The sequence below is a fragment of the Ictalurus furcatus genome, chromosome 9, assembly GCF_023375685.1.
Source record: "Ictalurus furcatus strain D&B chromosome 9, Billie_1.0, whole genome shotgun sequence".
Classification (NCBI taxonomy): domain Eukaryota; kingdom Metazoa; phylum Chordata; class Actinopteri; order Siluriformes; family Ictaluridae; genus Ictalurus; species Ictalurus furcatus.
The window spans coordinates 17,527,743-17,774,470 of NC_071263.1; the positions used below are offsets into that span (position 1 = coordinate 17,527,743).

Genomic DNA, 246,728 nt, shown 5'->3' on the forward strand with positions numbered 1-246,728 from the left:
CACAGATGGTTCAAAAGTGGTTCAATTTCAAGTCAGTAAAACCCAATTGTCAAAAATGTATCAAGCAGAATAATGACAACCACAGCATGGTAAAAAAATAAAACCACACACTCTCTAAAAACCAACGTTTATAATACAAATAAGGTGTAAAATGCTCAGTGACAGTAAACGCTCTTTCCAAACACATACTCAGTGTGGTTTCTGGTTAAATCATCTGATGACATGTTTGTTAATGTCTTCATTTTAGCTTGGGAGCAACTGGGTTATTGTAAACAGTCTCCATAGAGCTAATGCTTGCATGCATATATGTAGATGGTACTCACATCTCATCGGCCACAGAAGTAGTTCCATTGTATTAAGCAGTGACAAATACAGATGTAACTGATCCGAATCCGATGGGAAAAAAGGTGAAAAAAGCTTTCATTTACTAGTATACAGTATACTATATTTATTGTAATCAGCTTTCTCTAACTGCCACCTATATATGACTTGCTGTGTGAATGAGTCCGAAGCTAATTTCTGACATATCCATAAACAGTCTTTGACATCTTCTGAGAAGTCTTCAGGTGGAAATGTCAGGACTTCTAGGCTGCCTGATTGAGGTAGTCTTGTTACACCTTAGACTGGTGTGTACAAGCATTTCCTATACTTAGTTGAGGACAGAGCCTCTTTCACTATTGCAGCTCTGACACAGACACAGCTGGAGAAGCTCTTCTATTTCACCTCTCCTTTCTGCCACGGTTGGTGAGAATCAGTTGAATAACTTCTAACAGATAGGACAGGAAGTGATGCATGATGCAGTAACTGTAATAAATAATGTTGTCATATAACCATCATCCATTTATTCTTCTCATCTTACACACATGTTGGACAACGTGTACACCACATGGAGCTATCTGTGTGTTTCTGCCCTAAGAATAAATCAGCAAACGAGGACTGTGACCTAGCATGACCTCATCGGCTGGATTCCCAAAATACTAGGGTTTTTGTTTTCGGGGACTGCTAGATAGCAATAAGTCCCCACTTATTCTGAGGTTGTTTTGACAGCTACCACAGTGCACTACAACACTATGGCTGGCATCTCTCTGGGGACTCAGAATTTGGTACAACAAATTTTGTAGAATGTACAAAATTCTGCAGAGCTAGAGGCTGGAGCAGAGGCTGGAGCAACATCTGTCCTCTTCTCTCTCTGGCTCTATTAAAATCATACTTAGAACAATGTCCTCCCAACCTGTGCATTATGGGACTCCTTTGGGCATTTTCTGTTTTAGTATTTCCTCTATTTCAAGTACAGTGTTAGCACACTCCTAACTGAATCTATCAAATTGGCAAGAATGATTCTGGAGCCTGAGACACATTTTCAGAGAGCCTTGCTGTGTCACCCATTACATTGACAGCCCTATACCAGCTGTTGTTCTAACACCTGTTGCCTCCACCTCTTAATTATGACAGACAAAAGAGCAAAAACCCTTCTACAGAGTCAGGCTGAGGCTGTGGGCTTTGCACAGATTTATGTATGGGTTGTGACCATTCAGGCTCAAGCTCAAGTTTTTTAGACTAGTTTTTAGAAGACAAAGGATAACACTGTGTTTTATTATTCCCATTTGGAAGCCTGTGCAGGCACAAAATCAAATGGCCTCAGGCTAATAATAAAATGACTATTGTTCCTATGGAAAAGTATGTTTACTAATGTACATGAACAAACTGTTTTGTATTTTGTTCATAGATTGTTGCAAAATTTTTTGCTAGCTAGCTAGCCATCTTATAGCAAATTTCTCTGCAAATAGTTTATTACTATAATATTCTGTAGCTTGGAAGATGTTGCTATGTGTGCTTAGGGAAAAGTTTTTACTACTCAGCATAGGCTGAGAGAGAGGTCAGTTCTGGTTATTTTAGTATAAAATAAAATACTTTTCTATGTGTCTAGCAACAGGGTGTTGGGGGCCAAGTGAACAATGTAAGCTAACTAACAAACTTCATAAGTAATTGTAATGTCCTCTAGTAATGCTTAAGTGTATAAAAGCAGCAGATACACCTCCTTCTTGAAGTGATCAGTTTCTCTATATTTCTGATCAGTTTGCATTGAGCATTCCTAATTGTTTGCATTAATTTCTATTGTTGCTGGTCAATACCATCATCAATCATGTGTTCTAATGCGAGTGTGTGAGTGCATGTGTCTGTTAATTATGAATTGAGTCATGCTGTCAGCCTTGTTTAACCATGTTTCAATCTCTGTTTCTGATCTGTCTTAGACTGGGTGAAAAAGTAAATCTTTTGGACAAACATCAGTGCTCCAGGAGGGGGAATTAATTGAAGGAAGGGGACACACTGACTTTATACTAGCATCCAAAATGATAAAACATCATCGTCAACACACACACACACACACACACAGTATATGTGTGGGCACACAATTGTGCTGGGACTGCCTGTCACAGTGAATCCTGCAAATCAGGCACAGAGCTGTCTCTAGGCAAAGATAAGAGATTAAACAGGAATTGCTTTCCTTCCCTTAAGCATTTACAGGTATGGAAAGTAATATCCAGACAAAAGGTCAGAATCAGCTAAGAATGCAATGTTTTAATTATTAATGTGTCACATATATTTACATTTATGTACATTGCTTTTTGTTAATAAATACATAATTATTAACTGTTCAAAGCTTACTCTAGACAAATATTTGCAATTGTGTGCATTCTTCTCCACTTCAAGATTCAAGATATTTATTTGTCACATTAACAATTATATACAGTATATAAGTTGCAGTGAAATGAGAACCAGGCCTACTCCTCTCTGCATTAAAATACTAAATTAAAATGAAAAAGAACAGAATGAATAGAAATAATAGTAAAAAAAAAAACAAACAAAAAAACACATAATAATAATAATAATAATAAACAAGAGAAGAGATAAGAAATAAGAAATATATGCACAGCAATGTGCAAAAAGGGGTGTACAAAATAAGCAGGAAATGTGCAAAAAATGGATGTACAAAATATGCAGTATGTTATGTGTAGTAATGATGCAAAGTGCTGTGTGAACCATTTAATGAAATGTTGGTCAAAAACTCATACATTATTACAAGATTAGTTCCAATATTTCAATTTGTAAAACCTTTTAAATCAGACAATGTGGTTGCTTGTTACAACGTGTTCTATAAGCCATATATCTGTCTTTAGTGTATGTAGTGGAGGTGACACATTTATTATCACAAACTATAAAGCCTTCTTTCTATATGCGATCCTCAGATTAGGAGTTAATGATGTATAAAACACTATTGCTTGTGTCCCTGACCCTGTGACATTGTTCTCATAGTTCTAGGTCCTCTTAATTACCAGACCTGCTTCCCAAACTGCTTCACCACAGGATCATTTTTGCCAATGTCCAGATGGTCTTTCTTGTAGCTAAAGAAACAAACCAAAAATATTTACTTTTTAACAATCTTGGCCTTTAAAAACAATGTAATAAAATGCTGAAGATGAACACATTACACTTCTTTTTTTCCCACTTATCAAAAGAAACCTTAGCTAGCAAGATCATTTTTAAGATTATTATTTGGATTTCATTCAAATGAAGTTGTAAGAAATGTTATAAGAAATGTTAAAAATATGCCTGTGTTGCCATTTCTAAATACCTAGCCTACAGCTATCCGTTAGCACCCACAATTCCTTGCAGACCGAGCATGCACATATATCTCCTTTCAGTGGATTTTCTGAATAAGGTGTTTACATGCAACAAATTTCAGATTAAAACAAGCATATTCGGAGTTTCAGAATCAGAATTTGGGGAATCAGAATATTGTCTTAATCTGAATCGGATTTTGGCATTTACATGACTCAGTACTAATTAGAATATTGTCCGGGTTGCGATGGATCTGGAGCCTATCCCAGGAACACTGGGTATGAGGTTGGGAATACAGTCTGGATGAAATGCCAGTCCAGGGCAAGGCACCATGCACACAGACATTCACACTCTCATTCACACCAAGGCAACATGCTCTAAACTCCACACAGACAGTAACTTGAGCTCAGCATCGAACTGGGGCCCATGCTTCAATGTTATCCACTACCCCACCCAGGGAAAGATTTGCTGAATCATATTGATTAATGCTGCAAATACAATCCAAAGGTGAAATCAAAACTAGAATGAATTAATTAAGCAATCAAACTATACTCAAAATACAACTGGCTATTATGGATACCCAAATGGAAGAAATATAGAAACAGACAAAGAGTTGGTAATGATAAAAGCCAATATGCTGGAGATAACGCTAAGAATTGCACACTTGAACAATGGGAAAGCTTTGAAAGAAAGGCATAATCTAACAGTATATACAGTATTTACACTGAGAAACAGGTAAAAACTAATAGACAGGGCCAGTGGTTAGTTAGATGGCGAGGCAGCATGTTGGAAAAACAATAGGGCCAGACTGGGATCCTATACCTAAAGAAGATCCATCCATCCATTTTCTATATTGCTTATCCTACAGGGTCGCTGGGACTGGAGCCTATACCACAAGCATGGGCACACCCTGGACTGGGTGCCAATCACATACATTATGGACACACCAATCAGCCTACCATGCTACAATCTTTGGACTGGGGAGGAAACCACAGTACCCAGAGGAAACAGGGAGAAACTTCACACACACAGGGATGGGGTGGGAATCGAACCCCCAACCCTGGAGATATGAGGCGAATGTGCTAACCACTAAGCCACCACGTGCCCTAAAGAAGCTTTGTATTCAAAAAGATGATAGCAAAACATAAGTAGTTAGAAGAATGAGAAATGTACTTCGGAGTATGGGCTTAGCAATTTGATAATGAATCAAAATATTATGCTTTAGGTATAAGCAAATGCAATGGGATTAACAAGAAACAGCATTGAAAGATGGCCATCTTTGTGGGTGGATGTGACAGCAGCCAAAATTTTATGTTTGTTAATCATGCAGGATATCATCTGGTTCCTGTTATCACAAATAGAACACCTTGGATCAAATTAAAAATGTATTAATAAACAAAAATCCTGAATAGTAATACTGAGCATTTGTTCTGTGTAAGTGTGTGTCTACAAGGCAGCAGAGCTTGGAAATGAAGAAAACCACAAATGCATGTAGTTGGATTGGATTTTCCTCAAGGCACTAATTATCAAAATAATAATAATCAATTTGCCCACGGCTATGTCAGTGGTGTGGCAGCTACTTGTGATGAGATTTTTCTTTCCTCATGGCTGACTGCCAAAGTGTAATATGGGTCATCTCTCCTGTAGCTTTGGCTAACAATTATTACATTGATGCATTCAGAAAATGTAAAATAAATGTAAAAAATCTCAGTGTAAATTCATATAGTAATTCTTACAGCCATTTTCACAAAATAGGTTCACAGAAATTGGAATCTAGACACACACTGTTGAAGCCAAAGACAGTGGGAAGAAAAATAACTCCTGAGACTGCAGAAGAAACTTTGAGATGAACCAGATTGAAATATTGTGTTTATAATATATATTTAAGGGTGACTAATTTCTTCTAAAACCAATAGGCCCAATTTTTTTTTTTTTTTTTGCAAAAATGTGGTAATGAACATACGAACACAGGATGATAGGTATGAGAACAATGTTGTCACGATCTCCCCTTCTATCAGCGTGCTCGGAGAGCCGGAGGGCAGGTGCATGCACGAGCTACGTGCACGAGTGCTCAGCGAGCGCATGCTCTTCGGATGTTGATAACCATGACATTGTTTACTGTGGACACATGCGTTTGTTTTGTTTCTGTTCTGTCTCCTCCCTGTTTTGTCATTGGTTGTTGTTCGAGGGTGTGACTTCATTGTTTTCATCTGCCAGCACTTAACGCTGATTATGTTCAGGATATATACCGCTCGCTTCCCATTACACCTCGCGGAGTTTTAGATATAGTGTAGTATAACAGTAGATAGTTCATGTTACGTACCTTGTTAGATTTAGTTAGTTTACCATGATAGATTAGTTCATTTAGACCACGCTGGTATTTCCACTCCCAGTTCTCTGTCATAGCTTTATGTTTCCTGTTTTGTGTTTTGACCCTGTTTTCTGTGACCGCGATTTCGATTCCTGCTTTGCCCCGTTTATGCCTGTTTGCCGATCGCCCGACCAACTGCCTGTTTTTGACTACGCATCTGTTTCACGATTTGGATTTATCTGCCTGTCTCCTTTAAATAAAAACGTCTTTACCTGCACCTGCTTCTGTATTCTACGCCCTTACGTCTCGGGACCTACAATTGTGTGTAAGGCAAGGTTACAAAATTAATTCAAAGCAGGCATAGGGTATCAGTATCAGACATTTCTGTTATATCAGGCAGTAATACCGTAACGCAGGAGGAAAAACAGCAGGATCAGTACCTCTATTCAGTTTAACAAAATGCCTGTTCAAACAAGTAGGTTTTCATCATAGAGGATCCCAAACACTGAAAGTTTTTTCTATAGCTTTGACCAATATTTCAAAGGTACACTTGAATAGCAACTGAAAGACGATTGAGATTTATCATATAATTAATTTGCTACTAGCAGCTGTTGTATTAAGTAAAAGCATTTTGTGATAAGTATGAAATAATGATCTAACATCTAGTCTTTAATCTTCTATGCACTCCCTAGTCTTGTTAAATTGGCCTAAATCATTTGCATTTGCATGTGGTCGGTTATGTAAGATCTGAACCAGGAGAGCACCATTAAAGTATATTGCTATAGTACTGAATGCCACTGTGACATCAATACAATCAAAGGTTGTCTTTTTTGAGCACAGTAATAGGTCAATTTGCAACTGGAGAAAACCACAAAAGCATGTAGTTGGATTGGATTTTCCTCGAGGCACTAATTATCACACTAATAATAATCCATTTGGCCACGGCTATGTCAGTGGTGTGGTAGCTACTTGTGATGAGATTTCTCTTTTCTCATGGCTGACAAACTGTAAAATGGTGTATCGCTTCTGTAGCTGACTGAGCCAGATTGAAATATTGTGCTCATAAGGAATTTAGGGCTGCCTCATTTCTTCCAAGACAAAGATGCCCAATTTTTGACAAAAACATGGTGATGAACATATACAGGATGTTAGGTGTGAGACCTTTGTGAGTAAGGATTTCAACAGGGGTTGATCGTAATGACAAAGTTATTATGTAAGTAGGTTAGAAAATGAACTCATAGATAGGATAGAGTATCAGGATCAGACACCTGTGTTATATTAGGCATGTGTATAAGGCAGGAGGTATGCCTCGGCATCACAAGTTGCTTGCAGCTTGACAGAGGGAAATAACAGATTCTTTGGTGTGCTTAAAAAAGATTCAATGATCACAGTGTATATAGGCACTCTAGAAGGTCTACCTACAACAACATAACTAAAGTGGGAGAGACAGAAGGTTGCACAGATTCAGTGGCCCCCTGAGACATCAGCTGCCCTACACAGCACTGTTACTGCATTACTGAGCCAGGTCAACAGCAACAACATGCCAATTTACCACAATAGTGCTCTCTCTCTATTCATTTGATCAAAATGCCTGATTAAACAAGTTGGTTTTCACCATAGACCTGAGGATCCCAAACACTGACAAAACGATCGGAACCAGCAGAGCACCATTCTCAATTTACATTAAACTATATTGCTACCTATAGTGTTGAGTGGCATAGTGACATCAATATAATCAAAGGTTGCTCTTTTTTTAGCAGAGTAATATGTCAATTTGCAACTTGCTATTCCATTACATGGTGACAGTCTTAATAAAAACCAGTCCAAAAAGCTTTCTTTTATGCCTTTTAATGTTTTGTATTTGCTGTATTAGAAATTGCTATGTACAAGAAAACGTATCATTATAAAGGTACATTGATCTGTACATCAGCCTTTTGTGGTACAAATTATGCACTTTAATGTCATAGTGGTGCAAAATGTTATAAAATAAATACTGCCTTTATTCACTTCCTCTGTTTTCTTCTATGTTTGTGGATAATGCTCTTTGAAAGCTTTTTATGTTCACATATAGCAAGCACTAGCTTGTCTATTTATTTCCAAACCCAAACAATTGAGGTCATTTGGATGCTCCGAGGAGGGAAGTATGAAGTTCTATTTAGGGAAATACAGAGTTCTGAGTTTTTATGAACACAGCAAATTATCTGACTAAAATACTTCATGCACCTCCATAGCAGATTTTTCGGAATGACAAATCATTTAAAGATTTACATGAATTGGTAAATCATATTTTGTGTTATTCAATCGCAATCTGAGAGTCCTGGGTCTCAAGGAAATGAAATAAGAAGCAGGCTGCTTGGTTTCACAGATAGGGATGTTCACAGATTCCTGTAGTGTCATTCTGTTTAATCTCTTCAATCCTTCTAGCAGATAGAAACATCAGTCATTTGTAGGATAGTACTGCATACTGAATTCAAATGCATTTCTAATCACTGTCCACTAATCAGTGTCCACATTTCCCTCACACATTTAGGCAAATATCTGTGTTAATTCGATTGACTAGAATTTGTATTGGTTTTTACATTACTCTGGAAAGTTAATTGAGTGAGACATGGCATTTAAGAACATGTTGTGCTTAATTAGTCCTGAAATGATCTTTGCTCCTGTTGACCATGTTGGCTAAAATTAGTGTTTGATTGCCTGAAGGCCCACAGTTTTAGCTATAATTCTAACAATTACTGTCAGGTCTTGTACAAACAAATTTTTAACCTTTATCTTAAGCACACGACATTAGCAGTAAGAATTTTAGGAACAATAGTTATTTCTCTCCAAGGCAGTTTTATCCATTATTAGTCACATAAGACATGATGGGTTTTGAAAACTATCAACATATTTCATTATTTAAGAGTGAGTGAAGAAATGTGTTATATACACTATATGACCAAAAGTTTGTGGACACCTGACCATCACACCCATATATACTTTTTGAGCATCCCATTCCAGATTTTCTCCATCCCTCACTGTTATAATCTCCACTGTTATGGGAAGGCTTTCCACTAGATTTTGGAGCATGGCTGTTGGGATTTGTCCATTCAGTCGCAAGAGCATTAGTGAGGTCAGACACTGATATTGAGTGAGGAGGACTGTTGTTTTAAATTATATAATAGATATAAATAAAAAGCATTTTTAAATTTTAAAGTAATCATAAAAATCGTCTGCATACATGCATACATTAAATTCAAATACTCTACACTCTACTATTCAGTCATACATAAGAACACACTGATCCTTTCCCTTTATGCAATACCTTGCATGTATGCACTTATATGGATAGTTCAACCCAAAATGAAAATTCTGTCTTTATTTACTCACCCTCAAGCTGTATTACTTTCTTTCCTTCTTTCTTTAGTTCTTTCTTTCTTTCTTTCTTTCTTTCTCAATGGAACAGATAGTGTAAACATCAAAAACATTACCTTGCAGGTATAATGGGATAACAAAATTGTGCAAATTATATCAGCACAAGTTTGCCTATCACATCATTACACCTGTTGTGTTTAATTAAGCAATATTGCATGAGCAAGAGTGTGGTTATACTGAATTTCGGCACCGCTGTGACACAAGTCCACAGGGCGAGTGCTGTAGGATCAATTACCCTGTCCCCCCACCACTACGACGTCTACTTCTTATAGAACAATATAAATGTAACTGTTTTCACATATTTACAGATGATGGTTACTCATAATTGCAGTATATTGTATTTATTCATGCTTCTGGATATACAGACTTATGGTAATGGTCATAGTGGAATTGAAAAACACAGTTATGTTCTTAGCTGTTTTCTCTATTCACTGTAGAGTCATGAGAATAGAGATGTTGGGGTTTATTTTGTTGAGGAAGATGGTGTTTGGGTCTATATGTGGTCCGAAGTGATATGTGGATATGTGTTGGGCTAAAGATGGTGTTGGTGACTCAGATAGAGATCTCAGCCAGAAACTGATTATGTTACAGAGGGATATGTTTAGGCCCAGTAGGCTTAATTTATCTACTAGTTTCTCTGGGGTGATTGTGTTGAATCCTGGACTGAAGACAATGAAAAACATACTCACATAATTGTCCTTCCTGTCCATGTGGGTCAAGCAAGGTGAAGGGCAGTGGATATGGCTTTATTTGTAGACAAGGGATGATAAGTGACCTGCAGGGGATTCAGATGCTCTAGCTGTCTCTGTGGTGATAGGCATTATGGGGGACCTTTCAGTTAAGTGTGTTAACATCACAAAAGAATGCTGTTGTTTGATATCCAAATCAGTGAACATGGAACATTGAACACGCACAAAGCAGTCCTGTATCTTCTGTCAACACAATGGCTATTCAAACACTGGAGCGTTAATTCCTGATTTAACATTGTGAAAAAGGAAACATTACCTTAGTGACCCTGTACTCATGCTGAAAGAGTTGCTGTATCCTATTTCTGTCATCTTATCTCCATGGTGTCTAGTTAAATGAATGTTGTTTTGGTGGAGCTGCCAACTGATAGCACTTCTTCCCTAGTAAATGCAAATTTCAAGAGCAGAGGACCTTGCGGGTAATGCTGCATTTGTGCATTACATATATGAAATTAAATGGCTTCATAAAAATATACCTTTTTTCCACTCTATCGTTAGTGGAAGAGAGGGAAGAGCAATTGAAGCAGAGAAAGAACGAGGCCAGATTGCCAGCCAGCAACGTGACAACTTTACAAGCTTTACAAAACATTGAGAGTTTTTATTCCATTGGTCTTTCTAATAAAATTCTTTATCCAGCTGGAAATTGATCGCAGACCCTCAGTCTAATATCACTAACTGAAACACATGACATGATATGACAGTAGTTATATCATACACTTTCTGTCAAACTGTCAATCAAAGTAGTGTGTGCTGACTTATGACCCTTTGTGCTTCCCTGGCAGACATTTCTGTAGGTAACCTAATTTATGACCAGGGGTGGGGGTAACCCTATCAACTGTATCAGTGGGTCAATCTGGCCCCTGTGTGTCTAGGCTGTGGCGGGGGGTGTAGCCCCCAACAAAGGTGTTTATGTTAATGAGACTAGTTTTTGGGGAGAAATACGTCTGAAAAAGCGTGTCAATAGTTAATATTGGGCATGCGTTTGTGTTATTATGTGGGGGATTTCGTTTGTGTAACCATATTGTTAGAAAAAGCATGATGTTTGAATGTGTACATATATGAGTAGAATATTTGTTTGTGAAATAAATGAAAACAAATGTTGATTATGTTTTTTGGGAGCCCGGTTTGACTTTGAATAAAAAATTTAGGAGGTAAAACGTTTTTTTAAAAAAAAAAAGAAAAAAAAGAATCTGTTTAAAAGAATCGCGCATATTACGTTTCTTTCAAATATAACCCTTTAGGAGGTAAACATGATTAAAAGAGCTGTTTAAAAGAATCGCATGTATTACATGACTTCTAAACATGATCCTTATGAGATAAAATGTTAAAGAGTTGGCTAAAAGAATCGCTTCCCCCCTCCACCCCCTACCACAGCCTAGACACACAGGGGCCAGGCTGACCCACTGATATAGTCGATAGGGTTACCCCCACCCCTGGTCATAAATTAGGTTACCTGCAGAAATGTGGCCAGGGAAGCACAAAGGGTCATAAGTCAGCACACACTACTTTGATTGACAGTTTGACAGAAAGTGTATGATATAACTACTTATGATATTACATGATATTACCTGAAGATATTACATGACCATTATTCTATTCTACTATAAATAAAACAGCACTGAAAGAACAGAGTATTGTCATCCAACAAAAGTATTTTACTGTGCCAAGCACACAGGCAATATTGTTCCAATTCTGCATTTTACCTCCAAATGAGTTTGTATTCATGACTACAGTAAGGGACTAGTGATCTCTAAAAGGCAGTTATAAAAGCATCAATGGGTCATAAATAGACAAACAGTGCGTGTGTGTGTGTGTGTGTGTGTGTGTGTGAGAGAGAGAGAGAGACAGAGAGAGAGAGAGAGAGAGTGAGAGAGAGAGAGAGAGAGATAAAGAGTGTTGTTTGGATGATTTGACTGTTTGGAAATGACCAGCCTCTGCACTATGCATTAATCAGAAGTTTTGCATTAAATCAGAAGTTTTCATGACCAATGTCATATAGAAATATAGCTGTCACATCAATTTCTCTGTAAGATTACGAAGGCTACAGTCCATTATCACTAACTGAAGATTATTTCTGCATGATGAAATTGAAATGAATAAAAATTCCATCTACCTACATACTGGACTTTAAAAATATTATTTCTTTGCTTCATAATTAGATTTAATATGTGCTCAGATTGCTTAGAATATTCAGAGAGAGAAAGAGAGAGCATGTGAGCGGTTAACCAGGCAACAGAAATTCCATACATGCCATATTTTAATTTTAATCAGTAATGAGCTGTTAACATTATAGAGTGTGTGAAATTAATCTGTATGTACTGCAGTGCTAATAATTCCAGTTTCCATTTGCTTGCAAACATAATATGAAAAATTGGAATAATTTAAAATAATAATTGGAAACTCAATGCTAATCAAAGGACCCCTTCTCTCTGCAGTGACTTCATTATCTTTAGTATGCAGAAAGGAAAACTTACCATGTGCTTGCCACAAGCACTGATACCAGTGCCTCATTCTTTCCCTCACGGTCACTTTCAATGCATATGCCATCTGCATTAACTGATCATATCCTCACAACAGAGTTACATTTCATTTATTTCATACTACTAAGTTACATTTCATCTACATAAGTGTCTACTCTGGTACACCTGTATGGTATAATAACAGTTCAAAAGTAACGGCTGAACTGAAAGCACATTATTCATTGTATGAATTATTATTCATTGTATTCATTGTATTTATGAATAGCTAGGTACAGCGTGTTAAGCAGTGCTAAGCAGCACATAACCATCAATCACAGCTGAAACCTACTCCATATATATTAGCAGGTTAATAGATTAATGAGTGCACAAATACCAAATGCAGTCTGTCCATAATAACTACTGTTAATGGAGAAAAACACAGCCATCAAATCTCAACACCTGTACGGCAACGCAATATGTTCTGTCTAGACAATTACAGGAGAGTGCAGCGTTTAGCATTCTACCTCATTAACACACAGTATTCAACTCATCAGCTAATTACCAAGATGTTCATGGGCTGAATATGGTGTGTTAGAAGACAGTGAGAAAACACAAATTTCTATAGGACTGAGTTGGATACTCTGCCTTCTTTCAATTTTAAAATTTGTATCAAGCACTACATGTCCCACGTGGTAAATGTGTGGAAAGAGGTTTAACCAAAGCAGTACTGAGACACAACAGTTCTTCTCTAATTGCATCCTTATGAAATGCAATTACAGAAGTGTGGTTGTATTATATGCAAGTATGCAAGTACTACAATGCGGTAGAAATCAGTGGGGTGTCTGGAATAATGGAAGTAGATATTTAGTGACTGAAGAGACACAAGATATAGTAAGGTTAATCCATGGCTAAAATTTCAATAGGAGAAGATTCTAGAAGCTTATCAAAGCACATAGTGCATCTGTTGCATTACCTAATGACAAAAACCTACTGCTTAAATCAGTGTGTCAAAAATGGCCCCATTTGTATTCAGCTCCCGGTACAATAAACATAGCATAGTAATTGTTGAAGTGCAGAGCATGCCTTGGGATTTTAACAGGAGGTAATAAATAGTGCCAGGAAAGACTGTCTTACCTCCTTAGCTCTGACTCTGAATGGGCCACTCTCCATTGCAATGCACCATCTCATATTTTAGCATTTTATTTCTTTCATTTAGTTCACTCTCTGTTTTGCTGAACAAAGACAAGAGATCCCAACCCATGCATTTATATTCATGTGTTGCCTTTGCTGATGCAATGTGCCAACCACAAACACTAAAAGCTGAAGTACTTAGTGGAATTAGATGTCTTTAGTTCCACAGCTGAGGAGATAAAGTTAATAATGTCTGACTTGTTGCAGGGACACTGAGACATTATTAAATATGGTTGTATTAAAGACTTAGTGGGACAATTTAGATAGATATTTTGTGGGCACTGGAGCACCACATCTCAAGCTCAACCTGTGAGCTTTCTGACAGATGACCTTCCAAGCTAATTTGGAATTATGGATTTAATTACTGTGCTATGGGCCATTTGATGACACTAGATTCTCCAGAGCCAGGAGGTCACCTTAACAATTGATGTTGGTCATCACTGTTTGTGTGAGAGTGTGTGTGTGTGTGTGTGCGTGTGTGTGTGTGTGTGTGTGTGTGTGTGTGTGTGAGAGAGAGAGAGAGAGAGCGAGAGAGAGAGAGAGAGAGAGAGAGAGAGAGAGAGAGAGAGTTCTGATTTGGCTCAAATAGTCAGTTGAGGCTAGCCTTTTTAATAATAAACATAGTACATTATATTAGTACATTTTGTGGTTCATTTGGAGACTCAAATCTACTCAAATCTCCCCTTTGAATCCATGGATGAGAAATCCTAGATGTAGTTTAATATAAGCACCAAGTTAAGCCAGTCAGATGTTTGTAATGAAATATCTAATGCACTGACTCTAATGCACATATGTCTACTTGGTACAATTTGTACTTTATAATATGCCATTTAAAAACTTAAGAGATGGTATTTAGTGTAATTGTTGTGTAGTGTAAATAGTATGAATTCTCAGACCCATCCTGTCAATTTATTTCAAAAGAGATGAAGAATCTTCCACAGAACCGATTTGCATTCTCAGTGAAAGATGTTTTCTTCATATGTCCCCAGCAAAACTTACAGAAAAAGATGGGGACTGAAGAAAAATGAGCTCTTATAATTGTGAGCAGAATATAAGACTACTATTAGTCATCTGTCAGTCTGATATTTAGTCAAGATATCAAAAGAGACTTATTCATTTTAATACTGCAGTAAATAATATGTTAGCAGTTTTCCTATTCATAGATGTAATGACCTGTATCCATTTTGTTTCAGACCTTTGGTCTGAGACACAGCACCAATGTGAACACGAGTTGCACTGCAGGGGCAAATTGAATTAAAGTGTATATGAGGGGAGGTAAAAGTGCATGGTGAGGTGGTGGAATTCAAAGAAGGTGTAGGTGTTGTGGGGTAGAGGTGAGCATTGGGACACTGGGAGAACATTTTGAACTTTCATGTGGGCAGGGGTGGATGCTCATTTATGAATCTCTAGGGAGAAAGAAACGGTTCAGTGTTGATTAACATTTAAGGACCTGGATGTGATGTGATGCTTGCAGTACATTTACCATTTTTATTCATTAATCTTTACTAATGCAATATTCTCTAATCTTGTAAATGTTTTATCCTGGGTAGAGTCAGTGTGGTTTAAAATTGCAACTTGTTTGTATTTTAGAAAATAGAACCAATGTAATAAGTGCAGGGTCCAGTAGGTTTGATCAACTTGTCTGTGTGAGCAGGAGCCATTGGTCAGAATTACTTTGGGAGCGAGCAGGAGTGAAATTTAAAAAACAATCTAGTACATACCTTTATTATGGGGTAGTACTGCTTTGGACGGGTGAAACACCAGCTGGCTAGAAGTCAGGTTTTATGAGGTGAGTTTGACATGACAACAGAGAGAAAGAGAGAGATTATTTTGGCAATGTACTTCCTTACTCATCCAATTTCTTTCCTCTTTGGCATGGTATGCAGTGATTTTATTTCTTCTATGCCATGCTGCTAGCTGTGGGTCTTTAAGTGTATTATCAGCTTCCAGCCATGAAACCTTCTGTATAGCCAGTACCCCTTTTTCAGGTCTTAGGTGAAAACCAATCATGGCCTCCCCAGATGCTCGTCCACACTGAGCATGGGTTTGGTGTCTAACTATGACACATTGTTTAGTTTCTGAAAGTTGCTAAAGAATTGAAGTGTGTAATCCAGCATTAGTATATGGGGTTAGATCATAAGCTAGTTGGATCATAATGTTCTAGAGGCTAGATCATAGACTCCTTTATGTTTTCAAGGTCTTACATTTTCCCCATCTCTTCCTTGATGGTACTCAAGAAGGCCACTGCAACACTACTACTCCTGGTGGTGTTTTCATTTCAATTCTGGATAAGAAATGCTTAGTCATGAGTAGTTGCAACCCCGTTGTTGTACTAGTCATGTATGTACTACTGCAGATTTTCTTATCCTCTACTGGACCTGGTGAATATGCTGACAATGACTAATAAAAACCTCTCCTAGAATTAGCCACTGTATTTTTCACCCCTTTTTGTCCTCCCAGGTGATAAGTGTAGCCAGTCTCATCATGGCATTGATTTTTGAGCGAGGAGCCACCATGGGGTCAGTAAGCTCACCTCAAAAGGTGGTGTTTTAATATAGAATGTAGCCCCTGGTTGTGCAATTTCATCCTCCAGCCATGCGTGCTTTTATCTAGCCCTTCCCTGTGCAAACACATTTTCTTTATTGTGGTCCTGAGACGTCATGATTCTGAACTATATCCCATGTCAGGCATCACACTTTGCTCATAGAATGACACATAAAAGTAATAATTAATAAAGAATATACTTCAAGGTACAATATTAATCTAAAGATACTGTTCAAAAGGCTTAGATATAAAACTGAAAACTTCTCATTACTTTATGTGGCATCATCAGATTTTTTTTCCTTTTCTCCTACTTATATTAACATACAGATTGGTTAATCATGTCAAATTGATTGCGAGGCGGGGGACACCTTGGATGAGGTGCCAACCCATTGCAGGGCACAATCACACACTGTGATAAAGGAGTGTTTGAGACACAAATCATTCAATTTAAAGAATTACACAACACTGTTTTGTACAAGATAAGTTTATTCATTGTTGTTTTCCTACAGATCAAGGTCACATGGACGGTGCACATTCCAGTGTGACTAATGTTTATTCTCTGTATCTGTGTTTCTGTAAACAATAAATCATGAATTGGAAGTAGATAAACAGTGTTTAGTTTAATAATGATTCTCTTTGTCTTACCTTCTCCTCTGGGCTTTCTAATAGGAGGGGCCGGAAAACAGGAAGCCAGATATATACTGTCCTGAGGGGGAGGAGTTGAATTGAGAATGTTTTTGCTTGTGGGTATTTGTTGTCAAAATAGAGCATGTTAGAGAATATGCTATTATCGATGGTGGTAGAATAAAGTGTAAATGGTCCTACTATACATGTTAAACATAGAATACCCAGTTCGTAATCGATAGAAGGTTGTCATTGGACTGTTTGAATGTGGGGGGTGAAGCCCCATTTAGACAGAGAGTTTTGTGAAGTTTGGTGAAAGAAAAAAAACATTTGGCAAAAGGAGAAAGGGTGTTTGTTGGGCCGGTAGCCAACAATTTGCTTTTTCTCTTGTTATGTATTAAATGTTATCTTTATTGCTTCTTTTCCTTTTTGTTTTGTTTTGTATATTTTTTTGTTTTTCTTTTTTTTTTGTTTTTTTGTGGGGTGTTTTTGGAGCATGCCTAAACAGAAATTAAAGCCAATTCGAGACTTCAGAGTTTTTGCTTTTCTTGCTGCCTGCCTAGCCACTGTTAAGACCTTGCGTCACACACACTCACATTCTATGGACAATTTGCAAATGCCAATCAGCCTACAGCACATGTCTTTGGACTGGGGGAGGAAACCCAGAGCACAGGGAGTACATGCAAACTCCACGCACACAGGGCAGAGGCAGGAATCGAACCCCCACCTCTGGAGTTGCAAAGCAAACGTGCTAACCACTAAGCCACCATGCCCCCAGATCTATAGTCATGACTGTATATTCAATAAAAGTGGAAAGGTTAATCAACCTTTCCACGTGTTACTGCATTAGAAATGAAAACTCATTCAGAACCTTGGATTTCTTTAGAGTCTCATAAGAGTAACACAAGCAAATATCAAAGCAAAGGAAACAAAAACAATTACCACATTTAATATATTCTTAATATGCCTGTTTGTGACATTTATTTCCTATTTGAGTGGCATATTTAGATGAAAATTGATATATTTTATGCTTCATGAAGGAAGGAATATTAGGAATATTAATCAATGTAAATATGAAAATTCTATGTGCTAATAATGGTTTATGGTACTACCTTTTCACCTTCCTCAGCCCACCATTCACACAGCAAACACTGAGTCAGAAGGAAACAAGGAGGCTTAAGATGTAATTAAACATTCAGTTCTAATCTTCACAGGATTGATAGGTGTTATGAATAGCTCTGGGTGGAAACTGTGGATCACATTTTGCTGTCTTGTTCTCTCCAAATGCTGATGAAGAAATTATTATGGTGACAGTATCATTACTGCACAATGGCAAATTTATACACGCTCTAGAAACCATATCTTCCTTTACACAGAATGGCAGAATTTGACCTCACTGAGAGACTGGGCTATCTCTTTCCCACAAATACACTGTCCCGAATAGTGTTTTATATTGCGCTACCTAGAAGTTAACTGGGGTCAATATAACTTGTGCAAAAGATTATTAAAAATAGCTTCATCAAATATAGCTAAATACAAATATAGCTTATATGCAATTTGATTGAGCCTGCTGGAAACTTTGGCAATGCAGTGGGATGTCAGCTAATTTAAATATACGGTTGGACAGAAAGGATCATAAACAAGGGCCTGCTTGTCTTGAGCAAGTGTTTTACTGATATTTCATATTAACACTTATTGCATATACCTACTAACACTTTACAACATGGGTCTCAGTTGCAAAACTAATCTTTACAAACTTCACATGAGCTACCAAACATTAAGAACATTAACTAACATTAACGCTGAGGTAGAATTAAAGAGAAGCTAAATAGTATTAAACATTGGTAAATGGTCTGCAATTATATAGTGCTTTTATCCAAAGCACTTTACACTGTGTCTCATTCACCCATTCACACACACACACTGACACACCAATGGTAGCAGGGCTGCCATGCAAGGCGTTAACTTGCCATCGGGAGCAACTTGGGGTTCAGCAGCTTGCCCAAGGACACTTCGGCATGTGGAGTCACATGGGCCGGGAATCGAACCGCCAACCCTACGATTAGTGGACAACCCACTCTACCACCTGAGCCACAAAATGATATCACCTCACCTACTTGTCGTAATTCCTGTATAAACTCCTTAAACAAAAAAATCCCAAAACAAACCACACATATGTACTTCAAGTGTGCTCATGTGAATAGTAATTGCTTGTTCTCTTGCTTTGAAGTGTCAATGAATTTTACATCAAAATGCTGCACAGTGTGTTGGAATTTATGCAAAAAATAATTTAATGATCAGATTTGCAGATTTTCCTCATTGAGTAGAACAGAATTTGTATAAACACATCAAGTTTAACTCGATAAAACATTCATTCCTTTAATCAGTTAGAATGCAGTTACAGTAGAACACTTGTAAAGTGTGCATGCTGCAGTAGGAGCCTGAAATGTAGCTTATCTGCAAGTTATAATACTGACATAGTTGCTAGCTAGAAACTATATGCCTGTGCCAGCTATTTTCCAGCACTGAAACATGGTATAAAAGAACATATGGCAACAAAGGAACTCTGAATAAAGGAAACTGGATAAATATCCTAGGCTAGTGAAATTTTGGTAATTATTGATTGGTTTTAACTGTTTTTTTTTTTACTCAAAAAATCTAATTTATCTGCATAGAACTGCATAGTAACAGTTGTAATAAAAAAAAAAAAAAAAAAAAAAAAAAAAAACCGTGCAACCCCGCATGGGGTCATGACAAGGTTGAGAACCTATGATTTTAACATTTTCATACAGGCTGCAGTAAACAGCTACATCTGAGGCTGTAATCCATGAAAGACCATGCAGGTCCAGTTAAAAAACAAACAAAACAAAAAAACCCAGATACACCTGCCATAAATCCCTCTATGTCAACAAGAATGACTGTTAATTCATGCGTTTTCTCCCCAGAGCATTGTAGTGCCTCTGCAGAACTCATTTCACAGCACGCTTTGATGTCAAATTGGAAAAAGGTAGTAGAGCATAATTTATGCCACATAAACATGCATTTGAAATGAAACTGCAGAAAACCCACCCACCCACTGTACAGTTACCTTGTAAAGGTATCATGTGGATATGATAGTGATGAGTGGCATGAGGAAGAGAGGAGCTTCCGTAAGATAAACACCAATGTTCCTGACATGTGTGAAAAATGCAAACTTTCGCCCTGTAACCTCAGTCATATGTTTGCACTCTGTCCCAAACTGCAGAATTTTTGGAACTCTTTCTTTGAAACTATGTCCGACGTTCTTAAAATCAAGTTGATGTCTGTCCTTTAATTGCCATCTTTGGTGTTCCATCTCAGCGTCAGCCTGTGAACCATAAACAAGCTAGTGCTATGGCCTTTGCATCGTTACCTGCTCGGCGCAGAATATTGCTGTCTTGGACCTCTCCACAACCTCCCTCTATATCAGTCTGGCTTAAAGATTTAATGTTCTTTTTAAAACTTGAAAAAATCAAGTATAACATCAGAGGCAGGGGTGAATCATTTTTGGGAAAATGGCAACAATTTATTACCTACTTCAATGATGTACGTACCCTGGAGGTGGACTGAGGAGAGGTAGATGGTAAATACTAATCATCTTACTTTTTTTTTTTTCTGGTTGTTTGTTTGTTATTGTTTTTTGTTTTTGGGTGGGGTGTTATAATATGTAAAATGCAAATTTCCAATAAATATTCTATGATCAAAAAAAAAAAAAGATAAACACATGGCACAGTGAATTAATGAGGAAACATTTGGAAAAGCCCCAATTTGCCATGCTACATGAGAAAGTCATTGGAATGAAATGTGTTCTCATTTAGATGAGCATACAAGCATACAAGTGTGCAGCCACAGAAATCTACTGGCCATGTAAGCTGGTCATTATCTTTAAATATTTTAGCAGGTATTTAAGTAAGTAAAAAAAATACTTATAAAACACATTTACAACAGCTTCTGTTGACAAAAGTGCTGTACAAATTACTGTTTATCAATGCTTTAGACAAAAACATATGCGGACATTCAAACACGTCATTCCTACATACACTATTTACATTCAATCATTTCTAAAAAGCGATTCGAATAAACATATGTTTTAAGCTTTGATTTAACAGTGGACGCAGAGGAAGCATGTCCGAAGTGTACTATAGGCTATTCAAGAGCTTTGTTGCAGTGACCGTAAAAGCACAATCACCTTTCTGTTACTAACAGAATTCAAACATAATCATGAATAATATACATTTTATAAAACTGTATTTTCATATTGTTGTCCATATTTGTTAGTTATTTCAAAGAATGAGTCTACATTGTTGATGAGATTTTTCCTTTTCCTTTCAAGTAGAATATTTTGATGGTATCCTTGTGTGTGTTCAGTTCATTAAATGTCACCATATTTTATTCATGTGTTGTAGGAATTTGAAGTGACAGAGCAGCATGTAACTCTAATTAGCTCTGTTACTGTTGTAATGGGCTTGGACAGCTCTGGCCTCAGAGATCCTTATCCTTCTAACCACACAGTTGCTGAAGCAAAAATATCATCAAAACAGTCATCTATACAACAGGGACATATGCAATAAGCTCTGGTGACTGGGCAAGCAATCAACACATTCAAACTAGCAGAGATGCAGCTGTGTCAATTGCAATGTACACTGATCAGCCATAATATTAAAACCACTGAAAGGTGAAGTGAATAACATTGATTATCTCGTTACATTGTCACCTGTCAAGGGGTGGGATATATTAGGCAGCAAGTGAACAGACACTTCTCGAAGTTGATGTTTTGGAAGCAGCAAAATTGGGTTAGGGTTAGTGTATGGATCTGAGCAACACTGACAAGGGCCACATTGTGATGGCTAAACGGCTGGGTCAGAGCATCTGCAAAACAGCAGGTCTTGTGGGGTGTTGCCTGTATGCAGTGGTTAGCACCTATCAAAAGTAGTCCAAGGAAGGACAACCAGTAAACCGGCGACAGGGTCATCTGCGCCCAAGTTTCACTGACGCATGTGGGGAGCGAAGGCTAGCCAGACTGTTCCTAAGAAAGCAAGCTGGCAGAGGCAGTGTGATGCTCTGGGCAATGTTCTGCTGGGAAACTTTGGGTCCTGGCATTTATGTGGATGTTACTTTGACACGTACCACCTACCTAAACATTGTTGCAGACCAAGTACACCCCTTCATGGCAACGGTATTCAATAATGGCAGTGGCCTCTTTCAGCAGGATAGTGCGTCCTGCCACACTGCAAAAACGATTCAGGAATGGTTTGAGGAACATGACAAAGAGTTCAAGGTGTTGACCCTTCAAAGTGCCCAGATCTCAATCCAAACAAGTATCTCTGGGATCTGCTGCTAACGTCTTGATACCAGATACCACTGCACACCTTCAGAGGTCTTGTGGAGTCCATGCACATTCACAGTGCACACAAAGTGTGGTTCTCTCATGTGTGGTTCTCTTATTTTGTAAGGCAATTGTCATGTCAGCACATAAAAATGGCTGCAAAATGGGAATTATGTTTGATTACATAATCCGCTCAGTGTCGTAATGGTTGGGGAAATTGGCAACAGCCAGTATTTGCACATAATGTGGTTTCTATTTTTCCACTGAGTTCAAGGGTAGGGTCAGATTTTTGTGATAATTTTTAATAGCTGTATTTGTAATTACGTTACTGGAAGGTCCTCATAAGGATAATAGATAAACGTGTGTGTGTGTGTGTGTGTGTGTGTGTGTGTGTGTGCTTGTACAGTATATCTGTACATCAGAAAATATGCAATGTTAGCTGATATGGTAGGATAAAAAGGTTTTAAATGAACATCAATTGCTGTTCCCCAAATCACACAGAGGTTTTCTGTTCATAAAGGTTGTGCCACTAAAGATAGGAAGCTGCTGGTAGTTATCAGACTACTTACATGCTCGCGCTTAGAGTGTTGCCTTGACTCGCTCTCAACTTGGCTGGTTTGTTTTGCATTCTCCTTTTCTGCATTTGTGATTCTCCATCCTGCTCTCATATTTCACCACCTCCTTCCTCTGTTCGGTCAAAAGCAAACAGTCATTTTCATTAACTCATTCATTCATTCTTCAGTAAAAACTTTGGCTCACTGTGCAACAAGAAAAGTTTAACAAAGGATAGATACTGTACAGCCCAGCAAGAAAAGATTTTATTGTGCCACATCATGCACCCATGGTGTAAGAAAAGATCCTGGAAAGATTTGTGCTAGGTTCAAATCAAAAATCACAAAATGAAAGGAGAGTTGAGGAGAGTTGAGGAGACTTTCCTACTGCTCTGCAAAAATAACATGGAATACAGTTTAACTGCACATTTTTATAGTAGATTATTCTGTACGCAGCAGCCTGTTCATCAAAAAAGCAGTGGTGGAATGAGTACAAAACATACTGACTTAATTAAAAGTACTGCTACTGCTGTAATTAAAAGAATAAAAGTAATCAGGAAGTTGACTTGAGTAATTACTTTACAAATCACATTTTTACATGTCTACAATTGACACAACTAATCTGAAAATGTTCTATGTCTGAGGAATGCCTGAACACCAGCATCACAAGGCATAAAGAAAGGTAACAGTTAACTGCCTAGTTAACTTAACTAAATACTTTTGGGGTTTCAGTAGTTCTAGCTACATAGTTAGCTATGCTCCTTGGACATTATCCTGCATGTTACCTATAGGTTGTTGCAGCACCTACAATCGCATGACAGTGACATCTTAAGTTTAATACAGAACTTTCATTCTGTAAAACATAAAAAGTTCTAGATAAGTAGTCTAGCAAACTCGGCTAGCTAATTTATTACCTGTACATGTTTCTGCAGATTGTATATTGAGCTGTGAATGCCAATATCTCCACAGGTTTGGCTTGCATAACTTGTAGTTCATTATCATGCTGTTTCCTTTGAAGCATTTAAAGCTGAAGATACCTGATAAATTGGACCGATGTCTCAGACATTGCTGCTGCTGACTAAGCAGTTGGTGCTAAAAGTGTAGACTTCCAGTTCAGCATGCAGCTGCTTTATTTTTGGTTGGGCCTCAAAACTGAATTATTTATAAATTTGCACATACCGCCTATTAATTGGCTTATAGTCGTCTAGGATTAAATGCAATATTATTTGTTTTACTTAGAAACAATGATCAATAATAAATGTATATATTTATTATTATATTACATTATTATATTATTATTATATATACAACCATGGCCATACGCTTATCCCAAACAACAGTGGACAAATAAACACAACAGGGATGCAGAAGTTAAAATAACATGTTCAAACACCATTCCTCACACATGAAATTTAATTATTCTGGATTAAAAGTTGCAAATATAATAGAATTATCTCAAAGCTATAAAATATTTATGCACACACGTTTATGCAAAACTGTCTGAATCTTGCCTGTTCAGTTGCCATATTAAGCAACACAATGTAACTAATTTAGTGAATAAATGTGAGTTTAATAACATTTTACTTTTCATTGACCATATTCCTCACAGTGTTGTCCTGGCATAAGCCTAATTATACAAAGTATTTTTTTCTTTTTGTATATACCTGTAGCACCTAGTAGGGAAAAAGTCAGAAAACGTTTGGGCTAATAAGGGAAAGACACCTGACTCACATCTTTGGGGTGTGGCAAAACTTCTAATCTAGTAGAGAACACACAGTTCTGTGCAATAGTCTTAGACACATGCAAAGAAATGCTGTAGAGCAAAGGTGCCTTTGAACATAATGAAATTAAATGTTTCTACATTTAAAAAATACTATAAAGAGCAGTAAACAGAAATAAATGAAACGAAGTCGATATTTGGTGTGACGACCCTTTGCTTTAAAAAAAAATCAGTAATCTGAGGTAGAATTTGTGCAGTTTTATAAGGAAATGAGCTGTAAGTTTTATTGAGCATCTTGCAGAACAGCCACAGTTCTTCTGGAGACTTTGTTGCACTTGCTTCTTATTTAGTAATCATTGTGGTTCTATTAGATAATATTCTGCTTTCTTTAATGATATACAAACATTTTTTGTAACAGTTAATTTTGTAAAATCATAATAAAGTATTATGATTTAATTATACTAAAAAAGTACCATTACAGTGAAGCATGTACTCAAATACTGTTATCGAGAGTTCATTATCACCCTTTAAAAACAGTTAGTAATCAAATGGAAAATCATCCCCATGGATGCCTTTATTTAAATAGCACTCCATTTTGTAACACATTAAGATCTTGTTGTTAGTGAACTTGCCTTTTTCTTCAGTCCAGAGCTTTTAAACAGCTCTGTGGCAGACCATTTCCATTATTTCACAGTGGCTTTTAGACTGCAATTTGTGTTTCATACAGAGGGCATTTAGCAGGCGTAATTTTAGGTGCAGTTTTGGTAATGTCAGATGCATTTTGTGGCCGCAATGTAATGTTCTGTGCTGCTATTCCTCACAGATACAATGCAATGTAGCCTATATGATGCCTAACGTCATGTTTTTTTAAAAACATATAGCTGCTGCTCAGCAGATATTATTTGGATGGTGGAGCATTCTCAGCACAGCAGTGAACTGACATGGTCATGACATGGTAGCATGTGATATTTTGCTACAAGTTTAACAGGTTGTGCTGAGAATGCTCCACCATCCAAATAAAAATATCTGGTTAATGATGGTCCTGTGGCAGTGCCATATTCAGTAATTATATACCTACAAAAAAAAAAGTGTCTAATCATATGTAGATATATTAATACACAAAAAGGAGCCATGAAAATAATCTGAGCTTAATGGAGTGGCCTCCTTAGGTTGATTGTATACACACAGCTCACAACAGACACTCTGTCCATGCATGTGCTATGACTAAGCCACCCAGGCACTAACACCTACACATCTGATCATGCTGACTATACTTACATCATTCATTATACAGTCACGGCGGAATCTCAGCTTCTGTGCACCTTCTGCTCATACAGTGGAATCAGATCCTTTACTAACCAGCAATAATAACTACTGCCATATCACATAAAAAATTATAACTGACACTTACTGTAGTTAAACACCAAACAAAACCATTTGTTAGTTGCCCTAACATCCTATAACAAAAGTCTATTTAATATTATTTAATAATACCTTTATTTACTTTTGCATATACACTATTTATTGTTACCCAGTGTGGAAAGGCTGTAGAACAGAATAGAATTAACCTGCAATATGATATTGGCTGTCCAAAAAGCAGCAGTAAGGCATTAGTAAAAAGTCTTGATGTGATTGATGTATGCATGATGAACTACAAGGGCCACTGAAATATCAGGATAAAATGATGATTCATTAATGAACCAAATAAAGTGCTGTGGGAGGACATTTACAAGGAATACATTACAGGGATATTTTACATATTACAGATATGTTACTGTAGTCCAATATCATCATGTAATACTGACCATAACTTTAACTTTTAAAAAGTAAAACATTGTAGTTCTTTTTATTAGAAATTTGTGTACTAAAGATTTCTTTTTCACGGGAACCAGCAAGCTGACAGACATGAGAATTTAAGCATTTTTTAATGATTGCATGGATTTTCCTTGCACACAGAGCGTGTAACCAAGAGTACATTCATACAAAGCCACCTTAATCATGTGTGATCCTCCCAGACTGAGAATCTTTCATCATAAAACATAAAAGATCATTTATGAGATATTACAAGAATAATTGTATCAGTTACTGTGACCAGCTAAACTCAAGTGTGTTCATAGTAGAGCAATAATGATCCTAAGCCTCAGTCAAGACAACCTATGACAATCCCCAAACAAGAAATTATTAGTTACCTTCCATTTTGTTATTGTGACTCTTTTTCCTGTCCCTTGTAATTTTATTTCCCTTCCACAATGGTGTCCACCCCCGACACTCCCAAATAAAATGCACAGCATCCAGCATTTCAATTGTGACTTCACTTCCTGACTTTCATTGCCATTTCCTCCAGGAAGCATCTGGCACTGGATCTGGATCACAAAGATCATCAGTGATATAGAATAGTACAGCTGCTGTTAGATATATAACACTGCTTTAGGTCTCAAGAGATGTTTTACAAACCTACTGAAGTCAATCAACACTCATTTGAAACTGTTGATGTTAAGTGTGTGAGGTAATCTGAACTTACTGCTACTGTGGACAGAATTCTCTAGTGTAAAGAAGGGATGAACTCAGTGCATCCTGTTACACATATGTTGATAGAGGACTGAACTTGCTGTGGCTTCATGTCTACCAGTATATGCATACATGGTCATCACTTCTTAAAGAAAATCAGCCTTAAAGTCAGGTGTTTTGGGTGTTGTGTTTGATTGTTGAACCTTCGGCAGTGCACACTGCTTTTTCCTCGTTGTTCTCTCTTTGTTTTGATTCCATCTATCATTCTCCAGTGGGAGTGTGTCTGTGGGAGCGAATTATGAAAACTTTGGTTATGCGAGCGGCTAATTTCTTTTAGCGTTCCTATTGTTTTGCTTTAGCAACACCACCGCCCAAGAGGAAGTGGAGAGCCGTATCAAGACTGAGCACATATCCTGTTCATGTTGTCTTGGGAGGACCTCATAGGGTGGCTAAGAAAATAGGTGGTGGGTTAATGAGTCAGTGTGAGCTGGGACACTGACAGAGTCACTGCTGATGAACACAAGGCAGAAGAGAGAAACATGGACTACCAGACTGGATTATGTTTTCTCACCTTTCTGATTGTTGTCTTCGGCATCCCTGATTCTACTCAATTCTACTCCGTAAACTTGGACGTTTATTCGTTTGAAGAAGCTCAGAAATTATGTGCATCTGATGGCTCTCTGGCTAACATGCCTGACCAGGAAGAAACTTCAAAGATTCTGAAAGTCATTGAGGACAAAAGAGACCAAACCTCTTCCTCATTTTGGATTGGACTGAAAAAAGAGAGGACACAGTGTGTTCAGGAAAATCTTCCACTTAGGGGTTTCTACTGGACTGTAGATAACAGCACTAAATTTGATCTTAATAAATGGAAAGAAGAACCAAGTGGTACTTGCACAAATGCGCTTTGTGGACTACTCTCGGTGGAGTATAAAGGCTCTACAATAACCAGCTGGGGATTAGCTGCTAAGCCCTGCACCAAGAAATTTCCCTTTATTTGCAAACATAAAGGATCAAGTAAGAACACAGCATGTCCTTCTAAACCAAATATATTCGGGGCTCATGATATCACAGAAAGAACGAGTGATCCATATACGCTTTGGGTTTCTTGCACTGGCACAGACTTTATCACACTGACTTGTTCAAGGAGTACTGGTGAATGGAAGCTGGTAGGTGGAACAGAAAAAGACATCCACGAGCTTTGTCTTGAATGTAAAAATGGCTTCAAAAAAGATAAAGATGGAAACTGTGTGGATGTAGATGAATGTAAGCAAACCAATAATTGTAAATTCAATTGCATTAACACACAAGGCTCTTATCACTGTATGTGTATTAATGATATGGGGAATTTTCACAATGAAGACTCAGAAATATGCAAGAAAGCAAATACGTCCCTGATCATTTCAGCCACTGATCCCACTAACAAAGTCCGGGATAAACCAACCTCCTCTTCCGTGGACAAGAAGTCTCCTCCTTCATCTCAACCAACCACTGACACAACTACTGAAAGTGGGGTTAATATTGAGGAAAGCACTGGAGACCTGTCAAATATTGTCATCCCTTTAATTATAGCTTTGCTGATCTTTGTGGTGCTGGTTGTGATTATTGTGGCCATTGTGAAATACTGCCTCATGAGACGTGCTAGAAAACGGGCAAAGGAAAGGGCAGCAGCCTTGAAAGAATCAGTTGCTCTGAATGGATCAGACTCTATGGAAAAAGTGAATGAATATTCGGCTTAGCAAATGGCTTAACTGAAATGTTTAATTTAAGTATACACATGTCTTTGTGTCCACGTGAGTTTTCTCTGGGTTTCTCTGTTTTGCATCCATATCCCTAAACATGCTACTAGATGGACGATGGACTGACTAGTTTAAATAGCCCCTTTAAGGTATGAATGAGTGTGTGAATATGTATATATGTATGTGAATGTGTGTGTGTGTGTGTGTGTGTTCCTGCCTCACACCCAATATTCCCAGGATAGGCTCTAGAACCCCTGACCAGGATAAAAGGACTAAAGAAGATGAAGAAATGAACAGTCATGAAATATTGTGAAAGAACTCAGTGGTCTCACTGGCAATACCTGAAATGCACTGAATATATATAAGCCTACCTGTTTAATTGCTTTTTTATTCTGGAAATCATGCTTTTTAGCTTTGTTTTAGGCTGATGTAAATTCTAGAAATTTTGTATAAGAGGTGTAATTTGACAGAGATTTGAGTTTGCTATCTCAAAATTAATGTATTTGTATGAAAGTTCACAGGTCTTTCAATGATCTATAAAGAGATTTCTTTTTTTATGTCTGAAGTTCGGTATCTACAGTATCATGATGTGTCTTCACTCACGCACGCGCACACACACACACACACACACACACACACACACACACACACACACACACACACACACACACACAATAATAGTTGCTTACATTAGGCTCATAGCACTAGTGCAAGACCAAAGAAGAAAACACTAAACATGTATTTGCTGATTCACTACACTGTGAGTAAGAGGAAAATTGTGAAATTTTCACTTTTAGCTAAAATATTCTTTTAATTCAAACAAAGTTAAGAAAACAGTATAGACACAATAGAGGTATGCCACAAATAAGTTGAGCGACAAAGTATGGCAAGTTAGGGGACACAATCTTTTTCCTGCACGCATTTCCTTTAATGCACAGTGGGCAAGAAATTAACACAGAACTAAACAGAACATGCAGATTCACAGGCTACAGGCACTCCCACAAATTGCATTAAAGATGCAGGAGGCAGAAACCACCCTGAATATCATATTAAGCATTAATGTTCCTTTTGAATGTTTTGGTGGCATTTACTGAAAGTAACCACGGAGCCTTTTAAATCTTTTAACAAGTTCTATTAGAAAAGACTGGGTTCGAGAAAATGCTTGTCTGGCTCTCCTAAAACTGCTCATTAGTTAAGATTATTCGGTGTCAATGTTTTATTATAAATACTCTGCATATTTGTTTCAGTTTTGAGAATTGCTTGTTTCAAACATCAGGCTGAAATCTACACTATCTAATACAATCACGAGGCTTCAGTGTTATCTTCGATGTATCTACAGCAGTGGTCACCAACTCTCTTCCTTGAGATCTAGCTTCTTGTAGGTTTCCTCTCCAACCAAAATCTAACACACCTGTTTTACTTGATCAAGAACTTCTTAAGGCAATGATTAGATGGTCAGGTGGGCATGATTATGGTTGGACATAAAGTCTTCAGGAAGGTAGACCTGAAGACTTCGGGAATATGCCTGATTTAACCTATTTGATAAAACAGACGGGGGGGGGAGGTTAACAACTGATTCCTGCACACACGCACATAAATAAATAAATAAATAAATAAATAAATAAATAAGCAAGCAAACAAACAAACAAACAAACAAATACATAAGATATTCCAATGACCATGGCAACGACATGTACGGTGTGTTATCTGTTCAAGTCATCAAACTGCAAACCCAGTGCAGCTCACTACAGTGTAGTAGTCCTGGAGGTGCACGTGCCGTTCCTGTACGCGCTGTCCGACTCCATGTTGTCCGGCTGAAACTCGTCCACACTGTACCCGCGACTTTTCAGCGCCGTGGCATAGTAGTCGATGGGCTCCTCAGCGGCGCTGTCCACCCACCGGAGGCATAAAATCCTTTGGAAGGAGCGTTTGAAATTGTCCGAGAGAAAGCCGTAGAGGATGGGATTAGCGCAACTGTTGGCATAGCCCAAAATCACGGCCAGCTGACTGAACGTGGCGTTGTGGCGCTCCTCGAACACGTTCACGAGCTGCATGACGTGAAATGGCATCCAGCAAATCACGAACACCGTGACCACCATCATGACCATGAGCGTGATCTTTCTCTCGGACTTTTTGCGCTGTTGCCAGCCCGCTTTCAGTGCCACAACTCTTAGCTTCGCTATGATCAGGACGTAACACATGCATATGGCGAGCACCGGGAAAAGGAAGCCCATGAGAAAGGCGTAAATCACGAACACTGCCATCCACCGACGCTGCGGCTCGGGCATCTGCATGTTACATGCGACCGAGCCGTCCGAGTTTGGTGTGGAAGTGGAAAATATGATGATGGGCAAAATGACCAGGATGGAGAACATCCACACGCCCAAGTTGACCATCTTGGCAATTGTAGGTCTCCTATACCGGGCCGCTTTGATGGGGTGCACTACGGCGATGTATCGGTCGATACTTAGGACAGTTAAGCAGTAGATACTGGTAAACATATTGATGGCGTCAACGCTTAAAACCAGACGGCACAAGAACGAGCCGAACGGCCAGTGGTGAAGCAGCGAAGATGTAACCAAGAAGGGCACACTGAGCATCAGCAGCTCGTCCGCAATCGCCAAGTTCAAAATGTAAATGTTTGTAGCAGTTTTCATCTTGGCATACCTGAATATGACATAAATGACCATGGAGTTGCCACAGAGTCCGACCAGGCACACGACAGAGTAGATAAAGGAGATGAGGATCGCGCTGCCGTGAGCTTCACCGAGCGTTTCATTGCCAGATGAATTAAAGAACAAGTCGTCTTCCAGGTGCGGGAATGTGCTGTTAGTCAGCATACTGACACTGTATACAGTCTCCTGATCCGGATGACAGAGCAGTGTATGTGTGTGTGTGTGTGTGTGCGTGAGAGAGAGAGAGAAAGAGAGAGAGAGACCTCAACGGATCTCCGGTCGTGTTGTTTTTAAGTGCAGAAGGCGCATCTTCTCGCTTCTCTTGTCTAATCTCGCCGCAGCGCGCGCACCTGCACCCAGCGCCTCCGTGCAGAGTTCCGCTCCCTCGCGCTGGGCTCAGGCTCCCGACGTCACACGCTGCACAATGACGTTCCTTTGAAAAACGACTCTGTCAAAACGATTCGTTACTTTAGACGTCACACGATGGCAACTTTCCCCATTGCGTTCTGTAGCCTAATTTATGTTGTTTTCAATCGCAGGGCATCACAAACTGTATAGGTGACTTCCTGCGCCGGGCATCTAGCTGTAATAACTAGTGGATGTAATAGTATAGTAATGTGTTCAAAATCCTTAAGCTATGTTATATTGTACTCAACTGTCATTTTCTCATTATGATATAAACTTTATTCATAGCTGTATTGTATACAACGTAATGTATTAAGATGAATATCATATTCCTTCTATGAATAATTTACCAGCCAATAGGATTTCAGCAGTTGTACTCTCTCTGCAAGCAAAAACATTCAGATACGTTTCCTATATTTTAGTTTAATAATGCATTGTAATGTATTTCGACTCCAATTTGGATGCGTTGTGTGTGATTCTTGCTATATGCCAGCTGTATTCGAAATTCAAGTTATATTTGAAACACATGCTTATTTCTGGCACCATCTAGTGTTGGCGCACATATCAGAGGAGGCCAAATGTGTTTTGTTAAACTCAGATGCTCAGGGAAAGAGATGTAAATGTAAAGTAGGCTTTGAGAGTACATAGTCAAAGTAGTTTTAGCACATTGTGGACTTTCAACCCTGGACTTTCAATATATGTTAAACTTATTAGCATTTGAAATATTTTTGGTGTTGTTGCAATAAATTATATTCCATTTTTAATGTTAAAACATAGTCATTTGTTTAGAAAGAAAATAACCCATTCTTAAATCGGTTTATTGGATATATAATAATAATAATACCAATAAAATTCACGTACATTATATGGCACTCACATATGTGGTTCTTCCTCAAACTGTTTCTAAAAAGTTGGATGTCTTTGTGTACTATAAAATTAAGAATTTCCCTTCACTGGAACTAAAAGTCTATAACATGTTCTAGAAAGACAGTGCTCCTGTGCACAAAGCGAGGTTCGTAAAGATATGGTGTGCCAAGGTTATAGTGAAAAACCTTGTATGTCTTGTACAGAGCCCTGACCTCATCCCCATTGAACAAATCCCCACTGCCATGCTCCAAAATCTAGTGGGAAGCCTTCCCAGAAGAATGGATGTTATTATAACAGCAAAGGGGGATTCAGTCTGGAATGGGATGTTCAGCAAGCAAATATGGGCGTGATGATCGGGTGTCCACAAACTTTTGACCATATAGTATACAAAAAAGAGTATATTGAGTTTTTAGTGAGCCGTGTTTGAGTCTGAACTTCAAATAAATTAAAATAAAACAGTGAGTGTACTGTGCTGCAGGGGAATATTCACCTGCACAAATGTGGCTGAGGATGCTACATTGTGTCCTGAAACATCCTAAATTCTTCAATGACCACACACAAAAGAATCATCAGGCTGAAGAGCTAAAAAGAGTATTATTTGTATGAAATACTACCCTTTTCATCATCAAAGTGGGTGTGTATATTCTAGATATGAGGTATTATTGTTATAACTGGAAAATACTACTTTATTTCCCTTTTTTATTATCTATTGAGATGTTAATGAATACATAAATGCTGTTAAATGTCCTCTTTCTCTAAATAGAGAGGGAGTGCTGTAGTGGAAAACGCCACACTTATCAATTCAAGGAGAAGGACAACAAGGATCATTTAAAGCCCATTTGCCTTCCACATTTCCATAAATTACCATCACTCTGTCAGTACATTTACAAATGTGGCTTGCTGTGAATCTTTAATTCGGAATTGCTTGGATATATAGGGAAGCAAAGCATCAGGGAAAATGTTTATGTTAATGTCCCAACAATAAAGTGTATTTTATGATCAAAGCAATATATTATAATTTTAAAGATGGTGGGTGTGGAATGAGTATATGGAGAATTGAATTGCTCACTAAAGCACCACCTGTTCATTGATATTCCCAGGTTTAATCTCCAATCATGCAAATTTCGTATCCTGATATTAGGTCCATTTTAGGTTGCTGAACAAATGCTGTAGAAATCTAGCATTGCGTTTACCCTGTAACCATAGCAACCATCTGCCTCTTGTTTTGCACAAAAGAATAAGGAGTGTCTTAGTTATATGAGCTGGAATGTGTTTTTATTTTCTTTATAGTATTGTGTCCTATAAACAAGGTACAATCTCAAAAGGTTTAGGCCAATCTTTTTTTTTTTTTTTTAATATTTGGTATCTAATGTCAGGTAGCTCAGATCAGACTTTAAATAACATTTTCTGTCACCGCCAAAGTTAGCTATAGCCAGCTAAATACAAAGGCAAGATTAATATTAGCAGTTAGAATAAAAGAATTAGAATGCATGCTTGCTTAAGAGAAATTACAAGCTTACTTCTAAGACAGAGAAGTTTGAGAAAGCAACTATCAAATACTTTCACAAGTCAGCACCCAGTTGTCTGCCATGTACACATTCTGGAAAGGACCTTTATCTAAGTCAAACTGGACCATAACCGTCTCTGTCTACATTAGCACTTATCATCCAACAACAATGTCATCCTGACATGGTTCCCTCACTGGTTTCACTCTGATTCACATCTCGGAACCCCAGTGTCATGTCAGTCTCACAATGCCAATGTCTCACACTGTGAGTAAATGGTGAGGACTTTCCTGAGGAAGCCCTTAATCAAAGGTGAAACATCTTCTGTTTTCTTGACTGAATTACATCTTGACTGAAAAATTAGTCCATTTACCAGAGAATCTATTGAAAAAGTAATTTTTTTGCTTAGTTGTTTATGCTTGGAACCTTCAAGAATTTGGCACAGAGAAGGGATATCAACAGTGCTCATTTGAAATTAAGTAGCCTAAATTTCAATGTATTGTAATAATTTGCTACTGCTGTATTTTCCCATTTACTCTTGGTAGATTTTAGTGCAAAATCGAAATCTGCAGTTTCTGCAGAAAGTTAATTTTATCAATAAAGAATTGTGCAGCCTCATTTGTTACTTTTTTTTAGGGCTGACCTTCCAGATGCAAGCACTTTATCATTGTCATATGGAAAAATATGAAGTCCACTGAGACATTTGAATATATTTTTATTTCTAGAAGTTCCCCACAGTGATAAAAAAAAGAGATCAAAAGATTTCACAATGCCATTAAGCATAACAGAACAAGTAATAAATATATTGATTAGATTGACTAATGATCACATTTTTTTTCAGGGATATAAATACATGAACTAAGCATGCCAAATGTCATCAACAGTCTTAAATGAATACTATATTTGAACATAATCATACATCAAACTACAGTATAGTGTATGGATAATATTCATTCATCTTCAGTAATTGCATTATCCTGGTCAGGGTCATGGTGGAGACAAAGCCAACTGCCAGTAGCACTGGGTGCAAGGCTGAAGAATTCGCCCTGGATGGGATGCCAGTCCATTGCAAGGAACCATTCACATACACACTCATATACTCATTCACACCTTGGGGCAAGCCAGATTAGCCAGTCCTCTTATGTGCATGTATTTGGACAGTTGGAAGAAACCGGAGAACCTGGAGGAAACCCATGCAAACACAGGGAGAACATGTGAAACCCCATACAGTAACACCAACTCAAAATTGGAACCTGGCTTTGTGAGACAGCAATGCTACCCAATGCCCCATCGTGCTGCTGTGGACGGATAATAGGGTAAGTGAACTCGACAAATATATGAAATACTTTAATATTCTTTAAACTATGCACCCCTATGCAACCTTGCTTTTGCTGAAGGTTTACTTAGTGCTTAATAAAGAGCTGCTATTTTTGTTCTCAGGCTTCACGTACACATAACCAGGCCCCTAGCTCAGACTGCATGTTAACCTTATCCGCATATCACTTCAGAAAAAGGCCTGTGTCATATTACAAAGGCCACTAGCAGTGTGAACTGTAACATGCTAAATTGCAATTAAAACTGAAAATAAATGAAAGCAATTGAAAATGATTTGATCAGTTTAATTAGAACTGTAAATGAATAGTTAGTGCAGTGCTCCAATCTGTGTAGGGCAATTAAGGACTCTCAGGCTGAAGTTGCTGTTATCTCCCTATAATGACACATCTTTCATTGGCAGAATTGCTGCTTAAGGCATATATTAAGGCCCAATAAATGAGATAAGGATGGTGATATGTAAGTTCTGCAATAACAGAGCAAAAATTTCATTTTAAATTTCCAAGATAACATGGCATAACATGGATAATGTGCCAAGGTCCTTACATTTTATTTGGACAATATAGTTTTCATTAAGAAAAACTGACTCCTCTTTCCACATACATAAAAAAAAAAAGTACTTTGATTAAAGTGAATTATCCTTGAAAACAAAATTGTAGACCCTGGAGCAGCAAATGTTGAAAGGTTCGCTAGCTAGAAAGTCAGCTGTGACCAGTATAGGTAGAAAATCTCTCTTGGCCTTTTATTGTCCTCATCATAGCCACAGTGCATGAAAGCATTACTTGTTCTACATAGGCTTCCAGGAGGAAAGGGGTAAGTGAATATACAATAAAATTATTTTCGCATACTCTGTGCCAAGTCATGGCCATATATGCTTAACATAGCCACAAAACACTTTGACAAAAAGATTTTTAAAAACCTATTTTGCACTCCATGTTGCTTTCACTCCTAGTTCCATTGATCTGAATATGCTGTGATGCTGTCAGAGTAATATGTTTGTATTCTTAACTTGGATCCATGCTGCTTGGAGAATGCTCTTTCATTACTAAGCAATGAATTCAAGCAGACCAAACAATTCCTACATGCCAGGCTATTGAGAAATACTTCCTAATATGCACCAGGCATGTGGTTCATATTGAAATGTGCTGTTAGTCATTCTGATAGTAGGCTGATTAAAGCTTCTCTATATCCATGGTGGAATGCTTGTGCCTTTCAAATGGTGATCAGTTTCTGACACTGAATGGATAGTGAATACTCTGACGGCCGCACATTGAGAATAGATTACATTCTGATTTGAATAACAAAATGCAGAGTTCAGACTGAACATCACTATTAATCAAGTGTCATTCAAACCGTTTGTATGCAGCATTCTAGCCCTTAGGCTCTGTAAGTCTTCGCACTGCTCTCATGAGAATATGTTTTAAGATTAGGAGAAGCAATGAAAATGGACATACATTTTTAAAGAGAAGACATAAAACACATTTAAGTTGTTTGCAACTATTTCTAACTGTCACAGTCACATCTGCCCCCTCAGCCCATCGCTTCTCATGGAAACAGCTGAATCTCTTCATTGTTCATTAAGGCCAATTCAAAGCATTTGTAAACATCCTTGTGTGTTTCATGATACAGTACTGTTGCCACTTCACAGGTCCAGGGTTCGATCCTGAGCTTGTGTCTGTGCAGAGTTTCACATGAGTTTCCTCTGGGTTTGCTGGTTTCTTCCCTCTTCCCCAAAACATGCTCATCATTGGATTGTCTACAATACACTCCCCATAGGTGTGAATGAGTGTGTGAATGTGTGTGTTCATGGTGCACTGCAGTGGAGTGCCACCTCATCCAGGGTGTATTCCTGCCTTGCAGACAGTATTTCTAAAACAGGCTTCAACGACAACCCTGACCATGATAAAGCAGTTAGTGATGGTTAATGAATGAATGAATGAATGACACAAATACCCTTCTATTTTAACCAATGTTTAAACCCAAACCAGTCAGTTCCATGTCAGTGGTTTTAATGTTATGATTGATGGTGTATGTCACCCACACCATCAACCATAACATTAAAACCACTGACAGGTGACATGAATAATATTGATTATCTCATTACAATGGCACCTGTCTTGTACACCAAGTACACCCCTTCATGGCAACGGTATTCCCTAATGTCAGTGGCTTCTTTCAGCAGGAGAACACACTCTGCCACACTGCAAAAATTACAAAGTGTTCAAGGTGTTGACTTGGTCTCCAAATTCCCCAGATCTCAATCTGATCGAGCATCTGTGGGATGTGCTGTACAAACAAGTCTGATCCATGGAGGCCCCACCTCACACCTTAGAGGATCTGCTGCTAACGTCTTGGTGCCAGATACCACAGCACACCTTCAGAGGTCTTGTAGAGTCCATACCTCGACGGGTCAGAGCTGTTTGGCAGCACAAGGGGGACCTAAACAATATTAGGCAATATTAGGTTTTAATGTTAGGGATGATTGGTGAACATTTGCTATATGTCAGTAATCAATTTCTTATACATGTGTGGGCCAGAGGTACAGCTAACTAAAAAGTGACATTCTGAGCTGTGATGTATATGTAGCTTTGAGACCACATATTTAAACTTCTTCCAAACACAGCAGAAGTTTTTAATTCACTCTCCTTACATTGTACAAAAATGGTTCTTAAAGACATTTAAATATAAATCATGAATTACTTAACCTCTCCAGACCATCATTCCTCACTCTAATAACTATACAGTAAGATTTTAATGTAGCTTCCAAATAATAAATAGTAGTTACTGAATAACCAGGAATAAAATTTTATGAAAAAGCACTACAACAGCTGATCCAGTTAATGCAGTTTGTATGGCACTTTAGCAAGCCAGAAAAGTGTTGTAAATTACAGCTAATCATTAGTCATTACATTTCACATGCACAAGAGCACATTGTCTCTTTCTAACAGGGAAGATGCACTCTATTCTTGGGGAACCATAAAAATTAAAAGGGAGATTGATTGTGAATGAGGAAGTCAAGCATATACTCAGAACTGAATAATACCTTTAAGTGCCTGAATGTATTCTGCACATGGAAAAGTGGTAACGAAAAAGAAAATCTGCAATAGAAAAGAATGTCTGTGACTATTTAATATTCTTATGATTCTCGGAAACACACAGCAGAGTAATGTGCAAAAGAATATGTGCTATTGATTTTGATTGTCATGGTCAAATCCACCTCCAACCTGAAGGCACCTGCATTTAGATGTAAGAACATCCTTAAAAATATTTATAGCAAATGATTAAAGTGCAACAAGTGTTTACGTATATATTTTTCATCTTTAAATGTGTGTGTGTGTGTGTGTGTGTGTGTGTGTGTGTGTGTTTGTCAAATTACATATTGGCAAACTGATAGTTGGTTCAAGGACCTTATCATATATGACAGATAATTGAATTCCTGACTAATGAAGCCCCCATATTGTGCACAGTGTGAGCTCCATAAAGACTGCAGCAAGTTTACAACAAGGTTGGTATGGAAGAACTCAAGACAGTGCACCAGAGCATCTCACCTGACATCAGTAACCAACTTCATTAATGCTCTTCTGGCTGAATGGGCAAACATTTCCACAGCCACAATCCAAAATCTAGTGGGAAGCATTCCCGGAAGAGTGGAGGTTATTATAACAGCAAATGGGGACCAACACTGGAATGGAATGTTCAACATGCACATATGGGTGTAATGTTTAGGTGTCCAAAAACATTTGACCTTATTGTGTATTCAAGTAACAGTTGTCAACTACTTCCTACATACACAACATAGACCATATGATTTATTTTTATTAAGATTTGTTTTTATATAGTTTGTTTTTATATTGGTATATCATTGCATGGATATCATATTCACAGTTGTAAGAGTCTACCTGTCTCTTGTTGACAGAGATGTCAGAGATGTAAAGGAATATAGAATAAACATAGAGAACACATTGTAAAAAGTCACAGTAACACATATTCCATAAATGTTTTGTACCATCGTCTGTGTTTTTCCTGACAGGATAAGGATGGGAAGGGTGGGCTGAGTGTTTGGAAGCTACCATCAGGAAGGCAATGGCTTTGGCAACATTCTGCAGAAAATACTGGATGGCTGCCTGCTGGAGCAGAGACAAGCCCAGAACTGCATTCTGGACTAAATAGTGTCCAGAATGGAGTAAAGATTGCCAAGGTTCTCTACCAGTATATAGTAGCAACTCTTTCAGCAACCATGTCATCAAAGTTTATGCAAAAAAAGAAGGAGCATATTCAAAGTTTCAGATATTCTTACATAACTTTACTAAAATCACAATTACTTCAATTTAATATTTCTCTTGTGTGGCTCAAGGGAAGAGGGCTTTGTTTCAAATACATATGGGTCATTTGATTTATAGTTATATTTGTAGTTAAGAGTAATCTCTTCATGGAGTATCAATTCTTGGTCAGTATTGTTTGTGTGTGAACTGCACAGCTAGATTTGCTTCCTTTTAGTACGATAATGATTTTGTAATTAGGCCTAGACAGTTTTCTACTACTACCTAAAACAGCTAATAAAGATGTTCATAGGCAGTTTCTAATTAAAATAAGGAGGAGGATACAGGTCTCGCGTCCCATCAGTGAATCAATTCCTTTGTTCCACTCTGTTGCATATTGAATTCTGCTGTTTGCCGGGTCAAACTGTTCCATATCACACAAATACTATCCTGTAACAACATTAAAAGGTGATGTCCTTTATTTCTACATTCATAAAGAAGGTTCAGCCGAATAGTATTTGCACATTAAACAATAATGAGAACGATTTAAGTGATATTGTAGACTATATATATAAAATAATTTGTCTGCCTAAGACTGGAGCATCTTTCATGGCTAAAAATCAGTTTTTAATACTGGGGCAATAACATGTAATAACAGCTTATTCCCTTTGTGATAAGCTTTGGTTCGGCAGTTATAAATCCTGTTATGTACAGACCCCTGTAGCATTACTAAATATTTTTATAGCATCATAATTCTGGTCCATCTGTAGCATGTAGAGCAGCCTCAAGATATTGAAGTCCAGAAATTTTTAAGTAACAAAACTGCAAAATGCTAGAAAAATGATTAACCCACTATTAAGACAAATCGTCACCTCACAAAACAGCACATTTTTTAACTACCACCTTTGGGGGGGGGGGGGGTGGTTGTCGGGGGTGCACCCTCAGTAAACTTCCAGCTTTCTATGTTTACACAAAAGAAAATGAGATACTGAAGGAAGAGGCTGATTTTTTTTTTTTTTTTTTTTTTATCAGTTCTGCAATTTCTAGCACTCTGTAGATTGGTGAAGGATACAGAAAACAACTCGGTGAAAAAGTTTCAGAATAGCTATTAGCTAATAGCTAAAGTTACCTCAGTGGTTTGAATCTGTATCTGTAAAACATTTCACAGCCTGGGCCTACCAAGCCATATCATCCTATGCAAATGATATAAAGGTACCATTCTGAATTTATGCACACTCACCAGCAAAAGAATGAACCTGTTTTTTTTAGAATGTATTTAGGAAAAACACTCCATAGAAAGGTTCAAATCAAACTGATGCAAAGAGATCATTATGCAAATGGGGTTCATACATCTCTTGTCTGATGGATTTTAAAGGCTGTTACAGCTGAGCACATACCATTATTGTCTCATATAATTTAGTAAGATCATATCCCTGTGATGATATGCACCTTCATTTGTGGAAGTCAGACTAGCTACTAAACAAAATGAAATTCTCAGTGATTGACAGCTTACTGTTACAGTCAAATTGTATTCACTGCCACAATCAATTCTCAAAGACTAAAAGACTCTGGAGCAGCTGGAAACATCATGGCAAAGGACATGGCAGTCCAACTCAAGCCTCCACATCTGTAGAAAGACTCCTCACTCATAATGAGACAATAATTCCTGTGTTAAAAGGATTTCAAAGAGATGTAGCAATATAGAAAGCAACATGTCTCCCTGCTCATAGACCAGAGGATTTCACTATAGAGTTTCTGGCTGTCACCAACCCTCCCCAAAACAATTCCACTTTATCCTCATTCAGCTGCTGAAATTAAATCTGTGGATTATCAGGCCATCTATAACCCAGCTTCTGCTGGATTCTTCTTCGTGAAAGTATGAGGGTTTGTTTCTTTCCATTGACTGAACAGACTTTAATGCATTTACTATAAATAACTATTTTACTGAAGAATTATAGGGGACTTTACTGTCATACTGTAAAAGCAAGGCATAAGATCAGCACATTATACAGACCTAGTTTTGGAATCATTGTGACCATCAGTGAAGAGGGGTGACGTGGCACAGAGTGGCGCAAATGTAAAAAGGGATGCAATTTAGTGTGCTATCCAATAAATATCCAATCAAATCATCTATTCTCCATACCTTTAAGATCCAGTTGTGTGCAGTGTAGCACAGCAACACTTTCATAATGACATACAAATAGATTTTACTTACATACTTAAGATTTTTAGTAACAACGAAACGGAAAAGAAAGGCTAAATGCATTTTAAATATTATTGTCTGAATACTGATGAGAAAACAGCACAATCTGTTGCTTACTTGCTTATCATGTATATCATGATTGGATTCCTATACTGCATATCTATATCACACCTGACCAACTTGTCAGCTATTTATTAAGCCTTTCATGGACTAGATTAGATGTGCTTTGAGTGTTTGAAGCCTTCACATTTTGAAGAGCTGTGGATCTACAGTACTCTGCCCTATATAAGAGAAGTCCTTGTCCTATTCCACCGGTTTACGTGCAATTATGTGAACTTGCATGTGTATCTGATGCCACCTAGTGACCTGATACAACCCACACCACAGAGACAGTAACTATTATAATAAACAGACATGACTTATTTTTCATATTGTTCATAAAGATTATGTAAGTTTCCCATAATGTTTCATTTTGGCTCAAACTATTGTTTTCCCCATACACTGGTTACTGATCACTGAGTCTTTATATACAGTATGTCCACCAGGGGTAGACAAAGTACTGAGAAATTATACTTATGTAAACATATATGAAACATATACTATACAGATAATGTGTAATAGTGTTACTCAAATACAGCTGGAAGTATCCAGCCAAAAAATTACTCAAGTGGAATGTAAAAAGCTGCTACTTGTAAATGTACTCAAGAATTAAAAAGTAAAAAAAAATAACTTTTTAACTGATAAAGTTAATGTTATGCAACTTTATTTGCTAAAATACTTAGATGATTTTTGTTTTAAAGAAACTATGCCATAAATTATGGAATCACTCAATGTTGAGAAAAAAAATATGGACAACAAAAAAAAATCATAATTAGTACTTTGTTGCTACTCCTCTGGCTTTTATGACTGCCTGAATTCTTTGAGGAATGGGTTCTTTAATGAAAAACAATTTTCTCCATCAATCTGGTTCCAATTTTCTTGAATAGAGGTTGGAAGCTTTGCAGGATGGAGCCTTGTCATGGATCAAATTTTTTAATTTCCAGCATTAATATAACATTTTTCCAGGGTCCGGGGTTCGATTCCCGCTGGGACCGTGTGTGCGCGGAGTTTGCATGTTCTCCCATGAGTTTGCATGAGTTTGCATGCTGCGGGGGTTTCCTCTGGGTGCTCTGGTTCCCTCCCCCAGTCCAAAGACATGCATGGTAGGCTGATTGGCGTGTCTATAGTGTATGAATGGGTGTGTGAGTGTGTATGTGATTGTGCCCTGTGATGGACTGGCACCCTGTCCAGGGTGTACCCTGCCTGATGCTTACTGGGATAGGCTCCAGGTTCCCCCGCGACCCTGAAAAGGAGTAAGCGGTTGAAGATGGATGGATGGATGTTATTGAGTTGATCTGCTTTTCCTAAAGAAAAGCTTTAACACTCTTTGCTCTGTGGCAAGATGCATTATCATCCTGAAAAATTACTTCATCATCAATAAACCTAGTTTCTGTTGATTGAATGAGAAAAGTGCCCAGAATTTCAGTGTACACCTGTGCATTGACTGCTGTGGTCTCCCCTGGTCCTTTATCTGACATGCAACCAAAAGTTACAGCATCATTTCCTTGGCCAGTGCAGATTCTTCCCAGAGCCTTTGAAACAGCTTTGTAACCCTTTCCAGACTGATGTTTTTCAATCAACTTCTTCCTCATCATTTCTGGAATTTCTTTCAATTTTGGCATAGTGTGTTACTGTGTAAGATCTTTTAACCAACTTCATGCTGCTGAAAAAGTTCTATTTAAGTGTTGATTTGATTGAACAGGATTTGCAGTAATCAGGTCTAGTTGTGTCTAGTCCAGCTGAATTTCATTATGAATGCAGTTTCAGTTTCATACATTTGGGGAATTAGTAACTACAGGGGCAAATACATTTTCACACAGGTCCAGTTGGTATTGGATAACATTTTTGTTCCAATAAATAACATTATCATTTAAAAACTGTATTTTGTGTTTACTCAGGTTGCATTTGTTTTATCTCATTTTGTTTTAATTTCTGAAAAAAATTAGAACGAGATATACACAAAAACAGAAGAAATACTTTTTCACAGCACTGTAGTACTACTGAGTCTTGTGGAGGCTCCTCAGATGAGCTTTACGACTAAAGGATTAAACCAAAAATTCAGTAGTCTTGGCATAATATTACTTTCAGTTACCTGGATGAATGAAAACAACTTCGTGTGCACCTGTGAGACTTGACAGCTAGACGTGTGAATGCTGGCCTCTGTTGGTGAAACTGAGGAGTTGCTATGAACATGTCATTCATTGAATGATCCACCAGTCTCATATAATGTAGAACACAAAAGGTACTTATCACAAATGACCTCAATTACATTCATGTTTATGTTTACCACATATACCACATGTATATGTGGTAAACTTTAAGCATAGTGTGCAAAACAGGATGTTTCAGATTAAAATCCTTCATCAACTGTGCAAACAGTGCTTCTGAAGCTGTAGGTGGTAAAGCCAGTTGATATTGGCAATTTATATTCTTTAATACTACGATACTTCAGAGAGTTTGTTCTGACAACTGCTGGTGTTTCTTTAAAAAGGGACTTGTTTCTGGACTATAGCTAAGCTGATGAGTTATCTGTCTATTTACACAGATTGACTGCTCCATAACATCTCACCATTGTTTGAACTGGAGACAGGGAAAGGTGAAATTGTGCCTGCCTCTGTGTGTGGGCTCACTGTGCTGGTCAGGCAGGAGAGGACCCGTTGCCTCGTCCTGCTCCACTGACAGCACTGACAACAAATTCCTCTATTTTCTTTGGCATGTCACAGATTTATCACTTCTATATGGCATGGATAAGCCTCAGTGACAGACCTGGAAGGTCATGCCAAAGTCATCGACGCTGCTTTCTCTGAAAGGAAACATTCCTAAGCTGTGGCATAATGGCAACTTCCAACCCGCTCTCTATCTATCTAGTCTATAGGCAGTTTGCCCTCATTTAAAACCTCTCAGCTGCATCCAACAGTGAATTTTTCAATGACACTTCACAGACTGAAGGAAGCTAGTCATTAAAAGGCACTCGTTTTAGAGATAATTTTCAAGAAAGGGGAGTGGAATGAGTCCATTTCTGCACTGACAGGTAGTAAATCCTGAAGTGATATGAATGAACAAGCTACTAAGAGGAGGAGTAAGCAAGGTTGCAGGCTCCAGGCTGACCCAGCACTCAGCTGAAGTGGGAGGTGAAGGGTAATAACTTGCTGTGTCAGTGCCTCTTAAATGGCCCTGAGGGAAATGATGACAACCTAGTCACTACCTCAGATGCCTAAAAAATGAGACTTCATATGAGCCAGAGGCCACCCTCAACGCACTGTCAGTAGAGAGACAAGCAACATGACATACTGTGCGATGAAGAGGTACGTACTTGCCACATGATAAAAGAGTGGGGAAAGCATGAAAGAAGAAAAGAATAGAAAAAAAGAAAGAAAAGAAAAAAAACAGTACACAAACATGTGACAAGACATGAATTCAAGCTAAGGGTCAAAACACCTGGAGTTTCTTATATTTAATTACAGTTTAATCACTGTTAGAGTTCCATATATGAGAATAGCTCAGGAATCTCCAAATCTCAGACGGTGTCTTCCAGACCTCCGCCAGCCCGATCAGCCTGTTCTACCATTACTTCTATTAACTTTTAGTTCTGTGCTGCTATGAGCTAGAAAGTGTGGTTTACCGCAGAGTTCAGGCCTGGAGAGTCCGAATGAATACACACGCTGACACATGTGAATGTTCACAGAGACTTCTGGTTTATTCATTCAAAACAGAAGTATTTATACACATTTATACAAAGCAGTGCATGGATGGTTTCTACTGGTCCAGGTGTCAGACAGATTTAAACAAAACACACAGCACAGTCATAATACAAAACAAGTCCTGTGTCATGTTGATATGGAAATACATGTGTATTTCAAGGATATAGCTATAATCAAGGATAGCAGTTGATCAGCTTATTCAAAGAGGTAATTAAATATATACATTCATCATAGGTATTTGATAGCACAGAGACACACAAACAGAAACTATAACCCAGTATTCCCCGTATCCAAGGTGTCTTAATACAGTTCATAATATAAGAGTACATGATATAAGAGAATTTCCTTTCAATCACTATTACGGCCAAAGACCAGGCATAATACAGAATAGCAATTAAATAAGGAAACCTAAAACTTTGTGGAACTTATTAACTGCTCCCTTTCAGATACTACCGGGGTTCTAAATAAGTGCTTTATTAAAGTCAGGCACACTTGGATGGTTAAATTTGTTAATCCTATAGAATAAACAGACAATATGTAAAAGATAATTATGTGGTGTGCTACAAGTGCTTTTTAATTAAATAAATTAAAGAAGTAAAGATATTATCCTTTTTAAATTAGATTAGATTGTTTAAACAAAATAATTTCAAACTTTTCTCAAGTCACATTACTTCACTAAACATTAAACACTAAACATTCACAAATAATAAATGAATTAATAATAAACTTTTCTTGATTCACTTACAATGCTGCTTGAAAGATTGTGACCTCTTTAGAATTTTCTGCATAAATATGACCTAAAACATTATGTGATTTTCCTATATGTTCTTTAAATAAACAGGTGCTCACTCACACCTGATTGTCATCCCATTGATTGAAAACACCTGACTCTAATTTCACCTTCAAATGAACTGCTAATCCTAGAGTTTCACATACTTTTGCCACTCACAGATATGTAATAATGGATCATTTTCCTCAATAAATAAATGATCAAGTATAATATTTTGTCTCATTTGTTTAATTGTGTTCACTTATCTACTCCCTGGTTAGATTTTCAAGTGTATTTAAAATGAGGTCTTTTTCAACATAAAAGCTAATAGGGTTTTCAAAAACATTTCACTGGCAGTGTATATCTATAATAGCTAGTTAAGATTTACAATGGCCCCAGAATTATTGGCACCCTTCATGAAAAACAAAAAACAAAAACAAATTAAACACAAACAAATTCATTTTTTGATGTCTGCCATTCAGAGTATAACAGCATAGAGTCTCTTCCTGTAATGTCAGGAAAAGTTGCAGACTTTTGTAGAGGGATCTCAGTCCACTCTGGTTCCATGCAGAACATTTTTAAATCTCCTCTATATTCTTAGGTTTGTCCAATCTTCAATTTAGACAACAGGATTTCAGGATACATTTTTATCAGTTTCTGTGTTTCTGTGTTTTGAAGCATGTTTGGCTTATCACCTTTTTAAAAGCTCTAACTATGGCCAAGTCTGGACCTCCTGGCAAAAAGCAAATAGATTTTTTGGCTGAAATATCCTGAAACAGCAGAATGTATGATGCATCAATCCTCACAAAAGTCTCTAAACCACAAACCACAAAATAGATTCATAGCATCAATGGTCTGGTTTCATATTTTACAGTGAGTATTAGGTCTAGTTCTATTCAGTCACTATATTAAGCTTTTGGTGTGCATGACCAAAACTTTTGAATTGGGTATCATCTGGCTACAACATATGATGCCAACTGTAGTTTTAGTTTAGATGCTGAATGTTTGTCAGATGCTCTCAAGAAGAGCTTCTTTCTTGCAAACAGCTTGAAAGTGATGTTCAGCAGTTGCTTTTTAAACTTGAGAATCTCAAGAATCAACTAAACTCTGCCAGTCTAAAAATCTTTGGACTCTTTTCCCTTCCTTCACCATCCTTCTCTGTGTGCTAGACAGTGTTTTCATGGGTCTAATTCCTGGTGATTTTTTGGCAAAATTACAATTCATGTGGAACTTTTGTTATGGACCATGAACTTTTGTTATGGACCTAATGGTATTTTTTATATTCATTATTTGTTTTGTGCAGGTCAACAACCAACTTTTTCTTTTGCACTGAAATTTCTTTGTATTTTTCCCCAAGGTCATGAATGACAAAGGAATTTTATATGTGCACAACCTTATATTTATAGACCAGTGAAACAGGACATGGCAACAACATAATTCCTGGGGACTTGAGCAAATGAAAAGTAAAAAAAGGTTTTACAAGAATGGCAATTTGTTTGCATTTACTTAAAATATAAGTAAATGCAAGTCAATAATTTGGCACATAAATTTTTGAGTGAAAATTTTTTATTTAATTATTTATTTTTTAAATTGTCAGAAAAATGGGAAAAAAAGTTTCTCATTGCTTTAGTGGATCATTTGTTAATTGGTTTTTAATGTTTATTATGTACAATCCTCTTTTGATCATTTCTATGAAGGGTGGCAATACTTTTGGAGGACACTGTTCTCTGTGCTAGATGTCCAGGTCGCAAAAGAACATGACTTCTTCTGGACACCCCTTCAAACCTTCAGTAAACTCACAGCAGACACCTTTAAATCGCCCATTAATCCACATCAGACATCAGACACCACAATAGCAAATTAAAACTATTAATATTTTAGATTTTATTGGAGGAAATTATAGCTTGAAGAGTGTTGCAAATTAAATATGAATTTGCTTCTCATGGCAAGATTGGTAAAGCTGTCTGCTTTCTCTAATTCACATATAGTAGCTTTACCAGAGAGGGGAGACTTTAAAGACTTTGAGGCTCAGAGCTGAGGTGTGGATCTGTTCATGGAAATTGCGCATCTATCTTATGGCTTTCTAACAGAGCCTCTAGCAGAGGCTCTCAACAATCTATCTCTTCTGTAATGTTGACTATCAAGTACTGACCATTTCCTCTCTGTCTTACGTAGACAGTAACTAGACAGTTCAGTCAAATCCAGCTGATAATTTGAGCCTGTCAGAGTTATAACTGTCAGTAACCATTAATAAATAATGATCAGAGTTAGTCACCACATGTCAGTAGTACAATTTCTATCATTGAGGTCATTATAAAGAAGATTCAAATGTTGGCTGTAACTACTGATCATGGAGATTTTGAAGGTATGTCTGGAGAAAAGTCCTTTTTGAATAAAGACCAATAGTGGTAACAGGATATTCATGCCATGTTAGCTCTGCCCTCCAAAGACTGGAATATAAGCATTCAATAATTAATTCTTCAATTTGAAGAATTATATAGAGGTAGGATTCAGTTTTATCATTTATCATGTTAACATATAGTATATAGTGTAAATGTAGTTAAACATTTAAGCTTCGGTGAAACACATTCTGGGCTTATTTATGAGATGTTGTTACATATGTATTCAATTTTTTACATATTTGTATTCAATGTTTATGTTTATAAACATACATTAGAATTAGAGGCTTGACAACATTTTTGACAAAAAAATGCTGCTAGATTTCTTTTTGGTTCCTTTTCTCTCTGACAGAACAGTGATTTTAAAAAGGGACATTCATTACGAATGTGATTAAATTGAACATTGAAATATTATTAATAGTTCTAATAATATTTAAGAAACTGAAAAGTATTTTGAGATATGTTTTTTTATGTTTAATTAATAGATGTACTTTATTTTACTCAGAGTGCGTTGTCAGAAGTTACTCTACTGTTACTTAGTAGATTTTACAATATTCCACCCATCCAAATAAGACGCATATTTATTAGGTCTGAATGACTCTTAATTCACATTTAGAATTAGTTAGATTAGCAGTTCAGTAGTATATATATATATATATATATATATATATATATATATATATATATATATATATATATATATATATGTATATACTGATGAACTGTACAGTTTAATAGTAACTCTTATAGGACTCACGAGTTTACCATAGTCTGAACAAATCTAAAGTAATAAACACATAATTGTCAAATACTTAAGAATTTACGATAAGTATAAAATCTTGGTTTTGACGTTTTATGGCTTGATGAGCCATTATTTATTGCAGATGAGACACATGTATGATGTGACATTCAGTACGCACCCTTCTTATCAGAAATATATCACTGCATGCTTCTCTTGGGATTTTTTTTTTTTTGCCCGTTTCTTTTTTTTAATGAATTAAAGAGCTTCTCATTTCCATTGAGGCTGTAAAAAAATCTGAATCACAGTGTGACCAGTTTTCCTCTTAAACATCTTTAGCATCTCTGTGGCTCCCTCTGCTGGTCAAATTAATGTCCGTTATTAAATAGTGGAATGGGATGCAGACTCCGAGGTAGTTTTTGGAACGTTATGCTGATGGGCCTTAATCAATTTTGTTCAACTTTGAATTATATTGATTGACAATTTTGGACATGATCTGTTTGCGCAAGAACTTCTGGATTTATGTTTATATTTTTATGTGTCTGTTATAGGCTTTATTAATGTCTTTGAATCCATCATTTTCAAACAGGTTTTTCAGACAATCTGTGGAAGTGAGGATGATGGGTGGTTAGCTTGGAGTTATCCAGAATTGACACAGCAGACACAGGTTGTGATCTGGTTTTATTCACTGGTAGTACTGAACGGTGCCCTCCACTAATATAGGCACCCTTGATGAGCAAAGAAGGCTGTGAAAAATCATCTTTATTGTTTAACCTTTTGATCTTTTGTTGTTTTTTTTTTAAATCACAAAAATACTCTGCTCTCATGGATATCAAACAATTGCAAACAAAACACAGGTTTATCCAAAAAAAACATCTTTGTTAAATATAGGTGTGCAACAATTATTAGCACCCTTTTAGTCAATAATTTGTACTACCTCCCTTTGCCAAGATAACAGCTCTGAGTCTTCTCCTATAATGCCTGATGAGGTTGGAAAACACATGGCAAGGAATCTGATACCATTCCTCTGTACAGAATATCTCCAGATCCTTCAAAGTTCAAGGTCCATGCTGGTGGACTCTCCTCTTCAGTTCACCCCACAAGTTCTCTTGGGTTTCAATAGCATTTTTGTGATTTTTTTTTAACAAAAGATCAAAAGTTTAAACAATAAAGACAATTTTTCACAGCCTTCTTTGCTCATATTTACCAAAGGTGCCAATATTAGTGGAGGGAACTGTATGTGGTGAATATCTAAGGATACAGGTCACACTTGATCACTTGCCTTGCTAGTTGTTGACACAATTAAGCCAACAAGAGAAAAGTGAACAGTTTTATATATTTCCCAAAAGTATTTATAATGTTGAAAAGAAAAAGGTTGACAAGATGAACAATTCCTTCATCTTCAGTAATCTTCAGGTCTGGAGCTTATCTTGGGAACGCTGAGCGTAAGGTAGGGGAATGCATCCCTGCACACACACACACATTCACACCTAGGTGTAATTTTAGTGTAACTAATTCAGCTACTTGCATGGTTTTTTTTTTACAGTGGAGGGAAACTGGAGAACTCGGAGAAAACCATGAACACTGAGGCAGTAATACTATCCACTGTCTACTACTACCATGAAGAATCACCTGATCTAAATTCAACATACATACATTTCACATTATGCGTTGGAGGTGAACAGCCCACAGAATAAACAGAAACAACTGTCAGAATGTCCTGGCAACAGATTTTGGATAAGATAAGTATCAGCCTTCAGGATGTCCTTTTAAATGCATACAACCAGGTATTAAACAGGATTTCCTAACTGAATGTTTGTGTACACAAGCAAAATACCAAAAAGAGTTGCAAATACTGTTTCACATTTGCACCACTTATACTGTAACCAGTACTGGCACCAGTCACATCAGATCTAGGTGATGTGAGATTTGTTTTTTAATATAAGTTTTAGGCACATGCAAAGACATGCTGTAGAAAGATGCCTTCAAAATAATTAAATTAAATGTTTCCCCATTAAAAAAATACAGCAAAGAGCAGTAAACAGTAGTAAATGAAACAAAGTCAATATTTGGTGGGACAAAATTTTTTTAAATAAAAATGAAAATAAAAACAGTAGTCTCCGGTACAATGAATGCAGTTTAATGCAGTTTAAGGGGATTAGCTGAAAGTTTTATTGAGAATCTTGCAGAACCAGCTACAGTTCTTCTGGAGACTTTGACTGTCACACTTGCTTCTTATTTTTGCCGCAAAACCCAGCAGCCTTCATTGTGTTTTTTTGTCAGAAAAGTGTCTTTTACGTAATTATGCTTCTTTCTTTAACGACATACAAATATTTATCTGTAAACTAATGTTTGGGAGTCTAAAATGTTATTTTGTACTGACTTGATTATATAGGTCATAAAATAAAATGTGTGTGTGTGTGTGTGCGTGTGTGTGTGTGTGTGCGTGCGCGCGCGCGCGCGTGTGTGTGTGCGTGTGTGTATGTGTGTATAAATCGCCGACCATTTGTTGAGATCTGTGACTCCAAAGACCCCACTTTCGGAAGCATGTGTGTAGAGACTGCATGCAATTTCTGTGTACATATATGTGTAACACTATTTTCACTCATGAAAATATTATTTTATTAACAGTATACTGTAGGCTTATAGTAACATCAGAAACGACCAGTTACATACATTCTTCTGTTAGAATCATTCATTACTAGCTAAGATGGCTAGGTAGCTTTTGTGTGGATCACATAAACTTCGCCATTAAAACTGTTTCTCTCAGTACCTCACCGTCGGCCCAAACTTACTGTAACTCACATAAATTAGGTAGGCTACATGCTCACATGCTAAACATACAACTAATCTTAGGTCATAGCCTTGTGTAAACCAACCTTTCAATTTTTGTACACTCTTTAGATATACAACAACAATCTAACTGCATTGTACAAATGATCATTGCCTCGCGTTTCAAAACCTACAGTTTCAGACTTTCAGTATTACTCTGCAATGGCATGTGTGTTCATTTAATAAGAATTTGTAATCATTATTAACTAATAATTGCTATATTCCTCGATGTGCATTTAATAATTGACCTTTTTCACTTGCGTTATTTGTGGCATATACTGCTGGCAAATAGGCCTATATGATACGTGCATGTGACGTAGGCCTATAACAAATGCGAAAATGTGTAAACACAAAAATCATGAAATCATGGAAGAAAAAATGGCCTATGTCTAAATGAAATGCAGTGTGTATTGACGTGAACAGTATACATGTGCAAATAAGACCAATTAAATAGCATTGCTTCAACACGCACCACTGGTCAGTCATTTTAGCAGGCGTTTACATTAATGACGGGAAATGTGATTATTAATGGCTCAGTCTTTATTTCGTATGTGACCTCTCTCTCTCTCTCTCTCTCTCTCTCTCTCTGTCAAAAAACTATTAACTGCTCTGCTTCAAGAGTCCTTTCATTTCGCCCCGTGAAAAATCGATTTATGCTGCAATTATGTTAGAGATCACTCGGAGATAATCCGGTGTAAGTGGCTGATCAGTGTTGTTATTCGCTCATTAACAGGTGTACAGTGGGAAGTGCAGCGCTGTATTTCTCTGCGAGCGCGTGGGGAGGGAGTGTGCTGCACGAGCTCTTTCAACTTTATACTGTATAGGTCACTCTAAATTACCCTCATGCACATCACTGAGCATAATACTGCGTTTTTCTTGTTCTTTTTTTTATTTTAAATATAAATATGTCTATTACTACATGAGCTTTACATAATGAAAGATTGCTGTTTATACAAATAAATAATAAATAGTCCGTATACTTGAGTTATGGTTAGTCTCGTTTTAAATGTGGTTTATGGCTTTTAGAGTGCTTATGTGTTGGTTTCTATTCTACTTTCTATTTCTTCACCTAGGGTAAATGTAGATGAATGATGTTTTGGTTATAAACTTAGACGACAACGATATCTATCCCAAATCGGCAAGGACTCTTCAGGTGTTAGTTGGTTAAGGCGGATAGGCAAATGAGGCCATGTCAGTGGGCTGTACCGCTCTCTACGTAACAGCGAGGGAAGATCCACAGCGCGCTCAAGTCACGGCGCTCGCGACTGTTCCTCACTTTATCCAACAACGTCGCGTAAAAACCCTCACCACTGACTGCACACCGTCTGCTGGAACAATCTGTGAAAAGCCCAGGTCTGGGTCCTGCATGTTGACGAACTGCACATTTCCACCGTAATGCTGGGCGCAGTGAAAATGGAAGGACACGAAACTCCTGACTGGAGTAGCTATTATACCGATGCACAGGAGGTTTGTACGATTATATTGAGTATTTCAGCGTGAGTGACGTGTGAAATAGTTTTAAAACTATTTACCTTTAACTTAAGCATACAAAAATTTGGACATAGGCCTACGCGACGGTGGAAAAATATAGGCGAGGTTTCTTTCTTGATCACTTTCTTAAGATCAATTGGTAGCCCTAAAAATGAAAATGTTGATATATTTGAATGTAAAGCTACCTGAGGCAGGCTGTCCCGCATGGTGGCGGTAGTGTTCCCGGTGTGAACCGCCGTGCCTTACTGCTCAATGATATCATACTGGAAATGTGCTAGTTTTAAATATATTTAAATAGGATTTTACGTGAATCTTATATATATATATATATATATATATATATATATATATATATATATATATATATATGCTATTCGTTAATAATATTCTGATATTCTGAATAACTTTTTTAAAAAGTTTTAAAACACGTTTAAACGTCAATTATTAAATAATACTGAACATTACGTTTCTATAGTAAATTTAAAAATATGTACAATTATATTATATCTTTTGAATCCTTATTTATTTGTTTGTTTATTTATTTACTTACATGCTCACTTACTTACATACTTACTTTCTTGTTGTATTTGATGAGGCTGAAAAGCATAAATTATATGACATTACATTATTATCACTAAAAATCCTGGTGTACTACTGATATTTCCTGTTTTGTTTGTTTTATTGGTCATCATGTTTGTTTATTGTAAAGCATTTTTTTCGTCTGTGTAGTGGAACAATCTACAGAATCTAAGTAAATATTGAGTAAAGATTAAAGTTCATGTAAAATATACACGCGTTTGCGCCTGTCTTTTCGAGTTTCATAGGATGATTTTTTTTTTCTCAAAGAACCGACAAATTTAAAATGTCAAAATTACCTATTAAATAATAAAGTGTATGTTTCGTTTCATTTCAGGTCTATTCGCCCATGACGAACAGCAGCATGAATGCTGGACTGACTTCCATGAACAGTATGAACAGTTATATGAGTATGTCCACCAGTGGGAATATGACCTCTAGTTCTTTTAACATGTCCTATGCGAACCCTGCTCTCGGCGCTGGACTAAGCCCAGGAACTATGGCGGGGATGCAGTCGAGCGCAAGCAGCGCAATGAACGGAATGGGTGGCGGGGTATCGTCCATGGGCACCGCGCTTAGTCCCACAAATATGAATGCAATTTCAGCTCAACACACTTCTATGAACGCACTGAACCCTTACTCAAGCATCAGCCCCACTATGAGCCCCATGACATACGCCCAACCTAACCTTAACAGGGCGCGGGACAACAAGACATTTAGGAGAAGTTATCCGCACGCCAAGCCTCCATACTCTTACATATCACTTATCACTATGGCTATCCAGCAGTCACCCAGCAAGATGCTCACGCTTAGTGAGATCTATCAGTGGATAATGGATCTTTTTCCATACTACCGTCAAAACCAACAAAGGTGGCAAAACTCCATCAGACATTCGCTGTCTTTCAATGACTGCTTTGTCAAAGTGTCCAGATCACCAGATAAGCCGGGAAAAGGCTCATACTGGACCCTGCACCCTGACTCTGGAAATATGTTTGAGAATGGCTGTTACCTCCGCAGACAGAAGCGTTTCAAATGTGAGAAAAAGCTTGTCGGAAGTAAAGGGCCAGATGGAAGGAAAGAGCAGAACGGGTCAGGCTCGCCCTCAAGTGACAGCACAAACACAAAGACCGGACCTGTGGACTCCAACTCAATAACCAGCGCAAACCAGTCATCAAGCCCTCAGAACTTGGACCACAGAAATGGTAGTAGCAACTCTGAACTAAAGAGCAATGGCCCACAGATACACCCCGTGGCCAACTCAGCCACATCTCTCTCCTCTCTCCCTCTGCCCCCTCACTCTATGGCCCACGAGTCTCAGCTGCACCTAAAGGGAGACCCCCATTACTCTTTCAACCACCCGTTTTCCATCAATAATTTAATGTCCTCCTCGGAGCAACAACACAAACTGGACTTGAAAGCATATGAACAAGCGTTGCAATATTCATCTTATGGCTCAGGTATGTCTTCCAGCCTGCCTCTCGGCAGCGCTTCTATGGCTGGGAGAGCGAGCATGGACCCCTCGGCTTTAGAGGCGTCTTACTACCAAGGTGTGTATTCAAGGCCAGTTCTTAACACTTCTTAGTTTGGTCTTATAATTTACTGCACTCAACAATTGCTGACAGATAAACTTTATTTTATTTTTTTTTTTGCATGCACCCTGTGCATTAAAGACTGTTGCTTTAAAGTATAATAATGTGTATGTGTATAATAAAATATTGTAAAGTGTTTCCCTGAATGATTGTATTACCCACCTTTAAATAATTGCTAGTGTATTTAAAACGATTTTGAGCTTGTAAAATAATGTACTCCCCTCAAACCAATATGTCCGATGTGTTACAATGTGTACAAATGAAGGTCAGTTGTGGTCTTGTGGAATGTGTGCTGCAGGTAAAAAGCAAAATAACTGTCTCTTGCAGATGTATTTGGATGTTGTCATTTTACTTGTTGTTTTTGGGTTTTTATTTACCTCGTTTGATGAAAACACTTTAATCCAAAACTTGTACTGAAATAAGTTAATCAAACATGAAAATGAATTGCGAATAAAACACGTTATTTCCTAATTACGCCAGTTAGTGTTTCGTTGGATGTTTATGTTTAGAAGCTCCTGCATAATTTGCCCAAAATATATTTGGAGGAGTCGGTGATGCTGTTTCATTTCTCAGGGTCTTATGCAAGGTTTTAGGAAATGTTATGGCGCAATTTGAACCTATATGTGCCATTTTATTTATTTTATTGGTGTTTAATTATTGTCTGTTTTGATTTGGATTTTTACCCCTTTTTTAATGGTCGGAGCACCAAGGTTCAGTTTGGTCATTAGGAATATGCGACAAATAATAGCAAGTGCAAGGCCCTTTTTTACACGCCTTAAAATAAATTAGCATAACTATAAAGTAATCCTAAACATAATTCACAAATCACAATAGTAATAAAACACAAATAAATGAACATTATAGCTGTTAAACCATTTCTCTGATTAGGTTTCTGCACACACAAGTGCACATTGGCCGAGTCTGTGTGATTTGACTTTGTGTTGGTAAAAGACCAAGAGAAAATCCAAGTCTAACACAAGCGCAGCCTCAAAGCTTCTCTCCATAAAAGCTCTGCTCGCTCTTTAAATGGGATTTTTAACAATATCATAGGGAGGCCAAATCATCTTTTTGTCAAGCGTAACCTACATCACGGGCGCGTGAACCTGAACAGATTTTACTTTGATCGTGGTATTTTGTAGACACGCATTTTGGCTGACTAACCATGAAATTCGTTTAATCATCGTGCAATAGACCCTGACGCGTAAATAAAGTGGAAAATTTTTATTTACGCGTCGGTAGCCAAAAGGGCACGTGAAGCGGTCGTGATGCCGAAAAAGCATCCCGGAAAGAGAAATAATTTACACACGTAATCATCAGTGATTTTTTTTTTTAATTTATAAAACCAGTGTTCATTTATGCATTTACTTATTATGCATTTTCACATGTCAAAACAATAAATTACCTCCAGAGCACTTAAATTCAAAATAGACCGGCCTAGTTGTTGATAAACCAATCTTAAATTAAAGGTTATAAAGATATTAAGTAATTGCTGATAAGCTCCTGAGAGCCATAGAGACCTGAACTATATAAAATAATTTTAAGAGGGAGAAGATAAGACCAGAACAATGGAGAAAATATTAATTTAAGTGATGCGCTGTAATGGAGCGATAAGGCGGGATAATAGCATTTCATGTTGCTTAAAAATGCTCAAATGCAATGGCATGTGTTAAATGATATAAGTGATTTTGCACACTTATAACAAATGAAACAATCATCGGATTTACAGATTTTTTTTTTTAAAGTGTGTAATTTAATTATATTATTTTAAGGACAACCAAAATGCATGTCACCCACTACGTCTTCTTAGTCTTAGAACAACTACAATTAGACTACTACAGCAATAACAGGACAAATGTGTTCTAGTACACTAGTAATTTTTGTACATTTCTTCGTTTCAGTTCATTTAGGTGATCGTTTTAGGTGTTGATTTTTGTCAACATTTAGCAAACATATTTATTCCATATATCAATTTTATAATTAACAGAGCACATACATTAAAGATACACACTGTAGCTTGCTTCATCAAAGTGAAATATTCCATGTATGAATATTTACATTCTATCTATAGCTTCTTGAATTGTAAATATTCACATGTCTCTTATGATAAAATGGTTGCCATAAATGTTTTTGCGTATATTGGAAAGCATGAATGTTGGGAGAAAATAAATAAATTTTACAGTTCAATCATTTTGCCCAAAAGGTTCGGATGAGTGCGTAAACAACACTTTCTGTAAGTGAAAAGTTACTTAATACTCAAGAAGTTTGGCACAAAAATTAGATTTAATTTTACTATAGCCTATATTTGTGTTGTGGTCATCTGAGCAAACTCCTGCCTACATAATTATTATTTGCGATTTTAAAACAAAAATGTGAGACACTGATGTACGATTTTTAAGGGAAAAAATGTCATGCAGTGTATAAACACTACTTTGTGTTATTCCGTAAATTTTATTTAAACATGGACATAGACTACAATAATAACATCAGTGATTATGTATGTAAGTTGTATCGTAAGGTCTATGATAAAATCAATAATAATAACAACAACAACAACAATAAATAATAATAATAATAATAATAATAATAATAATAATAATACAAGCATAGTATTATTATTGTTGTTGTTATTATTATTATTATTACTATTATTATTATTATTATTATTATTATTATTATTATTGGCAGTAATGGTAGTAGTAGTCGTTTTATCAGACTAAATGACCTTTGTTTTAAATTTCCATATTATAAATTTGTAATATTATACAATTATTCCTTCTCTTACTTCCTCCATACAGAAGTGCACTCAGTGAAGGCGATCAGGCTTTATTAATGCGTAACATATGTTATCAGCAGGCAGTGTTCAGGACGGAGAGTTCAGTAGCGCCTTGTTTTCCAACTCATGTGGCATTTCTCGTTCCCCCATCAAAAGATGTGGAGCTTTCTTCAGCCTTATGGACAAAAATTTGGGCGACAATGCGCAGGGCCCTTTACTTCAGAAGCGGCCATCAGCGGGTTTACCCGTAGACCTTTCTTCTCCGTCTTTTCATTCTTAGTTTAGAAAGCCACTACAGGGCCAAGGCGCTTCTAATACCTTTTGATGGGGATTGAATTAATTATCTCCAATAACACAATTGTGCTTGGCCAACGAAAAGAGCAAAGCATTACCCCTCCAGAATCACACACAAATGAAAGAAGCTTTCAAAGGGCGAGGGAGAAGAGGGAGAGATCCTATCCGAAATCAGCTTTAGAAGCAGCTGGTTTTCCATTACATTTTATACGGGAGAAGTTTATTAGGGCTTTGTGGCCCCCTAATATGCATCAGCCATGTCAGGTTGGTGGTCTTCTCTCTGGCGTTCATGAGATCTGTCTATTCTGTGCTCATTAGCCAACTGAAATTCGCAAACAACACCGAAATTCTTTTATTTTATATTTATAATGTAATATTTAAAATTTTTGTTTTTTATTTATTTTTTGTTGCCTTATATGTTTTAAAAATTAAATAAATAAATAATAAATAAATAAATAATCAAGAGCAAAATTATTTTAAACTGTGTATAAGATTGACGGCATGTTAGGCAATACAAAGAGCCAAATGGCCACTGAGGTTTATCAGACCTGTCCAGGTTTTAGCAGGAAAGCTGAAGGAACATCACTGAGTTAAATCACATAATCAGACACATCACATTTTGTTGCGCACCACCAACTAAAATGACTGAGAAAGTAAGAAATAATAATAAAAAAAAAAAATGAAATCTTTGCTCATTCGTCTGTCCCAGTGCAAATGAGCCAGTGTTTTAATTTCAGGTAATGGGTAGCAGACTATAAGTGACCTGCAATGTCTGACTGAAAAGAGGAGGTGGGATTAAAAAAGAGAAAGGCTTGAAATCTTTCGTGTCGTTATAGCAACGGGATCAGTCACTCTTTTCTCTGAGGGTCATTCAGCATAGGCTGTCGAAACACGGTTTTAATTAAAGCGTATAAAAACTTGTTTTGTAGTCCGGTCATCATACTACCGATTTTAGGGAGGATAATCGGGATTGCCTTTAGTTCCACCCCAATAAACACGGGCGCGAGCCTCCGCACAGAGACTCAACACCACCGCAGTGTAAAAGCCTGGGCTCAGGTCTAACCTAACATCCCTGCAATGTGCACGCAGATTCTGCTCAAACAAACATCACATTGTTCTAACTTTCTGTTCGTATTAAAGGGAAAACGAACAGTTGTACAGTTTAATGAGAGAGCTGTGGGAGAGGGATGAGTGAGATCCGAAGCGGGGATTCCCGGCTTGTGGCATCTCCACGGTAACCGGAGCGCGAGAATCTCCGCGCGCGTCCCAGCGCCAGGAGAACAGGAGCTCCACACTTCCTCCTGTCTTTATTCTGTCTCTCCGACCAACGGGCCATGCAACATGTTTCTGAGGACATAATCGATCATGCTCAAAAACACACACGGGCCCCTGCGACACCGGCCACCTCAGATGAAGGATGGAGAGGACTGGCGGGGGCTCATGAGGGGCATCCCGTCAATACCAGGAATGTAAACCATCTCGATAGAATTGTTTAGTAATTAGTTTTCGGCAGGAGTCGAGGGATGTTTGATCTGCTTATGTTTATACATTGTAAATGTGTCCATGAGAAAAAAAGATGTCAGAATTGTTTTTCTTTTCTTCAAATGAATGAAAAGTCAGCTGTTTTCTTATCATCAAATTTATCACAAAGGCCTTGCTTAATGAAGACGAGCCAGTGGCACGGCTTCAGATGCGCATCACCGGTGCCATGTCTGTCTATGAGAGACCTTAACATTAGCCCAAAATGAGCATTTTCAAAGTAATTTGATGGTTTTTAAGTAAACGTTTGTTGCGTGAGAAGAATACAAATTCGGTAGATAAAAATAATTTCCATATTACTTTTCACACCACTGCATGACTGGTAGGCCTATTGTTATTATTATTATTATTATTATTATTATTATTAGTCTGGGTTATAAATAAATGAGAGAAAGAATTTACAATAGATTAAGATGGTAATGATTGTTGTATAAACCATGTCAGTTACATCAGTTTAAAAAACTGAAAACGTTAGCATTTATTCTCACTTGAAATAGATAATGTCAGCTAATGAAAAAAAAACAATCAGATAATATGGTGCATGTCCACTATCAGGAGCAGACAGGGTTTAAGAAAACCTGTGGTGTGGTGAGCGGCCGTAAATCTGCCGATAACTTCCTCCTCTGTCTGACATTTATCATCACAAGGCTGCTTTTTATACTCACAACTCATACTTTGCAAATATTTTAATATTTCTTAAAAAAAAAAAGCTTTCAGAAAAAAAAAAATCCAATTATATTTACAAAATAAAAAGCCTTATATATTTTCTTAGTTGTCAAATCTAATCAAGCACAGACTTGAAATCAAGGTCCCTTTATTTATTGCTGAAAAATACCCAACACTTGCCTGGTTCATCTGATATTACTCTGTAAACCATTTAATACACAAAACAGGCCAGCTAAACATTTTATATTTCAGAAGTAAAAGACCTCATTAGGGTACCCAGATCCTTGGACACTGAACACATTGTTCAAATCAAGACATAAAAAAATAACACTTCAAAGACACGGTTGAGATAAAATGGCTGGTTACAGTAGCATCAATCAGAGACTATAACAGTGAGAAAGTGTGTATGAAGGTTATGAGAAGGGAGTGAAGGGCTGAGGGTGAGAGCAAGCAGCACTTCCAGTCCGTGTTTGCCCAGGAAGGGCTTCGGCTGTTTGCTCAGAGTTAAACACAGCAGCCTGGTCACCAGATGTGGCCGTCTGCTCCAATCACCCACCGGCCAGTCAGATCACAGTACGGACACTGCCTGTGCCCACCTTCTTCCTCAGGACGTCTACCAACCGCTCTAGCCTGCAGCGAGAGAGCGAGAGAAAGAGATAGAGAGAGTGTAAAAGATAAATGGAAAAAGTCTTAACTGAATTGGTGTTCTTACTGACACTACTGTAGTCTTGTATGTGGAGAATGAAATGGGGACACAGGCAGTTCTCAAAGAGGGTGTTATATGTAATATTTAAAAAATATTTAAAAATTCTCCTCAATTCTGACCTCAGTCTAAAAGGTATGTAGTAGGTTCAGTGGCTTAATGCTGTATATAGGGAACACTCAAAGTGAAAAAGTAAAGTTTGCTTTAGTATTTGGTGTAGTGAGGAATGATAGCACTGCTGCTCCACTTCCCTTAAATTTCCAAATAACTGTTTTTCTAGAAAATGGATTCTGAGGTAAAGACATGAAATAAACTTAATAATAATTAAAAAAATAAACAAACAATTAAAGCAATCTTGGCATCACATTTTGGGCATTGGATACTATAATTAACAAATAATATCCAAAGTACTACAGAAGAAATGTCATAGAAATGTATAGAAACAAATGCATCTTTTCAAAGATGAAGTTGTCTCAGCAAGATGAATAAATAAATTTTCTGGTGGAAAATAATCCAAAACTTTCTCTGAGGTCAGTGGTCAGTTTCAAATTTGTTTGTGTTCCTCTTAAACAAAGTATTCTGGCATATACTTATCAAGCAGCTGAATTTGGTTTCTATAACGATTTCTGGCAGGTAGATCAACTTCCAATAACAAGCAAAGTGTTAGAGTAGGAAACTAATAAAATCGGCTGTGTTTGGAATGGCTACTCAGCTTGCTTATCAGGAGCATATGGGAGTGGTCTGACCCAAGCCTTGTTTCTTCAGCAGCTACACCTGTTTTCTCCACCCAGGAGATTTGAGCATGGTTACAGGCACTGAAACAATCCGTGAGTATACACTCCATGTACGCGTTTGCATACATAGACAAATAAAACTTGCCTAAGAAATGGTACATCGACTAAGGATGGGAAAACAGCACTAAAACACTGACTAATATTCATAAAAGGTCACTCTTTCTAAAGACAAGACTTGCATATGTCAGCTGCATGAACTGAACACAAGTATACAGAGTAACATAGAAACTAGGTTTATTCCTCATTACTACTTTCAATCAAACACACATCCTTTTTCCTCACTTGGTGCATTTTTCTACCTACACACAATTTTATATATATATATATATATATATATATATATATATATATATATATATATATATATATATATATATATATATATATATATATATATATATACACACATACACACACACACACACACACACACACATATACATATATATATACATATATATATATATATATATATATATATATATATATATATATATATATATATATAGATAGATAGATAGATAGATAGATAGACAGATAGACAGATATTCATTAGCCTCTTGGTTATGTTTGTAGAATTTGCAGGTAGGCAGCAGAATGTCCAAGGTATGCTGGTGTGCTATCTGGGATTTGGAAACAATTTTTGCACTGAGTGGCCAATAAACCCAAACGTACATGCTGAGGACGAGCCAGAAAAAAAACCATAAATCCTGATTAAGAATTCAGACGCAAAAACCAACAATTACAGCTCCAATAAGACTGAGTAAACAGCAACCTTGCTTAAATATAAAACAGCACTGTATTTTCTATAGTGTGCGCAATATGTCCTGGAAAATAAGTGTCCTAACTGTTAACTAAGTTCTAATATCTCTAACTGGAAACTGAATACCAAAAACCTGAATTAAGCATTGGCAGTTGGGTTAAACTGTAGGGTAGCTCAAGAGAACTGAGCTCCCCAGCTTTTGGTGCATGTGAAAAGCAAGCGAAGCTGAGATCTGGTACTGTAATTTAATGGAAGTGTAAATCATAGAGTGGCATAACTGTGATAATAATGATGATGATGAAGTAATATAGAAGCCAACAACTGATAAGCAAATCAAAAACATAAGATCTGGCAATGGTGGTTTAGTACTTTTGGGCGAGGGATCAGAAGGTTGTGGGTTCCAATCCCAGTATTTTCTGGCTGCCACTTTTGGGCTCTTAAGCAAGGCCATTAACCTTACTTTACTCAGCTCAATTACAAATTGTTCTATTTAAAATGAGTAAATGTACATGTAATTATAGTTCAACTGAGCCTTTAAGACAAACAGATATAGCGAAAACTTTGAATCATTACCAAACTAACAGCGTTGAAAACAACATATAATAAGAAATTGAACAGTGCTGTTTCTACATCATCGGCAACGATGAAAGAGATGGAGTTCCTCCACCGTCTACATCCCACGGTTTTGCCGAGTCTGTGCCCATGATAGCCTCAGATTCCTGTTTGTGGCTGACAGGAGTGGAATCCAATTTGGTCTTCTGCTGTTGTAGACCATCCACCTCAAGATTCAATGTGTTGTGCATGCTGAGATGCTTCTCTGCTCACCACAGTTGTAAAGAGTGATTCTATGAGTTACTAGATCCTTTCTGGCAGCTCGAACCAATCTGGCCATTCTTCTCTGACCTCTCTGATCAACAAGGCGTTTCCACCCACAGAACTGTAGCTCGCTCAATGTTTTTTGTTTTTCACACCATTCTGTGTAAACTCTAGAGACTGCTGTGTGAAATTCCCAGGAGATCAGCAATTTCTGAAATACCTGAAAGCAGCCCACCTGGCACCAACAACAATGCCATGGTTAAAGTCACAGAGATCACCACCCCCCACCTTCTGATGTTTCATATGAACATTAACTGAAGTTCTTAATGTGAATTTATGCACTGTTCTGCTGCTACATGATTGGCTGATTGGATAACTGCATCAATGAGCAGGTGTACATGTGTTCCTAATAACATGGACAGGTAGTGTATGTTTATTTAGCGTCGAATTCAATAAATTAACAAAGCTGTGAGTAATGATGTTGGTTATTGTTATAAAATTATCCTCCACCCTGAGCTGCTGGATCATGACAATATCTTAGCATTCTTAGCATGTGGTTTGATTAACACAACACCAATATCATATCATAATGCTCATGTTCACACAGCAGCCTTCTAGCCCAAGGCCTGATGAGACATGCCAGCCACAGCCCATTTGTGGCCCAGCCAGTCGATGAAAAGAGCCTTTGTATGTTTCTCATGGTCAAGTTTGATTCGGCAGGTCATCAGACTTTCAGCTCATCCCCTCCATCAATTGAGACTGTAAGGCCGGCACTCAGGTGCCACATTCTGGGCCTGATCAGTGCTTCCTTCCCCCAGCATAATATGCTGCCTCAGCCTTGCATTCTTCTCACTGTTGTGTGACGAGGCCCACGTCAGAGCTGCTTCCTACAGCCGCCTGGACTCCAAAGTCTGAGGCATATCCATCAGCGTGTCAGCTAGCGTTCAGGTGTGAGCAGTTCATATCCCCCACCCTGAGCCACTGTCTGCCCTGCACACTCATGCTCCTGGTCCTGTCTGTCTCCGTCCCTCCTCACATCCATCCTATAAAATATGTAACTTTCCCCTTTCTCACAGCCATACCCCCTCCCAGCCGCAGGCCTCTGCTTTGGCCAACAAAACTATAGTTGGGGGAAAAAAAGAAGAGGGAGTCTGATCCAGAGTGTGACTACTACACAGCGTCTGGCAATGAGGAGGCTTAAGCCAGGACGCTGGCACTGATTCAGAATTCAGGGAAATAAATAACATGACGGTTCTCAGAATGTGAGGAACTCGCTTGTTTCTACTTCCAGTAATATGGCACAACACACTGGTGAGACAGATGTTCCCTTTACAGCAGTAACTGTGATTCACACATAGTTGAACCTTGCACTGTGGACATGGCTGGGTCATGCCTCTAAATCAGTGTGTAAATGCAAACAGACAAGTAGTGCAGGCACCCACACTGGACTCAGAACTGTCAAAGTAAAATACTAGGTAAAAAGCACAATATAGTCACTAAGAACAGATAAGCATGCTATATTTCATCATTTAACCACTAATAGTTTTGTTACGGCACACCTTAAAAATCATTATTATATGAGCCAGCAATATGTGCTAGAAAAACTCATCTGTATTTTTCAAGTATTGACAAAATTAATACAAGCTCTTGAGGAGTTTAAAAAAAAAAAAAAAAAAAAAAAAACAAACATTAGGGGTGGGCATGGCTGAGTACATCAGGGGTCTAAAGTCCCACATTAGTGAGCAGAGTGTGTGTGTGGTGTTGCCACAGAGAAAAAGGGACATTTCAGAGCCCCCCTGTTTAAATACAACGCTAAAGTTCCCTCTTTTTCAGGCTTCTCATGCTGATGCTGGGTGATGGGGGTTCTCTTAGGGTTTTGAGCACCCCTCAGCTTTGCATCCCCACCCCCAAGTTCGTTAATTCATCGTGTAAATAGATCAGCAGGCCAAGCCATGTTTGCTTTTCACGGGGAGCCCCGGTGTGAGAGAGGAGTGAGAGAGGAGATAGAGAGGAGAGAGAGAGAGACAATTTCACAGAAGCTAGCTATAGTCAATGTGGAATCGAGCAGAATTGCAACGCATTACAATGAACTGCAAACTGAGCTTTGCAATTTGAATTTATGAACATTTCCCAATCATTTGCATTCTATAACCTCAATTAACAAGAGAAAGACTACTAGAACTGTATTTAACAAATACAGCTGATTCAGTAAGAATGAATAGAAATGCTTTAGTAACAATAAACTGATTTGTTAAGATACCTTTTACCACACGTCTCTATTCTGACTGGTCAGAAAGTGTTGACTTTTTTATAACAGCACCTCTGACAGTAATTCAAATTCCAGCTTTATATTAATGCACTTCTTCTAATACATTATCAGTTTTTTGTGACTGCTGTAGCACAAAATGCTTGATTTTGCTGTGGTTTTTTACAAAATTTGCGATGCAACTTGGAGTTTTTGCAGAAAAATACTTAAGCTGGTGAAATTGCAGCAAATTATTTTGCATGGTGTTTTGCAGTGACGTTTGTTGGTAAATGAAACCTTTTAGCTGTACTCATGTTCGATGCGGCTTTGGCTGAATGCACGGTGTGATGTCAGATGACGCATCTTGGCCCAAATCTGCAGAAAATCTGCGATAAGTTTGAAAAATTGCAAGCTCGTGTGAATATTTCACAGTTTGAATGATTTTGCGTTAATTTCTGCAATCACAATATCCTGGAGGGTCTGTATAACGGTCACAGCACAATAATAGAAGGCTAACAATAAATGGATTGTATAAAATGTATTATTTAACAAAGAAAACTATAATTGCGGATATAGAGATGCTTTCTGTTAATGGATGTTTATTTAACATTTATGGAAAGACTCTCAGGTGTTGGCGCTTTGTATTGGTTAGTATGTTTTCTGCCTCAGGAAAGTCTTCAGGAGAGACATTGATGCAATTTCCGTTTTCTCGTCAACATGACAAGCTGTGTCTTTTGTCTTATTTACTTCAAGAGACAGATAGAGATAGGTTAGAAAGGGAAGGAATGTTTATAGCTCCTATAAGGCAAGTGATAACAGGAACTAACTTATTTTGTGAATGTTCCACAACATTAAATGTAACAATACATTTTTAAAAGTATGGCGTCTCATTCTTTAATACATTAACATTTGTAACAATTTCTGTGGTAACCAAGGAACAAAAGACTTCGGGACCGGCTGTTATTGTAAAATAATCATCTGCTTTTGTGTTCACATTATCATGAACCCATGGGACCTGTAATCTGTCTTTACTTATTTGAAATATTTCAGTTTAAACTACTTATCGCAAACACAATGTTATACTGCAAATGACAAAACTTATTCTGAGCCTAAACCTCTCACTGGTGAATTCTTTACAAGAGCCAAAATTAAATGGTTGGTTCTTCTGTTTGTACTTACTTGTGCACTTTTTCAGTGGCCTCTCTTTCAGACTCCTGTGTCACTTGGAGTTGAGTTCGAGTGTTCTGTAGCTCTGAGGTGAGCTGCTGCACACGATTCAGCAGATTCTGTCCTTGGGCTGTGCTGCTGTCCTTAACACATGTGGGAGAGGATGAGCATGGAGACTCCTCTGTTTGGCTCTGCTGTGCACTGAGACAAAAATCAAGCTTTAATGTACGAGTGATAAGGATTGCTTCAGAACTTTCTTTATTCATTTATTCAACTTAAACACTTGTGATGCTAATAATCAGAGAAAAAAAATACCTAGAAAGGGCTAAGCTCAACCACTGTGTTATTATTAAAACTCTGGAATCTGTTGTACCAGTGATAGACATACAGTAGTTAGAGACAGTCAGATGGACAGATAGGCAGACAAACAGCATGATGGAGCTAGACATATAGATAGACAGACAGAAATTGTTGAAGGCCACACATTTCATCCAAGTCTACCAGTATAGTATATATACACGATATTCTCAAAAAATATCAAAGTATAAAATGTTGTTATATTTGTTTAACTATGCACCTAAGGGTTTGCCTATTGCTTCCTTCACACCACCACATATGCCAATGGCCAATACCATACCAAAGTTCCTTACACAAACACACAACTTGACCCATACAGTGAGAGCATGCTCCCAGTTTATCTGTGGGTGAGAAATGGTAACTCTGTATCAACACCATGAGCCAACTGACATATCTAATATTGGAACAGAAGGTCGGTACATGAGACAATATCTGGGGGTAATAATGCAGCAGAACGGCAGTGGAATACATTATTGTTTAGCCTGCATCACTGTGCTGCAGCACTCACACAGGGGGTTTCACACAGGAGATATGTGTTTTTCAATGAGATATGAGGAACAGAAAAATTACAGGGTTAGAAGGGAGAAGAGAGTGAAAGAGAGTGAGAGAGAGAGCGAGAGAGCTTGAGAGCGAGAGAGAGAGAGAGAGAGAGAAAGAGAGAGAATCAGCCCAGCTGACATGGCAGTTTATTTCAAATGTGGCTTTCTCAGAGAAAATGTACCAACATACTTTGTGCTAGGACTGACACTAATAATAGTCTATAAACCAGGTAAAAACCTTTGGACTAGATACCTACTCCTTGGATTAAAAGGCACCCCTTAGATCATCCCTTAGATCCATGGTCAAAATAAATAACCAAAATGCAAAGGGTAATGTAAAGGAAGAGATCATGCATAAAATAACAGGAATAGCTTGCTGCTTTCAAGTCATGCATATAAATAGCATGTGGTACCCCTGTCGGTTACAGGTTTAAAGGTCTTTTATTATACAATATACGTCATTAATAACCTGGGCAGGTGGAAGACCCAGTACAAACAGAAAAACCGCATCACATAATACACCTAATAATGGGACACAGTTAGACAACAATGAGACCTAAACCTCTCTTTTCTGCTTCTCCTACAGAGGAGGGCTGCTGTGGTTTTCCTGACAGAATGAAGCTAGATTGATTGCCACTGGTCTGTGTCATTTAGCCTTGACATTGCGTGTGTTTTTGCCTTAATGTCATATTACCCATTCTGTCCTCTTGTCCTTTTAATTAGTTTCAGAGAGGTTTCCATGTCATGCTTCTCCTTTCCTTTTATTTTTTTTGAAAGCAAGAGGCAATCAATTCTGATGTGTTATTGATAGCCAAGGAAGTGATGTAAAGTTGTGTGCTTTGTTTAATTAAATGCAAACATATTGGGTACGAAGGTCCAATGACAGTGACAAACAAGGGCAGAGAAGCAATGCCTACGATGGATTATCTTATCTTATCCCCCCACCCCCCAACTCTCACCCACAAACATGTACACTCGTCTCAGTTTCCTCTCGACCCCAGTCCCCTTTCCGAGTGTTTTATGAGAGGCCATTAAATGTAATTAAATAAATAATCCTTAAATGGTCAAAGCCTTTTTGGTTTAGTAGGGGGGAAGCCTGCTAACAGTGCAAGTGAGCAGCACAAACAGAGTGTTCACTGAGGACCAGAGGAAATACACAGCAGCACCCTGACCACACACACTCTCATGGGCGGCTGTTAGCTTCGACCAGTTTTACATTCGTCTTCAAAATGCTGCTTGTTTATTAGACACTAAAGGAAATATTCAGGTAACCAATAAGTTACACAAAAGCTCTAAATATGATGTCCTGAAATGCACTAACTGTAAACATCCATGCAAGTTAAACTAAAAATAGCTTGAAATAGTACACAGCATTCCAGTTCTTCAGAAGTAATGTAGCCATCGGCAGGCCAGTTTATACAGCTCCTGCTTTGTTCTTATCTTTGATACGTCATTGTGTGCCTGTCTACACCTGCCTAAGGTTTAATGGCTTGTGTTGCTCTAGTTTCTATATGGCCCAGCAGACATCAGGTCTAGCACTATGTAAATCATTAACCAGAATCATAAGATAACTAATCAAAGGAGCCGGGTCCCAATGAACCTGCCTCTACCACTGTGGAAAGGGGTTAAATATTAACATCAGCACAACATGCTACCAAAGAGGATATGTAAAATAGCCTCTCAACGGAGATGTACCTGCGGCGAACTTTTAAACACAGAGAAGTAAGTGCAACCAAAGATCGAGCAAGAAGGAACCACCTCTTGAAAAGCATGTATCCACAGCAACCTTCACTGGACTGAAACCAACATGCACCACACCTCATCTTCAACCCCTCCTCATCAGCCATATATCACTCCAACAGCTCTTGGATAAAACCTATTATGGTTTCATATACACACAATTTCAACACACACCACCACTTGCAGTGTTCACCTTCCAATATAATATAGCAGCCTAGCGTGTTGGACAGGAAAATGCAGGGGCACTGCTGTGCGTTTTGAATTAGTGTCCTGATATTTTTCTCCTCAGTGGAGCTCACTTGCTGAGAGACATTCTAGGAAATCCACAAAATATATTTTGTAGCACAGAATGGCAAAGAAAAACAAATCCAGACATATACTGAGACCAAATCCTGTTTTTCTTCCATGTCTCAGGCATACACAAATTGAAAATTCTTCTCTTAGCATGACTAACCAGTTTAGCATAGCAAGTTGGTGTGCAATGATGTGTGAACACTACGCAATGGGTATGAGTATTATTAGATCCGTTCTTTAGATTTAGCATTCCATTCAAATACTGAGCTTTGAGGAAAGTTTAAATAACCGTCTAATCAACTTTTGGTGAAGACTTTAACACAGAATCTGTGATGTGGCCTAATAATTTCTGCTTTCGGTTTAATGCCACCGCATTATATACACAGTGTATATATACACACATGGCTGCTGAGCTGAGGTGTTGACAGGCAGGGCAGGGGTGTTGCTCTCAGCGATGATGACTGATCTCTGGGGAGATGGACCGTATGGGGACCAGGGTGTTAATCCATGTCCAGCCCACCTCTGACTCCCTCTGCTTCTGGCTTACACTCAAACAAAGCACCTTATACTTACATAAAGCCTGACCTCCTCGGCACAGCCGAGCCAATAACAACGCATTAAACCAAACTGGCGGCAGAAAATCACCTCAATGTTGTTCTTAACAGTATAGTTCTGGGTAAAGAAGATGGAGTTTCCAAAGCTGAAGGTTCACAGCTGACATTCCATCTTGCGTATACTCATCTATTCTCTGGCCTTTCATCTGACTTGGACTGTCTTATCCTAAAAGACACAATGGAGCTGGCCAGGCAATCCTGAGAGCAAACATATCTTCTGGCCTTTGTTGGGTCTGGAGAATTCTCCCTTTTAAAAGATCCAGCCCCAAAGCCACACTGATAGGGAGCAGGAGCAGAACTGAACCCCCTGTCTCACACAGTACAGATTGTGTGGGTGAAAACAATATCTGCCTTTTCCTCCTCTAGCACAGACGGTGTGGGGGAAACTGCTAGAAGTTTTGCTCTAAGCGCCATGAGCGGTCATATCTTTGCAAATGCATGTACACACTGAATAAAACAAAACAAAAAGGATCCTTGAAGTAGAAGGATGTGTGTCACATTAGAACAGGATACAGCTTTCCAAACCAGAAGGACCAGTTTAGGAGCCAAATGTATTTATCCTCTTTCAAACGTCAACTGACTGACAGATAAAACAAGTATATGACTCCCGTACTTATTGACGAAAAGGCTAGACGTGAGAGTCTCCACACCTGTTTTAGACCATGATTCTATCTCAGAGATTAACGTCTGTGCAAAAGTCTCAAATAAATACTTGGATTCATTGTATTAGGGGCCAAACCAATCTGAGTCAAGGCGCTAGTGAAATGTCTGTGGTCAATACCATACAAGGTACCAAACGTCAGAATAAAGCAATAATACTACTACTACTACTACTACTACTACTAATAATAATAATCCCTACCCTTCAAATCTACTGCCAGTCTCCAAGAGTGCATGGGAAAGCATTGCACTGGAAGAAAAACTGATCGGTATGACATCTTCAAATGCACTTCACCCAGTCGAATAGTGAATTTCCATGGCAATGATTCACCTCACCTATTTTGAGATTGTTTTTCCTCTCCACACAAAGGCACACAGTGCATATGAAAGCTAGTTTTAGTATTTATTATCTGTTTTTAGACTGTGCTGCTGAGCTGGCTCAATAAATGTTTCCTGCCTGCTTTAATAAGGGAGTTGGCATATAGAGCTCTTTATTAAGAAGTTAAAATGGAGAGCATTGTATTGGCTAAAACACTTTTAGAAGAGTGTGAACAACCAAGGGAGAGCAAAAGAATGAGATTATAGAGGAGAAAGAGAGAGAGCCTGCACAAGAGAGAGCAAAGAAAAACCCAGAATAAGAGAGAAAGAGCCAGAGCAAAGTGTAACAGACAAAGTCACTGATATATGTAACTTTACTTCCACTGGGAGGAGTGCTTGAGATCTGCGTGTGTGTGTGTGTGTGTGTGTGTGTGTATATATTATACACACACACACACACACACACACACACACACACACACACACACAGTTGGTATTACTTTATAATCTATAGTGTTTGAGTTCCCTTTAACAAAAAAAAAAAAAATTGCATTGCAAAGTTCTTTGATTGAGCTGGGCTCTAATCATATGATTTGCTTTGTGGAATTAGCTGAGGTCTGCTAAATCACTATTGCAAACTTGGGCATGAAGTGAAGTAAGCATGCTGTCTGTGTGTGTATGTGTGTGTGTGAGGATGGATGACCCACCTGTGGCACCTGCGCAGGGCCTGGAGCTCCTCCTCCATTTTGTGCCCAAGTTCCACAGCCATATCCTTCTCTCGCTGCACAGCCTCCAACTCTACCTGAATCTACACACAGAGCAGAGTGTGTTTTAAAACAATGCACAGGAATAATTTAAAAAAATTACTTAATGAGCTATTTATTCGTTTGCTGGTTAAAATAAAATTAAAAAGTGACAAGTTTTTATTATTATCAATATTATTATTAACACCACTTTGAAGCACAACTGAATATTTCAGATCATTACACGCTATGCAGGTCTCAAACAGTTTCATTTAGGAGCCATCACAGTGTTGATAATGCCACTTTATGGACTGTAATTTGATTACACACATGCACCTCTCTTATCTGAACTGCCAATTTTAACTGCTCATTGAGAATGGACAATGGAACTCAGCTGTGCAACCTCTGCTGCCAAACTCTTTCCCCATGTAACTCTCTCGCTCTCTCTCGCTCACTCACACACACACACACACACACACACATTCATTCATTCTCTTCCTCTCACTCACACACGGTGAGGAGCTCACTCCAAGGGGGATCTAATTCACTCTATTGTCTTCCCATTCAGCACCTACTCAGAGACAGCATGTTGGGTGACACAGGCTGCAGGGGGAGGCTGGGTAAACACTGTCCCCTGCTTAAACCTGACCAGTACTAAAGCTCCTGCTAATGACCAGCCGTTGAAACAGATCCATTGTTGGTCTCACCCTCCCAACAGCTGTGAGCACTGGGAGAGATAATGGAGGTTGTCTAAACAAACACAACAACCTGCCCTACTGTAAATGCCTGCGATTGACTAACTATCTCTATGATGAGAGGAAGATACAGAGCAGGAGACAGACTAAGGTGAAGGGGTCAGGAATAAAAAATAAATTTGAAAAGCCCAGGTTCACACTCAGTCAATGTTGCTGGATAGCAGGGTTATAAATGTGTTTTATTGTTATAGTGAGAGTTAAAGTGTAGAGTTGAGATATAAATTTCCCCTGTGTTATAGAATAGGTGAATGGGATTCTCTGTGCCTTATCTTCAGACTAAAGGAGTACTGTATTACTCCATACACTTAGAGTGATAACACATCGGGCTCAACCTACAATCCTGCTGTGTACAGACTTCTCCAGTAGGATTTCGGCATTCAAATTATTATAAGATCTGTCTCTATTTAAAAACTGTAGCTTGTACTGTATTTCACCTAAGCATTTTATTTAAGAAAAAACCCCACTGCCCAATATCAGTGTACACTCTCAGTGATGTGTCACAAATATGTACTGCATGTTATAAACCTATCACATCACATGTCATTTGAGTACATGTTCTTACCTACATTCTTTCTAAAAAGGTAAAAAGAAAAAGCAACTATCTTCACAATTAAGCTGTTGGTTTTATTTTCAAAAAAGGTTTTTGTACTGAAGGAAAAAACTAACCTGCTGTGGAGATGCAGAATGACTGCTAATGAGATGCAGAATGGTGAGTGCTATAAACACCTTTGCCCTAAGTGCTTGCAGCTTCTGTCACTGCAGCCCAATCGTTCTAATTACTGGAGTGCAGGTCTCGCAAGTCAAAGAGAACATCAAAAAGACGCTAACCTCTAAAGTCAATATGTACTTTTCTCCAACAGGGAGCGGAGCTCAGCTTCAAAGCCAGATTCTTTTAATCATATGTATTTTATCAGCATTCATTATAATATTATCCAAATGAGGTCCACAGAGTGGCGTTTTAACCTGGAGAGATTACTCTGTGTAAAGGAGAGTGGCTGCCTTGACCTTTAGGAGAGGCTGCTGGGTAGGGCAGTGCTGGGCAGAGCATGGCCTTTCGGCCCCAGTGGGGAGAGTCAGCAGTGACACACACCATCACTGTTGCTGCACTCTGAGAGCAAACCAGTTTCATTGCTTATTTACTAATCAATTATCTTCTCTAATGAAGAGAAATCAGATTTCTGCATTGCAATTTGATCAAATCCACATTACTCTCCATTCAGAATCACCTGATAAAGAGAATTTCCTCATTGAGACAAGTCACCATTCTCACTTGTTAAGAGCCAGAACACAGATAAACAGAAATGTATACAGAAGAGCAGGCATACAGTATGACTGGTCTAATGCCCAAGTATTATTTACTGAGCAAAGTGGTGGTCAAAGATAAGGAAGAAAATCAGGAGGCACACTCGTCTTTGAAGGGTATAATGGAAAAAGCCTGGCCTGTTTGGAGTGCCTTACAAGCAAAAGTGTCCATTTACAAAAAGAGCAAAAATTTCACATGATAAAAAAGGTCTTATTACAGGTCTTATTAAATAGAGGACAAACAATGTTCAATATTCATTTTGTCCAATATAATCAAATAAATCTATTTAAAAGAATCCCGTTTAGATGGGGTGGTTGATCTCTGAGGGGTTAGAGGAAGCAGCAATAACGGTTTAGTGTGTTAGCGGCTTGGGAACCGGGGCAGGCTTGTGTGATCACTGTGTGGCCGACAGTGCTCTGAGAGAAAAGCTGCAGAGCAAACACAGGTGGTTCAGGGCAAGGGCAAAGCCCTCAACAACAGCCCGCTTCTACTGACCTCCGCAGCCACTTCAAACCCATTCTCAACCCCCACACTGGCACTCCACCCTAGGCATTTAGAGCTCCCTAAAGCCTCATGCACACGCACGCACGCGCACATACACACGCGCGCACACACACACACCTCATATCCATTCGTCTGAAATGGCTGGTGAACAGGTTCCCGTACAGATGCAAAGGTAAAACAGAGATGTAATAAGAGATAAGAGTGAATAGCCTCAGGTTTTCTCCAACTGAAACTCAAAGTGACAATTTCTTGGCGAGTAACCTGCTTACTTTGCGAAATACAGTATGATACCATCCTGCCACCTGTCAAGTTTCTTACTCCTTGTTCCATAATTACAATTTTTTTTTTTTTTTTTTTTTTTTTTTTTTTACAGTTAACAGTGTTAACAATATGAGTGACAGTTTAAAACCTAGCTCTTAATATTCATCCTGAATAAATCTCTAAAAGCTTATGTGCTCCAAATTTGATATAAAGATTTTTGAATAGGGGTTTTGTACAACATTTTCTATGCTATGCTCTCTCTCTTTTTTTAAACAAAATGTCAGTCGATGAGTAGAAGTCCTGCTCATTTTTAAATTGTTTTGTGGATATGTTCCTAGCACTGTTGAGTAATTTTTCGACAGCTGTTCCCATTTCATTTTAAATTAAAAACCCCGCTCTGTAATCCCAAGAGTCAATCTGTAATTAAGGGGATTTAAAGAAAAACCAAGTGCTACATTAATAACAAAATTTAATATATTTCCTAATAAGCCATTCTGCTAACCACCTTAATTGTAAAATCAGAACATGTTGGAAGTCCTTGGAAAGCTTTGACCCAAGACTCAAACTGGACTTTCATGATCTAGATTTTCATACATGCTTAGTATTTGTAACCAAGACCATGTCACAACCATGTCCAACCATTTTAGCTACAATTCAAAATAAATGAATTGAGTGTCTTTAATTGACTAATACCATTACACTGTCAGGCCAATGGATTACACTGATTCAATTCAAAATGATTGTCACTTTACCAAACAACATAATCTACAAATCCAACTACAAATATTTATGTGCAAACACAGGATGATTTGCATACATGTAAAGACTACACAGGAAATCATGTGCATGATAGATTATGAAACCAATACCCCAACACTGTAAAAAACAAAACAAAACAAAAAAAAACGTATCTGACTCCATACGTATCTGAATCAATTAACAAATTATATTTAATATCTGTACATTAAGGAGGGATTTTGCTCAGAAATCAGCAATTTACTGTATATACCAAAATTAAAACTGTGTAAAAGGTGAAAACTACATATTTGCACCATGAAGCTTGCTGAAAGAAGATGAACATATCTTATTTAAATAACGGGTTAACACATTATACCTCAGAAGAACGTGGTGCATACACATCCTACCAATGTGTGTTGGGGAGTTAATGTGAAATCGGTGTGCATGGGGCAGTGTCCCAGGTCGTGGCCCTGACACTGCTCCCCTGGTGAAATGTCCTCTCTCACTCTCTCGGAGTGTGTTTACTCAGCTCTATCTAATGACGGCCCTTTTACAGCACTCTGCATTTAACTCAAGGGCTCTGGCTGCATCAGATAAATACAGCAAATCAAACAGGGCTGTGTTTGCCCTGCTCCTCCCAGACAGACATGTAGCGAGGTATCGCAGCTCGCTGAACGCTCCGTCACCTTAAAACCCTGTGTAACACTACCACTATGGTCCCACTAATCACTGCCAGCCCAGCTCTAAATCAATAAAAGTTAATAAATAATAGGCCTGATTAGTTAATGGGCTGATGATTGAGGGCTGTCAGCGTATGGGGGTTAATCTGGGTCGGGGGGACCATTTTTAAGAATATACTGCACAAGGTGTCGTTAGGTGTGTATGTTTTTTACTTGTTAATACACTGGGCTCCTAATTGGGCTACTGATCGGAAGGTCATGAGTTCAAACCCCAGCACTGACGAGCCACCACTGTTGGGCCTTTGAGCAATGCTCTTAACCCTCAACTGCTCAGATGTATAAATGAAATAAAATGTAAGTCGATCTGGGTAAGGGCGTCTGCCAAATGCTGTAAATGTACCTTGTGCACCCGTTCCTGATTGTGTGCCATGTTCAAGTGACAGGTGTTGTTGGTTTGGCTCAGCTCTCTGGTGTGAAGAAGCTCTTGCTCGAGGCGCTTGCACTGCAGAGAGGCAGATTTAGACACTTAGACAAGAAGCACTTGGAATACATCACAACATATATGAACCTGGGAATGAGAACAAGCAGCTCTTCTGGAATCCTCTTTCTCTGATGATTCATCTTCGTTCAAGTATCTCAATCATTTTTCTCATTCAAATGGAACCTTCTTTCTGGACTGATCGCCTATCCAAACAGTACATGCATTCATGGACAAAGAAAAGGTCAAACTCAATGCATTGTTCATGTTTATACCAGATCTGGCCTTTTTATTTACACACCGTTTGTATTTTGAGTAAAATAAATAAACTTTGCACCCTGTACACAATTTATACGCTATTATTATTTAACATACAGAACTGAACTAATATTTACAGTGTGCCTTGCAGACTCAGTAAGAGCATGTTGCACTGAAACAGTGTGTAACTAAAGCTGTTCAATGAGAGGTGAAATCTCAGCAGGATACTAGCCCTCAGACTTAGTTGTTATTACATTTACTGTAAAGCACACACTACTGATATTACTCTCTCTGTATGTAATCCTTAGAGAAACACATTCATTTGTGGTGTATTTCAAAATATTATATAAGAAAACTTTGGTTTGAGAAAAGACACACAATTTAAGGTATGGATGTGTTTGTTAAAATATTTAGCTATACCATCCATATATTAGTGAAAATCAGTTGCAGCTACATACTGTAATGATCAACTATATATAACACGCATGAAAATCTAACCCTAATACCTCTGCTCCAGTCGCTCTTTTCTTACACAGCAACAGGACTGAAAGCAGCACTAACAGACAGACTGAGCAACAGACAGTATAAACACTGTTATGCGACAGCCCCTTGCTGAGTATTATTGTAAGCCGAGTTGTTTTAGACCAGTCCATATGTGCTCTTCTCCGTGTGCACATACCAAGACCGAAGGACACTTACTAGGAATGTAAACCATCCTCGCTGCCTGACAAGTCCCAGTGTTTCGACATCCAGCTGCCACAAAGCCCAGTGTCCACGCAAACAAGCCTTTCAGCCATCGAGCCCACTCCCGGCCCTTTCCTCTGCAGACTATAATAATATCGCTGCCGTTCAGACAAAACACACAGCTCCTCTTTAGTGTCAGTCTGAGTTATGGCTCTCAGGCAACAGATGTTTTTTGGGGGAAACGTATTTAAATCAGAATGCACCTCTGTTCTGACGCAAAGGCCTATCCTGCTGCTAGCCCCCCAAAAATAGCCACAGTCTGAGAGAAATGAGGCATACAAGCAGACACATTAACCAAGTTAGGCTCTCGAATTTACCACCATGAATCAGTCAGTCGATTCTGAATCACTGAATTTCGATAGACAATTACAGTCGGTATGAGTACATTAAAGCCACATAATAGCAAACTGAGTGAGGGGGCAAATCCACAGAATATGATTTCAAGAACATTCAGAATGGCTTAAATCATCTAGAGAGGCGATTTCATTTCCGCTCTTACTTTAACATCAGCAGTCTATCAATATCAGGAGAAATTCAATAAGCGTATCAGGCGCAGGGACATAACGAAGCACATCTTATTCTGAGCATTCACTTCAAGGATAGGAGGAAAGTGAGAATAAGATTTATTTCTCCCAACACTTATCCAGCTTTTCATATTCCAGCAGGCCGGAGGGATGTGGCGGCCCTCTGCCTGCTGCCGGCAGCTAATCCCTGCGAGATGAAGAGAGGGATGGGAGAAGCGGCAGGGGAGAGAGAAATCCTTAAGGATAGAGAGGGGACCCATCTCTGCCTCAGAGGGATTAGGCCAGCGTTTGCAACATACTTCTGAAATTGCCCTGTAGATGGGTTTTTGGCCTTGCTGAAAAATCAGGGCACTATTTCATAGAAATCTCAGATAGGTTGGGGGTTTGGGTGGAGTTGCATTTGCACTGGAGAGGTTAACTCTGCTTACTCAGGCTACCATTTTCTACAGATTGTAGATCATTCCATATACTGGGACTTATAATATGAGGTTCACTTATCTCTAAAATGGAGGACACAATAAGAAGAGTTTATACACAAGTACACTATATAAAATATGTGTATGCATGAAACTGTGAGACAGATTATAAAAAAGGCATAAATCCAAAATCAGAATGTAGTGACTTCATGCTAACAGACTAAATATGGAGAAATAGCAGTGAAGTTCAGAACAGAGTTTGGTCTAGGTAAGAAGAAAAAAAACAAGTAATTGAAGAGTTTTCTCATGTGCCAGACTCAGTAATCATCCATATGTGAGTTTCTATAAACAGCAAGAGGATGTGTGCAGAAAGAGAGACAGCTTTCCTTCAGCGGAGGTACTGAAGCAGCATAGCACAGACTCAGTCTGCTGTGCTGCCTTTCTTCTCCACATGCTTGCCTTTTCTGTCTTGTATCCAGGCAGGTCTCCCACTGGGAATGCTGCAGCAAGGACCCCAATAATAAATATTCCTCGAAATATCTGGCCAGAGATATCCGAGCAGAGGAAAATGGAGTAGACCTCAGTCTGCGACCACCTACACAGATGAATTTCTAACCATGTTGAGGATTTTCCCCCCTTTAAGTATCATGTTGATTCATCAATTGTAATACATGTCTTGCTCTTTAATTCAATTAAATGTTTTTTCACTTTTAACAATAGCTGTTTACGCAGCTTTATCTGCCTAATCTGCATATAGATTTAGATCCTAAACGAACAAGCCAGAGGCTCCCTGGGATGACATAAGGCAGAAACCTTGAGTGGAACCCGACTCTAAAGGGAACTCATCCTCTTCTGGGTGACACCGGATAGTTTGATCATAAATCATTACAGTATGCAGTTGTAGACGCAAACAGTACATGTTTTGAAATGATGTTCAGTATGAGAATGCTATAAGATAACAATATAAGAATCCTGTAATGAGCACAGCACAGTCTTTATGATTACAGCATTTCATAACAGGTACAAATCCAGGTGAGATTATCCATTGAAGCAAGGATGAGTCTTGGGACTCTTAATTAGTTATTGGGAAGGATAAATAACAGTTGAGAAGTTGTCATCGCTGCATATTTTTGTATCTGTGCTTGTATGGAGAATACTTAATGAATAAATTCTCAATTACATTATATGGCTTATGTGAGTGACCTGTGATGACAGTGTCACTCTTGCCTTGCACTATTGCCTTTGATACAAGGGTAATTGCCTTTCTACATGCACCATCCTAGGAAAAGATACACAAACCACCAACCCCACAAACAGGGGAAGGTACAGTTTAGTACTTCTTCTGAGACTGTAAGATAATAGTGATAATCAGTGCCTTTTAATAACCGGCTCATAAGAATCAATATTTGCAGTGCCTTTAAAATAATCCAGTGTAAAAATATTAAGCATCATGGACTTTTATGGGACATTATGTAATATGGCCAGTAACCATCAACCAAGAATTGTGAACAAATACACTGGCCCACGCTTGAACTTTGCAATGAAGTAAAATATCTGGATGTCAATATTTGGCTACCTGATTGTTTGTTTTCATTTGATTGAAATATGCGTGTAGGAATGGTATATCAAATATTTGAGGTTATGCAGCAATATTTGTCACTACATGTGAATTAGGTAGTTGCTGTGTTGATTCTTAAATCAGGGTCGGATCAGTGAATAAACACTATATGCAGTATAATATGCACTATAATAGACTGGTTATCAAAGGCATCTTACAGAGGTGTTAAAATGCAGTAGGAATGGTGAACAGTCAATATTTAAATAAAGGTGTTTGATCTTCTTCTGAGCCGTAAAGGTTTCAGGCTTGGTACACGACAAGTGTGTGTGAAGTCTTGAGAATCGAAGTGTGTTAAGGCTGACCCTGACTGGAGCGTGATGTGTGTGTTGACTGTGATACCGATTCCTACCCTGGTTAAGGCATTGTCTCGCTCCTCTATGACAGCTTTCATCTCCTCAGAGGTAATCTTAGAGCGGCGCTCCCTAGCCCTCTGAATGCGCTCCATGATGGCCATACCACCCTTCTCAATGCTCAAGGCAGAATCCGCACTGCTCACTCTGTTGAGCAACTCCTCCAGGTCCTAACACACACACACACACACACACACACACACACACACTTCATTAATTCACAGAAAGGATACAAATTTCAGGATAGGGCAAAAATATACTACTTTTTTTTTTTTTTTTTTTTTTTTTTTAGGGTTTTATTAGTAGGACAAAAAAGGAAGGCAGAGATCATGTTCATGTTTCTTCCATGTTAACATTCATCATTTGATTCTTGTTAAAAGGTTTCTTGTGTCTGACTTTAAACAAAGAATAAAACTTAAATTTGATATAAGCAGTGTTCCCAATCTTTTGTTTATTAAGGTCATTTTCTAATATAACACAATCTCACTGTAATGGTATGGAGAAAAACCTGCAAGACCACATGAAATTCTCCAAAGGGCTTACCATGTCAGTTTCCTCTGGGTTAATATTCTCCAGCCTGGAGAAAAAGGGTGCAAGGCAGGGAGGGGGAGACAGAGTGAGAGAACGACAGAAATGAAATGTAGTGAGCTTCCATCAGTTTCCTTTCCAGCACTTGGCAAAATGAGATCACTTCCTAAAGCCAGTAATTGCATTCTGTTGGTTTTTCTGTGTGGTGCAGAAGACACTCCAGCATATTAAAAGTGCCACCAGTCCCTGCTATTATTCGACAATAATGCCCATTCTGCTCAGCACTGACAGTGAACTGTTAAGATATTAATGTTTACTACACTATATGACCACGGGGATCAAATGTTCATATGTGCAGAAAAGAAGCGATAAGTATTAGGACTGAACTGTTTAGATCCTTCTGGTAGAGAACATTTTATAAGGTAAAGACAACTTTAATTATGGAGCCCAGTGCCTACTGAATCACAGACACATTCAACTTAAAAATATTTCACTGTGTGTTTTATCTCCCATTTGTATGAGAAACCTGGTGTGCAACCTACAGCATTACACAAGAATACAAGCCCCAGTCATCTATTGCACTTATTTCAATTTAACAAACATTTCTCTAACATGCATCAACTAACTAATATATACACATATATAAAGTAAGCATCATGACTATGTGCCTACTTTTTGAACCTGATCAATTTCCTGAGAAAATGCAGTAATCCTTGTAGGGTCTCTCTCTACTGAGAGTAAATCGGATTGTTCCAGACTTTCTCTGGCAGAAAAACAACAACCGCTCATATAATTTACAAAGGCATTACATGGATAACCTGCCATTATAAAGGTACATACTCATTCACACACAGACCCAGCAGTGACCTGTGAAAATAAGATTTTAAAACGTGTCTTCCCAATCCAGTTCCCATAGATTCCCAACGATAATGGGATTCTACATACTTGGCTATCAATTACCATTTCCAGAGGGAGGCTGATATGGGCACTGCAATTCAGCTTTGAGAAAGATGTTTGCATAATTAGATTTTGAATCGTGATCTGGCGTTCAAAAGAATGGCAGAAAAAGCATTTCATGCCACTCAATTACTGCAGCCTAGTTGAGTGACATGAGGAATTGTCATTAAATTAAACATGAGTGTGGGTGACGTATTGAGTAGCAAACAATAATATTAATATGTAAAAGCAGGACACAAGTAAAAAAAAATAAAAAATAATAATAAATAAATAAAGTATTTAGGTGATATGGGGTGGAAAATGCCTGCTAATAATGCTAATCGTAGAATTCAAATGTACTGAATTGTATACCCTGAAGTAGGGCTGCACAATTAATCGAATATCGATCGCGATTACAATTTTGACTGCCCACGATTAAATGAACATGATCGACTGCGATATCGATGTTTAAAGTTCGTCCTCCGCTCATAGAAAACTCTGCTGTTTTCTCCACTCAAATCAAGCGCTTCCTACACTTACAGCCAATCACATAGAGCAGCGTGGAGATGACGTCATTTTGTAGTGCCAAAACCCGGAAATTGCGTATCATCTTAGCGCTCAAGCTACCAGTTTCGCTGCAAGCTCCAGTGCTTGCGCGAGGGGAAATTATGACACTAGCATGATGCTAAATGGCACTACAGAGGTTGTCGGGGACATTAAACCTCATCACGCCGAACAGGAAAAAACTTTGCAGATAAACTCAGGGCTCTACAGTGCGACCATTTCAGTCGCATTTGCAACTGAAAAGTACTTTGTGCAACTGTGAATAAATATTTATTCACACCGGTGCGAGTGACCTGTTCGGAGTTGTATAATACAATCGGAATAAAAACTACAGGAAGTCCAAAATGCATCTACACCACGCAACAGTTACTTTCACACTGCTTTTCAAGCCATTATGATGACGAGTAACACTGTACATCATCTGCTTCTCTCAACTTCCCGATTTCACAACCGCCATCTTTTATTAATCATGCACTATGTTCCTAAATTCTGTCATAATTGACAAGCTCAAGTTTTCTCATGCCTACTTGTGTGTTATATTGTGGCACATTAACGTTACCATCTCTAAAAAAAAAAAAAAAAAAAAAAAAAACTACACTTCAACTGTGCTCCTAAATTTTTGTAATCTCCTAAAAGAAATTGTCTTGCGTCTCTCCTCCTGTAAACACTGTTATTGCCTTTTCTACATATGCCTGAATTGTTTTCATTTAGTTGCATATTGTTATATTTGATACATATTTTAATTTGGTTGATGGCATTTTTACTTATCCTATATTTTGGGTACAATTTTATTAATATTTTGCTTCTATGAGATGATGCACTTTAAGGATCAGTCTAATTTGATGCAAAGATTTGTACATTAGCAGGAATGTAGCACAATACATTGTATACAGGAATGTATACAATACTTTCTCATTTGTAAGTCGCTTTGGATAAAAGCGTCTGCTAAGTGAATAAATGCAAATGTAATATGGAGGTGAAAGCAGCAGTCTGTTTATTTAAATGTGAAAGTACAATAAAAATATGTTGTTACTAAAATCAATGAATAATCGTGATAAATAATCGAGATCTCAATATTGATCAAAAATAATCGGGATTATCATTTTGGCCATAATCGTGCAGCCCTACCCTGAAGTAAAATTATAATTACTTCCAAGACATTATATCTATCGCGATCTCTTACAGGTGCAGGTGCACAAAGCTTTAAGCTTTAAACGATCCCACTACTTAAGAACAGCAGTCTCACCCTATAACTGCCGACACCTGCAAACTAGACAAACAGAAAAAGATCATCACATTAATTAGGGCAGTTGAGGCAGGGTGTTAACGGTAAATATCTGCTGAGCTGAAGGACTTGATTGATTTCCTATGCAGTGCAACTTTTGACTGACAAGCCAGCACTAGGGTGAAGGGACTCTTATGAAATGTCACACCCGTCTGATATATTTCCAAACCAGTCGATATTGGATTTTTCTCTCCTCACCCTTCTCACCCCCCGAGTCCATTCATCCAGCTTGTCCAGCAACAGCAGGAACAAAGCAGCCTCCCATAGGGCTGACAAGTAAACCCACACCCTGGGTGCATTTCACAAAGCCCTAAAGCACCAGTACAAAAGGCCTGAAAATTTTAGATTGGTTTGTAACACAGGGTTGAATTGAAAGATATAATGGAAAGCCTCTTGTACATTTTACAGCTGCTTCTGGGTCTTTACTATTACTTCATCCACTTCAATACAAGTCTAAATAAGATGCAAATCAGTGGTTTAATAGGACAATAAAAGAACTCAATAACAATGATTCAACTCAATAATATGTTCTTTGCACTCTATATAATTCTGAAAATGAAACTCGTTGCTAGAACAGTGGATTGAACAAGAACGAGACTGGATTGACCCCAGTCCTCTTTGGAGACTCAATGGGCTTGGACAAATGAAAAGACTATTTGAATGTGAGCAGATACATACCCAGACCTGCTATCTTCTAGAAAGACTTCTAGAAAGAGTGGCTAAATGGGTTGCATGAATCAATATAATATAAAATAATAGAACACCATACTCAAGTACTGCCTCATGAAGTTTCTTGGCTCGGAGAAGAGCCTCATCCCGCTCCTCATTAGCTAGCCGCAGTCTGGCCATGACAGCCTGGTCCCTCTCCCTCTGAGCTTTATAAATCTCCTCCACTAATGCTAAGAGAGTTGGAGACAGAAAGAAAGACAGACAGAGAGAGAGAAAGTGTAAGACAGAGATGGGTGGTTATTACTCTTGTATTGCCAAAACCAGTGTTCCAGCTGCACAATAACAAGGCTAAGCTCCTCGGGAAAAAGGTTATTGCTACTGAAACACTGTGGCAAAGGTATTAATAACTATAAGTGAGCCTCATTTTGAGATGGCTGCCTCTGCTCAGGTTTGACACATGTGTGCCCAGACTAATAAAAACAGCAGCTGTGATGTACCTTGCAGTCAGAGTCAAGTCCAGGAGTGGCATTCTATAAGGAAAATTTCAGCATCAAAACACCCTGGTTTACCACTTTACTTTACCCTGGTTTACCACTACTACTTTAAAGGGAGAACAAGCAATTACACATGGCTCATGTCAGAAACCATTTCACACTACTCATACACAGGACAGGCATACTGTTTGTGACCAGAAGGCTTCAGTACCAGGCTGGTACTTTGAGAATTGATGGAAAGCAATATGTTTGCCAAAACAACACAAAACTTGGATCCATCAGCCTTATATTTAATACATCTAAACATATATATTGAATTAACAAACTTTACCTAAGCTTAGTGCCTAAATTATTTTCTAAGCTTTGAATTGAAAGGAAAAAAACTTTTCTGATATTCATCTTTTGTAGAATTTGAGCAGACTAAAGTGTGCTTTTTTGCCCTGCTTACACTCCTCACGTGGTATACTCTGGCCAAATCCATCCTGTTCCTAAAATAATCACACACTGAGACTGTCTGATCAGATCCATAAGCTTTTAGAATCATCACACTATCCCTTACGTTACTTTGAAGCCCACTGAAAGTAGCACTGACATCCATTAACATCTAATTCCCCTCTCTGAGCTGGCTTAATGATAAACACGCAGCCTCCAGCTAAGTCATGCCAAAGTTCAGTAAGGAAAATCAATATAGCATTTTTGGTAGAATTTGTTCTTTAAACACTGCCTTCCTGAACCATGCAAATTATATTAAAATGAGGATGGCAAATACATGCATGTTCATTTGATTATTAAATGAACATTTGGATTCCTAATTGTGCTCTATATGTCTTGTGTCTTTTATTTATCAAAAGTATGATAGACAGTTTTCTGGATGGTTAAAAAAAGAAGAACCATGAACAGATTTAAATATTTGTTTAGCAAAGATGAGCAGCAAGCAAATTCAATTAAAACAATTTGCAACAATGTAGCCTGATTTGCTCTGATAGTTGTGTGTATGCCTAATGAATGGATAATTATTATAACAGTGAAAGACTTCAGGTCTCTCTGATTGGGTGCCAGTGATCAGAACCTGCTTAGGGAGTGCAGGTGCAACCCGTCTTATTTATACCCCTCTCATCTGGTGTCCGGTGTTCCCTTTGTTATTGAGGTGTGTGGTGTCATAATGCCAAGATTTAAAGAGTTCTAAAAGAGTTCTAAAAGGTCTTCAGAAAAAAAGTTGTTGATGCATATGAGTCTGGAAAGGGATCTGTCCAACCAACTGTTGGTGTCAAAGTGCATGCTTCTACAATCAGAAAGAGATTGCACAAATTTGACCTGCATGGGAGGTGTGCCAGGAAAAAAAAAAGCCTTTGCAAGACTACAGTTTGCCAATGAGCAAATAGGCGAAGACCAGGCCTTTTGGAATAATGTGTTCTGGACAGACGAATCAAAGATAGAGTTGTTTGGTCACAGTAATAGCAGACATGTTTGGTGGTGACCAAAGACACCTTTTCAGGAGAAGCACCAACTATGAAGCACGGTGGTGGAAATGTGATGGTTTGGGGTTACTTCACTGCCTCAGGGACTGGACAGCTTGCATTCATTGATTCAACGATGAATTCTGCATCAGATCAAAAGAGTGCTTGAAGATAATGCAAGGAGATCTGCTGAAAATTGAAGTTGAACCGAAAATGGACCTTTCAGGAGGATAACAATGCTAAGCACACTAGCAAATCCACCAAGGAATGGATCAAGGAGAAGAAATGGAGGGTTATGGAATGGCCTAGTCAAAACCCCGATTTGAATCTCACTGAAATGTTGTGGGGGATTTGAAACAGGCCGTACATGCAAGAAAACTCTCAAACATCTTGCAACTGAAAGAATATTGCATGGAAGAGTAGTCAAAAAGTCCAGCAAGCCTGGTGGACAATTATGCAAAATGCCTACAAAACATTATTTCTTCTAAAGAGGGCAATACTAGCTTCTGAGGCCAAGGGTGTACTTACTTTTTCCAGAGAAGAATATCACATCTATTGATATTCCTGTTGAATAAATTACTGGAAAAGCTAATTTTCCTTGTGTTTTTTGTTCAAGTATATCATCTTCATTAATAGGCACTGTTTCAAAGATGATGATAAAATTTTTGCTTGTCCAAATGTGTTTATAAAAAAAAGAAAAAAAAAACCAAACCAATTTACATTAATGTACATTAATAAATGTCAGACAAAATCCAATGCAAAATAGCACTGTGTGTTTCGAGGTCTATTAGTAAACACTACAATTCCTCAGTTTTGCTGCGTAAAATACTCATCGTTCATCATTGTCTTCTTCCGTACCTGCAGCTCTCTCACATGCATGGGCCCCAAGTTTCTCTTCCTGAAGCTGGCTGTCCAATCGCAAAGTCTCAAGCTCCTTCTCCTTCAGGGCCAGCTTGTCCTGGAGCTACACACACACACACACACACACACAGAGCAATGTGTCACCTCCCTTCAGGAATGGAATCAAACAGTGTTCTGGCAACCGCCAGCATTTCTGTCCCTTAACAAAGTGAATCCCATACAACCATTCAGACTGTTCCCGTTTGCTCTTTGGTAATTGCAGCACTAACCTCTCTGGCACATTATTTATCGGCCGCTAATAAAAAAGAGGAACTGCTGTGACGTGGCAATAAATCTGAATTGGAGAGTGATACTTTACAGGTTTCTAAATGATAGCTTTAACCTCCTGTCTTAAATATTTTTCACCCAGTTTGTTTTTGTCCCAACTCCACTTTTTAAATACGGGTGGGCGGGGCTAGAACCCTCAAAGAGCTCTCTCACATCTCTGCCAGTGAAAACACTCTCAGGACATGTTCCTGCCTTTCTGTCAGGAGTCACAGCTACTTGCAAACCCAGGACATCAATTACAGTTGTGTCAGTGGGCTTCTCCAATCCAGCCCATTATGGGAGAGTTTCCAGATGAGCAAAGATAGTCACAGTGACAGCCACAGGACACAACAAAGACCTGCACGACACATGGCAATACGCTGATCAATGTGTTTACGTGCACTTAAGTAATCTGAAAACTGGAAAATTCCTAGCCAATGTGTCAATAATGTATTTTCTGGTAGGGTCTCTATAAGTAGTGACGATATTAATGTACTTTGAAATAGCAAAATGTGTGTGTTGCAAAATTAATAAAAAAATTTTAATTTAATATTTTAACATGCACAAAATAGAAGAAGAAGAAGAAAAGAGGAAGTTGCTTTGCTGCAAGTTCTTATGGTTGCATATTGTACCTAATACTGTCTTTTCTCAAGCTGTCTATATGCTGATCTACAGGCAGATCGTTTAAGTTATCAGTGGACAGATATCAGATTAAGTGTGTATATGCACTGAATAACCTGATACTGGTCCTAAAATCCAACTGATTTGGTTTTCTGAAATCAAATAACAGTCATAATCCCATTTAAGATATCAAAGTGTGCTATGTATATGACCACTGAAGTAATAAAAGTAATTTAAACCTGAGAACTCCAATGTCCTACTGTAATCCTGCATTCTGACGGATCACTTTTATTCTAGGATGAAACATTTTTATCATCAGAGAAGTGGTGTTTTCCAGGACAACAATGCCCACATCACATGCGGTCATTGAATGAATGGTGTGATGAAATGAAAAGGATCACCAGACCCAGTTGAACACCTATTGGTGGTTTTGGACTAATGTGCTAGACAGTGCTCTCCACCATCATCATCATCATCAAAGCATTAATTATCTTTTGGAACAATGGTGTTCATCACTCCAGTACATTTCCAGAGACTTGTAGAATCTGTACCAGGACATACTGACGCTGTTCTGGTGACACAGCACTTTAAAACGACGCTTTATTATGGTTTTTCTGTTGTCACCCCTTTGTATATACGTGTGTTGCCAGAAATCAAATATAGGTAAAAGGCCTGTTGAAACAACCTAATCTCAAGCAGTGAATCTACTTTAAAATGCATAGTTTTACCTTGTTATTGAGGTCTCTGAGCGAGTCCAGCTCCTTCAATAGGAATGCAATGTTCTTCTCTTTATCCAGGAACGGGACTTGCCTTTTGGTTTCATGAGTAACTTTGGAATTCTCATTGCCCTCATCTGTGAGTCCTCTGAAAAAGACAACAGTTCATTAGAAACGGTCTTATTAAACTCCCTTACGGGCAACACAAACGAATCTGTCACATTTTGACATTCAATTATCAAATACACAAGGGACGCAATTTCAAACTTTCAAGAATATTACTGTCTTATTTACTTTCGAGATATTACGCAAATCATACAGTTGACCTTTAAGCTAATATTAAAGTATCACTGTGGTGTATTGGCAGGTAAATTACTTCTCTCTTTTAAACCACAAATTTGATTCAGTTCTTATTAAAGAGATGCTGAAAATGCAATGTTTCAGATATCAAAGAACGTTCACTTTTTGGTCTATTTTTAACCACCTCACAATGGACATGGACTACTGGAAACATACTTTAGGGACAAACTCTAATGCTGTGTTAGTTGTGAAATGTAAGATAGGTGAAGCTAAACAACTACGGCGCTAGGACAAGATGCATGTTCGTGAGAATTCAGAAACTAAAATATCTGCATTCATTATGTGCTGAACAACTTTCTGTAGACCACCATGTTGAGCAAGATATCGCAAAGTATCCGTTTTCTTAATGAATTCTGTGGATTTTCTCCCAGCACTGAATCATCTATCTGCCTGTCTATGAGTGTTTGCATGTAATAATAGGACAATATTCTTGTTTCATCCTGCCCAGTGTGCTGACCTGGATCCTGCTGACTCAGGTGTAACACAAGGTGATTTGCTGGCAGCCCTGTTGTCTGTCTCCTCTCCGTCCAGGCTGTGCTGTGTGTCGGCTCTCTGGTGGGACAGCATCACCTCCTCTAGATTTCTAACTGTGGCTGGTAGGGGTGGTGGCGGTGGTGGAGAAGGTATACGCACTGGGTCTTCTCTAGCCCTGGGAGAGTCAGGACCTGAGTAAGAAGGAGACGAGTGTATTATAACAAGACTGAAAGCTTTATTCAGACAAAATGATTCATTTCCTCTTGTTCTCTGTGTAAGGAGCAATTGAATTGATCACACTGATTTGTGAAAAGTGTCACCCATGAAATAGCAAAACTATGCAGAGAAAAACGTCACGCCACAATGTAACGTGCAAGACTCTCATTCTCCCGGTTTGAGAAGAAGGTCTGACAGCTGAAAAGCAGCTCTGTTGGTTTTTGGCTGCTTTGCGTCAGCTCTCCAAAAAGGAAACTGGGTCTGGTCATCTTTCACGAGGGAATGTGGCGGGCCAGGCTGAATGACTGGCAGCAAGGGGAAGCATGCTCCTCTGTCAATGTTTCTGTAGCGCTCAGGGCCAGAGTCGCAGGCTAGGAGACAAACACAGAGGCCTGTCTCGCTGGCAGCCTTTCTGAGGATTCGCTTTGTTCTCCTGCTGAGGGTTGGCCCTCTCGCTTACTCTCTCACCACCTCTGCACCAAAACCTCTCACTATTCACACTCCATCAAAATCACTAGAGCAGCCATTAACACAGCAAAGTCATTTACACTCTATATAATCATCCAATCATAGCAGAATATGATTAAAGCTGATGTAAAAAAAAAATGTAAAAATAAAAATAGGGGAAATGCATTACCTGCAATCTTAAAATCATAAATGATTTTGAAAAAAAAAAAAAAAAAATTCTGTAAGCCAATTTCAAAAGCGAATGCCCAGGGTCAAGTGCTACACAGGGAAAAATGCCTCTCCTGCGATTATAAAATATACATAAATCATTTCAACATCAATGCAATTCAAATTGAGTCATTCTCAAACATTGACTACTTAAAGCGCATCACTGCTTCAAAAGCGCAGTCCCTAGAAAAAGAGAGAGGGGAAAAGAAAGGGGGTGTCATCTGCATTAATAAATGCAATGTGATGCAGGAGTCACAGCCTTGCAACCACGATGTCCAAAAAGCTCCAGCTTAGCAGCCACAATTATTTAGCGAAAGGTCAGGTTTTGAAGTCGAGATCAGGGAGGTCTGCCTCGTAGCTTTGTTGCTAGGGCTCTGGTCTCAAGATTGCTGGAGACAGTTATTAGTATTCTCTGTAAGACTCACCAGTGCAAACACCAAATTCAACCATGAATAATAATGCCAAACACACTTATATAAGCCCTTTGTCACATGGCAAATATGCGACTTCTCGATACATTGTTCCTTAACCTGGGTTACTTCTTTAATTTTATTCCCCCTCTCTCAAAACGGAGCTGAGCTGCAACCAAGTACGAGTGTGTTTAAAGTAGCATTTCCTCACAAATGGGAGAACAGGCTTTTAATCTAACTGTGGAGAAGACCAAAGTTATTTCCTGTGGGAACTTGCCAGGAGGAAATTCAAAATAAACTTGGTGCAGAGAGAGAGAAAAAAAAAAATAAATAAAAAAAATCACATTTTGTGTCATAAGTAGTATTAACTGTCATTACATTGCAGCACCTGATAACAGACACAGAAAAAATACATATCAAAATAAATAAGTAATTAAAACCAATTAATAACAAAAACAATTTATATACTAATAATTATTACAAAGTTGCTATTTTTCCAGTCTCTGTCCTAGTGGTTATTAAAAATCTGTGTGGTGAGTAAGAGCTAGAAGTGGTTTAGCAAGAGTCCAAATGTATATTTGAGCAGAGTGTCAGAATAAATTTGCGCATCGGGAGTGTTTGGTGAAGGGTGGGTAAATACATGTGTTGTCATTCCAACCAGTTTATCTAAATAGTGGCTCTGCCATAGCATTATGGCCTACGCAAAGTTATTACACGACAGACTGACACAGTGGTTGAAGGTGATTTACACTTGTAAATAAATGTTTATGTATTTCATGGAACAGCACGCAGGCAAACAAGGAGGCTCTTTTCGAAATCTTGAGCCATTTGTTCAAAACAGACAAATGCTTTTGTGTGAGAGAAAAAAAAAAAGAAACAAAAGAATTATGGAGTAGCACATTTATCCAAAACACACAATAGAGCGACCACGTGAGAAATAGACAATGCTGTCAACGGACATAAACACTATTTTTCTACAATTTACTTATTTATCTTTGGATTCATAGAAACATTACATGTAGTTTATTTGACAAAATAGTAAAACAGAAATGCACAAGACCATGAATAAGAATCAATTACAAAATTATCTTTTGAAAACAAAATACCTTTCAGCTTTTTCTCCGGGGCCACTGTCTCCAACGTAGCTTGCGAGATATCTGGACTGGAGCCCTGACTGCAGAACCTGAAAACATCACACCAGCAAAGAGGACGAGTAAGACGTCAATAGCATGAAATATAGTACAAAGTATCTCCTTTCTAGAGATGTTGTACGCTACTGGTCAAAAGTTTGGAGACACTTGACTGAAATGTTTCTCATGATCTTAAAAATCTTTTGATCTGAAGGTGTATGATAAAATGTTTGAAATCAGTGTTGTAGACAAAAATATAACTGTGGCAACATATTCATTTCTTTCATTAGAAAACTAACATTTTATTTACAAAAAATATATTTTTTAAATGGATGACTTGGAGTGAAATATTCCGAAAAGCAGCCAATAAGAGTCCAGCGTAGGTGGGAACTCCTTTAATACAGTTTAAAATAAGCATCTCAGGGAAATTCCTCAAGAAATTGGTTGAGAAAATGCCAAGAATACATTCCTGAAAATTCGAGGCAAAAAGGGTGTCTACTTTGAAGATGCTAAAATATTAAATTATTTAGAATTTTTTATCACAACATAATTCCCATAGTTCCATTTGTGTTATTCCAGAGTTTTGATGACTTTATTATTATTATTATTCTAAAATGTGGGGGGAAAAAAGAATAAAAAATAAAGAATGAGTGTGTCTAAACTTTTGACCAGTAGCGTACAAGGACAAAAGGATGAAGAATATTGATAAAGTGGACATCGTTGTGAACACTTTGATGGACTTGCCCTTGCTATTCTAAGCCGTGAGCACAGGTTGTACATGAGGTAAATATCAGATCTTAGGAGTGAGGGAGCAAGCGGGAGAGTTCTGACTCAACAAGGCCAGAAAGCGTTCGGCCAACAGAATACATCATGCTACCCTATACTCAAAATTGACGATAAAAAAAAAATCCTCATGTCAGTAGAACCCATGTGATTTCTGAATATGTTATGATCTATAGTATATAGCGTACACTTTACATTTTAAGTACGCACAATGGATTTTTGATAATACTACTATGTTTCAAAAGTGATATCAGTACACTGTGGGGAAAAAATGCTATCAGTACAACTTGTGCTTGTAATTTGTTTACTATTATCTTGTTGACTAGAGGTGCTATGAAATGTATATTTAGCCACAGACAACAGGTATTGTTTGGAAAAAAAAATTGCTTAACAAGCATCATCAAGTCAACAAGTAATATGAGAGACACAGGACAAAAACAACTGAACTGTAAATAACCAAATATGGAAGAAAAGCAAATGCATATTGTACAATTATTGTAATAACTCAATATCACACTACATGACGCACCATTATTTCCCCTATGTGCAGCACACTTACATCCTCACAACAGAAATGATTTGTATGCAATTTCAAAATGAACAAACCAAACTAGCAGCTGTTTTTTTTTTTTTTTTTTAAAAGACTGTAACATCATTTTGGATTTAGAAAACATCTCTGCAAAGATGTTATTACGACAGATGATCACTGGCAGCAACGTACACTGATAAACATTCCCACATATTAAAAACTCATCCATAATTGTCGCATGTGGGAGAAAGCCGTTAACAAACAATGTAAAATGAGCAGTGAAGCATCTTTACCCAGGTTGTGGTGTGGTCTCTGAACAATGGCGCTTTATAGGGGACGGCAGCCTTTGTTTCAGTTCCTCATTGACTTTGGGATTAGCTGGAAATATATAGAAGGTATGATTAATTTTTGAGAGGAGGGGAAAAAAATGCTTTTCATCACAGGCACTCAGTCAGGCTCTTTCCATTAGACTTAGAAAGGTTAGTATTAATTATAGCCTGTCAATATGATCTCAGGGGTGCTAGGTGGAAAGCGATCTTTAATAACTCCTGGCACATAGACAGCACAACAAGACAGGCAGCTTTAATTTGCAGAGTAAAATTGTGCTCCAAGACTTTGCTTTATCCCCTCCACTGTGTACCAGAGCTCTACCTAACAGTTTATGAAGGACTAATGAACGAGGGCAATTAACAAATCGTAATCCCATCATGCAATCGTTTTAATGCTTTTAGCTATCTGGAAAGTAAACAGACGTTTAATACAGCTCAAGCCATATCAGATCCTTGTTAGGAAGCGCCAATTAAACTTCAGCTTCTAAGGTATAATTAAATGACGGGGGATAATTTAGTTCCATAAATGCAAGTTAATTCATAAGCAAGCAACAAATAGGCAGGAGGCAATTAAGAGCAAGGCTGACATTCAGAGATAGAGTCTGTTGCGATGTGCTGCCACATGCAGCAGTGGGACTGGGCTACCCTCTAGTGGTGAAGCCAAAGACAAAAAGCTAATTAGTCCCAATGCAAGAGTTCATTGCTCAGCTTTGTTCTGGACACACACTCCACCAATATTCAATACTGCCATATAGCAATCACACTGAAAGACAATATCTTTATGTGACCAGCTGACAATGAACTGCTGATTCAAAGACGTGACGATGTTGAGCTTCTCTCTCATCGGTTTCCCAGCAGCACTGCACATACCAACAGCAGCACGTCATTTGGACTGGATAGCGATCTCGTAACCATTTTGACGGTGTAAAACAAGTATAATTTGGTCTCTAGCTTAAACTGGAATAATACAGAGAAAAAATGCGACGTAGAAAGAGTTAGACTGCAAAGACAGGGAGACAGACAGACAGACAGACAGGGGAAAAAAGGGGGGGGGCATTAGGGAGGTTGGGTGCTAGACAGGGGGGTGACCCCCGGGGCAGATGCCAGTGGAACGTTATCCCTGCGTTGTAAGCCAGCACACACTGCTCACACACTATTCAGCTCAGACACAGTCAGGCGTGAACGGACAACTGGCTTTTTGTGCGAGACACCACGGGGCTCCATTAATCTCAGTGATAGACTCTGGGCAGGAGCTGGCCCTGTGCACAGGAGTTTCAGACACAGGGGAGGAGGAGAGTTTTCAGCTAGTAGGTATGGCTGAGCAGTCTCGTAATCCTTTATCACAAACATGAGAAAGTAGCTTTTGAAAAGAGAAAGGAAAAATAAAACCGAGCACACAAACACGACCTTTCGATAGTCTTGTAATTTTCAGCGAGGCACACTGCAAAGACCTCGGAAAAGGGCGCTTTACCAAATAAATTTGGATTGATTCGCTGATTGACGCCGTTTCCTCAGAGAATTACCTGGGAGGAACTTAATGAAACTGCTATTCTGCAATAAACCAATACTGAGGAATAAAAAAGCGCTCCCTCTCATTTAATGAAAGTTTAAACTGAGTCGACTGTAACTCAGTCCTGTTTCCTTTGAAGAGTTTCTGATGCCTTTCCAGATGGTGAATTAGCATCACATCTACATTTCTACATAATCTGTAGCCTCCTCATGACAGATTAATGAGCTATTAGCATTAGCACACACAGAGCACTACTGAAAGCCGCTTTTATAATAGTGCTTTTCCAATGTGCTATTACTACTCTAGGTTTGTTGTCCAGACTTTCAGTTCCACTGCATTCAAAACTGGCTGCATAATTAACTATTGATATGTTGGTCTATTACACCTAATAGCAATTAAGACTGTTGGCATGCCCCAAAATCTTGCTCTAATGGTTTAATAATTATCTATAGTAACACCATTCTATATACACAAAAAAAAAATCATGGGCTAAATGAGTTTATCAAAAAGCTACTTAAACTTTTCACATTTGTCCTCTACTGTCTCCCTGTGATCTTCGTTTTCCTGTCTTGTAGACTTTAAGCGAATTGCCTCTGTGGGCTACTTATTATTCATGTACAATTATTGCAGCGTAATGTCTTTAAATCCTTTTAAATGACCATTCATGAATTGCATTCATTGAAATTGCCTTTGATGTCTGTCAAAGACGAAATTCTTCAAAAAGAAGCGTCTAAACCCAATTACAATCAACCAATACAGGATTTTGCATTTTGTCTAATATAAACTAAATTTCATTAATTTTTTAAGCTCTTTTTAATACATTTCTACGGCGGAAAAAAAGTTTCCAGATTCCTCAGTCTGTCATTTGTATTCCAGCTGACTTTATGAATATTAATAACCATGTTATCCTGATTAAATGGGCTTCACACAAAATCCCCATGAATCCACAAGCTCAGGCTTCTCATCTTACCAATTCTTTATGAATTTTGATACGGACATTAATCTGGAGAGAAACTTAAAGCAGGTATAATTGTACACTGTGCCTGTGCTTTCCAACCATAGGAGAGACATGATTCGGGAAGAATAAACAGACGCTCCGCAGGGTGTGTATGAGGCACTGCATGAACCTGTCTTGTCTTGGATCAAAAGCTGTTAGTCACAATGTCTCTTATGCACATATATTGTTTATGTTCCGTCAATCAGCTACAGTACAAGCACTGTATGTCTAGCTTGTTAAAAAACACCGTACTACGTAACTATCCGTACATGTTTGGTTAATGCCTACTGGTTAGCATGCTGTCCATAAGAGTCAAATTTAACATAACCTGACATATGAATGAAGAGTGAGATGAAGGGACAGAATTAAGAAGACAAACATTTGTTAATTATCCTTCTTCCTAGCTTATGTACCTGGATCATTCAACACGCATTTATCTGAAGCAGAAAAACCTTCATTCAAGAGAACATAATTACACCTAATAGTTAATGAAATGGGTCATTATGTCCTAAATGTTAAATTCTGGTCTTGACAAAACGATCTCCGATAAGACATACGGACTTCAATTTGTTCAGACAATTTATAGGAAATGAAGTAAAATGGGCTTTTTTTTGGTCATTCAAAATGCTATGATTGATCTTTTGAACATTTATGAGTTAGTTACCTTTTAGACACATCATTTCATTTAACTGTAAAAAAAAAAAAAAAATGAAAAGAAAATGAGGAGCATTTGTCAAGTTGCAATCTAAATGATAAATACTGTTCTAGCCGAGTTGATGATTAACCAATTTTGAAATATAAAAGCCTGAAATGTGAGAGGAAGAAAGCAATAATAAAAGAACTGACAAACAACTGACAAATGCAAACGGACCAAAATGCAAATACATTTTAAACCAGTCAATAAGAGTCTAAATATTACTCTTATTCAGGTAAAATGTTCTGTAGCAGCAGATACGGCTATAATTAGCCTTAACATACTGTTCTACATTACTCTTGACATCAGATATTTATGTAGCCCCCCAAAAAAGTATCTGGAAATACATTTTTATGGGTCTGATTATAGGAGAAATAAGCAAGTCCTTCACAAGTACATAATGACAAGCTCTAACTATGTCCACTCTGTGATTGAGTGTATAGCCCTTTGTTTCTTGGATGATTGAAATATCTAATAGGCAGTTTGCATGCTATGACTTGCAGAAACGGTCTTATAGGCCTAAACTCATTCTGAGAGCAGGCGTGGTGGTAATTGAATTGAGATTGGGGAAAATGAGGAAGCAGTGCTGTCTCAGATCCTCTTGATGGATCCGGCCTCGGTCGCATCTAACAAGCCGAGATTTGCTGATCCCCAGGCATTAAGAGGGGAGGCGCAATGACCTGCCAAATCTAGCAGGATGAGTGCCTCATTTTCCTGCGTTCCAGCTAATTTGGGTGTGGGAAAGCCATGAGCTGTAAGGAGAGGGCAAGAACTTCCAACTCCTGCCTTCGCTCTACAGCATGACCGCTTCGGAGTGCTTTGTGAAGCTAAACTACCCTAGAATAGATTCTCAAAAAGCAATATGTTAGCATCCCATACTAAAATATCAGAGACCAGGAGTCCTATACTTTAGAACAAATTGCAGCACTGAATGAAAAAGAAAAAAACCCCAAACACTGCACTCAAAACAACAACTCCTAAAATAACACACAGCCAGCAGACTGCAAAGAATTAAAGTAAACTGTATATAACAAGCTGCAATATGCAAAGAAGAGAATTTCACTGTGCTGTAATATAGACATGACAAACAAAGGCTGCTGCTTCTTCTAACATCACTTTAAGAAATGACAGTTTAATTTAGAGCCAGTTCTTGCATGGCATCGCATGTGACGTCCAACACACATACTTACACAGCAGCTTGCTAATATCCGAGAGTGAATAAATAAAATAAAGTCTTCCATTTTATCTGGACAGTCCATGTACAGTGTACAGATCGACCAAAACCAGATTTTACTTATTAAGTAATAATGTAATGGTCTTCTTAAGATTTAAAATAAGTTACTCACTGTACATTTCTAAAACAATGTTTTAGGCAAAAAAAAAATGTTTTACATGAATAAAGACAGACTTTAATAAGTGGAAAATATGGATAACTGCATGTTGAAAACTGAAGTATCTGACGTATAAACAGATTTTAGAATGGAAATTATTATTCCTGTTTTAAGAAACATATTCTCTGGTGAGTTTATTAGTACTGAATAACGTACATGTGATTTAGCTAAATGTTTGTAGCTTGAAAGACGAAGTTGTTTCAGGCAGAGCACTTTTACAAATACTGTTTCTATATATTTCTTTTATGTCAATAGTGAATATTTTTAGAGACTCTGTACTTTGCTGAAGGTAACCTCAAAATTGGCTCGGTAAATACTGGCTAAGCTGAGATTTGCATTGGCTAACATTTGGGAGGGAGAGAGAGAAGTTATTTGAAGATGAGCTTAATGCAGTGAATAAAAGGAGAAAACAGGAGGGAGAAAGCTTTCGCTCATATTTCAAGGGAATATACTGTAACGTTATTGAAGCAGAAGCAAGGCAATGAAGACCTTTATACTGATCGCGTGTCTTATCCATAAATGCTCCTCTTACCACAGAGATTTGAATATGGAAGAAGTATTTTATTAGAACTCGGTTCTTAATAGTTTGAACACATTTATTTAAAATCTATATTACATGGTTTAATGAAGATAATGCAGTACATTCAGGAGGAGAATAAGATTTCCAAAAAATGTGAGTATCACATTTTAACATTAAGGCATTTTTAATAGCAGGATTTTCCTTCGTGTGATTAATTAGTAAACTGTATTTCTTGATAAGTAACCTGACTCACTAAAAGCTTTGTTCATTCATGTGACATTAGAATCCTTTTCTACAGAGTTTTGATTTATATGCTGATCATTTCACCACCCAACCCTGCCCCCCAAAAAAAGAAATTCCTTTCTATGGGAAAAAAACATAAATAAAAAAATTAAAAAATTCCAAGTTCAAAGCATGAGGTTACAAGCATTTTAACCTGAGTGTATAAAACTACAGAAAACAAAGATGTATTGTGGTAAGTACGGTTGTGAAACTGGCGCAAAGTGGCTACGCAAGCCATGAAGCTGCTATTAGTCATCTCAGAGACGCCGAGCAGGAGAGGTGGGGCTCAGGAATGGAGTCAACCGAAGGTCAGCTGTCTCATGAGAGACGCTTGGACCGGGAGTTTCACCCTCTCACCTTCTTGCCGTTTCTATTCACCTTATGCAACAGTTTCACTGAATCTGTTACACAGGCGTAAAAATGGCTTTCAAATAATACTCGTTCACGGACAACAACTGACCAAGATGGAAACGAGTTATATGAGCCCTTTGGTCAAAACAAACCCTATACATAAAGTGATTGTAAGTATGAAATGTAAGCTCTTTTTTTTTTTTTTTTTAAAAAAGAGAAAAAAAAAACCCACAGTCAAAAGGTTACAAATCCAGCTTTATTGCTGCGCATGCCACCTCGCCTTGAGCCCAACACTAAAACACACACATAGCTAGTGGTGTGAGAATCCTCGGCAAACACTTCTACCTTTGTTCTGAAAATCCTTTCTCCAACACGCACTGCAAAGTTGAACTTTCATGACGTGCCGAATCCAAACAGAGCTTTTCTCTCTCTTATCTTTTTTTTTCTCTGAAAAGGATGAATGATGCTTGTGCTTCGACCTGTCCTTTAGGCAACCTAAACCTAAAAGACTAGGGTGCTGAAGTGCCAAGACTCGAGAGTCAACACACTAGAAAATTCCAGTGTTCTCTCTCTCTCTATAGAAAGATACTAAATAATAATGAGCTGCACAAAAATATCAGTATTTTACCACCATCTTCACTTCAGCTGGTGGTATTGTGGGAGGTTAAGGCATGTAGGTGGTATGTGTGTTCACACCGAGATGTACATCTTTGCAAATATTTAGTGAGGAGCTGATATACAATTGAATGGCTGTATAAGTATATACTCTTTGCAGATACAGGCTGACACACATGGATTCTCACATGCTGGTATGTTTTTCTCTAAAGGACAAGCAAAACTGAAAACTGACTTCCACAGATCATTTCAAGATTTCAATGCGTATTCAAGTTTTTAACATCTTAAAAATAAGCGTAAGGAAAAGTAGGGATGTGGTGATCTGACGTGATCATTAATATTTTGCCTGAAATCATCGGATTGGTAGCAGGTTGGATTTTGGATATTTTCCAATCTGATCCCATGATGCAATTATTTATGCAGTGAATGCATGTGATGTTGACTGAGGAATTCAACCAGCTTAGTTAGAATCGTGACTTCCCACCATTAGCTAAAAAAAAATAATGAAATCAGGATACCCTCAAAACACTGCCTTCACAATTATTAAAATGAAAAGCAAAAATCTTGAATCATAATAGATTCCTATCTGAATCCATATCTGTCAATACGCAATAGCTCATATTTCAGTGTTTTAATACATTTCCCCTTTGCGTTTCAATAAGTCACAACTAAAAATAATGCTAACTCTCCATAATGTGAAAAAGACACCATGGCATGAGAGCGTGTTTCAGAGGGGGAATGTGTTGGCGGATTGAGGGGAGGCCAGGGCAACAGGACCAGGCACTCAGTCCTCATTACCACTTGATGTTTGAACACAGGCCACAGGAGAGACCGTTTGAATTGCTCCCTGTTCAAACAGTTCCCAAGCATCTGTGGTTCACACCAAAGCTGGGCCTGTTTGTTTTCCTCTCTGCTTCATGGACCATCACTAGGTCTCCCGGAATCCCGCAACTGGGTGGCAGCCTAGTTTGCATCGTGTGGGCGTCAGTTCAACTAGATGTAGAATGGAAATGCACGCTGGGACAGAAACGTATCTGTTAAGTGTTGCAGTGAAATAACTGCATTTCTCATGAAGGAAATAATGAATGGAAAACAAGTTCCTTCAAATATTAACCTTGACAAGACAGACCCAATTCGTCTACGTGGAAATGAATGTTCATTTCACAAACAGTTCTTAATGTAAACTATTTTTGCTAGCTGGTATAATTATTTTTTTAAAAAAATAAAAGAAATAATGCGATTTAGTCACAAACACACAGTTTGTGTGAAGGGTCTTTGGTGGAAGATCATAGTAAGCAGCCTCGTCTCAGTTAAGCAATGCCCACCCTGGGTCTAGTCCTTAAACTAACACACAGAGACAAAAGGGGACAGAGCCTATGGAATCCCTCGATCTGTGTGCGTACAATTCTGCCTTGCTGGACCACCCACTTAGGCAGAGGGCGAGCCTATTAGGCCACTCGGCACTCAATTCCAGGGATTTTGAACTTCAATGGGACCCACATGGAAGCCGCGAAACTGCCCGCAAACGCGCCTCCTGCCCTCCTAGGAGGCGAAGCACGATGCGCAATCAGGGTGGGCGGCTGGCGGGGAAAAAAAGACAGAATACCGGACCATGGCTGTGACGTACCACCACAAGCTGCAGTTGTCAGAACAGAAGTGATAGGACTAAACAGTACATTTCCTGCCTGGGAGGCTGGTGCATAGGGAAGGGGACCAAAGGTTATGTCAAAGGTCGATCCACCTGCTAAGAACAAAGCATGTTGAGACTGTAGCTTTTTTCCCGCCCTCCTTGTGAGGAGCAGCTCCATAGGAAGCATGCCTTGTTTGTTATTATGGACTTGTGTGTGTGTGCGTGTGTGTGCGCGCACTGAATTTGGACTGCAAAGAACAATTTAACCGTGTAAGAAAACAACCCGTAGCCAGACCACAGATCAGTTGTAATAACACAATCCTACCCATGGCCGTATGCTTATTCCAAACAACAGTGGACAAATAAACACAGCAGGGATGCAGAAGGTAAAATAACACGTTCAAACACCATTCCCCACACATGAAATTTAATTCTGGATTAAAAGTTGCAAATATAATAGAATTATCTCCAAGCTATAAAATATTTATGCACACACATTTATGCAAAACTGCCTGAATCTGCCTGCTCACTTGCCATATTAAGCAACACAATGTAACTAATTTAGTGAATAAATGTGAGTTTAATAACATTTTACTTTTCATTGACCATATTCCTCACAGTGTTGTCCTGTGCATAAGCCTCATTATACAAAGTATTTTTTCTTTTTGTATATACCTGTAGCACCTAGCAGGGAAAAAGTCAGAGAAAGACATCTGACTCACATTTTTGAGGTGTGGCAAAACTTCTAATCTAGCAGAGAACACACAGTTCTGTGCAATAGTCTAAGACACATATAAAGAGCAGTAAATGGTAGTGAATGAAACAAATTCAATATTTGGTGTGACAAAATAAATAAATAAAATAAAATAAAATAAAATAAAATAAAATAAAAATAGTAGTCTCCAGAACAATTAGTGCAGTTTTATAAGGAAATGGGCTGCAAGTATTATTGAGAATCTTGCAGAACCAGACATGGTTCTTCTGGAGACTTTGACTGTCGCACTCGCTTCTTATTTTTGCTGCAAAACCCAGAAGCCTTCATTGTGTTTTCTGTGTGAAAAGTGTCTTTTACGTACTATTCTGCTTTCTTTACTGACATACAAACATTTTTCTGTAACATTTAATTTTGTGCTGGAAAACGAATGTTTGGGAATCTAAAACATTTTTGTACTGACTCGATAATGTAGAAATCATAAAATAAAAAAATCTATAGCAAAGAGTGTACTAAAAAAAAAATAGGGTGCCTAAGACTTTTGCACAGTAGTGTACATAGACATATAATATTGATGTATAATATCATGTGTAATAATCCTGATTTGCTCATGTATAAACTGAGCCAAAGCACAGGCTAGTTTCTGCTGTGGAAGGACAACATGATATTGAAAATCCTTCACATGTTGAAATCGTCACAGTTTGTACTCTATATAGCTCTGAAACCTGAAATGAAGTGTCTTTCCCCTTTGCATACCTGTCACCCAGAAGTAAAGTTATCAACAGTTTTAAACTCTGTTTCCCCCGAAATGTGAAAAAGGGAGAAAACTGCATTGAGCATCACATTCCTACAGCCGGTATCTGATTACAAACTGAATCGATTAGGATTATATTCATTTCACTAATGCACATAACTATCCAACTTGATAAAAGCCTGACATTCAATGTGTGAAGAAATCACACTTTGCTAGCAAGGTTTTAGACATCTTTAATCAGACTGGCTCCTTACACAACATCTTTGCAGGAAGATAGCTTTCCAAATTTAAAGGAAATAAAAACATCACCATGTTGTTTATATTTACGGTTTCTTAAAGATGAGATATCAAATTGTGTTGTAGCAGAAAAACTTCTTTTGACCAACACTTGTTTTTTTTTTGTAATCTTTTTTGGCGGTTTGCCAGAATTCAGCTGCAGTGGCATCCAACAGGTTTTCTCAGCCCACTACATGAAACACCTGATGAAACACTTATGAGTATCGTGTCTACTGTCACTGTAACTGACAGGAGTTTAAAATCTGTTTTTAGCAACTGTTTCCATCTTCTTCCTTATTCTAGCTAGATTACATGTATGTAAATGTTGGGTTATAGAAAACAATTTCTGAATTGTGCTTTAAACGCTGAAAAACAATTCTCTCTTAGCAAATGAAAATATCTTGACTTACAGTCAAATTTATCTAGAATATCCTATTACAAGAGTACAAAACAAAAAACAAATATATGATTCCTAAAATAGTTTTCCTGGACATTTTCAGCTCATTTCAAACTTTACATTTTCTTGTTCTACTGGCAGATAATTTTGCTAATTTTAAGCAATTATTTCTAGATAGAAGCAAAATTGTCTGCCAATAGAACAAGAAAATATAAAGTTGGAAATCAGTTGAAAATGTCCACAAATAGGTTTAATAATCTTACATTTGATTGAAGTGTAATCTTATAAAAGGAAATACTAGATAAATGTGACTATATTCAAATTTTTAACTTAAGATGTCATTTTTTTTTGCAGTAAATAACACAGCCAAACAACTTTTTGTTTGCACTTTGTTATCAAAAGCTCAGCAAAACTAAATATGGTGATAGACATTGTCTATCTTGAAAATGGCTTGTCATTTTTTGGACATACCCACCCATAGATTTAAACTCTTTTCTATGCGGAAATATTCCATGGTCAAGGATTTTATACAACCCGCAAAATATTTCTTATTTTAGGATGAATTAGGGACAAACTGACAATGCCTAGCCACAATGGAAATCTACAGTAGAGGTTCATCAGATGCTGCCTACATTGAAAGTCCTAATTGACAAGGTTAATACCAGTATTTTAATTAGATTAATACCTGCTGTATATATGAAATACATTTTACAACAGATGAGATAAGGCTCAGCTGGAATTGTTTCATGTTTCCATAGCTAAGAGACACTGAACAATGAACCTGCCCTAAAGTGTAGCTCGTTATGAAATTTCTGTTTATGCATAAAAAAAGTGTGTGCAATGCTTACAGACACATTTATGCATGCAAGCTATAATTAAGACATTAACCGTTCAGATGTGGTGCACTTAAATACTCCCCCACCCCCAACAAGCACACTAAAAATGGGCAAGCAGCCCTGCCTGCAGGTGCTCGCACTTGCACGCACAACTGAATCCTGAAGCCTCAGGTGTCAGGATATGCGTTAAGTAAGATCCTGTTTCCAGGTACTGGCCTCCACCCATCTCTAGGATGCAATGCTTTAGGTGGCTTTGCACCAGGATGTCACAGCCTATCAGTGAAACGGCAAGCGAAGCATTACATCAAAAGCAAACATAAACAACACCAGAGGGCACAGCATGAAGGTCACACTGGAAACATCAGCCTTCACAATACACACTCAAGACTGCCAATGCATACATGACACTCATGTGAGCACTATCTCTTTATCTAGGTGTAGTTTTAATCTCAATTACAATGGCGCCAGAAACTGATTGCTACAAGCATGAACAACCTCACACCTCCCACATAGTATTCAGTAAGATACAACAGCTCTGTTGTAGTTTTTTTTTATAAGGAGTGACTTTTTTAGCCAGAATAATCTTGCTGATTTCAGTAATTTTGGATAGATTTTAGTAATCTATCCAACATCCTTCAATAATACACTTTCTTATTATTTACATGTTGTTAGTTATGTCATTCATTTATCTTTAGTAACAGCTTTACACTGGTCAGAGTCACAGAGGATCCAGAATCTACCCCGGGAACACTATTCCCCACACTTCCTCATCAATAAGCAAACACCGTCATAACTATTTGGTATTATTACTGTCTCAAAATGTAACTTATGCACAGGAGTATGCTGTGAATTAAGGGTGTACTAATTTAAAGTATCCCCTTTACAACTAGGTTCACTATTCACACAGTAAAACTGAATGCCATAACGAGTCAGTCAGAAATCAGGATTGTAATGACTATTTGAAATGGTAAGGCTGCCCTCTTGTGGCCATATCAATGTCTGCATGCTCATTTTGATTTAATACAGTTTTCAGTCTAATGCTGCATTTATGAGGCTCTCACAGCGTTTAAATACTATTTTTATATATAGAACTTTTCTAGACACTCAAAACGCTTTACATGGGGGGGGGGGCTGCTCCTCAACCACCACCAGAGTGTAGCATCCACCTGGATGATGCAAAGTGCGCCAGAACGCCCACCACAGACCAGAGAGGGTGATGTAGCCAATTCAGAGACAGGATAGGGTCACTATACTGGGGCACACAGACCCCACAGTGAGCGCCACCTGGTGGCCTCACTAATACCACTTCCAGCAGCACTAATACCACTTCCTTAGTTTTCCCCAGAAAGTCTCCCATCCAGGTACTTGCCAGGTCAACCCTGATTAGCTTCAGTGTGAAACCAGGCGAGAACTGCAAGGAGATATGGCGCTGGTCAGTCACTACCTGTCTATTCCACTCATGATCATGATCATGATCATGTACATGTACATGTACATGTACATACACGCAACCACAGTGTGCATTAACAACAACGTCCTACAATTTCACTCCGTTCACTCAAACTGTATGCCAGTACATAATTGGCATCATTAAAACTTAGGCATACTACTTAGTTGTGCATTATGTGGTTTCGGACTTAGTCTTGAATTTTCTCTGAATGTGCATTGACTTGGCATTCACAACCATGAGATTAATCTACGTGGTGGAGAAGGACAGAGCACAACCTACATTACAAAAAGTTCTTCATTCAGTAGCTTGCAACAGCATTCTTTAACTAGAAAGGCTGAACTATTATAAGCATTTTTGGACAGACAACAGACATCTCACATAATTCCAATATACCTTTGTACATATCAACAAGTGAATCCTTCAGCTCTTGTTTGAGCTTCCATGGCATCTGATGGTTTTTCTCCTCACCCTCTGAGCAATTCTCCCTGAATCGATGAAAAGAGGACATTAGAATCTTACACCGTTTTCAGAATGCATCAGAGTGCATCTATTATTGTATTGTGTCCTGTAACAAGCTGCATTACACATACTTCAGCAATGTTTCCATGCACTTCAGCTGAAGTATGACAAATATTCATTCCTTGTCCTCTCTTTCCAAGGAAATAGACAATTAACTGTTGCATGTTAATTTTTTTTTTCTTTTTCAATACAATACCAGTATCAAAGGTCTGGATATCAGCCGATCTTTACAATAATCAAGTAATTATTATTAGAAAAATGGTTCCTCAAGGATTCTTTGGATTAATACATTTCTAGCTAACTGTGTGAAAGGCTCAACTTTGTTGAATGGTTCTACGGAGAACCTTTAAGGGTTCCTCCTTAAGCACAAGCTGAAAGACCCTTTAGGGTGATAGACTTAGCCTTGTTTTCCAAGTGTGTACCTGTAAGCTTTTAATACATGTATATCAACATGCCTTAAAACAATGTTCACAGTGTTGTGGACCAGAAAATCATATGGTCACATCTGATCTGATACCAATCCAGCATTTCAGTTCTAGTATCTGTCTCAAAGGGTCTGAGAAATAAAGAATTTTGTGTATTATAAATGGAAGGAATCCACTTGAGCTTGACAGTTAAGCTACAAAGATGAACTTGAATGACTAGGTGATAATGGGCATGTGTTTTCTTTTTCACATAGAATTCCACCATTGGTTGCTGTTACAATTTGAAAACCTGCTGACATGAGTATGTATTTTGGGACATCAGGTAAATTGGGACAGTATAACTTATTATATAATAAGTGTTATATTGGACAATATAAATAGAATTTGTTTTCTTGTGTGAAATTAAAAACCAATGTTACAAAGCCCATGCAATGGAACTAAATGAAAAAAAGCAACTTGACCTAATTCACATGACATCATATAAGGGGGCAGGGCCAGAATCAAACAGGAAGTTGAGCACAAAAACTTTGAGGTATGAAAAGTGACATGCTTTGACTTTCTTTTTTTTAAAAAAAAAAAAAAAAAAAAACAACAAAACAAAACAAAAAAAAACAAACAAGGTTATAAAATTATCATTGCTATATATATATAATTTTTTGCTTTTTTGACATAATTGGGCACACAAACATTTGATCACGTGTATGTATGTGTATATATACACACGGGTGCATCTAAAAAAATTTGAATATCGTGGGAAAGTTTTTTTTCCATAATTTAACTCAAAAAGTGTAACGTTCATATATTCTAGATTCATTACACAAAGTGGAATATTTCAAGCCTTTTTTGTTTTAATCTTGATTACGACTTACAGCTCATGGAAATCAAAAATGCACTATCTCAAAATACTAGAATGAAGAAATTATAATACAGAAATGTCGATGTGAGAAGATCTCTAATCAGCTAATTAACTCAAAACACCTGCAAAGGTTTCCTGAGCCTTTAATCTCTCATATAGATGTTATATACACACATACACGCTCATGCATGCACACAAACAACCAAACGCACAAGTGAGCTCAAAGTGCAGCCTTTCAGTTTTAATTTCAGGACATTTACATCCAAATCACTTGAACGGTGTAAGATTTGCTGCACTTGTTATATTTCTCATGATGTTGTTCCATGACCAGAAAAGGTTTTTTTTTTTTTATGTTTTTGAGGCAAAGTAATGTTATACAGCTAGTGGAATTCATGTATAAATTACTTTATTTATTCTGGTGAAGCCTTCTCTTCATTGCTGACTTTGACACACCTCCTGGAGGTTGTTCTTGATCTGGCCAACAGTTGTGAAGAAATTTCTTCTGTCATACAACACACTTCTGGTGTTTTGGTGCTCACCAATGTTCACACCCGATGGGTTTGTTTTGATTTTGTAATGATGGCTTGCTTCCCTGGCAGTGACAGCTCTTTGGACATCATATTGAGAGTTAACCCCAACAGATTCCAAATCCAGAAAGTGCTACACCATTTACCTCAATTAGATGTAAATAACCTCAAATTAAAGACGAAGGTCTGCATTTTGAGGTCATATTCATTATTTAATTTCAACTTCTATACACTGTGGTAGACTTCTAAAACAACAATAACTTTGTCAATGTCTAAATATTTATGGACCTGACTGTTCCCCTTTTCGGTTGCTCCTGTTTGGGGTCGCCACAGCGGATCACCGTCCTGGGTGATTCTAGCACAGCACAAGTTTAACACCGGATGCCCGTCCTGACACTACCCTCCCCATTTTCCAGTCTTGGGACCGCCACTGACTCCTGCAACCCTGCAGTGCCTGGGGTAGGTTCACGCTCTTTCATAATTGTAAAATTGCTTTAAAACTTTTAAAAATCACATTAGTCAAAATCAACAAAATATGTCATCTGGCCAGGGGTGTCCAAACATTTGCATGCAACTGCAGCTGAATTCAACCCATATAGGCTGTACAACCTTACATTTTCCAACACTGAACCCTTCTACCTATATTACATTAAAGATTAAGAATAGGAGGTCAGTTTCTCCAATTCACAAATTTAATTTGCAAAGACATATTAATTAAACTAGATATAGTAAATAAGCCTAATACACAGAGGTATTGGTATGTGTGTATGACCGAAAGGAAGAGAGGAGGACACTACAGTACAGCCTGACATCAATGTGACCACACCAGTATTAAGCAACCGCTCAGCTCACACACTCTCTCACACACTCACCTTTTGGCACACAGCTCATTCTCCAAGCTCGAAATTTTATGTTTCGCTCTCTGGATTGCTGTTTTAACATCGTGTGCCATGCTGTGACAATTCATAGGTTATACATGAGAAGTCGTCGCTAATGTTATTTGACCATCAGACTTGTTCTATGCGGCGTCTCCGCTTACACTGGCAATGCAATGCAACTTGATACAAGACAACAAACTCCTCACTCCAGGAACACACACACACACACACACACACACACACACACACACACACACACACACCTTAAAAATGCAAAAGTTAGGCTTCCCTCTAACTGTAGCAAGAAAACCATTTTCTTGTATGCAAACTCCGTTTTAGCAAGTTAGCTTACTTATTAGCTAGCAATTGTGCTTTCTTTCGGTTTTATTTTTACTCCTTTTACTTTTTCTTCTATGTTAAGGAGTTCGTTAAGGAGTTCAAGCTCGCTGTTAAGGAGTATGTTAAGGAGTTCAAGGAGACGAGCTCGCTGTTACAAGTTACTTGAAAACAAGTTATTCCAGGTCATTAAATGAATGGCAAAGTGGACACAGCACTAGCTGTCACGTTTATTATAAATGAACATGGCAACGACTTACCACAGAAAACACCACCATGTTGAGTTTCTTAATCTAAGCTACTTTACAGAAAGTTACTGAAGTTGTATTTTCTACAGCTGCAGTCGACACAGACCCGCTCCATTTTACAGCCCATGAGAAACACTGAAAGAAGGACGAAATGAAAACTTTTACACATTTTGTCCACCAGAGGCCAGACGCAGACAGTTAACCACTTAAACTTGTTCTGAAGGCCATACTTATCCCTGCTCACTAAACATATATATTGGAACCCTCTCTTGGTATTCACAAAATGCTTTTAATCTGAACAATTTATAACTAAAAAAAAGTTGATTAAAAAAGGTAAATAGTTTTTTTGTATGCACGCTTTGTTACCCAATACTGTAACTCTTGTTACCTGTGATCACTACCTCAGAATCTTAACAACTAAACTAACACTAAACCCCAAACTTACATGCACCAACCTCCTGGCCACATTTATTTATTGAACCTGATATTGAGGCCCTTATATTTTATGAAGCAAGAGCACTTGAGAGTTTTGCATGTTTCCCGTGTCCGTGTCGGTTTCCTCAAGGTCTCCAGTTTCAGGTTCCCTGTGATGGATTGGCGTCTCCTGGCTCTGGATCCACAGTGACCCTAACCAGAATAAAGCAGTTACTGAAGATAAACTAACGAGTGAATCAATGAATAAAGGATAACAACAACAATAGAATACTGTAAACCCAATGTGGTAAAAATGTGTATTTTTTTTTTAAATACTTCTTTTTTTTTTAAATAAAGTTTAGTATGATTTTGATAATAGTCAAGAAAAATAGTGATTTTGGAGTTACACCAGAATCAGTGTATTTTATTTCTGATCAGGTTTATACCTGATAGATAAACCTTGATAGGTTTATGTATCAGATAGTACAGTCTATACCTATTTTAGTACAGTCACACCAATAAATATACACCACACACAGGCACATCCATCTCTGAGCAAATGTTATTATAGAATTTATACAGAATTAATGAACAATTTCAATATCATGTTCTTTTCATAGTAGTGTTGTAGGTGTTCTGACCAATTTCCTTGGCTATTAGGACATATAAAGTGTCTATAAAGCCAATACATTAATGTAAATATTAGGCACCAAGGAATAAGTCAGATATTTTGTAAATGAATCTTTTTCCTATACATAATATTTATATAGTTCCACCCTTTTAGTGCAGCCTTTTTTGTTGTTTTACCAATCCTTGCCTGAAAACCTGGACATGCCACTGACAGGATACTTTGTAAATAAATAAATAAATAGATAGATAGATAGATAAATATTAATAATAAAAATTAACAAAATCCATAGGGAATGCCATTGTAACATCTCAGAAATAAACTCATGAGACATACTGGGTTGTTAGGCAAACTGATCATACCTAAATGGACTTGAAAGTGCAACACGAAATAGAGTAAGATCATTGGCTTTGAATTTAAAGTTCTGTTGTAAATCAAGTCTCTATTGATTTTTGCCATAAAATCCATTCCAGCAATGTTTTTTCAGAGACATTACAAAGCTATTTGTAGCTTTATTAGTCTTTGCTTATTGTGGGTTACTTGTTATTATAGGGTATCAGCTTGGATTGCATATTTGGATAAAAAAAAAAAAAGAATGGCAGGAAGTATTATTTCAGTAAGTAATGCAAGGTTTCATCCAAAGTTTCCATTCCTCCCTGTGGTTTTTAAATTACTGACACTTTTATGTATTGGGGCAGTACAGGGGTATGATGCTTAGTGTTTCTGCTGCAGCTCCAGGGTTCAATTCTGAGATCGGGTTGCTGTCTGTGTGGAGTTTGTGTGCATATTCACTCCATGTCCGTATAGGTTTCCTCTCAAAAACATACCACTAGGTGTGAATGCGTGCGTTGATTGAACGAATAACTATGTATTCAGATGTCCTCTTGGTGTTTACAATATTTAGCAGTGCTGCACCCTCACACATAAGCTTTATTCAGCTTTAGCAGTGTGGCATCCTTATGTGAGATACCACATCTGCACAATCTGCATTCTTATTTAAAGCTATTATACAATGGAATAAGCTCTCAACTGATTTAAAAACCTGTACAGATAATAATTTTTTTCCATTTTATTTTTCATAATAAAAATGATTATAAAATGATCAATCATGTCTGCATTCAATTACTAGGTAAAGTAATCACAGGTATCCTCTCTTACCTGAACTATTGATTGTAAATACTGTACAAGTAAAAGGACAGTAAGTATTCATGTATTCATAAACTTACTGGACATAGTAATGATGTATATTCTCTCATAACCATTTGTTTCCTATGACTACTTACAATCCCAATTCCAAAAAAGTTGGGATGCTGTGTAAAATGTAAATAAAAACAGAATGCCATGATGTACTGTAGATGATGAGATATTCATAGTCTTCACAATTTTACATTGAGGAACATTATTCTGAAATTGTTCCCCAAATTGTAGATGCAGTTTTCCGCAGATTGGTGAACCTCTGCCCATCTTTACTTCTGAAAGACTCTGCCTCTATAAGATACTCTTTTTATACCCAATCATGTTACTGACCTGTTGCCAATTACCCTCCAGCTGTTTCTTTTTAGCAACACTTACTTTTCCAGCCTTTTGTTGCCCCTTATCCCAACTTTTTTGAGACGTGTTGCAGCCATCAAATTCAAAATTGTCTGCACTTATAAAAATTACCTTATTTTTTTCTTAAAATGGTACATTTCCTCAGTTTAAACATTTTATATGTTTTTTTATGTTCTATTGTGAATAACATATGGATTTATGAGATTTGCAAATCATAGCATTCTGTTTTTATTAACATTTTACACAGCATCCCAGCTTTTTTGGAATTGGGGTTGTATTACCGTCGCCACTCAGTGGCTTACTCAGTTGGGATAAATTTGCACCTTTAATATCTGTATACCATGTTGATATTTCTGTAAAGCTGCTTTGAGACAATGTCTATTGTAAAAAGCGCTATACAAATAAAATAAATAAATAAATAAATAAATATTCTGTAAATGACGTGTAGTGTGTGTATTGATATGGTAGGTGGCTTGCTGTGTATTCAATTCAATTCAATTTTATTTGTATAGCGCTTTTTACAATAGACATTGTCTCAAAGCAGCTTTACAGAAATATCAACATGGTATACAGATATTAAAGGTGCGAATTTATCCCAACTGAGCAAGCCACTGAGTGGCGACGGTGGCAAGGAAAAACTCCCTAAGATGTTTTAAGAGGAAGAAACCTTGAGAGGAACCCGACTCAGAAGGGAACCCATCCTCATCTGGGTAACAACAGTTAGTGTGAAAAAGTTCATTATGGATTTATATGAAGTCTGTATGGCCTTAGGAGCAGCCGTAGTCCCAGCAGTCTGGAATTAAAGAAGATTTGAGCTCCATCCAGAGGCAGAAAGGATCTGGATCTCTAGTATCTCCATAAATTTGTGTGGGGCTCGGCGAAAGGAGAGAGGGAGAAAAAAGATAATTATGACTGCAAAGTAGTAGAACAGAATCTAGTCAGGGTAGGCTTGAGTAAACAAATACGTTTTAAGCCTAGACTTAAACACTGAGACTGTGTCTGAGTCCCGAACACTAATAGGAAGACTGTTCCATAACTGTGGGGCTCTATAAGAGAAAGCTCTTCCCCCTGCTGTAGCCTTCACTATTCGAGGTACCGTCAAATAGCCTGCATCTTTTGATCTAAGTAGGCGTGGCGGATTATATAAAACCAAAAGGTCGCTTAGATATTGTGGTGCGAGACCATTTAGTGCTTTATAGGTTAATAAAAGTATTTTATAGTTAATGCGAGATTTTACTGGGAGCCAATGCAGTATTGATAATATCGGTGTGATATGGTCGTACCTTCTAGTTCTAGTTAGGACTCTAGCAGCTGCATTCTGGACTAACTGGAGCTTATTTATATTCCTACTGGAACATCCAGACAGTAAGGCATTACAGTAATCTAATCTAGAGGTGACGAATGCATGAACTAGTATTTCCGCATCATGTAGTGACAATATGTTTCTTATTTTAGAAATATTTCTGAGATGAAAGAAGGCTATCCTAGTAATATTATCTACATGAGCATCAAATGATAGGCTGGAGTCAATAATCACTCCAAGGTCTTTAACTGCTGCACATGATGAAACAGAAAGACCATCCAGAGTAACCATGTGATCAGAAAGATTACTTCTAGCTACACGTGGGCCTAATAAAAGTATTTCTGTTTTATCAGAATTAAGTAGAAGGAAGTTAGTTAACATCCAATGTCTAATGTCCTTTACACAATCCTCAACTTTACTAAGCTTCTGTCTGTCCTCTGGCTTCGCTGAAACATACAACTGTGTATCATCAGCATAACAGTGGAAGCTAATTCCATGTTTACGAATAATTTGACCTAGGGGTAGCATATATAAAATAAAGAGCAGTGGGCCTAAAACAGAACCCTGTGGAACTCCAAAAGTAACCTCAGTACGCATGGAGAATTCACCATTTACATCTATGAACTGATAACGATCGGTCAGATAAGACCTGAGCCAGGAGAGGACTGTTCCCTTAATACCAACAACATTTTCTAATCTATCAAGGAGAATAGTGTGATCTATAGTATCAAATGTATGAGAGTATTGATGGTGGTTTGGGATAGGTGGGGATGTGGGGGTTGTAATTCAGGTTAAAATCATAACTATGCATGTTTTATTATTGTTTGTCTCCATTAACCTATGCCTAGAGACTGCAGAAGGAAATAGCTACCCTGCTGAAAAAACCCCTAATAGAAACCCTCATAGAATTTGTAATAGTTTTAATGGTTATAATGGGAATTATACTGGCTTTAATTGAAACTGTAAGGGTCTCTGTGGGTCTCTACTGGTAATTTGTTGCCTTCTATTGGTGGCATGTTATGTCTAATGGATACCATTAAGGGCCAATAGTGGTAATGGTAATGGTTTTAATGGTTAGCTGATGGTTTGTAATGGTATGTGTAGTTGAAATCATTAGAATTTCTCTGATGGTTGCTGTTTGGGTTTTTTTTTAAGCAGGGTAGCCAAGTCTGCTACTAGCAAAACATATTTTAAAATAAGATAGGATAAACTTCATTGATCCCACACTGGAGAAATTCCCTCATTACAGCAGTTCAATTACACACAACAGATAAGAAAATACACATTAAATAGAAATAGAATAGAAAAATGTCTAAATATAATATATAGAAATAGAAAAATAAGAATAAGAGCAATAATAATAGTAATAGGTATAATATGAACACCTCATTTTATGTACAGATGAATAAGAATATATACAGATGAGTAACACCGTTCATATACAGATAAGTAAATGGAATATTGCACAGTTCACAGTAGAGGGTGGGCAACAACGAGTAATAAATGAATAAATATACATAGTGCAGAATATTATGAACGTGTTGGCTGATGTTGAAAGACAGCTAGCAGTGCTACATGATGTTTGTACATTAAAGAGTCTGACTGCTGTTGAAATGAAGGACCTGCGGTAGCTGGTAGAAAAACATTTTTCTTATTTAAGATGAATGTATTGTACAGTGTCCTTGACAAATAAACTTAAATATCCCTCAAGGCAAACTACAGACTATTAGCCATGTTCTGTTTGGTCTGCGTGCTTCTAGTCTGTAATGCACTCGTCCTTTCTAGACGTCGAGACGTGGATCTTGTTTTTGCAGAGCTCCAGCTGGGGATGCTCTTAAGTAACGCTAGGGGGCGTCAGCAGCCATTTCACACTAAAGGCATTCCCCCCCCCGCGACAACAACTGAGAGTCTACAGAGCTGCCGTGATGTCTCGTGTACGACTTTGTTAGCAGTTTGATGAATCGAAATGTAGCGCTAAGTTTAACTTAAGCATGGAACGCGTTATTTACACCAAATAAAACCTTACATTATTGTAAGCAGAAGTTTTTCTGTGCTTTTGCTGGAGCTCGTCTCGCTGAGTTGCATAAATGCTGATGTGCTCCTGCACCCACAGCGAGAAAATTCACTGAGCTCGCCTGGCCGAAGTTATCGTTAAACCGGTTTGAAGTGTTTCTATTATGCTACAATGGAGATTTATCTGTGGGTGATACTCGTTCTTCTACACTTCGCTAAAAGAGTTCAAGGTGAGTGGATTTGTTTTTCAGACAGATGTAGCTAAGTCTATGAAAACACAGCCTCTTAATTATAAACAAGTGCTGGCTACTTAAAACCACAGACAAGATTAAAGTAGTAATAAACTTGATTGTAAAGTTATTTAGCAGTACAGAATAGTGTGTTTTATTTGATGTAGTGACTTGATGTAGTGATTAGTGTTAACTCTTGCTTTTATTTAGTGAACAGGAATCAGCCTGAATTATTTACCCATATCGTAAAATTTTTTTGTCCCATCAAGCACACTGTGTATGTAATTTAATAGTTGGCCCATAATAGTTACTAATAGTGTGTACTCATTGTTCTGTTTTGCCTGCTGAAGCCAGCTGTCCTGCCACAGTAAAGAGCTTTCATCCTACTGCAACTTGCATTTCATCTGCTAGTCTGAGTCAGAACTTGGACTCTGTAAAGGACTGTGCTGTGGCTCAGGCACAATGAACAGCACAGAATCAGATACAAAAGCTGACTCAAGTTGCGGGAAATGCAAAATATGTCGTTCCAAGATGGTTCACAAAATCGGCACATTAAATGTCATTTTAGTGGTGGCTTGGTGGTTAAGGCTCTGGGTTACTGATCGGAAGGTCGGGGGTTCAAGCCCCAGCACTGCCAAGCTGCCACTGTTGGGCCCTTGAGAAAAGCCCTTAACCCTCTCTGCTCCAGGGGTGCTGTATCATGGCTGACCCTGCACTCTGACCCCAGCTTCCTGACATGCTGGGGTATGCGAAGAAAAGAATTTCACTGCATATGTATATGTGATTAATAAAGACTCATTATTATTTAGAGAACTCATTAAAGAGGTTGCTGTCTTTAATGAGTATACATTTCATAAGAAAGAAATGCTGTGAGGTTCATATCTGTCCTGTGTGCTGTCTGTCAGGGTTAAAGTTTACCAAGAACCCAGCCAACCTCACGGTAACTCAAGGTAACACAGCCCGTCTAGGCTGTGCTCTTGAGGGCTTAAACGAGCCAGAGATTGTGTGGATGAAGGATGGAGTAAAACTGTACAGCATGGACCAGATGTACATCACTATAGACACACATCACTGGGAGACATATTACAGGTAAGGGACTAGAGTCTATAAAGGGTTTTTTCTTTCATAAAAGGTTCCAAGTTGATGGTTAGAGTTATAACCTCTAAACTTTGAACATTTGATGAGAAACTGTCACTGACCTTTTAAATGCATGTCACAGAAGTAGTATTATTTTAACAAAGCTTAATTCTTAATCTTCTTAACATTGACAGACTGCTCAAGATGCCACAAACTGTTTCCTACACTGATTATAGAATAAAGATATATTTTAAGGTGCATATATTTTCTGATTTTGAACACACGTGTTTTCTTTCATCTTTGGTTTATACTATGCTTTTTGGAAACTTTTCAGGATTAATGTATTGGTATAAACTCTAAAAAGAAGATTCCATCTAGCGGTGTGAAGGTGAACCTCTGGAGAAACACTTGAAATTTCAGTGCAGAACCCTATGACAGACAGGTTCCCATAAAAAATGGTTCCAAGATCCCTTGTGAAATAAAAAATGGTGAATACTTTGGCATGATGGTGCTATTTAGAGCAGAAATATGATATTTTGAGTGTAGTGTATGTCTTGATTATCATGTAAGATTTGTCCAGCTGTTCAATGGTTTATTCTGTACCTGATATAACCATGAACTGTAGCACATACTGATTGTTCTGAGAGTATAGGATCAGTGCATGCAATCGCTCAAGTCACACAATGTTGTATTCTTCCCTTGGTGTGAAAATATTGCTTTAATCCAATCGGTTGTTGCAGCCCATCCTTCTATTCAGAGCTGGTTGTTCCAGTTTGACATGGATGACCTTTTTGAAATTAGCTGATGTCTCTATCTAGATTGTACATACCCTACAGAAAAAGAGAGGGGAATAATTCATGCTGGTTGCATGCATATAAGCAGTGAAATCGTTTTTTTTTTGCTCCCTTTATTAAAAAGGTTTACTAATCAGTGAGTGATTCTATGCTGTCTGACTGTGTAATATAATCAACATACATCATCATGGTGTTTTTTTTTTTGTTTGTTTGTTTGTTTTTTTAAATAGGGTATTGTTTTTCCTATGTTGTCTCAAGGTGGATTCATCATTTTGATTACCCATATGTAATTTAAAAAAAAAGATTCCTCACATATTTGTTTTCAATTTGGTTACGTGCTAATTTCCACCAGTCAGTTCTCCATTATTATATGAAGCTAGCCAACTGCAGCCTATTGAACTGCTGCTCATGCTGCATCACAGGGCAGTGTAACAAACTTTGAGGGAAGCACTATCTACCTTCTTTCACATACAAGAACTTACAAATGACTGTGATTGGCTAGTGTCACTGATTGAGGATTGGCAGGGGAGAGTATGCCATCCCTCTCACCTAGAGAGCACGGCCAATTTTGCTCTCTTGACACCTGGCCAGGATTGGCTCACAATTGTCTCCCAACACCAGTATATACGTGCGTCTCAAACAATTAGAATATCGTGGAAAAGTTCATTTTTTCCATAATTTAATTCAAAAAGTGGAACTTTCATATATTCTAGATTCATTACACATAAAGTGAAATATTTCAAGCCTTTTTTTGTTTTAATCTTGATTATGGCTTACAGTATGCCAACAATACAGACGAGCTGAAGGCCGCTATCAAAGCAACCTGGGCTTCCATAACACCTCAGCAGTGCCTCAGGCTGATTGGCTCCATGCCATGCCGCATTGATGCAGTAATTCGTGCAAAAGGAGCCCCGACCAAGTATTGAGTGCATAAATTAACATACTTTACAGAAGGTCGACATTTCTGTATTATAAATTATTTACTCTGATATTTTGAGATACTGGATTTTGATTTCCATGAGCTGTAAGCCGCAATCATCAAGAGTAAGACAAAAAAAAAAAAACCCTTGAAATATTTCACTTTATGTGTAATGCATCTAGAAAGTCCCACTTTTTGAATTAACTTACAGGAAAAAATGAACTTTTCCACAATATTCAATTTTTTTGAGATGCACCTGTATAACTGTGTCCATTCTCACTAGATTGCATATATTATCACTGCACTTGTATTTTCGTCTTGTCTGGTCTTGTCTAGAAGTCTTGCTGTGTCTGAAATAAAATGGGATGTGACAATTATTCTAGGTTTTTCTGACACCCCAAACAAGTGGATAACAGCTTTGTTCAGCTGGCTCTGATTTTTTTTGTTGTGATTTTTGGTCTGGTGTTCTTCTTAATCCTTTTTGCTTTTGTCAAACTGCAACAAGATGCAACAGGAACACCAGACCAGAAGAATGCTGAGAAAAACTGTACTGTGGGAGTGGAGAGGAGGTGCTGCTGCTTAATCAGCTTATATAGCTTTTTTGCCCTATTGAGGGTGCAAATAAGAAACTCTGAGCATGAGATTTTTTTCCATAGGAACATTTCAACTGAAGTACCTAAAACTAAGCAAAACGCACAGTATTTATCCTGGACCATCAGGTGGAATCCATGGCATCGCTTTTGATAAGTAAGCCGATGTGGTCATCCTCTTGGCAGAGTTGACAGCCATGTTTTGAGCTGGCCATGAGTAATGCACGGGCTGTCGGGAATGTGGGAATGTGTATCAGATGCTGTCATTGCTGCTAATCCTTGGCATCAGGGTTGATGTTTTCGAGCTCGTGGCTGGTCTTTCAGATCCAGCCTAGGCCAGGTTATGAATAAAAAAAACTATGAAGAAAGCACCAATGTTTAATCCAGTATAAGGACCTATATGGGTATGAGACAACTGGTTTTCACAATATCAGTTGACTTTGTTTAAAATTTTCTTACTTTAATGGTACTCAGGGATCTGTAATTGTGGCTTCAGGTGTGAATGATGTGACATACAGTATTTACCCCTTACTTGATGTACAGTATTATGAATATATCCGTCAGTCTGTCAAGCTACGATGGACACATTTTCATTGTACTGTTATTTTTGTGTGGATTTGATCAGTCACATAAGCATGTGCTGTTACAATGTATTTTCAGTATGAAATCAGTCCAGCAGCAGAATGCTGGGAAATACTGGTGTGAGGTTGAACATCATGGCAGCATCATCTCCTCTGAGCCAGCCTGGATCACAGTGGAAGGTAAATCAATAACTTGGGTGTGTTCACTCTTCAGCTGTACATGCTCACACACTTATTGTTGTTAAATGATACTGAGAAGCTATAGCAGGAAGATCTCTATTCTATTAACAGACCTGACAACCTTTACACATTTTGTGTAGGAATTCAGCAATTGAACATTAGACTACTCTACTACAAGTTATCAGACAAAAAATACGCAAAAAGAGCATTTGTATTTTTTCTTCCCAATAAAAAGGGCAGATGAGCCAATCAACATATGACGGTGTGATTGACAATTGCGTAGGGGTTTTGAACTCTCCAATATTAACTGACACCCCTAGAAGCTCCTTTCTTCAGCACAAATTAGTAATCTTTTGACTGGTGCTCTTGTCCCGACTCAGTTTTTTCAACTTGAAAGATGGGATGGCCTTGCTTTCCATCAAAGTGAATGGAGATTGTTTTGAGTTTATTAATGTGAAATAAACTCTATTAATGTATGTTCGACTTTGTTAACATTAGACATCAGTTTTTTACATCACTATATTTATTAGGGATGCACTGAAATTTCAGCCACTGAAAATTTTCGCTCAAAATCGTCAAAAACAGCACTTTTTGCCCAATGACGAAGACAACAAAGTGTCAAATTTAACATCATAATGAATAGGCAGTGCTTAAATGCACCGTTTGTTTCCTTTTCTTTCTTGCATCGGTCAGCATGGACGTGTTCAAACAGTTTGAGCAGCACGAGGTCAAGCATGTTACAGTTTCTTTACGGGATATTAGACAAGTGACTTGTAAAAGGTCTATATTGAAAATATGCTGTATTTATTTATTTATTTATTTAAACTTGTTACTGTGTCTAATAATGTGGCACTGATTTTTTTTTCCCTCACTTACACTGTTAATCTCTATGACAATGTTAAGCATTTTGTCTAGAGAACAGGGATATTAACTTGGACATCTTAGTACAGACACATTCATGCTCTGTACCACCCTGGAATATAAAGAAACCAAACACCATAATGGATCTGACCCAACATAAGAAGACAGTGACCCACCCAAATGTGTAGAAACGATCATTCTTAGACATAAGATGCTGTTTCTCACTCCATAAATACATATATACAGATGGATCTAGGAGGGACAATCATGTGTCTGCAGCAGTAGTGTTCGGTTAACAGCACCTCAGTATTTGTATTCCCAGACAATGCTCAGTTTTCACAGCCGAGGCCCGTGCTTTGGTCCTAGCCCTAGAACAGATAGAGAGTACACAAAAACGGCGTTTTTAAAGTCTGCACGGACTCAAAATCCTCCCTACAAGCACTTGAATCTTTAAAGACTGAACACCCCATAATTGCCACCATTCTACCCAAAGTGGATTCTTTACAGAGACAAAATTTCAACTTCCTTTTCTGTTGGATACCAGGCCATATTAGGCTGTCTGGCAATGAACAGTCAGACATTGCTGCTAAGGAAACCCTCAAACTGAGAATTACAGATTGTCAAATCCCACCATCAGATCTCAAACCAATAATAAGCTCATACATACAAAAAGTGGCAAATGGAATGGCACTAGTGCATTCATAACAAGCTACACGAACTCAGCCCTGTTATAAATGAAAGACACTTCAATCATTTCCCCTTTGAATCCACACACGACCAGACCGTATACACAAGATGCTGTATTGAAACCTTGACTCACACAACAGGGAAGAACCACAAACATGTGATTCCTGTAAAATAAGAATGACTGTTATATAGTCCAGATATTACAGGACGCTCGTACTCTTAACAATACTAGACAACAATTCTACTCAGAAAAGACATCTAGAAGTTTTACAAAATGTCTCACCAGGAAAAATTATAGAATTCTTATCAAATATTAAAGTGCTTATATAAACCTTATATACCTGCTGTTGTTGACAGTGTTGGAATGTTGTAAAATTTTATCGTTGTAATACTGTAAGTAAGTAACTAATAAGTATTTACAGAATATCCTATTTTACCTACATTGATCTTGCCATGAAAAACATTGATGCTGACATAGCATTATAAGAAAAACAAATAAATACATCTCATGTCCTTTCTGATTAATCTTCAGGTGTACCCCACTTTACATTGGAACCCCAGGATATAGCCACATTTCCTGGTGCTCCTTTTAACCTGACGTGTAAAGCTGTTGGGCCTCCTGAACCAGTGCTGGTGCTCTGGTGGCTGGGGGGAGTACAAGAAGGAGATTTCAGGCCCTCCCCGTCTGTGCTCTTGGTAGAAGGTAACTCTGACTGTCCCTGGTCATCCTGAGAAAAGTGTATGTCATGTGTGACTCACTTTTAAACAATGTGACGCAAATATTTATTATATTACATAATATATAACATGCACTCTTAAAGGTAAGTGCATTGCTGACACATTATGACTAATGCGTTTCATGTGACATTTCAATAGGTCTATTTGGATTGTGAAGTAACATTCAAAGGTCGGGATGTATAAAAAAAAAAACGAGCAGGATTTTTGATGTCTGTCTTCTTATTTGAGAACCATGGCACTACGTTTTAGTGTTCTTGTGAAGAGAAAAGGGCTGTCTCCATTTATTGTTGTAAATACACTCCCAGCTCAGTTTCCAGTATGACTTTTGTTTGTTGTTTTTTTGTTTTTTTTAAAGCTAAATGTCACAGGGTGTGTTCGAAACTTCACAATACTGCCTGCTCAGGTATTATATGGAGGCAGGAAGGCAGTTAGTCATGTCCAAATCGAATAATTGCATCAAATGTTGCTTTCTAAGATACCTTTATCTGTCAGCTTGATTTGAGGGGACAATTATCATGGCCAAAAAAGACAAAACTTCAGTACACCAGGTATCATATCACCTTTGAATTTATGACATTATGAGAGTTATGACATTGAATTTATGACATTATCACAGTTAACTCAATTTTAATCCAATCTTTCACTGGAACTTGCACACCATGCTGTTGACAAATTGGGATTTCTTTCTGTCAAGTCAGTTAAGTTAGGATTGGTGTGAAGAACACACCTTTAGAGGAGGTTGTTGTGTAGAAATCAGTGTGCCAAATTTGATTAACTGTTTCTAATATAATGTTAGACCAACGATTTCTCACATAGGGAACTCCCAGGAACTTCAGGAAATCTCAGCAAAGAGTGCAGTAAAGATTTGCAATACAAAGCCTTCGTTAGAGAGACAGAGAACAGAGTGTTAAGATCTATTTCTGATGACTGGTGTGATGATATGTCATTGGGTACAGATCAAAGCATTTTTGGTGTGAAGTAGGCAAGTTGGGAGATTCAACGTTAGATGTTGATTAGTCTCAGATGGTGGTAGAAGGCCAATTGCCCCTCAACCAAAAGGCTCAATTGTAGCAATCAACAGCTGTGAGGTTACAGAATTTAACACCAGTCATGTTTAAAAACTTGCAAAATTGACTACAAACCTTCTTAAGTTCTAGCTAGAATACACCTATGTTTCATACATTTAAGTTTCAGCACAAAGTTATTTGTGTTCAGACCAGTGGTATTTTTACCTGTTTCTAAGTAATGCAGTGAAGTGTAACCTTGCTGTAGAATTTAATCGTCAGAAAAGACAAACACACTTCATGTTGATTTTTTCCTTTAATGTGATCTATCTGGAGCTTTTTTCAGAAAAGAATCCGAAGATAGGGTATTTTTATTTTTTTTAGTATTTTGATGCCAAAACTGACAACCAAAAAAATAATGTAAACTTAAGTCCTGGCTACCTAGCTAGTTAAATTAGGCATATCTATCTTCTAGATATAGAAGTATCCACAGCTCCAAATAACACATCATTTGAGTAGTATTGTCTCACATTATTACATTGTCACATATCCTTCTTGTCCTGTGTACTGTACCCTACGCTCCTGTGCACTGGCTCCAACATCAGCAGCCTAAACCTTTGAATAAAATAACAGCGCAGTGGGGAAAGGAAGCAATCTGTGTGCACATAAATGCTATTTGTAATTGTTTTTACTGAAGATTTTCTTTCTCATCAGAAATTTCCCTTTTTTCCCCATCGTTTTTAAATTGCTTATGAATGCCTGTGTGGCTGAGCGCATTTCACTTTCGAATTAGTGGCAGTTCGAGGGCAGCAATTGCTTGAATGGTGGGTTCATTATTATTCTTAATGAAAAACACAACATAACAATACACTGACAAACTCGCTTATATTACACATGGAACTTTTGAAACCAAATCTTCTGCCATCGTCTTGTCAGTCAGCTCGCCTCTGTCTCGTTACGTGATAAATGAAATTTGATCTGTGCTGCGATTCTGACTCATGCTGAACAGAGCAGACGCGTTCAGTTTTTAATTGCAGTGTCCGTTCTGAACTAAATTATATTATTACTATAAAAAAGCAAAACGACAGTGGGGGCGGTGCTGCGGTGGGCAAGTGATGTAATCGGTATGTGGCCGAACACCGTGTAACATCGGGAACACCGACTATAATAGCAGGCCTACTGCCATTGCATTCTTTCCTGCCCTTCATCCTTCTGCAGCTCCTGTCTTTGCCTGTCAGTGACTGTTAACATATTCCAGCATGCTGTCTTTTCTGTTATGGAACAGCTCGTACTTCCTTTCTGTGAAAAGCATTACAGAAGTCTATAGTGCCCAGACAAACTTTCCGTTTTAAGATGGTGATGGGGAGTATCACCCCACCAGTAAGTACATTACCATATGGGTTTTTCTTACTTCTGTAGAGTAAGTCAGTGTCTGTGGCATCATAGCTGTACTTTGCCAATGTAGCTTTAAGAGCATATTTAGTTTAGTACATATTTTAATGTTCTCTTTCAGTGTTGCCTTCCAGTGGCCTCTAGCTAAATGTGCTACTGCAAATGTAGCTGTTTGACAAGGGTAGACGGACAGCAGAGATAAAATAACACACACACACTAACTATTCATCCTCTATTTTCTCTAGGTGTGAATGACAGCATAAAATTTTACTGTGAAGCCAAGAATGCTAAAGGTGTTTCTGTGTCTCGGACTGGCACTGTGTATATTAAAGGTGAGCTGTGCTTTATCTTTATCTAGCACAAACTGTACTGTAAAACATAACCAACAGCTACTTAATGGGTCAAAGTAATTCTTACAGCTTATCAAGATTTCAACATTACTTCTTACCAAGTGATTAAACACAGCAAATATGGCAGAACAGGTTTTGAAGTTGATCATCCTTGCCAGGGAATGTGTGAGATCCCCACCAGGGATCACCACATGTATAATGCAGATAGAGACATTTAATGTATGACCTGTAATTCAGTTTAAGACATTTTATTGGTAAAGCTGTGAAAACACTTTTTGGTTTTAGTTTTCTTTGCAGTGCCCTATTAATAACCATTCTGTGTAATAAATTTCTGTGGAGTAGCTTTTAGAGGCTGTACGTATAGGAAACCTTAAACTATATGGCCAAAAGAATGTGGAAACCCGATCATCACACCCATATGTGGGTCTTCCCCAAACTATTTCCAGAAAATTGGACGCACACAATTGTATTGGATCTCTTTGTATGCTGTAGCATTATAATTTTGCTTCTCTGGAACTAAGAACCCCAAACCTGTTCCAGCATGACAATGCCTCTGTGCACCAAGCGAGGTCCATGAAGACATAGTTTGCCAAGGTTGCAGTGGAAGGACTCGAGTGTCCTGCACAGAGCCCTGACCTCAACCCTACTGAATACTTTTGGGATGAATTGGAAAACTGACTGCGCCCTAGGCCTCCTCACCCGATATCAGTGCTTGACCTCACTAATGTTCTTGTGATTGAATGAGAAAATCCCCACAGCCATGCTCCGAAATCTAGTGGAAGCCTTCCCAAAAGAATGGAAGTTATTATAACAGCAGGAACTGAATTTGGAATGGGATGTTCAAAAAGCACATATGGGTGTGATGGCCAGATGTCCACACACTTTTGGACATATAATGTAGCCACTTTGGGCTAAAATTCATCTCTACAGCCAAAGGCGATTGTACACTTTCCAAACAAGGGTACATGAGGCAGTAAAAGAGGTATACAGCAAATCTACAGTGGCTGTGTAAATGTAAAAGAAACAATATCAGTCTACTGTAATGGTACTATCAAATATGCACAAATTAAGAAACATTGTAAAAAATGTTGGTAAACTAATTAATATAATCCACTCAATCTTCTCAAACAACCAAACAGGAACATAAAATCCATCTTTAAAGCAGAATTCCCATTACTGCAGAAAAAAATTCTTTCTGGCAATAACTATAACTTCCCACTGCTTTGCTGTAGTCATGCAGTTATACTCTGTCAAATTATTCAAGGTATATTTGCTATATCACCTGTGATATGGAGAACTATATGAAGTCTCTACCAAAGCACATTTTGTAAAAATCAGTTGAGCATAAAGTTATAAACGATTTAATCAGGAAGACCATCATCTCCCCATAGTGACTACACTGACTAATGAACAATAGTTGCTGCAGCTAATATGGTAGAAAGAATGATGGATGACGGTAATTAGCAACAGCAGCTAATGCAACATCTAGATTTTTTCTTCAATGCTTCAGATCCCTGGTTCCTAAAGCTATTATTTGTTTAATACTGATGTGTATACTGGTATTTCCGCTTTGTACTATTGTAACAAATTAGTCTATGAATATTTTGTATAAAATGCAAATCTGAACTTCTTTACCCTTCAGGACCTCCTGACTCTCCTACGAATATACAGATTCACCAGGTGTCTGAGAATGTGACCCTCATGTGGAGCCCAGGGTTCACCGGCTATTCTAACTTGTCCACCTGCACCATTCAGGTACTATACATATCTGATCACTCAAGACTTTTCTCAGGACAGTTGTGCAATAAACAGTTAAAAAAAACCCTGCTATCTCTCTGTGCTGTTGTGTTTGCCCCATTTATAGTGTTATCTGTAAGCTACTTGAATGAAGTTCAAATAATGTTGCTAGCAGCCAGCCTCAGCAGGTATCAGAGGTGTGGAAACTCTATGATAGAACAGGCCTTTGGTATGCAATTACCGATTTCAGTTGTTAATTTGTGTTGGGGGTAGAGCTGTTCTTCCTAAGATTAGGGCATGTATCTTGCAGAACAGAAATTCACAGATTAGAATAGGATGCATAACCAAGATCACTTGTTTTAAAAAAAAGTTAAAGTATTTAGAATATAGATTTGTTGGGTTTTATAAAGTGTGTAAGCCTTTGTAAGTCTTTCCTGAATGAATGGACTCTCCATCCCCCTGCCCCAAATATGTCTGCAGATGTCTAAGAGCTCTGGGAGAAAGGTAAAACTTCCTGACCAGCAAGTTACAGTGCCACCCTTCCAGCATACGGTTGGTGGACTCAACAGTCACTCCAATTATAGCTTCAGAATCTGCTGTGGTAATGAGGTTGGGTCCTCCCCTTTTTCTCCTTGGATGGACTTTCAGACTCCAGAATCAGGTATACATAACTCCTGATAAGAAATGATGAATCATCAGTGCTCACTGAATTGTTTCTGATCATGTGTCAAGTACTGTAGCACAGCTGTTTGAGCAGCAGAGAGGAAGGTGGAAAGGTCAGTTCTTAGGAATTTACACCTCAAATCAGTCTTAAACCTCCTACAATGTGTCTCTTTCCATTAATGACATAATACAGTTGTTTATTTTAGCTTATTCTAATCCCAGAGAGGACAAACCAAGCCAACTACTTCATTTTAGCAAATCAGAGAAGCTTAGATCCACTTCTGGATAATTCATTAGCCTGTAACTAACTATCCCTATATAGTGAGCTGTTCAAGAGTAACAATAAACAGCCTTCAGTTGAAGTCTAGAAACTCTGGTTTTTCTTCCCAGCGTTGGGCTCACAGCCCCAGGCAGCTGCTGGGGGTCGGGGGTGGAGAGAGGAATTGGCCTGGCTGGTTGGAGGAGCAGTAGGGGTTTCTACTGTTGATCTTATTTACGTTTGTAAACTGGCGAGACTGGCCTCAGTCCAGTGGATTCCAGCCTTGCTGGTACAATGAGCTATTGTGTGTGTGTGTCCCAAATCCATCTCAATGTTGGGCTTATGCAGGGTTTGCACTACTGCCACCCACTGCTCATGACTGATATTACCCTCTTTGATTATTTAATATGTTGCGAATCAAATGTTCAGGATGTTTTTATGTTGATGTATTTAGAGGATTATTTATGGTCACTACGGTCTATTTCTGCCTCTCCTATACAGTGCCCTCAGCAGCACCCAAGAATCTAACCTTTCACTTGACGGAGCAGCAGCTCACCCTGACCTGGGCAGCACTCGAAGAAGAAGAGCTGAATGGACGATTACTGGCCTATAAGGTGCAATGGAACGTGGGTGGAGAGAATCAGGTACATTTATTAAGCACCAGTAAAGGCAACACCTTAAAGTACACAGGATGTAAGCTATGTAAGACATGGAATGAGGTAATGTGTATTTTGTAGACCTGCTAAAAACTTAGAAGTGACTTAAAGGAAATGTTGCTTTCATTTTCCATCAGTCAGAAACAATGACTATTTATCATTTGTTGTACCTGTATTCATAGATATGCAAATGCTTGTCATGATAGTAAAGTGAACTTTTTAACCTGATATTAAAGTGGACTTGTTGAGACTGAAACAGAATAATTTGTTTGGTGTTTATTAAGTAAGGAATAAAACACAACAGGGAGTGTTGTACAATAATCAGTGACAGGGTGGTGTGATACAGCCTGACGTTAAGCCGTTAATGTTACCACTCCAAAGTTGTTTTTTTTCCTATAACAGCGTGCCCTGAAGTGTTTATTCCCCTCATACCATAACAGTTTGCCGAAGATTACATTATTCAATTTATTATTCAATGGCATGCATATATATATATATATATATATATATATATATATATATATATATATATATATATATTTTACATTTGCTATTGTAGAACATCCATAAAATGAGTTATATTCTGTTTTCACTTGCATTATAACAGCTGTGAAAAGTTAAGCCTCTGGTTAGCGTACACGTAAAAAACCGAAGAGGCTATGCTTCTTTACGTTGAGTGTAGGACTCGAGGTGTGCAGTGCTGTTCACTGCTTATTGTTCTGTCAAACTGCTGTTCCTGCTGCTTTTGTCATCCTGCAACTCTTTCCGAGTGACTGCTGGCTTCTCTCTTATCTTCCTCATCATTAGTCTGAAGCCTCCGGTATACTTCGTGTTGTTTTTTTTTAATGCGTACGCTAGCGTATGCGCAAAGTGTACTCCGTTTGACATGTACGCAGACGGTCGACGCGTGTGCGTTACGACAACTTGCACCACCCCTCCTGGCCTACAAGAGTCAGTACAGAGCAGTAAAGCAGGTTTTCTGGTGTGAAGGACGAAAACGCAGAAGAATCACAACAACACGAAGAACAATGGAGGAGAAAGACATATGCTACTTCAGTTGTTGTTACTAGAGGAAGAAGATTTTTTTTAAAAAGCAAAAGAGAAGATAGTTTGTGCATCCACTCAACCAGAAAAGAGGTAGGGATTGAGAATTCACTCGTGCCGTCTCTTCCGTTTTTTCGGTTTTTTTCTTTGACGGCCTTGAGAATCTACGGCCCTGGGTCACTGTTGCCACCTTGTGAAACAACTAAATAGTGCAAAAGAATTAAATGTGCGACCTGTGCGTACAAAGTACGCGTGGAAAAATTGCACGATGCGCATACTCTGCTGATGACGATATTTGCGTCACACGTACTGTATGCTGGTCCTAGCGTACACGTAAAAAGTGAAGCATACTTTCGGCTTTATTCCCTCACCGGCCTCTTTTTTGTTCTCTTTCTTGAAGTTAAGACAAAAAATGCAGCTAGTTATTTTACTGAGAAACCGGAAAGTGTAAACCTTAATTTCAGAAGACTTTCCCATGGTGGAAAATTCCTGATGGTTACAAAGTCCTGACACCTGAGAGTCCTTCCCTAAATATCAAATAAACATCTCCTTACAGAAAACTTCACCATATTAATGATTGGATGATTTTCTTTATTAAATAACATGTTTTAATCCATTTATCGTTAGTCTTAGATTTTGTGGTGGTTCCATCATACAAGTTCCTATGAAGTAATTGTTATTATAAAATCGCTAATGTATTAGCATGAGCGCATTAATATAAACCTGCCATTTGAGGTCTTCACTATTGTCAGAGCTACTGTTATAGGAAATTAATCAACACCACCTGGCCAATCAGATTTGCGAATTCAACAGCGGTGTGGTATAATGTGATTATTTTTTATGTTAGTATCTTGTTCAAATTCTACGAACAATTTTCATTGTTTTTAGTGAAGTAGTGACTCAGTGGAAGGATGTAAATGATTATGAAACAAATTTGTCGTCCTGTGTCAATGATGTGTGGCATATAATGACAGACTTGGCTTTCACCAGTGATGGTATTGTTTCAGAAAACCTTGACTGATATGTGCTTTATCTTCATGAATTTGAAACATTGTTTAATAACTAAACTTCACCTTCTTAATTTTCAGGAGCCATTACTGTTTAAGGAAAACTTTGCCCATGTCTCTGGAAGAGCCCGTTTCTTCAATGCCACTTTTCAAGTGGCTGCTTGTACAGTGGTAGGATGTGGGCCCTTGAGCCTGCCAGTGCTCATTATGCCAGCTTCAGGTAAGCCCGATAAAGAATTAGGAAATCTGCTATGGTGCCATTTTGGATTGAGCTTAGTTTGCAGAATATCAAATCCTGAAAGCCTTGCACATCTTAACATGTTTTTTTTTTTTTTTTTTTGTGTCAGTACTGTGTTTTTGTGTATTCATGACTGTTATTGCAATATTGAATGTTTTAAAGGATGTATGAAACTACCCATGAATTATATTTTAATCATTTAAAATAATTATAATAATATGTAGAATAATAAATTGGTTAATATGGTCTTAGTGCACCATAAACAACTGAATAGCTAAGAAACATTTCTGTACCTGTATCCTTAATTAGAAATGCCATGATCTATCAATATAGAGTACACAAATAAACAATTTGCACATACTGTCCTTCTGACATCCCTTTTAGGTAGTAGGCTAGCTCACTGCTAGTTAACAAGCTTGCATTTCTTACAGGTTGGCGCAGATATGATTTCAGTATCTAATTTAACAGTAGCCAAACCTATCAGTACATACCCTAACACCCTAAAGATTTTATTCCTCACTAACATTCTTAGTGAGGAATAACTTTAACATTTACGCTAACAACTTTGGCTAAATGTTCCAGGTACCACTCTTTTCTCAAACAATGGACGTGATGGGTCCAAAACATTGCAATCACTACCTCAGTTCATACTGAACTTTACCCTAATCATTTTCCTATGGAAGTAATGCGAAAGTTCACATTTTATTAGAAAGTAATGTGATTATTTGCACACAAACACCAACTGATATAACATGAATCAGTACTTCAAGAAAAGTTAACCATGTAAAATCACAATTTTTAGCATAACCTAAAGTCTAATACTTAATAGAGGAACTTGTTTTGCTCTGGAACGTTATTTCAGCTGTGCAGGCTCAGTCTTCAAGGGGGCACATGTGGGTGGGTCTGCTCTTTGGATTACTGGTGGTCACCGTTCTGGGACTTCTGCTAATAGTCCTGGTGCACCGCAGAAGCAAAGAATCTCAGTTTGGGTAAGCTGGCACAACTAGAAACAGACTAATTGTAAGCAAATGCAGCCATTGGCTATGACTGGCAGACATTGGGCTCAAAGTGCTTTTATTATTCTGAGAGCAGTTCTGTATATTAGCAAGAATGATATTTTCTTTAGCAGATCTGCATTCAAGTCATCAGGGATGGAATCTGTGGTGTCCTTCACTGCAGTAAGATCCTTTAGCAGACAGGGCTTGGAGCTCCCAGAACACATGTGTATGTGTAAATGACATGCACATAACCACTATAAACAAACACCATTAATGCTGGACTATATGCTTCAGTGCATGTGTTCATTTGAAATGTTGTGCTCCCTCTAGTGGACAGTCTGGGCATCAATGATGACTTGAAGACCAAGCTGCGGGATGTTCTCATCCCAGAAAGGCTTCTCACTTTAGGGCACATGCTAGGAAAAGGTAAGCATTTTCATCTTACCTGCACATCCATTTCAATACACAGGAGAATATTTTTATACAGAGGAGCCTTGTTAGCTTAACAGGTTAGCAGCAAAAATTATAGTGGTTTGGCTGGAAATTTAAGTGTATTCAAAACATTCTGCGCCCTTCACATACCAGCCAAAACATAAACTGTGTGAAAACAATGTGGAGCCCAATTACAAATAATTAACCTAAAAAATATACAAATTATGTGTACTATTTAAGGGTCAATCAGATTAAATTAGTAGAAAATATGTTTTCATGTGCAGGGGAGTTTGGTTCAGTGCGAGAGGCCTTTCTCAAGATGGAGGACAACTCCGTGCAGAAGGTGGCAGTGAAAGTACTGAAAAGTAAGTAAATATTTCTTACACAATGACAACAGCAAACCTAGTTATTGTTTAAGCCACTGTTTATTGTACTTATTCACTAAGTATTTGTTTTGGTTAAAAGCTGATATCAGCACTTCAAGTGATATCGAGCAGTGCCTTAAAGAGGCTGCCAACATGAAGGATTTTCATCATCCCAATGTCATCCAGCTCATAGGTTGGTAAAAGAACTTCTTGATTACTGAAAATTAACATTGTAATGTAATGAACAATGTAACCCATTTTATAGATATATGGTCTATTGGATTGAACCATTACATATACTATATGGTCAAAAGTATGTCGACACACCCATATGTGGACCTTCCCACACAATTATATAGGATGTCTTTCCCTTCACTGGAACTAAGGGGCCTGTTCTAAACATTGATCCAGCATGTCTATGCCCCTGTGCACAAAATGAGGTCCATGAGGACACGGTTTGCCAAGGTTGGTATGGACGAACTTGAATGGCCTGACCTCAACCCCACTGAAGACTTTTGGGATGAACTGGAATGCTGACTGTGCACAAGTGCTCCTCACCCAACATCAGCGCATGACCTCACTAATGCTCTTGTGTCTGAATGAGCAAATCCCCACAGCCATGTTCCAATATCTAGTAGAAAGCTGTCCCAGAAGAGTGGACGTTATTATAACTGCAAAGTGGGACTAAATATGAAATGGGATGTTCAAAAAGCACACATTGCTGTGATGGGCAGGTGTTCACCAACTTATATATATATATATATATATATAGTGTATAAGTGGGCAGGTCGTTTTCATTTGAGGATGAAATGTAACCATTAAAATGTATAACTTTTAATTGACTACTCCATTGACTAGATGGAAATCACAGGATATGTGTCTCTTTCTGACAGGTGTGAGCCTGCATAGACGACCCCAGCAGCGGTTACCTATTCCTATGGTGATCCTTCCCTTTATGAAACATGGTGACCTGCATACGTTCCTCCTTATGTCCCGTCTGGGGGACGAACCCTTTGTGAGTGTCAAAACTCCTGGTGTCCATTTTAATAACAGCAATAAGACTGTAAATGAGAATTATCTAAAAATACATGAAAATACATAAGTATAGATTTACATATGTTTATAATCGTTACATATTATATAAACTATCATGAACCAAAAGACTTGTATTAAATAATTTATTCAGCCTATGTCTGTTGATAAAATCCTCTGCATTAATAGTTCAATAATTGCTCTCTAAATTTCATGGACATGGATTTGCAATGGTTGTTGTTTTTTTTGTTTGTCTGTTTTTTTGAGGAGAAATATTTAAAACGCTTCATCCCCTTTTTGTCTTTCCTACAGACCCTGTCCTTAAAAACTCTTGTTCAGTTTATGCTGGATGTTGCTCGGGGAATGGAATATCTTGGCAGCAAAAACATCATCCACAGGGATTTAGCTGCTCGCAACTGCATGTGAGTCTGTTCAGTGACACTTTTAATCAGTTAGATGAAGCTTCCATAACTAGCTTCTGTATGCAGCAAACAGTTTCACATTAAATGTCGTGTTTCAAATGATGGCCTACCAAAGTAAATCTCATTTTATTTGTTCCATTCGTCTGTTTTAGGTTGAATGAGAACATGACTGTATGCGTAGCAGACTTTGGGCTTTCCAAGAAGATCTACAGTGGTGATTATTACAGACAAGGGTCTGTCTCAAAGTTACCAGTGAAGTGGATTGCACTGGAAAGTTTGGCCGACAACGTTTATACAACGCAAAGTGATGTGGTAATTATATGTCTGGTGGTTATGTGTGTGTGTGTATATTTATGAAGTGCCTTTTAATAGGCATACTTTAACAATAACCATAGACAAATGAAAACTGTGAATGATGTTTCGGTCGCTGTTCATTGCTACCTTGATTAATGTGTCCACCATATTGTAAAGTGATCATAAACCAAGATATTAATGTAATTAAGTCTACTTCACCACTTTTTAAATATGTGTGTGTTAACAATAATAAACCTGTCAGACTGTACATGAGAATATAAAACCACAAAATATCATGTACAATTATGTAAAATTTTCCGTTACAACCACAAGTTTTGCTTAAACTAATTAAATCAATTGTTTATTCATCGTTTTATTTTATTTTATTTTTTTTTAATCCTGGTCAGAGTTGCGATGTGTCCAGATCCTATAACAGGAACACTGCATGAGATACAGGACCCTCAATGAACCAGTCAAATTCACCAGCTCATTCACATCTAGGGGTAATTTAGAGTCTGTTAGAGAATATTGTTAGAGACTATATTGTTTGTTTTCCTCAGTGGGCTTTTGGGGTGACCATGTGGGAGATTATGGCTCGAGGGCAGACTCCTTATCCTGGGGTGGAGAACTCAGAAGTCTATGAGTACCTCATCAAGGGTGAAAGGCTGAAACAGCCATCCGACTGTCCTGATGACATGTGAGTTTGAATCCATACTAATTTATATTATTAATTTTCTATGCCAGGAATTACATGATCAAATGTGACAGTATTGCTTTTCTGTCTACTAACGATCCAAGCAGATGATTCTGTTTATTCGGCTTCATTTTACCATCACGCTGAAATGTTGGATGCAGCTTGAAATATTAATAAATAGTAGGTGTAATGATATATTGTGAAATTATGCATTGTGATGCAAAAATCTGATGTGCATTGTGAAAATGTTTGATTCACATTCTGGAAATAAGCATTCAGTTAATGATGAGTCTAATGCAATTGCACTGTTTGAACACCAGAGGTCCTTATCTGTGCAACCCATAGAGTTAAAATATACAGTACAGAGAGCATTCTGGTCACATATTTGCCTTCTTTCAGGGATAGCCTGTGCCTTTACCAGGAACCATCTGCACTTGTGAAGTGTCCCATAGCTCCAGATCACAATGGTTATATGGTTACACAACCACATTTAACAACTAAAAAGAGCACTTCAGTAGCTTTCAAATGACACTAGCCCCTCGCCACAGCAATCTACAGTGCCCAAGAAACAGGCAGTAAAATTCTGGCATTTTAGCCGACTTTGGAGCTCTATTTACAGTTAAAATGATGCTTCAGGCGCTGCTACGGAGCTCATTATGTTTCAATTGATTGTTTTCCCCAGGATAAACATTTTGTTTATTCAGTCAAATTTATAAATTTACAAATGTATTTATTTATTTTTAAGTTATGGTGACCTAGTACTATATTTTGTTTACATTAAACTTCTGTTTGTAGCATTTTTATACATATACAGACAAAAATGCACATTGTTTTGCATTGTTTATGAAAAAAAAGGAGTATTTTCAGACATCCTTTTTCTTCGTTTAAAATATCATGAGAATCGAATTGTGAAGCTAGTTCATGAATCGACTCAAATCGTGACTGAAGTATATCGTTGCACAGTTAATAAATAGTAAAATATTATTTGAGCATAAAATAATGTAGGATATGCAAACACAGTAGGTGTAAATTTCACATATACATGGAACTACCATTGCAACTTGTGTTTTATCAACAAGGAAGAAGGGAGAAAAATATTCAGATAAAAATTATGAAACATCAAGACCTTGGAGTAAAAAGGCTGTAATCTCTGAATCCATTTTGCAAAATGAGTTAGTGTTATAAACGTTATTTACATGGCACAGAGTATATGCAAGACATTTTACTACAAAATCAATTAATTAAAAGTGTATATAAAGTTGAAATGCATCTACTTTGACCTCACCAAGGATCAAAAGTTTATGGCTAAATTTCCTAAATTACTTTAAAAAAAAAAAAAAAAACAATTTCCTCAGAGGTTTGTTTCTTTCCCTTTTTCCATTCAGCTACGAGATCATGCACAGCTGCTGGTCTCCTGTCCCTAAGTGCCGTCCCAGTTTCCAACAACTGATAGCTCAGTTAGAGGGTCTCTGGACTAAACTTTCTCCAGCAGCCACAAAAGAGCCACTGCTTTATGTGAACCTGGAAGATGGTGATGGGGAACCGGATTCCGGGCTTGGGGCTACTGCCGATGTGCTGAGCACTTACGAGTCGCAGTGGGGTGTGCCTTGGCAATGTGCAGATATGGGGGACGATGAAAAAGACTGGCTTGTGGTGTCCTCTGGGGCTGCGCTGGCTATCGGCGGTGACTGTCGCTACATTATTGGCCCATGTGGGTCGACAGAGAGGGAGAGTAGACAGTCTGAGGATGGGCCCTCTGAGGATATCAAAGATGATGAAGAGGATATTATCATAAATGTGTGATTTTTTTTTTTTTTTTTTTTAATTTTTATTATATCCAACTTTGCCTGACTGAATTAATGACCGACTACTGTACACAAACAGATGGCATTGTGAAGAGCAGTTAAAGGATGATGTATCAGCAAGTCCTGATAGACTGGAGGAGTATGTGAGGTCTATGATATAAAGAACATAACACACTATTTTGTGGGCCAACATAGACATATACAATCAGCTAATGAAGTACCATGAATAGGCATAGTTTTCAAAGGTAGTAGATATTAATAAATGTTTATAAGCAAAATCGAGTTTTCACATTGAACAGCGCTAAAAATAAAATTTTATAACTGTAAAAGTGGGTTTATTAACTTTGTACCATGGGCACTGATTTACTGTATTGTAATGTTTCTCATTAAGGCTGATGATATTACTCTGTCAGAAATCTCTTGCTTTTACTTTGTCATGAAATATAATAGTTTTTATCCGTTTACAGTGCCAGTATTGCAGAGTTTGTACATCTACACAGGATTGATGATTTGGTAGATTGCACAAATGGTGCATGTTATAAGTGTCTTATGAATGTTCACATTACAGCATTCGGTATTAAGGGATGTGAAGTGCTGAGATGTCCGTTATAGTTTTAGGTTATTTTACTGTTAAATGTGTTGGTTCAAATGTATGCTTTATTAGCTCAGAATAACTTGAAATTGTACATTTAACATTTTCCTTTACTTCATTAGTGTATAAGAACTAAAATTTGTGTTTCTGTTTGCATGTTTTAAACTTCTTTTAAAGTATTTAACATTCCTTGTTAAATAATGAAATAGATGTGACCATGTTAGGCAGTACTTAATGCAATAAGTAAGTAGCATCATGCTGTCTAAGTTGGTGGTATATTTTTTATTTTAATGAGTGAACAGAAAATGATGAGACTTATTTTGATTATGGTTGTATACAGATCAAGCTTAGTACATGTAAAAATGTAAGTGATGTACAGGCAACAAATATCAGACAGCATTCAATAAGCAATGGGCTGTGGTATATACAGTCTGAACACTTCACACAGCTTTTAGCTGACACTTGAACTATATTGAACTTTCAGGTTCTTTTTGTTTAAAAGTATTTAACTGGAAAGTTAACAGTGTTACAATGGAGCTGATATTGCACTATACTCAGCTGAAGTGGACCGTGTTTCTGTTCAACACAGCTCTGAATTTTGAAAAAATAAACATGAATTTTGAAGTAGCCTCCGTGAATTGTGAATGTTATTTTTCCTTCTCACATTCGGTTGAATTTTACGGCGTCTAAAACCCAACGGTTCCCATTTAACGTTTCCCAGTGGAACAGCAATTCCTGAAAAATCTAGCTTGTTTAAACCAGTTACCAAACCACAGCTCGAGCTGATCAGGCTGCTAACCTGCAGACCACCTTTTCCAGCTGCGAAGTTATTTTCCACTTGCACCCTTTTTGCAAATGCAACCTCGGGCTACTGAAAAAACAGCAGAATACGACAGAAAACATCAATGTGGCACAAAACTAAACATACCGCAGGGTGAATCTTTAACCATAGTTTATTTACAGAGGCACTTAATCTAGTCTCATAATCTTTCTTCTACAATCACTTCCATTCATATCTGAAGTGTATTCCAGCTATTTTCTTCCTCCATAAAGTGTTGTTCTGTCAACAAAAAAATACACTATTTGAGGAAAAAGTTTTATCGATATATTCGCAGCACCATTGATCAAATTCTAGTTGATATTATCAGGACTTTAATTGAAGTAAAGTGGTCGGGAAAATAAATAAGAGATAGGACCGAGGGCCGTTCCATTCTCCTGGTGCTCCTTGTCGCAGCTCTTCCGGTTTCCTCGGTAGCTGAGCTCCTCACTGACAACAACACACCCCGTTTCCACGTGATTGTCAACCTGACTCTTACACGGGATTCATCGGGTCTGCTTACCGGCTTCCGAAGCTACAATTCGTCGTCCGAAACGAATAAAAACTACCAAAAACACATTTTATCCAGACAATAAACGGTGGAAGAAGTGTTAAGTAAACGCATGCGCAGTCCTGTTCTCCAGCCATGCGTCGGTGCGCTGAGGCTGCGCACGAGAGCGTGCGTGAACGCGCCTGTTCTATTGGTGTCGTGACGTAACGCGTCGTAACATGCACGCACAGTCCGATGGTGAGACGTACAGCATAATATTTTGAGATTCGAAAGCACAGCGGATGATATTATCGGATGCAAGGGTTGTGTATATTTTTTTAAGAAGAGGCACACTTCGATATGGGCATGTGCGTGCTTTTATTGAAGGACCGAGCAAGCTGACTCGACCGCGTGGTTTGCTGTTCAGCCTCGCTTCTGATTCACCCGCCATTCGACACTCACTGGTCGACGTGCACGCGCCGCACGTCCCCCTCTTCGGCCTTGTTGAGATATATGCGACGTTCATGATTCAGAGGTGATTGAAACTTAATTCTTGTTTACGTGGACACCAGATATTGTAGTTGCATCACTATTTCTCACCCGCGAAGTGTAGATGAGGCGTAAATATGATCGGTTTAAAGCAGATAATGCATATGGGCCTGACTGAAATGTTGTGGCTTGAAGGTAGGCCTCCCTCAGTTGAAGTTTAGCCAGCTAACATCGTATTCACAGGAACCCAAATTGCATAGGCCCAAAGCAACGAATTAACACGTGTGAAGTCATTCCAACGAGGATTCAGTCTGAATTAAGTGAATGTTTACTTCAGTTAAAGTCCTCGGAGGCGAGGAGTCGCTGGGTCGCGCGCACTGTAACGTGCAGTTGGAGAAAATATGTCTGTAGTTGAAAATAACTACTCTAGTGACTCTTTTCAGGGGGTAATACCTAATGCATGCTCAAAATGTCGCTAGATAACGCTGTTAATTCGCCTAGTTGACACGATAAACTTCTCAGATCAAAAGATTTCATGAAGACACTAGAAACTGAAGAATTGTATCAGAATAGAAAGTAATGGATTTGAACTTTTGTTATAAGGTACGCTTACACATACAGCGACAAAGCAACCAGAGATCTTTCTTTTTCAGTGAGAGCTGGCGACTTCCGGCAATGTGAGCAACACGACCTTTGGCGACTGTGTGGGCATGTCCAGTGACGCAACAAAGTTGAGAAGTTTAACTTGATGCAGATTTGGAGCGACTTGGTGCAGCGACTGCCAATGGCAGTGAAGACAGTAGAACGCATGTGATCCGTAGCCTCTCGTGTTCTCTAGCAGAAGTAGCGCCATTGCAGCAAGCGCCGCTTAAGCCTCTGGTATACTTCGTTTTTTTTACGCGATGTACTCATAGGCTTTCAAAGTATATTCCATTTGAATTGTACACGTACCCAGGCGGTGGACACATACGCATTACAACTTGCACTACCCCTCCTGGCATACAAGAGTCAGTACAGAGCAGTAAAGCAGGTCTTCTGCTATGAAGGACGACAATGAAAAAAGAATCACAACATGAAGAACAGTGCTTGGGCAATCTCTCACCATGATTAGCACCCATATACAAATCCTTATACACGTTAAAGCTAGAATTATACAAATGTGGGTACTTTCTTACCTGTACTCGTTTCCATCCCTTCCATTTTTTCTTCAACTGCCTTGAGAATCAACGGCCCTGGGTCACTGTTGCCACCTTGTGGAACAACTAAATAGTGCAACAGAATTAAATACACGTGTGACCTGCACATCGGGCGGCGCGTGTACAGAACGCATATACCCTGCTGATGATAAATTTTGCGTCACGTGTACTGTATGCTGTTTCTAGCGTACGCATAAAAAGTGAAGCATACTTTCTGCTTTAGCTTAGCTTATGGTCTTAGCGTGTTTAAAGCAAAAATAATAATGAAACACACTTTTTGTTGCAATTGAGCAAAATCTTGGTGTAGCTCCTATCTTGGGTTAAGTGTCCAACTTTGCGCTGCTTCGGTGCCTGGGAACGAGCAGCATCAAGCCAAACACTTCACCCAGGAAACATTGAGGCCGCAGCCGAGGAGCTGTGAGCCCGCTCCCAGTCACCATTGAATAGATAATGAATGGCACCCTGATTGTGACACTCACTTACCAAGATAGGCGCTTACACCGGGATTTTGCTCAATTACAGCAAAAAGTGAATGTGTTTCTTTATTATTATTTTGCTTTAAATGCTCTAAGGCCGTAAGCTAATTGGCGCTCGCGCTTTTGCCGCAGTGGCAGAGAGCACACACTGCTTCTCCCTCATCTCCTAGGATATGATTCATATAAACACTGGTGAATTTGTACATACAAATGCCTGCCCTCCAGAATGCTTAAGTTGTGTTAAGTTTTAAGCGGCAAGAAAGCTAGTTTGTTTTCAAAATAGGAATTCTAGTTGTGCCACCCATGTTACTATGGCAACCATAGTATGGCAAGAAGCATGAATGCCTACTGCCGATTTCATAGTACAGCGATTTGCAGTGATAAAAGCACTGTATGTGTGAGTTTACCGTTTAAGAATTTCTTCTTAGAAAGAAGTTGTCTTTGGTCATGGCACCACAACTAACTACTTATTTCTTCACATCAGGAAAAAGAGGCAGTGGTAGAGAGTAGTTTTGAACATTAATGAAAATGTTATGGATAGAATTGCTCACATTTATTGCTTATAAATATAGCAAAGAAAAGTTTAAAATAAAGAGAAAAGAAGTGCGCTGGTGCAACAAACACTGGTGATCACACGTTGACGGTGTGTCAACCAAACCAGCTCTCTCAGTTCATATAACCAACAGCTGTGATGTGAGCTGGAGAGCCATACCGAGGGCAGGACAGTTACTAATGTCTGCTCAAAAAGTTTAGACGTGTCACTATTTTAAAAAGTGTGTAAAGGGGTCTAAGCACTCCGCTCTCCAGTATGACGTGATTATGGGCAGAGCATTTTGGAGGGACATATAGTGGTTCACTGTATTGCAACTGTGAGCACCAAATGACCGTATGTTCACAGAGGAACAGACAATATTGCTTCCTGTCACTTTGGTTAGTATTTTACTAGCTGGATTAATTAGCTGGTTTGTGCTAGGATGTTTTTTTGTTGTTGTTTTTAAGTTTCTTTGTTCTTTACTATTCAAGGGAATTATGCCGGGCAAGTTTTTGTTAACATTCAGTCTGAACGCTCTCTAACATTTTTTTTTCCAGTTTTGCCAGAAAACACAAACATGACTATGACCCTGTTTATTCTTGGTCATTTCATGTGTTCATATCTGGATTATCCCTGCACCCATTTGAAAGAGTTACAGTAAGATACTTTTGTCTTTATTTAGTATACTTCCTGTGTATATATCCACTTCAAATTTACACACATACACTTTGTACTTATAAATATGAACAGAAAGACTATATAAGCATAAATGGATATGTTTTAAAAACTATTTGACAAGTATTCAGGAACTACATTAAAAAAAGTAAATATATGTACAGAGTATAAAATAAATCAAGTTATAGATATGAATGCTGCAAAAAATGTTCTCATGGTAATTGCACCTGGTGTCATTGTAAAGACGTTGCTATTCGTTGGGAAGGTTTTACGCAAGTAACTATCATGGTGAAGGTGAAGGACCTTCCTATAAGTTTTCAGGGACAATGTTACTAAACTGCACTCCTTGGATATGTGTGCCAAATAAGATTTCACAATGCACACTCAAGCAGAAAGTATGCTTCATTTTTTACGCATATGCTAGGAACAGCGTACAGTAGGCTTGACGCAAATTTTGTCATCAGCAGAGTACGCACGTACTGTACACACGCCGCCCGGTTTTTCTAACCACACATGCACTTGTACATTTAATTCTTTTGCACTATTTAGTTGTTCCACAAGGTGGCAACAGTGACCCAGGGCTGTTGATTCTCAAGGTAGTTGAAGAAAATTCGGAATAAATGGAAGAGATGGAAACGAGTGCAGGTTAGAAACTACCCGCATTTGTAGAATTCTAGCCTTAAAGTGTATAAAGATTTGCATTGTTCTTTGTATTGTTGTGATTCTTCTTCGGTGTCGTCCTTCACACCAGACGAACTGCTTTACTGCTCTGTACTGACTCTTGTAGACCAGGAGGGGTAGTGCAAGTTGTAACGCGCATGCGTTTACCTACACTCAACGTAAAACTCCTCTACTGAAAAAGAAGCATAAAGATGCATGTCTAAAAGCATTTAGACAAAAATAGAAAACTGGCAATAATTTAGCATGTCATGTTTGGAGAAACAAGGTTTTTGTATAATCCCAAGAACATTATACCCATAGTGATGTGTGGAGGTGGGAGCATCATGATATGGGGCTGTGTCGATGTACAAATGCTTATGAATGCATGCTTGTTGTTCATATTAATAAGTATAAAAGTCAAAAGCCATTTTGTGTGTAAATAGAAAGTGGACATATGCAGTGGAAGTACATAGATCAGCCATAACATTAAAACCACTGACAAGTGAATTGAATAACATTGATTATTTTGTTACATTGACACCTGTCAAGGGTTGGGATATATTAGGCAGCAAGTGAACAGTCAGTTCTCAAAGTTGATGTGCTGGAAGAAGGAAAAATGGGCAAGCGTAAGGATCTGAGCAACTTTGACAAGGGCCAAATTGTGATGGTTAGACGACTGGGTCAGAGCATCTCCAAAATGGCAGGTTTTGTGGGGTGTTCCCGGTATGCAGTGGTTAGTACCTACTAAAAGTAGTCCAAGGAAGGACAGCTGGTGAAACAGTGACAGGGTCTCATAGACACTCAAGGTTCATTGATGCAAAGGCTAGCCCATCTGGTCTGATCCCACAGAAGAGTTACTGCAGCTTAAGTCGCTGAAAAAGTTACTGCTGGCTATAATGGAAAGGTGTCAGAACACACAGTCCTTTGCAGCGTGCTGTGTAGCCACAGAACGATGTGCCCATGAATGTCCATCACTGAAAGCATCTACAAGGGGCATGGGAGCATCAGAACTGGACCATGGAGCAAAGAAGATGGCATGGTCTGATGAATGATGTTTTCTTTTAAATCATGTAGATTGCTGGGTGTGTGTGCGTTGCTTACCTGAGGAAGAGATGGCACCAGGATGCATCATGGGAAGCAGGCAAGCTGACTGAGGTAGTGTGATGCTCCGAGGAATGTTTTGCTGGGAAACCTTGGGTCCTGGCATTCACTTTGACACATACCACCTACCTAAACATTGTTGCAGACCAAGTACACCCCTTCATGGCAACGGTATTCCCTAATGGTAGTGGCCTCTTTCAGCAGGATAATGCACCCTGCCACACTGCAAAAATTGTGAACAGTGAACGAATATGCATAATTTGAGGAACATGACAGAGCTGTTGACTTGACCTCCAGATTCTCCAGATATCAGTCTGATTGAACATCTGTGGGATGTGTTTTACAAACAAGTCCAATCCATGGAGGCCCCAACTTGCAACTTACAGGACTTGAAGGATTTGCTGCTAATGTCTTGGTGCCAGATACCACAGCACACCTTCAGAGGTCTTGTAGAGTCCATGCCTTGATGCATCAGAGCTGTTTTGGTGGCACAAGGGGGACCTACACAGTATTATGCAGGTGGTTTTAATGTTACTGCTGACGAGTGTAGTTTAAGTAACAAAAACAAATACTTTTCACTGTAATTCCAATCACTCAAACCAATTCAGGAGGTGGTCAGAGACCTACTTCAGCCATGTTATACAAGTGTAAATGTGTCTGTCCAAGCCATCTTTGACAACCAAAACCCATACCAATAGGTGATCTTACTAATAAAGCAACTGAAAATGTGGAACAACACTGGAAGTTGGTGTTTGAATGTAATGTGCTGATTTGTTTATTAAATTCCTGCAGATTTTTCAGGTGCACTTTCATACTGTGAATCTTCCGTTCTACCACATCCCAAAGGTGTTCTATTGGATTTAGATCTGGTGACTGGGAAGATCGCAGAAGAACATTGAACTCATTGACTCATTTCATGTTCATGAAACCAGTTTGAGATGGCTGTTGCTCTGTGACATGGTGCGTTATCATCCTGGAAGTAGCCATTAGAAGATGGGTAAATTGTGGCCTTGAAGGGGTGCACACGGTCAGCAACAACACTCAAATTGGCTGTGGTATTCAAGCGATGAATGATTGGTCTTAATGGGCCCAAAGTGTGGCAGGAAAACATTCCCCACACACTATTACACCACCTCCACCAGCCTGGACTGTTGACGCAAGGCAGGTTGGGTCCATGGATTCATGATGTTGGTGCCAAATTTTGACCCTACCATCTGTGTGCCTCAGTAGAAATTGAGATTCATCAGACCAGGCTACGTTTTTCCAGTCTTCAGCTGTCTAGTTTTGGTGAGCCTGTACCCACTGCAGCCTCAGATTTCTGTTCTTGGCTGACGGAAGTGAAACTCGACATGGTCTTCTGCTATCTCAAGGTTTGACATGTTGTGCATTCTGAGATGCTTTTATGCTCAACACAATTGTACAGAGCGGTTATCTGTTTACTGTAGCCTTTCTGTCAGCTCGAACCAGTCTGCCTGTTCTGCGTTGATCTCTCATCAACAAGGCATTTCTGTTTGCAGAAATTCCACTCACTGGATGTTGTTTTTTTTTTTGTTTTTTTTTCCTTAATTCAACCATTTTGAATAAACTCTAGTGGCTGGTGTGCATGAAAATCCAAGGAGATCAGCAGTTAAATACTCAAACTAGCCCTTCTGGCACCAACAATCACACCACGGTTAAAAACACTGAGATCACATTTTCCCCCCATTTTGATGGTTGTTGTGTACATTACTCGAAGCTGCTGGCCCGTGTCTACATGATTTTATGCATTGCACTGCTGCCACACGATTGGCTGAGTAGATAATTGCATGGATTAGTAGCTGTGAAGGTGTTCCTAATAAAATGCATGGTGAGTGTATGACACTGCCAAAACAAGTTATTTAGAAATTTTTGGAAGTTTGTTAATCAAAATTTAAATCTCTCATTTAGGTAAGTACTCAGACCATATGTTCGGTACTTGGAGCATCTTTGGCAACAATTACAGCTTAGAATCTTCTTTGATAAGTCTCTACAAGCTTTGCAGATTGGATGAGGAGTCTGTGAACTGCCATCTTCAGGCCTCTCCACCGATTTTAAGTTCAAGTTCGGGCTTTGGCTGGGCTTCTCAAGGACATTCAGAGATTTGTCCCAAAACCACTCCAGTATTGTTTTGGCTGTATGCTTCAGTCGTTATCGTGTTGAAAGCTAACCCTTCGTCCCGTCTGATGATATGTGGAGCGGGTTTTTTTCAAGGACGTCTCTGTATTTGGCTCCATTCGTCCCTCCCTTGATTCTAACCATTATCTGCATACCTGCTGCGAGAAACACCACTGCAGCAAGATGCTGCCATCAACATGCTTCACTGTAGGGATGGTATCGGCAGGTTGATGAGCCGTGCCTGGTTTTCACCAAATGTATCGCTTGGAGTTCATTTTTGTCCTATCAGACCAGAGAATAATTTTTAAGTGTCTGACACATGCCTTTTACTAGAGGCTTCCATTTTGCAACTTTACCATAAATTGATGGCCCTGATTGATTAAATATTTTTAAGATGGTTCTCCTTTTTATCAGGTTCTTGCATCTCTGTGGAGGACTTTAGGAGGACTGAAGCTGAGTGGCCATTGAGTTCTTGATTACTTCCCTGACCAAGACCCCCTCTAGCCTGGTTACTCAGTTTGGCCCGATGGTCGTAGTTTCATACTTTTGTATAATGATGAAGCCCACTTTGCCCATGGAAACAGTCAAAGCTTTAGAAATGGTTATACAGGTGCATCTAAAAAAATTAGAATATCATGGAAAAGTAAATTTTTTTCTGTAATTTAATTAAAAAAGTGGAACTTTCATATATTCTATATTCATTACACATAAAGTGAAATATTTAAATCCTTTTTTTTTGTTTTAATCATGATTACGGCTTACAGCTCATGGAAATTAAAAATCCAGTATCTCAAAATATTCTAATAAAAAATTTATAATACAGAAATGTTGACCTGAGAAGAGCTCTAATCAGCTAGTTAACTCAAAACACCTGCAAAGATTTCCTGAGCCTTTAATCTCTGTCTGGTTCAGTACACACAACCACAATCATGGGGAAGATGCAAGTAAATTTTGCATTTCATTTGGAAATCAAGGTCCCAGAGTCTGGTGGAAGAGTGGAGAGGCACAGAATCCAAGTTGCTTGTAGTCCTGTGTGAAGTTTCCACAGTCGGTGATGATTTGGGGTGCCATGTCATCTGCTGTTGTTGGTCCACTGTGTTTTCTCAAGTCGAGAGTCAATGCAGCGTCTACCAGGAGATTTTACAGCACTTCATGCTTCCATCTTTTCCAGCAGGACTTGGCACCTGCCCACAGTGCCAAAACTACTTGTAACTGGTTTGCTGACCATGGTATTTCTGTGCTTGATTGGCCAGCCAACTCGCCTGATCCGAACCTCATAGAGAATCTATGAGAGACACCAGACCCAACAATACAGATGAGCTGAAGGCTGCTATCAAAGCAACCTGGGCTTCCATAACACCTCAGCAGTGCCACAGGCTGAATGGCTCCATGCCACGCCGCACTGATGCAGTAATTTGTGCAAAAGGAGCCCTGACCAAGTATTGAGTCCATAAATCAACATACTTTTCAGAAGGTCAACATTTCTGTGTTTATAAATTCTTTATTCTAATATTTTGAGATACTGTATTTTTATTTCCATGAGCTGTAAGCCATAATAATCAAGATTAAAACAAAAAAAGGATTGAAATATTTCACTTTAATGACTCGAGAATATATGAAAGTTCCACTTTTTGAGTTAAATTATGGGAAAGAATGAACTTTTCCACGATATAAAGTTTTTTTTGAGATGCACGTGTATACCCTTGCCCAGACCTAGCCTATGTCTTGACACAATTTGATTGCAGAGGTTTACAGAGATTTTCATGGTCTTCAACGGCTTGGTTTTGGGTCCGACATTCACTGTGAATGGGCTACTTGCACACAGAGCTATGACATATTTCCGTTTTGAAATAATATTAATTTAGCACTGTTTACGTTGTTTACAGAATGATCAAGCAATTTTTCTCTCCTCTCAATAGAGTCAGTCATCACTTTAACAATATCGTGATTATCAGTATAATTAAGATACTTGTCTGGCAGCAGTTGGCTCATCATCAGTTTATAGATCCTTTAGTTCTTTAATTTCCCTCCAGTTCTGCAAAACACCACTGATGTATATTCTGGTTTTCTGGCTAGATAACTTTGGTGGCTTGACTGTAGTGTTGCATTTGTGGTGCACTATTCTGGCCACAGGAATGGAAACCAATACTGAATGCAGCATGGTTTAACGTCATCAAAAGAATGGAGCTGTAATCTTTATTTACAGTGCTGTCTAGGTTTTTTTATTCACACTACATTTACTACACCATACTGTTAAGTCTACTATTACAACAGCTGCACATTTAAGGACAGTTGCCATAGTTGACCCATCAGTGAATATATCATGGTGCCCAGCGACCAATGATGCAAAGAATTTGAAGGGTGTGTCATTAGGAATGAAGATTACTGGAATTGCTCTTTTAAAAACTTGCAGGATGTGACATAATAATAAGCAGGTTTATTTTTTCAAATGTTTTCAGTTTTCATTCTGAGCCAAGTAACAAAATTACACAATGCAACTCTTCAGGCTGAGAGGGAAAACATCTATAAAGGAGGATGATTATAAAGGAAGAGTGATATCATTGTTTATGTCGATGATCTATCGATTGTTTTAGTTAAATATTGTAAACGGCTCGGTTCTTTAACAACTGTGTATGTAGCAAGAAATATGCAGTAAATATTATCCATATTGCCAACAGTGTAAAAACAGATTTAGCTTCACAGCTAAATTTATCAGTTTGTCACGCTCCCAATTTTTGACTTTCAGTGAAAATGTATTTCCATCTTATGAAGATAGTTATTGAACCTGGGCTGCGGTTAAACTTCATTTGAGCTGAAATCATTTGCTTGGAGTTAGCATTTTACAGGCAGTGTACAATTATTATGAAAATTGTTGTCCTTTTACTACTTTTTTGTTAGTTATTATATTATATGAAATTTTATTTTTTATTTTATTTTTTAATGCAGATGGTTCTGTCTGCATGTAACCCATCTTTCTCTGGAGTAGTTACTGACCTGTATTGTTATATAGCTAACATAAGTTGATAGTCACTGACTCCTTTGATATTGAAAAAAAATATTTGTTTAAAAATTATTTTAATATATTTAAAAATAATGTTTGTAATTTATGTTCAAGGATGTGGAAAGATCAGATGTGACCTGAGGTAAAAGAGACAGCAGCTCTTCAGATGACTTCCTCGGTCACATGGCCATTCCACACAATCAGGCCATAATGGTGCTTCGTCAGGAGGGCACGACTACATCTACGGTACCTCAAACATCTGCTTGTTCACTTTTTGTTGTCGTCAACCAGCTACATCCTGCTGGTGGAATGCAGGACAAACAAACTCTATTTGCTAGTACGGAAGCCAGCCCTTTGGCCAAACCCACTCTTGGTTCATGTGTAGCAAGCCTTAATAAAGTATCATCCATGTCTTTGTCAGCTATGGCAGCTACCAACACCAGTAACCAGCTATGTAACTTACCAGCAGAGTCTACATGCAAAGGAATCACAGTCACTTTGGACAACAATAATATGTGGAATGAGTTTTTCAGATGTCAGACTGAGATGATTCTAACCAAGCAAGGTCGTAGAATGTTTCCTTGTTGTCGTTTCCGTGTCTCCGGATTGGAACCTTTCCAGAGGTATACCTTAGTAATGGATATGCAACCAGTGGATAATTACCGCTACAAATGGAGTGACAGACGATGGGAGACCAATGGGAAAGCTGACCCACACATTTTGCGCTCCTTTGTACATCCCGATTCACCCGCTACTGGTTTAGACTGGATGCAAAATCCTGTTTCCTTTTACAAACTAAAGCTTACCAATAACCTCTTGGACCGAGAGGGCCATATTATCATAAACTCTATGCACCGGTACATTCCCCGTCTTCACGTTATTCCTGCAGATAAAGCTATGGATGTCATTCAGCTAGATGGGCCTGATGTTGTAACATTTAGTTTTTCTCAGACAGAGTTCTTTGCTGTCACAGCTTACCAGAATTTGTCCATCACCCAGCTCAAAATTGATTACAACCCCTTTGCAAAAGGTTTTAGGGATGATGCTAACAACTCCCGATGTTGCAAGCCCAAGAGTGCCCTGTCCACGGAAAAACTGGAGAGTGAGGTCAAATCCAGCAAAGAGGCTACAGCCTTGAATAATCTCAAGTCCTTGTTCGCAAAGATGAATGCTTCAGAAAAGGTCACTACCAATTTGGACCTTAAAACTGTTCATTGTGATGGTCCAAAGAGAGTTGAGCCTGAGAGTTCTAGGTAAGTCTTTTAACTCTTCTTCAGGTTTAAAGATTGTATTATTTGTTTATTTTAAAATGTTTATAGAGCTGAATCTCTAAGTACTTTCAAGAGAAACATTATCAGTGTAAAGTATTGTTTTTCTGTTGAATAAATATTCACATCGTTATTGTACATTATTGTTATTGTTCATAAATCACAGGTTTTCAACAGTAAAAACAGTATGAAATTGGTAAATATTTTATTTGTATTTTTGAACTTCAGTATTGACCTGCATAAATAAGTTCTGCATGGCTGTTTTAATGAAAATGGAGTTAATGTACTATATATTTTCTCCTTATTATGGTTTGCCACCAGATGATTAAAAATAAGTACTGAATGGCCATTTGATTGAAAACAAAACGGGGGTCTCTGATGTTTGCATAGTATGGTAACATTTGTGGAAACCCTTATTTAGTTTTAAGGCTGTACAAATGTCACTTTCCTGAAGTCATGTTGCAACCTGACATGCTGAAACTTAGATAACCATTAATTATATAAATACATGAAATAATAAAATCAACATCTTATCTGTTTCCTAAAAGCACCACATTATCAAAAAAGCAATTTATGATGGGGAGGATTCATTAGAAACTTAGGAGATTAATTGAAATGCATAGAGACTCTAGAACTGGATACATTTAAAACTGCATTAGTATTAAGTTAGAAGCATTTTTCATAGCAAACTTGTTGATTGTGCAACAAAAGTAGCTTGAAGCAGGGTTTTGCTTTTTTTATAGACTGATTGTACTCTTAGTTCCTGACTTTGAACCAGTATCATGGTGTATGTAGTGATTGAGACTTCAAAGCAGTTCTATAAGTTGCTCTGGTTAATGGTATTTGCCAAGTGCCTTAAATGACAACTTAATTTCTTTTCTCCTTCTCATCACTGTTTTTGTATATTAACGAGGAACAAAACACTACTGTTGCATAGCACCATAAATATTTGTAGACTGCAAACATGCATTCATGTCTGAGATCCTGCTGGTAGGATCTTACTAAGCATGAACGAGTTATAAAGCTAGATATGTTGCTGCTTTAAAACAAGAAGGGCAAGCTTACTATTTGGTATAACACCAGGCGTGTATAAAATGTATATAAAATGTTTTAGATTCTGATCTATTTAGATTTTTTACTAAATATAAGAATGCTCTCTCTTTGATTTCAGCAGCAGTATGAAGCGTCCATGGCCAGGGGGGCTTTCTGAACTAATTAAGGGAGCTCATGTTAAGGTAAAAAGGATATCCCTTGAGAAAATCCATAATGGCAGTAGCCAGCAAATGAATATTGATGGTCTGGTTTCAAAAGTGAACAATATGGATGTTGCATCTAAGGACTGCACATCTGAAAACATCTCAATCCCTGATGTTACCAAGGAGGGAACGGAAACTGTATCATTTTCAAAAAACTCAGACTCATCCACTTTAAAAAATACAACCAAGTCATTTTCTCCAACTAACCTGCAGTGCAAGCTGAACAAAACTACTTCCAACACACCCTTAAATGAAAAGATGGCCACAATATTGAGTGAAACGGAAACATTGACTGATGAAAAGTTGATCAATGAGGAAACCTCACAGTGTGTTGTCAAACCTCTTGACTGTGGAGGAGAAGTGAAGAAGAAGCGGGCTGAGCCTGTTCCACTACCGCTTCTTGCTCTATTTCTACAGCAATTGAAGTCAAAAACAAGACCCACCAGACCAAAGCCAAAATCTGAAGCTTGTGGTGTGTCATCACAATCTGATAAATCTTGTCATGATACTTCAGTTGCTGAAAACATATTATCCTCCACAGCATCCTTTACCCCGTCTCTTGACACCCAGTTGAATGTACAACCAGCAGTTTCCCCAACATCTCAAACCATTACAACGTCCATTTTAACATGTACTGTAGCAAGCACTGAACATGAAACGATCTCAACACCAAATTCTGCCGGTGATGCTGCTACTGCCACGACAGCCAGTGTTGTTCGTGATACACTGCAACTGTCCACACATAAGAACGTATCTGCTACTACCTCTGCATTTGTACATAATGTCAAACCCAACACTAGTTTTTCAGACACCACACATAACACTAAGATTGTCTCAGTAACCTTAGATGATGCCTCCCCTGGAGATGCACCTAGCTGTGATCCTAAAGTTTTTCCAGCTACCACACCTGATGCTCCCGGTAATGAACTTGTGCATAGTAATGTCACTACTGACAAATCCACCACAGAGCCTGCTCATGATTCCTGTACAGTTCCATGTCCAGAGGCTGTTCCATGGTCCCCATCTCCAGGGGTTAAAACTCAGTCTTCACCATCTTGTGCACCATCCTCTCCATGCATGTCCGCTCCATCCTCCCCTGACCCATTTCCACCAAGCATGTTCTCTGATAGACCCATACCTCCTAGAAAGACACTTGACCCATTTCCACCTTGCTTATCACTCGATAGACCAAGACCATTATTAGAGCTGGCGGACCCATTACCACAGATATTTTTCACAAGACCAACACCACCTGAAGACCCAGGTCCAGCTGTTTTTAGTATTACTAGTGAGGTGAACTGTCCTGTAGTTTCCCCTGACCCTAACATACCAAAGGAATTAAAACCATCCCTGAAGACTAGTAAAGGCACAAAACGCAAGGTGAAACAAAAGAAAAGTGGGAAGTCAAAGCTGAGTGAAGATGCAGAGGTGAAGGAAGTCCCCATTCCTGTCCCAATGCAGCCCATCCTTGAAGATGTGGAGGGTCAATTGTTTGTTTCCTTCATGTCAAAGGTAACTTGAAGCTTTCTGTGTGTACTTTGTCAGTGTATTTAAAAGTTTCTGACACATATTATGCAATTTGTCTTGTCCTAAAAAAACATGTTATGAAGCTTTAAAAAATTAATTTGAAACATATTAGCACATACCCATGGCAGTGATGTGCTTCTTGCTATGAAATACTGTCTGCAAACAGAAAGCCCTTGAAATTCATCTTGGAGATGAAGCTAAAGAAGATATTGTAGAGAAAACGACAGAAAACATTGAGGGTAAGAAATGGGAAAAAAATGATTGTGGTTCACTCTGTAAGATAACTCGCTCATAAGTTGTCCTTGTTTAGCTCTGTTATCTTTATAATATTGTATGTCACAGATGAAGTCCATGATGAAGAGGAACGCATCAATGCTCTTGAAAAGGTCCTTCTGCGTGATTTAACAAATATGAAAAACAGACAGGTCATTCATCCAGTTCTGCAAGCAGGTATATGTCCAACTTGTCTTTCAACAATCAGCACAAGAATTATTTGTTGAGGTTTAAATAACTTTACAACTTGACTAAACAAGCATTTGTGGTTAATGCCGTTTGTTTCTGGAGCAGTGAATCATGCTTCAGTATCCACCAGATTGATAGATGTATGCAGGTTTGGTCTGTGCTTGGGGAACTTTGCAGAACAGATTTTCATGGTTCAGGCCAGACCCACTAGTTTAGGTTATGTGAAAACGTAATGCTGCAGTACGCAAAGACATCCCAAAGAATTGTGCTTTTTGATTTGTTACAAAAGTTATGGGAAGACTTTAGAGAAATGGCTTATTAAGATGTAGTGGAACTTCAGTGACCTGCACAGAGCAGAAGAGCAGACCGTCTGAAGCAAAAAGTAGTCTCCAAGAACCCCAAAATTTCGTCACAGGATCTGCTAGTAAGTCTTGCAACTGTTGGTGTAAAAGCGCATGCTTCTACAAAGAGCTTCTAGAAAGAGATTGCACAAATTTTACCCGCATAGCAGGTGTGCCAGGGAAAAGCCTTTGTAAGACTACAGTTTGCCAATGAGCATATATCCAAAGACCAGGCCTTTTGGAATAATGTGCCCTGGACAGAATCAAAGATAGTTGTTTGGCCAGCAGACATGTTGGGCGGAGACGCAAGGCAGCTTTTCAGGAGAAGCACCTCATACTAACTGTGAAGCACGGTGGTGGGAATGTTATGGTTTGGTGTTGCTTCGCTGCCTCAGGGACTGGACAGCTTGCATTCATTGATTCAACTATGAATTCTGCATCATATCAAAGAGTGCTTGAAGGTAATGCAAGGTCATCTGTCCGAAAGTTTCAGTTGAACCAAAAATGGACCTTTCAACAGGATAATAATCCTAAGTACAATCCTAATAATAATCCTAGCAAATCCAGCAGGGAATGGCTCAAAAAGAAGAAATGGAATGGCCTAGTCAAAGCCTAGATTTGAATCCTATTGGAAGTATTGTGGGGGATTTCAAACCGGCGGTACATACAAAAAAAACCCTCAAACATTCTGCAACTGAAAGTGTATTGTATGGAAGAGTGGTCAAAAATTCCAGGAAGCTGATGTCAGAGACTGATGGCCAATTATGCAAAATGGCTACAAGAAGTTATTTCTGCTAAAGGGGGCAATACTAGCTTCTGAGGCCGAGGGTGCATTTACTTTTTCCACTGAAGAATCACATCTATTGATATTTCTGTTGAATAAATGATTGAAAGTTTGAAATTTACTGTGTTTTTGTTCTGTAAATGTATTATATGTGAATGTGTGTATAGCTGAGTTGCTTTAGGTTTTATTTACTTTCAGAATCTTGTGTAAAGATAGTGTTTTAACTTGCAGTTGGTCTGAAGCTGAATCTTTTGGATGTTACGCTGTCTATTGATCTGCAGTATCTGGGTGTATGTTTACCTATACCTCCACCTATTCACTTACCTGAGGGAAGCTCAGGGACTTGCTCATCACAGGGTGAGAGAAATAAAAAGCAAACTAACTGACTGTTGTAACTGCTACCAGATTATTAAACTGAAGTTCTGCAGTTGTGCTTACGGTTATTATTTTTCTTCCCAGTTCACTTTGTTTCTAGAACAGGGAAAACAACTGACATCACTAAAATCAAAGGCTGGAGAGAAAAGTTTTCCACAAGTTCTTCATCTGTTCCTAGAGGTACATCACTTTACCGTGTTGTGATTAAGTTAATTTGCTGCCCTTTAAGCCTGTTTGGTTACTTGGGTGTGAAAGTAATCCAAAGGTATGTTTTTTTTTTGTTGTTGTTGTTGTTTAGTCACCACATCCTCGGATACAGGACAAAAGAACCTCTCTGCTTTCTGTAGTGACATGCTTGATGAGTACTTGGAAAGTGAAGGCAAGCTTATTGATGAACGAGCTGCCAGTTTCTCGCAGGCTGTTGTCACTCCTGTGGCCTACCAGCTACCCACTAAGAGCACAAGCTATGTTCGTACACTTGACAGTGTTTTGAAAAAGCAGGCACTTCCATTAGCATGCGCTCTCTCTGAGCCTTCCGCAACATCCAGAAAAACTATGCTGAACTCAAAACGCAATAAAGCTGTGTCGGAGGTAAAAACAAAGAAACCCATGAAAGTTGAAAACCCAGTTTCTACCACAGACAAGAAATCAGGGGGAACCTCTTCAAAGAAATCCACCAAGTCTAATACATCAAAATCAGGATCAAGTGTGCAGTCTGCTGCCCCTGCCTTGTCCCAAAGCAAAAAATCTTCCAAAGTGAAGACCAAGAAGGGATCCAAGCCTTCACAAGATTCTTTTCACACAGCTGAAAAGCCTGCTAAGGATCTTAAGTCAGCGGTTCCTGCGGGACAGAACGCTTCTAGTTCCCCTGGTTCAAACCTGCCACTGGGACGCAGTTCAGGCCTACCCAAAACCCTAGTTAAACTAAGGGATGTGGAGGACGGTGCGGTCTGGGAGGGGAAACATCGTACCTATATCACCATGGAACGGGCAGCCATTGCTTTATCCTGTCTCGTCACAGCAGAGGTAGGTGTTAAGCTAAGGGTGGCTTTGTCATAGTTAACCACATTCTTCACTAATAGCCTGACTAATTCTATCTCTCACTCCCTTACTATGTCACTTTTTTGGCTGTTTTCATGGACTTAGGGTACAATAAGAGGAAGCTCTTCTACGGTCATAAAACGACGTGCACCACCTTGTCTCAATGACTTTTGCCGATTAGGGTGTGTATGTGCTAGTCTCGTTCAAGAGAGGCGCCAGCACCATTGTGGCAAACCTCAGTGCATGCTGGGTTGTGACTGCCTTCGACGCAGAGTAGTCCTTTTGAAAAACGAGGACATGTACGAGGAGTCTGCACCTGTAAATGATACAGAAGAAAATGCAACCAAAGTGAAAAAGAAGAAAAACCGTATATCTTATAGTAAGTATGCTTTCATCAGGTTGGAAGTGAATGAAAACTACTCATTTACAATTCATAATTTTTGCTGTGTTCTTGTTTTTAGTTCTTTCAGGTACTGATGCAGCACCTGAGCCAGCCCTTCATGTAAAAACATTATGGGTTCAGCAAAATGACTCCGATTCAGAGCAACTTTTTATTCCTGATCCTGCCAGGCCTCTTCACCCTCATCCACAATCACTAGATCTGCAAAAAGACTTGGAGTACTTTCTTCATGCTTCACCTAAACGAGCAGCTGTGAGAGCTGTGAGCATTTTAAATCTGTGTAACCGATTTGTGGTAATATCACTCCTGTTTAAAACTGCATGGCATATTTGACCAACTGCACATGATTAAGGAGGTATACATGTGTAAAAAGCTATGTGGTAGTGGTAATTACATTTATCCAATTAGTTATATTAAAAATCTTAGGTGATTTTGTCTCAAAATGACTATAAAATATAAAGGTAAATATTAAGGTATAAAAAAACTTTTTGTATGTAATTCATTAGGAAAGAAAAAAACCCATTTAGCTCAGTAGTACTGTTAGTTTTTGTGTTTTTGCAGCTTTAGCAAAGCAGAAAAAAAAATTATGTATGTATGAAATAAATACTTAAAATACTTGAATACTTTAAAGTATTTAAAGCTATATTTAAGATATATAATTGGGGATAGCATAGCATTGTGAAGCAAGTGCCCAGAGATCCTGCAGTAGCATTGCAGTTTTTACTGTTTCTTAAGTTGTGTATGATGTATTGTGCTTGCTTAGATTTTATTTTGGTGATACAAGTATGTGATATTAAGCTTTCTTCTTTCTAAACCTTTGTGTTCAGGTTGATGGGGAAGGTTTGATCAGTGTCAAAAATCAGGAAAGCCTGGATTGTGCTCGTGTGAGGCCATTCTGTGGGAGAAAACTGTCTCCTTGTAGACAAAGACGCATGAAGGTGAGACTCTAATGCTAGTAGGGAAGTATTACTCTGAATTCTTAATTCAGGACTTGGACCTGATTAGATTTTCTCTGTTTGCAGGAAGGTCATCCAGATAATGGTTCACAGGACTCACTGCAAGGTTGGTGTGCAAGCTAATAATTTTAAAAGTTAGGCCAACCAGTCACGTTCTATACACGGTTAAAATCCATTACTTGAGCCATCTTGCTGACTTTCCTTTTACAGAGATGGAGGAAGGGGAACTTCGGCCACCTACCCTGTCCGGCCCTACCAAACGGCTGGAAATTGTGTCGAAGTGCAAGTGGGCAACAGAAGACCACAGGAACGTGGTCCTGCGTACAGTGTGTGAGCGTATGGCACAGGACCGTCTGAAGCACCCTTTCTGGATCGGCAAGTACCAAATCCAACCCACGTCCAAGACTATAAAGGAGACGGATGAAGGATCCATCATTACATATAAAGTGGTCATCTCTCAGCCCCAAGTAGAGGAGAGTGAAGAGAAGAAGGAGCAAAAGAGAATAAAGCAGCTGGAAGCTCAATTGATTGAAACCATAGGAAAAAGTGAGGTGAAGGGCCTCCCGCTTCTCTCTCAGGTCACTCCAGCAGGTTTGCTAAAGGCTGAGAAAAAACCTTCTGGTGCTCTGGGGCAGATAATGGTAAGCATACTTTATACTTTAATGTTGCTTTCACATAGGGAGCGTTTAGTCCTTTTAAATCAAACTTTAGTGTATTTACATTCTTGGTGCGGTTTGTTTGGGCATGTGTAGGTAATTCGCACTCTGGTGCTAGCCAAAATAACAAGACTTAAGACCAACTGAATGAGGTGGTTGCTAGCTTGATTCATTTGCAGTGAGAACACGTTTCGATCTTGAATCAAGCCAGTGGCATTTTCTTTAGCTCACAAAAAGACCGGTGAGGTGAACACTGTATCTAGGTACAGCAGAAATATGATGTCCTGAATAACTAGTTGCTTATAGTATGATTAAAGATTTATTTAGCATGACAGCTGTGTGTTCTCTGTGCTCTGTTAATTTCCTTAACTTCTGTGTGGGCTTGCCAAAGGGTTTTTTTTTTTTTGCATTTTTGTCTCTGTATTTCTGAACAGTGATTGAAAGACTTTGTTTATTTATGTGCTGCGTGAAATCAAAGAGCAAACACATCAATTTCACTCTGGTTCAGGTTCGACAAAAGGACTGATGGGCATGAAAGCACCTGTTCTATAACATGACGTTCCATCTCATAATGCCACCATATATGAGATTTGTTATTATGACCGTCTGGTTAAGCCTAGCTTAATTTTATGGTGCACTCTGTCCTGATCTTTTTATATAGGTCAATGGAAAACTATATCCACAAGCCAAACTAGAATTGGGCCAGATGGGGGCTTTGCATCCTGCCAACAGATTGGCTGCCTATATCACAGGAAGAGTATGTGTGGCTAACAAACATGACCCTAAGGCTGTTACCACAGCCACCAAGACTTATCATACAGCTAGTACCACTCCCACTAGTGTGGCCACAACAACTGTTACCAGCACACTTTCTTCAGCTGTTACACTCGACAAGCCCACAGGTAGGTCACATTTGTGTAAACTCAAGAGTCCACAGATTCTCTATTGTGAGTCCATTTAGATTTGCCTTTTTTAATGCTAAATCATTACAGTAATACACTAGTATCACTGCTAATATGCTGAAATCGCACCATAGTAAGTTTGGTTAGAATGATAGTATGTCATCCTGAATTCCATTAATATGGATATATATTATATGGATATATATGACATAAACCCGACTCTCTATAAGATTGGAAAGATGTGAAATATACTCAGTAAGTCATTTATAGTCCAGATGGTAGTTTTCTGGAGACTAAAGCTAGCCAGCTCCGAGTTGGTGGATAATGCTGCATAAGGGTGTACACAATATTCAGAGTTATATGGGAAATGATATTAATCCAAGCTTAAAGACAAGGTTAACCTCCATCAGTTTCTTCTTTTTGAACAGTGACTAAGCAGCCTATGGGAAAAGAGGTTGAGATCAGCTCTGTAAATTCCCAGCAGAAAACGGCAACCAGAGCTAGTACATTACCAATGCAGAGCACTGTTAAAAATCTCATCATTCCTTCTTCCTCTATGTTGACTGGATCCACTGGGATTTCAGTGTCCATTAACATGCGACCAAAGGCAAGCATAGCTTCCCATGCGTCTCCTGCATCTGGTACTACAGGTACCTCCTATCTCTTTTTTTATTATTATTTATTTATTTATTTTTAGACTATTACTACTAAGTTAGCTTATATAAATATATTAGGAAAAATAGAAATCCTATTTCTGGGAAAAGTTGGGATACTCTCTAAAATGCGAATTAAAAACAAAAAATATTAAATTCTCTTTAATCTTTAGTTAACTGACCAAAGTACATAGAAATGACTTTTGAATGTTTTGGCCTACCTTGATTTGTATTGTGTAAATATAAACAAATTTTGAATTTGATGCCTGTAACACACTTTAAAAAAAGAAAAGAAAAAAAAAGAAAGTTGAAACGGGGGCAAAATAAGAGTGAAAAGTTAATAGAATATTCAAGTTGCACAGTTTTGAAACAATAAGCAGGTGAATTGGGAACAGGTGAGAGTGTCATGATTGGGTATAGGAGTAGCATCCACCAAAGGCTCAGTATTTACAAGCAAAAGTGGGTTGTGGCTCTCCACTTTGTGCCAAACTTCGTGAGAGAATTGACAGTTCAAAAAGAACATTTCACAATGCAAGATTGCACAGAATTTAGGTATTTCACCATCTACAGTACATAATATTGTGAAAAGATTCAGGAAATCTGTAGAAATGCATTAAAATCTATTGGAGAAATCTATTGTCTCCTATGAAAATGTTTCACGCATCATGAAGAGAATCAGACAACAGCGACCATGAACTTTTGAGTATCAAGCAAAAAATAGGCAAAAGTTCCACTTGCACAACTGCAGAAATTAGTATACTCAATTCCCAAAAGATTAAAAAGTGTAGTTAAAAGGAATGGTGAAAGTTGTAAACATGCCTCTGTCCCATCTTTTTTTGTTGTTGCAGGCCTCAAATTCTAAATTTGTTTTTATTTCCAAAATACATTTACGTTGGTCAGGGAAAACATTGGAAATCTTTTCTTTGTCCTTTTGTCAGTTAAATAAAGGTTCAAGAGAATGAGCAATTCACAAGTTGTTGTTTTTATTGCATTTTAGAAAATATCCCAACCTTTCTGGAAATGTGTAAATGTCATGAAATAAATTACACTTATATTGGTATATTTAATAGTATAATTATAATGTGACTTTTTTCCATGTTATGTACACAACTGATGCATTCAGTGACTTCTTTTTAATTAGATGGCTCTATCCAAGTGGTTAAGGCAATATCTGGGTCAGCGGCATCAGAGAAATCTTTTGTGCTCAGTACAGCTGGATCAAATGTAGCGCTCTCTGGTAGTGGAATAAGGTTGATGCAGCCTCAAACTTCCACTTGCCCAGCTGTTCCTGGCCAGAGGATTGTGATGTTTAAGGCAGCTAATCCTGCTGGCCGAGTCGTTCATTTTGTGCCTCTCGGCCAATTCAGGGCCCTCAATCCCAACGTCGTCGTACGTCCTCAGCAGGGTAAGTGTGCAAGATATATTTTGTTTGTTTAATGTAAACATCCAGGCTTTCATTTAATTTCATTTCAATTTCATTTCATTATCAGTAGTTTGCTGGTTTACTAAAATGGGTTGAAAAGACAAAAAATGGCAGGCAAAAAAAATCTATGCATGAGATAAATCTCCTTCTTTCTTTCAAGAAGATTGTTTTTGATCAACTAATTTAGTTTTGCATTTTCTTTTGCAGCCACTCTAATCCGTTTACCCACCCACAATCCAGTCCCTCTGAGTAAGTCTCAAACCTCCACAACTGCCGCTTCATCCACAGCTCCTTCTTCTGCGACACAAGATCAGCATATGGCCCCAGTACAAAGTATAACTAGAGACACTATCACAACAAGCAGCACCTCCCCTATTAATACAAAACCAGTCACCTCTCTCTCAGGCTCAAAGACCTTACTGTTTTGTAACAAACCAAGTACAGTAAAAATTATACCAGGATTTCTTAGGGATACTGCCACAAGCACTTTAAGAATTCTACCTATGAAAGCTGTTGAGACTAAAACGGTTAAAGATCCGAGAAACACATCTTCAGAATCATCAGCTCAAAGCTCTTCAGAGGGTCACCCTGAAAATCAGGGCTTACAGCTCACTTCCCAAAGCTGCTTAACCCCTAAGAACCAAGAATCTCAAAAATTAGACAACCCTATCCACACCAGCCCTACACCAACCAAGGAATCATGTGACGAAGACTCCCAATGCTCCAAAATGTCACCTGAAAATGTGATTTTTACAGACCACTCCTACACATTTGAAATGAAGAAGACAAGCACACCATCTAAAAAAACTGTTGATGTTTCTAAAGATGGCTCTGATCCTGCAAACAGCTCTACATATCACATGCTCCTCAAGGAAGTGCTGGATTTGGGTCCTGTTGAAGTTGAGAATTGTGGTACCAGTGGTGCTGTCCTAGGCACTGAGAGTGGTGTTGAATCTAAAGCGGAATCGCATCTGATGGAAGAGGATGTTAATTCAGACTGCACAGAATTAACAGAAGATTCAGACATGTATATTGACACTGACTCCTGCCAGTCCAGTGACCAGGAGGATCTGTGTGTAGTCAGTGTAAGAGATTAAGCCATTAAAAATGATACTTGCTTTCATTATGATTAACTTGGAATCAAGTCCTATGTCAAATCTTTCTCATTGCTTTCCTTCCAGGATTCTGATAGAGAAGAAAAGAATAAGAAGAAACAAGAATTTATTGATGCACAAGTGCAGAATTTGACTGAGATGGATGATGATGAGCTGGTTGATATTGAAACGTTTGAGGAGGAAGCTGAGAAGATCTCTGCACTATCTGAGCAGATACAGCATGACAGGTGAGACTAAACCTTTCAAAAGCTAATGTCCCTGTATAATAATATCAATTTCACCTGGTCTCCATCTGGCTGTACAGTATGAAAATAAAAAATTGGTGGGCTTTTGTCAGCTGTTTGTTTGTGGACAAACCAAAAACTTGGCAAAAAAGGCCTGGCTTTAATTTGCCTGAAATGTAAAAGTTATATGGACCTTGAATGTACACTACTGAGAATGAATAAAATTTCAGTGATTATAACTTGAGCCTTTATGATGAAACAAAACATTCTTCTCTTTTGTCTTTAACAGCTTTCAAAATCAGTCATCAGACAAGGAGACAAATGAAAATTTGGTATGTCTTTTTCTGCATTGTAGAGATGGGTTATGTAATATTTACATTACATTTATGGCATTTGGCAGACGCCCTTATCCAGAGCGATTTATCTAATTTTTTTATACAACTGAGCAATTGAGGTTTAAGGGCTTTACTCAAGGGCCCAGCAGTGGCAGCTTGGTGGTGCTGGGATTTGAACTCCAAACCTTCCAATCAGAAGTCCAACGTCCAAACTACTGAGCTACCACTTCAATATAAATTGATATCAAATATATATTTTTAAATATTAAATAATACCCCACCTCTTCCTTTTGTAGTTTAAACTTAGGAAGAGGAAGGACGAGAAGAGGAGACGCATTACACTGAGGAATTGTTTTCAAAATCTGAAGCAGGCTCTCAATATTGAAGATCCTAAAGTTCCCAAAATAACGTTACTCTCAGAGGTGTGTTGGATGTAAACAATGCTAGAATGCTTTTACTGTGTGTTACTATTTTAAAATGTTTCAATTGTTCAGCATTCTGCTTATGATCATTATTATAATGTAATTATTATAAATGTTATCATCATCAGGCCCTGGAAGAAATTAACCGTCTTACCAAACGAGGAGATCACTTGGTGAAAATGTGGGACAAGCTGAGAAAGAAAAGAGCTTACTACATTGAAATGGCATCCCAGTTATCTGGTACTACAGGGTTCCATATAATATTCACATTTTCCTTCCACCTTGTTTCAACTGCATTTGTTTCATTTATCAGTTGCTGACTAAATAATTTTGATATGTGCTTGCAATGTTGTGCATTTATGGGGTTGTAGGAAATTTGTTGGGACAGTTACAGAGATTTTTTTTTTCTTCCTTTCCCCAAGCACAAAACTTTTAAGTGGTGCAAAAAGCTTTTGCCTCATAATTATTATGGTCTCCTAATTTTTGAGCACCCTTACAGTTAATATTTTGTGATGCCTGCCATGAGAACAGCAGCACAGGGTCTCTTCCTGAAATGTCTAACAAGGTTGGAGACACTCATAGGAAGGAGCTCTGTATTCTTAGGTTTGTGCATGTGGTTTTCAGTAGGGTTAAAATCCAGAGACTGAAATAGTCATTGCCAAACACTGATTTTGTGTTTCTTTAGCTATTTGTGTGTAGATTTAGAAGTATGTTGGGGTCATCTTGTTAAACTCTTTTTATGGCTAAGTCTAACCCACCTGGCAGAAGCATCCAGGTTTTGAGCTGAGATATCCTCGCACTTAGAAAAATTTGCATTCAGTCTTCACAAGCACCCTTGAAACAGCCACAAAACAGCCCCAAAGCAACAATCAGTACGTTTACATGGACAACGATAATCCAATATTAACCCGATTAAGAAATACTCTGATTAAGAAACTAGCATGTAAACAGCAATTTTTTATTACCTTAATCCGACTAAAGTCATACTCGAAGTAAACACAAATCGAATTAAGACATGTGGAGTATTCCTGTTTTAGTCGCATTATCTACGTGCATTATAGACATGTACACATTTTAATCACACTATTAATGTCGTGTGGGAGTTTTCGCCGTAGTTTGCGACAGGACACATTCACACATGGCAGTGCTCAACCGTTTTACGGCAAACAAGAGCACAGCTGCATCTGAAACCGCGTACTTACCTGCTATATAGTAGGAGAAATACATGTATATCGGCTACTATATAGTAGGTGAGTACGTGGTTTGGGACGCAGCCCATAGCTTCAGGCAGTCATCTATTTGTGCGTACAGCATGACAAATCGTTAATCGCACTTGAAGCATCCGTAAATTTAAAAAAAAATAAATAAATAACACCCAAACTGTATATGGTACCATAACGAAGACAAACTGTGTTGATGCATGAAATTCTGGAGGGAACATCGGACGGCGTGGCGTGGGGACATAAAGACGTGTGCCGTCAATCGATCTGTGTTCTATAACATGAAAAATGGGAACATGAAAGGAGTATTCTTAAAGCAACTCATGTAAACACCTTAATCACAATATTGTCTTATTCATAATAAGGTCAATAATTAGATTACTGCTGTCCATGTAAACATAATCAGTAATCCACCACTATGTGTAAGAGCAAATAATAAATGCATGTTTTACCCTTAAATGACAGTTTGTTTGCTTTTTTTTTATTATTATTGTTTTGGGGTGTCTAATTTTTATACAACTATAGTTAATTACTTTGGCTCTTATTAAATAATGCTCTTTTTCTTTTCCTAGGAAAAAACAAAGCCTCTATCTCTCAGAAGTTGGATGAAATCATTGCTAAGCAGAAATCTGTAGAGATTGAAGACAAAGGAAATGATACCAGCCTTAACCTTAAAAAGAGAGTTCCTAAGCATTCACACAGGAACGTCAGCGCAAAACAGAAGAAAACTGGTACCAAAGACAAAGCAAAACACCTTAGCATTAGGAAACAGAAACATCTGGGATTCAAGGGCCGAAGAACAGAAAATATCAGCACTAATCAGAAAATGACTGTGGCCAAACTAACTGACACTCACCCAACACCACAGCTAGGAAAATGTCCTTTACCCAGTCCAATATTACGTGAGAGAACAAGGCCGAACATCCTGTCCCGCAGCAATTCTCAAACACTGGCTAATGATCAAGGTTGGTACTATAAGGGAGAGGACACTACCTATGTGCTCAGCATCAGTCAAACTTGATCAAGTCTGAACAGGTTTGTTCAGGATTTTCTCAGGAGGAGGACAATACTTATCATTGTTAGCATTATAAGCTACAATGCTGTTGCACTGTTTATCAGCATGTATGCTAATTCCACTAAGCTCAGTTTTAACATCAGCAATTTCAACATGTGAACAAGACCTCAATAAAAGCTAGCTAGCTATCTTGTTTCTCAAATTTGATCTCTTCTGTGTCTTTTCCAGTGCTTGTTCCTCAAGTGATTCCACTGGTGGAAGCAGTAGTGCCATGCAATCAGATCATTACTATAAGTAACCCTCTTCAGCCCATTGACATCACTTCTTTAGGGGAAAGGCAATCAACCACACCAGGTGAGCCATTTAACATACAAGTGTTATCTTTTAAATTCATACATTAATGTTGTATGTTTTGTACGTTAATAAAATTGTATTTCTTTCATTTCTCTAAACCCAAAAGGTGTTGCAACGGTGTCCATATCTCTTCCTCCCATCTCCCAACCGCAATGTGTAGAGAATCCACCTCCCATATTACAACCACAAGTTCTTAAACTGACCAACAGCCTTGTTACCACACCAGGTAGCTTCTTACTAGAGCTAATGAAACTGTTTATAACTTTGTCACATAACTTTCTGACCTTGAAAATTTTTATACTAGAAATATTGTGTATGATTACTTGTCTTGAAAATTAGAGTACAAATGTTTTGTTAATCACTGTAAATAATGCTTTACAAAATCATTACCACCTTAATTTGCATTTTCCCCCCCTCATTTGCAGTTGTTGATATAAGCCTCCCCAAGTTTTCCAGTATTGTTTCTTTGGTACAGTCAGAAAAGCTGCTTGTTACACCTCCATCTGCAGCAGACATGCAGACACAGGCAGCATGTAACTCTTCAGCTGGGGAGGCTCAGCAGAATCCTTCTTCTGATGAACCCACTCTGGAAGAGGAAAAACACCTGGACAAACAGCTTCCAGAGGTTGTGCCCAAAAAACCTGAGCATGATGTCAAGGTCACGATAGAAGAAGATCCAAAAAAGCAAAACGAAGATGAAAAGAACACACCTAAACCTGAGCAAGAAGATGATCGCCTGATGTCATTACTCGATGAGCTTGATTTCCTCAGTCAGACCTCTGAACTACAAGAAGCAGCTTCGAGTCTGACAGAGGAAGATGTACTGACAGACCTGCTCACTAATAAAGAGGTAGATATGGACAGAGATGATGAACGCTCTCTCAGTCCTCTGTTTCTCAAACTAGATGAGGATCTTGTATCACCCACCTCAAAGGATGAGGAGATAGAGGACATTCCTCCTAAGGTAGATGATCTTGTTAAGGTTATATTCGGGTCCGAATCTCCTCCCAATTCTTCAGAATCTGAGATTTTTTCAGCAGCCGGTGATGACTGTACTCGTGTTTCAGCATGCCATGTTAAAAATGATGCTCCAACTCCACCCCCTTTGCTGCAGATGAAAACTGGAGGGTGTACTACAGCAGACTCTCTAAAAGAGCAGGCCAACTTATCATGGCGGCCAATGCCAAAGCTTGCTCCTCTGGGACTAAAGACTCAGGAGACTGGGCACCCTAAATTGATCAGTCCTCATGCCCCCAAATCAGACTCAAAGCTGCCTAGTCTTCATAACACACATGTATAATAACCAAATCATCAGGGATATCCATTGTTTTACCTGGACTCGTATACCTTCTTACATAGGACTGTTATTTATTTGTTTCTGAGTACATTTCATTATATCTTGCTTCAACAAGAACTACCTATTGTGCCTCTAGTAGAGCCAAAGATGTTTTGTTTGGAGTTCTGTGAGTGCAAATGATTTGACTGTTGGAGAAATTGTTAATCGTCCTTTTATTTTAGAAGATAAGAGGAAGGCATTAGAGTGAGCAAAATGACAATAGTTTTGTGTATAATAATGTAAATGTTGTAAAAAGCCAACACTAATGGTTCAGTAGGAAATTTGCATATTGAATTGTATAGTACCAGATGCCTTATAATAGGCCAAGGCATTTTACCCAATGGATGTGATTAAAATAAAACAAAAAACAATGGTGCAGTGGATGTTGCTTAATTCCCCAGTATTTTGTCAAGCTGTAAGCTAAAAGAAGCAGGCTGCCAACATGTATAATCAACCCAGTCTTGATAACTATTTTTGCCATGCAAGCTGCAATGAAAGCTGCATGAAGAAAGCAGACCATCGGTAATAATAATGTATTAAATAATGCAAAATGGTTCTACACTTGAACAATGTTTTAATAGGAATGCAGAAATGTTAGTCTTTAAGAAGCAAACAGGACCTTGGAGAACTTACAACAGTCATTGTTGATGTGATGTTAATAATGCTGTAACGCACTTCCTATCCAGCATGGCACCTGTGTACTTCAGGCATGATTTACTTGTGCTTTAATGGTGCTTTTCAAAATACTGTGCCAGTGAATTTTTTAAATTGAAAGAGTTTAATCAAGCTTGTTAATTCTTTGAAACATTCTAATTGATTTTTTCTTAATTTTTAACCCTTCATTTAAGCAATCAGTGACACTTTTACTCTTGATTATAAAAACTTTAAGTCTGTGTTCTTGGTTGTTGTATTTTGAAATTTTGTATGGCATTTTAAAGGTTTTTGTTCACTGTAGCATTTATAGTCTAGATGTGGATTCCTCATGTGGGAATATAGCATTGCTGTTTCAGTTTGGATGACAAATAGATGGGGTGTAGCGTAGTGTTTAGATTGCACTGAAAACTGGACTTGGAAAGAATTTAGTGTCGTTTATTATGAAATGCTGAAAAACATTCCATAGAAACTTTTGATGAATGATGTATCCATCCATCTATCCATTTTCTGTACCGCTTATCCTACACAGTGTCACAGGGAGCCTGGAGTCTATACCAGGGAACTTGGGGCACAAGACAGGGGACACACTGGATTGGGTGCCAATCTATCGCAGGGCACAATCGCACACACAATCGCACAATTGGGAAATGCCAATTGGCCTACAATGCATGTCTTTGAACTGGGGAGGAAAGTGGAGTACCTGGAGGAAACCCCTGAAGCATGGGGAGAACATGCAAACTCAGTGCGGCATGGCGGAGGTGGGATTCAAACCCCTAACCACAGAGGTTTGAGGCAAACGTGCTGACCACTATGCCTCTGTACCCCTGAATGATGTATATTATGAATTTTAGGGGGGATTTATGCCCTAAATTGAAATGATTACTTTCATTATAAATGCCCTATGCCTCACCTCACCCCATCTCCCTGAAAATTATAGTTTTAACTTCATCAGGGGCATATGGGACATGGGGAACTTGGCATTTTCTTGGTGGGCCACTCCAGTTTCCTCTTCCTGGACCACCAGTTTTTCCCCCTTCTCCAAATCGACTGCTGGTGATTGATGGTGGGGAGATATGTGTTCATAAAGCAGGTAATCGGTGGCATAGTTTCGCCTGAATCTGGTTTCTTATTTACATTCGCCATTCCACCTTAAATGCTTGCAGATACGACATGGCGCCTGTAGAGGGCGCTCGTTTAGATTTTATTATTATTATTATTATTATTATTATTATTATTATTTATTTTTGGGGTTGGTATTATAAAACAACATTCAATTGGCTAATTATGCCACTTCCACAAATGTATTTTAACTTATTTCATTTTGCTTGTTAGTGCAAATTGCGGGGAAATTGCTACATGTTTGAGCTATTTTCCCCCTTCAAATGGACGTGGTGTGTTGGATAGATGCCTAAAGATTGACCGGTTTTGAAGATTTATGTGGTGACCACCATCCAGAGATCAAATTCGGGCACAAAAGTAGCGCCGACATGCCCCAGTACTTCATAGTAAAAAATAATACTGAAGTTATATGACATTTATTATGACTGGGGAAAATGCATCATTCCTCCTGGATAACGGCAAATCTACAGAGTCCTGCTGGGGACATCACTACTTAATAACATTAATATGCGTGCCCATGTATTAGGAAATCGTTCCCACGCGTTATTATTATTATTTTTTATTATTAAATATGGATGTCACCAGCACACAGGAGCACAGAGCACGTTTTCTATCCTGGGAACATATGGTGCAGTGTCTTGGCTGAGCTGAAGCGGCTTGTCGCTGGATGGCAGAAGTGGCCTCTAGTTGAAGCAGACGAAGCTTCAGCTCTGATCCTCTGCTGTGTGACTGATTTCAGCCAGCTAGCTTAGCCTCAAACTAACCCGGACAGCAACAGGAACGGGCAGTTTAGGTTTTAACAGCGACCTGCAATCAACCATGATCAGGATTACCATAACGTTAGCTAGTAAGCTGTCTAAACAAACGAGAGCAGCACTAAGCCTGTATAGACCGTTTGTAGAAGTATCCAGCATTAACCAAGCTAGTGGTTTGCTATGAAGCTAGCAAGCTATAGGACGCTAAATTTAAATTTACGTTACACCAGTTCAAAATAGTATGCTGTGACACATCTGTAATTTTTAGCTGACAGGTTTACATGTCCTTATTTTATCTAAGAAAGCACCGAGAGACGTTGCACTCCGTAGCAAACAAACACCGGTGAGTGTAAATCAAGTGTTATCACTGGGAAATCAGCTGTCAGCGTTAATTTCGCTAACACAGAGCCGTGTTTCAGTATGATAAACCGCAACGTGTTAGAATTTACAGTTTTGCTTGTTATATATGATGCGTTTTCGTAATTTCACCTCTGTATATGGCTGGTTTAAAAACAACGACAGCGCCATGGCTCAGTTCTCTAGTCCTCGGATATAAATTGATTAGTCCACACCGGTCGCTCCTCCTACATGGACAGCCGGAATCAGTGTGCTTTTTACATTAAGGCTTGGTTTGTGTGCAGGGGAGACGAGAAGAGGCTTTTCCCCAAAGAGAACACTCAAGAGCTCAGCGAGGAACTGCTGACTGCATGAGAATGAGCCATGGTCCGTTTCACCACCACATCACCCAAAGCAGTGAGGAGAAACAGTGTGAAGATCTCGGAGCGGCTTCAGTGCAGAAGAACAGGACTGCAGCTCAGAGGACAAGCACAACCCCGGCGACCTGATTTCTTCTGATCACTACAGTACAGGAATGCCTGAACCAGGGCTTACTTTTATCGCAGATTATCTAAAACACCATGTAACGTCGGCAGTTTAAAAAAAAAAAGAAAAAAAAAAGGCTAGAGAAGAGCCATACTTGACGGTTTTGATCTTAAAGGTGCTGTACAGTTACATTTTCCATGAGAAGAGCTCAAGATGACGATGGAAAACTCGACTATTAAAAATCGGATTAAAAACCTGCTCCGGTCTCCTTCCATCAAACTGAGGAGAAATAAACCAAGGAACAACAAGGAAAACCTGGAAAATAAGGTAATGCATCCTGCTTTAGATCTGGAAAGTAAGTATAGCCCAGCATATGGTGCCCTTTAAATTTCTCCTGTAGCCCATTATTTGTGATGGAGCAAATGAGCATGTGCATGATGATAACCCTGTGTGTGCTAATATTGAACTCATTATACATGGGTTTTGTTTGGGATTTACACAAGCCTTATGATCAGTTATTAAACCTCCATTTATGATTGCTTACTGTGTTTGCTTTGGCTCCTTTGCAAGTCTGTTAAGGCCATGGGGAAATAAACCCCAAAATGTCACAGCTATGTATTTAGCTTTTGTATTGTTAAACTCTTTATGAAGGACATTAGGAAAATGAAATCTGACCTATGTACTATCCTTGCACACAGTAACTGATTATTTCAGTGAGGTCTCTGAATGTAGCCTTTGGTTTACGTTTGATTTATGATCTGTGACTGATTTACTGTTATTTAAATTTTGCTGCATTCCCTTCTGATTGCCTGTTTACTGCTGCAGACAAATGCTCAATGTACTTTCCTCTTTAAGCCACAGGGTTCCTGGGACTTGAGGACTGTTCATTTCATTCAGATTTTGACCCCTGCAACATATTATACTCTTTGCAAACTGCAGTACCTCATAATAACCTGTTTACACACCAGTGTATCTGACCAGATTATATTAAGAAGACTAGACTTTAGTTTGTGTGTGTGTGTGTGTGTGTGTGTGTGTGTGTGTGTGTGTGTTGTTGGGGGGTGGGGGGGTGGTTGTGGAATATAATTCTGCTCAATTCCAATGCAAGTCTAAGCCTCTAATGACTTGTCCATTAAGTAAGCCTGCGCAGTTTAATTCCTGCATCCTGTTTATAAAATGTTTATAGCTGACATTTTCAGTAGTACGCAATAGAATCTTGAGTTATCAGTAAAAGACAATGTTCAGTTCCAACCAAAAGGAACTTGAAGATACAAGACCAGACAAAGAGAACTTGTGCTCATGTAACTATACTTGTACACTGGAGTGGTTTTCAAACCATGACTATGTTTTGTGTCCTGAGGCTCTTGTGTTGTGTAGCTTCAAAAGCAATGTTACTCCTCCCAGCTGTAAAGTTTTTATTGGTGCTTTGGCTAGAGATGGTTCCTTTGTTCTACCACATATGAGATGAGGAAGTTTTTCATGAATTTTCTATTTAATTCCAAATCCGTAGGTCTAATATTTATTGCATGCTCCCAACCCTGATCCTGTAGATCCTGTCCTGCACATTTGAATGTTTTCCTGCTTCAAACGTACTTGATTCAAATAATCAGCTAGTTAACAGGCCTTCCTGAGGTAAATGGGTGTGTTAGAGCAAAGTAAACACTCAAATGTATAGGACAGGGGGTGCACCAGGACCAGGGCTGGGAACCTGTGCCTTGTATTCAACCTTGTTTTCACATTTAGTAATTCTGTACTAATGTCAATGACATTGAATTTTTTATGTTGTTTAGAAATGAAAGATACACCATCCAGACCACATCACCTTTGACCTGCAGGGGAAAGGTCTCCTGTCTCTGTCATGATGCTGACCAAGATAATTCATTACCCAAACCTGAATATACTTTTCATTAGCTTTCTGTTTAGTCTAAGCTTCCCTTTGGGTGGGAAAAGGTGGATGTAATGCATAGGCTCTATATTGATTATAGCCACTGGCAGAGATACTTACAGTTCTTCAATAATTGTTTAAATATAGACTTATGGTAATGATGCAATTAAAGAGTGCATGGAAATTACCATAGTTGCAGTGATGTACTGGTAGCTTGTAGGAGGGCGCAACTAGAAATTTAACTAAATAAAATAACTCAGGACTTAGAATAAAACCTGAGTATGGTTCACATACCTTTTGCTTTTTAATCACTGGTTTAAAAAATCTTTTTCCTGACTTTTTTCATATTTATTGTTTATGCACTTATTTTGGTCCCCGTATAAGATTGACTTTGTCCTTTTTGTTACTAAAGAATCTAGCACCTGTACTAACTACAGATTCTCTATGTGTTTTGTATTTTTGCAACTTCAGCTGAATATCAGATAAATAATGTGCTTGGCCTTCAACTCTTCAGTGATTCTCTGATATCAGGACATTTATTTTGGTTTTATTACTTGGGTAACATGTAAATGAATATCTTACTTAATATTTAGTAAAATAATATACAGTAGGCAGGGTGTCCCAAAAGTCTCCATGCATAGGGGACTATGTATGCCAGTCGATTGTACTTTCGTCAGTGGATGTTTGTGGACATCCACTTCTCAGTTAGTCCGCAATACTTCCAGTCCTTTTGAATTTATTATTGTTTGGCAGCAGTGTTGTGTATGTGTGTGATGTGCTTGCCATGTTTCCTGTTAAAGTCCATCGCAACCTTGTGACAGCTTCCCGATTGAGCCATGAGAACCATTTCAATAGATTCTTCTTTTGTCAAACGCATTCTTAAAGGTGATATGAAAAAATATATTTATATATAAACTAAGTATGAACAATTTTGGAAGACATTTTAATTTCCCCTATGTATGGAGATTTTTGGGACACCCTTGGATTTTCCATTTTCCATCCAGTGGATGGCATGCAACATGCATACGGACAAATAGTCTGTTAATAATGTGACCAGTAGCCCAATGAGAAACATGCATGTAAATCAGAATACATAGTTTGAGGCAAATTTCTATCTGATTGATTGAGGTGGATAAATTGTTATACAGAACAATAAACCTTTTCGGTACTTTCACAATTTGAATCACCACTGACCAGCATGATTGATACAAAAACTGTCCTATAAGGAAACAAAGTTCTTAGTATAGATATTAAATGATAATAAATTTAAAAAAAAAAAAAAAAACAAGTGCATGGTGGGCTGGTAGAGACATCCAGCTGCTAATAGGAAGGACAATTTAGAAACACAATGTTTTGCTAACACCAACCTTCTTTAAAAGTCACAAGCTTCTCAGTATGCTGCAATTAATTAATTCAGTCATTCATATGAACATAAATGTTTGCATATAAGCATGCCAGTGTCTGATTGTTTCAGAATCACTAGTAATTTATTTGTGCACACAATTGTGGAATTAAAAGTGTGGGGAAAAAGATCACATTTTCACAACATGCCTGTTTAATTATACAGAAGCTGATAATTGTGCTATTTATTTTGGAGTGTATAGTCTGAAATAATAAGCGCTTCAAGTTTGAGTACGCTTGACATCATTAAGTTCTTTATTCACATGTGCTATTATGTAAGAGTTTTATAAGAGTGAAGAAAAAGTACTGGCTTCAGTCTGTCATGTGATAAGCCCTGATGGACAGATACAGCAGAAAAGGGACTGACTGATGCAAGTTAGAGGGCAGGGTTATACTAACCAAACACACACACACATGCACGCACACATTGTCCTCAGTCTTCTAAGAATTCATACACATGGGCTTGATGGATCTTGTATTTTCTTTGAAAAGAGGACATTGATGTGATTTGCACACCATAGTCTTTTAAAAGTTGGAGAGAGTGTATTGTTAAAATAAACCTTGTGTTTAATGTTGTTGCACTGAAAATGTTTCCTGCAAAGAGACTATTAAGAACTACAGGACCTGATGTAAGTGCTCTTGTGCTTCTAATTATGCTTTACACATATAATGATAGTTTCCTAGTGTTCATTATATAGTATCAGATACTGATAAATTTAATTAATTAATTTTTTGCTTGGAAGCATAATAATGTGTGTTCAAAGTAACTGTTTGCTTCTAACTTTGAATTTGCACTGTAATGGAAATTCATAACTCATGATTTCCATTTCAAATGGCAGCAGTGTTTTGGAGTGTTAGCTATCAGTGGAACCATCCTGGTCCAGCTGGGCTTTTAAACTATTTGTTCTACAAAACAGTTATTGTGCAGGAGCTTGTCTGAAGTCCTGTAAATTGTAGGCACGTTGCCTTTTATCCTGCATCTGGCACACAGACCGATTACACCCTTTCATTCCCAGACAGCTCTTCCTAAGCTTTCTTTTTCACCCATTAGTAATAGCAGTAGCAATGTAGCAGTGCACTGTGACACATATATTAATTACATTGTTTATCTTTCTCTTGTCATTTCACAGGTGACTCTTGAAAAGGTTTTGGGAATTACTGCTTCAGGAAACCGTGCCTTGGCCTGTGACCCTCACTCAGGTTTGGTAGCTTACCCTGCAGGGTGAGTAACACAAGAACAACTGCATAGCAAAAATTCTTGCCCTGCTCTTATTTACAGGAATGGCTGTCATTCTCAAATTTCATTACTAGAGAGATACAGTAAGTGACCTGATTGTTTCAAAGAATTTTATTGATTGTTTTATTGAATTGTTGAATTGAATACTTGAGGAATGCATTTCGTGGAACACACTCAACAGTACAAGAATGATTTTCTGTGCTGTATGGAATTCTTAGAAAAGAGAGTCCAAGTGCAAAAACAGATAGAAGTTCATCTGCCAGCAATCTGATAACAGCTGTGTAAGCATGCACAGAAATTAGGTGAGGTACAAACAGGAAAAGCAAAAAGCTGGGTCAGGAAGGACAGTTTTATTCTCTGAGGTGCATATAGAGTGTATACATTCCAACTGGCTACTATACTGTGGTTTATCCAAAGGCATCCACAGGGTGTTCCTGTATTTTCAACAGTATGTGCGTGCAACACTCCACAGAAGCAGGTCTTTCTATGAAATGTTCATGGTTTCGTCTTGCATTGAAACACAGTTAATTTTCAACTGTATTTGTACATGGCTGTATTGGAGCATGGTGTCCCTCAGTTTGGTTATGGGCATAACATCTTTGAAATTATTGAGAAAGATGGCAGACCCTGAATTTAAGATACTAATAATGTATACGTGGTGGTTAACTAGAACTGGATTAGGATGGAGTGTGCTGGAAATAGCCTTGGAATTCTAGTCATGAATGTGGGGGTTAAGAGGCTCCTTTAAGCCACCAAATTGAGAGGTTTTAGTGCTCAGCCTCTATGAAAATGTTCTTTCGTTTCCATATTTTTTCTTGCCTTTCCTAAACAGCAGCCATGTCTTGAACATAATGTAATGTACTATACATACACATTACTCCTACTGAAATGGTCTGTTGAACTGATTGTCAATCAAATGCTCTACAAAAATGTCCACTACCTTTATTTCATCCAACCCCAAGATTGAGTGTGCAAGTGTAAAATACTTTTCAATAGGAGTAGTATGTTGTACAGTATAATAAGTGGAACTCTTCTTATCAAGGTATATGACAGATTTCTCAAGGGATGTGTTAAGTCTGCAGCTTGCTGATTAAGCCAAGTTACCAGTTGGTAGTGACAACTGACCATGTACTGCTCTGAATATAGTGCAGAGCACAGTGACGTGTTCACATAAGGCAATCAGACGAGACCCTGCAGCTGTTATGCCAAGTCTGTTCTCCTAGTGAAAGTTACAGAGAAATGTTTCTATCAGTGCAAAAGTTTACAAGGTTTGTAAAAGCTTTGTTGCCTACTGTGTTCATCCGTCTCTGGGCTCCACCATCATACTTTGCCATGACTCACCAAGTTGCAATTGTAGTTCAAGTGACATTTATCACTCATAGCTGCTATGAATGCCTTCTGACTGCCTTCATCTTTTGGCTTGGTGATTAAAACCTTGCTGACCCCTAGGCCCTGTTTCCAGGTATAGTAAACAGTAAGATAACGGATAACCACTGAATTTGGGCAAGAAAACTGGATTGCTTCCACTGACTAAATGGCTTTTAGGAGGTTTTATTGTGTCTAATATAATTTAGACAAGATCATCTATATTACAGCAGTTGGGATTTAAATGCCAGTCAAGTGTTTGTGTGTTAAGGTACGTTCACACTCACAGCGATAAAGAAATCGGAGACCATTTATTTTCAATGAGTGCTGGTGACTTCCAGCGATATGAGCGACCGCGACCATTGGTGACCAGATGTGGGCCTGTCCAGCAATGTAACAAAGTTGAGAAAAATTTTACTTTATGCAAATTTTGAGCCACTTGGTATAGCAACTACCAGTGGGAGTGAAGACAGTAGCTCACACGTGATTCCTGATTCGCCATGCTGCCTGCAAGTCCGAATTTCTTCGTGGACCCAGACAGTCCTGCGCTTTCACCGCAGATAGATGACCGCAGTGACAGAGAGCACACACTGCTTCTCCTTCATCTAGTAGGAAATGATGCATATATAATGGTGAATTTTATATATAAGCACGCTCCCTCCAGAATGTTTAATTTTAGCTGAAATAAAATTGGTTTGATCTCAAAAGTGGAATGGTAGTTGCACCACACAGTGTTAAATGTTATTATGGCAGCCAGTAGTAGGAATGCCTACTGGAAACCTGCAGTGATAAAATCTTTGTGTGTGAGAATGTACCTTTACTTCTCAAACAAAACAAGCCAAATTCAACTCCACTCAAACCCATGATTTTTATTATAATTTTTTTTTTTTACATGTGGATTGCGTCGTTATCCAAATGACAGTTTACTGCTCCCCAAATGAGAGTTGTTCTGTGGTTTCATATAACCGATACATATTTTACATTCTGTCCATGTGAATGCTGAAATTCAAAGTGCAGACAAATGGTCCACAGTGAATTGACTGGTAATTGACTTGTACTCAGTAGTGGAAACTGAGTGTTCATTTACTTCGGAAGGAGCAGCTAATTAAATTTCAATCCTTCTTTGTTGATTAAACTTGAAGCATTCTTTGGGAAGGTGTCCTTTTCTTTCTGAAGTGCACCTAAATGAAAAGATGTAGAGTACTTGATTCATCAAGAGTGCTCTCAATTAGGTTGACTGGTTTTCAGTCATAGGCACTGTACACTCTTAAAAATAATGGTTTTCAGCACCAAAGGTTCTGCAAAGAACCTTCTTGCCAATAACCATTTTTCATTGTATAGGGTTCTTGAGTTGAGCTATATGGTTCTTTTAAATTAAAGTGGTTCTTAATTCTTAACTGTATTGGTTCTTAATAAGTTAAAGTTCTTGGGACTGGAAAAGGTTCTCCTGGCATCACTCTTAAGAACCACTTTGCTTAAAGCACTGGCTAACTAACTTTTTAGAGAGCTTATGATAACATGGTTGCTTGTGGCACTACTGTGGAGAGCCATTTGTGGGTTCTTTAAAGCAGCAGTAAATAGATTATTCTCTAAAGAACTTGAGAGTAAAATGTTCTTTGTGCAACTTAAAAGGGTTCTCCTATGGCATCAGGCTGTAAAACGGTTATCAGGCTGTTTTTGGTTCTAATTGGAATCTTTATTTTTAAGTGTGTGTGGTTGTTGCATCATATGTGTAATATGCAGCTGTTGCAGATGCAGATTTAGGGACTTATTGTCTCTGGTCCTTTCTTTTACTTTTCATGTTTCGAAGCCTGTGCATTGCTGCTCATTAAATACAGTGAATTGCATTTTTCAGCATGAATCCAGGAGCAATATGACCATATCATTTCGCACATTTCAAACACATTATATTAGGAATCGTTTGCACTGGTGTGTAAGTGCTGAACTAATGCCTACATAATGTAATGTGCTGGAGTTCAGTCGTCTGCATGACCAAGAGAAATGAAACCGACAATATTTACACCCTACTGTGGGACACATGACACTTCTCTCTTTTATTTGCCCAAGTACTGATGCAGTGGGAGTCATCAGCTTTTAGCAGTGCTACTTTGTTGATAATGTATTCAATGACTGTTTTGACAGTGCTGTGTTTCTATATACTTATCAGCCTGTTCAGAATCCTGCAGTAGTTTCATCAACGTCAGAAACATTTGTGCTATTATGAATATATGCTGAAGTTAATTTAATTTTACTCATTTTATTTTAAGGAAGCACTCATTTCTAAATACATATCTTCGAATAGAATAACCTTACCATAGGAGAGGCTTGTTCAAAATAATGAATATGCTTAGAAGCAGCATGTTGCTGTATAGGATTATAAAACATGGACAGTAATGCCACCCATGCATGAACATGTGGATCAGATGCTCTCTGTCTCTCAGCATTGCAGCAAAATAGGTCAGTAGAGCTGAACAGTTAAGTGACTCGGAGAGGGAGAGAAGAGGATTGGAAAATCTGAGAGGAAGAGAAGCTGAAATGGATAGAATGATGAAATCAGAAGAGCATAATTACCCAGCTGTTGAAACATAACAAAGAGGTGTTTTTTGTTTGTTTGTTTGTTTTGTGTGTGTGGTGTGCTGTTTTGTTTTCCACTGTGCAGTCTTCATCTCTGCTGCATTGCAGCACTTGGGACTATTAATCCTATATTAGTAATCTCTCTAAGCATAGCAGCAAAAACTGAATTAGATGTTGTGTGGAAAATGCTGGCACGTTAAAAGAGATTATTTCATTTCCCCTGCTTTGCACAGAAACTCATGCCATATAAACTGCCCCCAGTGTGAGTATTAAAGGCAGAACATAGTGCCAAGACTCACAATCTTTGTGCTAAAGTGTTCTATCCTGGCAGCTGTGATCTGAAGCTAGAGGATTGGAGAACTGGGCTCAGTCTAATCAGGCCGTGGGAGTCCAGGATCAGTGGCAGATCCTTGCTAACACAGGAGCATCAGGGGGTCGGGCTCCGAGTTGGAAACTGATACTCTGATGGCGAACCTGGATCAGTGTGTATGTGTGTGAGGCTTGACCACCTGTCTTTCTGGTTTATCCCACTTACCAGATGGAGCAAGGCAGTAGCTATCACATCATGTAAACCTCTTTTACTTCACCCTTTTAACTCTCACTTGCTCACCCAAAAGAAAAAAGGTACTTGGATCACAGATCAACCTATTTGCACTTCTTCTACATTCTGCAATTGGGCATTAATTGAATGTCTAATTAGCCACAACACATTTTTAACATTGACTATGCATAAGCTGTATGCTACTGAGGGTGTTCTGTACATGCTTGAAACCTACATGGTTGTGGCTGTCTTTATCCCAGTACACCTTATCCATCTCCTTAAGACCTTGATCAATTTTCCAAATTCTAAAGGCCCTGGGGTCTCAGGACTAACTCGGGTTAAAGGAAAAGTCCACCATGAAACACATTAAATATGTTTATAGGGAATGTTTTTGTGATGTTCTTGGCAATTTGTGGTGCGAATTTGTTGGTTTGGTGCTGTATTTTCATCTCAAACAATAAGGGACAGGGGGTAGTTTTCACTGTGTGTGCCTCACAAGAAAAGAACAAGAGCTTGCTTTCATTTCAATGAGAAATTTAAACGTCACATTGATCCCGAAGTTCCAGAATGAATTGCAGCTACGCAATCCATTTGCATTGAGATTTATTGCAGAGACTTGGCTCAAGCGTGATTGATCAAGCTCGATCATTGATCACGGTTGTTGATTGACATTAATCAAGGACAGTGGTATTAGCATGAAAGTTGAAGCTTTGGAACACTGTGTTTAATGCACTTATACACAGTAGAATGTTTAGGTAGAGATGAATTCCCACTTTCACCACTCAGTGTTGAGGCAAACAATCGTTCCAGCCTAACAAAAAAAAAACAAACAAACTTAAGAGACAGAGGGTTTGTAGATGTCAAAAAGTAATCAAACTTTATTGAAACAATAAAGTGAGAGTCTGCAGAAAGTCTGAATTATACATACACAAACATGTCTTTATATACTTTTCTGAAGCAGTAAAATTATCCCTAAGCAGGGCATTTACATTTTCTTTCTAGAAACCAACCTGTCTCCATTGCCTTAATTAATTATTCATATCTATATGATACCTTACGTTTGTGGCGCATGCGTTGTCAGTTGAATTTTCTTAAATATTTTATCAGGACAGGGTTTTTACTTTGTCCCATAATTCACCCTTATACCTTAATGATTTTCTGACTCTAGTCCCAGCCTGGTACCCTTCCTCCTGGAAGTCTTATGTTATTTTGACACTGGTTTGCAAGCTTAAAGGGTTTTGATTGGGGAAACAGTTCTGGTGAATGTCGAATTGCTAATATATTGCCATAGAGTAAAGCTGCTTTAGACAAACACAAGGTTCTTCTAACTCAATTTACACAGGATACAGAGAAACACCTGCTGTGCAGTAAAACATAGAAGTCTCCTAGTTCAGTACACATAGAATGTAACTTGATTGAAATTTTTTGTGGTTTTAGATTATACTTCTAAAAAGAAAAACCTGCTGTGCAGTAAAACATATCCAAATATTAGTTACACAGATTATGTCAATATCTTGTATGTCAGACATCATTAGGGGTAATGTAGGAAACCATTAACTTAAGAGAAAATAGACTAATCTGTCGATGAAAGAAGTTTAAACAAACAAAAAGTAGTCCATTTAGAATTTAATCATAAATTTTTTTGCACCACTGAAAATTGCGTAAGGCCGTTTAACTGAATTATGTGTAGGTGAAATGTGTCTTATGTAATGTCATCTGGATACATACTCTCTGCTTCTCCTCCAAATTGTGTTTTATTGGTTTCTCATAGGACACAGTGCAGAATATCCTCGTACTCCCTGCTATCCTGTGCAATAATTCTCTTCAACTGTTAATTAGCCTGCAGCCGTAGGTCTTTTGTATGCAATGATTAACATTCCTAGTTGCACAATTACAGCTCACCTGCCTTTTACCTATAAAGGTGCAGACAGACAAACCCGCTGATTTCACTTCTATTGAGTGTATTACGGTACACGTAAGGTCATTTTTGAGATTTCAGGTTAGCAGCCCATAATTCTAACTTGTTTTTGGTCTGTGACAGCTGTACTATCTGCATGTATCCCTTGATCCAAGCACTGCAATGCTTGATCGAGCTGATTAGGGCTCTGACCCAGTGGGATAATGAACTGTGTCAGCTTATGTCTGACAGTAGGCACAGACATGATACACATGGCCCTGCAGAGTTCGGGCTCATGGCAGCTCATGTTCAGCAGCCTTTGGGTTGTTTTTTTTTTTTTTTTAAACACACCTCCCAATTCCTCTTTCATTGTCATGAAACTCAAAGTATTTCAATGGTTTTCTTAAATATTGTGCTTACATTCATATGACAGCTGCTCATTTCTGTGTGAGATTGTCTCACTCAGGACTGTGCCTAGCAGATAGAATCATATCTAGTAAAATAACCAGTTCTTCCACTCCAGTTTGACATGTTCAATTAACTTTATGTGTAGAGACAATTGGATATTTAACACCATGGTTACGTTCCCAAGGATATCAAATACAGCGAGGCTACTTCGTTTGTATCCTATCATTTACATTTAATCATTTGATGAATGCAAACAGCTAAAGGCCGGACGATGCAAAGTTTTTAAGTATCTTTAAGCATTTATAACGTTAGTCAATTTCAGAACCTAAGATAAATTTTTAAAGAAAAATGATTTCAGGAATACTGTTTTAACCTTTTTTTTTTTTTTTTTAAACTCTGGGGACAATCCATTCACTTTTTATTGTAAGTAATATTTAGACGGAGTCAAAATTAATGTATCCTGCGATTTTAAGAAAAAAGATATATGAAAGAATCTGGATATGAGTATAAATAACTTGTGCATGAAAGGGTTAAAGGTAGTTCTGGCATACAAATTAGTAACCTGAAGAAAGAGACTTGTTAGTGGCAGAGACATCCCTGTGTATATACCACAGCCATCCATGGCCAAGAGCCAAGTGAGCGATATGGCCATGCTCTCTAGGTGGCAAATGGCATACTGTACTTTGTCTCTCTTGTCAATCACAGTGACACTAGTCAATAAAGGGCTTCTGTGAGCTCATGTATGCAGAAGAGGGCTGATAGTGCTGCATTGCCTATTATGCAGCATGAGCAGCAGTTTGAAAAAGCTGCAATTGGCAGCTTCACATGTCTTGGAGGAAGGATTTGTTAGCCTTTTGTCTTCCCTGGTTGGTAGCTGTTGTATGATAGGGGACAGCTAACTAGTGGGAGGGAATTGGCAGTTGACCAAACTAGAGAGAAAAATGTGTGAACAATGTAGCTTAGACAGGTTTTTTAAATGCAACACTACTGTATGGTTGGCAGGTTGTAAGCAAACCTGTATATTTTGATGCATGTCATGTATGATTCTTGAAGGCAATTCTGTCATCACCCACCTATATTGCAGAAACATTTATTCATTTAGCAGACTCTTTTATCCAAAGCGACTTACAAATGAGGAAATACAAGCGAAGACAAAAGCAAAGTTATACAGAGACTGTTTAATAGTATGTAAAGAAAAAGTGAACCTTTTTAGATAGATAGATAGATAATTTTATTTGTCCTCAAAGAGGAAATTTGTTTCCACCATGGGTGCGTAGATAAACATAAACACAACACCACCATACATATAGTATGTATGTATGTACATATACCATTTATAGTGGATATCAATCATTAATAATCCAGGCATGTACGTGTGAGACTAGAAATCTTTCAGATAATGGAGGTGAAAATGTTAATTCTACAAAGGTGTAAAAGAGAGGTCACTGGATATGTTTTATCACTTAGGGGTTGTTGTTTTTTTTTTTTTTTTTAACATAGGCTTCGTGTGTTTGTGATGGTTTGTTTTAGCCGAGTAGAATTGCTTTAGAAGTAACCACAGTCATTGATATTTACACATTATTCTTGTAATTAATCACATTTTTATGGTTATTATTGAGAGGATTAGTATTGGTGTTGGACCAAGATGAAGATATTGTTGTGTGTGTATCAACTCAAATGTAATTAGTTAGAATTAGTGGTCAGCCATCAAGTGTTTTTAAGGAATGATGCCACCCTATAAAGAGTGACAAGCCTGATGGCTGATAAGTGCCAATATTGGATTATAATTAAAATTACAGAGTTTTATTTAGATTTATAAGTCATATACATTGTTAAAAGTATACATGTATTTTAAATGCATGACTAAAAAGTTTGCACCTTCAATCATCACCTTCAAAACCTTCATCATAAGCATGGAGATTTCATATGAACATTAGCTTTTTTGTTTTGAACGTGGGAAGTAGATAGGCGATTGCAGTTTTATAATGTGCATTCCTGAATATAGTGCCTGCTGTTTGTTAAATGTTTTGAATTTTATTAGTGACAAGTGACTTGACTTAGTTTTTCATAAAGGCATCAACGACTTGCCAAAATTTTAATTATCAAGAAAATTGTGGTCAGATTCGGACTTTACAAAAGATTTGCAGCGTTAGCCAGTAGGGTTGCTTTTATAAAATTCTATTCTAGTCTAAATTATGCACGAATGGTAGTAAATAATTTATTTTATGAAAGATCCCTTCATCTGCAAAGATTGTATCATCAAGGCCAAAATATTTTCAGGAAAAACACCTGATGCTGGCCAACATCAGCTGACGCTAGGTGGTTTACCCATTTCCTTCCTCTTACAGAAATGGATTTTCAGTTTTGTTTGTTCCAGTTGGTGTAATGGTTTTTTTCCCCTCCTAGTGACTCATTGAATTTCCTTGAATGTTAATTGCTTATTCAGTAGGTTAAAACGTGTAGCGCTGTCGCAGCTTATTGAACTTGTTGAACACATGAGCCAGCAATGTGTTTAACAGCCTCACTGTATGTACGAGAACATGCACCAAAGCTGCATTAGTTCTTCCTTTATTGTGAATCCTGCATTGTTCTGTTGTTCCTCTGAGTCAGATTCTGTGTAAAACAAGATTATTTCACATTGCTTATTGGTTCGGTTCCAGCACCAAAATGCTGCTGGTCTGGAGCTGAGGAAACAGAAACTGAGGAGAGTGTCTTTTCGTGTTCATGATAACCCAAGGAAACATTTGATCCTCTTTGAAACAGTGATTATTAATAAAATTGATACACTCTGTCAAATGACAAATAAAATTGACATTTTGTAGTAATTTTCACAATTTAAATTAACAAAAAAGCAGATCAGTTACATGGAAAAAGTAACATAAAAAATGTTAGGTGGTTCCCTTAAGAAGTAACATGCCCCTGTGTCAGTGTTATTGTGCTGACTGATGTCTGGTTCACATATGAGTCTGTCTGATGTAAAATGAACTCTCTCTACTAAGACTATTGTCTGTATGTAAATGCATCTCTGTCTGAGCCCTATAAATCCTATCACAAGCTCTGTATAAATAGCTCTTAAAATCCATTAAGTGCATTAGTTGTCAATGGAGTCTCTTTACGTTTGTTTATTCGTCCTTTCACAAAACTTCAGTAGCATGCAGAGAAGTGCCTGTCTGCATGGTTTTGGGAAAATGAGTCATGTGTTTTTCATACATGTCTGTCCTCTCTGCTGTTTAGCAGTGACATTAGTGGCCCATGATTCTTGCACAGCTGACACACAGCTGTATATGCTAGAGCTGTGTGACAGGAAAGCATGATGATTGGATTAAAGCGCTTTTCCTGTTATGCCCTGATGACGCTGTCGTGCGTTTAGGAGAAACACATTTTTCTATAAGTGCTACCACTGTGAAGTACCTATCCGACATTCAGCCAATGCTTCTGTCTGTATTTTGCTCAGTTACATATATAAATTGACCTTCCAAGTTGTCAGTCAGCCAGCAGAGAAGACCTGAGGCTCAAGTCAAGCAGCTACTCTGCTGATTGGAGCTTGTCCATGTGTCATTGACTACGTTTACATGGACAGCAGTAATCTAATTATTGACATTACTCTGAATAAGACATTGACTACGTTTACATGGACAGCAGTAATCTAATTATTGACAATCTGATTAAGATAATAATGTGATTAAGGTGTTTACATGAGTCGTTTTTAGAATACTCCTGTCATGTTCTCGTTTTACATGTTTTAGAACATAATTAGATTAACAGCCCGCGTCATTACGTCACCGCGCCACGCTGTCCGACGTCCCTCCAGAATTTCACGCATCAACATACAGTTCGTCTTCGTTATGGTACCGTATACAGTTTTGGGTGTTTTTATTTATTTATTTTTTACGAACGCTTTAAGTGCAGTTAATTATTTGTCATGCTATACGTGCTAATAGACAACTGCTTGAAGCGGTGGGTGTGTCCCAAATCGCGTAGTTACCGTCTATATAGTAGCCGAGATACATGTATTTTTCCCCAACTACAGGCCTATAGTAGGAAAGTATGCGATTTGGGACACAGCCGAACTCTCTTGTTCGCCGTAAAACGTAAAACTGCCGTGTGTGATCGTGTCCTGTCACAAAATGCAGTGAAAACTCCCACACGACGTTCAAAATGTGATTAAGGTGTTTACATGTCACTACTACACGTCCATAATGCGACTAAAACAGGAGTACTCCACCTGTCTTAATTAGATTATTGCTTACTTCGATTATGACCTTAATTAGATTAAGGTAAGTAAAAATTGCTGTGTACATGGTAGTTTCTTAATTAGAGTATGGTCTTAATCGGATTAAGAGTGGATTATTGTTGTCCATGTAAACGCAGCTAATAATGTGATTAAGGTGTTTACATGAGTTGCTTTTAGAATACTCCTTTCATGTACCTTTTTTACATGTTATAGAACATGATTAGATTAACGGCACACATCACTACGTCACCGCGCCATCGAAAGTTCCCTCCAGAATTTCACATATCAACATACAGTTCGTCTTCATTATGGTACCGTATACAGTTTTGGGTGTTTTCATTAAATTTTTTTACGAACGCTTTAAGTGCAGTTAATTATTTGTCATGCTATACGTGCTAATGGACAACTGCTTGAAGCAGTGGGTTGCGTCCCAAACCGCGTACTTTCGTCTATATAGTAGCCGAGATACATGTATTTTTCCCCACTACAGGCCTATAGTAGGCAAGTACGCAGTTTTGGGACGCAGCCGTACTCTCTTGCCGCCGTAAAATGATGAGCACTGCCGTGTGTGATTGTGTCCTGTCGCAAAATGCGGTGAAAACTCCCACACGACGTTAATAATGTGATTAAGGTATTTACATGTCTGTAATACATGTTGATAATGCGACTAAAACAGGAGTACTCCACATGTCTTAATTCGATTAGTGTTTACTTCGTGTATGACCTTAATCAGATTAAGGTAATTAAAAATTGCTGTTTTCATGGTAGTTTCTTAATCACAGTATTGTCTTAATTGGGTTAATAGTGGATTATTGTTGTCCATGTAAACGCACTGTGTGTGAGTGGACATGGCTTATGACTAATTTTACTAAGCATGATTGATTCTCAGTAGTAGTATTTTGGTCAACAGCAAACCTTGAAGGACTGATATTCCTACATGCAAAGGTTTTTCCCTTTAAAAAAACCCCAAGAGTGTTCCACATAATACAGGGTGAGGCTGGTGAGCATAACTAAACAGGAGAGAGAAACATGTGGCCCACCTAATCCGCTTTCAAAGCTGAGCGCACACACCACCTCTCACTCCTGATTCTTCCTGGTTTAATCACTGTTGGGCTGTGTTTCTGGTTAGAGAATGGTGTAGAGTATAACCCAGTATATAAATATAACCCAACAGCTTGGGTTATATTTCTCCAACTCGGCTCTTCGCCTTTATTCTGTCAGAGGGATGTCTTTGCAGTTGTAATTGATGTAATTGGCTTTTCCAGACGGTTATATTTCTGCTTTTTTGTTACCAACAGTTTGACAGAACTTTTCACCCACACTGGCATGTAAAGGAATAATAGCCAGTGTTTATTTACAGCCCTTTGAAAGGGCTTTCACTTTTTTCTTTTTGCAAGATGAAAGAAATGGAAAAAAGGAAGCAGCTGCACAAAAGAAAAACACCACACAATACAGACTGTACTAAAAGTACCAGTTAACTTATAATGTTCTAATTTACGATGTGCATGGTACTAACAAACTTGTAATAATGAGTGTTTCTTTTCTTGTCTATCTGCTTTAGATGTGTGGTGGTGCTCCTGAACCCCAAGAAGAACAAACAGTATCATATTCTCAATAACTCCAGGTAGGGTTCCCAGTTGCAGCTGCATATCACAGCTTCAGCACACATGTCCTGCTCAATTCGTAGCGAATACGCTGTATAGCCTACTTTGTAACTATGTCATAGAGAGTGCAATGCAGATTAAATTTGATATGTTTAAACAGAACAGAAGGAAAGAGTGACTAGTGGTCCTGTGGTTAGAGATGTTTTACATCAGTTGTTAGAGTACATGACCATTCATACTTTCTGATTATTACAGTGCAAATGGGCTTCATATTACAGATGCCCTAGGCTAGAGTCCAAAGACACGGGATAACTTATCTGTATCTATTTAGAACTGAAACCATACAGATGGCACATTAATATGTATTTACTTGTTGGCTAAATAATAAATTACAACATATTCACAAGCATGCATATTTCTGTTATTGGTTATTTTTCCCGACTCTTTGATATAGGAAGTCACTTAACATAATCAAAAATGATGATTCAGTTGAGTTTTAGTGATTCAGACTGTGGTTTAGTGATGGACAACGCCTCAGGAATGTGACCTCTCCATCTGCATCATTATCACATGCTTTAGACACTTAGGAGTTCTCCAAGGGCATTCTTTTAAAGCTATGTAAAACTTAATATTCAAACTAAAAAAAAAAAACCTACAGAATTGTATATTCATCAATGCAAGCTCATTTCTTCTTTATTTGAGTAATAATAATGTAGTGGCTATATCTGTTTGAATCAGTGCTTTTGCCTGATACTATATCCATGAGATTGATCGTGATATGAGTCATGTCCATTGTTAGGATGCGCACTAACTAACCAGACAGGAAGCCTTTTAAGTAGACAGGAAGCATTCACTTCAGTAAGATAACTGAAATACTTCTCTTTCCTTTCTTTCACCTCAGGAAAACAATCACCACTCTAGCTTTCTCACCCGATGGCAAATATGTGGTCACAGGAGAGGTAAGGTTTGTTTTGTTTTTAAAGTTCTATGCCACATCAAAGTCCATAGAAAATAAGCCACTATAAAGCAGCCATTCATGCTTGAACTGTTTGATAAGGCTTCCTGTGGTAAAGAAATAATAAATGAATTGGTCCTTCATACAAATCAATGCAGAGGTCTCTTTTCACCCATCAGCTTCTTTAGTATTTGATGCTGTTCAGTTTATAATATGAGATAAAAGGCATTTGCTGAATGTTGAGGCATTCTTTTAAATGTTTAGATTAGGTATCAGGACATTATTCTCAACCCTGCTTCAACGTTTTTATAACATTTACCTTGGAAGTAATTATTTGGAACTGGTACACAATGTTTGCACCACCTCCAAATATTTGTGCTGTCCCCACCTCGGACAAACAGAACACACCCAGGAATATTATTTTCTCAAAAACCAAGTGCATATTCAAGCGAAGGAAGATAATATTTCAAATATTTCAAATATATACAGATATCATTGACTTGAGGTTAACTCTTTGTCGTAGTTAACTGGTAGACCTGACGTAGTTGTAACAATTCCAATACAGAGGCTTCAGTGCAAGTCTGGCACATGTACGGAGCACTTCAGGCTTTGTGACGTTGCCTGGCATGACTGAACACAAGTTGTGTGTTGCCCTAATCCACAAATCCTTACACACTCAGCATGAGACTCTACTGGTGTGCAAGGCTAATCCTTTCCGTTCAGTAGAAGCCGTTGCCTCGAGCGCGTGTGTGAAAACGATGAGTGTGTGTGCTTACTGGTTACTGTGGTAACAGGTGGCACAGTGCCAGCCTACGCATAGACTGTGTTTGCTGTCAGAAGGAGGTGAAAGCAGAAGATAGAGAGAGAGAAAGGAAAGATAAAGATGGTGAAATAGGGAGCAAGACAAGAGAAAAAGGGAGCAAGGCAGTGAGAACGAAATTAAGTCTGGGAGAAGCAGAGGGTAGGAGGTGTGAAAGGCTTGGCTAGGGGTGAGAGAAGTGCAAAAGCTGCAGAAGAGTCTCTGCGTGTGTTTGGCTGCTGTGGTTGGCCCTCACATAAACAATTTTCTCCCTCCAAGTGCAGCCTCTGTGTGTGGTTCTGCTAATGTTAACTAGTAAATGCATCTGGGCTGCTCTGACTCTATTAAAGTAGAATTTTCTAGATCAGCAAACTCATGCAGTAAATCATTAGTTTTTGACCTCTGGTGTTTATTTTTTTCATGATCTATTTCTAATTGGGTTGCATAACTTGGATAATCCCAGTTCATATGACTCTTTACCCATCAGTTCAATTAGTAAAATAAGGTACAAATTAACCGTATATTTCTTTTGGCAAAAATAAGGCCTTCATTGAAATTGCCAACTCAATTTATTTTCCTGTCTGTAATTTTTTTTTTTATCTGTGTGTTTTATATGATATTCATAAGAATGGGGTTCATATTTAAGCTGGTTTTGTTTTTTTTTTAGCTGAGCTGTTAATCTTGTCTCCTAGCATGAATAGAACACTTACAAAGCTATCCCATTACTGTTAATTGTGGGACAGGATATTGATATGCAGACCTTGATTAAATCACTGGTTATTATGCACTCACTCTCTCTCACTCTCTCTCTCTCTCACTCACTCACTCACTCACTCACTCACTCTCTCACTCTCTCACTCTCTCTTGCTCTCTCTCTCTCTCTCGCTCTCATATAGAGTGGTCATATGCCAGCAGTGCGTGTGTGGGATGTGGTGGCGAGAACTCAGGTAGCAGAGCTACACGAGCATAAGTACGGCGTGGCCTGCGTAGCTTTCTCCCCCAACAGCAAGTACATCATCAGTGTGGGCTACCAGCATGACATGATCGTCAACGTCTGGGCCTGGAAGGTATGCACATCATCGTCAGCTCTCATACAAGTTTAAGCACCACAGATCACTAGTTTTATCCAAATGAGACCTATCATTTAACATGATCCCTGGAATGACACCATGTTTTTTTTTTTTCTCCTTCCAGAAAAATGTACTGGTGGCTGCCAACAAAGTCTCCAGTAAAGTGACGGCCGTGTCATTTTCAGATGACAGTTCCTACTTTGTCACAGCAGGGAACAGACATGTCAAGTTTTGGTACCTGGACCACACTAAGGCCTCCAAGGTATGCAGGCTGCTTTTGCTTCGACAAACACAGTTTGCAGAGCGACTTTAAAGTATGAAAATTGTATTTACCATGGAGCAAGCATTTACCATTGGTGTGTGTGTGAATAGGTGAATGAAAACCAGTGTAAAGCGCTTTTTAGAACCGCTAAGGTTAAAAAAGTGCTATATAAGTGCAGACCATTTACCATTTATGGCAAATCTTTAACTGGCCATTTCTCATTTGTCACAAGTACAAATGCTGTTGTTGCATGAGAGTGCTGGATCGTGTTCAGTGCTATCTGTTGTAGCACTGATGTACTAACTACATCTTACAATAACCTTTTATTGAAGTGAATGCATTCTTATGCGTTATGTTATAATATTATATAATAGAGATAAGTGTCCATTGCTCCACATTTTATTTGTTTGGTAAATAGGATCCATCATCCAGGTCTTTGTACTATTATTATATTTATTCATATTTCTTTGTGTTAACACTATGCAGTTATGCATACTCACAGAAGTCTTGTAAACTACAGCAGTACAGTTTGTGTGTATGTTAAAACACAGAACAGAGTTAAAAAAATTTTAAAATAAGCATAATACCAGACTTGTTATACTTTCAGGTCAATGCCACAGTGCCCTTACTGGGTCGTTCTGGGTTGCTGGGTGAGCTTAGGAACAACTTCTTCAGTGATGTGGCTTGTGGCAAGGGCCGGAAGGCCAGCAGCACTTTCTGCATCACCTCCTCAGGCCTGCTGTGTGAATTCAATGACAAGAGACTGCTGGATAAATGGGTAGAGCTTAGGGTGAGTGGGTCTAACTGGCTCAAGGTTGTACTGCTTGCAGTATATAAAGAAAAGATTGATCATGACATTTAGGTTAATAAAATACATATACATTTAAAAAATCTATAGTGTTTTGTGCGGCTTCTGTCTAACCAAACTGTTTCTAGCTTGCACTAACTATGCTTAGGGTTCTGCTTCTTCTCCCCTTATACTGTGCAGAAAAACGACAATATTGCAGTAAGTTGCTTATCTGGGCCACATCAGCCACTTTTACTCAACATTTGCTGTTATTTATGGCCACTCATTCATAATGGTTTCCATTTTCCCATTATAACAACTCACAGATTCATTACTGTGTTGCATTCACAATGCACTGTATCACTGGCGCTGTGTCTACTGCTCATTTGGTGTCCAGATCTTACTTACCCCATGAGGTTCTGGCCCTTATTCTGATACACAGGCTTCTTGTACATTCACTGACATTTTGAGCTTCTCGCAATAGTCAAACCAGCTCTGTTTGCATTCAAACACAGAGTATATTTCTGTGGCATCTCCTGTTAATTGTACAGACAAAAACACATGTGTGGGAGAGAACAAGAGGGTCGAAAGCCCTTCTGAAAGCTCATTAGCTGTGGTGGTGCAACATTACATTCCATGCTGTGATTTGAGTATCCAAATTACATCAGTATCTGAGTAAATCAGTAAATACCATGTGTACCCATCCCCTCAATGCACAAACAGACTTTTTCTTGGCTAAATTAGACTTGGTTAGAATAGCTAAACACAAACATCTGACTCCTATTATGGGATCATAAGGAACTTTGTGGTTGCTTCAGAAAGGCTGTAGGTGGTGGCCTGCTTACATAGTTAAAGTTGTACTTTTTTAGAGAATTTGGTGCAAGTCTAAGAATGTCTGCTGAGTACACACAGGCCTTCATTTCATCAGTATCATTACAGATCGTCTGCCCTCCAAATATTTCATGCCATCCACCATTTATTTCTTTCACATTGAAACCCGGTTCTGTTATCCCCAAATGCACTTGTTTAACTGAACATACACAGGTTAAAAGCTCAAAAGTGTATAATGGTGTGTGTTCACATTTTTGCCTACAGCCTGTTGTATTTCTTTGTCCAGTTAAGAATCCTTGGGCTTTATTTTTTTTTCTGTGGCTCTTCCAGACTGGCTTAGCCACTGCATTGTTTGTCACTGAAGATCTGATATTCTGTGGCTGTGCTGATGGAACTGTGCGAGCTTTCAACCCAGTCAACCTGCACTTCATCTGCACTCTTCCTCGTCCACACAGCCTGGGCACGGACATTGCCACGGTCACTGACGCAAGGTGAGCTCTCAACATTAAAACCCACTTCAACTTTAATCCTTTAGAACCCTGGGGGTATGGAATATTCCATAAAGTTATGTCATATCTGAATTTTAGCATATTCATGTGGAAATGGTGTATCAAAGTTTTTTTTTTTTTTGCTTAGTAGGCAGACAGCATGCCATTATCAGAGCTTTGTCACTGTTGACTCTTGTTTTCAAAAGGTCATTTCAATTCAATTCTGTTGAACAGGGTTCATGCTTACATTGTGAATCATAAATTGGGTCAGTGTGGGTTTTCTGGTATTTGATGCTTATCCACGGTCATACTTATGCAAATTTTTCCAAACTATGTAGGAAGCATTTCCTCCCCTTCTAAAATTCATCCAGTGTGTGTGTGTGGGTTACTCGAACAGACTGCCCTGTCACCGTGTGTTCAGCAGTCCTTGTTTTTTTCCCCCCATTTCTTCTTTTTCTTCCTTCATGGGTGATCTCCATGCTCCTCAGAAATTGTATGTGGGATTGCTAAGACTTGAACCGTATGTGCAGTCAATGCATATAAAAGAACATTCTATCAATGAATCTAGCATCTTCTTTTTTGTGTATTTAAAAGAAAAATTTTATATACAATTAGGAAAAGATTGGGTTTGTCATATTCTCATTGTGGTAGAAAAATTTCCACAACTTTTTCATTATTTCTGCCTTCATTCCAAAAGCATAAGAAAGAACAGTTTCTTTCACTACGTTTACATGGACAGCAATAGTCTAATTATTGACCTTATTCTGATATTGTGATTAAGGCGTTTACATGAGTCGCTTTTAGAATATTCCTTTTCATGTTCCCGTTTTACATGTTATAGAACATAGTTTGATTAACAGCACACGTCATTACGTCACCACGCCACGCCGTCCGACATTCCCTCCAGAATTTCAACTTTTTTATCAAATATAATAATTTTTATCAAATTATCAACACACAGTTAGTCTTCGTTATGGTACCATATACATTTTTGGGTGTTTTTATTCTTAATTTTATGAAAGCTTCAAGTGCACTTAATTATTTGTCATGCTGTACATGCAAATAGACGACTGCTTGAAGCCATGGGCTGCGTCCCAATCCATGTACTTACATACTATATAGTAGCCGAGATACATGTATTTGACCTACTATGTAGTAGGTAGGTAAGTAAGCGGCTTCGGACGCAACCGTGCTCTCTTGTTTGCTGTCACTGCCGTGTGTGTACCTGTCCTGTCACAAAATGCAGTGAAAACTCACACACGACGTTAATAGTGTGATTAAGGTGTGTACATGTCTATAATGCGACTAAAACAGGAGTACTCCACACGTCTTAATTCGATTTGTGTTTACTTTGAGTATGACTTTAGTCGGATTAAAGTAATAAAAAATTGCTGTTTACATGGTAGTTTCTTAATCAGAGTATTGTCTTAATCGGGTTAATATTGGATTATTCTTGTCCATGTAAACGTACTGTTTGACAGTTTATTAGGACACTCAACTTGTGCAGCCTCCTCCTTGGTTCGTCTCATGACAAATCTGTCATTTCTTCCCATCAGCCATCTCTTTGCATACAAATTGGATGCTCGGTACCCTGACACAGTGGCTGTGTCATATGACCCTACCAACCACTGGGTGTCCTGTGTTTACAACGATCATAGCCTGTACGTCTGGGACGTTCGCGACCTCCACAAAGTGGGAAAAGTTTACTCTGCCCTGTATCACTCTTCGTGTGTGTGGAGTGTGGAGGTAAGCCACGTACCTAACACAACTACAAATTCTTCCCACTGAGAAAATAGTGCCTTATTTGAATGGATGAATTATACAGACTTAACTCTAAATTTATACTAAAGAATTCATGAAATTATTCCAATATACTTTCAAACAAATTGTTATTAACTTCACAAACGTCTGCACTAGACTTCTATAATAATTGAGTTTTGAATAAACAGGTTTCCATCCTATTCTTGGTACAAGAAACAATTGTTAATATTCTTGTCCATAGGTCTTCACTGTAGTTTATTTTAAATATTTGTATCTTTTCTTTTTTGGGAAGCTGTTTTCCCATGGCAAATCTTATTACATGCCTTAAAGTGCCCCTATTATGTTTTTTGTAACAAAAAACCCATCTCTGGTCTTCATTGGCTGCTCGCGAACATGGTGTACTTTGACTCGCCCTCAAACACTACAGTTTGGGTTACGTCCTGAAAGAGACGTTGTTTTCTGCACTGCAAAAGCAAAACCATTTTGCATGGACTCCCAAAGGATGAGGATGTAAAGCGTCAGTGGTTAGAATTCATTTTAAAACAATACCATAGCAGTTCAACTCCGACCTTCGTTTGTGTTCTCGCCATTTCACTGACGACTGCTTCTCAAATCTAGCAGAAGTCAACACGGGATTTTCCAGTGCACAGCTGTAGGCCTCTGCCAACCGAGTAACTCATGTTATTGTCGAACTACATACAAACTTACCACTGAGAAATTTCCTGTTCTCGTCGTGCTTGCGATGATTGATTGGGTCAATCTTCTGATGTATTACTATCGTACTCAAGCTTAAATTGATAACATAAAACTGACGACATTATTACTGAGCTGAAATTCTTTTCCGACACACGCTGTAAGCGGTAGATGATCACAACAGACTGTGACATCTGACCAATCAGAGCAAAGTAGGTTCTCTGACAGGAGGTGATGCTGCAATGTAAATTATGAGAAAATTAAAGTGTTTTTTTGACCTTTGATGCATGTAAACCTATTGTATGAGACCTCTAAAACACAATTAGGCACTTTTAATAATAGCATAATGGGGCACTTTAAGTAACCTCTACTTGCACTAGCAGAGTATGTGGTGTTTGTTACTACCTTGGCTACCTACCTTGTATCATTTACATGTTAGTGATGTTCTATTAAGGCATACAAATTTATTTTTACTTATTTTTTTCTTTTTTATATTAATTTTTAATGTTGCTTGAATAGGGTGTATGTGTCAGATTGGGATAACTTCTGTTTTTGTGTGACAGATGTACCCACAGAACAGTGAGAGAGAGCGGTCTTGTCTCACAACAGGATCCTTCCTTAGCTGCTCTTCTGACAACACCATCCGCCTTTGGAACACAGATGGATACAGTGCCACAGTCAAGCGCAACGTCATAAGCAATGTCAGTCCCACAACTACTCACAGTAGCTTACATTATCAAAACCATTCAACAGACTTCAAAAGATTTTCATGAGATCATCCTGCAGCCATGGCATGAGATATAAAATTTCCCTCTATTTCTTTGTTGTTCCCACTGTAGGATCTTCAAAAAATTATTTATATAGACAATAATGTTGCAGCTTTGTTGGACCCAGACTGCACCATCTCCAGCAATTCAGAGAAAGCCGATCCACAGACCTCTGAAAACAGGACTGGCATTAGGACCTTGTGTGTCAGCCCAGATGGTCAGCACCTGGCATCAGGGGACCGCAATGGAATACTAAGGTTTGGCCCTGAGGGAATTTTATTTTCTACTTCACCACTTAGCACCTTTGTCCTAATAGATTTAAGGTAATTGGTCTACTGTGGCTTTAATGGAAAAAGCAAAGTGTGTTTATGATTCATTGGGTGCTCATTGGGCACTGATCACACGAGCATGCATGCTTTCCTGGGTGTGTTGGCTTCTATAATGTGGCACTGTTGATGGTTGCCCTTTTAGCTAAATTAGTTGGATGTGTTTTATGAAAGGATCTAGAAGTACTTTTAATAAGCTTTGGCAAATTTGTGGAATGTGTATACAAACTCGAAGTGTATGATAACTCATGTTATCAAATGCAGTGTAAGTAACCCAGTCTGTAACTGTATTTCATTGTTTACATTCCAGGATCCATGAGCTACAGAGTATGGAGGAGATCCTAAACGTGCAGGCCCACGACTCCGAGATCCTGTGTCTGGAGTATTCAAAGCCTGAGACAGGTGAGAAAGGACTACCATAAGTGGACCAACAACTCAGCTCATGCACTACAGACTGCAGCACAGTGCACCATGTTAAACACTAAAAAAAGTAGCTGATCCTACTCAGATGACCAGAAGATGCTTGATTGAAGCTGCTGACTATAGTGCATGTCTTATGGTAGTAGATGGGAATCTATCCCATGCTGATGCTGCCTTAATAGTTGGACTTTGAAAAAGAGTTATTTAACTTGAAGGACTGGTAGTATATGTACAGTCGTTGTTGCCTGTACCATGTGGGACTACATGAACATGATATTGAGCTATCTGCTAGCCTTGAGTAGTTGTTGTTTTTATCTCTTGGATTCTCTGCTGCCCTGCACCTAACACTCACTGTTGTTGAAATTTCCACCATTCAACTCAACTGGCTCTGGAGAGTTGAACGATGTTCACTGCTAGTGACCTCGCACCTTGGGCAGGATTATCCCTATAATCCACATTTTACTGAGTACAGTAGACAGCCCTGCTAATCACTGTATGAGGCTTGCGCTCATGCAGACAATGTGAATCTCATAGAAAATAATTATGGGCATCAGTTATCTGCACTACCTTGACATTAACCATCTGAAGGACTTACTTTCTGACAGTAGGCCCCTCATTTGACCTAGTGGTAATGCCGGTACCGACATGCCCTTGGTTGGCAGATTTGAATCCTGGTTTATAGCTAATCTGTCCAAACTCCTCGGTCTAAACAGCCTGTTGTTTTGACAACTGATACGTACTTCAAAAAGCCCAGAAAGCGATCTGAGTTGCTCTATTGATGAACAAAAAACTTTGCTGCAGACGTGGCTTATTTAAAATCAACAATGAGGCACTTGCATTAGGGTAACGCTGTAATGGGATGACTGGCTCCTGTGAAATCTCACCGGGGCAGACTATTCAGAACATGTTCACACTTTAGCCCACTCAGTGCTGGACATCATTCCCTTAGCCCATAGATGGGCTGGACACTCTTCTTTATAATGTTGCTGAAAAAATGTTATCACAGTGTTAAACACCACCCCACAGGTAAATTGAACCCTGTATAACCGTAAGGGTCGTCATTCAGATCAGCATAAAGACTCTAGGGAATAATAGTTGTATTACAATACTTGTATACCAACATTATTTATTGTAAATACTGTGCATTATGTTACTACATGACTTCGTTGGAATATCTTGGTGTGTGTGCATACAAGTTTTTATTCTAATGTTTGTAATTTATATACATTAACACTTGCATAATTAGCATTTTCCAAATATAATCACTATGCTGTCATTTGTGAAGAAGGCTGACACGTGTGTTGCCCTGCATGGAAGTATATGTTTGGACAAGGGCTAGAGAGTTTCTTTATCTAGCCCTACTGAGATCATATTCAGCCTTGGTATTAACATTTATCTCGGGTGATCTGATTACAGGTGGACAGCCGAGACAGATCTGCCAAAAGCAGCCCAATGTCACAAACCAGACCCAAAATCCTATCAAGTATCGAATAAAAACTTTAAAAAAGTGTTTATATTTAGCCTTCCAATTTGATAAATATAATATTGGGCCCTCTGATTCATTGGAAAAACTAAAAAAAAACAACTTACTATCATCTGTGGTAATGGGCATTTTGTGTAGCTTTTTCAGTATACACTATAACATTATAATAACTTTTTGCTTTAACAATTCCATCTGACACCGAAAATATATGCTGCCAGACTAAATATTCCCCTTCCAATCTGTATACATCATTTAATCGTTGTAAAATAAGTTTCAGATTGATATTAAGAAGTAACACCATGCAGTATATTTTAATGAAGTATTTTAATGATGCAGTGAATTTTAATGAAGCAGTTGCCTAATAAAAATGCTATTTCTTTAGATAGTTATTTTAGCAAGGCTTTAAAATGGATTATATACAGTATATTTATATTGGTTATTAATAAATTGTATATGTGAGAATGATTAGACCAATTTAGCAACACAAATAACTCACCTTTCTATAGAAACGGGCAGCACACATACTGAGAATGATAAGTGTATATATGAGAGGAGACTTTACATGGCCAGTGTACATGTTTTAATATAGAGAGTTGGATTAGTATAACACATGTAAAACACCCATGCCTCAGATAAAAAGAACTTATGTGCATTAATAGCATAGCTAGACAGTTCAAAGGTTTTGTGAGAAAATGGTGGCCTTGCCAGCACTGGTGAGTAGGCGGTCTTTGATGATGTTATGGACACCTCAGGACACATTGTGATTTCATACTACAGATGTAATGTGGCCACAAGTATCCTACACCACCTCCTCAAGTGGCCTGAGTGATGGGGTTACAAGACCTCTTTTACACCTTTATTTAGTTCTGTCCACTTGAACAGGGCATAAGAGTCAGCACATCTGTGCTTATTCACACACATCATCTCCTTCCCACCCTCCTTCACACCCTTTGCTCGCCATTTATCTCGAACACACATGCTTGTAACAGGATTTAAGGTTATTATGATGTTTTCTGTTGCTAAAGCTCTTGTCTCATTGAAACTAGCCACTACAGCAGAAAAGCCTTGTTATGAGAACACAGTCCCTCTTAAGCTAATTATATAAATATCCATTGTATAAATTGAACTAGTTACTATTTCAGTACACTGAAAAACACCAAAGCCTACTTTGCATTTCAAATTCATTATCATTATTTTTCATATTTTTCATTCATATCCATTATCCATTTTTTAAAATTAGCTACTACTGGTCCAAATTAAGTAATTTATCAGAAATAAATGGATATATAAATATAAAATAAATGGAAGCCCTATTGTGATGTTATTGCCTGTGGTGATGATAACATAATCATATCATCTCTCACAAAGAGGCTATTAGTCCAAATGGACTCTTAGTCCAAATGGCCTTTTTGATCTGGAGTTCCAGTGGGCAGTGCTTGAAATTGGATTTCAGTGAGTACCTTGAAAAATATTATGTTGCCATTTGTATGATTGCAATACAGTTGTTAGGATATTATGGGAATTTCAATTTGAAATGTGCTTCATTGAGATGAATGCTCAGGGCTGAATCCAAATTGGTATTGTAAGTTTGAAGGGCAGCTTATTAATGGTGTTTTTGCTTGTTTATTCTTTCCTCTTGCATTGTAATTTATGATATCTAGCTCCCAAACTAGTATGTTTTGTGAAAAGGAGCATAACCTGGTGCCCAGCTCATTATTCATTTTTGAGCTTGCTCACCCTGCATTTTTACCCTGAAGCTTGTTAAGTGCTGATTCACACTTTTATGTGTTGTTGAATCAGCATGTGGACTCAGTTGCCAAAAATGTGGGTGGCACTTGTGTTTATGAGCATTCCACACAACATGGTGTCCCGGATATAAAGCTGATCAGTTTCAACATTCGTGTGTGTGTGTGTTTACTGCAGGCTTGAGGCTGTTGGCCACAGCAAGCAGAGACAGGCTGATCCATGTTCTTGATGCTGAGTACGAGTATGGCCTGGTGCAGACACTTGATGAACATTCATCTTCCATCACTGCTGTGCGGTTTGCTGGTGAGAACCGACACACGGCTACTTTTTTTCCATATAGGGACTCACTGGTTCTCTTATTATTTAATAAAGAACAATTGGACGTGTGTTGTTTGACCGTAACTCTATCCTCTGCCCTTAGAAAATGATGGCAAAATCAGAATGATCAGTTGTGGTGCTGACAAAAGTGTTTACTTCCGCACAGCACACAAGGTAAGATGGGTGGCCAGAGGGGATGTGTTTTTTTTAATGTAGTATTGTTTTGAATGAAAAGGAACGGAAGTAATTTGTTTCAGCATTTGTTAGTTTGATTCAGTAATTTCATATTACTGATATTTTGTATTAAGTCTTAGCTAGATTTTTAATGATTCTACAACCCAGATCTTGTAATAATCATACACCCCACCAGATTCTGATGGAGAGATCTATTTATATAATGTAAAACAAAATATTTACTTCTTGAGTCAGCCTTCCAAAAAATCCCTGATCTTGTGAGATTGTATGCAATACCAGGTGCCAATGAACATGGTATAATGTTGTCTAGATGATATTCTCTTTTTAATGTTTGCTCCAGATTTTCAGTTTTTCATAGGATAAAGATATACAGAGAGAACTATTATGCTCCACAGGCAGCAAGCTTCTAAAATGCTTCACGGAGTTTGTAGGAGATGATCTAAAAATCAAAACTGGTCAACAGATAATTAAACAAATACATTGCTGATTTTAATTCAAGCTCACAGTCCCACATCACCTCTGCATTTTTGTCAGTGTCAACAGAGATGACATGAATGATTGCTTGTTCTGTCTCTCGGGTAAATTGCAAAAACTACTGAAATATTTATATCTTCAGGGAAGCTTCTGGTTTTTCATTTGCTGTCATTCTACCATTTAAATGCTGAACTCACTAAATGTCCCCGTATACCAGTTCTAATGAGATTTCCCTATGACTCTCATTCCCAGTAAAATCTTTTCTTATAAGCATTTTCTAAGCTGTAATGGATACTCTGCTGTTTGATTGAGCTAGAGGAAATCTGTGAACTAAATGTGTTTTCTGTTGGAATGAGCTGATTGAGAAGAACCACCTGTAGGGGTCTCCTATGTAGGGCATCTTAAATCGTCGGATAATTTTTCAGATCTAGGCAGTTAATTATAATGTTGAGACTCCGTGTTGGAGTCTAATTATAAACATAATTTAAATCCACATTCTCACCAAGCAGTTGATTTGTCCTATTATAATACACCAACTTATTTTTTATTCAGATCTCATATTGTTTCTTATATTCGTAGTACTCAGTCAGGTTGGCCTTGTCATTCATTTACATCACAACATTGTATACAATCTTACAGACAGATGAAGGAATCACGTTTACACGCACCCACCATATTGTGAGGAAGACTACTCTGTATGATATGGATATTGACCCCCTGTGCAAGTATGCTGCTATTGGCTGCCAGGACCGCAGCATCAGGTAAGCAAGGAATGTGTGCATCATTGTACCCTTGATCAATAATCAAATTGTTATTTAAGTTTTATTGTAGCAAAATGGGATTCAGATTGTCTGGGATAAGTTAACACAAGTGACAGGCATGTTTCATGAGTCACTTGACCATACACACACCTGTAGTGGCAGTCTGACTAATATCTGAGAGGGAATGCACTTTATCAGACAGGTCCTTGCCTGTGTGTGTGTGTGTGTGTGTGTGTTTTGCAACAAGATGGGGTTAAAAGTCTGCCTTCTGCAATAACATCTGAGCACCAGTCATGTTTAATAGCAGACCTGTAATACCAGTCTGACTAACATCTATGAGGAAATGCAATTTATGAGACTTGATCGTTTCTTTGCCCACAAGTGCTTGTGTACCGTGGTGTGATTTATTTATTTTTAGATTTAGGTGTAGCATAGCGTTAATTAGCTGCATTAACAATTGTGTAAATGGAAGGTGGGGTTAGAACTTGGGTGCAATCCAAGTGGTAACAAACATGAGGCTGATGCTTGCTACTCTAGTGCATTTCTTTGGTAGGACACTGCATTCATCTTTGCTCTGTACCTCCGAATTTAGAATGGAAACAAATGTAATCTTCGTATAAATGTAATCAAGTCAAATTTACAAGAACACGCTGCTTCTCTAAAGTCCATTGAAATCAGTTCCTAGTTCTGGCTGGAAGTTATTTTGGGAAGCAAAGTGTGCTAGGAGGAAACCAGGGAAGCACGTGACTATGAACTGTCATTCTGTTCATCCTCTTAACCAAGCCTGCAAGGGATACTGCTATAAAAAAAATGTGTGGATGTTCTAAACTGTCTTTATAAGCAATGTCTCCTTTAGTACAGAAGTAATTGTGATTGAGATAAGACACAGGCTCAGAAAATTAATAGACTGCAAAGTGCAGAAAGCTGTATACAGGCTTGGTTTAATTGGAGCTTCGACTTCGCGTGCGTGTGTAATTCGCCCTCTAGTGGTCAGTGTATAAAGAGACACAATGAACTGTTCTGGTCATTAAACATGTCTGTTCCTAGAAGCTTGTAGTGTTTTTTGAACTTTGAACCGTAGTTATAGTCTATCCACACTCTCCTCCTTCCTCCCTCCCTCCCTCTCTCATTCAATCCTCTGTCTAATACAGGATCTTTAACATCAGCAATGGCAAACAGAAGAAAATATACAAGGGCTCTCAGGGGGAGGATGGCACACTCATTAAGGTAAGCACCTCCTGAGAGAAAATAGTTGATAGAGTAGGAAAGTGTTCATGTTCATGTTTACACGTTTTATTTACTACAAAAGCATCGCCGCTAAATCAAGCCGTATGTCGACGTTTGATATGAAAATTAATTTCGCCCGTTCTTTGTGAACGTGTCTCAGGTCCAGATGGATCCGTCTGGGATGTACGTGGCTACCAGCTGCTCAGACAAAAACATAAACATTTTTGACTTCTACACTGGGGAGTGTGTAGCCACCATGTTTGGGCACTCCGGTATGAACTTACGAATGTTTCAACTGCAGTCAAGTGTGTTCTCACATGTTCTCCATATTACTGTATTTCAAATCATTACCCAGTGGTGGTTTATGTCTTTGAAGGATCACTGACTATTTTATCTTATTTACAGAGATCGTCACTGGGATGAAGTTTACCAATGATTGCAAGCATCTGATATCTGTGTCAGGGGACAGGTAGGATCTCGGAATTCCATTGTCTAGTTCAATATAATAATAATAATAATAATATGCTTTTCATGATATAATTCTGATAATATATGATTAGATTATTGTTTTACATTTATATGTATTTGTGTTCAGCTGCATCTTTGTGTGGAGACTGAATCCAGAGCTGACCATCAGTATGAAACAAAGACTTTCTGATATTAAACAGAAGAGCAAACCTGTACAGAAAAGCCCCCCTACCAAACATCATCCAGTCAGGTACCACACACGAACACACCTTTATACAGGTTATTGAAGGGCGTTTGTGTCTGTATTGGGTGAATTATAATGAATCACACATGTCGGGGCACTGAAGGTAATAAAGCTTTCAGGTCTGAGGTCTGAACAGGCAACTTAAAACTCCAAACTAACTCCAAAAAAAGAAAAAAAAAATCTGGTTTTCCACAGTATGAGTACTTTAGTGTTGGTCTCATTTACATTTAAGATTTAGTCACAGAATTCTTTTGAATTCTGGGGGGGAAAAAACATGAACATATTGAGAAAATTACTTGATCTTTCTGTTCCTGATACTTCCTGTTAAATTTGCATGTTGTGGTGCATCCTCTAAACTCATGCACTTCTCAGCTTTAATATCAGCTTTATCAGAATAAGATCAAATATTTAAGTGCACCACACCAAATAGTCAATATTTAAAGTTCTCCAGGATTCCCCACTTGAATTCCACATTCAGTTCCCTACTGAAATTGAGACTTCTTTGGTCATCAAACCCAGATACAGGTGGACAAACAAAACAATCGACATCCCAGTTATTAAAAAGAAATGTAGGACTCCTGTGTAAATGTGGACTGTTGCCCTTATGGACTTACAATTCTCAACACACAGCCTGTATATTAACTATAATCCAACAGAGCCAAACCAACAGTTGTTGGTCGTTACTAACCAAATCCAGACTGCAGTCGTTATATGTTCACATATTATACATTAATAAATCTACATCCCTGTTTGTGCTGTTTTTGCTCAGCACTAGGAGAGAGGTGCACAGTGCTTCAGCTATAGGCACCATGTCCTCAGACAGTGATAAAGAGCCTGAGGAAGAGGAGGGTATAGAAGAGGAGGATGAATACAATTTTCGTCACCTATCTTCTGGTAGCAGCACAGGAGATGAGGCTGGTAACTTATTTGCCCTTGTTAGTAGTTTGTGGAATTCTTTGTCTTTACCTATAATGCTTTCAGAACTGTACAGAACATCTTGCCTTTCATGTTTGTAAGGATCGTCAGAGGAGAAGCATGACTCAGTCCGAGAGATGAGGAATGTAAGAATAATTATTACATTGTATAATAATTATATAATCCTGTATTTGCTTCCTTATACCATATACTACATGTATGTGTATATATACATTATATTTGGCTCTCAATATTCCCAATATTCTTATTTTCCCCTCTCAGATGTCTGACAGCAGTCCAGCATGCGAGAACTCGGCCCCAAGGCAAAGGCGACGCTGGTGCAGGCGAATAGGCAGCACGGATTTGACGGTGAAGTCCATGCTGGACCTGAGGCAGCTGGAGTCCTTTGCTAAGTCCCCTGTTGTGAACCGAGAGCCTGCGCTGCATCCAGATCTGGATCTTGGCAGTACGATCAGCTTACAGACCATAGCTGGATGGGTAATTAGACATGTACACAACACTGTGTCAGGTTGATTCCAGTTTTGTATGAAACCACTTCAGTTACTTCGAAGTACTCCTAGGTGCAATGGTGAAAGACATTTGTTATACCAGGATTATAAAGTTTAAAGATGCAGTGCCTCACACTAGGAAAACATTCTCACTGGTTTCTGATGCAGGTGGAGGAGCCAGAAGTGCCGGTTTCGCCTGTCCCAAGAGGACACGCACGTCCTCAGTACATCTCACTGTCGCCTCAAACGCCAGACACAGAGGCTGTGGTGCTTTACCCTCAATGCTGTCAGGACAGAGTGAGCCTGGCAGGCAGGTCAGTCCACATGTCCTCCTCAATCGCACACAGCACTTACATGTAGAGGCAGAGTTGACCATTAAGTATTTTTGGCCATTGAGGTGAAAGTATAGTGATGCCTACTGGTATTACACTTAATAATGTTCTGGTATTTTCTCTATGCTCATATTTGCTTCATTAACTACTTGAAATTTCTTGCTGTTTACATGACCGGTAAAATGGAAAGCTTGAGAATTGGTTTCTTTTCTTTTATGATTTAAAGCATTTGTTTTATTGAAAGTTTACCTCAGTTGCTAACATAAATATAGACGTGAAAAAATAAGTATACCCCATGGAAATTGGCTTTTTTGACATATGGACAAGTAAACATTTGATCATCTTTGAAACCGTGCCTATTAATGAAGTTGATATACTTGAACAAAACCACAAGGAGAATTAGCTTTTTTCAATCATTTATTCAACAGAAATATCAGTAGATGTGAGATTCCTCTGTGGAAAAAGTAAGTACACCCTTGGCCTCAGAAGCTAGTATTGCCCCCTTTAGCAGAAATAACTTTTTGTAGGTGTTTTGCATAATTGTCCACCAGGCTTGATGGAATTTTTAACCACTCTGCCATGCAATATTCTTTCAGTTACAAGATGTTTGAAGGTTTTCCTTGCATGTACTGCCCATTTCAAATCTACTCACAATATTTCAATGGGATTCAAATAGGGGCTTTGACTAGGCCATTCCATTTCTTCTTTTTGAGCCATTCCTTGGTGCATTTGCTAGTGTGCTTAGGATCATTATCCTGTTGAAAGGTCCACTTTCAATTCAGCTTCAACAGTCGGACAGATGGCCTCACATTTATCTTAAGGCACTCTTTGATATGATGCAGAATTCATAGTTGAATCAATGAATGCAATTTATCCAGTCCCTGAGGCAGTGAAGCAACCCCAAACCATTTCCACCATCGTGCTTCACAGTTGGTATGAGGTGCTTCTCCTGAAAAGTTGTCTTTGGTCTCCGCCAAACTTGATGTCTGCACAAATTTGACCTGCATGGGAGGTGTGCGAGGAAAAAGCTTTTGCAAGACTACAGTTTGCCAATGAGCATATAGGCAAAGACCAGACCTTCTGGAATAATGTGGTCTGGACAGACGAATCAAAGATAGAGTTGTTTGGCCACAGTAACAGCAAACACTTTCTGATTGTAGAAGCATGCACTTTTACACCAACAGTTGCAAGACCTACTAGCAGATCCTGTGATTAAATTTTGGGGTTCTTGGAGACTTCTGTTTGAATCAGACGATCAGCTCTTGGGCTAAATTTGCTGGGACGGCCAGTCCTGGACAAATTGGCAGTCGTTTGAAATCTGCGCCATTTGTAGATGATTTTCTTTACAGTGGAATGATGTATTTCATATAATTTGGAGATCTTTTTAAATCCCTTGCCAGACTCATAGGCATCCTCAGCCATTTTTCTGAAGGCTGTACAGAACTCTTTAGATCTTGGCATGATGACACCACACACCTCAATAACAAAGGGAACACCAGACACTAGATATGAAAGGGGTATATTTTTATATAATTTTATATAATGTATATATAAGATATATAAGGTATATTTTTATATAATGATTGTTTTAGCAGTCTTTCTGGTTTACATTTACATTTATGGAATTTGGCAGATGCCCTTATCCAGAGCAACTTAGAGACTTTAAAGCACTTCTTTATCAATAAATACATACTGGTTCACTTGGTCATGGACTAAGATACCATCAGCCTAAAAACTCTGTCTTCTCTGCTCTTTAGTGAGTACCAGGTCAAGGAGTTAGCTCATGGACTGAGGTTGGCTAAAGGAAACTCCTGTCCTGAGAAACAGAGCCCTGACAGCGCATGTTCAATGGATTATTCCAACAGCCGTCTCTCCAGCTCGGATCAGCCCGGAGAAGGTGAAACACACTCAAACCTAAACACACACACACACACACACACACATGACAGTAACACCTATAAAACCACGTAGATGCTAACATTTTACTTTGATTTTGGTGTGTTAGACTCAGAACCCACTGAGCCACTCAGCATGGATGGAAACTCATCTGAGCTGGACATGGAAGACTTGGAAGAGGAAGAGGAGGAGAGCCTGAGGAAGACTGAGATCTGTAGCTCTGTGCCTAAGATTCCAGACCAAGAAGCCTTCCTCAAAAAAAACTTTGCAAACTTGTCAGACTTCAGCACCTCAGGTCTTTGTGTGTGTGAAAATTTGTGGTAGAAGAGGGGTTTTTTCCCCCATTTATACAGTAATGAGCTTACAATTGATTTTCATGCTCTCTCTTCTTTTGTGGTAAAACAGGAAGTCCAAATTCTCTTCTTCAGCCAATAATCACTGACAGTGTCAGCATCTCATCGAAGTTCCTCACTGGTACCAGTGGCTGGTAAGACATTCAAGCAAGAGCAAACTTTACTCGGCAGCACACTAAATAATGGGTTAAACCAAGTAAAATATTCATTTTTTAGATACATTTATCAAAAAATATATTTTCTCATTTCTCAGCAGGCAGGCATTTGTTTCCCCTTCAAGCAAAACTACTGAGAGTAAGGTTTCCAGTGAATTGGTGCATCCCCTGGTTTCTGAGGTGCGCCCTCTTATGGAGGACAAAAAAAAGAGCACCCTGCGAGAACTCCAGAGCCCAGAGAGGCCTTCAGTTCTGCATTTAACCCCTGAGAAGAAACGCATCCCTGTAGAAATTTCTGCTGATTCTCTGGCTGCCTCAACTGGCATGAGGAAAGCTCAGTCCGTTCAAAACATCTCTTCAGAGGGTGAGACATCCAGCCTCTGATCAACAGAGCCGTTACATAAAACACCAGTATGGTCTTATGAGTCGTACTGTATCAGTTCAAATGGAGATTCAATTGATGAAAATGGCTGACCGATGAAATTAATACATTTCTATTCTTTTTCACTAGAGTGAATAATTTAATAGTTTCTGCTCTTGCTATGAATGACTTTTTTTCTTTTTTTCTTCCCATGTCTATTTTCTGTGTTTGTTGTTCAACCTTCCTCACTGTCTTGTTCAGCTGATATGAGCCAGACATCTACACATCCTTCTAAGGAGGTTCCCCCTCAGCCCCAGCATTACGAGTGCGCGCCACCATCCACACTGTGCCACACGCTTCCCGGTGTGCCTCTCTCCAGCCCAACATCTACCCAGCCCAGGGACTGCCCTACACCCACCAAGTCCAAGCCACGCTCGTACATGAGCCCCACCACCAGTTCCATAGCCAAGATGTCACGCTCCGTGTCCATGGGGGACAGCCTGAACGTGAGTGAGCTCAATGAAGTACCTGTAGGCTCAGACACCCACCGAGGCTCAGTATCAGACACTTCCAGCCTTCGCAGTTCTTCTCGCAGCAAAGCCTCATCTCCAGTAGTCCCACTGCCCTCTTCATTTATTGGCTGTCCCCCTCGTGGTGCCGTTATACCCACCATAAGCGGTGCCTCCACTCCTAACTCTTCTTCTAAAGGCATCCAGGCCAAATTACCCAGCAGCGCCCGTCCACAGCTACACCTGGACATCACGAAACCTCTCCCTGATAAGCCCTCCATGGCCTCCTTCTCTCCTAACAGCAAGATTACCAAGATTGGCCACAAAGAAGATGTAGGTAACATGACTCCAGTAAGTGTACCCCCCCTGCCAGGACCAGAGCAGTCTGATTCCAGCAACATGCAGCCAATTACATGCTCAGTCCCTACTGAGACCAGGCCACCAGAGCAACAGGAGCTCAATACTGATCAGTCTGAAGAACCAGTGAAGATCCGAGGAAAAGATACAGAGCTGGAGGAGACGCAGACCAGGCAATCAAACCAGAACCAGGGCAGCACATTTTGTCTGCAGTCAGCCAGTCGAGCCCAGGATTCAGGTTTGCTGGGATTTCGCTCCTCTCTTGTTCTCTCATCTGTGCCTCTGTGCCTGGGTCTGCCCAAGCACTTCTTTTCCAGCAGGCTCTGGTATCTCTCTCCTTCCGTCTCTTCCATCACTTCTGCCATGTTCTCCTCTTCACCCTGTCCCTCCATTAACCATTACCAACTGAAGGGTGAGGCATTCTTCATCTTCATACTCTTGATACTTTTCCATTAACCATGCAGTCTCCTCCTAAACATTCTTTCCTTTGCTCTGTCCATGACTTCTCACTAAAGTGCTGCTGGTCTGGAAGCAGGAACTAGTCATGTCACAGACTTGGGGTGGTGCCATATCTTTACCAACAACCTGATAACCACCATTAAAATAAGACAAGAACAGTGCAGGGGGTTTGAATATTTGTTGAAAAATTGTTCAGTATAATGATAATGCTAGAGCTGATGCTATATTTTCTTTAAGAATCTCTGTACTCAAAATCAACAGTTAAAAGCCACAAAAAAAATGTATTTGTCATGTTGCGTATTCGTCGTCAATCACGATATGTTTGACTTTAGATGGTACAATATGTTGTTAAACCAAGACGTACAAGTTATAAAATTACTTTAATCCCCGTGTGTTAGGAAACTCACACATCTGATTATGGATTCGTTTGGTTCTTAAACCAGTAGAAAGGTTGAATTGTTCTTAATTATACACTGCTTCCTGAACCGACGCTGACTGAAGCACTGAAGCAGCCATTGGACAAGGAGTGTGACAGAATGTTCTTTTTTCCCCCCCTCTCTACATCAGATGCATCTCTCAGTATGGCGTCATGTAAACTTGCAGCTAGTGAACTTCAAAGCAGTTTTAAAAAGGCCTGCCACTTCTACAGGATGGTAAGTTATCAGTGCAGAAATTTTAGGTCCTTCTGTTCATTGCCTGTAAACTCGTGCAATGAGAAGACACATCTAGCTAAACATTCTGAGTGTGCATTTACTCTGTGTGTTTACAGCTGAGCAGTTCCACAGACCAGAGGCAGGAACATCAGGAGATGACTCAAGTGCTTTCTGAGGCATTTGAGTCAGTGCAGGCTGAGTTGAACTCGTTGCCACATTATATAGAAGGCCACTCGAGCTCCAGCAGCAGCAGCTCAGTGTGTGTGCTGGGCAGTGGGGCTGGTGGTGTGGGTGAGGAACGAACATTAGCACTGCTAGAGCAGTATTCACAGCTTCTCCTCAGAGCTGTGGAGAAGAGAATGGACGGCAAAGTCTGACATGCATCTCTTTCATTAAATAGATCATTCAGGCTGAGGCCGGATCCCAAGCCATGACTCAATCAGCAGATTGTTTTAACTGTTTTTTTTTTTTTTTTTTTTTAATAAGCAGATTTTTTAAAAATCCACAATTGATTGGCATGTGGACTTCCCTTCCTTTTGCTTAAACACTACCAGCACAGATGGAAAGGCTCAGTCTGACAGGCATGGCCATATTGCACTATAGACTAAGCTCATCGGCCTACCTCCCTTTTTTAGTGTGTTGTTTCAGCAACCATATACTCTACACTTCACCTCATTGCCAAATAAGGTACCCTTTTACACTTTATTGGTTTGCTATATCTGGATATTTGTGTATAGGAGCAATGACTGAGTAAATGAACTTCTCAAGGAGGTGAGATCTGAGATGGCTTGTAACAGTGTATAAATGAGAAATGGACCATCACAGAGATGGAGTTAAACTGATTCTGCCAGTCCTCAAGATAATGTGAACTTTTTTTCAGAACTTAACCTTCTCTCTTTCCAAGATAATCCAGATGTTTGCTCATTTATATCTTCCACCATGGAGTGCTTTTTTATCAAGTATATCTTGTTTCAGATGTGTGACTATTTATTCTATCGGCATTGTTCAATAACAGGGGTTAAAGATCTCCAGATAGTGTGTTGTACAGTCAATGTGTTTTCATACAGGATACCCTTAATGTCAGTACTGTTCCAGCAGGGAGGGTCCAGAATGACAGCATCCAAATCTCATGCATGAACTTTGACAATTTTATACATTTTGTAATATTGATACCGTCAATGTCTCAAGAGATTGGGTGCCTTATTTTGTAACCAGCAAATCTCTGATCTTTTCAAAAATTCAAAAAATTAGCTATCAGTGCTGATAGGATGCTGTCTTTCCCAGTGTGAAATATTCCAGTAGATGAGACTAGAATAGGACAGACTTGCAAAGGGAATGTTGCATATAGAATTACTATCAGCTTAACAAAATAAAAAATGAACAGCTGAGGGGATTTACATTTTATTTGTCCCCAGTTCCTTAAGTTTGGATTAAACCTAGATGATAGTGCTTTTCATAAATGTGTCATTTGAGTATTTCGTATTCAGGTTTCTGTCCCTTTTCGTAACGCTAACACTGATGTACAGTAAAGCACTTTGTTTTCTAAAATAATACTATTGATACCACAAGAATACTGTATTTGTGCTAGTTGTCTGTCTGCTGTATACTGTTCAGATTTTTTGCATACTGTTACAGAATATGGTGCTTGTGTTCGGTACAGCTAACAAAGTTGTGTAAATCAGTTTGTTACTGGATGCACAAAACAAATCATTTATATGATCCACCAGCCTCAACCATATCCCCTAATGTCAGGATTTTTAAACTATTAACACTTGCCATGAACATTTCGACGTGCATGAGACAAATGATAAGAAATTAATGCACAGTTCTTATACTTTATAAAGTAATTTGTTAATCATGTGACTATATTAATCATTTAGCTGAACTGAGTGAATTTAAAGTGTAGAGGTTATATATAAAGACAGTGGTAGGAGAGTAACTTTATTGCTAGCATGACAAAACTGCATGCATGATGAGAAGTGGACTTCAGCGCTCACTGGATCCTGAACTTGAGTGCATGGTTGTATATCTGACTTTCTTGAAAAACACATCCAATGCTTTGCTATTCAGCACTGTTCTCTTTTCCTCACAGAAGCTAGCATTAAACACGAATGAAAAGGTTTTCAGACTGTTTCTCATTTGAAACTTGTTTAGTGTTTGTGCTGCACTACTCCTAAATTACTTGTTTTTATAACTACGTGTCATCTGAAAAGCAAAGTCAGGTGCTAGTGAATAAACCTGTATTTATTACACACAAACTCTGGTTATTTGTTCTGCATGGATCAGCTATTCCTTCTCAGACTGTTTAACAACAATGAATTCCAAGTCATTTTTGTAACATTTGATGGGTAACACTTTGTGCAGTTGATTAGGAGCTGAAGTTGGTGTGTTCGTGTACAGCCGTTATCATTTCCATCTCAGCTCAGGGTCTGGGATTCAATTCTCGGCTCAGGATACTGTGTGTATGGAGACCTGCATATTCTGCTCATGTCTGTGTGGGTTTCTTCTGGGTTCTCCAGTTTCCTCCTATCTCCAAAAAAAACATTAGCGTGATTGGTGACCTTAAATGACCCCTATGTAATTAAGGTTTGTGTGGGGTGCCTTGTAATGCACTCTTGTCCTATTCAGTATGTATTCCTGCTTTGTGCCCACTGTGTTCACACTTTGAAGATGATTTGTTCACGAGGTCAGAGCTTCAGAGTGAACCCACAACGCTGGCTAGAGATTCCACCAGTTGAAAGTAATTGTACTTGATATCATAATCCATATCATACCAGAAATTCACTGAAAAGACACACAAAGGACATTTTACACATTATCTTCTGTTATTTCAAGGAACAACATATTTTCCACTGTCCATTGTCATTCAATTGTGATTATTAATGAATGCTGTCATTATTCTCATATGAAACTACATTTGTGAACCAAGTAGAGTCTAAGACAGACACAGGAAAATCCCTTCCACAGTACCTGCTATGCATCCATGAGACTGGCGGACATGGTGGAACCAGAGCGAGGGGAGGTAAAGCATCTCTCCTGTTCTCACTGTACAGCACAGCGGCCGGGCCTGGCTGTAGGAGGGAAAGCGTTCCAGGTCTGGATTTAGAGGATCCAGAGGAATCCAAGGCACCTAAAGTGAGACCACAATATTTCCTCAAACAGATCATTCGTTTTGGTTTAGTACCTTTTAGTTTGACTAGCTAATGTAAAGTATTTCCTTAACCTACTAAAATGTACTTTACTCATTTTTTTTATTTAGTTTTATATATAAGTTTTAAGAAGTGTAAAATGAATTACATACTTTGGCTGAATGCTCTTCATCCACTATTTCAAAGCTGCCATCTTGCTTCTGTTTGTATGTAGCAGGCTGGTACAGTTCTATACAAAGTCACAATGTAAACACAACATATTACTTGTTTCATGGAGTGAAACTATGGAGTGAGTCCCTTTTTTTTCTTTAGGTATACTGATCAGTTTTTCACTGTAACATGCAGATGGGATTGAAAAAAATCAAACAGATGTGAGCAAGCAAGGGAAATGTACAACTACTTAGTTAGTGACTTCAGTTAAGTGAAGGACTATCTGGGCAGCCATAACAGTAGGTGAGACTTAGGAAGCATTAATCTAAAGTACAATAAAGACAGCACAAATATTCATGAGAATGTTTGCTTGCCATATGGTATAAAGGGTCGATCAGTGGGAGGGAGTAGAATAAATGTCTTCTCTCCAGAGATGACACAGTAGAGGTTCTCATAGGGGTCTTTGTGCACTGCAAGATGAAAGATTAAATTTCTAATTCAACACCATTCAATGTTTCTGAATTTTAGACCATACTTTCTAAAGGAAACTGTATAAATAAAACCTACTAGATGTGACTGCATGCTCCTCTCCCAACCAGAAGTTCACAGCATCAGGCATTTTTCCTAAAAACAAAAAAGTGTATAAGATTACATGTACAACATTAAGGTTAAATGTTATACATTTTTCAAGTGCAGCCTGTTGTATCCTAGCCATGTTTAATCAATTAAATGAAGTTGTAATTATTGTGATTGCAAAGTGCAATAACCAGTATCCAAAATGTGTTAAACACAATCTACACTTACAATTTGGTTAAAGACTTTGCTGAGTGCCTGCCAATCAAACTGTGACTGACACACATTGTAGCATTCACCCAGTAGGACAGTCAGCCATTTCTTACTGCTTTAGACTCTGTGTTTGATCTGCTACAGCTCCCAAGTATCTGTTATATGACTCACCCAGTGCGTCGCTCATCCAGGGGATGTGAGTCTGTACGTCTCCTGTGAGCTCTGGCAGTTCCTCAGTCAGATTTGAGCACTGTTTCTGCACGTAGTACACACCACTGCTCTTTTCTATGCCCTCTATAATGTCCAGCAGGGCTGAGAAAGTCATCTGGCGCTCTTCAGGCATCACGAAGCGACCTCCGTTAACAGCGTCTGCATAGCCGTTTGGTGTAACAGCAACACTGATGAGTTTCGAGCCAACAACCTGCCTGAACATATACACAATAGCCTTTCAGAAATTACCTGCTGCAGGCAATTGGACCTGACTATAATGATTAGTAGTGTTACTATACATCAGTGTCATTTGATTATCTCACCTGAGGTAGGTGGGGTTCCATTTAGACAAAGCGGGCCAGTCATTGAAGGCATTGCGAATAATACAGGGCTTATTGGAGCTGATCCAGTCCCGATAGAACTGTAGAGGGGAGAGCGGCCCATCCAAATATGGTACTGACTCATTCAGATAAAGCTCTAAGGAGTATAAGACACCTGCATTATCTGAACCATTATTGTAAAAATTCATTCTTACATTTAAAATAATTTAACAACCAATCAATCATTCTCACACATTTAAAATGATTTACATGATGACACTGCTGTCAGATATACAGTATAGTACCATTTGGAGAAGTAATACTGAGCAGATGATTGAGTCAAAAGCTTACAGGACACAATCTGAATACACATTCAGCTGGTGTTCATTCAAGTTTGAACCTTACTCACTCACCTCGAGCTTCTTTTGGGAAGTCTCTCAAACAATTTCTCACTTCTTCCATAGCCTTATCTCATATCATGCTGACCAGAACAAAACTCAGAAGCACTCGTCACTTCACATAACTCATTATAAACAAGAAAACGTCTTTACAGAAAAATGCACATGCTAATAAAATAACAACGCCGTGTAATAATCTAATTATACTGGGTTTATTCATGCATAGCTACTCTTACATACACAATACATGTGTAATGATCACTTCCTCTCATCACAGTCCATGACAAGGGCTTCTTCCTCTTCGGTTTGTAATGGCAATTTAATCTGTAAGTGTCATTACCGCCACCTAGTGGACATACTTGTGCTTTGCATTACGGATTTGTGATGCCACTGATTTTCTTTCCAAACATCCAATGATCTAGATCCAAAGCCAAGTAATACCAAGAGTAGCAATCCGATACCAAAGTCTTGTTTATATTTATGAAAAAAAAGGAGGAAGTTGTCATTGTTTCTACAATAACAATTTAATAATTCATTTTTAAATAAATAATTTGACTGTTCTCACTTGGATACTGTTTAAAGTTGTTCATTCAACAAAAAAAATCACTCAAAAGAGCAGCTGCTGTTAAAATGTTCTTTAATCAGTTTTGCGCTCTCAAGCCTAGTTCCAGTCCACTAATGTGATTGGTCGAGCAGAGTACCAAGAGTGCCTATATTTCCTATAACCGCACTAGGGCGTTTCACTGTGTGCATCACTCCGCTCGTCTGTGTTCGCCATGTATAATTCCACTTCCGCATTCAGAACCGCAGATTTAGTGACATCATCAGTGGACATGGCAAACGATCATTTACAATATGAAAGCTCGTAAGATGAAGATGAAAAGGAAGACAAGAGGCCAATTTTACCGGAAGAACTTTTAATGGAAATGTACAAATCGATGTGAGCTAGCTAGCCTGCTATAAACTGAGTGGGAATCTATTTCCGCTTGCAGAGCAAAAATAAACAAAACATCTGGCCACGTTGTGTCCGAAATGTTCCATACTTTATATACATTTTTTGTGTGTTTATAGAATTATAAATGCAATTTACAACTTCTCTGCATTAGCCTATAGTTTATTTTATAGTTTATTAAGTACTAGAGTTGGGGAATTTAACATGCAAAATTTTAATTATATTCTGCTGAAATGAATGAAATGACTCGGAAAAAGATTCGTTCATTTTGCTGAACGAGATTCAAAGATCCGAGTCAGTAAAATAATCCGCAGTTCCCATCACTACGAAGCAGCAGATCTCAATGAAGTGTAGTCATATTCAGTTTGTTTATCTTAAAAGAGATATTTTAAGAGATCTTAAGAGCAGGAACCGGTAATTGTAAACCTATTTGAATGGCTGTAAGTAATCAAATGATTATCTATGTAGTCTCTTCCAGTTTATTTTGCGCTACGTTACTCAGTGGGTCGCGCAGGTCTAGTGGCTCACACTGGGAGTCCAGTGACTCGTACATATTAATTGCTCCGCGCCGCGCGTTTCTCCGGAGTTGCTCAGTTTGGACCAGCCTTTGAGTTGTTTGGCTTCCCATAATCTACGCACTAGCCACTAATGAGATCGGGTGTATTATAACTCGCGCATGCGCAATCACACCAGCTTCGTTGCAAAAGCGGGAGGATCATTGAAATTCCACCGACAACGAGATTATATATAACTATTAACAGACACTGAGAACGCTTACAACCGAAACTCCCTCCATAAATGTTAAACAAATGTCTCCTAACAAAACGCTTCATCACATCAACGTTTATAAGTCTTAACTTTCTTAAACAGCACGTTTTTAAATCCCTTTAATTTTAGTCTTTTAGATTATTTTCAGCATCAACTGTACAAGTCCCTGTGTATGAGCTGGTACTATAGAAACAATAAAGTATTAGAATGAGCGCATTAATATTACAGCTGGAACTACTTGTGAATAATGCACACCTTCAAACCCAGAAGTGTGACCTTTTAGTTTATCCCACCTACCCTAGAAAAACGGATCGCCTCCTGCATTATGAATCAGCTAACCAATCGTACTTACTGTCAGTCTGCCGATCAAATAGCGTTATTATTGGACAGGATATGAAGTGTTGGCCAATCGTATTCCGGGATGTGGGACTTTCCGGAATACGTGTGGGAAAATAAATAAGGTTGATATTAGCTGACTACTTCCGCTCTTGCGCACAAGGCACATGTTTGTGTTGCTAATAAATATAAGGTCTCCCTCCTCTGGATGGAGACTACAGTGTGTGGAATATCACGTTGCTTTTCTTTTCTTTTCTTTTTTTTTACTCCTGAGATTTAATTAAAAGTGACCGTTAGGTAGCTAGGTGAAATTATTTGTTTAAATAAAGAAAATAGTGCTGATGTTGAAGTGATTTCACATTTTTTCACGCTACACTTCCTGACAGGAATTTCACACTTGATCACAATTAGTGAGCCTGAGCAACTGATGTTCATTCGGAACGGAAAACAATCCAGCTTTGTGTTAGATAGTTTTGCACTACACAACGCGACTATTCGTTTGATTTGATTCTATTTTTTGTTTAATTCACAAATCCTCAATGGATCTCAAGAGACATGGATGAAGAGGCGTCACTTGAGAGTTACTTTGACCAGTCAATTGCCGTATGTTGAGATCTTGGACTCACAAGTATAGTGTGGTGCTTGAGATGATTTTCATCTTCTTCATGCCATAATTGCTTTTAACTGTATGCTGACTTCCACCAGGGTTCCTCTGAGTACATATTTGGCGGGGATTTGGGTTTGCAGGGCCCACCACAGCTTCAGGATCCCTCTTTCCTCTCCTCCTCTATCTCCAAACAACAGAAAGAAGTCTCTGAGGATCTGGACCTGAGCTTTCTGCCTGATGAGCTTAGTGCTCAGGGTGAAGGGGGAGAGAATGCAGGAGTGGACTCTGCAGAGGACAGTGGTGTTTATCTGGACTGTACAACTGCAACGTCGACTGAAGCAGACACTGATGTCAATAAGAGTCAGCCTGCAGCCTCCCCCTTCTGCAACCTCCCTATGACCCCCATGACACCCATGACCCCTGTCGCCCCTGTGACTGAACGTTCAGGAATCATCCCACAACTACAGTAAGATATTTTACTTTTATTAAACAATTAAGAGTTTGTGATAAGAATGGACACACCTGAGTTAGACAGATTATTGACGTCTTGATTGATTGTTATCTTCAATAAACTACAAAGTTTATTATTTGTTTAATAATATTAAGCAAATGACAAAAATCCAATTGCAAATACTTCACTGACGGTCAGTAGTTATGTCTATGGATTTATCTTGGATCAATGAGCAGTGACCGAGAGAAAACAATTACATTTAAGACAGTAATCTTGATGTTAAGATTACAGATATTAGGAGGGGAAATAGTTAAGCATTTACAGTTTATAGTATGTAAAAAGTACAGTTTTTGAGGCAGCTATTAAAAGCTACAGTGCATAGGACGTGTTGTTAATAGGGGAAAAAACAATTACTGACTCAAGGGAGAAAAAAATTCTTTATATTATGATGTTCCTGAGCTTCTGTGGCTCACCCTGAAAGTCTTGTAATAGTAATTCACAGTCAGGTGTGTTGGGTCAGAATTGGAGAGAGTTTTGTGCACACACATTATATGCCAGCTCACATACATCAAATGTCATCACACAGAAACTTTAGAAGTCTGCACAATAAGTGAATTGTTTTTTCCATCCATCCATCCAGCCATTTTCTATACCGCTTATCCTACAGGGTCTTGGGGAACCTGGAGATTATCCCAGGGAGCATTGGGCACAGGGCAGGGTACACCCTGGACGGGTGTGAATGTTTGTGATTGTGCCCTGCCAATCCATTACAGGGCACAATCACATAAACATTTACATACCCATTCATACACTACAGACACTTTAGACATGCCAATCAGTCTACCATGCATGCCTTTGGACTGGGAGAGGAAATCGGAGTACCCGGAGGAAACCCCTGCAGCATGGGGAGAACATGCTAACTCTGCACATACAGGGGAGTGGTGGGAAACCCCCAAACCCCCAGCCCTGGAGGTGTGAGGTGAATGTGCTAAGCACTAAGCCACCGTGTGCCCCATGAATTGTTTTTATTTTTATTTTTTTAACACTTCTATAATACCATTAACATGACAGGTTATTTAGATCCTAAGAATCATGAACACCTCCCAAACCGCATACTATCATACTCAACAGCATATCAGTACACCTTTGGTATCCTTAGTATTTAGGCATCCTACTTAATGCACACTATATGGTCTGAGTTATCTCTGAATGTGTAGTGACCAGCAGCCATGAGATTAATCTGTGCATCGAAGCACAGTCCATGTTACAAATTGTTCTTCCATGATTAGTTTATAATAGCTTTTTCCACTAAAGATTGTCAAATTTGAAGATCTTACATTCAGCAGCTTTAAATATGAAAGAATGTTGTATATTTGGCATGTAAAGAAGCACAGATATGATCACAGGAGCTCTGAGGTTTACTTGTGGTCAGTTAGGGTAAACAGGAGAATACAGGGTGTGCTTGGCACTGGTTCTGGAGAGCATTTTTCTAGCTCTGGCTTTCTGAATTTCTATACCCTGTATTTTTCCATTGCTGAGATGTTTGACATGCCCTTCTAGCTTTGTGGGATATGAACATGTGATAACAGTAGGTTGTTGTGTGCAATTTGATCTATTTTTACCATTTGCTTATTGGGTTACTGTATTGGATTAGATGCTTTCTGAGTGAGCCAACTGCATTTTCATGTACACATATTAACCTGCGTTTGGTTGTGTACAGGAATATAGTGTCCACAGTAAACCTGGCTTGTCCTCTAGACCTGAAAGCCATCGCCCTTCAAGCTCGAAATGCTGAGTACAATCCAAAGGTAGGTCTAATTTGAATGTGTGACACTGGGCTGCATAGCATTAGATTTATTTTCTGTTGTATTCTGCTTTCAACTCCCTGCTGAATCTGAGATCAAGGAGGGGAAAATAAATGAATTTAATATGCATGAATATTTACAATAGCAGAATGTAATTACTATCAACACATTGAAAATACTGCCTTTAGTACTGCAAGCTCTTCCAATAATGCTCTTCCCTAGCGTTTTGCTGCTGTAATTATGCGGATCCGTGAACCCAGGACCACTGCCCTCATCTTCAGCTCAGGAAAAATGGTCTGCACTGGTGCAAAGAGGTTAGGAAAATGCATCTCAAAAATCAAGTATATCAAATGTAGTAATTGGTGGTGTGTGTCATGGCACAGTGTGGTTGGTTGTTTAAGGGCAGCCTGGCATTGAATAGAGTAATTTGTAGTCATGTTAATATCACATTCTATCACTTTAACATCTCATTTGAATAAGATTTTATTTATTTCCTGCCAGTGAGGAGCAGTCTCGCCTTGCTGCAAGGAAGTATGCCCGGGTGGTACAGAAGCTTGGATTCCCAGCCAAATTTCTTGACTTCAAAATCCAGAACATGGTTGGCAGTTGTGATGTGTGTTTCCCCATACGGTTGGAGGGCCTGGTTCTGACTCACCAACAGTTCAGCAGGTTTGACCAAATAACTGGTCCTGTTTTAAAGTAATATAAAAACTCACTTCTATATAGTAACTCAGAGTTGTTATCCCTCAAGCTATGAACCCGAGTTGTTTCCTGGTTTGATCTACCGTATGGTGAAGCCACGGATTGTCCTCCTGATTTTTGTGTCTGGAAAAGTTGTTCTTACAGGTATGATGTGGTCATATGTTGATAATCAATTTTAGCTTTAATCGTCGTATTTATCATTCGAAACTGGTTCAAACTTCAGGTTTCAAGTGCCAAAATTATTTCAATAGGCATATCTTACTTTTTATGTAATGCACAGTTCCCAAAAAAATTAATTATTGCAATGCAATAACACTGAATTAAAAATGTATATGGAAACGTCTGTTAACGTTTGTAATATTTCTAAGAAATTGCAAAAACCAGCCATGTCCTGTACATTATGTTTTGATTTTTGTATTACAATAATTGTTTTTTTTTCTCCATTTTGTAAATCTAGGTGCTAAAGATCGCTCCGAAATATATGAAGCTTTTGAGAATATCTACCCAATTCTGAAAGGATTCAGGAAACAGTAAAAAAGAAACTGCACTTCTACTTTTTATTGAGTTCTGATATGTCAGTATATGAGGTGATTGTCTCTGTTTAGATATGTACTTTTATTGAAAGTGATTCGTTAAGCTTTCACTTGAATCAAACCTTTTGTTATGGGACATTTTGTATTTTGTTTGCAAATATTGAGCATGTTGTTTGTATGTGTTTCTGTAACTGTGCTTACTATTTGAGTGGTTAGAGAGGTAAATGTTTTGTTAACACATTTTGCTACATAGTAAACTGAAATATAAAAGTCTGATTTTCTGACAACTGGTTCTGATTTTCATACTAGAAAAATGACACAATCCACCATGCTGTATCAGAGCCTATGTGCATGTCGTGTTTGCATTTCTCATGTTGCATTGTTTTTCACAGCTTGTTCTCCAGGCTCACCAACGCCCAATTCTCCTGACAGAATGTTCCTCTAGCCGTGTCTCTCGATGTAGCGTGATAAAACAGTTCTATTTCAGTATTGTAGCCTGCGCCCTGTTCTTTGTACATCACTTAACAAAGCCGAGATAAAACGATTTGTGCCAGATTTACTAATCGGGATCAAGTGGTCTAGTTCAGTTATTCAAACGCAGCCAAGAACTTGATGCTAGGTCTACACTATATGAACCCTTTTGTGGTTCTTCCCCAAACTGTTGCCACAAAGCTGGAAGCACATAATTGTGTAGGAAGTCTTTTCTTTGCTGTAGCCTTACAAGTGAAAATCCCTTCAGTGGAACTAAAGGGCCCAAACCTGTTCCAGCCTGACAATGCTTCTGTGCACAAAGTGAGGTCCATGAAGACATGGTTTGCCAAGGTTGGAGTAGAAGATCTTCAAAGTGGCCTGCACAAAGCCTTAACCTCAACCACACTGAATACTTTTGGGGTGAACTGGAATGCCGACTGCACCCCAGGTCTCCTCGCCCAACATCAGTGCCTGACCTCAGTAATGCGCTTTAATGGGCAAAGCCCCACAGCCATGCTCCAAAGACTAGTGGAAAGACTTCCCAGAAAAGTGGAGATGCATATAACAGCAAAGGGGGTCTAAATCTGGAATAGGATGTTCAAAAAGCACATATGGGTGTGATGGTCATGTGTCCACAAACTTTTGGTCATTCGGTGTATTATTATAGAACTTGATTCTATAGTGTAGCCAGGTTGAGATGTCTGACATAACTGCATGCTCCTTCTTTGCCTGGCATAACTGCATGCTCCTTCTTTGCCTGGCATAACTGCATGCTCCTTCTTTGCCTGGAAAGGCAGATACAGTCCCCTCCAAAAGTATTGGAACAGCAAGGCCAATCCTATTTTTTTTGCTATACATTGAAGACATTTGGATTCGAGATTAAAACATGAATATGAGATGATAGATCAGAATTTCAGCTTTAATTTCCTGATTTTACATCCATATGTGTTAAACAACTTAGAACATGGCACCTTTGTTAGCAGACAACCCAAGTTGCCATGTTACAATATGTAAATATCAGGAAATGAAAGCTGAAATTCTTTGTTGCCTCATATTTGTCTTTGGAGCTCAAACTCAAATGTCTTTTATTGTATAACAAAAAGAAAACTGGCCTCGCTGCTCCAATACTTTCAGAGGGGGCTGTATATTGATCACACTGAGCAAGGGTCTCCTGTTAAAGGGGAACGCCCATTTGATCTTATTCGCTCTATTTTATGTGCTAATATAAAGACAGGTAGGATGGCGCAGTGCACGGCATTGATTATGCAAACATTCGGCTAGCATAAAATTGTATTTTTCATCCTTCTTGGGGAAGACAAAAGCGATTTCTATTCCCCGTTTTCCCCTGTTTGGGTTTTCGGAACATGATCGACCCTCCTCTCTCCGAGACCACAACAAACTCCTCTTTAAACGCACGCCCCTGACAACACTGTCATCTGAGCGCGAACATGTAGATTTTTTCCTTCCCAGTAACACGTGCACACGCTGTCTGCCGATTTTGGTGTACTTTTTATAGATAATAGTTAAATGCAAGAACCGTTACGGACTTGTTTGTTTTTTTGTGGGGGAGGAGCCGCAGACCCCCGTTTGTTTTGGAGAAGTGGGCGACACAAACTCACGCGCAGGCTAGGTGGCGCATGGCCTGCACACACGTGACTTGTATATAAACAAAGTGAGTCACGTGGTAGGGCTACAGGCGAGGCACAGTGGAGCAGCAACTCTTCAGTGAGATGTTTTGTTGTGGTGTAGGGGCAGATGTTAATTTACAGATTCAGCGTTTGTAGCTGAGAATGTTGTCGGACGCGACGTAAATTGTCCTGTCATATCGCGGGAGTACGGCATTACAGCGGGAAAGCGCCGGCGCTATGGAGTGTCCCCCGGAAAGCGAAGTGCGGGTGGTGGGGCCCTGTGAGTCGGGCAATGAGGGGGTGAGAGCACAGGCCCGAGCAACCAGCCGACAGTATCAGCCTTGTCCAGGGGCCGTGACAGTGTCCCAGGCGGCTGTAATGGTGGAGTCGGTGGACGACGCGGAGGGACTGTATGTGGCTGTGGAGAGATGTCCCCTGTGTAACACGGCGAGGCGCAGGCTAACCTGTGCCCGGTGTATCAGAGCTGGAGACTTTGTGTGCTTCGATGGTAAAAGTCCCGAACGGTATGTTCTGGTAATAACGTTGTGTTCCTTCACACATTAAACAACTAGACAACACAATGGTCTTGGTGACTATTTCACAAGAACCCCAGCCGGTAGATTACTCCGCTGTGGAGCGTTAATGGTAGCGAGCTCTTTATGTAAACAATGTGATTTGCTAGCTCATGCTAATGACGCTAAACAACGAAGACGTTTATAGCTAGACTATTCGTTAGTTTCTCATGTTTATGATAATACAGTTAATACGTGTCTGAAGTGTAAAAATAAACTTTACAGTCCTGTCAGTCTGTATTAAGCTAACTAAGTGTCTCGCTTCTCCATGAGGTTAGCCAAGGAGCAGCTAGCTAACTAGGTTAGCTGAGTCATAAAGTTAGCTATCTATTTCATATTGAACATCCTGCTGTCCTAAATGTTTAAACCTAATTGCTGTCCTAAATGTACGCACATGCCTAACTACTTCGTTTTATCCGTTGTGTATTACTTTAACTGAATGCATAATAACTATAATATTAGATCTGGGTCATTGGTGATTTGTTTAATCATACCTGAATTAAGACAGACTTTGTTCCTACGGTTAAAAAATCAAAAGAAAGAGAAAAAAAACACGTGTTTTGTGCTTGTTACAGTTTATTAATGGAGAATAGTGTAACACCTTATCAAATTAAAACGTGTGTGCCTGTAGATATACAGAGAAGCTGGAAAGGCTTCAGCAAACGAAGAAGGAAAAGGAGATTCTTCAGCAAGGGTAATTTTACGAGTTATGAGCCAGCCTGTTATGTATTATACATTACATGCAGTAGTTACGGTATCTGATGCATGCTAGATCCGTTATGGTTTGTAATTTCTGCTTTTTATACATTCAGGGTAATCAAAACCATGGACAAGAAGGTTCAGACAGACCAGCTTGTAAGTGTCTTCAGAGGACGATTTTGAACACAGATAATGTTGAATTATTTCGACCCTGGCTGATAGCCAGTTGTGATTATTTTGTTCATGGCAGAAATGGAAGATTATGTCATGTAAGATGAAGATTGAGCAACTAAAAGAGGCAATCTGCAGTGGGAATGAAGAAGTGAAGAGTGGTGGGTGTTTTAGAAAATGATCAGAGTCGTCATTTCCAACCAGCTTTCATTTTGTGTTGATCTGATCACTTCCTTTTCCACTGTCTCTTTTTCTTAAGGCAAAGATCTTTTACTTCGCTCTCAGGAAGAAGGTCAGAGACTGCAGCGCCGGGCAGGTCGCCACCAAGAGAAGAGGGATAAGATAGAGCGTCATAACCGTCGCCTGAGTGAGCTGTTGGAGAAGAGGAATAAAGAGCTGCAGAGCAGACTGGAGGCTCTGGCTGAGGTGCGGCGCGGTCACATCCTGGAACTTACCACCTACATCTTCCCCACACAGGAGGAGAAGCAGGGCAGCAGGTTTGAGTAATGAACTTAATCTGATGCCCAAGGCTTTTTCTGTTTTATATTTTTCAATATTGCCAGATTATAAAAGTTAAACTCACTGATACAAAGCACCACCTTAGGCTGTTCGCCTAGCACAAGTGGAATGTGATACTTCTCCACCCGAAATAGTCATGCCTAAAGTGGGTCAGTATATTTTCAGTGAACTGGGATAAGCAAGCTTTAACGTATCAGATGAATGCTTAAGAGACTTTTTAACTGGAGTTTCTGCTCTCCAGAGACCCTGCTGAAACTGCTGTAGCAGAGTATGACTTTGCCCTCACATCCAGCACTGTGAGTGAGTTAGCTGAGGCCCGACGAACAACATACATGTCTGGACGTTGGATCTGGGATGATCAGAATGGAGAGACAAGCATCAGCATCACTGGGCCCCATGTTACGCTGCCCAGTAATGGAGACTGCTCAGCATACTATAACTGGGTTGAGGAGAAAAGCACTAATCCTGGCCCAGGTAGAGTTTCCTCTCACTGCTCTCTTCACACTTTCAGATAGATCACACTCGGCAGTTTCTGTTGTAAGTTAGATTGCTTAGCCATGTTATGTTTGCAAAGGTTATCAGGTGTCTTGATATTGCTGTGTATGGTTTTAGACTGGAAAAATTTCTTTTGAAGTCAAAGAAGATATTTTACTCCATTGGCAGTTGCTTTTATCCAAAGTAACTTACAGTTGAGAGAGAACACCGTGCAAGCAGTTGAGGTGTAAAGGGTCAGCAGTGGTATTCTGGTTGTCCTTAGATTTCAGCTGCAAGAGTTTGATCTCTAGCTCAGAGTTTTAACCGCTGATCCATCTTTGCCTGAAATTAGTTGAACTAGATTATGAAGGCCATAATGTATATAATACAGTGTTCAACATTTATTCATGTACATTTGTAATGTTAGTGGCTGAATTTTTCATTTATTTATTTTTATTACTTTTTATGTAGAGCTGGATCACATCACTCCAGCGCACACCATTAGCGCCGCCCTCTGCTATGCTACTCAACTTGTTAACATTCTTTCTCATATTTTGGATGTCAATCTTCCCAAAAAGCTATGTAACAGGTAACGTACCATGTCCAGAGTTCTGCTCTATCACCATCTCAGAAGTTTGAATGGTTGAAATACAGATTATGTTGTCTTATTTATGAGAAGTCATGTTTTTCTCCCTTAAGAACATTTTCTTTGAGAAAGTAGCTGATGAATTTCCCATAGATCCCATATTGCATTTCCTCTTGCCTTTATCGCTTGCCTTTGTGTTGTCTTTGCAGTGAGTTCTGTGGTGATAATTTGAGTCGCTACAGATTTACTCGTGCTGTTAACAAACTCAACACCAACATCCTACATCTCTGCTTCTCCCAGGTGACGCACTCATAAATTTATTCTCCGAAAACACATACTTTCACTAAGTCAAATACTCGTGATATAATATCCATTTTCTACATCAATTTGTCCTCACAGCATGTAGACAGTGAGCTACTACATCCTCACCACACACTGAGAAATATCATGTTTCTGGTCTCCCCTGAGAACAAGAACCTTGGCAGGTAAGCGTGAATAATAAAAAAATTAATTTTCTTATTTTTACTAGGTAACATATTAAAATACTTACATAATGAGTGGCTGTTTTATTGGGTGCACCTAATTAATTACCTACATTCACTTTGATCAAAACCCACAAACTCTGCACACACACACTCTACCGTGTCTCATTGCTGTGCTGAGAATGGTCCACCACCCACGTAATATCCAGTCAGCGGCGGTCCATTGTCGGTCCCTTTACACTGTCGGATGTTGTATGACTGGGATTGTCAAATGATGGCACGGGTCTTGGTTTTGTTTTCTGGTCCTTACCCATCCACCAAATCATTTTTACCCGTATTAAAATAATTTAAAATATTTTTAAAAAGGCAAAGCACTGAATACTGTCCTGCTGTGACCTCATTAAATTAGAGCAGAACAAAACCTTTCAGAAGCCAAAAACACTGCTATTGTTACTGATTACACAACACACGGTTATTAAATGCATGAGGAAAAAAACAGGAAGTCATGATGAAATAATACTCAAATATAGATGTGCATCTCTATCAGCATTGTGGTCTTAAATTAGATCCGTCACAGGCCTAAGTTTAATGTAAACCTTGTCGAGCAGTGGTGGCTTTATAATAATAAATATAATAGTAATACATTTTACTTGAGTAAATATGTAAAGACATATATTTTTACCTTCTGTTTGTTTGTACCCTTTTGAAACACATTATAATTTTGACCATTGTAATTTAACAGCAGTTAAAGTGTGTGTGTGTGATGCAAAAGAGTGGGTGATTTGATGAGTGACCAGAACTTAGAAGGGGTAAGAACGAGGGTGTGTCTATGTTAAAGTGGGAAGTATACAAAACTGAATGTACATTGTAGTGGTCATTTTATCAAGTACCATTAAGTTTAGCTACAAGGTAGTAGTTGCATAGTCTTTCAATACAGCAGATGAGTGCAGCTTTGTTTTTAAAGATTTTTTAATTGCTAAATGCACTGCTATGTGTGCATGTTGTTTCCTGCTCTTTGCACAGGACTGGACCATTTGAAGTAAGTGCAGATTTGGAGGACTCTATGGAATTTTTGGAGCCTGAGGCATCAGGTGCTGCAGAGGAGAGTGGAGATGATGCTGTAACAGATGAAGAGACAGACTTGGGTACAGACTGGGAAACTGTCCCTAGTCCCCGATTCTGTGACATTCCCTCTCAGCCCATGGATCTGTCTCAGAGCACAGCCATGCAGGTCTCACAACCAGCAGGAAACGCAGGAGGCATGATCTCCTCTGCTGCTGCCTCGGTCACCTCCTGGTTCCGTGCCTACACTGGCCAGCGCTGAGGCTGAGCTGGGATGTTAAGACTGCTGTAGCTATGCAAACAAACTATTTGTCTCTCCCTCTTTTATCAAATCTTATTAGAAAAAGTGATTGGGACTTTGTCACTTGATTGCATGTCAAGAACAAATGTGTGTGATTTAAAAGAGAGGGAGGGAAAGAATGCTATTTCTAACCTTTTAAAAGTAGGAATGAGATCTGGTGAACTGTTTTGTTTAAAAGAAAACGCCTGAACTTTTGTATTTCATGCACATTGTAGGATCCCCACTATTATCCAGTCAGTAATGTTTCCTTTTTCCTTCCTTTAAAATTTGGTATATAGAGGAAGAATACCAAAATAATCCTTTATGCAGAATGTCATTTTTGAATTCAGAGCATGATGCACTATGTTTCACTTTATGATAGAAACATTTTATTTATTGAATAGCAGCATAAACATGCTGGATTAGCTGACAATTACACCCATCTCTAATATTTTATTAATGATGAATTATTTCTGCTTTATTGTTTGATGTGGAATGCTCTTTGAACAACTGGCGTAGTTGGGTTAACTATTTAACAGTACAAAACAGTATATAGTGTAATATGTCACTCACCACTGGCATCCTAGATAGTGAGTTCAGGCTTTGGTTTGCTTAAAAATGAAAGTGTATCTTTTCACCAGTTATTTAAAATCCCTGTTTGTATCTTGCAACTGTGTAAGGTGTTTCAGTTTATGATTAAACAAGTGGAGATTTTTAATTATATTGGTCATTAACTTTAAGGATTATTGACGTTTGTTCCACTTCTACTCTGTGCTCTTCATCATGACCTGAGTGATGCAATGATGCATTTATAGGATGGAACACACTTTAAACCTGAGTGAGGTATCAATACCACCAAATGTATACCATTATATTTATGCTTTGATAAAACCCAACATTACTGTGACATTATTTGCCAAGAGTCAATGAGAAGCAATGAGCTATTTTCATATATTTTATTGCCCAGTGAATTGTGTTCATCCACTCATTGTACTGTGCACTTAAAGGCCATCATTTATCAGGGAAAAAGAAATGCCAGTATATACATAAAGGGGTGTGAAAAGTGGGAAAGGCCAACAATACTTGGATACATTTGGTTATTGGCAATATTTCTCTGCCCAAACATTAAGTATTTACATATTATTTTCATATAGCTCAAGGCAGGATTAGTCAAATCCTAATTTGAAAGACCAGACCAGGGAGAAGAGTGTAAAACATTTCACATTGCTTAACTGCAACTCATCTCCAAACACTCTGGATCAATCCTTACAGAAAAGAAACCACTCTCAAAATATAGCTGTGCCCACCGAATTTACACAGACATTTCAGTCTTGAACACAAAATAAAGCTCACCACTTTTTCCTTCATAAATCTCAAAATAGTAGAACGCATGTTATTTGTTTCTCCCACCTTTTTTAAGCTTGCATGATATTCACATTACATGTTTGCAATTCATATGTTCTAAGGGTATGACAGCAAAACAAATGCAGCTTGCAAATTTTCCAGGAATACACTTTATTGAAGTAAAATGCCTTATAAGGCAGAAACAGCATAAGTATTATAATAATGCTCTTTAAAACTCTGAAACGCACTTTGGAGACCATTTAGTTTACATTGCAATGGATACAGTCTTTTTTAAAAAATTTTAATCTGATGCCATCCAGATGGTCATAGGAAATATAATGCAATTGACCGGCCTCCCTACATTCAAAGGTTCCCCTATTAGAAACACTGCATCATACTAGGGAGGTGCCAATACTTAAGTTGAAGGCATGCACATTGCCATTTTACAGTTTAACAAAATACTGTAAATCTAGAGGAAAGCAATGTGAAACACAGACATGAAAAGGTGTTCCACCCAAAGACCCATTCCAAGTTATAGAAACTCTTCACCCCATTATTATATAAGTCTCTGCTATGTACAGTGTAAACAACTGGGATCACCTTTCAGACCAGCCAGAAACAATGCTAACTAGTACATGATCCCAGAACATTTGTAGCTATTGAAATTACAAGATGGGCAAAGGGGGCAAATATTAATCTATATTAAGCTCTTTAAGCAAACTTGTCTGTAATGAAAAGAACAATGGATTAATTGTAATGAAATGTACGCTAAAACAAAGTTAGGCTTTTTGTGTCTAATATATTAAATGATAACGAATGGGAAATGTTTAAGTGTTCTCTGGGAAATAAGTTAGTGCGACACAAAGTGATGCTTGTTGAGAGTAAAAACAACGGAAAGTACCCTGGACAATTTACAAGAATTCAGCAATTAAAGATTAAAGTGCAGATCAACTTTAAGGACCTGAGTAGGCTCTATAGATGTGTTGGTGGGCAGAGGAGAATCTGATGCAAAAATACAGCCATCTAGTTAGTTTCAGCAGTGTGGATAGAAGCTGATTCAACATAAAAAAAAAAACTAAAAAACAACAACAAAACATAAGCTCATATGGTGGCAGAGGCACAAGAACCAGTATTCACCCACACCGGTTACAGCCACGTGGACATCTCTAACAAAAAAAAAAAAGCTCATACACCATCCCATTCCAGCAGACTACACATCTTCACTGTCCCTGCTTTTTTTATAAATTGGCATATTGATACTATGAAAGGCAGGGACCCACCGGTTGTCATGGAGTCCCACATTACAACCAGGTGTGTCTTTATGGGCGCCCCTGCAGCACATCCAGTAGCCAGGGCCATAGGGCAATGCCTGGCAGTAAGGCTTATGGTGCCAACGACAAAGTGACACATCACCACGGCCATAGCGCTTCTTACACTGCTTGCAGGGATCGTCTTTGTAGCGCGGATCACTGACCCAACGGGAATCAGCGGGACGCACACCATAACTCTCAATGATAAACTTGAAGTAATGACAGGTGCACTTGAGGGCAGCCAGGCTTTCAGTAGGCAGCAAACTAAAGATCCTTACAATGATGTGATGGGGCAGAAATGCCATATACTGTTGGGGCTCCAGAAGGAGCTGAATCTTAAAGCGGGTCTCCAAGAATTCATGAGACACTAGGCGACGTAAAGGCACGAGACCCCGATTATGTACACCGAACTCTTCTTCCATTTGCTCCAAATCATGACTGTCCCCCAATTTATCCATGTTCTCCTCTCTGAAAGACACATCAGCAAAAGGAGGTTCCAGTGCCTGTTTATGTGGTGCTGCCCCTCTCTGTTCATTCTTTTGGTCATTAGAGGAGTCCTCTGTATTTTGTGATATGGAGCTATGCTTAGAAATAGAGGAATATCTCTGCTCTGGAGGAGCCTGAGGGGGAGACTGAGCAAAGAACAGCATGCCTGGAAGAGGCTCCTCAATGCACTCATGGGTCTCTGAGCTGGCCAGAGTGTACAGGCTATTTATTGTGTCTACTTTAACACATGTCTCCTGTTCACTCACATTCCTAACTTGGAGTGCAAAATGCTCTGAGAGCACAGGCACACAGGCTTCTGGTGGGGCTCCAGGTTTATCTACATCACTAGCAACTTGCTCTGAGTGACTGTCAGCTCTCTCGTCCTGAGGAAGGCTAGGCAATGCAGCCTGGCTTGGCAAGACTGCAGAATATGGTTCAGATCCTGCCAGCAAAACACGTCCCACCCTCCTCCGCAGGCTGTTGTTGCGCGAAAGGTCTCCTCCATCTCTCATACTTTGTCTGCTGAGGCACTGAGATTCCAACTTGGCAACCATGTCCAGCACTCGCACGGATTCCTCTTCCTCATGGGCATCTGGTAGCTGTGGAGCTTTAGACACCTGATCACCTGGAGGAAGCAGTGATAGACCTTTGGACAGAGTAATTGTGCTGGAGCTTCGCAATGATGGACGTTTTGGGTCTACATGATCGCTAGCTCTCTGTTCCAGGTATGCCACCATTTCAACCACAGAGATCGTTTTTCCACCCTCTTCTCCATCTGTCTTCACAATGTCCCCAGCTATACCAGAGAAAGCATTTGAGTTTTTGTTGGAGTTAAAAAGTGCTGTGCAGAATTCAGACTTTTGTGCAGGAGGAGTAACGCATCTTGACTTGTCGAGATTTCCAGACCGCTTCCTTCGCTTTGCCATAGACCATTCACCATCCCAGCAACCTTTGCTTTTCATTGATACTGTCCGAAAATCTGTTGTAATCCCCTCTTTCTCAGAAGCTTTGTCACTGCTACCTGCTGCAATGTGACTACATTTCTGGGCGGTAAATATTGCAATCTTTTCTTTGGTGTTCCCAGGCTTAATGACTGCCCATATGTCCAACGATCCCTCTCCATCCTCTCCTTGGTATATTCCTAGTGAGCCTTCGTTCTCCATGCCAGTTGATGAGGAGAGTAGCACTAATGAGCTCGTGAATGTAGTGACAGAGGAGGAGGTCTTGCTCTTGTGACCCCATGAGTGGGAGAAACCCCCACTTGCTCTTGTGGGTGGGGTACTGCTATTGTTGGTGGTACAACGGAGAGTATTGGTGGAGATGACACTGAGGGGGTACCGGTTAACTGTGCCGTTGCCAGGCGAGCCCATGAGACTGCACGCTTGGCGAAAACCCCACTCAGTTCTGAGTACTCTCCGTTGACCCACAAGATTTCCTGTGCCATCCTGTCCCCCGTCCTGGTGAAGTTCTTTATCCTGTGGCTTAGGGTATGGCTTGAGGAGCATGGCTGAAAACCTAAAAACAGAAAAAAAGAAGAAGAAAAAAAATCCAACAATTTAGTCACAATTAATACGAGGAGTAAGATTTAAGCATAGCATTACACAGGTGAACCTCTTTGGGATTCATCAAATATGTAATTATTAAAACAGTGGTATCCGTTGTAAAGGCTTTGTTCAAATACTTAAAGGTCACGAGATATTCAAGGTAACTGAAACACAACAACACATGTTTGATGCCTTATTAATTTTCCTCTCCTGTCACAAACTGCTGAAGTGAACTGCAAAATAAAGCCATATATATGGTTATCTTTAATTGACTGATCAAGTGATCCTAAGGCAGAGCACAAGTAGGCTAATGGAGAATTCTGGTGGTGTCAGAGACAATGCAACAAACACTAGCTGTTCTCTTTGGCACTTGGACTAATACTAGGACCAGAACCACTCCGAGCCAGACACAGCTGGGGTATTACACAAACAGTCAGCTGACCAATACCCATCTGCTTCAAAAAGCCTATGAGAGAATAACCATGAGCAGCTGTGTGGGATGCCTCTGAGACAAGTGCTTATAAGGCAGTCCATCTCAGTGTGGACACACTAATGGGAATGATAAGTATGGAGCAGGTTCTCATTCTAATCGGAGATGATATTTGTAGTGTGTAGATAGTTGTTACTGAGCATAGTGGGGTCACTATAGGTTGGTTAAAATATAAAGAAAATAAGTTTTTTACTGATGGTTATGTGGGGTACACAAGAAATCTTTCCATCTGTATACATGCAGCCTTAAGTAAGGTCTGTTGACTTAGTGTTTAAAGAGTAAGCTTGAGGCATCCAATATGGCAAGTTAACAGTGACATATCTCTCCATGGATACAGACATTTACTGTCACAACACTCACACACCACACACTCTGACCTTACTTAGCAGCTGTAGGTATCATATATATAGCTTGAAGTGTGGCACTCAATCTTGTTTAATACCACCATTTGCTGGGAATCCACATGATCATAAGCCATCTTTCTATCATAAGGTAGAAAGGATATAGCCCCTCTGTGGAAGCAGAAAAATACTGCTAATTCTATACAAAACAACATCTCATTCATGTGTGCACACTCAACCCCATCTTTAGACACAAAACTCAAAATAGCCTGGGAATATATAGTGGCCATTATCTTCAACCAACTACATGGGATTGCTCCATTCACCACTACCTCCCAGCCTGCACATGAGCACTTGCTGGGTGGGAGTTGTTTCATACTGGAGAGTAGTCTGCTCATATCTAGCCCTCCAAGACTGATTTTTATCCATTACACAATCTGGCAAAAACATAACTCTAGCCCAAGCCTTGGCCTGCCCACAGAACTCAGACTTTCCTCAACACCCTGTGCCAAAACACGTGAGAGCTAATGATAATTTTCAAACGGAAAAAAGTAGAAGCGCATTATAGGATAAGAAAACAGACTTCAGTAAAAGAGCAAAACCAAAGAATGAGTCATGTTAAATGATTAGGTGAGCTCATGTTGAATTCAGCAACGCGCCTTGTAAAAGGTCCATGACTTCCCCTTTAGGGGGCTTGCCAAGGAAACTGTCCAACTCAGGAAAAAACAAGGATGAAGTCACAATTGTAGAGCCTGTTTTATGCCAATTAAAATGTAACAGCATTTTACCCAGGCAAATGCAGAGCATCTGGGTTTTCCTGAATCACTACACATGTTTATTTGGTGGTTTGCTAAAGCAATGTACAATTCTTGGAAAAATCTAATGTGTTGAGCTACAGTAAGACATCACTAATTATTTACCTCATTATACTGTAACTCAGGAGACACATGTAGGTTACAAATTATTTAGGTTAAGGTTATGGTGAATCGGATTTAACTTCTGATAAACTTAAACAAGAAGACCGGGGGGGGGGGCATGCTTACCTCCAAACTTTCTGTGGATGAGAGGTTTGGTTCCTTGGTTCCCTGTAAGGGGTGGGACTACACTAACTGAGTTTCACATTTCTGAGGCATTAGACTCCTCCCTCCAGTGCAGAGTGGTGTTTCTCTCCCAGTTTCAGCCCTTCAGCCACACTGCAAAATTCCAACACACAAAAGCATGGGCAAGATTAAAGGTCTGGACAAGAGTGAACATGAAAAAGATTTTAAAAAGGGAAGTTTCAAAAAGGAGATCAAAAAGCTTTCTGCACAAATGAACATCAGCACTGTGCAAGTGCTTCAATTCTATACACTCCATTGGTATCCATAATCCATTAGGAAAGCCAACAGGCAAGTGAGCCTCTGAGTCTTTACAGGCACACTGAAGGTTCTCTGGATAACTAAACGTGCTGAAGTCCAAATTCTTCGAGTCAGCATTAACTAGTGTAACAATATAATCTAGCAGTGCAAAAATCTTAGGTCAATCAGGTCAATATTAAAGGTGGGATAAGTGAAACAGTAACCAAAGAAGTCATTTAGTAGTAAGCTGATTTGTTAAGGATTCTGTTTAAGCTCACAGTGATTTTGAAAACTACACCATTATGTTTTGGCAACACTATTGTTTTTGAATCAGTTTCTCATTTTCATGTCCACAGTGGAATACGAAATTAAACAAAAACTAGCATGCTGGGCATGTGTTTGTGTGCCCTGAGTCATGACCATTTACTTCATTTCCACCATTTCCATTTATTTTGACAAAGAAATCTTTTATATGCCACATATAACATGAAATTATGATTTCTAAAAAATAAAAAGAAAAAGAATACATCATGGTAAGTTTAGTCATTTTTGGTATTGTAGAGATCATATGACAGTCACACATGGAGGTGGTTTCATAATTATCTACTTTGGAGAATGGATCCCAAAAGATTATGTTTTTTGGTAGTTGAAAACACTTAAGTGTGGATGGAAAAGCAAAACAGATACAAATCCACAAGCCTGCACCATGACTCTTACAAAATAGGCACTCACTGTACTGCACATGAGAGATGCACAAGGTACTGAAAGTTCAATGTCAATATCAGAATGTGGCAAGCAATTTGATTCTATAAAATTTCGTACATTCAATATTGCATTTAAATAGGCTGATGTATTCAAATCTGATACATTTTACTTACAGGCTAATAAAATTTCACATGCTAATTTGACTTGCAGTGGCTCCAGCAGCAAGATTAAGAACGTTTAGCTCCAATTAAGAAAACAAGTTTCTTTCCCTCAACATGCGGAAAAGAACAGCTCAAAAGAGTGAGATTTTTTTTCTTATCTTTTCTGATGAAAATGATTAGACCATAACAGTGAACAGACAACAAAACCAGCAATGCAAAAGCTGTTAAAAATCCCTCCACTGCAAAACAGGCAGCACAAGGAATTTGGTGAGAAATATGGCCAACAAGCACTGGGACCTCGACTTGAACATGTCAGACAGCTTTTACTGAGATTTTAATTCATGCACACATGTAACTTTTCTTCTTGCAGTGACTCATGAAGATTGTGAAACTGAATGTGTTTTCCATCAAAAGTTAACTGTATAATTTTATATGTAGCCTAATTTAGATAATGATTGATAAAATATTAGTGTTCAAAACTGAGAGGGTTGTCACACACAAAAATCGTATAGAATGAGCTGCTTTAGGAGAGAGTCATCTACAGTGTAGTTTAAACGTTGCTCTAAACGGTGTCTCCGCAGACAACTACGCCATTTCAACTGGATGGAGTTTTGCACACCTGCTCACTGACATGACGTCTGCACAGCTCAATTGTCTCTACACCTTCCCCACCCATGTGATGTCACTGGCTTGGTGTACAAGCCAGTATCGTGTGTATCTTGGTCTGCCTGGACCATTGAAGCAACAGTGTAAATAGAGGGGCACTTTCATATTTTCACAAGTCACTAAAATATCAAACAATAATACTTAAGAATATGTACTAACCATTTTTGTATACATTTAATTATATAACCGCTACTATTAATTGCTCTTCAACTTCACTTTTTCTTTCTTTTATTTTTAAATTAATCAAATGACTGTGTGCATGCAGCAAAATGAATACTGTAAGGCCTGGTTTATACCTCTGGGTTCATGTACTTATGAACATGTGAGTGTGGTGTTTGTGGGCAGTCACAGAAGTGTCTTCATACATAAAAGAAACATGAAAACTACAGGGCAGAAAATAAATCTCACAGCTCAGTGCAGAATGAATGGAGAAGCAGCTGATCAATGCTACTTCTGGGCTCTAAATCACAGATACCACACTATTAACTATTAAAGATCACCATGTATAATAAAAGCCCAATAAATACCATCTTGATAGATTAATAAATTATCCTCAGAAAGCCTCACAATAGGGGTAACAAAATCTGTGCATTAAACAGCCTTCAGGTGAATTGTGGTGAACACACAGCACTGTAGATTACAGCACTCTCCACCTCTATGTACCAAACTTACCCATAAACCCCTTCCCTGCACTGAGATCAATGCACAAATGTGTACATTTATAAATATTATAAAATTATTAAACATCCTTAACATGCGTACATTGTTCTCCCCAGTACAGCACGGTAGTAACCGATACCCGTTGAACTAGACTTGTATAGCTGAATGGCTGGCACCGTCATGAACAACTCAGCTTCAAGATGAAATATGAATGTCTAATGATTAGCCAATGGCTACGCAATGTCCTCGCATGTCTATATAAGGCAATAATCAATACGTTTAGAATATCATGAAAAGCGAGACAGATCCCACATCATACTATCATCACCCCACTATACACATACACACACCTCTCAGTCTACCAATAATGAGAATGCATACCAAACAGAACTGTGTGAAACATGTAAAAGGGTTGTGCTGGAAAAAAATTTATAGACTGCACACTCTTTTATAAGCTTTCAAAGCACACACTACCTGAACTTTCTGAATAATAATGGCACGCATTCAAAAGGTGGAGACAGCTAGATTACATAATGCAAGTTCTAAAACAGTGCAGCTGCTACAAACTGATCCTGGTGCATGTACAATTTAGAACCTGTAAAAAAAAAAAAAAAAAAAAAAAAAAACCACAAACGTATAAATCAGTGAATCTCACCACAAAAGTAGCACAACTCAACTGTAGTGTTCTTTAACACCATCTCAGTAGATCATCTACATCTTGTCAGAAACAATGAATCGTACTTGTGTGTAGGTCAGTAATAAATACAATACCCTGAAGCACTGATGCAGATACTGTACACCCTGGGCCTCAGTTCCAGTGTCTCTGTATCTACCAATCTGCTATGCCTTCAGATATTTTTAAGCAGTTCAGTTGTCAAGAGACCTGCTAAAACTGAAAGTTCTTGTTCCCCACACTGTGGTCTTGCTATTTCAACACACTTGGCAAACACTTTGGACCTGTTTTCCACATTCATCCCTGTTCTCTTTCAAGACGTACAGGCACTTTTAGTACACTTTTGGAGCTATTGTACAACAAATTGCCCTCTTGTAAAACATTATGCTCATATTTGTGTTCTTGTCTTGCAAACACACTCACATGGTTGTTTTCCATTTGCAAATGCAAAATATTTTGTGGCATGGTATTCTAATGCCCAGAACATCTGTCTTGGTTGCAAAAGGTTAGGTCAAAGGTTCAGTGTCTTCACTGACATAAAAGAAGTTTGTTTAAGGGTAAGAGTTTATAACCATTCAATGCCAACTCTTAAATGTCACCCATTGCATGATAATTCTGTTAAGGGTGATGTTTCGGTTGATGAAAACCTGATCAACAACGAAAAAGAGAAATACTTCTAACCTGCTTTCATTCGGTCATCACCGCTAGGGAGTGTTATATTTCCAAGTAAACAACATGAAGTCTGTTTTTTTTTTGTTGTCCACCTTCCTAGTATTAGTGCAATAAATCAATCACAATCCTGATAAAGTTAGCAACTCTGTTGTTCTTTGAGCCTAGAGGAGCCCTTTCCCAATGAGATCATTAAACTTTTCAATGATACTTTGTTTTACAGCAGTCCAGGCTCTGAATTTCACATCTCCTGAGAGAACGTCACACTGGCCTTTGTATATGATCAAATATATTGTTACACAATGGCAGGCCCTAAATGTCAGATCAACAAACATGTCTACATCTCAACCAGTTCACATGAAACAAGAAACCATTAATATGGAGCAGTAGTCTGAGCTATAAAGGTTTCAACACTGTTCTCCCAAGCCAGATTTCTCTCTGTAAAATGGCTGTCCTGTATGCACATATATAAGCACTATACTATATATTTACAGTAGACAGTACTGATAATATTGGCTATGTCTAAACCAAAGCATAATGTGAGAATATTTTTGAGCAACTGCATCAAGCCTGCACTGGTAGGGCAGTTTCAACAGAGATTAGTGTTCCTAGTGTGTCTGTAAATGGAAAGATCAGTCTTTACTGGAATGCTCTGAACACACCCTGGGACAAAGAGCATGAGGATGTGTGCTCATGTGTCTCTGCTCACAAATATACACACTTGGGTGCAAGCAACTACTGGAGAAAACAGAAACGGGCATGAATATGGAGAATGTATTATCTGGGAATACACGGGCTCTATATTTCACAATCTGCTCAATTATATGTCTTAACTAATGTGAACTGTTACACATTCTGATAAGAATAATCCTACCTGCCACAAACTACTAATACCTTTACAAATAAAGAGACAGCAGTCTCATTGAAAGTAAAAAAACAAGCACATCATACAAAACAACCAACATAAAACTTCTCTAATCTACAAGACAAAAGCTTGTCGCAACCTGCTGTACGAAACTTGCCTCACCCAGACTAAGGTTTTTTAAGCAGCTCTCAGAGGCTTGTCAAGCAGTTTTAGACCCACCTACTTGCACACAGACCTCTGCTACATGACTCCAGGCAAAGCAGGCAGACAGGTTTTCTCCAGCCAAATAACCACACCAGTCAGCAGATGACCCCTTATACGAGCTGGAGGGCCTAGGACATTCAAACAGGCCTTATATATATAGGCTCCAGACGACAGACTTTCATTTTTTATATACAAGGACACTTCCTCAATCAGAACAAAACGCAGTTCCATATGTTCAAATATGACATCTACTTCTTAGAGCAGAAAAACACAAAACATGCCAAGTCTGGATTTGCTTATAATGCTTGGTCAACTGTGACGACGTAAATGAAATATGCCTGTATTGAAACATGATGCATTGCATATTTTAGTAAAATGCTCTAGCCTCAAAAACTGTTATTATTGGTATTATTACCATGGCGACATATTCAGTCACAAGTTAACTGTTAAAGCTGAATCAAACATTAATCACAACTGACCTGCATACTGGTCACTGCATTCTTATGTACAAAAAAAATAAATCAAAAGAGGTAACTTAAGCATTACAAGAAAGATTACAGATCCTATGGCAGAAAGCATGACACGATGGCCTGCATTCAGCCACACTTGTTTAACATATGCCAGTGACAGAGAAACATGCAGCTGATGACTGCAAAGGAGCATATAATTTGCAGACACCAAGTTTTGAGTTTGAAATTGACTAGACAGAGACAAAACCCACTCTTCTCTCTACTAGCCTACAATTAAAGCAGTCAAAAGGCTCCAAAACGCTCGTCCCACTTCCCTGATTACCCAAAAAAGGTCCTTTGGTAGCATCTGCTGTTGTTAACTGCAGACCTGTTAATCACAATCCAGGCTTGAGTTCAAAGTTTGGCTGGAAGCCTGAAGTGAAGACTGTGAGTAACAGTGTCCTATGTTTTGGAAGGAAACTTGAGTTAAAGCAGATGAACTGAGCGTCATGTGGCCGTCATTTCTAGGATGTACAACAAGTAGGTATGAGACTCGAGCTCAAATCGTATTATATTAACCTGACCCTGATACAAGTATTAACGTAAAATTATACAGAAGACTCCAAACATAAAGGGGAAGGAGGGGAAAACAACAAAATTATACAAGATAACCTAATAAGCATCCTACCCTATTTTAGGCCAGAGAAGACAAAGACAAATAAAGGTATTATTATTATTATTATTATTATTATTATTATTATTATTATTATGAGCTAGTTAACATAAAGCAATTATTACAACAGAAATAACTCAACTCAGCAAACACCACGAAGTTATTTCCCTAGCGTATCTATGTGTTAGACAGCTATCCAGATAGCAACAATAATATATAGTTAGCATGTTAGTAAAGTTACAAGATGGTCCAAATAATAATCGTAATGGGGGGAAAGCCCTATGTCGTTTATTAAAGTAATATTTGACAGGGGCTCGTCAGGTCAGACAGTGTTGTTGTTGTTGTTGTTGTTATGATGCCATGTTAACTCATAAGATGCGTCACTACCTACAGTATGAAAATATTGAGAAATCGGTTGTGGGAAGTTCACGAGCGTGAAGTCAGCAAGCTATAGATAAAACATTTTTATTAAATACCTTATGAACCTCCACCATCGACTACACGGCTGTCCAAGATGATCCTAGAAACAGTCCGCTAGGTGGCTGGCCAACCTATCACGCTAATTATACACAGAGGCAGCATCGGATAGTTAGCCTAGCTTAGCTATCTGCCGAACCACAACTTGGCCAGCTAGCTGGTTTCACTCGACAGATCAATCAGCCACGAACACGCAGCTACAGCCAGGAAAATATAGACAGTTAGACAAAAATGTCAGATGTAGCTTTTACTTTTCAAAGGGTCTTGAATACAGTTTTGAAAATAAAAATGCAGAAATGTTTGATCATTTAGTAGGAAGAGTTAGAAGCGAGTCAAGCTGACCTGGGCAAAAAATAAAGTCGAGAAATAAGACGTTATAATGCACTTGCTGGAAAAATTCCACACCGCGCGTCTTTGTCTTCACCATCCAGACTGATTCGTGAAATCGCTCTATCCACTTTTAAGCCGTAAATTTAGTGTGAGTTCCTGCGCCTCCCGTCCCAACATCAGAACAGCATAGAGACAGACGAGCCGCCTGAGCCAGATATAGTTGCGCGCTGACGTGACGTACACGCTCTCGGGCACGCGCACGTACAAACCCGCTGAGGAGAGCACAGGGGCCAAGTCACATTCCCATACTGCACCATAGTAAAGAGCTCAAGTTTCTACTTCTTCTTGTACGGTTTATTGGCGGTTGGCAAACCAGCTTTTGGTGCAGAGTTCAAGCTAAATATAATTTCCCCTTTATATTATTGCATAAAAATACAAAGAAAACAAAAAGAGTTGTTTGCTAAGCCGTGCGCTTTTAAGCGTTTCAATATCTTTTTGGACACTATAAAAAACAAACTTAAAAACATGATTAAAACTATCCCTCCACCCATTTTCCATACCACTTATTCTACACAGGGTCGCAGGGGAGCCTATCCCAAGGAACTCGGGGAACACCCTGGCTGGGGCGTGAACCCATGGCAGGGTACAATCACGCACGCATTCACACATTACGGACAATTTGGAAATGCCTACAACACATGTCTGTGGACTGGGGGAGAAAACCAGAGTACCCAGGAGAAACCCCCAAAGCACAGGGAGAACATGTAAGCGCCACACACACAGAGAGGTGGTGGGATTCAAACCCCTAACTCTGGAGGTGTGAGGCAAGCATGCTAACCACTAAGCCACTGTGCCCCCTAATTAAAACTAATATAGTATTTATTAAAAACTAAACTCTAATCCTTTGTTGGTGTCATTCCAGTCATTCTATATCACACTGTAAGACAGTTCATTTTGGTTAAACTTAGAAACAAAAGTTCACCGGCTGCCTTAAAAATGTGCGTAAACTCAACTTGAAGATAACCTTTGTTTCAATTCAAAAGTAGTCACAAGTGGTCAAGACAATGGATTATTTTAAGTTTAATTTTTGAAAACGTATACCCTCGAGTTCAATATCCAAAACTTGTCATGACAATTTGAGTGAAAGAGAAGAAATAAATGCAGTGCAGATTTCAGTATATTTTATTTTGTAGTTACGCTGACTTTAAAATTAACTTGCAAATGGGATTGGCGGTAAGAGATGGACAGTGGTAAGTGAAATAAACGACTGAACAAAACACACTTTGTACTGGTGTTGGGATAATGCAACTGTGATGTTTGTGTTTCTGTAAAATTTTATTTTACAAACAAGAGAATAGAACACTGTCCCAAGCACACTTTCAGCACACAAGCCTAACAGAAACCCATCAAATAACAGAATACTGAATGATATCAAGTTATACATTTATATATAAGTATTCCGCAGGTAGAAAGTGTGAAAAATGTTGAGACATGAGCAAGGTAAAATTAATGCTCTTGAAATGAACTAAGAACACGAATAAATTCCTCTCAAAAGTTCTAGGTAAGCACTCAAAACAAGGACTTGTGAATAATTCAAGTTGTGTTATATTACACTTGGGCTTTTGCAACAAATGTTTCCATCATTAAAAATGCAGCACTGACCTGACTGAAGAACTCTGTGGCAGACTTGGTTTTAATAGAACAAAGAGCAAAGACATCCATCCATCCATCCATCTTCTATACCGCTTATCCTTCCTTCAGGGTCACAGGGAAACCTGGAGCCTATCCCAGGGAGCATCAGGCACAAGGCAGGGTACACCCTGGACAGGGTGCCAATCCATCGCAGGGCACACTCACATACACATTCATACACCCATTCATACACTACGGACACTTTGGACATGCCAATCAGCCTACCATGCATGTCTTTGGACTGGGGGAGGAAACCGGAGTACCCGGAGGAAAACCCAGCAGCATGGGAAGAACATTCAAATTCCACATACACAGGACCACGGTGGGAATCGAACCCCCGACCCTGGAGGTGTGAGGCGAACGTGCTAACAGCAAAGACATTACATTCATATAAAAATTAAATAAATAAATAAATAATAATAAAAAAGGTCCCCTTTGGATGGTTGATTGGTTTAGCTTTCCAATTGGGTTCTACCTGAAACCTTGTGAAAAACCCCCTGTTTTAGAACCTTTGAAGGTTTATCCACAGGGACAACCATGTGAGGTGCTAGATTTAACCTTTTATCTAGTGTAGGCTGTTTAACTACATTAACTAAATATTTTTTTAAAGCATAATACATTTTTATGACATCTCTTGTATTCTGATCCTTTAGTGACCATGAGGGTTGTCTGGTGTTTTTCAAAATTTAACAGCAGCTAATCTGTGCATCAGGTCCCCTCCAGGCCCCCTACATGGGAGTAGAAGTCATGAAAATTGAGAGGTGGTGCATGCCAAAAAAGAAAAGGGAACAAAAGTGTGAGATGTGAGTTTATAGACAGCTAATTTCCTGAACTGTTGAATTTCTTCTGAACATTAGGTGTTTTATAACTCCAGTAACTATAATCCTTTCAGTTTAGGTTACTTGTATGTCTATGAATACCAAAATAAGTAATGTAATTGAAGACCAGGAAAACAGAAAAAAAGGTCATTGAATTTCTAATTCGTTGGAGTTCCTTTCTAAACATATCGTGGATAATACCATACGAGTCATTCATTAGTCTCAAGACTAAGATGGATAAAGTTAACTTCTGGGCAATTTCATTTTTGTCTCAACTGACATCACAATACACAATTTGCATTTGGATTGTCTTTAATGTTTGTGCATGTACAATTTTCATCACACAGCTAAGATTCTTTGACTTACCCTAGGTCATTGCTCATTACTGGCATCTAAATTAGCCACACCTTAATATAGAGGTGTGGGTTAGAAGAATGACAACTGCAGTTTATGATAGGTTATTATTAAACCTATACATCTTCTATAAATCCCCATGACTACAACATGGCACCTGATATTAGTACACAGCAACAATAGAGTTTACTGGCTAACACATCATTCAGTGAAGAGCCTTAAATTAAAATTTTGGCCACTTGCCTGTGGCTTGTGGTTGGTCTTCTGAATTCAATCATCAGCACAGTTCTACTATAGTTCTATTACAGCACAGTTCTAGTACAGTCATTTTACAATTCTTTTATTCTATTACTTCTATTATCAATTCAGAAATCACAATAGCAGTCATGAAAGAATTATTTTTTATCCAATACAAACAGGCAGGCATGGGAAACATGACCAAAGACACTTTGGGTTTACAGGCAAGAAAAAAAAGAAGAGAAGAACAGAAAAAAAAAAAAGAAAAAAAAAAGAACCCAATAATTCCTACATGGCCATCATAATATTCAAGATTCCCCCTCAGGGGAGGGTCTCCATATTTATAGATGCAAGTTTGACATCATCCAAGACAGTGAGATGGTTAATTTGGTTGAGCTCATGAATTCGATGTCGGTACTCAAGCAGGTGTGAATGGTTCACAGCCACTTTATATCCAGTCGGA

At 38.6% G+C, this 246,728-nt stretch overlaps 12 protein-coding genes across 21 annotated transcripts in view; 7 read left to right on the forward strand and 5 right to left on the reverse strand.

Annotated features, from left to right (window-relative positions):
• The first annotated feature begins 27,465 nt into the window (after positions 1–27,465).
• clec14a (C-type lectin domain containing 14A) lies at positions 27,466–29,337 on the forward strand. The gene has a single exon (XM_053633560.1). It carries the CDS (start codon positions 27,573–27,575, stop codon positions 28,770–28,772), a length of 1,200 nt encoding a protein of 399 aa, XP_053489535.1. The 5' UTR covers positions 27,466–27,572; the 3' UTR covers positions 28,773–29,337.
• Positions 29,338–29,420: 83 nt separating this feature from the next.
• sstr1a (somatostatin receptor 1a) lies at positions 29,421–31,853 on the reverse strand. 2 transcript variants are annotated; one of them, XR_008386826.1, is made up of 2 exons: positions 31,711–31,853; positions 29,421–30,307 (listed from the first exon to the last, which is right to left on the reverse strand). XR_008386826.1 is itself a non-coding variant. In XM_053633561.1 (2 exons), the coding sequence occupies exon 1, from the start codon at positions 31,610–31,612 to the stop codon at positions 30,518–30,520; it is 1,095 nt and encodes a 364-aa protein (XP_053489536.1). In that variant the 3' UTR covers positions 29,421–30,307; positions 30,470–30,517. The 2 variants fall into 2 exon arrangements, 1 of the variants encoding a protein (XP_053489536.1); XM_053633561.1 differs by lacking the exon at positions 31,711–31,853 and adding an exon at positions 30,470–31,612.
• Positions 31,854–53,215: 21,362 nt separating this feature from the next.
• foxa1 (forkhead box A1) lies at positions 53,216–56,608 on the forward strand. Its single transcript, XM_053633724.1, has 2 exons — positions 53,216–54,024; positions 54,962–56,608. The coding sequence occupies exons 1-2, from the start codon at positions 53,953–53,955 to the stop codon at positions 56,204–56,206; spliced, it is 1,317 nt and encodes a 438-aa protein (XP_053489699.1). The 5' UTR covers positions 53,216–53,952; the 3' UTR covers positions 56,207–56,608.
• Positions 56,609–61,214: 4,606 nt separating this feature from the next.
• On the reverse strand, positions 61,215–111,662 carry mipol1 (mirror-image polydactyly 1). Of its 3 annotated transcripts, none has more exons than XM_053632833.1 (14): positions 111,427–111,662; positions 108,019–108,110; positions 95,175–95,259; positions 93,546–93,622; positions 91,122–91,329; positions 90,317–90,452; positions 88,659–88,764; positions 85,950–86,079; positions 82,411–82,444; positions 81,867–82,037; positions 77,880–77,981; positions 73,203–73,303; positions 67,986–68,174; positions 61,215–62,115 (listed from the first exon to the last, which is right to left on the reverse strand). In XM_053632833.1, the coding sequence occupies exons 2-14, from the start codon at positions 108,071–108,073 to the stop codon at positions 62,049–62,051; spliced, it is 1,461 nt and encodes a 486-aa protein (XP_053488808.1). In that variant the 5' UTR covers positions 108,074–108,110; positions 111,427–111,662; the 3' UTR covers positions 61,215–62,048. The 3 variants fall into 3 exon arrangements, with proteins under 3 accessions (XP_053488808.1, XP_053488807.1, XP_053488809.1); XM_053632832.1 differs by lacking the exon at positions 111,427–111,662 and adding an exon at positions 110,825–111,420; XM_053632834.1 differs by lacking the exon at positions 108,019–108,110 and having other exon boundaries at positions 111,427–111,432.
• Positions 111,663–117,224: 5,562 nt separating this feature from the next.
• tyro3 (TYRO3 protein tyrosine kinase) lies at positions 117,225–139,553 on the forward strand. Of its 2 annotated transcripts, none has more exons than XM_053632507.1 (19): positions 117,225–117,553; positions 118,459–118,642; positions 121,594–121,694; positions 123,775–123,945; positions 126,622–126,708; positions 128,369–128,481; positions 128,944–129,124; positions 129,887–130,029; positions 132,174–132,312; positions 133,193–133,319; positions 133,457–133,554; positions 133,659–133,754; positions 134,045–134,125; positions 134,226–134,318; positions 135,019–135,140; positions 135,470–135,579; positions 135,732–135,891; positions 136,434–136,570; positions 137,953–139,553. In XM_053632507.1, exons 1-19 carry the CDS (start codon positions 117,496–117,498, stop codon positions 138,368–138,370), a joined length of 2,619 nt encoding a protein of 872 aa, XP_053488482.1. In that variant the 5' UTR covers positions 117,225–117,495; the 3' UTR covers positions 138,371–139,553. The 2 variants fall into 2 exon arrangements, with proteins under 2 accessions (XP_053488482.1, XP_053488483.1); XM_053632508.1 differs by having other exon boundaries at positions 133,460–133,554.
• Positions 139,554–140,481: 928 nt separating this feature from the next.
• mgaa (MAX dimerization protein MGA a) lies at positions 140,482–169,553 on the forward strand. Its single transcript, XM_053632869.1, has 26 exons — positions 140,482–140,806; positions 141,414–141,639; positions 150,649–151,787; positions 152,974–154,570; positions 154,752–154,824; positions 154,928–155,035; positions 156,404–156,529; positions 156,632–156,727; positions 156,846–157,573; positions 157,694–157,967; positions 158,050–158,249; positions 158,816–158,926; positions 159,011–159,050; positions 159,155–159,585; positions 160,262–160,502; positions 160,931–161,152; positions 162,297–162,560; positions 162,786–163,663; positions 163,760–163,920; positions 164,207–164,249; positions 164,549–164,674; positions 164,803–164,914; positions 166,467–166,859; positions 167,138–167,263; positions 167,370–167,489; positions 167,689–169,553. Exons 3-26 carry the CDS (start codon positions 150,718–150,720, stop codon positions 168,561–168,563), a joined length of 8,415 nt encoding a protein of 2,804 aa, XP_053488844.1. The 5' UTR covers positions 140,482–140,806; positions 141,414–141,639; positions 150,649–150,717; the 3' UTR covers positions 168,564–169,553.
• Positions 169,554–170,940: 1,387 nt separating this feature from the next.
• Positions 170,941–213,790, forward strand: mapkbp1 (mitogen-activated protein kinase binding protein 1). 2 transcript variants are annotated; one of them, XM_053632610.1, is made up of 32 exons: positions 170,941–171,470; positions 171,769–172,276; positions 176,366–176,457; positions 189,053–189,115; positions 189,997–190,054; positions 191,746–191,916; positions 192,044–192,181; positions 192,789–192,971; positions 193,170–193,187; positions 194,130–194,290; positions 195,844–196,033; positions 197,305–197,442; positions 197,581–197,765; positions 198,145–198,236; positions 201,661–201,786; positions 201,905–201,975; positions 203,110–203,231; positions 204,383–204,458; positions 204,619–204,730; positions 204,864–204,927; positions 205,054–205,176; positions 205,940–206,088; positions 206,188–206,231; positions 206,368–206,583; positions 206,763–206,908; positions 208,684–208,823; positions 208,932–209,117; positions 209,228–209,309; positions 209,429–209,694; positions 209,953–210,795; positions 211,584–211,669; positions 211,786–213,790. In XM_053632610.1, the coding sequence occupies exons 2-32, from the start codon at positions 172,163–172,165 to the stop codon at positions 212,044–212,046; spliced, it is 4,716 nt and encodes a 1,571-aa protein (XP_053488585.1). In that variant the 5' UTR covers positions 170,941–171,470; positions 171,769–172,162; the 3' UTR covers positions 212,047–213,790. The 2 variants fall into 2 exon arrangements, with proteins under 2 accessions (XP_053488585.1, XP_053488586.1); XM_053632611.1 differs by lacking the exon at positions 193,170–193,187.
• Positions 213,791–214,018: 228 nt separating this feature from the next.
• On the reverse strand, positions 214,019–217,514 carry jmjd7 (jumonji domain containing 7). 3 transcript variants are annotated; one of them, XM_053632612.1, is made up of 8 exons: positions 216,698–217,514; positions 216,288–216,441; positions 215,926–216,179; positions 215,536–215,592; positions 215,343–215,438; positions 214,971–215,047; positions 214,640–214,799; positions 214,019–214,453 (listed from the first exon to the last, which is right to left on the reverse strand). In XM_053632612.1, exons 1-8 carry the CDS (start codon positions 216,744–216,746, stop codon positions 214,365–214,367), a joined length of 936 nt encoding a protein of 311 aa, XP_053488587.1. In that variant the 5' UTR covers positions 216,747–217,514; the 3' UTR covers positions 214,019–214,364. The 3 variants fall into 3 exon arrangements, with proteins under 3 accessions (XP_053488587.1, XP_053488588.1, XP_053488589.1); XM_053632613.1 differs by lacking the exon at positions 216,698–217,514 and having other exon boundaries at positions 215,926–216,175; positions 216,288–216,427; XM_053632614.1 differs by lacking the exon at positions 216,698–217,514 and having other exon boundaries at positions 215,926–216,123; positions 216,288–216,366.
• Positions 217,515–218,595: 1,081 nt separating this feature from the next.
• tbpl2 (TATA box binding protein like 2) lies at positions 218,596–223,288 on the forward strand. 2 transcript variants are annotated; one of them, XM_053632615.1, is made up of 7 exons: positions 218,596–219,341; positions 219,444–219,811; positions 221,517–221,604; positions 221,824–221,915; positions 222,103–222,270; positions 222,353–222,447; positions 222,761–223,288. In XM_053632615.1, exons 1-7 carry the CDS (start codon positions 219,294–219,296, stop codon positions 222,835–222,837), a joined length of 936 nt encoding a protein of 311 aa, XP_053488590.1. In that variant the 5' UTR covers positions 218,596–219,293; the 3' UTR covers positions 222,838–223,288. The 2 variants fall into 2 exon arrangements, with proteins under 2 accessions (XP_053488590.1, XP_053488591.1); XM_053632616.1 differs by lacking the exon at positions 222,761–223,288 and having other exon boundaries at positions 222,336–222,465.
• Positions 223,289–224,932: 1,644 nt separating this feature from the next.
• atg14 (autophagy related 14) lies at positions 224,933–230,501 on the forward strand. The gene is made up of 10 exons (XM_053633015.1): positions 224,933–225,459; positions 226,139–226,201; positions 226,320–226,362; positions 226,457–226,538; positions 226,637–226,874; positions 227,138–227,370; positions 227,842–227,959; positions 228,166–228,256; positions 228,356–228,441; positions 229,462–230,501. Exons 1-10 carry the CDS (start codon positions 225,173–225,175, stop codon positions 229,760–229,762), a joined length of 1,542 nt encoding a protein of 513 aa, XP_053488990.1. The 5' UTR covers positions 224,933–225,172; the 3' UTR covers positions 229,763–230,501.
• Positions 230,502–230,646: 145 nt separating this feature from the next.
• fbxo34 (F-box protein 34) lies at positions 230,647–243,433 on the reverse strand. 2 transcript variants are annotated; one of them, XM_053633014.1, is made up of 4 exons: positions 243,177–243,433; positions 242,834–243,031; positions 236,339–236,488; positions 230,647–234,435 (listed from the first exon to the last, which is right to left on the reverse strand). In XM_053633014.1, exon 4 carries the CDS (start codon positions 234,423–234,425, stop codon positions 232,335–232,337), a length of 2,091 nt encoding a protein of 696 aa, XP_053488989.1. In that variant the 5' UTR covers positions 234,426–234,435; positions 236,339–236,488; positions 242,834–243,031; positions 243,177–243,433; the 3' UTR covers positions 230,647–232,334. The 2 variants fall into 2 exon arrangements, with proteins under 2 accessions (XP_053488989.1, XP_053488988.1); XM_053633013.1 differs by lacking the exon at positions 242,834–243,031.
• A 2,459-nt stretch (positions 243,434–245,892) lies between these two features.
• The window catches only part of lgals3b (lectin, galactoside binding soluble 3b), a 5,027-nt gene continuing 4,191 nt past the window's right edge, over positions 245,893–246,728 (reverse strand). The window contains exon 5 of the mRNA XM_053633639.1: positions 245,893–246,728. This exon is cut by the window's right edge and continues 17 nt beyond it. Coding sequence (XP_053489614.1) covers positions 246,587–246,728 — 142 coding nt within the window. The 3' untranslated portion in view covers positions 245,893–246,586.

Bases quoted from the DNA above. Each gene is read 5' to 3' on its own strand.
- jmjd7 (XM_053632612.1), bottom strand. From the start codon at position 216,746: ATGGAAGAAGTGAGAAATTGTTTGAGAGACTTCCCAAAAGAAGCTCGA. The intron at 215,593-215,925 runs GTGAGTCATATA...TTTTGTTTTTAG, and splicing joins CTGGATGAGCGACGCACTGG to GAAAAATGCCTGATGCTGTG. The intron at 215,439-215,535 runs GTAGGTTTTATT...TTCATCTTGCAG, and splicing joins GGAGCATGCAGTCACATCTA to TGCACAAAGACCCCTATGAG.
- tbpl2 (XM_053632615.1), top strand. From the start codon at position 219,294: ATGGATGAAGAGGCGTCACTTGAGAGTTACTTTGACCAGTCAATTGCC. The intron at 219,812-221,516 runs GTAAGATATTTT...GGTTGTGTACAG, and splicing joins GGAATCATCCCACAACTACA to GAATATAGTGTCCACAGTAA. The intron at 222,448-222,760 runs GTATGATGTGGT...TTGTAAATCTAG, and splicing joins TGGAAAAGTTGTTCTTACAG to GTGCTAAAGATCGCTCCGAA.
- mipol1 (XM_053632832.1), bottom strand. From the start codon at position 110,919: ATGAATTGTCACAGCATGGCACACGATGTTAAAACAGCAATCCAGAGA. The intron at 68,175-73,202 runs GTGGGTCATCCA...TTTTTGTCTCAG, and splicing joins GCCCTGCGCAGGTGCCACAG to TGCACAGCAGAGCCAAACAG. The intron at 62,116-67,985 runs GTAAGTACAAAC...CTCTCGCTGCAG, and splicing joins GCCACTGAAAAAGTGCACAA to GCTAGAGCGGTTGGTAGACG.
- fbxo34 (XM_053633013.1), bottom strand. From the start codon at position 234,425: ATGCTCCTCAAGCCATACCCTAAGCCACAGGATAAAGAACTTCACCAG.
- tyro3 (XM_053632507.1), top strand. From the start codon at position 117,496: ATGGAGATTTATCTGTGGGTGATACTCGTTCTTCTACACTTCGCTAAA. The intron at 117,554-118,458 runs GTGAGTGGATTT...GCTGTCTGTCAG, and splicing joins CTTCGCTAAAAGAGTTCAAG to GGTTAAAGTTTACCAAGAAC. The intron at 133,320-133,456 runs GTAAGCTGGCAC...TATTTTCTTTAG, and splicing joins AGCAAAGAATCTCAGTTTGG to CAGATCTGCATTCAAGTCAT.
- clec14a (XM_053633560.1), top strand. From the start codon at position 27,573: ATGGACTACCAGACTGGATTATGTTTTCTCACCTTTCTGATTGTTGTC.
- sstr1a (XM_053633561.1), bottom strand. From the start codon at position 31,612: ATGCTGACTAACAGCACATTCCCGCACCTGGAAGACGACTTGTTCTTT.
- atg14 (XM_053633015.1), top strand. From the start codon at position 225,173: ATGGAGTGTCCCCCGGAAAGCGAAGTGCGGGTGGTGGGGCCCTGTGAG. The intron at 225,460-226,138 runs GTATGTTCTGGT...GTGTGCCTGTAG, and splicing joins GATGGTAAAAGTCCCGAACG to ATATACAGAGAAGCTGGAAA. The intron at 226,539-226,636 runs GTGGGTGTTTTA...CTTTTTCTTAAG, and splicing joins GAATGAAGAAGTGAAGAGTG to GCAAAGATCTTTTACTTCGC.
- mgaa (XM_053632869.1), top strand. From the start codon at position 150,718: ATGGCCATTCCACACAATCAGGCCATAATGGTGCTTCGTCAGGAGGGC. The intron at 151,788-152,973 runs GTAAGTCTTTTA...CTTTGATTTCAG, and splicing joins GTTGAGCCTGAGAGTTCTAG to CAGCAGTATGAAGCGTCCAT. The intron at 164,915-166,466 runs GTACTACAGGGT...TTCTTTTCCTAG, and splicing joins AATGGCATCCCAGTTATCTG to GAAAAAACAAAGCCTCTATC.
- foxa1 (XM_053633724.1), top strand. From the start codon at position 53,953: ATGCTGGGCGCAGTGAAAATGGAAGGACACGAAACTCCTGACTGGAGT. The intron at 54,025-54,961 runs GTTTGTACGATT...GTTTCATTTCAG, and splicing joins ATTATACCGATGCACAGGAG to GTCTATTCGCCCATGACGAA.
- mapkbp1 (XM_053632610.1), top strand. From the start codon at position 172,163: ATGACGATGGAAAACTCGACTATTAAAAATCGGATTAAAAACCTGCTC. The intron at 208,824-208,931 runs GTGAAACACACT...TTGGTGTGTTAG, and splicing joins CTCGGATCAGCCCGGAGAAG to ACTCAGAACCCACTGAGCCA. The intron at 210,796-211,583 runs GTTTGCTGGGAT...TCTCTACATCAG, and splicing joins CAGTCGAGCCCAGGATTCAG to ATGCATCTCTCAGTATGGCG.